Raw genomic sequence first — 288,358 nt, forward strand, 5'->3', positions numbered from 1 at the left:
AGCATGCAAAGTGGCTTCCAGTTGACAAGGAAAGTGTAGATGCATAGTACATCTCCTTGCTCTTATCAATATAATTCCCATAGAGTACCTTTAAGTGGCCTCTAAAATTGTATTAATTATTAAATGGAAGCCTCAGGGGCAAGGAGAACCTTCCAGTCATAGTTTTATTTACCCTCATCACCTGCTGTTTGCTCTGGGTTTATTTAAAGTCATAATCACGTCTCCTGTGATGGAGGATTTGGGCTGCTTTTTGGTCACATATGGAAAATATTATATATCCACATCAAATGTGCATGTGGTCTCTGTTAGTAGAAACCGATGTCTCATCTCCCTAGAATTAAACCATGTTGCCCCTGTGGGCATATAAGCTTGAAGTCTACAGGGAGTCCTCAAGAAAACAATTCCTTAAATGATCCACAAGGAGGGAAGAGTTACTTAGACCTTTAATAGCGCTTTATAATCATTGCTCATCACCAAAACACAAACAAAAGAACAAACACTTAGTAAAAGAACAAACACATGTATTGATTTGCAATATTATTTTGGCCAAAAGTTTGTTTTGCTTTATCCATGCAAGAACAACGAGGAGACTCCTCAACACCTGTTAAAAACTGAGAACCACAAAGTTCCCTCTGTGTCTACGGGAGAGGAAAAAAAGGATTCATCCCTAGACTCAAGGCAGGCTTCAGGGGCCTGGGACCAGTGTGGTCACACAGGCTCCCTGGCTCGAAAGGGCCCAGAATTGGTATTTAGTGCTTTTTAGTCACTATCTTGAATCTCTTTGTAAGTTGGGCTTTAATTTTCCACTGGAAATTTAGAGCCTCAGCTCACACATAGCACTGCCCCCTGCGTCTCCCCACCATTCCCGGATGGGTTCTCAGTAGACTGCCCAACTCTTGACACCCTGGACCCCATCCCTTTCCCCTTCTTCTTGCACCATCCATCCACTGCGGCCCTCAGATGCGGGCCACTGGGTCAAGTCCACGGAGCAGGGCTCTCATTCCACCATTATGCTCTGCCCCCCCAGCCTACTTCCCCCTAGGATGTGCCTGGGCGCTGGAAGGTCAGGGTCGGGCACACCAAATGGCCCCAACTCCTCCATCCACCCACACACACATGGCTAGCAGCACCACTGGGCATTGAGCAGGTGACCCCGAGGGCCAGCCTCCAGCCCACCAGGATCCAGCTACTGCGTGCACCCAAGGGCAGAGGCTGCAATGCACTATGCTTGGCAGTCTCCATTTCTGACATGGGGGATGTCCCCACAGAAGGGACATTCAGTCTCTTCTAAGACATCACTCTTCCCCTTCGCCAACCCCTGAATTAAAAAACCCATTGCTATCATGACCATGTGCCCATCTCCTTTGGAGTCTGATAACTGAACTCAGTCCTAACACATCTGGGACTTAGGAAGCACCGAAGGGCATAGTTACCTCCATCTATGTCGCTTGAGAAAACTGTTGGGACAGGTGCAATACTGACCCATCTCAAGGACATATTTATTAATGCTTCAATGTATCTGAACCTAGGCAAGGTCAGTCAGTCTGGGGTCAACTCCAAGCACTTTGCAGACCCTCCCCCATAAACCACAGCCAGGAGAACCACATGCTACTTATGTTTTCCCAATGGTCACTGCCAGGTTTAGGTGAAATCCAGTCACAGAGAATTCTAAATATTCATCACTTTTCAGTTAAATGCAAGAACAGGGGAGTAGCAGTGACCAAGTCAGGAAAAAATATCAGCTCTTAAACAGAAGCTAGTTCCTATTTCTCAGAGCTTAATACTCAGACACCCGCAGCACTATATCTGGGGTAGGGAGTGAGAGGGGCACAGGAAAGGATGTTTGTTAAAAATACAGATTCCTGGACTCCACCACAGACCCACTGGATCTTCAGGGCTGAGGGGAGCTCACCGAATCTGCATTTGTTCCAAGCTTTCTAGTTGGTTTTCACACCACTGTGTGGAGGTCATTCTCTTATTATGAGCTTTCTACCATTGGAACAGCAATTCTCAGAAATTCAGTGTTTATAGGAGTCAACTGGAATTCCAATTAAAAATCCAGATTCCGGGCTTCCTAGGTGGCGCAGTGGTTAAGAATCCGCCTGCCAATGCAGGGGACACAGGTTTGATCCCTGCTCCAGGAAGATCCCACATGCCACGGAGCAACTAAGCCCGTGTGCCAAAAAAAAAAAAAAAGAAAAAAAAAATCCAGATTCCCTGAGCACCAAATCCCCAGGAGATTCTGATTCAGTAGGTCTGGAATCTGCATTTTAACAAGCAGCTCCCCCACCCCCATGCCACCCCATCCCCTACATTCCTGATGCAGGTCTCAGAACACACCTTGAAAAATACTAACATTTAAAAAATTCCAAAATTCTTAGCTTTTTATTATTTTAGGACAGCCACAATTAAACTTCAAATCTTTTGACTAATGTTATTCAAACACCTTTTATATGCTAGAGCCCAAGGTGGGGAAGATGAATTGGTCCTTTTCTAAAGATTGGAGTTCAGGAAGGAAAAACAGCCAAGTCCTTTAAAATGTTCAGTAATGTTGTGTATATACCATGAATTACAACAAAGGAGAATCCAAGCTCTTACAGTAACAGCAGCTGCCATGTACTGAATCCCTGCTGTATGTCAGGCACTGAGATAGACATTTTTCAAACGGTTACTAGCCAGCAAACTCGCATGTTAGTTTTCACATCCTCTAAGTAAGAAGCAAAAGTGTATGGATTACGGACCCAGGGTCTACCCCACGCTAAAAATTGTTTTCCTTCTGGGAGAAGCTGATCCTTACATTTATACATTGTTTGAATTTATAATGTATTTCCAATTATAACGTTTTAACTGATCCTTATTGCAACAGTAAAAAAAAAAATTATTTTTTATTCCTATCTTGCTGATGAGAAAACTGGGTTCTTAGAGGAAGAGCATGCCCAAGAAATGTAAACGATCAAACCTGAATCCGAGACCCTAAAAAATGGATGGAATTCCCATGACACCATATATATAATCAGCTAATTTATGCTTGGTTGAAAATAAAGGAAAAATGATACCATAACCTTTACGGTTTATAACAACAAAGGTTTACTTCCTGCCCACATTAGTATCTACTGCGGATGCATTTCAGTTGAAGTCCATACGTTCTTCATTCCAGGGCAGCCTTTAATCTGGGAAGTGAGTGCTGCTCCTCTAGAAAAAGGAGAAAAGCCACGGTGGAACATGCAACAGCTCACAAAGCTCCCACTTGGAAGTAACACATGTCACTTCTTGCTCTTCAAATGGACTAAGCAAGTTCCATGGCCAGGCTGCTCTTCAGGTGCTACTGAGAACAATACTTCTTTCCTGAGCACTTCTGCCACTGAAACTCTGACCTCTGAAGTAGCAGCAGTCTCTGATGTCAGCAGGAACACCAACTCTAAGTTTTCATGGCATTCAGACACAGGATATCAAGCATATGGGAGGAAAGCCGTGGAGAAATATTTCTCTAGAGACTCAGCAGTGTTAATCGCAAAAAAATATGTTCAGGTTTGCAGGTTGCCCTCTGCCTGAGACAAAGGTACTCCCAGCCTCTTTGATAACTTTGCATTTGTGCATGTAGTTTGTATTTGCGTGTGCATTTGCAGGGTCTGGCCTCACAGTCATATTACAAGCCCAACCACCAATTAGAGCATAAATAGCACCTTTCAACATCTAAACTGTGGGCAGTCAGTCGCGAAGCAAATTGCAAGTCATCCATTACTAATGACAATGTGATAAACTGGCATTTTTAAATAAATGTGAATAAATTTAAGAATATTCTTTAAACACTAGTACGCTTTTTCACTTGCATTCTGTTTTGGTGAACAGGAAAGAAAGGAGTGAGGTTACAGCTACTTCCTAAAGAATTGTGTTTGACCATGATTACATCCGTGGGTGTGCATCCCATCTGTGAACTTCAATTTACATGAGCCTTGCAGCAGAAAAAAACAGGTTCAGAACCACTTATCTAAACCACAGCCACATTTATCACTTGTATATTGTTACAAATAATTCCATGTGTGTTCTCACTAGCCAAACAGTAAGCACCCCACGAATAAGAACCACATTGCCTCCTTTTCATCCCAAGCAAGTGAGGAAAGAAAGGGCTTTTATTTTCTCTAAAAAAGCAAATGAGCCCCTGAAACCCTCCTCAAAACACGTGATGTATATGTTATTATTTTTCCCTTTGAAGTCAACAGGAATTAAACCTCCAAGGTACACAGTACAAAGGAGAGAAATATCAGTATTTCAAGCTCGTGTAGAAACAACCAAGCTCCAGACAGCTTTGTCCAAGACATAAAACAGATAAATGATTCAAATAGAGTCTATTTCATCATGACACGGTCTTCTATTTTATTTTTACATGTATTTACATGCTGGCTGATTGACTGCATGAAAGATTTGAGTCAGATAAAGCCCTGCCTTTCTTTAAGTAGATAGCATCAGCTCCTAATGCTAGAGGCTCTGCCAACAGTGGCACATCTAATAAATGAAACTATATGTATAACTGAAAAATAATTTTAATTTTCAGGGGAAAAAAGCTTTTTGATTCTCTCAAGGGAATCAGTTTCACACAGATCACTTAAGGCAGCATCAATGCCTGAAATTTATTTGGAAAGGCAGAGTGTTTAATTTTCCTGGGAGGAAACTGATTTTTCCACTTAAGAAGGAAGACTTCCATTTGAGAGAACAAAAGAACCTTCATGCATTATTGGATGTAATCACAGTGAGGCGACACTTTGCTATTACTTTGAATCAGGAAATGCCTCTTCTCCTTTAGACTGTCTCCTCTCTCTGGGTTTGACTGTAGCTCAAGTTAAACCCCAATTTATACCAGTCCTTTAAAAAATATCTGTGTGACCCTTTCCATACATCCTCTAACTAGTTTGATACACACAAAACTGCTAGTTAACGCACTGCTCTCTCCCTCCAGCTGAACCCTTCACTGTGAACTTGGACCCAAGGTTATGGACATGTGGGTCAGTCACAGGCAGTGGGACAGGGAAAGTCAACACCACAGTGCAGAGGTAGGATGCTTTGGGAAGCTAGCATGCTCTGTAGGTGAAGGTCACGCGGTCATACAAGCCGTTTTCAGTGACAAGTACTTTGCATACATGGCACTGTTTAATTCTCTCCGCTGGCCTAGAGGCAAGATTATTGCCCCCATTTTAGAGTTGAGGAAACTGAGGCCTACAGAGTTTGAATAGCTTGCTTGCCTGGTGTGTGCACTTTTTGAGGCTAGATCTGAATTCAGATCCCCTATTATGAACCACTCAATTTGTCCAAGGTGCTATTAGGAGGATACCTCTGAAAGGATAAATAGGAGATTGGTAACAGCAGTTCCCTGAGGACTGGGGAGCAGCAAACTGGCAGAACTGGGGGCTCTGAGGATAGAGGAGAAGAAACAGACTTTTCATTGTCTGCCTTTGGCACATTTTGAATTGTTCTTTTTTACCTTGTACGGTCGATCCTCGTTATTTATAGATTTCATAACTGTAAATTTGCCTACTGGCTAAAATTTATCTATAACAGCAAAATCAATACTTGCATGCCTTAATGGTCATTTATAGACACACGCAGAGTGTTCAAATATTTTGTTCACTGGAATAAGCACTTCCCAGCTGAGGTGGAAAAGAACATATGCTCTGCTTCTGGTTTCAGCTCTCAGGAAACGATGAGCCACTGAGGATGGAGATGATAGTTTCGGAAAAGGACAGTGCAAGAAGCTTCAGACTCTGAGGCACTGGGATGGGTTTTGAATACCACCTCTGGCACCTGTTAGCTGGGTGGCCTCAGGCAAATCAACTTCATACCCTGAACCTCATTTTCTCTTTCGTAAAATAAAGAAAATGGAATCTACTGGTTGTGCTCAGGTTTTAAGATTACAATCTATGCGTGATTCTGGCATCTGTGTACATTCTTGCCCTAGATGCAGTGGTCCTATATTCTCTAGTTCAGTGTTCAGAGCAACTTCATAGAACATAATTATCTTAAACAAAAATCAACCGCATATGCATTTTTATACTATGTGTAAGAGGATGTGTATGTATGTTATATATTTGATTTTTTTGATTATGTGAGCAGAGTGGTTGGAAGGAACATAAAAAAGGATACATACCCTTAAGTGCTAAGGATGAAACAAAAATCAGACTTCAGGGGGTCAACCCCAAATTTCAGAAAAAGGGATCATATAGGATAGGAAAGCAAGAAGAGGTCCTAACTGACCAAGTGGACAGGGCAATGGTTAACACTCAGCTAGGATTCAGAGAGTTCTGAGACCATGAAGTGTACCCAAGGGGGACTGAAGGGCAAGCCCATAAAAATTGTAAGGCAGGGTATCTTTCAAGAGAAAAGCATATATACAGCTGCTGAACCTATGAGTCCATCCCAGAAGTAGGGCCAGCAATTGACCGAAGAGGTTCAGATCTCAGCGAGTGGAAAGCTGCAGAGGGGCTGCGACCACAGTTTTTGGGAACTGAGCCATGGATAAGCTGAGAATTTAGGAACCCGACCTGAAGGAGTCATACTAGACCAGAAGCCCTTTTGTTCATGTAAAGTTTTCTGGAGATAGAATCAGTACTTGAAATCAAATTTTGAAAGGATTCCGTGACCTAAAAAAGGTTAAGAATTTTACCTATAAAATATACAAATATTTTATCTTTTTTTTTTTTTTTTTACTTCTGTCATCAGTCTTAGTAGTCTTCTTTTTCAAAAAAAAATCTGAAAAGAAACAAAGACTACCCTCGCCAACCTCCAAATGCAGGGCGTGTAACAGACAATGACCTCAGCTGCTCTGAAATCCATTGTCATGAGCGCCATGAGGTCATGCTTCCCACTGGCTGCTCTGTGTGGGGCAGGGACACCGAGGCAGGCCTGTTACTGGGGGACAGGAGACTTCTCAGATGGCCTCTCAGAACCTTCCTTAGGCTGCATGGTGTCTAGGGCAATTCCATGTAACCTTACCTCCCAGTTCTTGTCTAAGTTAACATTCATCCTAGCCCGATGGCTTCATCCAGCTCCCTCCCATTCCCCCTCCCAAGGCGGTTCCCTAATAAAACTCCTTGCATGTTTAATCCTATGAGTCTGCTTCTCAAGCGAGCAAGACTAACCAAAGTAAGCCAATCTCTAATGTTCCGTAAAAGTTACCAAGTTATGGGTCAAAAACTGGGAAGCTGCACTCTGTGCTCCACACCGTAGACAGCTTGAGACTCACTACCCACAAGACACACTCTGCTTCCAAGACTGCAAGTCGCCAAGGTTCAGATTCAAGTCTTGAATAAATTACAGGTTACTGTACATTACAAATTATATGCCAAATTAAAAGCCTTTAAAGATCACACGTAAATGAATGTTAAATCCACAAATGCCATGAATCTATTCCACTGAGAATCTAAAATACTCTGGGTACCTTAAAACCATGAATTAGTCTAATAGGTCCAGGTGCCATCAGTCAGCCTCTGAGTCATTCCACACACCCTTCCTCCACCTGGATACACCTCCCTCCGTTTTCTACCTAGTGGATTTCCACATGTTCTTCAAAATGCAACTCAAAGTTTACCTCTTGTAGGAAACCCTCCCTGATTTCCCCTGGCCAGATTATCTACCTGGACTCTGTTTCTTTAAGGATTTGTACCTGACGTTATTGAAATACCTATCAATTAAGGTTTTTTCTTCAGGTGCTGGTAATTAATGATTGACCAAAAGTGCCTGAAACAAACAGCTAGCATGATTACCTCACAGAACTAGGGTCCCGGTCGGGGATGCAGTTGGTTCCATCGCTCCACAGTGTCATCCAGAACGTATCCCTGTTCCATCCGTCCACTTGATCATCCTCAGGGAGTTAGAAATATTGCCCCTCAAGCTCTAACCACTATCACCTCAAAAACCACACTCAAATATGGAAAGAGAAGGCAAAGCTTCCGACCTACCCGCCTCTCGTTTTTGACTAACAAGAAAACACTTTCCAGGTACACCCTTTTATCTCATTGGCTGCAACAGGGTCACATGGCCATTCCAACCAATCACAGCAAAGAGGACTATGATTACATGATTGGCTTAAACCAAGAATCATTTATCCCTCGAATGGAACCCACCTGCTCTGAGCGTGTTGCTGACTCATGCCCTAATTTCTTTTTTGAAATCAAGGCCCTGTTAGCCACGAAGATGGAAAGAGTTGTTGTTGAGCAGAGAACCGACCATGTCTGGCCCACACCCAACTCAGAGTCAGTGAGTTGACCTGCCTGTTCCTGGTTGACCTGCCTCTCTCTGCCTCCACACTGTATGGAGTCCTGCCTCCCATCCATAACTGGTGTATAGTAGCATTCAAGAAAAGTTTGCTGAATCGTGGAAACTTTTGTTTGTTGAAAATTAAATGCGGCACACAAAAAACTATAGGAATGCTAAAGAAAAAAAACAGGCTTACAAAATAAAATACTAGATAAATTTTCCAATGCCTCTCATTTTTACGAGAGGATGGATAGGAATGCTATCACAATTGCAGAGAGCAATTGAGGCCAAGCTGAAATGACAGCATGAACATTCTGACAATTTCCATAGTCAAAACTGCAGACCCCTCAGCTCTCTGACTCGCACTCCAAAGATGATTTTGGTGTCCCACTGAGGAACACAGCTATTTAAATGCGGGCCGTAGAATACATGACACACTGGAGGTGTTACACTAGATAAAGGGAACTGTAATAAAACTTTACTGGCGATCACAGACAATCACAATCCAAACACGGGTTTTGGTGTTACATAGGATACACTACTCATTGAAAACCTCCTGTAGTTCTCAGACTTCAGAGGTTATCAACTGACAAATTGAACCGCTCTGTGTTGGGTCCCTGCAGCAGTTAACACTCACCTAGCCGTTTTGTCTGCAATTGTATGTTCAGGTCACAGAAATGATAGGTCTTATGAATTTGGGGGGATGAGAGATCAGGAAGAGGATACAAAAGGACTCCCAAATTCCTAGTGTGAACAACTAAGTGGATGATGGACGGAGGAGCAAATCTGGAGCAAATCCTCTGCCTGGAACACTGTCCCTGCAGAAAAGCCATGACTCTCCCACTTACCTTGCGCAAGTCTGGGCTCCAAGTCACCTCCTCAGAGAAGCCTTCCCTGACTCTACCTAAAATGTGACCGCCATCAGCCTCCATCCTCTTACTCTGCTTCATCCCCTCCCGACATTACACTGTATTGTTTTCTGTCCCTCTCCCCAACTAGAATGTAAGTTCCATGAAGGGAGGAACCGTATCTCTCTTGTTCACTCCTGAGTCTCCTGAGACCAGTGTGTCTGGCACGTAGTAGCTGCTTAGTAAACATGAGCTGTGAGACTGGATGACAAGCTGGACTTATGGAGGTCAGTGAGAAAAGACAAGAGGGATGTGAGGCTCTGGACTTGATACAGTTGTGTTGGAGTCATCGGCTTAGTGTTAAGTACAACTGGGAGGCGGGGGAGCAGTGAGCTGTTTTCCCCCCAGTAGGAGAGGTTAAGTGAGAGAACAAAAAGCCAAGGGTGGATTCCCGGGACCTTCTGCCTTTGAGGGAGAAGAATAGGAGATGCAAGAGCATCTAGAGCAGTTGAAGGAGAACCAGGAGGCCATGATGCCATGAAAGCCAGAGAGGAAACGGTTTTAAGAAGATTTGATTAACAGGGCCTAAAACACAGAAGGGCCAAGAGGATGAGGATAGAAAAATGTTCTGTGGTTTACACGTATATGATACAATCAATCTCTCTCTCCCTCTGTGAGTGTCTGTGTTTGTGCATGTATGTGTGTAACTAGCTAATGAAAAAAATAAGAGTGCAGAACCAAGTCATTTTTCTTTTGATCTTTAACCATGATTCCACAGAATCAATCATTTCTTTACCTTGAAATCTGTATTACTTCTTATTAAAGTTTCCAGCCTATGTATTACTGTATTTTACAAATATCCATCCATCCATAAATATATATAATACACACGTGGCAGAAGCAGCCTAAAACAATTATTCCTAATTCATTTTCAAAGTCAAGAGGCATTTTAGTTCTAGGTCAGAACTCCCAGGATCCCATATGAAAAGCTCTGGAGGAAAAAAAACCTGGGAAACATTTCTTACTCCACAAGCTTCACAAGGACAGCTTTCACAGTGTCTGATTCAGAACTCCCAGGAGCAAAAAGAGATCCAGCACTTGTCCTTACAAAAGCCAAAACCCTTTCTTCACAATGTAGCAGCCTTATCACATGACCTCAGCTGGTCTGGAGGAGAGCAGGTGGGTGTGACATTAAAGTGCAATACGAAGTTCACCAAGCCCTAGGGACACTGGGGAGGGACAGGGTTTGCTTTCAGGCACGCTTATCCCTTTGGGGTGCAGATGGGGGTGGGCCTGAGAGAATGACTAATCGCCAGAGCAGCTCAGAGCTGAATAATTCCTCTCCAGCAGAGAGCTTCCCGAGTCTTTGTTTCAGGCTGAACTGGTGATGAGGACAAAGGAGAGGCCGGACAAGCCCCTGTCCTTTCTGCCTGTTACTTTCCTTTCAGTTCACAGTGGTGCTCGGGCTTGCTGTACATGAGAATCACCTGGCAGCTTTTAAAACGCTACTGTCCAAGTATGAAGCTCCAAATAGTAGTTTCAGCTTCCCAGGTGATTGCAACGTACAACCCCAGTTTAGACCTTGAATGCACTGTCTAGCCTAAGATGGCTGCTGGGAGGACACTTGCCAGACTCAGTTATTACAGATTCCCCAGAGAGGTCCATGGTCATGGCCGAAAGCGGAACACTCCCTGACCTTGTCATTAAAGCCTTCAAGCTGCAGCAATTTCACTTTCTGCATGACTCCCACGTCAGCCCAAAAGGGAATTAGCCACTTCAGCTGAGATGCTGCTTCAGGCAAAGGAGCTTTCCCGCATTTTTCTCATTTCCTCAACCAGAACACACAGGTTTCTGATCCATCCTAAAGAAAGATTTGGGGTTGCAAGTGTAGTCATTTTTCCATAAAGCCTATGATTTAAATTGTGATCCCCTAATATCAGTATTGGCATCGGGGGGAAGATTGGGAGAAATTCAGAATTTCAGGCCCCGCCCCAGACCCATCTCAAACTATAAATCTTGCTAGATGGCACAGAATGTGTTAAAATATTTTTACTGTACTGAAACGTACAAGTCTCTTTGAGAGAGACTTGGGGAAAGAGGCAAAATAAGCATCTCAAAGAGGAGAAAAGTAACATAAAACTTGTTCATCTGAAATTGACTTTTGTTGTTTTTGTTTTATGATTACTACCAGGAAGTGGCTAAATTTGGTAAAGATTTCTTTAAACTTAAGGGAATAAAACTAGGGGAGGAAACAAAATCTTAAGAGCAAATAATTTAAGAATTTCTGTAAATCATGTAATTAATTTAGCGAGTCTAAAGGATTTTCCCTGCCACCATCTTCTCAGGCTCGGAATGATACATTTATATTGAATCATAATTATTGCCTCCTCTTACTCAAAATTTTACCATTTGAAGATCCTTGAAATCAAATATCCCATCACAATAAAAGTAGTTTCAAGTCACACACAGTTCTAAGGATTATTATACCGCTAGGTGGCAATGTTGACCCAAAAATGCTAGAAACCAATGTAAACATCTTTTTAACTATATTTTGTGGCTTATTTAAATTTGTTTTTCCAAGATCAAGACATCTGAAAAGGTTAGAAATTGCACTACAATGCAGTGAAGACCAAGAACTGAAACGTGTGAATGAAGAAAATCATCTGTAAAAGACAATTGGAGGAGAAAGAAAGGGAGCTTCAGGAAGTAACAGACACTGTCTGAAACAGCAGGCCAGCCCAGAAATTCACAGGATGGACCTGCAAAAGAATTCAGTGAATCTGGACAACCGAAGGATTCCTGATTCCTGGTACTGTCCCAAAGGAGATCGCTGGCCCTGTAGGACTTGATGCTAATACATCTCCTTTGCTTGGTATCTGGAGAGAGCCTGAGGGAAAATTATGAGGTCTGATTCCAGGCAAGCAAATCATTCATCAGAATTTTTCTGCCTTGCCCTATGCCTGATTCCTAGCTATTGTCTTCAATGTCTGGCTTTGCCTATGAATTCCTGACCTTACTGTGCTCTAAGACTTAGGATTTTGGCCCTCCCCTAGGAATCCCTGCTACTGCCCCCCACCACAGCCTCACCTTGATGCTACCTCCTGGACCTTAGAAAAACATGACCCTAACTCAGACGGTACTTGCATCCTTCTCCAGACCCCACTCCTGCCAAGTCTTGTCACACCTTATAACTCCACACACAGGTGCTTTGAGCAAAGAATCATCCATTATTAGAGCCGGATGTAATTTAGAAGTGCCATTACATCAATCTCTTTTATTTTTCAAGAGAAATAAAGGAGAGAACAGTAAATAAATACTTAAAAAAAAAAAACTCAAAATGGATTAGAGACCTAAATGTAAGGCCAGACACTATAAAACTCCTAGAGGAACACATAGGAAGAACACTCTTTGATGTAAATCACAGCAAGATCTTTTTTGACCCACCTCCTAGAGTAATGGAAATAAAAACAAAAATAAACAAGTGGGGCCTAATGAAACAAAAGCATTTGCACAGCAAAGAAAACAATAAACAGGATGAAAAAACCCTCAGAATGGGAGAAAATATTTGCAAACAAATCAACAAAGGATGTCTCCAAAATATAGAAACAGTTCATGCAGTTCAACACCAAAAAAACAAAAAACAAATACCAGGAAGCGCAGAGTCCCAGGCAGGATAAACCCAAGGAGAAACACACCAAGACATATAGTAGTCAAAGTGACAAAAATGAAAGACAGAGAAAAGTTATTAAAAGCAATAAGGGAAAAACGACAAATAACATACAAGGGAACGCCCATCAGGTTAACAGCTGATTTCTCAGTGGAAACTCTGCAAGCAAGAAGGGAGTGGCATCATATATTTAAAGCGATGAAAGGGAAGAACCTACAACCAAGAATATTCTACCCAGCAAGGATCTCATTCAGAGTCCATGGAGACATCAAAAGCTTTACAGACAAGCAACAGCTAAGAGAATTCAGCACCACCAAACCAGCCCTACAACAAATGCTAAAGGAGCTTCTCTAAGAGGGAAACATAAGAGAAGAAAAGGACCTACAGAAACAAAAACAAAACAATTAAGAAAATGGTAATAGGAACATACATATTGATAATTACCTTGAATGTAAATGGACTAAATGCCCCAACCAAAAGACACAGTCTGGCTGAATAGATACAAAAACAAGACCCATATATATGCTATCTCCAAGAGACCCACTTCAGACCTAGGGACACATACAGACTGAAAGTGAGGGGATGGAAAAAGATATTCCATGCTAATGCAAATCAAAAGAAAACTGGAGTAGCAAGACTGATATCAGATAAAATAGACTTTAAAATAAAAAATGTTACAAGAGACAAGAAAGGACACTACATAAAGATCGAGGGATCAATCCAAGAAGAAGAGATAACAATTATATATGTACCCAATATAGGAGCACCTCAATACATAAGGCAAATGCTAACAACTGTGAAAGAGGAAATTGACAGGAACACAATCATAGAGGGGGACTTTAACAGCCCACTTACACCAATGGACAGATCATCCACAGAGAAAATTAATAAGGAAACACAAGCTTTAAATGACACAATAAATCAGATGGATTTAATAGATATCTATAGGACACTACATCCAAAAATAGCAGATTACACATTCTTCTCAAGTGCACATGGAACATTCTCCAGGATAGATCACATTTGGGGTCATAAATCAAGCCTTGGTAAATTCAAGAAAATTGAAATCGTATCAAGCATCTTTTATGACCACAACACTATGAGATTAGAAATCAATGACAGGAAAAAAAACTGTAAAAAACACAAACACATGGAGGCTAAACAATATGCTACTAAATAACCAACAGATCACTGAAGAAATCAAAGAGGAAATCAGAAAATACCTAGAGACAAATGACAATGAAAACACAATGATCCAAAACCTATGGGATGCAGCAAAGGCAGTTCTAAGAGGGAAATTTCTAGCAATACAATCCTACCTCAAGAAACAAGAAAAATCCCAAATAAACAATCTCACCTTACACCTAAAGAAACTAGAGAAAGAAGAGCAAACAAAACCCAAAGTTAGTAGATGGAGAGAAATCATAAAGATCACAGCAGAAATAAATGAAATAGAAACAAAGAAAACAATCACAAAAATCAATAAAACTAAAAGCTGGTTCTTTGAGAAGATAAATAAAATTGATAAACCTCTAGCAAGGCTCATCAAGAAAAAGAGGGAGAGGACTCAAATCAATAAAATTAGAAATGAAACAGGAGAGGTTACAACGGACACTGCAGAAATAAAAAGCATCATAAGAGATTACTACAAGCAACCATATGCCAATAAAATGGATAACCTGGATGAAATGGACAGATTCTTAGAAAGATATAACCTTCCAAGACTGAATCAGGAAGACATAGAAAATATGAACAGACCAGTCACAAGTAATGAAATTGAAACTGCGACTAAAAATCTCCCAACAAACAAAAGCCCAGGACCAGATGGATTCACAGGTGAATTTTATCAAACATTTGCAGAAGAGCTAACACCCATCCTTATCAAACTCTTCCAAAAATTGCAGAGGAAGGAACACTCCCAAACTCATTTTATGAAGCCACCATCACCCTGATACCAAAACCAGACAAAGATACTACAAAAAAAGAAAACTACACACCAATATCACTGATGAATTTAGATGCAAAAATCCTCAACAAAATACTAGCCAACAGAATCCAACAACACATTCAAAGGATCATACACCATGATCAAGTGGGCTTTATCCCTGGAATGCAAGGATTCTTCAATATATGCAAATCAATCAATGTGATACACCATATTAACAAATTGAAGGATAAAAACTCAATACATGCAGAAAAAGCTTTTGACAAAATTCAACACCCATTTATGATAAAAACTCTTCAGAAGGTGGGCAAAGAGGAAATCTAGTTCAACATAATAAAGGCCATATATGACAAACCCACAGCAAACATCATTCTCAATGGTGTAAAACTGAAAGCATTCCCCCTAAGATCAGGAACAAGACAAGGATGTCCACCCTCACCACTACTATTCAACATAGTTTTGGAAGTCCTTGCCACAGCAATCAGAGAAGAAACAGAAATCAAAGAATCCAAATTGGAAAAGCAGTCAAACTGTCACTGTTTGCAGATGACATGATACTATACATAGAAAATCCTAAAGAGGCCACCAGAAAATGACTTGAGCTAATCAATGAATTTGGTAAAGTTGCAGGATACAAAGTTAACACACAGAAATCTCTTGCATTTCTACACACTAACAATGAAAGATCAGAAAGAGAAATTAAGGAAACAATCCCATTCACCATTGCAACAAAAAGAATAAAATACCTGGGAATAAACCTAACTAAGGAGGTAAAAGACCTGTACTCAGAAAACTATAAGACACTAATGAAAGAAATCAAAGAAGACACAAACAGATGGAGGGACATACCATGTTCTTGGATTGGAAGAATCAACATTGTCAAAATGACTATATTACCGAAAGCAATTTACAGATTCAATGCAATCCTGATCAAATTACCAATGGCATTTTTCACAGAACTAGAACAAGAAATTTTACGATTTGTATGGAAACACAAAAGACCCCAAATAGCCAAAGTAATCATGAGAAGGAAAGACGGAGTTGGTGGAATCAGGCTTCCTGACTTCAGGCTATACTACAAGGCTACAGTGATCAAGACAGTATGGTACTGGCACAAAAACAGAAATATAGATCAATGGAACAGGATAGAAAGCCCAGAGATAAACTACGGTCAACTAATCTATGACAAAGGAGGCAAGGATATACAATGGAGAAAAGGCAGCCTCTTCAATAAGTGGTGCTGGGAAAACTGGACAGCTACATGTAAAAGAATGAAATTAGAACACTTCCTAACACCATACACAAAAAAAAACTCAAAATGGATAAAAGACCTAAATGTAAGGCCAGACACTATAAAACTCCTAGAGGAAAACGTAGGAAGAACACCCTTCGACGTAAATCACAGCAAGATCTTTTTTGATCCACCCCCTAGAATAATGGAAATAAAAACAAAAATAAATAAGTGTGACCTAATGAAACTTCAAAGCTTCTGCACAGCAAAGAAAACTATAAGCAAGACGAAAAGACAACCCTCAGAATGGGAGAAAATATTTGCAAACGAATCAACAGACAAAGGATTAATCTCCAAAATATATAAACAGTTCATCCAGCTCAATATCAAAAAAAACAAACAACCCAATCAAAAAATGGGCAGAAGACCTAAATAGGCATTTCTCCAAAGAAGACAAACAGAAGGTCAAGAGGCACATGAAAAGCTGCTCAACATCACTAATTATTAGAGAAATGCAAATCAAAACTACAATGAGGTATCACCTCACACTGGTTAGAATGGGCATCATCAGAAAATCTACAAACAGTACATGCTGGAAAGGGTGTGGAGAAAAGGGAACGCTCTTGCACTGCTGGTGGGAATGTAAATTGATACAGCCACTATGGAGAACAGTATGGAGGTTCCTTGCAAAACTAAAAATAGAACTACCATATGACCCAGCAATCCCACTACTGGTCATATACCCAGAGAACACCATAATTCAAAAAGACACATGCACTCCAGTGTTCATTGCAGCACTATTTACAATAGCCAGGACATGGAAGCAACCTAAATGTCCATCAACAGATGAATGGATAAAGAAGATGTGGTACATACATACAATGGAATATTACTCAGCTGTCAAAAGGAATGAAACTGGGACATTTGTAGAGATATGGATGGACCTAGAGAATGTCATACAGAGTGAAGTGAGTCAGAAAGAGAAAAACAAATATCGTATATTAACGCATATATGTGTACTATAGAAAAATGGTACAAATCAACCTGTTTGCAAGGCAGAAATAGAAACACAGATGTAGAGAACAAACATATGGACTCCAAGTGGGGAAAGCTGGGAGGGTTGGGGGGGAAATGAATTGGGAGATTGGGATACCAAACTGTACACCCTAAATATATGCAGTTTATTGTAAAAAAAATAATAAATTAAAAAAAAACAAAATAAGCAAATAACCCAATCAAAAAATGGGCAGAAGACCTAGATAGGCATTTCTCCAAAGAAGACATACGGATGGCCAAGAGAAACATGAAAAGCTGCTCAACATCACTAATTATTAGAGAAATGCAAATCAAAACTACCATGAGGTATCATCTCACACAGGTTAGAATGGGCATCATCAGAAAATCTACAAACAATAAATGCTGGAGAGGGTTGGAGAAAAGGGAACGCTCCTGCGCTGCTGGTGGGAATGTACATTGGTACAGCCACTATGGAGAACAGTATGGAGGTTCCTTAAAAAACTAAAAATGGAATTACCATATGACCCAGCAATCCTACTACTGGGCATATATCCAGAGAAAACCATAATTGAAAAAGACACATGTACCACAGTGTTCGTTGCAGCACTATTTACAATAGCCGGGACATGGAAGCAATCTAAACGTCCATCAACAGATGAATGGATAGAGAAGATGTGGTACATATATACAATCAAATATTACTTAGCCATAAAAAGGAATGAAACTGAGCTATTTGTAGTGAGCTGGATGGACCTACAGTCTGTAATACAGAGTGAAGTAAATCAGAAAGAGAAAAACAAATACCATATTTTAATATATATGGAATCTAGGCAAATAGTACTGATGAACTTAGTGGCAGGGCAGGAATAGAGATGCAGACATAGAGAACAGACTTGAGGACACCAGGGGGAGGGGAAGCTGGGATGTAGTGAGAGAGTAGCATTGTCATATACACACTACAAAATATAAAATAGGTGGCTAGTGAGAAGCTACTACAGAGCACAGGGAGATCAGCTTGATGCTTTGTGAAGACCTAAAGGGGTAGGATAGGAAGGTTGGGAGGGAGGCTCAAGAGGGAGGGGATATGGGGATATATGTATACATATAGCTGATTCACTTTGTTGTACAGCAGAAACTGACACAATACTGTAAAGCAATTACACTCCAATAAAGATTAAAAAAAAAAAAAAGACACATGCACCCCAATGTTCATTGCAGCACTATTAACAATAGCCAGATCATGGAATCAACCTAAATGTCCATCAACAGATGAATGGATAAAGAAGATGTGGTACATATATACAATGGAATATTACTCAGCTGTAAAAAGGAATGAAATTGGGACATTTGTAGAGACGTGGACGGACCTAGAGACTGTCATACAGAGTGAAGTAAGAAAGAAAAACAAATATTGTATATTAACCCCCATATGCAGAATATAGAAAAATGGTATAGATCAATCAGTTTGCAAGGCAGAAATAGAGACAGATGCAGAAAACAAACCTATGGACCCCAAGTGGGGAAAGGGGTAGAGGGATGAATTGGGAGATTGGGATTGCCATATATACATTACAAAAAAAAAATCAAATTGTACACTTTAAATATATGCCATTTATTGTATGTCAATATATCTGAATAAAAGTTCTTTAAAAATATATTTAATAAATTCCCTTCTGCCTGAAATTTATATCTCCTAGAACAAAATTGCTGATGCAGGCAGCTCCCAAAGGAGTTGATTCAGTGGCTCAGCAACAGTGGTAGAAGCCAGGTTCCCTCCACTTCCTCCACTCTGCTGTCCCCAGCGTGCTGCCTAAGATGTCTTTGTGGTATCAAGAAAGTTGTCTCAACTCCAAGTACCACATCCTCACACACTGAAGCCCAAAGGCCTAGGCCATTTTCCTTTGTGCATCTCTTGCTAAAAATAAAAGCTTTCACAGAATCCCACTAGCAGATTTGCCTTCACAATTAACCAGAACTGGGTCATCTGCCCAATCCTCCTTGAGTCTCAGCTAAGGGAATGGAACTACCTTAATGGCTTTGACAAATCAGAATCTGACTTACATGGAGGAGGGGCGGGTGCTAGAAAACAATCTCAGGTGCTGCCAGGATATAATAAAGGGAAAATGCATCTTGGGTCAGTCGGCCACCACTGACTGCTGCACTGGGGCAGTGAAACCAATCATGAGGATATTGATGTGCTTGAGAAATAGGAGAGATAAGAAAACAGGGACATCCAGGCAACTCAGAGTCAAAGAGCATTCTTTAATGTAGGACATTAGTCCCACCATGACCTTCACTAGTCAGCTGATAGGATGCTAATCATCCCTGCTACACTTCACATCAATTTCTCAGCACAAGCGCACATTGCTCGCTTACATGCAGCGTCATTCATTTGTCAAGCAGCTATGAGCAGAAGTTTCTCACAATGAACCTGAGGAGCGTGGAAGGTCAAAGGCAGACTCCTAACATGCCATCCCTTGATTCATGCACTGAGATTGAACAGGCATTATTACAGGCTCACTTACAAGAGTTACACTCCATCATTCAGTAACTCTAAAAGCCCTACTTTATAGCTGAACTGACAAGTGTCAAGACGGAAGGGAAGCCCTCCTAGAACTCCCTCTAAGCCAGTGGTTCTCACACATGGACATGCATCAGAAGCATCTGGAGGACTGGTTAAAAAACGGATTGCTGGGGTCCACACCTAGAGTTTCTGATGCAATGGGACTGGGTTGGGCCCAAGATTTTGCATTTCTCACAAGCTCCAGGCAATAATGCTGCTGCCAGTCCAGAGATCACACTTGAGGACCATAGCCAAAGGAAGATCTGAGAGTCTCCAAAACTGTCCTTGGGGCCTAGAATTGCTACAGCCTTGGCTGTAACCATTAATGAAGTTGAAACTTTCTAAATCCCAAAGACTGCAGTGAGACCTAGCTCACTCACCCAAAGTTTATAGCTTTGCTTTAATGTCTCAAGGACTCTACCTCCCTCTCAACACACATGATTCTTCACCATCTGTCCCAGTGAAGCTGAGAGTCCATTTTCCAGTTTGCTTTCCATCCACTTTAAGTGAATTTAGATGAAGAGAACTACTGTACTTGGAACCACAGGACTCTGAAGTCTCACCCAAGAGCTGTAAACCAGCAGGAATTCTTAGCTAATCCAGCTGTGAACTAATTGGCAGTTTTCCCCAACCCTTCTATGTCAGGGGCAGCCCCAGTGATTCGTGGAACTCATTGAGATTCTCCACTTCCACATGATTGACAAACAAAATACCCAAACGCAGAAACATAACCTTGTTAAAAACGGTGGTCACCCAGCCAGTTCTCAGATGCCCACACTACCCTGCCCCCATAAATTTGATAAATTGAAATCATTTTTCTGATGAAGCAAGATAAAGCCACACCTGCCAACCTTTCATTGCACTCATGATCTTCTCAGATATGATGCTAACCTGTGGACTTCACCCTTTCTCTAATAGTATCTTAATACCTAGTCAATTTATTCTCCAGTCCTTTTCAAAACACAGGTTCTCTGTTTACTTATAGGTCACTCAATACTAGCTGAAGGTTTAGGCACTTAACTGTGTTATTTGTGTGGTGTGCTGGATTTTAGAATCACATAGCTCTGCTCTTTATATCTACGACCTTGGGAAGTGTGTTAGGAAAAAAAAGTGGACCACTTTTAGCTCTAAGTCATACAATACACAGTGACTTAATACACAACAAACAGTGACTTAAGCAAAAGATAATAAATTATCTCACGTAAGTCAAGACCAGAGAGAGGCAGTGCTTGCCATTCTTTCAACACGCTTCACTGTGTTAGGACTAAGATTCTCCTGGCCTCTTCTTTGTGGCCCCCAAATTTTAAATCCTGCCTTAGATTCTCTTTTTTTTTTTAATTTTATTTATTTATTTATTATTTTTTGGGGGGTACACCAAGTTCAATCATCTGTTTTTATACACATATCCCCGTATTCCCTCCCTTCCTTGACTCCTCCCCCCTCAAGTCCCCCCCACCCTCCCCGCCCCAGTCCTCTAAGGCATCTTCCATCCTCGAGTTGGACTCCCTTTGTTATACAACAACTTCCCACTATCTATTTTACAGTTGGTAGTATATATATGTCTGTGCTACTCTCTCGCTTCATCTCAGCTTCCCCTTCACCACCCGCCCCCTCCCAAACCTCGAGTTCTCCAGTCCATTCTCTGTATCTGTGTCCTTGTTCTTATCACTGAGTTCATCAGTACCATTTTTAGATTCCGTATATGTGAGTTAGCATACAATATTTGTCTTTCTCTTTCTGACTTACTTCACTCTGTATGACAGACTGTAGTTCTATCTACCTTATTACATATAGCTCCATCTCATCCCTTTTTATAGCTGAGTAATATTCCATTGTATATATATGCCACATCTTCTGTATCCATTCATTTGTTGATGGGCATTGAGGTTGCTTCCATGTCCTGGCTATTGTAAATAGTGTTGCAATAAACATTATGGTACATGTTTCTTTTGGGATTATGGTTTTCTTTGGGTATATGCCCAGGAGTGGGATTACTGGATCATATGGTAGTTCTATTTGTAGTTTTTTAAGGAACCTCCAAATTGTTTTCCACAGTGGCTGTACCAACTTACATTCCCACCAACAGTGCAGGAGCATTCTCTTTTCTCCACACCCTCTCCAACATTTGTTGTTTCCAGATTTTGTGATGATGGCCATTCTGATCGGTGTGAGGTGATACCTCATTGTGGCTTTGACTTGCATTTCTCTGATGATTAGTGATGTTGAGCATCTTTTCATGTGTTTGTTAGATTCTCTTTTAATCACTCAAAAAATATTGGATGAACGCTACTATAGTTCAGGATATGCTAGGCCTTTCTGGGGAAAATATACACATAGGCCCTGCCAGGAAGGTCTTATGTGACAGCAGAGATGAGAAAACATGGACACACAAAACTTCAGGGAAGGATTGCAATGAGAACCAGAAAGAAGTTATAGGTAGCATGTTGTGGAAATATAGGAACTGAAATAATCATTTATTCAGGAGGATCAGAAAAGATTTCAAGGAAAGAGGTAATAGTTGGGCTGAGCCCAGAAGTCTGCATAGGATTGGAACATGGAGATAGAGTAAAGGCCACTCCAGAGAGAATAAATGCCGTGAGCCAATGAGCATCACCAGAAAAGCATTAGGGACTTTGGGAGGAAAAGCCCCTCAGTATCGCAGGCATGTGAGTTGCCTGAAGACAAATAGGCATCTTCAAGATGGAAAGAGAAGGGTTACAAAATCTCCCCCAGAAGTTTCCATCACCCTCCTACCTGTCTCATAGCCAAACACTGTGTCCCAGGGCCACCCCGGCCATCAGGGAGGCTTGGAAAGTGACTCTTCAGCATTTCCAGTCTTTACAAACAAAACAGAGGTGAGAGAAAGAGTTGGGAGAGTGTGTGGGATTAGCAGTCAGTGATGTCTATCACAGCAAGATACCTAATCTTTCTGGACCTCTCTTTCCTTCTCTGAAGCAGAAAATAGTGGTGCCTTCATGGGCCTATTATGAGGATTAAATAAAATGCAGAGCACCTGGATGTCCCAGCACCAGGTGTATAACAGGGACTCCATGTGTTCCTCTTCTGTCCTAGTTTATTTCTCTGCATTGCATCTAGTTTCTGCTCTGGGTGAGTGTGGAGCAATGTGACATTTACGATTATGACAGGTTAATTGACAGGCTAACTTATTTTGTTCTCACTACAGAGGGAGTCTTCTCTTTCTTATTCTAAGAGAGTAGTCAAGGCTTTTCTTTCCTTACCTCAGAGATTTTGTGTCACAGGTATGAATGCAGCATTGCCTAGTATCCCAAAATCCACATCCCACCACCACCCCACCTCACTCCTATTGGCCTTGGATATTTATTTACAGAAACCGTAAGTCATTTATTTACAGAAAACATAAGTCATCCTACTGAATTATACCAGATAGTCTGGGAGGTAGAGGGGACAGAAGAATGGGCTTGGACTTAAAGATATGGGCATGTCAGAAGGAGGCATAAAATTTTGATGGTTTTACCTCAAGATCAGGAAGGGGGTGTGGGCTTTGCTGGTCTCTACTGTATATCTTAGTAAGGCTCCTTGTCTTGTCTTGGCAAAGCCCATGACAAGGCTTGACCCCACTGTATATTCTTGGCTCCTTTGTCATAGGCTAATTGACTATATATGCGTGGATTATTTCTGGGCTCTCTGTCTGTTCCATTGATCTATGTGTCTGTTTTTTATGCCAATCCCATACTGTTTTGATTACTAGAGCTTTATATTGAATAATATAATTCAAAATCAGGCAGCATGATGCCTCCAGCTTTGTTCTTCTTTCTCAAGATTGCTTTGGCTATTTGGGATCTTCTGTGATCCCACACGAATTTTAGGATGGCTTGTTCTCTTTCAGAGAAAAAAGCCATTGGAATTTTGTTAGGGATTGTATTGAATCTGTAGATTGCTTGGGTAGTATGAACATTTTAACAGTATTAATTGTTTCAGTCTATGAGAATGGAGTATCTTTCCATTTATTTGTGTTTTCTTCAATTTCTTCCACCAATGTCTTATAGTTTTCAGTGTACAGGTCTTTAACCTCCTTGGTGAAATTTATTCCTAGATATTTTTTGATGCAATTATAAAAGGGATTGTTTTCTTAATTTGCTTCTGATAGTTCATTACTAGTGTACAGAAGTGCATCAAATTTCTGTATATTGATTTTGTATGCTGAAACACTACCAAATTTATGTATTATTCTAACAGTTTTTTATGGAGTCTTTAGGGTTTTCTAGATATAGAATTATATCATCTACAAGTAGTGACAGTTTTACTGCTTCCTTTCTAATTTGGATGCTTTGTATTTCTTTTTCTTGGCTAATTGCTCTGCCTAGGACTTCCAATACTATGTTGAATAAAAGTGGTGAGAGTGGTCGTTCTTCTTCTTAATCTTAGAGGGAAAGCTTTCAGCTCTTCACCATTGAGTATAATGTTAGCTATAGACTTGTCATGTATGGCCTTTATTATGTTGGCATAGGTTCTCTCTATACCCACTTTGTTGAGAGTTTTTATCAAAAATGGATGTTAAATCGTGTTAAATGCTTTTTCTGCCTCTGTTGAGATGATTGTGACTTTTGTCCTTTGTTTTGTTAATGTGGTGTATCACATTGATTGATTTGTGGATGTTGAAACATCCTTGCATCCCTGGAATAAATTCCACTTGCTTATGAGGTATAATCCTTTTACTGTATTGTTAAATTTGGTTTGCTAATATTTTATTGAGGATTTTTGTATCTGTGTTCATCAGGGATATTGGCCTGCAATTGTGTGTGTGTGTGGTGTCCTTATCTGGTTTTGATACCAGGATAAAGCTGGCCTCGTAAGATGAGTTTGGAAATGTTCCGTCCTCTCTTATTTTTTGGAAAAATTTGTGAAGGATTGGTATTAATTCGCCTTAGAATGTTTGGCAGAATACACCACTGAAGGCATCTGGTCCTAAACTTGTTTGTTGGGAGGTTTTTGATTACTGATTCAATCTCTTTACTAGTAATATCTTTAACTGTCCAGATTTTCTGTTTCTTCATTATTCAGTCTTGGAAAATTGCATGTTTCTAGGAATCTATCCATTTCTTATAGGTTGTTCTATTTGTCAGCATACATTTGTTCATAGTTGTGTCTTCTGATCCTTTGCATTCTTGTGTTATGAGTTGTAATGCCGCCTCTTTCATTTCTGATTTTATTTGAGTTCTCTCTCTTTTTTCTTGGTGAGTCTAGTTAAAGGATTGTCAATTTTATTTATCTTTTCAAAAACCACCTTTTGATTTTATTAATCTTCTCTATTGTCTTTTTAGTCACTATTTCATTTATTTCTGCTCTGATCTTTATTCCTTTCCTTCTAATAACTTTGGGCTTCATTTTTTCTTCTTTTCCTACTTCCTTGAGGTATTAAATTAGGTTGTTTGGGATTTTTCTGATTTCTTGAGATAGGCATTTATTGCTGTGAACTTCTCTCTTATCATTGCTTTTGCTTCATCCCATATGTTTTGGTGTGTTATATTTCCATTTTTATTTGTCTTAAGGTATTTTTTATTTCTCTTTTAATTTCTTCATTGACTCATTGGGTTGTTCAGGAGTCTGTTGTTTAATCTCCACATATTTTCCAGTAAATTTTCCAGTTTTCTTCTTGTAATTGATTTCCAGTTTCATGCCACTGTGGTTGGAAAAGATGCCTGATATGATTTCAGTCTTCAAGAAGATTAAGTCTTTATTCAGTTACTAGGGCTATCATTGTCAGTTTTATCATTATGAAATGAATATAGATTTATCGCCTGGCTAGTCTGGAACAGTAGCCACACGTAAAAAGAATTCTCTCCTTTGAAGAAATATGTGTAAGTTAGAATAAATCCTTTATGCATTAAGATGCATTAGTGTGTTTTAAGGTGATCTCTGTTAGTATATGATTCCAAGACTTTAACGTGCAATATTTGCATTTTGGAAAACTTTCATTTGGCTCCATTGAAAGACATTTTCCCCAACTCCCAATCCCATCTCCCCTGAGACTACTGTAAGTTTCTATAGTTGATGAAGGCACCTGTGGGCTAGAAAGAATAGCATAGGGAATGTGGTTTAGAAAGTCATTTCTAGAATTATGCTTGGCATGAAACACAACTGGTATGGTGGGTATTTAGGGTTGAATCTATCTTTTTTCTGCTTGCTGTGCCCCTAGACAAGTCTGAGATGGGTGATCTAAGTCCACTGACACGGCACTGTGATAACATCACTTCTCATTAAAGCAGCCGTCCTGCTCAAGTAGTCCTCAAAAAAGGGAACCATTTTTAGGTAGAAACACAAGTTTCTTGTTGTGATCTAAAACCACCTCTCTTCTCTAGGTTCAGTTACAATGCACAAGGGAAATCCATATCTGTCCCATGCCCCACCCCCCAACTCTGGCCCATCCCCCTTCATTACCTGACCTCTAGTCACACTCCCAAGTATTTTTATTCCAGACCAATCTAATGTCTTAAGAGAAGAGGGAATATTTTGGCAGTGACCTTCTGTCCAAAACAACAATGATAAAGCACACATACACAGGGCTTGATTGTACAAAGTGCTCCCACACGTAAAACCACATTTGATCTTCACAATAACCCTATAACTTTGTTACCTGTAAAATTACCTGTCATGAAATTCTTGTATGTATATGTCCTTGTAGGCATATATCTGCCATGTGACAATCCTCCCGCTTGAGAGGGAAAAGGATGCACTTGACATCACCAGAATGCATAATACCCAAAGGCTTGAGCCATTCCATTTACAAGAGATAATTTATATAAAATAAAAAAGGGAGGAGTAGAAAGTAATTACTGCAGTCTTTGTTTTGCCTTGTGTCATAAAAGTTTTTCCAAGCTCATGTCTCAGAGACCCAAATGAGAAAGGAAAGCATTTATAACAGGATACCATCACTGTATATCAACTTGAGAAGAAAGGAAGGAGGTTGTCATCTCACCCTGGGAAGAAGCAGTGAACAGACCAAGTTCCTGGAGCTGGACTGTGGATGGCTCTCTCTATGCCTGCCTCACAAGATTGGCAGGTAGAGGGAAGGTATTCAGTATTCTAATATGTGAACCAAGGTGGAGAAAACTTCAACAGAAGGCTAAGAAAATAGTATGGGCAATGTCTGTTATTAATTAATGTTTGTGACTGTAAAATAAAAGATTTATTTAAAAAAAAAGAAAAAACAACAAAAAAGCAAACCAAAAATCCTTCCACCTGATGTCTATCTCTTGGCATTCTGAACCTTTTATTCATGTCTTATATAAAGAACTTACTAGTTAATTTAAGGCTTGACAAAAAGAGAGTCATGCTTGAACTTTAGCCTAAACTAGTTACGAGCTAATATATTTATTTTGCAGATGAGAAAACTGAGGCTCAGAAAGCCTAGAATTTCCTCTTTCTTCACATCCTTCTCCACATCAGGGGACACGCAGAAATTGATCATTTTGGTACCATTCTTCCTCTCACTCATTGACAAAGCAATTTCAAATTTTTCAAAATAATGCAAATTGGCTTTTGATCCAATACAAGTTTTTTACACCAAGTATTTCCAGATAAAGATTAAGCTCTAATTTGCTAAGATGCATGCATTGTTAGAAGAGTCAGTGAGCCTGAATCCTATTAAAATGGCCCATCAGCCAAAATGGGACAGAAGTATTATGGAGATGGAGAGAGTAATTAGGGACGGGCAGGGTGGACCAGTGCTCTCAGGAGTCCTACCCAGAATGCCCATTCTAGCCCCACATCCCCCTGCCTACCCACACCTTGGGCTGACCTCTGTACATATTTGGGCATCTGGAACATGAACCACCCCTCTGTCACAGACCATGGGCCACTTGTCCATGAGGGACATGGTCCTGCCTGTCCCCAGCTGCTGAAGAAGTCCTAATGGCAGTACACAGAGTGTGACAAAGGAGCCATGAATGATGACGTAGCTGACTGTGCTCACCTCCTGGGATACCGTGCACCTGGGGCACTGTAGACTCTATTAGGTCTGCCCTTGAGGTGGCCTGGACAAGTCTGCTGACAGTCAAAGCTGCTCTTCCTCGGGGCTTCAACCACCAGGGCCCTAAGCAACCCCAAGGGTGGGAGAGATCAATAATCTGAAACACCACTTGTAACTCATTCAACACTATGGTTGGGACACTCCAAGCTCTATCTCACAGATAATAAGGGGTCGCTTTACAATCAATGTTTTCTGATTTCTAATCCCATCTCTTTCTACTGCATCATTCTGCTACAAAGCTACTGAGAGTGAAGGCTAAGATCAAAGGAGTGACGGTCTTGGAAGAACAATAACAGCCGGCAAGAAGAAGAAAAGCTGTCTCCTTAGCAAATGATGTGGCTTGTGGTACCTAGCACACTGACCTCAGAAGCAACCCTGCATCAAGAGATGCAGTCATTTAGCAGATGTCAACCAGATGGTCACAACCTGTGGCGAGGTGTCATCGTGCTCATGCCTCAGGGTTGGAGAGGATATCAAGCAGATTACATTCAGTCCCTCTGACAGCTGGGACTTTCCCTCCCACTCTACTTCTATCTTCTCTAGGTGTGTATGGTCCCACACCTTTTATTTGGTTCATCTCATCTGTTTGTAGTTCAGAGGTGGTCTTTTTCAAGTATCCTGATCTTTGAAAGGGGGTAAATGGTTGTTGGATAAACTGAGCAAAGTCTTGGAGAATAAACAGGAATGGCCCCCATTGGAAGATACAGGTGAGATTTGCAAGCAGGTGTCCAGATGCTCCCTCACAAAAACAAACCCTCCTCTGAATTCTGCTTGGATTCCACAACGCTCCCTTGTGCAAGAGCTGAGCCATCACTCAAAGCAATCCCCATCTCCAAAGGTGATGCAAGGGTTCTCCCAGGCTCAGGATACCATTGAGGCCCCTCACTTAACCCCTCATCTTTCTATTTTCATGTTTGTTGTTGCAGTTTTGCTGTTTGGTTTTGCTATTATTACTATTGCTGCTTTTATTATTATTATCATTATTATTATTGAAATATAATTTATATGCCATAAAAGTCCGCTCTCTTATTTTATAAATTTATTTATTATTTATTTATTTATTGGCTGCATTGGGTCTTCGTTGCTACATGCGGGCTTTCTCTAGTTGCGGCGAGTGGGGGCTAATCTTCATTGCAGTGCTCAGGCTTCTCAGTGCGGTGGCTTCTCTTACTGCAGAGCACAGGCTCTAGGCATGCAGGCTTCAGTAGCTGTGGCTCAGAGGCTCAGTAGTTGTGGTTCATGGGCTCTAGAGCACAGGCTCAGTAGTTGTGGCACACAGGCTTAGTTACTCTGCAGCATGTGGAATGTTCTCGGACCAGGGATCTAACCCACGTCCCCTGCATTGGCAGGCGGATTCTTAACCACTGTGCCACCTGGGAAGTCCAAAGTCCATCCTTTTAAAGTGTACAATTCAGTGACTTTTTTAGTACCTTCACAAGGTTGTGCAACTGTCTCCACTGTTTAATTCTAGAATCTTTTCACCACCCCGAAAGAAATCCCTTACCCGTTAGCAGTCACTTCTCCCATCCCCTGTCAAGCAAGAATTTACTTTCTGTCTCTATTGACTTACTTAGTCTGGACAATTCATATAAATAGAATCATAATAAGAGGCCTTTTATGTCTGGCTTCTTCCATTCAGCATAATGTTTTCAAGGTTCCCATGCTGTAATGTGTATCAGTACTTCATTTTCTTTTATGGCTAAACAGCATTCCATTATATGGACATACCACACTTGTTTATCCATTCATCCATTGGTACACATGTGGGTTGTTTCTACCTCTTCCCCAGGAAAAATAATGCTGCTATGAATGTTCACATACAAGTTTTTGTGTAACTATATGTTTTTTGGTTTGCTTTTTATTTGTTTACAAAATTGTTTTAAAATACACTCAAATAGAAAGCTTTAGCTTTTACATTATATTGCCTCTTGGATTTATTTTGGTCTTATTGTCATGTCACAGTTGAGCAATCTTCTTTTCCTATTCTTAAGCATCTCCAGAAACGTTGTTTTCCCAAGGCAATGGTGTATGTGATTGAATTGAGGAAGATTTTCTGTGTAGGCATTCACAAGAGAAAGGATATTAACATATTTCAAAATAGCATTAGATAATATATCAATGATGGTCATTTAAAATGATACTTTTGTCCATTAAGCTAACCTGCAATTCTCTAAGTGAGGAAAATTAACTAGCTAGACACCAACTCCCATTCCTTAAATGGGCTTTTTTTTTTTTTTTTTAATGGGCTTTTTAAGAAGAACCAAAGCAAGATGTATTTTTGATCTGCTCTACAACATTCATTACAAAGCCCAGCAATGTGCCAAAATAAGTTCAAAATAAGTAATTATCAAATAAAAACATTAAAAAATGAATAAATAAACGTACACTCGATAGGTAGGAAACTCATCATGGAGGAAATTAAAAACTATTTAGGTACCATTTCTTTAGAAAAATGCCAAACACTAAAGATTTTTAAAATGTAAAATTTTATATGTTAAGGCAGTATTTCTAGAAATACAGACTACTGAGGATTAAAGAATGTTGTCTTCCAGATTAGTTTTGCTGATAGTATTTTATTGTTCATAAGAATAACAATGAACTGTATAAGCTTGTTAACATAAACTGTAGATCCTTTGCCTCCTGGACCAACACAGGCTTCCTGATGGAAGAGCCATCACTCATGGTGGGCCCAACTCACTGGCAAGAGCTAAGAATCAATGAAACATCACATGGAAGACAAAGAGGGAAGGGAACAGAAGAAGATAATGAGGGAAAAAGAAGGCAGCTCACCCTGATGTCAGGAGATATTCATGTGTCAGATATGCTCAGTCTCTGCTCATTCTATTCCTTTTTTTTAAATTAATTTTTATTGGAGTGCAGTTGATTTGTAATGTTGTGTTAGTTTCAGATGTACAGCAAAGTGACTCAGTTATACATATACACATATCCACTCTTTTTTAGATTCCTTTCCCATGCAGGTCATTACAGAGTACTGAGTAGAGTTCCCTGTGCTAAACAGTAGGTCCGTATTAGTTATCTATGTTATATATAGTAGTGGGTATGTGTCAGTGCTCGTTCTATTCTTGACATGATCTGCAAGCTATCCGGTGGCACCGAACCCATCCCTTCAAGTTCTATCGCCTCAGTTTCTCGGTGTATAAATTCAGGTTACGATCACTCCCCTTTAATGAGTTCCAACAGCATGTGAGGTAGAAAGTTGGAAAGGCTCAACCTGTCCCTGTAAAGAATATTTACAGCTCCCTGGAGCAAGGCAGGTTGGAGCTAAAAGTATCATTATTCTTGTAGTTAGAAAGTCAGAATCCATCCTCCATCATGCTTTAAGCCTTTGAAAGAGCTCTTTGTTTTTCTGCCTAAGCTTTGGCCCATGGGGGAAAATATTCTGTCTTTCAAAAGGTTTCTTTCATAAACAGGTCATTCTCTTTAAGTGGATTTCACTGACTATGTTTATTAACATGTAGTAACACTTCAGGAAGGTTTCATTTGGTCCTGGGAATAAAGCCGTGTGGGCAGCCTGCCACCCCTTAGCCTAAAGAGAAATATTGTCCGGAACAAGGCCTGAAGCATTTAGGGAGGCCAGCGCTGTTGCAGGTTGCCGCCTGGGTCTTGCGTTGCGCAGAGCAAAGCAGTTGCAAACAGTGATGCAAGTCCCAGGAGCCCTCATCTTGGATAAGGCCACGGGAGGAAGCCTTTCTTAGTCACTGAAATGATTTCACCGGAGAGAAATCTCTGTCAATAAAAGGGAAGATGAAGATATTCGAGTTCATAAACAGCAGAAGATTTAGTTTAACAAGCTGTCTGTCCATGTTTTCTTTCTGTCCGGGTCATTAAATTCTTCCTCTGTTCTCTAGGTTAAACATTCCCATCTTTGATTTATGTCATGATTGAGTCTGTTAACTCTCCCTGTTATTTTTTTCTGATCTCACATCTCACTACTTGTCTTAATTCAGGCCCCTTTCCCCCCAAGATACAGAAATCTTTTCAATGAAGGCCATCTTTAGAGATTTCTGGGCTTTAATAAATCTTACAGTAGGTTTACCCATTAAACTCTTTATAAAGGTAAAATCAGGTGAGAATGTGTCTCCAGAGTGATCTGGAATGAAGGCTGTGAGTCAGGAAGGGCAGCCTGTTGCCCAAGAGGTGTGTGTGTGTTTGGCGGAGGGGGTGCAGCAGAGGAGCTGAATGGAGGTGACCAGCTGGGGACGCCCTTTGCCTCCTTTCCACTGAGTCTTTATCACAAAGTGCTCACTAGTCTCCAGCAAAGCCTTGTGTTTGAAGCAAATGTTCTGCCTTAATATATGAATATGTCCTGCCTGTCCTTTCAAGCTCCAACCCCTTCAAGTTTCTTTCCAGAGTCATGAAATTTTGCCCTGCCATATGAGCTCAGAAACTGACTGAAGATTTATTGAAAGCCAGAAAGTTAAACTCTGGCCAAAATTTTTTTTTAAGCTCTTTATTGGAATATAATTGCTTTACACTCTTGTACCAGCTTTTGAGGTACACCAAAGTGAATCAGCTGTATTTACACATATACCCCATATCCCCTCCCTCCCGCAATTCCCTCCCACTCTCCCTGTCCTGGCCTTCTAAGGCATCACCCATCATCGAGCTGATCTCCTTTTGTTATACAGCAACTTCCCACTAGCTATCTATTTTACACTTGGTAGTGTATATATGTCTATGTTACTCTCTCACTTCGTCCCAGCTTCCCTTTCTCCCCCCGCCCCCCCCCAATCCCATGTCCTCCAGTCCATTCTCTGCATCTGCATCCTTATTCTTGCCCTTTCACTGGGTTCATCAGTACCTTTTTTTTTTTTTTATGGATTCCACATATATGAGTTAGCATACAGTATTTGTTTTTCTCTTTCTGGCTTACTTCACTCTGTATGACAGACTCTAGGTCTATCCACCTCATTACATATAGCTCCATCTCATCCCTTTTTATAGCTGAGTAATATTCCATTGTATATATATGCCACATCTTCTGTATCCATTCATTTGTTGATGGGCATTTAGGTTGCTTCCATGTCCTGGCTATTGTAAATAGTACTGCAATGAACATTATGGTACATGTTTCTTTTTGGATTGTGGTTTTCTCTGGGTATAAGCCCAGTAGTGGGATTACTGGATCATATGATAGTTCTATTTTTAGTTTTTTAAGGAACCTCCATACTGTTTTCCATAGTGGCTGTACCAACTTACATTCCCACCAACAGTGCAGGAGACTTCCCTTTTCTCCACACCCTCTCCAACATTTATTGTTTTCAGATGTTTTGATGATGGCCATTCTGGCTGGACTGAGGTGATACCTCATTGTGGCTTTGACTTGCATTTCTCTAATGATTAGTAATGTTGAGCATTGTTTCATGTGTTTGTTGGCCATCTGTATGTCTTCTTTGGAGAAATGCCTATCTAGGTCTTCTGCCCATTTGTGGATTGGGTTATTTGCTTTTTTGGTATTAAGCTGCATGAGCTGCTTGTATATTTTGGAGAGTAATCCTTTGTCCATTGCTTCATTGGCAAGTATTTTCTCCTATTCTGAGGGTTGTCTTCTTGTCTTGTTTATGGTTTCTTTTGCAGTGCAAAAGCTTTTAAGATTCATGAGGTCCCATTTGTTTCTTCTTGATTTTATTTCCATGATTCTAGGAGGTGGGTCAAAAGGATCTTGCTTTGATGTATGTCATAGAGTATTCTGCCTATGCTTTCCTCTAGGAGTTTTATAGTCTCTGGCCTTACATTTGGGTCTTTAATCCATTTTGAGTTTATTTTTGTGTATGGTGTTAGGAAGTGTTCTAATTTCATTCTTTTACATGTAGCTGACCAATTTTCCCAGCACCACTTATTGAAGAGGCTGACCGAGATTTTTATCCAGCATCCTGCCAGGGCTGGGTGAAGATCTTCAGAAGTCCTGAGCCTGGAAGGTGATGCTCCCATTCCACCACCACCTACCATATGTAACAGCATATTTTTTAAAGATCTTAACCCTGAAGTGACTAAAAGGAATTTCAACAAAGTTCAGATTCTTAACAAGATAATACAATACCTTCTCTAAAATACCCATTTTTCCCTTTTTTTTTCTATTTGTTTGTGCGTCCCTTTGACCGGTAATCTAAGTACAGGCCTGGCCCATCTACTGGGGATTTTATCCCTGCCTCCATCCACCTGCACATATCCACCAAATGTCTTTCACTTGATTGGGTCTGGTTATTTGTACCACAAGTTTTTTCATTGGGACAATCATCCTTGACATGACCACCTATCAATTTCTAAAAGGAACTCCAAAGAAGTAGGAGTAGATTTTCCTGACATTTTAAACATAGATTCAATGTATTTGATGTTCTAAGGAGGACACAGGAAGTCAGCTACATTACAAGAATAATTAATGCTAGGGGCAAAGTCACGTGTGGACACAGTCTTGAAAGATGAGAAGTGAGTTAAGTGAAAAAAGCATATGACTCTCCCCAGGGCAGGGAAAAGTACCCTAAAGGAAGCATATTTGTCTGCTTGAGCTGCTATCACAAAATACCACAGTCTGGGTGACTTAAACAATAAACATTTTTTTCTTACAGTTCTGGAGAATAGTAAGTCCAACATGAAGGTACAGGCCCATCATACGGGTTCAACCCTCACGACCTCATCTAAATCTAATTACCTCCCAAAGTCCCCACTTCCTAATACCATCACATTGAGGGTGGGTAGGGCTCCAAGGTATGAATTTGGGGAAGGGCAGAAACAAACATCAGTCTATAACAGGGACAGAGGCAAAGACAACATGGAGCATTGAGGGACTGAGAAGAGATCCACAGAACTCAACAGCTGGGTATAAAAATGGAGCTCTGAAGACAATAGAGCTGGTACCATATTAGGAATTATCTTATAGGCTTTCAAAGCATTTTTTTCTGAAAACAATGGGATACAAAAGGATTTTATGCAGGGCACACCATGGTCAGTTTTGAGTTTTATAAGGATCATCTTGACCAGCTGCATGTGAAGGTGGATTGGTAGGATGTAATTGAACTAACCTAGTGGAGAGTTGGCTACTAAGAAACCTTTTTACTAATTAGAAAAAGTTACCAAGTCACTCTCTGTGGGCAGAGGAATTAGAGAAAAGGTCCTTCTTTGAGCAACACAGCCCTACAGGCACATAGGTTGAAAAAGAGCCCCTTTGTGAAAAGAAACATTGCCCTTCCTCCCACCTGAGACAGACTTGTGCCAGGGGCAGGGCTGGGTTGTGGTCTTCAGCCCCATTCACCCTGTCACCCAGGTTCCCTTGCACAGTACACACACTGCACAGGTCTGTGCACAGTGGTGGAGCTCACAGATGATGGGAGAACAGAGATGCCTGGGATGACTCCCAAGTCCACAGCTTGGATTTCCAGGTGAGGCTGATGAGTCTAAACTGAGTCACTCTGAAGGTAACTGAGACATCCAAATGGGCTCTCAGGCATGATCTTCTTCCACTAGAGTGCAAGCTCTGTGAGAACAAGGACAGTGTTTTATACAGGGCTGCCAAGTAAGGTTGTACAGTGGGCAGCCAGCATGACCCTGAGCAACAGCCCTAGAAGTGATTCTTATACACAGCACTGAGTGAATAAATAAGTAAAAGGAAGCTCAGGAGAGAACTCGGCATTAACACCTTAACTCCTCATAATAGATTACTGAACCAACCTCCAATTTCTGATCCAGTCATACACACTTTTCAACCAGGGCTTGTGAAATGTGTGCTTTTTGACCAGACCTGAGCATTGGGAGGTAGAGTGGGAAACTGGAATAAAGCGAACAAATATGGTCAATCTGTGGGAAAGATGATGTAATTATGTCAATTGGTAATTTTTAAAGCACACTTCAGTCAGCTACTTAAAAACAGGCAGGATAGGGACTTCCCTGGGACTCCAGTGGTTGACTTCACCTTCCAGTGCAAGGGGTGCGGGTTTGATCCCTGGTCGGGAAGCTTTGATCCCATACGCTTCAGGGGCCAAAAAACCAAAACATAAAAGAGAAGAAATATTGTAACAAATTCAATAAAGACTTTAAAAATGGTCCATATCAAAAAAAAAAATTTTTTTTTAAAAACAAAACAAAAAAAGAGACAGGGTAAGATGTGGGGAATGGGAAGAGACAGAGCAGGAAAACAAGACAGAGAAGCCCTTCAGAAGGCCCCCTCACTATTTCCTTGCTTCTCTTCCTGCCTTCTTACAACTTCATTCTTTTAAAAAATTGACGTTTTCACGGGGAAGAAGGATAAGGCTCAGGGAACAGAGATTAAAAATGAGAGTCAGCTTTGACGGGTGAGAAACGCTCCATGTTCAACGTTCATCCCAATGCCAGTCTATCGGTTCAACAGAAATGCTAGGTGAGCAGCTACTGCCTTTAAGGGACTACAACCTGTCTAGTCCTGTGGCAATCGCGGGGCTGAACCGAGACACGGGAGACAAGGATTCCAAATCGTGTGTTTTGATAATTCCCAGGTTTCTCTGGTCCTCTGATTTCTCTTCCACAAAAGGGAGGGGCGGCAATTCCGAAAATAAACTGAGAATCTGCATTGATTTTCCTGCTTTCATCCGCCTAGTCCATTTCCTGCTGTCATGGAGCATTCATTACTGAGGAACAGCCACACTTGATGGTGTTTAACTACCCTCAATTGGTGAAACACATGGAGGTTTTAGAAATCTGAGAAACATTAAATTACGGCGGGGAGGGGCGACATAGGGGCAAAGCGGGTCATGATTATTAGAACACCGGAAATGTTCTTGTGCTTTTGAGATAAAAGTTTGATATCGGGGCCTTTATGAACCTGTGACAGAAATCTGTGGTAAAAACAGGTGGCTCACAAACTTTAGGTTCCCGTTGGACTATACAGGTTTATTATGAACAGACAGGCAGCTCTTGCACTGAGGGGACTTTTTCAAGCCGATCATTTTTCGAGTTTCCCCACAAGAGGGCAGTGCTGCGTAAGAGCTGTAGCCTTTGAGTGGTCTGTCGGGGAGGCTGGGGGGAGGGGGGCAACTGTTCATGCCAACATGGGTAAAACTGAAGACTCCTGTTTTGTCCATGGCCATTTTGTAGAGAAAAACCTTAGCAAAAGTTACATTTTGTCGTCTCAGAAGTTGACAGGGTGATCCTGGCCCAATAAATAGCTACACATTCTCTTGCTTCAACCCTGGAAATGAAGGAAATTGAAAGAGCATCATTTGGTTAGTGACAGGATGAATTGGATTACTAAAATCCTTTTTGGTGATCTAATGCACTTTATGGGCACTTTTGGAGATTGTAAAAATTCATGAGAGACACATAAGTGCTTTGTACAGTATCCCTGAGATATGCACCTATCCTCAGGGGATAGCTAAAATACCTTTTACAGAAGCATATTTTACAGAACAATTTAAGCCTTATAACATTCTGACTATGTGAACAAAAGGAAAGTTACTAATCAAACTTCAGAATTACTGAGACTGAAGTCTAAAGAATAAGATAGTTTCCAAAGTGCTTTTAGAAATGAACGCTTTCGTGTGCCTCTCTTAATGTGCACTAGCCATGAATATCTGACAACTTACTACAGGGATGACTACATAAGCTTGACCTCCTCTAAAGAGACTAAACTCAATTTCAGAAGTATGAGTTCAAATTTTGAGCACTTACCAAAAATCACCTATGTGGCTTTAATGTTCCCTCTAAATTCTTCATGTTACAACAATCATGTTTTGTGTTAAGCCATATTGGAGAGTAAATTTCTGAGGGCTATTTCTATCAAATGTAAAGGTCATTCTTGGACAAAATAGAATGCATTCACTAGCAATGAACAATCTAAAAATTAAAAAAAAAAAAAAAACTACTCCATTTAACAAAAGAATTGCTAGGCTTGTACACTGAAAACTAGAAAATATCATTAGAAATTGAAGACCTTACTAAACAGAAAAATATCCCAAGTTCATGCACTAGAAGATATTGCTAAGATCTTCCAAATTTCTTAAAATGGTAATACTTTACAAATCAAATCGGTCTACAGATTCAACACAATTTCTATAAAAATTTTGGCTGCATTTTTTTTTGCAGGAATTGACAAGCTAACCCTAAAATCCATATAGACATGCAAAAGATCGAGAATGGCCAAAGCAATCTTGAAAAAGAAGAACAAGGTTGGAGGTCTCACTTCTTGATTTTAAAACTTACTGCAAAACTACAGTAATCAAGACTGTGTTACTGACATAATGAGAAACATAGATTAATGCAATAGAATTGAGAATCCAGAAATAAACTCATACATTTAAGGTCAACTGATTTTGAACAGGGTGCCTAGACAATTCACAGAGGGAAGACAAGTGCTTTCAAGAAATGGTGCTGAAACAACTGTTATCCACGTAGAAAAGAATGAATCTGGACCCTATTTCACACCATATACAAAAATTAACTTAAAATGGATCAAAATGTAAGACCTAAATGTAATAGCTAGAGCTATAAAATTTTTAGAAGAAAACATAGGTGTAAATCTTTATGCCCTTGAATTAGGTAATGGTTTCTAAGATATGACATCAAAGCACAAGACACATAAAGAAAAAATACATAAGTTGACTTCATCAAAATTAAACAGCTTAGCACTTCAAAAGGGCACTATCCAGAAAGTGAGAGGACAACCCAGAGAATGTGAGAAAATAATCACAAATCAAATATCTGATAAGGATCTTATGTTCATAATCTATAAAGCACCCCTAGAACTCAACAATTAAAAGGCAAACAACACAATTTTAAAATGGGCAAAGGTTTTGAACAGAGATTCCTCCAAAGATAAACAAATGACCAACAGGTATACGATAAGATACCCAACATCATTATTTGTCATGAGGGAAATTAAAAACAAAACCATAATGAGATACTACTTCACACCCACTAGAATGGCTATAATAATAGTTTTTAAGAAGACAGTAACAAGTGTCAACAAGATGTGGAGAATTGGAACCCTCATATTGCTGATGGGAGTGTAAAATGGTACACTTTTGTAAACAGTTCAGCAAGTCCTCAAAACTTGAACCCAGCAATTCCATTTCCTAGGGGTATACCCAAGATAATTGAAAACTTATGTTCACACAAGAACATATGTACACAGGTTCACAGCAGCATTATTTGTAGTAGCCAAAAGGTGAAAACAACCCAAAGGTCCATCAACTGGCAGATAGTTAAATATAGTACGATATATCCTTTCAATGGAATAGTACTCATCCTTTAAAAAGTAATGAAGCCTTTATATATGCTACAACATAGAGGAAGAATTGAGCTAAATGAAAGCATTCATTTTAAAAGGCTATATATTATACTCCATTTAAATAAAATTTCTAGATTAGGCAAATCTGTAGGAACAGAAAGTAAACAAGGGCTGGGGGTAGGGTGGAATAGACGTGACTGCTGATGGGTATGGGATTTCCTATTGGAGTGATGAATTGTTATAGAATTAACTAGTGGTGATGGTTGCATAATTTTGTAAATATGCTAAAAACCATGAAATTTTATGCTCTAAAGAGTGACTTTTATGGTTTGAGAACTGTATTTCAGTTAAGAGAGAGACAGAGAGAGAGAATGAACTTTGGCATAATATTCCCAACCATGAAGGAGACTGAAATGAAAATGAGGTCATTAAAATATTAGAATAAAGAGCAGCACTGGAAATTTACTCTCAATCCAGGTCCCAAGAACTTTGTTTGCTGAAGACAAAAGCTTGACTGTTTTCAACATACACTGATTAGAAAATGACAGCTATTGACCTAAACAAACAAACAAACCAACCCCAAAATTGTAATATGGTTTCTTTTTTTAAGCAAATATTTCTCTTACTAGTTAATATAAACAAATACTCATTAACAGGAAAATTGATTACTGTAGTGTATTAATGTGATGGAACATTATACCACAGTGAAAATGAATAGATCTGTACTACATCAACATAAACAGGACCAAAAAACAAGTAACAAAAGAATATACACAATATGAGACCATTTATATAAAAAATTTTAAATGAAAAGCAGTACTATACACATGACACATACCATTTAGGGAAATATATAAATATTATACAATATACACATATGCATATAAGATGCTATATACTTAAATGTATATAATATATATTTATACTATGTAATATATATATAGTATTAGAGCGTTAAGTAGTAAGGATTATATATAGTACATAGTATAATGTGTATATATTGAAAGGTTAAGTATTACGTTTTAAAGATATATATATATAAAGTATTAAGAAGTTCATGCAGTGGTAAGCATCTGAAGAAATGGATGCTCTTGGAGAAAAGAGCAGGGTTATGAGGAAAAGAAGTAGCACACACAGGACGATTTCAAGAACGTTGATAGTATTGGTTTCCTTAATCTGGGTCATAGGAACATGAGTTCATATTCTTTTATTCTTTATGATTTTAGCCTGTCAGAAACTTTCTAAAATAAACTAAATTTTTTTTAATTTAAGTAATTATCATAGGGTTTTATTGTTTGCCTTAAAATCACAGCCATCACACTACAGAAGAAGCACTAAGAGCGTCTCCAAAATACTTGGCAATTGTCCAGGGGCAAGTATCAAAGCTTTAGAATATTTTAAAAAATGAAAGCAAGAAACCAGGAGGTGGCCTGTCTAGGGTTTGTTTCCATTGTCATCTGCTGAAAATATTCCTTAGTGCTTGAAAACCAATAAACAGCGGGTACCCCAGAGCATCGAGGCAGTAGTCAGATCACCTGGCCTGTGCCTGGATTCGCTCGAGTTCTCTGGTGCTGTGTCCATCTCCTGCAACCCACTTCTCAGCCTCACACCCATTTGCGGCTTTTTAGAGGATTGAGCCAGAAAGTATCCAACCCTTAGATCAAGTGATGAAAAGACTGTTATTAATCTAAGCATTTACAAATATATGAAAGACGTGTACAAACTGTCTACATGAAACCAGTTCACAAAATTCAAAGAAAAAAAAAGTCAGTGATCTACCATTTTAGCTTCCGTGACAACTTACCAGACTGCTCACGTGACTTTTTTCTCCAAATTGGCCAAATTTAACAATACTTGGGAATGTTTAAAAAAGTATTAACGTATGTCTGTGTGTGTCTCTTATGAATGTTACTGGGGTTTTTGTCTGTCTGTTTGTTTGCTTTTTACTATTTTTATATGACTACTCTGTAATGTATACTTTTTAAATTCAATTCATTCAAGCTATTACTATGTAAGTAACACCTAGAAGTAGCCATGAAAAAGTTAAACAGCAAAAATCCCAGGGCAGCAGCAAGCAGATAGCCGTGGCTGTCAGAGCTCTTGTCAGGGGCGTATTTGTTAGCGACAGACAAGAACACAACTGCAGTGGAAAGGACTTCTGCGCGATGCCCAGGCCAGAGGTATCTTTCTTCTCGCCTAAAGCTAGAGCGATTTATAACATTTCCACCTGCCCAGCGTTTTGAACCAGCAGTTTCTCCTAAGACCTCAGCTGAGTGCAGTGGCACTGGGAAAGAGCCTCTCCTCCTGCAAGGCCCTTGTTGACAGCTTTGCAAAGCAACAGCGATCAGCGCAAACAGCCAGTACGGGTGAAATCCAGCTGATGATGTCTTCTTGACGAAAACCAAAAGGTATGTCTGTATTTCAACATCTCTAGCTATTACAAACCAGACCTCGAGTCCTTCCTGATGAAAGAGGTTGCCAACCTGGTTGAGAGAGAAGGATGGAAGCAGGTGAGAAGACAACGCAGGGTCAAGTAAGAGTAGACGAGAAATGAGACTAAAGCAAGATACTGATAGAATCCCTTCTCTAGGTCTCTGTCCCAACTGAATTTTTAAAGCATAGTTTTCATTAAAGTCTAACATACATACAGAAAAGTACATAAACGATATGAGTAGAGCGTGATGAATTTTCTCAAATCAAATATACGCCATGACCACACGTAATGTAGCTTCCCGGAAGCCGAAGTCTTCCATGCCGCATTCCAGTCACTTGTTCTCCTCCAAAGGCAACCGCAATCCTGGTTTCCACCGTCATCAGTCAGTTTCACCTTCCTGATACAGTGCACTCTTCTGCATCAGGTTTCCCTGCTTGACATTATGTGAGTGACATTCATCCACATCCTCCTGTGTGGCAAGTTTGGTCATTGTAGGAATAAACCACAGTGAACATCTTCATAGTCCTGTCGATGCGCACTTATCCATCTCAGAAGAACCAAAGCTGCTGCCACCCTAGATTTTCTAAAATCAGAGGATTTTTTCTGCAGTGACAGAGTCGCCTTGATTGAGCAGGTTTGAGCCTCCAGGGTTGGAATATCAAAGAAGCATTTCCTTTCATTTTTGAGTTTCAAAGGATTTCAAATGCATTGGGTCAAGTTGTTCTTAATATCCTCTCTCTCTTTCCTGCCCATGTAGTAATATCCCCTCTTCAGCCAAGATATTGGTGAATTTTGCCTTCTCTAATTTATTCAGATCAGTCTTACTAAGAGTTTATCAATTCTGCTGTTTCTTTTGAAACGACTTTTGGCTTTATTGATTTTTCTGTTATATATTAATTTTCATTGTCATTAATTAATGCTCTTATCTTTAAAATTGTTTTCTTCTTTCTTTAATTTGACGTCTTTTCTTAACTTTTGAGATGGAAACTCAAAAGTTAGGATTGATGGAGATCATTGATTTCTCAGCCTTTCTAGTTTTTAATATTACGTTTTCTCAATTAAGGGTTTTTTTTTTTTTTTTTTTTGGTCTTCAAACTGTACTCTGTGATGCTGGAACTTTTACTTAGCGAATGCCATTTCCCCTCCCCCACTGGGTTATGCTCTGCAAATAAGGGGAGCTGGAGAAAGACAGCAAGGCCGGAGGGGAAAGAAGGCATCGCTCCTTCCTGCCCCCTTCCTATCCTGTTAGCATCGCCCCAGCAACAATGGCCTCTCATCCCAAGAGCACCTGTTGTCCTCGTCACCTGCTTTTTTTTCAGTCCTCCTGGTCCAGCCTCATGATCATCCCTCAGCCATGTAGCATCTCTTCCTTGGTCTAAAGTCTCCGGTTTCTTCCCTTTGTCCCCTCAGCCCCAGGATGGAAGCCTTTCCCTGCCATTGCTAGCTCTGTATCACCTTTGCTCCTTATTAGCTTTTTCTTAAGTAATCTCTTCTATTAATTTCTTTCTGCTAAAATGATTTGTTTGGCTTCTGTTTTCTAACTGGACCCTCACTATAGTTGTCCCAAAAGCAGGTGAAGCAAAGGGTAGCATATTCAAAAGTGGACTCACAGTCTTATTTTCCTCTCCCCGCAAATTGCTTTCCCTCCTCTGTTGTGTATCTTTGTTGGGGAGCAGCCAACCAGAAATCTGAGAGTTTTTTCCTCGTTTTCCCTCTCCCTCAGTCTGTATACCCGCTGTCATCAAATTGCATTGCCTCTGCCTCCTGTATATTTCCCTGGAATCTCTTCCCTCTTTTCATTTCTGTTGCCACCACTTTAATTCAGGCTCAAGTCATTTCTCACCAGGCCTAGTTAAGTCGTCTCTTGGCCTTAGGCCTCACCATACACCAATCCCTATTTTGATACCAAAATCACATCCTATAAAGGCAAAGCTTGTCTCTTTAAAAACACTTCAGAGGCTCACCGTGACTATAGGGCACAACCCAAATGCCTCAGGAACACATTCATCTTCTAGCCTCTCATGGGCTGAACTTCTCCCCCTCCCTCAGCCTCAATCTGCCACTAATCCCCACCTTCCACAGTGTGGCCTGCCTGCCCACCACACACACCATCTCCCAGGACTCCTGTCTCACTGGGGAAGAGCATCACACACACAACCTGGGGGGCAGGGCATCAGTAAGCTTCCATGGAGTGAGAAAATGACATTTTTCCTGTGTCTGTATAGTCTTCATATTCTTAAATTTGAATAACTATGATATTTCACTAAGTTGATGGCTATAATTTGATAAACTATTTCTCAATTTTCAGATATTTAACTATACTAGTTGTGATGATTAATTTTAAGCATCAATTTGGCTAGGCCATAGTACCCAGATATTTGGTCAAGGATTATTACATGTGTTTCTGTGAAGGTATTTTTAGACAAGATTAGCATTTAAATCAGTAAACTTTGAAGAAAGCCTATTACTCTCCACATGTGGGCGGGGCTCATCCAATTAGCTGAAGGTCTTAATAGAAAAAAACTAACTTCCCCATAAAAGGAGGGAATTCTGCCAGCAGACTATCTTTGGACTCAAACTGTGGTCTTCCCTGGATCTCTTGCCTGATCGACTACCCTGCAGATTTTGGACTTGCCAAGCTTCCGTGATCACAAGAGCCAATTTTCTACAAGCAATCAATCAATCAATATCTCTCCCCCCATATATATGTATATGTACATACATGTGTATATGTATACACACACACACACACACACACAACATATCTTGTTGGTTCTGTTTCTCTGCAGAACCCTAATTAATACACTGGGTTTTATATTTTAGGTTGGTTGTTTGCTCTCAGAAATACAATTTTATATGGGTGATTTTATGTCAGATAATCATTTAGGATTACGATCTAGGAATAGTTTTCATTTTAAAAGGATGAATGTTATAATGCCTCTTAGTAAATATTCCCTAATTTCCCTCTACAAAAGATTTTACCAACATATAACGCGTCAGTGTTGTGTGAATGTATGTTGGTCCCCACAGTCTTGTCAGCATTTTAATTTACAATTCTTTAACTATTCTCTAGGTAGAATAGGACTCTGTGCGTTTACTTATTGGGTATGTTTCCTATTATATAAACTGCTTGTTTACATATCATTTGGTCATTCGTCCCTGGAGTTTAAGAGGTGTTATATGATTTCTTCACAGGAACATTAGTTATGACAGAATAATCCTTGTAAGCAATAGGCCTAAATGTGTCACGGTTCGAGTACGCGAGGAACCCGTCCTCTGCTTATGCAGGTCACCCTGTATACGACCACTGGGCCCAGGCCACGGAGGCTCAGCCATCTTTAGCTCACAGCCTCCAAATTTGCCTTGCGAAGCATCTCCATTCCAGTCAGCAAGACAAGGGACATGAAGGAGAGGAGTATTCACAGGAGAATTTGTTAGGCTAGGTCTGCATACGGAACACTCCTTTCCACCATCAGTCCACTCAGTACACTCCGTCAGATGGCTGACTCAGCACAGAGGTTCTGGGAAATGCAGTGCAGCTGCGTCCTCAGGAAAGAGAATCACATGGATCCTGTGAGCAGCTGACGACCTGTACCAAGTGTGGAACCTCTGTGCTCCGTGGTAAGAACATGGACTCTACAGTCAGACATACCCATGTGACTATCATATCAAGCAAGGTGCTTAAAATTTCTGGTCCTGAGTTTTTTATTTTTCCAATCTGGCCGTAAAAACAGGGGCCTCGTAAGGCAATTGTAAGGACTAGATTAGATAAAAACATGCAAATTCCTGCCCTATAGTACATATACCTATATACATATTATATATACACACACATATATAATACACATTAGACTCCTTTCATAATTTCTCAGGTATATTTTTGGTAACTGTGTGTTTACAGTTTGATCTTTTTGTCATTTGCATTCATGTTGTTCTGTTTGGGGATGTAAAAATGTCATGTTTTTGTGAAGTTTTAAGTCATCTTTCACTTTGTGATTTCCTGTATTGTTTCTAAGAGTTACAAGCTATCATTCCTCCACTGTGGAGTAAGATGTCTGCTCCGTTCCTTCCAGTTTGTCTCTGGTTTGAATTTTTATTTTCTTCTTTGATTCCCGTGTACTGCATGTTCTGAAACACCCTCAAAATCCCTTTAAGTGTCAAATTCCAAAGGTCAAACTATGAAATAAGATGAGTATCTCTCCTACCAGACCACATCCGGTCAGCTTTTCCCTCCCTTTTTTCCTTCCTTTGAATGTTTCTCCGTCCTCCCCCTCCCCTCCCCTCTCCCTCTAGATCTCATCCCCACTCAACACTTGCCCCATTACAGCAGCTCAGTTACAGCAAAATGACTAATAATGGATTGAAACAGTGATATCGACCTTGCTGGGGAAAAAATCACCTGGGGGCTTGTTAAAATGTAGAATCCCCAATTTCTGATTCAGAGGGTTTTGGTACCAAATCTTTATTTTAACAAGTATCCCAGGTGATTTTAAAACAGCTCCTCCCACACTTAGAAAAAGCAGCTTACCTCCTTCCAGAGACATGTGTACATAAGATCTTGAACCATGTAAGACAGAAAGTAATAACATTATTTCAGGCACCTGACAATGAATAAGAACGTTTTTCCGGAGAAAGTGTAGGTTTCCTTATGCCCTCAAAACTGCAGAGACTCTTCTTTATGCTTACCAGTACTGTAACCACCTTTTTTTCTTATAGCTAAGAATAAATACTCACTGGTCTGTGGCCTTATCCAACATCAAAACAAGTGTTTTCCAATCAATCTCTTCATGGGCTATGTGATTTAGTGTCTAAGAAAGCTAAAATAACTAGACCTCTCAGTTGCTTTGTGAGGTGCTATTCTTAGAGCCAGGTGGGAAATCAAGTAGCAATAGCAAGTTATATGTCCGAATGTGTATTTCTCTGAATGCTCCAGCCACTTCAATTTAATTGTTGCGTCCCCTAGCAATTTTTCTCATCCTAAAGGAAAGGTGTTCCTTTCATTTTCTTTTTTCTAAAAGAAAATACAGGTTTTCAAATAATATATAGTTATTTTCTTTCTCACCACATGAGAATTATATTTCCCAGACCCCCTTACTGGGTTGAGTAGATAAAACAAAATCTTTCTTAATAGCACAGTGAGTGTGACAATAGCAGAATCGCAGGACTTGACAGAGTCAAGTTACATGAGTGGCTTGGTACAGTACCCGAGGTGTTTCACCCCAAGTGACTGCCATTTCAAGCATCACCCAAAAGAAGCCTGATCTCAAAAGCGCTAAAGGAAAAGAACAATAATTTAATAGTATCCCGACGTGGAAGAAAGTGCATACATGGTGCACTAAGACCTATGCTTCTGACAGAGTAAAACAGGACTGAAGGCCAAGAGCCTGCAGGATATAAATATTCTTCTAAGGACCATCTAAGACATCTCTAACAGAATTATTAGTGGCTCCGTTTGATCATCAAATGAAAGGCTGTCATAAATCAAGAAGATAAAGGACAGTTTTTATCCAGAGGACTGAGAAGTCTTCAAACATCTGGTCTGGAAAAGTTCAGTGCAGTGAGTGTAATTCGGATATCCTATTGGAAAGCGGATTGAAGGACTGCAGTTGGCGCTTGTCTTTACTCAAAGTAGAGGGATTAATGACCAGATAGGAGAGTTAATGACCCAGTTGGAGTGGATTATTATTCAACCTGGCTGGCAGAAGTCCCTTTGAGGCTATCCTTTGTCCCACATTGTTCCATTTATTTAATTAAGAATCTTTCTTTTTTCCTTAAAAGAAAAAGTCACCTGTATTTCCTACCCACCCCCCATTTATTTTTATTTTTATTGTGGTAAAATACATATAACATAAAATTTACCATCGTAACCATTGTTAAGTGTGCAGTTCACAGGCATTGAGTACAGTCACATTACTGTGCCTCACTCTCCCCCATTTATTTTTAAATTATTAAGCAAACTAGTTCACAGATCTAGGACAAAAGAGAGGGTCCCAGGAACAGTGGGAAATGGTGTCTCTGGCTCTATCTCCACCTGTGATGTTAGGACAAACAGACGACTTTGAGTGCCTCCTCCCAGATACCCTCCCCAACACACACACACACACACACACACACACACACACACCACACACACACACACACACACACCACACACACACACACACACACACACACCACACACACACACACACCACACACACCACACACACACCACACACACAACACACACACACACCACACACACACACACACCACATACACACACACCACACACACCACACACACACACACCCCACACACACCACACACACCACACACACACACACACACCCCCCACACACACCCCACACACACACACCACACACACCACACACACATCACACACCACACACCACACACACACACACCACACACACACACACCACACACACACACACACCACACACACACACACACCACACACACACACACCACACACACACACCACACACACACACACACCACACACACACACACCACACACACCACACACACACCACACACACACACACACACCACACACACCACACACACACCACACACACACACACCACACACACCACACACACACTACATATGATTCCTGGAGTCCCAGGGGAGTCTCAGATGACATGCACACCACTTGCTCTGGGGTCTGTCACTGCCAGAACTGCTAGCACCAGGGTTCCCAAGCCACCAAAGCAAGGCCATGAGATTCCTTCTTCCGATCACACGGTTCCCCAAAACACACGCGTGTCAAGTCCCTAATGGCTTGGTGAGACTTTCTTTGAATCCCTCTCTTTCTGCTCTGCTCAAAGCCTCTTCCCATGAAATGTATTTTGTGGCCTGGGCCAGAAGAGACCTCAAATGACAGTTGTCATGTTACTCTCAGTTCTACCCTCCACTTCCAAACCAGAACCTTCTTATTAGAATAGACCTGTGTCTTCTGAATCTCTTACTACTCAGGATGAGTACATTTCTTCTCCTGCAACCACTCCCTTCAGGAGCCCCCCGCCACAACGTTGGGCATTGCTAGACATTCCAGAGCAAGGGGAGCCCGCCAAGACTCAAAGCTGATTTCCAGTATGCTCACCTACCACAGGCTGGTGGTCGCAGATCCCAGCACGTGTGCTTCCAGCAGTCCTTTCACCCAGAACTAAAAGCCCATTGTCAGCAGGGATAGATATTCATAATGACTTATTTGCTAATGGAAGAAAGAAAGGGAATCTTTGGACACTTTCCAGTTTTTAAATAAACAATGACTTGAGTCACCATGTTACATCATCTCAAAGGCCAAAGCTCACATTCACTCCTCAAGTGTTACTCCCACAACCACCAAAGGGAAAATAGTATGATGGAGTAGATACAGAAAATATACAAAAACATCATACTGCTCTGTAGCTACAGCAGTAACAGAAATGCCTTACCTTTATTTATTCAGGTCTTTGAAGCACAGTTTAATTTCGATGTTTACAGCACCCTTGTCAAGTTGAGAAGGGAAATATCATTACCTCCATTTTACAGATGCTATTGTGCAAAAGAATCTGAGATAAAATAGCTGATAAGCGGCCAACATAGGAGAACAGCAATCTCTTAATCTCTGTAAAAATACAGTAATGCCTCAATGTGAAACTTGAAGACAAGAAAATTGATCCCTAGATTATTTCACTCCTCTTTCCATCCCATTTCCTGCCCATCCTCACCAGTTCACTCACCACATTTCAGTTTGGACCAACTGTGATTTATAGAAGTGAGACCTAAGTTACATGTATGAATGTCACAGAAAAAGACTTGCAACAAAGGTTTGAGTTTGCATGTTCCTTAAGAAACCACTGGAATCTGACCAGAAGTCCTCATTGCCTAAGAACATCATTTTTTAGACTTAAACCAACTGCAATAAAAGGCCACTTATAACTGACACAAACACAAGCAAACAACATAGTCAACGGGATTTGGTTTTGACATATTTAGGCCTGAGCAACACAGCTACCACATCACCAAATTCTTCTGACAGTTTTCTCTTTCTGATAAGTTACTAGAACACCAGTTTGTGGTGAAAATAGAGGCTCTTACATCCAATAACATGTCAAAAAACAACCTGGGTGAATCTTCTACACCACAAATCAGAAGAGAATAATCCATTTCATGAAGCCACATAGACTCTCCATGCAGCTGAACTGAAGGTAAATCAGATCCCCTGACCCCACTGTTTAACTTGGGCATTTTAAACCACAGGACTTTCACCAGTTTTAATTCTGCCACTTATTCTTTGCTCAGCCAGCCATGTGGTCAGCCCACCATAAAAAATCACACATGTATTTAGAGGAAGAAATTCAAAACTTCTCAAGGTTACCAAGTTCACATTAGCCTGCTGATAGTGGAAATACAGCAACTTTCTCTTACGATTAATATTCTAACAAAGGTTGTGAAATATATCCCAATATTAGTGCTGTAAAAGTTTAGGATACGTTTGCTTTTGCTAGGAACTTTAGATTTATGGTAAATTTTCAAATTTGTATGTGTGTGTGTGTTTTGTGATCAAAACATTCAGGATGACCTACTTACTTTTTCCTACCTCAGGGTATAAAGTGCTTTTTCTCTTGACAGTGATGGCTTATACAGTCGTTATAATGGAAGAGCATCAGTTTGGCTTCCACAGGAGAATTAACAGACTATGTTAGCATGAAGCTGATTGGACCTTAGATCAAAAAAGAAAAACAAACAAAAAACTACCAAGGACACTTTGGGGACAATTTGAGAAAACTCAATATGGACTCTATGTTAGTTGATGCTATTGAATTAATGTTCCTCAAGTCTTTTTCTCCTTCTTAACTATGAACCCAAGACAACTAAGAAGTTGATTTTGGAAGAATAGTGTTCTTGTTCTTGGGATAGACATGCTGAAGTGTTTAGGGGTAAAATATCATGATTCTGCAACCTACTCTCAATGATTTTGGTAAAGAGAAATGTGTGAAAGAGCTGGAGCATTTGTGGTAAGATTTAATACATTTATGAAAGGAGAATATGAAGATTTGTGTTACTCTTCCTTCAATTTTTCTGTGGGTTAGAACACTTTTCTAAATTAAAAAATTAAATAATACCCCCCAAGAAGTCCTGTAATGGCAATGGGTAAAAAGAAAAGTCCACAAAAAAAAGCAATAGATCAAATTTTTGCTGTAAACTTTCCACAGAAGAGAACTGATCCTATAAAATAATTCAATAAAAATAGCAATAAAAATCAAAAAGGGTTTTAAGCATGCTGTATAAAAATTGTGACCAAGTTATTACACTGAATTAAAGAAGTTTGTGAAAAGTCTTCAATGTTGGTACGAGTCCATTAAAAAGTAATCATTGACCATTTCTTGAAACTTTTTCATTGTCAAACTGGGGGGCTCCAAACATGAATGTGTGAGTTTGATTAAAATGGCTGGTGGGGAAAAATTATTATAAACTGGCACTAGCTCGAGAACTGGAATTGCTGGGTGAGGACTCTAGGGCTAAGTAATGCGTAAGAAGCCAACTTGGGAGAAGGCAGAGGGGACCTGGAGGATGTGTCTCACCAGAAGGAACTGGAGAAAAAGACCTGAGTCACAGACTTTCTCACTCAGTATCCCAAGAAGAGGAAGTCGGCACGGTCAGCGCCCTCCATTCTCCCCCACACACAGTTTCAGAGGTCCTGCTTGCGAAGCACATGCCAGTATTTTTACAGCACTATTCTCATCGAACCCTGTGAGGGGATAATTATTATCCTCACTTTATAGATGAGGAAATTGAGGCTCCTAAAGCTTAAGAAACCTGTCCCAAGCCAACAAAACGAAGTAAGACTCCATCCTGTTATCCCCTGGACTGCAACATCCTTTAGAATGTAGTATTGAGAAAGCACCAAGTCCTAACCACTGGACCACCAGGGACCTAGAAATTGTCATACTGAGTGAAGTAAGTCAGACACAAATATTATACAATATTGCTTGTATGTGGAATCTGGAAAAAAAATAGTGTGCAAATGAACTTATTTACAAAACAGAAGTAGAGTCAGGGATATGGAAAACAAACTTATGGTTACCAGGGGTTATAAGGGGCGGGGGGTTGAATTGGAAGATTGGGATTGACATATACACACTACTATATGTAAAACAGATAACTAACAAGGACCTGCTGTATAGCACAGGGAACTCTACTCAGGACTCTGTAATGGCCCATATGGAAAAAGAATGTTAAAAAAAAAAAGTGGCTCTATGTATAACTGATTCACTTTGCTGTACACCTGAAATTAACACAACAGTGTAAATCAACTATACTCCAACAAAAATTTTAAAAAATATATAGTGTTGAAAGTTCCAAGATAAAAAGATCTTTAACATTATTCTAGGCTCTGCATTCTGCAATGATATTGATTAAATTAAGGGGATACATCTTTTTTAAGAAGTTGGTCTTATTTTCTAGTTGCCACCAAGAAGTAGAGAAATCAAGATTTTGTCTTGCTTTTAAATAATTGCTAATGAATAATACAGAGATCAAATAATTGTTTGTTGTTGATCATTGTGCTAAAAAAGGCTCAGAGTAATAGGTATACTGATGGCCACTTGATAAATGATTAAAATAACTTGAAAATTACGGGTGAGTCCATATGAACTTCACAACTGTGTTCTTATAACATGGGACTTAAAGGAAAAGTGCCAAACTGTATCTGTGCTAGATTACAATGTGGCAGTTGTTACATACAGAAAGAGGCCCTATTTAATAATGGCACTGAATAATGTTTGCTTAACGGTATCATTCTTATTGGTTATAAAATCATTAAGGACCGTGGTTTACTTTTCCCTGGGAAGTCAAGAAGTAAAGAGATCACATCAGCACCTCTGGTTTGAACTAGGAGCCCATTGTGGGGTGTGTGTGTGTGTGTGTGTGTGTGTGTATTTAATGAGACAGGAGGGATGGGGGGAGAGGGAGGGATGGGGGCTCCCTTGAAATGAAGCTCCTCACTTCAAAGGGGTGGCTGGCAGAGAGCAGGTGGGCAGCTCTCTAGGGAAGGCGCGAGGACAGTTGCTGTGCAGGAACACATATGCAGCCAGGCAGCAAATGAGGGGGACTGGAAGATCAAAAGGAAACCTGAAAATCACAGGTCACCCCCAATCTGTACCTCTCAACTAGGATTACAATGTCAGGCGTTTGAAAGGGAGTGCCTGATCTTTACAGGGTCAAGAGCCACAGACTCTGGTGAGTCTGTAATGGATCTCATTCAGCCAGTTTCATTACTGCCAAGAACAGAATACATTCTCATCTGAGAAATCAGGTAGTTCCCAAAGCCCTTTAAAGTTTGTGGAGGAAAAGTGCATTCCACAGGCTTCCACAGGCTCTTTTGAAGTATCTCCAGGAGCTAAACAGCCTTTCCAGAAGGCTGTGCTCGTAAAGAGTGATGAATGCTCTCCCAATTGGCCCCCTTTCGTTCCTCCAGCACTGCCATCCAGGTAGAAAAAGGACAACCTCCTGCCAGTTTGGCATAAAACAATCATGCAGTGATACCCCTTACAAATAGTTCCTGTATAATGACATCCGATGTCAGTGCTCTACTCTTTAAGCTCTGGTCTTTTTCATCGGTTAGAAAAAAAGAGACTATGGTTGCTAGGTTTATGTAGATGGAATCTCCCATATGCAATTTGAGCAGAATCAAATCTGTGAACAGCTTATCTTATGACACTCTGGGTTTACAGCAAAGGGCCTGATGGGGACTGTTTCCTTATACATTATGAAAAACAAAATAATCTATTCATTGATTCTGGTAATCAACGTTGTGAATACAAGCAATTCTTTATGGTCCTCTGTGTTCTGGTTTCTTCCTTTTGAAAGCCCTTTACCCAGTCTCAATGGAGGTATTTATGAAACATTTTGCCTTGTTCAACATAACATCTTACATGCTGTCTTAAGGATTAAAAGGTCAGTTCAATATTTTGTTCATGTATGTCTTATAGATCCCATTTCTAAAATTAAATTTTTTGATTAACTTCTACTGTTTTTCTTTAACTAAATACATTGAAAACATCTGCAAAATGTAGTCACAGTTTTGAGGTTCCTTGGAGAAAAATCCTTCTGGATGAAAAGAATCCAGTTCTTTTCTAGCTGTAATCACACTTGTATGGGTAATATAAGCCAGCATTACTCAGGCCTTTTCCTCCTCAGCTGGTGCTAAAAAGTCTGGACAGCTTAGATAAAAGCAGATTTTGCTCTGTGGCTAATATGTGAGGTTTATTACATTTCATATCTCATCTTGCATGGTTCAGTGTGTCCATCAGCACAATTTCACAAAATAACAAATCCAGTCTCATAAATGTTTAAGTCATGTTCTCTCTGCCTGGGTACCTAGAAATGTTAGCTTATTTGATTTAATTACAAAAGAGCAAATCAATAAACCCTATCACCAGAAAATTTCAAGCTATGCACACTCAATAAATGTATTCATTTAGTTGCCAGAAAACATGCCAAATACTCTGGCAGAAAATTCAAACTGCCTAATTATATTTGACTACGACTGAAGGAAAACCAATGGGGAGAAAACATCAATAGTTTGTAGCGAAACCCCAACAGGGAAACAGCTTACATGATAATTAAGTTTGCTACTGGATAATGTTTAAGATTCATTGTTTGAAAAACTATGTTTAGAGACAACAGGGACTGAAAGAAATCAATTCAATTACAAAGGTCTCTACTTCTGAAATGCAAGCATTATTTACTTTTTATGATTTTCAGCAAAGAATAATGATGAGAAATCATTACACAATGGATAGGTGAGGTGGTTCTACATGGGGAGGGGCTTGGCAGGGACGATGGGTCCAGTTGTCTGGGGACAGGTGTAGGGTGGCAAAGCTACCCGCAGTGGTATCCTAACTGAATTTTGGCTGTGATTTACCTGTCATGGTTTTTGCCCAGGTTGTTTTTCCAGCTTTCCCACAGAGTCTATCAGCCTAGATATTGTTTTAGTAAATTCAATTTTTGCTTGTTAGCCACTTTTTTTTATCATTGTTTGCAACAAAGAATCTTAAACTACAAACTATGATACAGGAAGAGGAGGTATGGCAAATAAAGGAATGTAAAACCTGGATTTATTTGAATGGAAAATATAAGGAAGAAATAAATGAGAACCCAACTAATTTTTCTAGCTGAGAAATTTGCAACTTTTCTTATGAAGTTGTTAAAGAGCTGACAAAACAGTTGAATTTTGTATCTTGGGGTGGCAAGGCTGATGTATAAAGAGAAATCGGAAAATTTCATGATGTTGGAACATATGACATATGACTATTTCTCAAAAAGAAAGAAAGGAAAGGAAGGAAGGAAGAAATCTGGGCAGATGGTAGCCTATTTGAAAGCAGAGAGCTTGAACATGTTTCAACTGCCGCATCTACCAACTTCTGGACTTCCTCTTACCTGAGTTAATATACTTCCTTAATGTTACACCAGCTTAAGTTTTCAGTTACTTTCCGTCATCTATCTTAAATGCATAATTTTAAAAAATTAAAAAAAAAAAAGTTGAGTCCTCATCTGCTCAGCAATGAGGACCAGCTGCTAGGTGTCACATTGCCTAAAGCGGGACCAAAGGGAGCCTCTCTTGTGAGTCTCTCTCTATACAGAGTTAACTGAATTTTATTTTGACTCATGTTGAGGACCAGGCATTCAAGGGCTGGACTTTTCAGCACAAGCCACCCCCTGTATGAGGGTTCATTGCTGCCTCTGGTTCTCTGGGCAGCACCTACCTCCAGGCTGCTTGGCCACCTGATTTGCCTCACACCCACAGCCCACGCCTCTTCCTTCCTCCCCAGCTTCGCCACTGCAGCTGAAGCAGGAGAAGCCAGGGACCCTCTTTAAGATCACGTGTGTACACCCTGGAAACGTGGAGTTAAAATCTTATGAAGAGTTAATACCCTGTGGGATGAATCTTTGACCAATGGCAAATGGGACTTATCAGATAAATTCTTATTTCCTAAAATGCAGCAGTTCATATGGCCTCTCAGAAAATGCCCCTGTGAGGTTAGAGCAGTCAGTTGCTCTTGATATCAAATGTGGCCAGCTCTGCAATGCACTTGCTGGCACTTGTCCTCTCTCTTCCTCTGCCTCGTTTGCTATTTCTCTCTCCTTCTTCCCTGGGATTGTACTCCCAAATGAAGTAAAGTCGTCTCACATTGCTGTGGATGCAGGAACCGGAGAGGTTGGGGGGGGGGGGGTCTGGGTGGAGAGGATGTGGAGGGCCAACTGCACTAGGCTACTTTACAGAAGGGACTTGAGCATCTGCAGAGTCGTGTATCCACTGGGGTCCTAGAACCAATCCTTGGCAAATACCGAGGGACAACTGTATTTGAAGATAAAAGCGTTTGCTGACTCCACTTTCTACCAAATTTGGGCTAAAATACCTCCAGATATTTAAAAATGGATCACATGCTTCCAAACGTCCTATAAAATTTCAGCCTTGGCACCTAACTTGTCCCCTAAATTAAAAAGGTACAATCAAGTCGGATCTGTCGGCTTTACATTGGAGGTTCCAAATAATTTAGAGGACAGTCTGGAAACTAAAGCGGTATTTGTTTGGGACCGGATCCCAAAAGAGGCCACAAGAAGGTGCCAGCATGCCCCGTTTACAGTCTTGGGTTGCTTCTCCCCATGGTCAGGCTTTGCCACAGTCTCCACACAAAGCTTTTATGTACATATCCCCAATTTTTGGTATGCACTTTATTATTCAAAACACTTCTTCTCCAGTCTTACACACACATGTATTTCAACTAATTTTTCTCAGGGTGCTTGACAGCTCCCCACCCTCCTCCCACGCCAGAGACAGACTCTGAACTTTGAAATTATGTTAGACTTTAGAATCCATATCCTGACCATTTTGTCTTTATTCATTATATATTAGTCAAAACTGGGCTGATAGTGAGAGATTTCATCACCAGAAGACACTATGGTGTCAGAGCTTCTTAATCTTTTCCAATAGTTCAGAAAACAAATCTGTACGTGTATCAACTGCACTTCCTCTCCTCAACTTCTACTTTCCCAAGAATATTGATAAGAAATAAGAAAGTGATTGTTTGTTGTTTGTTTGTTTTTTAATATAAACACCTCCTGTCATAGGAGAGGTAGGGTAAAAGCTGCTTAAGATTTCTATACCTGAGGATAGAATATTATAGAATAAATGATAGCCAGGCATCTCATTTAATGTGGGCCTGGCTATCCTCACCAAAACTTCTTTTACTGAGGCATTAACAGTACTTCTGTAGTTATTAATGCCATTACACAATTAGAATACATTTGCCTGAAGTCTAAATAACATGCTCTTTTTGCCCTATCTTACATATTTTTGAGTCTAAATATCATCATCAATAACATATCAACAGATCTGAATCTCGGGGAAGAATCATTTCACTTCCACATGATAAAGATTAACAAAGGCATTGTTTTCACCAATTGGACTAAACGGCTTCTTTCTTATCCGATATGTTGATGCTCCAAGCTTCTGCTAGAAATCATTTATCTCCAAATAGCAATTTCTGTCTATTTATAGAAATAATCAAATATCAAAAGAGCTTAATTACTCCTATATAAAAACAAAACTCTGGTAATCAGTCCAGGAATTCAAGGAGTCGCATGACAAAGTGACAAAAATAATACATGGTTGGGTCAATTTCAGAAATTTAGAGGAAGAGACTTTTATAAAATAGAAACTGCACATAAAATCTTTGATAAAATAAGGTCCTAGGATACAGTGTGGCAGAAAAATCACCATAGACAACGTTGGCTGTGCTCTCAACCATTCGTACTGTATACGTCCTGGGAAGGAGCAACCAGGCCAAACCCCTAACCTCAGAGAGCCTGTCTGCTTGGAAGCCAGCCATCAGGCTAAGAGCACACAGCAGGCAGATTTCCTGAGAATATACCTTTCCTCTAAAGTGGAGAATAATACCTACTCGTGATTAGGCTGTGAGAGGATCAAATAAAATTCAAAAGTGTAAAATAATAATGACAGAGCCCAGCACAAAGTAATTCTTCAATAAATTATAATTATTTCATTATTGTTATGATTAGGGAAAAATCACACGTGCTCACAATGTTTCTTGTATCAAATAATGTCCTTATTGCTAAATCCTCCTCCCTGTCCCCTACCCTGCAGTTTTGGTCTCATTTACCTCACGTTCTCTATGTATATGGAAATAAAACAGATTATTCTATTCTGGTTTTACAAAGAGAACAACTAAAGCTAAATGTTTTGACTCAAGTCTTCTTGGTGGGCCAAAACAGGGGATACACTAGTACTTAATAATATAAGTTAATGCAATGTTTCTCAACAGGGTCAGTTGCCCTTCATGGAAAACTTTGGAAACTTGAAGGCACATTTTTGATTGTCCCAATGCCTGAGAAACACTTGATATTTAGTGTGCGACCAGGGATGATAAACAGTCCAGCACTACAAAAAGTTTTCCCACATTCCTCCAGATATTCAAATATTTCTCAGGACAGTCATGTGGATAAGAAAAAAATACGTTATATCTGCTCACAAATATCTGAGCCTAGACTCTACTGCTGTTTTATACATAAGCACAAAGTATACCTGAACACACTGCTTTAAAAACTCTGAGACTCGGAACAGAGGTAATTTCCCAACTGGAATGGGAGTATTTCATTTTTTTACAAGTGCTATGTCTCTATTGGAATAAACCAGCTCTCAGCCCTGCAAATGTACCTGTGCTTTTTTCTGTTTCTTGTTTTTTTTTTAACTGAAGAAATGAACCTGCCAAGAGGAACTGAACATATGACAAGAAACACGCTAATAAAGTTGGCAAAAAAAAAAAAAAATGACCAACCTTTGTAAGAATATATAGAGAAGTTTGAAAACCATGAATATTGCCACTGAGTTTTTCAAAATCTTCTAATCAGAAGGATTATCAAATAGCACAAATGATCACAAATGGAATAGACACCCAATGTTGGAGAAAAGGTGATCTTACTGGGTGTATGATAGCCTTCCTAGTGTGATGAAGGAAACCAAATCTAAGTGAAATAATGTATTGTCTTCCATCAATGAACAGTACTATTTTAAGAATAACAAATAAGACGGTGAGAGATGGCAAAAATCAGCTGTGTAATTAACAGCAGTCAAATGAACAAGTCTCCTGTGTAATAATGGACTTATATACAGTTTTAAGGAGAAAAAGTAATATAACAAATGGCTTTTTAATTACTAATAATATAAAGGAGCCATTAATGTTTGAAACTTCTACAGTTAATTAACAGTGAAAGTATTACCCAATGTTGTTATTTACTGCAAAAGGTAAAGTTGCAACTCATTGTTTACCACACAGGATTACAGCAGCTTTTGAAAAGCAAGCCAAGTGATTTAGCCATCTGTTATATTATTCCTTGACAATGAATTTCTAAGAACTGTAGTGAGAAACTCGACAAATCAATAGATGCTATTAGCTCTATTCATAAAATTAAGAGTAATCCCTTAAATAAATGATAGGATATTTTGTAAAATACTCAGATATTAAGAAGAGTTTGTACGTCTTATGCTACAAAAGGAAATAAGTTGACTCTCCAAAGGAAATTATTCGTGCTTGTTGGTTTCATGTTTGATACTATTATTGAATACTATTGTTAATTTTTTATTCTATCAAATGAAAAATTAAGGAAAAGAATTAAAATACTGTGCAAGTACATGAACTCCTCTAATATATTTTAAAGCTTACATGAAATTCTTCTTAAGCTGGAAGGAAATGAGATTATTAAAGTAAAAGAAAGTTTAATAGGAGTTAACAGAGAGTTTTACACAATTTTACAGTAAGCTTACCCACAGAATTTCCATATCTTCTGTTTTTGCAGCAATTAGGAAATTACTAGCTTAAACTATTGGTTTGAAAATGCACTCCCAATTAAAAGCTCTTTAAAACATTTGATGATGAAATTTAAACATCTATACGTCCTTTATAATATCATTTTCTGTGATTTACTCATTTTTTAAAAGAAATGGAACATATTAGCTAATATTTTCAGGAAGAATTAATTAAGCGAAAAATTGAATTTGGGGAGTAAAGTGTAATTTAACTAGGGTAGCTAAAAAAGAATTGGATCCATTAAGACTTTTATACTTATTTCTTTGAAAAGAATCTAAAATTATTTATTTATAGAATTTCCATTTACATATGTGGTTGAAAAAAAGCTTCACTGAAAAAGTGAAATTGTTGCAAAATGCCAAAGCTACAGTATATTGTAACAGAAGAGATAGGAGACTCCTTTTTTTACAGATTTACAACAAAATATTATTAAATTAGCAGATACACACAAAATGCTGGGATATCATTGAATATTATTGCTAAGATTGCTTTTTAAATATGTCACATCATTGTCATACTTTTTAAAATTTTTGAAGCATATAGAGAGGGTGTGGAGAAAAGGAAACCCTCCTACACTGTTGGTGGGAATGTAAATTTGTGCAGACACTATGGAAAATAGTATGGAGGTTCCTCAAAAAACTAAAAGTAGAGTTGCCACATGATCCAGCAATCCCAATTCTGGGCAGATATCCAGACAAAACTATGATTTAACAATATACATGCACCCCTATGTTCACAGCCACACTATTCATGACAGCCAAGACATGGAAACGACCTAAACATCCATCAACAAATGAATGGATAAAGAAGATGCAGTACATATATACAATGGAATATTACTCAGCCATAAAAAGGAATGAAATAATGTCATTTGCAGCAACATAGATGGACCTAGAGATTATCATACTAAGAGAAGTAAATCAGAAAGAGAAAGACAAATACCATGTCTTACATGTGGAATCTAAAATACAACACAAATGAACTTATCTATGAAACAGAAACAGACTCACAGACTTGTGGTTGCCAGGGGGGATGGGGTGTGGGGGAGGGATAGATTGGGAGTTTGGGATTAACAGATGCAAACTAGTATATATAGAATGGATAAAATAACAAGGTCCTACTGTATAACACAGGGAACTATATTCAGTATCCTGTGATAAAACCATAACAGAAAAGAATATGAAAAAAAGTATATATATGTACAACTGAGTCACTTTGCTGTACAGCAGTAATGAACACAACATTGTACATCAACAATGCTGCAGTTAAGAATATTTTTTAAGCAGTAATGATAAGCAACCTAAGTTGTGAAAATTATATTTTGAAATTATTTATTTGTGTTGCCTATTGTTTTTCCGTGTTACTCCAGTAACACTGGAGTGGACAGAAGCTCGGACCAGACAACTTCTCTGTTTGTGCTTCCTTTTCCATTTCCAATCCATCCTCTTTTTCCCATTACTATTCTAAAGTTATGGTCCTGAAGGCCTTTTTCTTTTTTCACTTTTAAATACTTCAGGATGTTTCTCTAACTGATAAATACATTTTAAAAATACAATCAATGCTCCATTATCATATCTAAAACTATGACCATATGTTATTTGGTCAAATTTGATAATTTTGTTATCCAAATAACCCACAACACTACGGGTTTATTTTGTGCACTTGTTCCATTAGTTACTGAGAGAGGTGCACCACAATCCCCCACAATTGTGGATTTGTCTACTTGTGTCATTTATCCTGTCAAGATGGTTTTATATATTTTGAAGCTGAGGCTATGTTATTAGATGCATACAAATAAAAAATTATACAACTTTCTAGTGTATTGATTCTTTTATCATTAGGAGGTGTCCCTCCTTATCTCAAGAAATATCTTTACTAAAAGTAAAGAAGCTTCAGGAGATAAGCTTATCAGATATAAATATAGTTACATCAGCCTTTTTTTTTTAAATCTTCCTGGGGCAGGAATCAAACCCATGTCCCCTGCATTGGCAGGCAGATTCTTAACCACTGCACCACCAGGGAAGTCCCCCCCCCTTTTTTTCCCTTGGTTAACATTTGCATGCACATCTTTTCATCCATTATTTTCATTCTTTTTCTTCATACATAAGGTATATTTCTTTTTTTTTAATTTATTTTTTATTGTCTGTGTTGGGTCTTTGTTGCTGCACACATGCAGGCTTTTTCTAGTTGTGGCGAGCAGGGGCTTCTCTTGTTGTGGAGTACGGGCTCTAGGTGCACGGGCTTCAGGAGTTGTGGCACGTGCGCTCAGTAGTTGTGGCGCACGGGTTTAGTTGCTTCACAGCATGTAGGATCTTCCCGGACCAGGGATTGAACGCATGTCCCCTGCATTGGCACGTGGATTCTTAACCACTGCGCCACCAGAGCAGTCCCATAAGGTGTATTTCTTGAATGTAGTGTTTTATTTTTAAATCTAGTCCTTGACTTTTTATTGAATTCCATTTATATTTAATACAATATGTGTATTTGCTTTTGAGTCTAACATCTCACCTTTTTTATTCTATTCGGGGGCCACTTGTTTGATGTTACTTTTTCCTCCCTTTTTTGCCTTCCTTCGTATTAGTCAGCTACCTGAATCACTTCATTTCCCCCTCTGTTAGCTTGTTAGTTCTGTATTATCTTACTCTTCTCTTATTGATTATTACAGACTATAACATGCATCACTGTCTTACTACCTTTATTGTTTTCCTGACATTTCAGGAATCTTAAAACACTGTGACTCCATTATTCACTTTCCTGTCTTCTGTGCTGTAATTATCACATATTTTCATTCTTCCAATTTTAAGCCTTAAAACATTACTTCTAAACGCTGTAACTAGTTATTTAGACTTACCCATGTATTTACCCTTTCTGTTACTCTACAATCCTTTTTGCACTTCCATCTTTTCACCTGGGATTATTTTCCCTCTTTCTGAAAACTCACCTTAGATAACTCTAGTGGTACTGGCCAATCCTCTTTATTTGCGAATACATTTATTTTGCCTTCATTTTTGAAAGATCTATTCATTGAATATATTAGTCTAGGTTGGCATCTGCTTCTTTTAGGACTTAAAAGGTGTTATTATATTGTCTTCTGGTTTTTACCATTTCTGTGGAGAATCCAGCTTATTGTTTCTTCTGTGAAGGTAATGTATTTTTTCTTTTGGCTTCTCTTAATATTTTCTATTAGTCTTTGGTATTTAGTTTGACTAGGATGTGCTGAGGTGTCATGTCTTCATATTTATCCTACTTCAGGTTAATAGGGCTTTTTCAATGTGTAGCTTGAAAGCTTGATATCTTTTATCTGTTTCAGAGAATTCTGAGTCAGTATCTTTTCAAATGTTGCTTTTGTCCCATTTTGTTCTCTATTTTGGAGAGTACTATTAAGTGTAAGTATCTTAGACATTTTAGTGTGTCGTGTATCTTCTTTTTCCTCTTCATCTGTATATTTTCTCCAAATTTGTCGCTCTGTTCACTAATACTGAGATGTCTTATGTGTTAAACTCAGCTATAAAATTATTTTTCAGTACTTGAATTTCCATTTTATTTTGCATAAATTTCAATTTTTGATGAAATACTCTATCTCATCTATTCTATTGAAATAATACATTCATTTTAAAATCTGTGTTGGAAAACTCCAATAATTTAATCATCTATTGATTTCTAATGTATTTTTCCTTTCTGTTTTTAGTCACAATAAAATGAGTGAATGGAATGATGGATTCTAGAGATAATTTAAGCCTCTGGTTGATGTTATATTCCTCCAGAGAGTCTATTTATTTTTTGGAGGGGAGGGCATGGAGATAGATATCGTATTGGCAGATCACCTTAATCCAATCTGGGCTTTAACTGTTTCACAGCTGGGTTTCAGTCTTTATAAAGGCTGGTATTTTCCAAATACCCTTACTCCTGGGTATAGTCCCTTTTGACATCCTTACTGGAAGTATGAGTGTTTCCAGTGCTCCTACTCTTTGGTGGACCCTGAAATCCTCATTTATATCTCTGCATCCTTGTGAGATAGGTGAAAGCTCTACTCAGTTTGCTAGCCTCTTAGCAGCAGCTTCTTCGTTTTGTGTCACAAATGCAGTTATGTTTTGAGGGGGAAGGTACACACCTCAGGGCGCTTGCCTCCTCCCTGGAACCTTGGTGCCTCAATTTCTGATTGCCTCGGTAGTGATCTAGTGTCTTAAAACCAATGTTTGTTTCTTTTGTCTAGCATTTCTAGATGTGCTCAGTGGGAGAGTTTGTCTTCAATTAACTGCTCTGTTATTGCCAGGAGCCAAAAACCAGTCCTGCTGCTTTAGACTCTACTGTTTTGCTTCTAAAGCTTCAGGATGGAGTCCTGCTTTGTCTTACCATAGCCAACAATAACGTGCACCAGGACCCTACAGACAGACTTCATCATAAAGCAGTTCCTCAGCTCTGCCCATTTATCTCAGTGCATAAAGCATCTTTTTGACTCTTATCCTTTGGACTGGAGTTCAGTAAATCAAGCTTTAATGCTCATGGTATAAAGGTATTTCCATTCAGGGTCTAATTCAAGATCCCATCTTGCCATTTGATATGAAGATTTAACAATAAGTTATACTGTGGAATAAGGCTGAAGGCTATCAAAGAGTCTACTCTCTGAGCTTCACAGGGCAGTCACAGCTTTAACAACAGTAATGTACTTGTAATTTGAAATTGCATTCTCATCTGTTTTTACATTAAGTTCTTATAGGGTAAATGAGACACAAAGATTAAATTTTCTGATCACAAGCCCAGCTAGTGAGAATTAAGATTGCAATCTATTTATTTTAATATATAGGCTATGTTTTCTATATACAGCTATACTCTATTTTTTGAACTGACAACGTAGTATATTAGGTGGTCTCTGCTTTCATTTCGATAAATCTATGTAAGAGGTCTGTGACGTCTGTTATCTAATGGTAGTCACTGCAGGAGGCATCATCTGCAGAGTGGCCTAGTTCTTCTCAGACTTCAGCATCTCTTCCCTTTGTAACTCCTACCAGGGCTCCCAGTTAGGCTTCTGCAGCTCTGATGTTCTCGCCATTCCAGCACACAGCAGTGCAAAGTGCTGCATCCCGTGTACACAGCTTCAGTCTCCCATGCTGTCCCCAAACATTTTCTGGTTCTCTCAGGAGTGTCCCACACTTTCTTAAGTGATTTCACTGCCTTTGTCCATGATCTCAAAATGGAAGTGAAATCCCCGAGCGGCGATATGAACCAGGCTTTGTGCTCCCTACTCCTTTTGAATGCAATTCAGTGGCCCATGCGGAAGCCTTTGCCTCGCTTCCAAGATCATATAAACTTGTCTTGAAAAATAAGAATCTCTCTCTGAGTGGACATTCGTAAAGACTGAATACCTCTACCTGGGCTTCCAGTTCAGTTGTCCCAACATTCACATCTGTGTGAACAGCAACCAAGCTGCGAGTTCTCATCCCAAGGTTTAGTGTTGGGCGGCACGGAGGTGCAACATTGAAAGGAAAACTTCAAGAATCCTTTCTGCATAAGGAGGACTTTCTGTCCAATTAGGGCGTCCACTTGTGTGTGCCAGCATGAAAAGGGCCTCAAGTTCATTCTTTTTTTTTAAGGATCTTTTTAAAATTTTTTTTATTTTATATTGGAGTATAGCTGTTTAACAATATTGTGTTAGTTTCAGGTGTACAGCAAAGTGATTCAGCTATACATGTACATGTATCTATTCTTGTTCAAATTCTTTTCCCATTTGGGGTTATTACAGAATATTGAGCAGAGTTCCCTGTGCTATACAGTAGGTCCTTGTTGATTAACTATTTTAAATATAGCAGTGCATATATGTCAAGTTCATTCTAACACTGTTCTTTGGAAGAAAAGTAGGACATGCCCAGTACTGTTAATGCCAACTGATAACTTTTTCTTTTTTAATATTTTCTCTTTGGTTCCTTGGCTGTCATTATCACTATGTGATAATTGGTTAGTCAGTAACTAAAATTGCTAAAAACAAATGATCAAATACAGAGTTGAGCATTAATCCTTCAAAACATTAATCCTTCAAAACATTAATCCTTCAAAAACCAGGAACTGTTTTTATTCCCACTCCTAGGCATTGCCATTAGGTTCAGATAGAAGGGGAAAAAAAAGGATGCTGTATGCTGTGGATTAGCAGACTCTGTGAGCCCACACGGTCCCTTGGGACACATAAAAAGGAAAAGTTTTAATAAGTGATTGATGTTCCTATGCTTTTTTGAGAAAGTTGAATTTTCACTTTTGTCAAGCTGTCCAGTAACAAGGACAGAGGTGGTAACAAGCAGAAAAGTTATATGTGTGCAAAATCCCTTGGAATTAAACAAATTAATTTTCTTTTGCTTATTTATGGATATCCCAAGAGAATTTTAATATTTTCTAGGGGGAGGAATACAACTCAAAAAAAAGAAAATGGATTCATACCAACAGTGGGAAAAGACAGTTATATGTGGAGAAACGAGTGTCAAATACATATTTTTATATTTAAGTGTGCTGTGGTTTAGCATGAGATTTCTGTCAGTTTGTTCCAGATGTTTCCTTACTCTTTACTAATAGTTCATTTATCTGTGAATAAAAAGGATTTGCTCTTTCTCATTATTTCTGCAGATCAAGTTGAGCATTTCTCTTGAGAAACATTTCAGGTTTTTAGGACCAGCTCTCATGTCATGGGAAATAAAAAACAACGTTTCAAAACAAAATTCTTTCTAGCAAATTTCTTTTCTAGATTAATTTACCCCTTGCTCTAGATTAGAATCAAGAATTCCAGTCTCACATGCAACCCCCAGTGTAAAAGCAGAAAGTGGTCTGTTGAATTCCCTGAAGATAAGAAATGTAATTTTTGGAACATAAAGTTTGGCTTTGAAAAATTCTATAATTTCTGTCAGTGAACGTTTATTGGGACATTTTTAGTGTGTGTTTATAACAAAGTACAATGAGATTTACAGAATAGCTTGTAAATCGATTCTTGCCCCAAATGAAATTTAGAATAGCAGAAACAAAAAAACCTAATATTTTGTCCAACATATAAAAAATTAACTTAAAATTTATAAACTCTCAAATAACACGATCTTCATTTCTGAAGACTTTTACACATTCATGCATCTAGAAAGCACTCATAAAAATTTTGACAACCATACTATTCTCTGCACTGCTAAAAAATTATGGTAAAAATGAGCTGTTTATCAATCTATTTTTTATTAGCTTTGCAACAAAGAAGGGAAGAAAGGGTAATGACATAAATGTCAATGAAAATTTGGGGATCTGTTGATTTGGGATATGCATTTAAGACTAGAATTTTTATGCTTGATATACAATGGTGACTGTATGAAACTGTATAGAAAATGAAACCTTAGTTGTTCTTCTTTCATTAAAAATGAAGTTATTTCCTCCCTAAAATATGGGGATCTTGAAGATATTGGTAGGAAGTTTACAAGGTATCCTGTATGGATTGTGTTATCCCGTTTATGTAAATGTGTGTAAGGTTCTCTCCACATGTACACAGGCTCAGAATCAAAGCATATCTGGGGTTGTGTTCATCAAAGTATAAAAGAATATTTGTCTCTGGTGGAAAGACAAGATGAATTCAACTTAAAATTTCATATTTCTCTTGATTATTTGACTAGCTTTCAAAGGAAGACACATTATTTTTATCAGTATAGTCAAGCTATGTATTGGATGCCCCCAAATGACAGTTTTGTTTCTTGGGCCACTACTGTGGTGGCCCAAGGAACAAAACCTGAAGCAAGGCCTCCTGAGCGCCTCCTGAGACGATAGGTAGGGGCCTGCTTCTTGCACACAGCAGCTCTCTAAGAGCATCTCTGGGGCCAGAACTAGAATAACTTCCCGGGAGCTTCTTAGTTAGCAATGCCTATTTGCAGGAACATATCAGTTATTACCAGATTCTGTGCCCTCATCCCACCCTGCTGACAACACTCACCAGACAATGATATTCAGTTTTTAATTCAGTGTGTCTGGGGTGGGGCCTGGATATCCATATTTTCAACAAGATTATCAGGTGATGACAAAACACACCAAAATTCCAGAGCATCTGGACTCAGCATTTCCCAGTGAATATTCACTGCCTTGGAACAGAGACTTCTGTGCCCTACACATCAGTCTGTCTTGTCAAAGTCTTAGCAACCAGTGAATAACTCCAGCAGCCTGAGATGACTCCTCAATGAAATGGTTTAGCATTAGATCATTCTGGTCAAGAACCCAGGCTTTGGATTTGACAGGATGCTTTTAAATTCTGCCTCCATCACTGGTTCATTTGGCCTTTAGGAAGGAGCAGTTAGTTTATCTATTTAATCGGAATAATATTTATAAGATTTTTTGAATTTTCATTTATTATCAGCTTTATTGAGATATAATTTTCACACCATACAATTCATACATCTAAAGAATAGAATTCAGTGATTTTAGTATATTCACAGAGTTGTACAACCATCACCACTGTCTAATTCCAGAACATTTTCATCACCCTAAAAAGGAATTCCATACCCATTAGCAGTCCTCCTACATCTCCCTTTCTTCCCCAGTCCCTGGTCACTACTAATCTACTTTCTGTCTCTATAGATTTTCCTATTTGGGGCATTTCATATAAATGGAATCATGCATTATGTGGCTTTTTATGACTACTTTCTTTTATTTCACATGTTTTCAAGATTTATTCATGTTGTAGCACACATCAATATTTACCCCTTATTATTGCTGGATAATATTCCATTGTATGAATATGCCACATTTTGTTTATCCATTCATCAGTTGATGGACATTTGTGTTGTTTCCTACTTTGGGCTATTACAAAGAATGCTGCTATGAGCATTCACGTACAAGATTTTGTGTGGACATTCATTTTTGTTTCTCTTGAGAACATACCTAGGAGTGGAATTGCTGGGTAGTATGGTAACTCTGTGTTTAACATTTTGAGGAACTGCCAAACTGTTTTCCAAAGTGGCTGCACTATTTCACATTCTCACCAGCACTGTATGAGGGTTCTAGTATCTCCACATCTTCTTTGTCTGTATTTTTGATTAAAGCCATTTTACAAGTGAATATGAAGTGGTACCTGCTTTTGGTTTTGATTTGCATTTCCCTAATGACTAATGATGTTGAGCACCTTTTCACATGCTGTTGGCTTTTTGCATATCTTCTTCAAAGCAATTTCTGTTCACATCCTCTGCCCATTTTTTAATTGGGTAATGTCTTTTTTTTTTTTTCAGTGAGTTGTAAGAGTTCTTTTTATTCTGGATACAAGTCTCTTATCAGTTATATAATTTGCCAGTAAGTTTTCTCCTTGTGGGTTGGTTGTCTTTCCACTTTCTTGATAGTGCTCTTTGAAACAAAACACACAATTCGGATGAAGCTCAATTTATCTATTTTTTCCCTTGGTTTCTTGTGTTTTTGGTACTGTTACCTAACCCAAGGTCATGAAGATTTATTTTCTATTCTGTCCCACAGAATTTTGGTGAAGAGTAACTGAGATAATGTATGTAAATCCTAAACATGTAAATATCAGCAGAAATTAATTATCATATTTAGTAGTATTATTCAGAAAAGTCTGGGCTCTGCCTTCCACCCTTATCTTTCTCTTGGATTTTCTTCTTAGTTAGACTGGCTATCTGGCTTTGATTCAGACTCTTCCTGAAACACTGCCTCTGGAAACCACCTGACTTCTAACTGGAAGCAAGTAAGCTGACCCTTGCTTAATCTATGTTCTGGACTGTCCAGGAGGGGGCATCAGACAACCAGAAGAGAATCACCTGGAAAAATCAGCTTTAATCAAATAATACCTAGTATTCACTGAGCACCTGTTGTGTGGTATACTCTTTACAAATATTATCTCATTGGAATAACTGTAGGCATTAAGTATTATCATCCCAATGACATAAACGAGCCAACTGATTTTCAGGGAAGTTTAGTAACTTTCCCAATATTTCTCAGCTTAGTAATTGATGAGTGAGATTTGACTGAATACGAAGCCTGTGGTCTTTCTTGTATGCCACTAAGTCTTGCTTTTACAGGGTAGCAAGAAGTCTTGAAGCAGCATAAGAACTTCCTTCTTTCTTTAGTAGCTCTAAACAGTATTAACATATTAACAAGAATGACCTAAGAGAGTATGTCCTGGACTTGGAGGACATTGAAGAAACTGGAAATCAAATTCATGGACCTCAAGGACTTGCAATACCAATTAGAATACAAAACATGAACAAGCAGCATACCCTGAAGGCAGTTACAAAAGGATACTGCCTCAATAAACCCGACATTTTCTCTTCTGGACTGGTTTAAGATGTTTGTAATAGTTAAACACTGGCTTAACTTTTAAGAAACTTGAATCTGACCAATTTCTCTAAGTCACTATGCATTGAATTCAAAAAACCACCCAGGCGACAGTTAGCAGCACTTTCTCAAGTTCTTGTCTGGGACAACCTGAGGCAGAATCCGCTGGGATGCTCATCAAAGTGCAGATTCCAGAGCTGCTCCCCACATTTGCTGACATCCAGGCCTCCTGCCTGTCAGGCTGCATTTCTAAGCAGCTCTTCACTAAAAAGCAAGAAGCAGCAAGTAAGAGAGTTATTTCTTCATCGTCGGATCCCACCTTTTGCCTTTAGGAAACAGCATCTCCCCCTTAAGTTCTCTTTTGCTGTGTGTCCTAAACATTATGAAAACAGATGCTGTTTACTTAAAGCCAGTAAAATGTCTGTTGCTTGGCACATAGTGACAATAATAATAACTGAGACTCCCATAGCTATTATCATGGGCCAAGTACTATTCTAAGTCCTTTGCCTAGATATTAACACATTGAATCCTCACAAAAATCCCATGTTGTTGATACTACCTTCAAACTCATTCCACAATTCCACAGATGAGGAAACAGGCCCAAGGTCAAGTAACTTGAAATTGATAAAAGCCAAAACTGGAACCCACAGGCAATCTGACATGACAGTCTAAGCTCTTGAACATCACAATTCTTTTTCTTAAAAAAATGATTTAAAGCAAAGGATTAGAAAACAACAAACCCGTATGTCCATCAATAGAGCCCTGGGTTATATATTCTCCAAACAATGAAATGCAGAAGTGAAAAAGTGTAAAGAAACTATCACTGAGCTAAAAGGCAAGATGCAGAATGTGTATAATATGTTGCCTTTATGTGTAGAATAAATCTCTTTTTTCAAATTGATTTTTGAGAGATCTTATGTACTGGGAATTTAGCCTTTGGTTGTTACAATTTTATTCCCAGATTATCATTTGATTTGTGTTATGCTTATGGTATAATTTGCCATGAAAAGTTCATATTTTATATACTTGAATTAATCATTCCTTTTACAGCTTTTGGATTTTGAGTCATCGCTAGAAAGACCTCCATTACTTCAAGGATACAGTGAAATTCTCCCAATATTTTCTTGGGGCTTTTAAGGTTTCTTTTTAAATATGGGATTTTTAATATATTTTAAGTTTATCATGATATACAGGTGAGGTATGAACAAGCTCACTATTTTCACAACACCCATTATAAAATTGCCTTCTTTGCGCCACTGATGTAAGGTGTCCTGTTTATCATAAATTGAATTCTCTGATGTATCGGGTTAGCCAAAACCTTCGTTCAGGTTTTTCCATTAGGTATCACAGAATAACCCAAACGAACTTTTTGGCCAACCCAATATTTTGAATTATTTGGAGATTAATTTTGTTCCTTTGAGGGCCATGTTTTTGATTTACAAGGCAGCCAGAAGCCTTTGCCTTTGTACTCAAATATTTCAGTCCTGAAATAAATTTACGGCCTATTTCATGTACCATGTTATTGCCAACATCTCTCATGGTCCTGGGGAAGTTACAGAAGTAACAAACAGGGGGTTTACAGTGATGGCTTCAGAAGCAAACAGACCTAGGGAAACACTTTCCCTGTTGATAAAGATATTGTGCCACTCCATGATGAGATTTTCTAATTCATATCATCCTGTCCTCTCAATTCTATAGGTACCTTTGGAAAATAGCAGCCATGAGGATTGGGATTAAATTCACATTGCGGCCCAGAAGACAAAACATACTACCTCTATCCATTCATGTATCCTTGGCATTGTGTGAAAGTGCAGGATCAAATTCAACTTTCCAGACTCTTCATTTGGTGTGTGTGTCTGCTGTTGGCTTCCAGGATCTTCCCCCAAACCACAACAAAATGACAGCTTGACTCAAGAGTATGGTGAGAATGCCACAGGGGCTACTCTGACTAAAGTCACTTTTCATATCACAAGCTCCTGCATGGGCCACTCTGTGACCCAAAGTCCCTTTAATCCCCTAGAAAGCCTGTTTGAATGGGACAGACTTTCTGACAGTTTTTGAACTTTGCAGACTCCATATCAGACCCTCAAGTCTCAAGTTACCCACAAATAGCGGGATAAGGCAGTGGGAGCTCTGGGCCACAAGACCTGTGTGTGACGGGACCAATGCTCTTGGTTCAACCGCTGCCCTGTGTTAAGCTCCAATAACCCTGGATGAATGTGTGTGCGCTCTTTAGGCCTAAACAGCTGGGAGGAAGGGGTCAGTCACAAATTAAATTAGGAGGTGTGAAATGCTGTGGGAAGAAAAACAAACCAAGATGGCAAAAACAGGTGCCAAGGGCGTTTGTTCACAATTTCATTTCTTTGTGTATGATAAGCAGCTAAGCTGTGTTAAGGAAAATTTCATGCTTCTTTGACCTTTTGATGTCCTGAAGAGAAAAAGAAATAACACCTGTTGCTGAAAGATTTTTCAAGAGAGTAATAGGCTCTGTTCCCCAGCAATCTCAAGTGCTCAATTATTCCACACTGTGTGAATTTAAAGATGTGTCTTTTAGAAACCAAACACTTCAAGCACTAGCTGAACATCACAACTGCACCTTTATTATAATTTTCCAATAGTCTGAGGATTATCTATTCCTAAGCCTGAGCTTTTATTAGAAAGACTTTAGAAAGTTTCAAGCTTACATCACAAGAGTACTGATTGGTCTGTCATAGTCCAAAGCATCTCTCATGGGCCCCTGATGATTCATGAGTTCTAAGTAGGAGACCCAAAGTGCAACATTTCTCGAGAACAACCACACAACTCTGTTCCCAATGAGCTTTGCCAGCACAGCCTGCGAGTAAACACTGGGTTGCAATATAGGCACTAGTGACTGGCATTTTGCCTCACTCACCCTTGCTGGGGGACGTACACATGCTTCAAGTTTCCCTCAAATTGTTCCAGGAGGCATCTCATGTGTTCCTTGGCCTGGTCTTCCCGGCTACCCTTTAGCACTCAGCCGTTTCTTCCTTGCCCACTCGGCTGCTAATTAATGCCTGTGGTAGGTACCACCATGGCTGCTAAGGCCCTCATGGTCATAGCTGTGTTCAGATTGCAAACCAATGAGCTCCTCACTGAGGGGTGGTCTCTTAGTGCTGACACCCAAGTTCCTGACACTTCATGCCCTCAAGATCCTGGCTTGATTCATTTTTGAATCAAGCCATGATCTTTCATTATAGCCTTCACCTTCAGACTCAAAGTGGAAATAGGACTGAGGGCCATCTAAATGAGTAATAGACATCCTACTCTTCCCTTGAGGCCTACCATTCTAGAACCCTCTGCCCTTAGAAGAGGTTCTAAGAACACTCTTCCACCTCAAAAGGCTTCTCTGTCCTTCATACCAAGGGAGCCCTGGCCAGCCTGCTCCTAGTCCTTTAGGAAAGTCTGAGTCCCAGGACACACTTATGTAGGCCTTCTGCTATGAGATTAAAAGCAACACCGACATAAAACAACTTTGAAAATGTTGTTTCTTCTTGAAATTGGCATTCTGAATAGATAATCCTATACGATAGTTTTATTCCCTTCCAAATCATTGGAGTGGAGCAGGAATTGATAATTCAAAGGACGGGTCTGCAACCATGACTGTCACTTCACAGAAACAGGCCCAGTAATTGATATACAGCAGTAATGGTGTGTTATATTTCCTGCGTACAGCCCAGGCCTCTAGGAGTTAATCTCTTCAAGTGTCAGATATCCACTTGGCCTCGTAGATCCATGAACCAATCCACCTCATATTCTCAGACCTCATGGGCCATGGGTTTTCTTGTCCTGGCCATTTCTCCCCACTGTGATTCATGATCCAGTTCTGTTGCCTTCCAGCTTAGCTTTCCACCCAGTGGCAAGCACCTCACTCTTCAGAGGCAAGATGCCATAGTGATTAAGAACAACTTGGAATTCTTAGCTCAACCAAGTCTTAACTGTATGACCTTGCACAGAGTATATGCCTTGCCCCTGTAACTGAGTCTCTGCAGCTACAGAATGTTACAATAATAACAATAAGAATACTTACCTCATGGAGATTTTTCAAGGATTACACCAGGCAAAATATGTAAAGCACTTCAAATGTCAAGCATTCACTAAATGTTAGCTAGGATTACTATTATTCTTCAGGAAAAGGTATGCCATTAGCTATCAATAAAGAGCAGTCTTGTGAATCAACTCTGAAGTACAGAGTTAGAGGATGTAATGTAAAAATACCTAGCTATTTTTTTAATAGTTTGTGAACTGGCTCATGGTAAACTTATGACTGCGTGGTAAACCATGACTACAACTCAAAAGAAATTAATTAAATGACTCCATAAGTGAAAGGCTGTATCATTGTACCCTCGATCACACCAGCATGACCAGGTGGCTCTAAGTACCAGCTGCAGATGGACTGAAGGAGAATAGAATCACTCATTTCTTTACCACTTATTATTTGACGCTGTTCTATCCACACAAGAAAATCCCCCCAAGTAATCTGTAGGCTCAGCAATAATTCAAGAAATAGAAATGGCTCTGTAAAAGAATGTGCGGACATCGTCTACACTAGTTCCTAACAGGTGAAAAGCCTCAAAAGGAAAACAAATGACAGGCTAATAGGAAAATAACTCCTAAAGGAATGCACACAGGAGGAGCCAGGGCCCAGAGCTCTACTGGGCCTCATATCCATCAGGGCCATGCTTGCCAATGGTTCACAGGTGCCCTAGATGTGCTCTGACCTTCAGAGCCCCCAGCACAGCAAAGCTGTCCTGCTGAAGTGAGGGGAATTCATCTCAGCGCCATTTCTGAGCTATGCTCTCAGTTACATGAGTCCCAAATAACTGCCTTGTGACTCCAAGGTTTTGCAGAGATTTTGGAAAGGCCCCTATTTGAGATGCCCTTTCTGATCACTTGGGCAATGTTATTTGACCAAGCTTCTAATCCAGCCTCCTTCTTCACTTGGGACACATTCTCTTCCAGGAGATTCTTATGGACTCTCCTTAAGTCAATTACATGTGCCTGAAAGCATTTGATTCGAGAATGAACACAGCTGAGGCTCAAGCCGGCCCCAGCCCCAGAATGATTTTGTCAATGACCAGGGTTACAGAGCCAGTAGATTACGGAACTATTACTGAGAGTCTTATCCCAATGCCCTTTCTTTCTGTTTTCCGTCTCTGCACACTGCCTCACTCTGTGAAATAGCGCAAGGCAAGTATAGGTAGCAACAGCAGGCAGGAAGGAACAAGGTTTCACTACAGCTAATAAAGGAGTATCTTTCTCCTCAATTACCCTTCAGCAGAGGGGATTAATTAGTGAATTCCTTAAAAGCTGTTTTCTATGTACCAACTTCAGACAAGTGTAGCTTTGGTGGGATGTATGATACTATGGTAATAGGAACACAGACCTGGTATCTGATCTTCAGTATATTACTAACTACATGACTGTATGTGTCACTTAAAGCTGCCTCTGCCTCCTCAGAGGTAACTCTATCCTAACTCTAACCTCATATAAATTCTAGATAAAATGTAAGTAACTGTCTCCTATGAAGAAATGGACACCCAGAGGATGGATGAGCTTCTGTACAATATTTCTGGGATCTAGGACAGGAATATGAAAATTATCTCAATTTCCCTCTCCCCAAACATGATTTTGCCTTTCCTACTTTGCCTTCCCTTGTAAGCTGTGTTGGACAGGAGTTTGCTATACTTGGGATGCTGGCCATGCCTATGACATCTATCAGACATCTCCTTGCCTCTGATGCCTGCTGAGACAATCAGCTACAGGCATTCATGCTCCATACTACAAAGTACTGCCGTAGGTGACTGGACAAAGAATGGCTCCTGACCCAAGGCTGACTTGTGAGGTGACCTGTCCTGAGATCTCCACCCAACAGGAATGCCCTAAACTGGATGCTGATTGGATGAATCAAAGAAGCATTTGATTGGACTGAACACAAGGAGACCAAAGAATGGAAACAAATCCCAGAAATGTAGGGATACCATCAATAGAACTAACATATGGATAAGTGGAATCCCAGAAAAAGGAAGTGAGTAAGAAATAAGAAATAAATGAAGATAATTTCCCCAAAATAAATACATAAAATCACAAGCTCAGGCAACTGTACCAAGCATGATGAAAATAACACATGTGCATAGACACATACACACACAAATCTAGACACATCATAGTCAAACTACCGTAACGCAAAGCTAAAGAAAATAATCCTGAAGGCAGCTAGCATTTTTTAAAAAGGATGCAGTATATATAAACAAATAAAAAAAAGAATTACATCACACTTCTCACCCCAAACCACGCAAGACCGACAACAAAGTGCCATTTTAAAAAATCATTCATAGACTTTATCTTTGTTAGTAGTTTTAGATTTACAGATGAGAGACAGTATATAGAGTTCCATATATCCAGCCCCTCCCCAGCCTTACCCTCCAACTGCACAGCTTTCCCTATTATTAATATCTTACATTAGTGTTCTACATTCGTTACAACACTTATTGTAATGTAGTAATGAATGTAGTTAAAATAATTTGTAATGTACATTATTAATGTGCAATTATAACAGTGTAAATGATGGACTACATTAACTATAGTTCATGGTTTATACTAAGGTTTACTCTTAATTGTAGTTCTGTGGGTTTTGACACATGCCTACAGACATGTATCGCCATTTGATTTATAAAAAATAGTTTCCTCACCCTAAAATCCCTTCTGCTTCATCTATTCACCCCTCCTTTCCCTTGTTCTAAACTTCTGGCAACCACTGATCTTTCAACAGTCATAGAGTAGCATATTTAAAATACTGGGGGAGAAAAAGAATAGTCAACCCAGAATTCTATGCACAGTGAAAATACTGTTCAAAAATTAAGGTGAAATAAAGACTTTCATAGATAACTCAAGGACAGTAGATGTGTACCACAGCAATGTTAATTAAAAATTTTCAGGCAGGAGTATTGTTACCAAATGGAAAATTGGATTTGCACAAAGAAATGAAAAGCACCGTAAACGGTAAAAATGAACATAAATATACTTTTCCTTCTTTTTAATTACTTTAAGAGATATTTCACTAGCATAAAATAATTAACAGCTTACTGTAGGGCTTATATGTAAAAATAAAATGTACAACAATAAAGGCAGGAAGAATTGAAAATATACTGTTGTATACTTCTTACACCACACATAAAGCAGTATAATATTATTTTAAGGCAGCTACAGCTATGATAAGTTATAATTATATATTTTAAACCTTAGAGGAATCATTAATTTTTTTAAGAGATAAAGCTAAAAGCCACAAGAGAAGATAAAGTGGATTCATGAAAATAATCCAAAAGAAGAGGAAAAAGGGAATAAAGAACAAATAGGAAAAATAAAAACAACTGTCAAGATGATAAATCCAACCATTTAATAATTAAATAAAAATGGTTTAAATCCTCAAAAGCAGAGAATAAAATACAAAGCAAACCAACAATGACAAAAAAACAGTCAACTATGTCTTATCAACAAGAAAATTTCTAATACAGGGGTCAACATACTACAGCTCATGGGTTAAATCTGGCCTGAAGTATTTTCTTAAGGCCTTTATTAATATCAAAGTAGACATCAGAACAAAGAATATTATGAGGGATAAAGAGGAACATTAGGCAATGATAAATGGGTCAATTCATCATATAGATGTAAAAATCTTAAATATGTATGAACAAACCTCAAAAACACAAAGCAAAACCTTAAAGAACCAAAAGGAAACATAAAATCACAACTGCAATCAGAAACTTCAATACCAACACCACTCTTTCAGTAATTGAAAGATAAAGCAGGAAAAAACAAAAAAAAACAAAAAACATAAAGACATAGGCCTGAATACTACAACCGAACAACTTGACGTAACCAACAATCATTGAACACTCCACCCAATTACAACAGAATATACATTCTTTTCAAGTGCACATGAAAGATTTACCAAGATAGATAGTATTCTGGACTGCAAAACAAATCTCAACAAAGTTAAAAGAATGGCACGTATATAAAGTATGCCCTCTAACCAAAACAGAAATAAACTAGAAATCAATAGCAGATATATGGAAAAATCCCCAAATGTTTAGAAATTAAACACACTACTAAATAACTCATGGGTCAAAGAAGGAGTCAAATAGAAATGAAATATATTTTTAATTGCATGAAAAAGAATAAAAAGCAATTCCAAATTTATGGAATGTAACTAAATCATACTTAGAGGGAAATTTATAGTATTAAATGAACACAGGAAAAAAATTTTCAAATTAATAATCTAAGCTTAAAGAACTAGAAAAAGAACAGCAAATTCAACCTAAATCAAGCAATAGAACAGAAATAGTAAAGAGCAGAAATAAATACAACTACAAGTAGAAAAACAATGAAACCAAAAGCAGTTCTTCGCAAAGATTAATAAAATTAATTAAACTCGAGCTAATCTGATGAAAGAAAGAGACAGGTAAAGCAGGAAGAGGATAGAGAGAAGGAAAAGACACAAATTACCATATCATAAATCAAAGAGAAAACAAATCCCACAAATCTTACATACATTAAAAGATAGGAGAGGAATACTACGAGAAACTTTATGCCAATGAATTGGAAACTTGATAACATAAATCTGTGTTTCCCAACCAGGAGCAGACACTTGGTAAAAAAGTCTGAAGACACAAGTGGGGAGACTTGTTCCTGGTATCTAGTGAGCAGAGGCCTGGGATGCTGCTAAACATCCTATCATGCACAAGATGCACTCCCACAACAAAGAATCATCCTGTCCAAACATCACTTTGGTTAAGAAATCCTGACTTAAATAAAATGGACAAATTGCTTTGTCCATTAACTACCAAAAGACATCAACTACCAAAGTTTTCTCAAGAGGAAACAAATAACCTGAATAATTCTTCTATGAAAGACACTGAATTCATAGTTCAATATTTTCCATCAAAAAACAAAACAAAACAAAAAAACAACCACAAAACTCTAGGCCCTTGTGGCCTCATAGGTGAACTCTAGCAATTAGGAAGAAATAATACCAATTTTATAAACATCCTTTCAAAATACAGAAAAAGAGAGAACACTTTCCAACTCATTTTATGACATCATTACCCTGTTACCAAGACCAGACATTACAAGAAAACTAATGACTAATATCCTTCATGATCACAGGCATAAAAAATTTAACAATAGTGGTTCAAATCCAACAATTTATAAAAAGGATAATAAATCATGAGCAATTGCGATTAATCTCAGGAAGGCAAGGTATACTCAACATTGGAAAATCAGTGCAATTCACCATATCAATAGACTAAAAAATAATAAGATCACTGAAAATGATGCAGACAAAGCATTTGAAAACCTTCAACATCTATTCATGATCAAAACTGTCAGCAAAAAGGAATAAAAGGAATCCCCTGAGTCCGACTAAGGGTATTTACAAAAAGCCTACCCCTCACCTCCAAACTTAATGGTGAGAAAACAAGGCAGGGATATCCACTCTCATCATTCCTATTCAGCATTATACTGGAGTTCTTTGTCAATGAAGTAAAGCAGGAGCGAGGGGGTAAAGGAGGGAGACGTGGAAAGCGGCATATACATTAGAAATGAATATTTTAAATGGCCTTTATTAACAGATGACAAGACTGTCTGTATAGAAAATAAAGAATCTTTAAGCAAGTTTATTTAGCAAGGTCACAGAATATAAGGTCTATAAAAAACATTGTATTTCTCTATACTAGCAATGAACAATTGGAAGTTATAGTACCATTGGCAATAACAAAAAATGAAACTGTTAAATCTAAAAAAAAATGTAAAAAAAAATAGTTCAATGAAACTAGAAAACACTGAGCAGTGACACGAATTCATGGACTGAAAGATTCAATATTAAGATGTCAATTCTTAGCAAATTGAGCTAGTGATTAAATACAGTCCCAATCAAAACACTAGTGGGGATTTTTTTTTTTTTTTTTTTGGTTTGGTTTGTTTTGTAGGCAAGCTGATTCTACAATTTGTATGGAGAAGCATATGAGTCCAAACAATTAAAACTATTTTGAAAACTAAAACCAAGTTTAAGGATTCATACAACTGAATTTCAAGACTTACTATAAAGGTATATAGTATTGACAAAGGCTAGATATATAAATCCCTGGAAAAGAAATCTAGAAATAGAACCATACATGTATCGTCAACTGATATTCAACAAAGGTGCCAAGGTAATTCAATGGGGGATGGGACAGTCTCCACAACAAAGACGAAGGAATAATTGGTCATTGATATGCAAAAAAAAAGAAAAGAAACTCAATTCATACCTCATACCATATGTAAAACTTAATTTGAGATGTACTGCAGACCTAAATGTGAAACCTAAAACTATAAAACTTCTGAAAGAAAACACAAGAGAATATCTTTGTGGTATTGAATTAAGGAAACTTTTCTTAGACAAGACAGAAGAAACAAAAAGGAAAATCTGATAAATTACACTGCATCAAAAATTTAAAACCCTGTTAGTTGAAAGACACTGTTAAGGAAATTAAAAGATAAGCCATAGACTGAGAGAAACCCTTTGCAAAACACACAACTGTTAAAGAACATGTTTCCAGAATGTGAAAAGAGTTCTCAGGACTCATTAATAAGAAACCAAACAACCCTATTAAAAAGAAATGAGCAGGGCGTCCCTGGTGGCATAATGGTTAATAATCTGTCTGCTAATGCAGGGGACATGGGTTTGAGCCCTAGTCCGGGAAGATCCCATATGCCGCGGAGCAACTAGGCACCTGTGCCATAGCTACTGAAGCCCGCGCGCCTAGAGCCCGCGCTCTGCAAGAGAAGCCACCACAATAAGAAGGCTGTGCACTGCAATGAAGAGTAGCCCCCGCTCTCCGCAACTACAGAAAGCCCGCACACAGCAACGAAGACACAACGCAGCCAATTAAAAAAAAAAAAACGAGCAGAAGATTTGAACACATAATTCACCAAAGGGATAGGATGGCAAATAAGCATATGAAAATATGCACAAAATATTAGTCACAGGAAAATACCTATTAAAATTACAAAAAGAGATAACCATACACCCATTAGAATGATGACACTTAAAAAGTAAGTAAAGTCTTATAATACCAAATGCTGACAAAAATGCAGAGAAACCGAAACTCTCACAAACTGCTAGTGGAAGTGCAAAATAACACAACTACTTAGAAATGGTTTAGCAGTTTCTAATAAAATTACATATATACTTACCACATAACCTAGCAATCGCTTTCCTAGGAACTCACCCAAGAGAATGAAGGCATATGCCTACACATAGATTTGTACTGAGTGCTTACTCTGACACCAGCTGGTGTACTGCAATACGAGTTGACATCACATTCCACAGATTTACAAATACAGTCTCTGATCAGACTGCCCTTTCTTCTGATGCCAGCCACACTTGGGAGTGCCCAGACCACCAAAAATTTTGATTAATTGGCTACAAATCTGGAGGTTACCACAATTCCCTCAGGTTTAATAATTCACTAGAACTGCTCACAGAGTTCAGAAAAGCAATAAATTATGATTACACTTTTTACAATAAAGGATAAAAATCAGGACCAGTCAAGTGAGGAGACACAAAGAGTGAGATCTGGAAGGTCCCACAGTGTAGAGCTTCCATGCTCTCTCCCCCGCCCACGGAATCAGGATGGGTGGTCACACTTTTTGGCATAGCAACGTGCTCTCCAACCAGGATGCTCTAACTGAACTTTGATGTCCAGAGATCTTCTTGAGGTTTCATCACAGAGAGAGATGACTGAAATCATTGGTCATGTGACTGAACTCAACTCCAGTCCTCCTCCCATCCCCAGAGGTCAGCTGGCTCAAAGCCCCAAACCTCTAATCCCATGGTTGATCTATCTGGTGACAAGCCCCATCCTAAGTCAACTCATTTCCTTAGCATAAACTCAAATGCTTGAAGGGGCTCATGAATAGCAAAGACAATCCTAATGCTCACAAAAGCCCATGGATTTAGAGTATGCCTCCCAGGAACCAGTCCGATTCTTTACTATACAACGTTTATAGCAGCTTTATTCATAATTACCAAAAATCTTAAAATAACCCAAATGTCCTTTAACTGGTGAGTAGATAAAATAATTGTAGTATATCCATACTATGGAATAACATTAACAATAAAAAGGATGTCATTGATATACGTAAAAACATAAACTTCAAAAACAATATACTTTTTTTTCATAGGCATTGTAAATGCCATAGCTATCTACAAAGCATTGTCTTATGATCTGTAGCATCAGAGGAATATATTCTTTTTTTATAATAATTACATTTAGTTCAGGGCTTTGAAACCACAGTGCTATTGACGTTTTGGAAGAGATAATTCTTTGCTGTGGGGTGCTATATATGGGATATTTAAGCAGCATCCCTGGCTCTACTCATTAAGAGGCTAACAGCAATTTCTCCAGCCCTGGCAGTCAAAAATGTCCAGATATTCCCAAATGTTCCATGAGGGGTAATTCACCCCCAGTTTAAAACTGCTAATTCAGTCAAATACTGTTTTTACAATTTTCATAATCTTAAATATTTTGTGGAGACAAACATAACTTAAATCAGTGTAGGAAATTTATGGCAGTCAAATTATGTTTTCCATAGGAAAACATCCAAATTTTGTATAAGTTAGACACTTTAGAGTAATATTACTTTTTACACCAGGGCAAAAACATGTAATTGTTTAAATCAAAATTATTAAAACTGCCTGATTTATCCAAGTATTCCCTTTGTTTAGTAATATTAACTAATTTTTCTACATTTACATATCTAATTATTAAAACAAGGACGAGCATTTTTCTTGTTATTTCTTCTTGTTATACACATGTACCATATGTATACCTTTGTTTCTTACGTTGTATCCTAGGCAATCAGGCCATTAACTTAAAGAATGGCTAACTTTTTTCACCCACCTCCTTCAGCAAGTATTTGAGTTTTCTTAAAAAGCTAGCAAACTTACCTGCTGGATTTTACTCTCTGAAAATTATTTTGTTCTCTCATTTTTCACTTAAGTCCACTTAGTCTATTTATGCTATCAAAATAAGAACTCCATTAACTTTAAGAGACTTTATAATCTAACATTATCTATAGAGATAAGCAAAGGAATATAAGTCTATCAACAAATACATTTAGAAATACTTCATACTCATGTGATAAAAGAACTTTATCCAACTCTTGAGCAAGCTGAGGGAACTCTGGAGGAGTTAAGTGCTGGATTTCTTGCTATTTGCTAAATATACGTGTGTGTTTTTAAACAAAGCTTTTCTAAAACAAAGCTCTTGGGAGAAAAGATGGCGGTGAAGTAGAGAGACGTGGAGTGCATCCCTCTCCACAGATACATTGGGAATGCACGGAAGGACGCAGTAATTCCCACAGAAAACCAGCTGAACACCAGCAGACGGCCTCGGACACCAGAAAGGGCAGCGGGGAGCCCGACACAGCCGGTAGGGAGGCATCTACAATGGCTCAAAGAGGGTGAAGCGGCGGAGCTGTGGCAGACGGGAGGGAGTGAGAAACATATGGAGGGTCTGCAGCGCAGCTCAGCGTTCCCGGACCGAGACATCGATCCGCGGCTGAACGGAGGGTCCAGGAGCGGGAGCGTGGGAACCGGAGAGCTGGTTCAGGGTGAGAAACACTGTTGCCGGTAGGGTGACGGACTGAGAGGACAGGAGGGAGGAGGTCCGCGGAGAGGAGTGCCCGCCCCTGAGAGCTGCCCGGCCATGATGGCGGCTTGAGGCTGCAGGCTCACGGGCCGGGGGGAGGAGCCGCGCGCGTAGCCTCTCTCTCTCTTTCGGCGCCTCTGCAACAGGCAGTGGAGAGACACCTTGTGGGCCACCTAAGGCACTCAGGGATAACAAGCACCCTCAGGCACTCGGGGGGGGGCTAGATTAAAACCCCTTGCAACGCCAGCAGCAGGGAGGCTGCTGAGGGAAAAAAAAAACAAGAGCAACAACAAAAAAAACCGAGAGAGTCCCAACTCTAAGACTTTCTGTTTACACCTGAGCCACCAGCGTCCCTCTGCATCAGGCACCTCAAAGCCCGACTGAAACAACAGTGTGCCACTGCTCACTCACTCCCAGGAGAAGGAGCCACTATTGTACCCTCTCCCTCCCCACACACCAACGCTTACAGACGAACAATAAAGGAGCCTCTGCTGGTCACAGAATAATGCAAAAAAACCCAAGGCAAGAAGGACACTTACAGCTGAGATGCTAAGGAAACAGAAATAGTAGTATCAATACCTATTGAACTGGTCCATTCTGGGATCAGTTCTGGATTTTTTTTTTTTTCTTTTTCTCTCTCTCTCTTTTTTTTTTTTTTTTTTTTTATTAAATACGATCTTAGCCCTAAGGGATCTACAAGTTTTATAACATAATATTTTAATGATATTTTTTATTCTTTTTTTTTTTTTTTGCCTTTTTTATATACTTCTATATCTAGCTAAGTTTTTGGTAGTACGGATAATATATCTCTCATACTTTCCTTTCATCCCTGTCTTTCATACATTTCTATTCTTTTCTTTTTATTTGCATATTTCCAACCACATTACGCTCTTCTGTTCCCCTTTCTTCCAGCCATTTTAAGTTTATTTTATCTTAACATACTTATAAGCAACACTATCGGTCTGCTCAGACTCCTTGCTCTATTCTCCAGATGATGCACTGCCTTGGTATTTAATATTAGGCTTTTGTCTTTATCTTAGTTCTTAGTACTGTTGTCTAATTACATTCTGAGAATCTCCATTCTCTCTGGTGGTACTCCTGCTCTTTTCTATATTTGATCCTAGCTTACAAAATCTCCCTGGATTAATGTTTGTATGTGTAAGGTGTTATTTGTTTGTTTGCTTTTGCTTTTGTCTCTGATTTGTTCTGTTTCAGTTGTCAATTTCTGTTGGGTTTCTCTTTGAATATCTGATAGCACACTGGGGTTCTGTCAGGTCTTTCTAGAGCCTTCTGTCTTAACGGATTCAGTAATTGTGTGTCTTATACATGTATGTGTTTCTTAGACTTAATATTCATTTAATCCAATACTTGGACATTAGTCTGAGGCTTGGACAGTCTTCTATAAACACCTCTATCACCAGGACAAGCAACCCCAAAAGTTTGGACAACCATGAGGAAACAAAGAAACACCATGCAGGCAAAGGAGCAGGAAAAAACCCCACAAGACCAAATAAATGAGGAGGAAATAGGAAAAATGCCTGAAAAAGAATTTAGAGTAATGATAGTAAAAATGATACAAAATCTCGATAACAAAATAAAGTACAAGAAACAGTTCATAAGAACTCAGAAAAACAAACAGCAATGGATAACAAAATAACTGAAATTAAAAATACTCTAGATGCTATAACCAGCAGAATGACTGAGGCAGAAGAACGAATAAGTGAGTTGGAAGATAGAATGGGGGAAATAAACGCCACAGAGCAGGAAAAAGAAAAAAGAATAAAAAGACTAGAAGACAGTCTCAGAGACCTCAGTGATAACATTAAGTGTACCAACATTCGAATTATAGGCATCCCAGAAGAAGGAGAAAACAAGAAAGGGTCTGAGAAAATATTTGAAGAGGTTATAGTGGAAAACTTCCCCAACATGGGAAAGGAAATAATTAACCAAGTCCAAGAAGCACAGAGAGTCCCATACAGAATAAACCCAAGGAGAAATACACCAAGACACATATTAATTAAACTAACGACAATTAAACACAAAGAAAAAATTTTAAAAGCAGCAAGAGAAAAGCAACAAACAACATATAAGGGAAAACCCATCAGGATAACAGCTGACCTTTCTACAGAAACTCTGCAGGCCAGAAGGGAATGGCAGGATATACTGAAAGTCCTGAAAGAGAGAAACCTACAGCCAAGAATACTCTACCCAGCAAGAAGCTCATTCAGATTCCACAGAGAAATCAAAAGCTTTCCAGACAAGCAAAAGTTAAGAGAATTCAGCACCACCAAACCAGCCTTACAACAAGTGCTAAAGGAACTTCTCTAAGTAGGAAACACAAGAAAAGGAAAACACCTACAAATACAAACCCAAAACAATTAAGAATGGTAATTGGAACACACATGTCAATAATCACTTTAAATGTAAATGGATTAAATGCTCCAACCAAAAGACACAGACTGGCTGAATGGATACAAAAACAAGAACCTTCTATATGCTGCCTACAAGAAACCCACTTCAGACCAAGGGATACATATAGACTGAAAGGAAAGGGATGGAAAAAGATATTCCATGCAAATGGAAGTCAAAAGAAAGCTGGAGTAGCAATACTCATATCAGACAAATTAGACCTTAAAGTAAAGAGTATTACAAGAGACAAGGAAGGACACTACATAATGATCAAGGGATCCATTCAAGAAGAACGTATCACAATGGTAAATATCTATGCCCCCAATATAGGAGCACCTCAATACATAAGGCAAATGCTAACAGCTATAAAAGGGGACATCGACAGGAACACAATAATAGTGGGAGACTTGAACACCCCACTTACATCAATGGACAGATCATCCAAACAGAAAATCAATAAAGACACACAAGCTTTAAATGACACATTAGACCATCTCGACTTAATTGATATTTATAGGACATTCCATCCAAAAAAGACAGACTACACTTTCTTCTCAAGTGCACACGGAACATTTTCCAGCATAGATCACATCTTGGGTCACAAATCAAACCTCGGCAACTTCAAGAAAATTGAAATCATATCAAGCATCTTCTCAGACCACAGTGCCATGAGACTAGATATCAATTACAGGAAAAACACTGCAAAAAATACAAACACATGGAGACTAAACAATTCACTCTTAAACAACCAAGGAATCACTAAAGAAATCAAAGAGGAAATCAAAAATTACCTAGAAACAAATGACAACGAAAACACAACAACCCAAAACCTATGGGACGCAGCAAAAGCAGTTCTAAGAGGGAAGTTTATAGCAATACAGTCCTACCTCAAGAAACAAGAAAATTATCAAGTAAACAACCTAACCTTACACCTAAAACAACTAGAGAAAGAAGAACAAAGAAACCCCAAAGTGAGCAGAAGGAAAGAAATCATAAAGATCAGAGCAGAAATAAATGAAAAAGAGAGGAAGGAAAACATAGCAAAAATAAATAAAACTAAAAGCTGGTTCTTTGAGAAGATTAACAAAATTGATAAACCATTAGCCAGACTCATCAAGAAAAAAAGGGAGAAGATGCAAATCAACAGAATTAGAAATGAAAAAGGAGAAGTCACAACGGACACCTCAGAAATACAAAACATCATGAGAGACTACTACAAGCAACTATATGCCAATCAATTGGATAACCTGGAAGAAATGGATACATTCTTAGAAAAATACAATCTTCCAAGACTGAACCAGGAAGAAATAGAAACCATGAACAGACCAATCACAAGTACAGAAATTGAGGCAGTGATTAAAAATCTCCCAACACACAAAAGCCCAGGACCAGATGGGTTCACGGGCAAATTCTATCAAACATTTACAGAAGAGTTAACACCTATCCTTCTCAAACTCTTCCAAAATATTGCAGAAGGCGGAAGACTCCCAAACTCATTCTATGAGGCTACCATCACCCTGATACCAAAACCAGACAAAGATGTCACAAAAAAAGAAAATTACAGACCAATATCACTGATGAATATAGATGCAAAAATCCTCAACAAAATACTAGCTAACAGACTCCAACAGCACATTAAAAAAATCATACACCATGATCAAGTGGGGTTTATCCCTGGGATGCAAGGATTCTTCAATATACGCAAATCAATCAACGTGATACATCATATCAACAAATTGAAGGATAAAAACCATATGATCATTTCAATAGATGCAAAAAAAGCTTTTGACAAAGTTCAACATCCATTTATGATAAAAGCTCTCCAGAAAATGGGCATAGAAGGAAATTATCTCAACATAATAAAAGGCATATATGAAAAACCAAAAGCCAACATCGTTCTCAATGGGGAAAAACTGAAAGAATTCCCTCTAAGAACAGGAACAAGACAAGGGTGTCCACTCTCACCACTATTATTCAACATAGTTTTGGAAGTTTTAGCCACAGCAATCAGAGAAGAAAAAGAAATAAAAGGAATCCAAATTGGAAAAGAAGAAGTAAAATTGTCACTCTTTGCAGATGACATGATATTATATATAGAAAACCCGAAAGACTCTACCAGCAAACCATTAGCACTAATTGATGAGTTTAGTAAAAGTAGCAGGATACAAAATTAATGCACAGAAATCTCTTGCATTCCTATACACTAACAACGGAAGAGCAGAAAGAGAAATTAAGGAAACTCTCCCATTCACCATTGCAACAAAAAGAATAAAATACCTAGGAATAAACCTGCCTAAGGAGGCAAAAGATCTGTATGTACAAAACTTTAAGACACTGATGAAAGAAATCAAAGACGACACAAACAGATGGAGGGACATACCATGTTCCTGGATTGGAAGAATCAACATCGTGAAAATGTCTGTACTACCCAAAGCAATTTACAGATTCAATGCAATCCCGATCAAATTACCAATGGCATTTTTCACAGAACTAGAGCAAGAAATCTTACGATTTGTATGGAAACGCAAAAGACCCCGAATACCCAAAGCAATCTTGAGAAGGAAAAATGGAATTGGTGGAATCAGGCTTCCTGACTTCAAACTATACTACAAGGCCACAGTGATCAAGACAGTATGGTACTGGCACAAAAATAGAAAGGAAGATCAATGGAATAGAATAGAGAACTCAGAAGTAAGCCCAAACACATATGGGCACCTTATCTTTGACAAAGGAGGCACGAGTATACAATGGAAAAAAGACAGCCTCTTCAATAAGTGGTGCTGGGAAAATTGGACAGCAACATGTAAAAGAATGAAATTAGAACACTTCCTAACACCATAACAAAAATAAACTCCAAATGGATTAAAGACCTACATGGAAGGCCAGACAATATAAAACTCCTCGAGGAAAACATAGGCAGAACACTCTATGACATACATCAAAGCAACATCCTTTTTGACCCACCTCCTAGAATCATGGAAATAAAATCAAGAAGAAACAAATGGGACCTCATGAAACTTAAAAGCTTTTGCACAGTGAAAGAAACCATAAACAAGACTAAAAGGCAACCCTCAGAATGGGAAAAAATAATTGCCTATGAAACAACGGACAAAGGATTAACCTCCAAAATATACAAGCAGCTCATGCAGCTTAATACCAAAAAAGCAAATAACCCAATCCACAAATGGGCGGAAGACCTAAATAGACATTTCTCCAAAGAAGACATACACATGGCCAACACACACATGAAAAGATGCTCAACATCACTCATCATCAGAGAAATGCAAGTCAAAGCCACAATGAGGTATCACCTCACACCAGTCAGAATGGCCATCATCACAAAATCTGGAAACCACAAATGTTGGAGAGGGTATGGAGAAAAGGGAACTTTCCTGCACTGTTGGTGGGAATGTAAGTTGGTACAGGCACTATGGAAAACAGTTTGGAGGTTCCTTAAAAAACTATAAATAGAACTACCATATGATCCAGTAATCCCACTCCTGGGCATATACCCAAAGAAAACCATAATCCCAAAAGAAACTTGTACCATAATGTTTACTGCAGCACTATTTACAATAGCCAGGACATGGAAGCAACCTAAATGCCCATCAACAAATGAATGGATACAGAAGATGTGGCATATATATACAATGGAATATTACTCAGCTATAAAAAGGGATGAGATGGAGCTATATGTAATCAGGTGGATAGAACTACAATCGGTCATACAGAGTGAAGTAAGTCAGAAAGAGGACAAATATTGTATGCTAACTCACATATACGGAATCTAAAAATGGTACTGATGAACTCAGTGACAAGAACAAGGATGCAGATACAGAGAATGGACTGGAGAACTCGAGGTATGGGAGGGGGCGGGGGGTGAAGGGGAAACTGAGACGAAGCGAGAGAGTAGCACAGACATATATATACTACCAACTGTAAAATAGATAGTCAGTGGGAAGTTGTTGTATAACAAAGGGAGTCCAACTTGAGGATGGAAGATGCCTTAGAGGACTGGGGCAGGGAGGGTGGGGGGGACTCGAGGCGCGGGGAGTCAAGGGAGGGAGGGAATACGGGGATATGTGTATAAAAACAGATGATTGAACCTGGTGTACCCCCCAAAAAATTAAAAAAATAAAAAAATAAAATAAAGATTAAAAAAAAAAAAAAAAAGCTCTTTTTCGTATTTTTACCTGATTCATCATGTTTTGTTTTTAAAGAAATGAAAAAGAAAAAAGCAAGCTACTCAGCACCTTCAATTTGCATAGAAAGTCATGAAGCTTATAACAAGCCAGAAGTGATCTTTTCCATTCAATCTGCAGTTTCATTCCACCATACATACAGACCCATTTACGAAATCGTTACAAAAACCAAGAAAAATTCTTAATTTCAACCACTCTTACTCTAAAAACACCACATGAAACTAATTTCAATTTTTGTATGAATTCTCCATTGGATGGTTAATCTGTATGTCTGAATTAGAGATCCTCATTTGTGCATGTAAATGATAAATTTTTATGCTCAATCAATTCCCAGTTGAGAGAGAATGAAGTGGATGAATGCCAGCCACAGTGTTACAATTATGTACAGACCAGTTGTAAAAGGCTAATTGCTTCTCTTGTACAAAGCCAGAAAAGCTGCCCGCCCCCCCTCCATAAACACACACACACACACACACACACACACACAAAGTAGCAGGCTCACTTTTACTTCATCCATAACTCAAAAATAGAGAACAAAACTCATCAATTTGTTGCAGCAGCTTTGGAAGGAGGGAGGTCAGAAACACATAGGATTGCAGGGAGCCATCATCTTTCAAGCAGGCACAAAAACTTTTTTTCTTGAATGTCTTTTTTTAGCTTATTGTGCTGTGTATATAAGACAAACAACGTGGAGGATTCTATCTCTGTCAGAAGAAACACCATTACTGGGGTAGGCCGCAATGTGAACTTCTTAATCCCAAGGCAAGATCAGCTATTGGCCCGACTAAACCTATGCCTGAAATGCCTGTAAGGTTTCTTAACAAATCTTCGAGACAGGCAAACAAAAAAGGCAATTGGCTGCTTGAGAGAGAATCAGAAGTTCAGACTATAAAAAAAATCAGCTTCCCAACATCACTTCCACCAATTGAGAAATAAAACAGCTGTGCAGTAATCAAAATCAGAACCAGACTGACCAAGACTATGAAAAAGAACCAGAGAAAGAACCAAAGGGGGAAAAAAGCAGGAAACAGTCAGCAAGGGTGAAAGCTCTAACTGTTGAAGCAGGTTCCTCCCTGGAGGCAAACTCAGTGCAGAAGTTGAGTCACCTGGGCATCCCAGGGGAACTTTCACTTGTCAAAGGAAAACTGAGACACAAGAGCATTTTAGGAAAGGCTTTTACTTATAAGGAAGACTGTGAAAGAATTTTCAGGCTCTAGAAGGACTGGCTCACAAAATAAAAAGGACAGCAGTTATTTGAGAGAAAAAACATCCCCCAAGTATCAATGTTACTGAGTTAATAGCCTGGTCATGGCAGTAAAACAGCAATTTTCTCATATAATTATTCACCTCGCATCTTTAAACATCTTGAAAAACCCTGCTTTTCTTGTTTATCTCAGTTGCACAGTTCTTTTCTTCCCTTCCCCTTCTTCCCAACTATGGGATGCCTACTTAAATCAAGACAAATTAAAATATTTGGTTTAGCCACTCTAGCCTTCTCCTCCTCTTACAGCAGGGCTAGGCATCCTATTTACATTCTCCCTACAAGTCTCACCACAAATTTCTCAGGTGTTTGCTTGTAGAGAAAAAAAACAATACCCAGAATTGAAGTCTTCAGTTTCTACTCTATTTTGTAAGTGAGAGCACAGATCAGTAGTTCCCAATTGATGGCAATTTTGCCCCCAGACATCATTTGGCAACGTCTGGAGACATTTTTGGTTGTTACAACTGGGGGTGGGGGAAGTGCTACTGGCATTATCTAGCAGGTAGATCCCAAGGATGATACTGAACACCTTTAATGCACAGTATAGTTCCCAAAACAAAGAACTATGCAGCCCAAAATATCAATAAAGCCACTGTTGAGAAACTGTGGCACAGACTCCAGAGTAAGATCACCTGTGTTGAAATTGCAGGCTGGTCACTTACCAGGTCTAAAACTTTGATATGCTTGAGTATTCCCATATATAAATTGAAGAAGATAATAGTATCTACACCTCAAAAAGTTGTGATTAGTAAGTGCTATATAACTGTTGCTGAGGGAATCTTTCTTGGAAATACATAAATATGTTCCATATTGGACTGCAACATATATTCATAACATAACATTATCACAATCTTTTCCCCTTTCAACTGCATCTAAATTTCTCTGCCATGTTTCCACTTCTGGTGCGGAGGCTTCTACACAAGGATAAATCTTAAAAGATCTTCAGTGCAAATCATCACTTTCTACTGGCCATTTCTGTGGATCGAGGTATACAGTTAGGTAGAAAAGAGTTAACATAGCCGGTACGACTGCTGTCCTTTGAATGTTCTCAGCTGAGAACTTAGATTTCACGAGTATTCCTACCATTCCCAAAGCCAGTAAAAGTGGCTCATTATGTGTAAACTGTTTGCACAAAATATATGGTTTATGTGGAACACATGCTTTCCTTCCAGGAGTCCAGAATTTTGGTGTCAGGCAGAGGGTGCCTACATGACCTGCCCCCAGTAGAACCTGTAGGCAGTCTTGAATGAGCTTCTGTGATTGGCCATGTTTCACATATGTTGTCACAACTCATTGCTGAGGGGAATTAAGTGTATCCTGCAAGACTGCACTGGGAGAGGAACTTTGGAAGCTCATGCCTGGTTTCCCCTCAAACTTCGCCCCATGCACCCTTTCCTGTTGATCTTGTTCTATATACTTTTGCTGTAAGAAATCTTTGCTGTGAGTTTGACCAAAGGCCGAATCCTGAGAGCCCTCCTGGTGAATCACCAGGGGGTGGTCCTGGAGTTTTCCAAAAAACAATTAGACCTATTGTTTTATTCTACTCAATTATATGTAAAAGTTCATGTTTACCAACTTTAAATGTCACATTTCATACAATTCTCATACACTGTGCATTGGGAAACAGACATGAATTGATTAAGTACAATTTCCCTTCTATTAAGTTTTTTCTTGTCAAGTACTAGGTTCTTAGCTGCTGCCACTGGTCCTAGATCAAACATATAGCACCTCCCTATTATATATGGATCAATGTCTGGCAAGCATTTAAAAATCTGACCTGTATTATGTTTCTGTCTCCTCGTCACATTTCCTAGTTCTCGTGAGACATACACTATTATCCCTCACTGAGTTCATTATTCTGGTATCCAGGGCCAAATTCAACTCCAATATCTGCTATTAATTTTTCAAATTGTCCTTTTTCTTTCAAACACTGAACTTTGCATTGGAATGACAGACTAAAAAGCAAACAAACAAAAACCCAAACACCATGTCCCAAATCCATAGGTTTTTCTGTCTAGAGTTTACATTCCCTAATTAAAGATACCTCACACTTTTTTTTTCCCCTACTAAGATTTTTTTTTTAACCACATTCTTTGGGAATACTATCCTCAAGTTAGTAACAGGTATTTATGACAAAAGATTCTGTAATTAACTACGTTTGGGAAGTTAGGACAACAAAGTTAAACAGAGTTATTTATTACATAACCTTACAGGACCTTTGATATAACCATTTGAATATGAAGGAGCATTTTAGGGTTTTGGATAGTATGTAGATTTGCATAAATCACATAAAAGTATAAAATCATTCCTTCTGGAACATTTTAAAAGAATCAATATTTTACAGTATGCATGTGAAGAAATACCATATCTGCCTCTGGTAGGGCAGGAGTAATCACACTGATGTCTGAGAAGTCTGTGGATATAGATCCAACAAGGCTGCAACTATTGACCAAGTAGGCACAGATACATTGCTGAGTACTGAATCTACTGCCTTTAAAATTGAAACCTCTAAAATAGCAGGCAGACTATGAATTTAAAATGAGATCAAACAATAATTATTAATGAATTACTTACAGATCTTTCTCTCTGTGGCAAAATTTTAATTTTGTATGTAAGGAAGTATGAAGTTTCTTTAATGTTGTGGTAGTAAATTACTTGCCCCATAAAAGCGAAAATTTAATGCAGTTACTTATAAGTCAGTAATCACTCAATAAGTTCATCTATGAACCTGGAACTGATTTCTAAAATGCAAAGAAAGGAAAATACACACAGATACTAAAGATAAGACAATTGAGCAAGCATTTTTTAAAGTAATAAAAATACATCACTACTAAATAAAATTCAACAAAAAGGTTTGTTAATACTTTATTAGTATTTTCTAATGGACAAAACAATGCAAACCAAATAAAATTTTTAATCTTTTTTAGTTCAATAAAAATAACTGACATTCTGATTGTTGTTTCTTCTTGGTTAAAGTATTGATAGAATAGTTAGGCACACAGTTGACACTTACTGTACAATGAATGATATGCACAAGTTATCTTTTAACAATTATAATCCTAAAATGTGCTCTTTATATTTTTCCCTTGTAATACAGGAGCCATGCTCCTATAAGCAAAATTTACTAATAACAAAAGAATTTTACAAGGAGTGGCAAAAAGACTTTTAAAACAAGTCCTTAAATAAAAGGATGCAGCAACAACGGAATGTAAGTTGTTGGGTTAAGAAGACAGTTTAAACTAGATCTCAAAACATTAAAAATTCATTTATTTTACAATTACTCAAATACACATGCATTAAATGAAAATATTGCACAAATTAAAATTTTAGACTGTGAAATTTTATATTGTTCTTAATTTTTTAAAAATTGGTACACTTTCTGGTAGCACTTAACTGATTTTTTCCAAATACCAGCAGCACAAACTTAAAATGAAGGAACTGAAATATTCAAGAAAGTTTTAATTTTTTTTTTTTTAAAATTAAGGCTAACCAAGTGCATCCATTGGTCAATGGCACAATTGTTTTCAGCAACTATTCAGAAAACCCTAATCACAGGAAATGCCCATTTAAGCATTATATTTAAATTATACAATCAATTTTTTAGGTGAATTAACTAGAAGTTAGTAGTGATGGTTTCTAAATAGTTTATGTTACCTGAAAAAATCAGAAAACCCAAACAAAGAATGATTAATTTGGAAGGTTCTTGCCTAAAGGCACCACTGACTTAAAAACACATTCAAAAATCAAATATCAGAAGACATAAAGCCTCTTCATGTATATATTCATATATGCAATAAATGCATTAAATGTAATAACTTTATTAAACATAGTACACTGTACTTGAATTATGGGTTAAATATTTTACACACAGCTCAACCAAGTCATTCAAAAAGTTTCTGTAATTTTAGCATGACCACGGTTCTCTCTGATGTAAAACACTGATGTGCAAAGAGAAGATGCACAACCGTTTACATAGACCACCATTTGACATCTCTGCTTTTGAAATATAAACTCTTTTAAATAAAAATTATTTTAAAAACCCATTTACTCAAATAGTTTTTGGTATGATTGCAGTTCTCTTGCAGGGCTCCATGAGAATTTGCAATCCTGAACGACCTTTCTTTCCCTGGTTGATGGCCAGTGTTCCTCACATTATCTAGAAATGCTTTTTCACATGTACACACTAGGCTCTTACATAAATTCTTCTAACTCTTAGATATATTTATGTCAAAATATACTTGAAATGGGCAGGAGTATATCTGAAAATCATTGCACTTACGGCCATGTTGATGCATCCTACAGACATGTTTCACATATCTTTTCTTCTAAAGCCTGGGGTGTGAGGAAAGACCAGGGCAGGAAGACAAATTGAGAAAAAGAAATATTATATCTTCCACTGGAGTCAATAAGGATCTTTTGTCATTTGGAAGTTTAAATAAAAGGGATTTTATTTATGTAATTCTGAAGACATGCAACACAGACTGAATATATGCATACTGTAAGTATGCACAACAGCATTATTAATAAATATGATTATTATTATAAAGCTTTAAAGGAAGGCTTTATTCTATTAGGCTTCACTTTGTAAGTAGGATCTCAGTGAGAACAAGACAATAACATCTTGTTCCAATCTTAAAGCTCCCAAACAACTGGGATACCAATACTCTGTCCCTTTATCTTAAGCACCCGGATGTTCTTTTAATACCAGCATCTTGGCTCAGTGGTCTGATAAACAGCTTCACTATTTTAAGGTTTTAGTGTTAAATATTTTTAAAACAAAAGACGCTGACACATCCAAACCCTTAGTCAGTGGAAGTATTTAAAACTATGCAGAAATCCTGCATACAAAACATACGAAGACTTCTAAGATGGACAAACGGAGAATGAGAAAACTATAGGAAATGCAGAGGCTCCAAAACTGGAAAAGGTATCTTGTTGTTACTGGTATAAAATTATTTTAGGGACTTAAATGTATACACCAAGGGGTTTTGCCAACTTGCTTTATTTAGTAGAATTTTACATTATGCAAAATATAAATAAAAGCATATTTTGAAAAATATTATAGTTCTGCTTTTATTATTTATTTTCATATATGTACACTAACAGAGTTAGGAATTTGTATGCTTACATATGACTAATAATAAGCTCATTTAATCCTCTGATTTGCTATTTTTGCAATCACCTAACGTATGTCTAGATCACACAAATTAAAATCATCATATAGTAACTTTCAATGAAGTAGTTTTTATTACTTCCCATATTTTTAGAAGTATTTGGCAGTTCTTTCAACAAATTATAGTCCCTATTATATAATCAGTAATCTCCTAGATAAAGAAAACTGTAATAATTTCAAAACTTAAATAAGAGCCACCATATGCTTCTTTTTGCACACAGAATACCAAAATAAAACTTATGATTTTGAGTACCATAAGAGCAAAACAGAGCCCTTAAGACACGTATGAATCAATTAAAATCTGATTTCTACCAATGAATAACAAATCCAATCAAATTTTGGTTTTGATTGGTTTTATTTTATACTAGGTTTTTATTTTATGTCACAAAACTGTAATTTGGATATAATGTTACTTCACACTTTAAGGGAAATCTGTCACTTTCCCTACACCTGAAACAGATGTTTCAAAGATCATTCACCTGGCTATCTATACTATATCAAAATTCCAAAAAAGATCTATAAAATCATTATGCAAAACAAATCCCACCAAACAGTACATTGCACAATTTCCCACTGTTAAACAAATTAGCCAATTTATCTGTGAACCCTTGTATTGTGCTTTCCTTAGCTCTCATATATATACTCTGGCACTTTGTCATTGCTGGAGAATGCTGATTAGTTTGAAACGGAAGAGACCAACGTCATTCTTGCTTGAGATGAGAGCAGTATCCTCTCAGTGTTGCAAAAATACGCACCAAATCATTTAAGACACGGAAATCTCTCTTGGTAGTGGCTGGATTATAGACAAGGATGAGAAGAACCACAGTCTTATGGATGTATTAATAATCTACTTTGAGACATTAAAAGACTGGTGCAGACACAAGAGTATATGAGTTAAGCCCCAGAAGATCTGTCATACCATTAGTCCTGGACAAAATGAACACCAGCTTCATAGATTGGAGTGTCACCTTTTCTGTAAAGAAGGCGCTTGAGTAGTTTGAAGTTTCTGTTTATACTTCTGCATCTGCTTTGACCGTGAATGCAGTTTGTTGAAAAGTTCACGGAATTTATACTGTGGAAATAAGGTTTCCAAAAAGCCCTCCAAAAAAACATAAACCATCCTCCTATTTAACTGGTTGTGCTGAAACATTTCAAAAACACGAAGAATACCTTTCCGTGTTGTCTCAGCCCCAATAATGTGCTTCAGTTCATCTAAATGCAGGGGGGAGAGGAGAAATAAACATTTTATTATTCAAAGGAAATACGAGGCCTGAACTATGCAAAGTTAATGTATGTAAAGTACAAAGCAGAATAACTGATAAATAGCAAGTATTCACTTAATGACCTTAATATAAGTTTCATAACTGATTTAAAACTTATGTATGTTTGCAAGTGTGCATGCACTTACACAACAGATATTGGGAGACAATACAGCACAGGAGAAAGTCGGACCCAGACTCAGAAACCCCAAATTCGAGTTATAATCTTGTCCCTTATATAACTTACTCACCCTGAGTTTGCTTCCTCATCTGTAAAATGGGAATTTATAATAATCAGTATCATAACTGTAAGAATTTATAAAGCCTTGATTAGATAATGTGAAAAGGGATCTGTAAACTCTAAAACACTAAACAAGTATTCTTATGTCACCTAATGCACAGTGAGAAATACTATGAGAAAATGTGTGAAAGTCGATCCATGATTTCAAAAAAACTTGCAACACAGTAAAAGTGCCATTAAAATACTAAAAAAGCATAAAGATATTTACAAGGGTCAGAACTCCACATGAGATAATAAGGAAAGGTTTCCATGAGATAATAAGGAAAGGTTTCCTTCAAGGAAGTGACAACTAAAGCAGATTTTGCTGCCTGGGTAGGATTTTGATAGGTGCAAACAGATGAAGGATTTAAGAACATGAATGAGCAAATAAGCACTAAGTGGAAATGAAAACAAGACAGGCTCAAGAAATAGGATAGTACAGTTTCGCTGCATTTTAGGATTCCTGTAAGAGAAAGTGGTGAAAAGAATGGAAAACTGAAAATGCTGTGACATCAAGGTGAACAAGTTTGGAGTTTACTCATAGGCAACATGAAGTTACTAGAGACACGTGAATATGGGAACATCATGTATGATTATTCTTAATTGTTCATAATCAGGGACCCTATAGCAAGGATCCCGAAAGCAATATTGTATTGCTTTTGAAAAAACACGCAACCTCCAAAAGGTATGTTTCTAACTAGGGTATGATATAATTCAAAGCAAATGGTTTTTAAATTTATTAAAAAACAGGTGAAGGATTATGTATGTATACAAATATATATTTTTATATCTATCCTCACTTCCTTCAAGTCTTCCTATAAGTGTCATCATCTCAGGAAGGCCTCCACTGGCCACCCTATCTACAACTGCAGCTCACTTGACACTTCCCTTTTCCTGCACTGTCTCCTCAGCACTTACCACTATCCAATATACTGTGCTTTATATCTATTTCTTTCATCTGTTTTCTGTGTCCTCCTAGTAGAATGTAAACTCCAAGATGGCAAAGATGAGTGCAAAGAATAGTGTCTGGCTCATGAAATGCTCTCAATAAATATTTACTGTTTAAATGCATTAAGATTTCTTCCAGTCACATAACTGGGTCAGTTTATAGCACCATCTGGTTTATTCTAATAGTATATTAATAGCCTAGGTTATTGTTTCTTTTTATTTTTCTAAAATGTTATTTCTATAACTTGCTTTTTATCTCCAAATGCAACAGTATAGTCTATAGAGCAGAATAAACAGCCATGTGGCAAATTTCCAATTAAACTGACAAGAGAAAGTTGTTTAAAATTTATGATAAAAATATAGTTTAAATTAAAAATAAAATTATAGGAAAAGAAATAGATACTGAAAAGTATATTTTTCTATTCTCTACATCTATAATTAAAATGTGGAGAAGAGATATCTAGGTATTTTCAAAGATATTTATAACCAAAGAAGAGATCAAACCACCACCCATCTACACAAAACTTCTGAGAGAAGACAAAAGGAACAAAATGAATCTAAGTTAGTGAGACAGCAGTGTTCTATATTAACTCAAATTAGACCAACAGAATGCCACTATGTATACTTTCTTTAGGATCAAGTTTTAGTAAAGATTAAGAATGGACCAATCAGTTGTTTCAAAGGGATTCTTTGAAAAAATTTGTTTGTTCTCTTAAGTAGAACAAATATTCTTCCCGAAAACCTAATACTTCATATACTTTTCTTAGCCCTTTAATCTGTCACGGATTTCATTTATCATCAACTTTATGCTTAGAATGTTTCAAGGCAGCAAAGTGAAATGGTCAAAAGCATCACTTTTTTTCTGGTGGTTGAAAGCAGCAGCTTTGGAGGAACTCAGAGCTGAATCAGAATCCTAACACACTCACTAGCTATAAATCTTGGGTGACTCACTTAACCCCGTTGAGCTTCTGTTTCCTCACATATAAAGCTGTGATGTTAATAGTGCCTAGGCTTCATAATATTGTTATGAGGGTTAAAGATATATGAGAAATTCCTAGCACAGTGCCTAGTATATGATAAGTCATTAAATGATAGTTATTATAATCAAAAGGCAGCCAAACTTAGCATGCTCAATGATATAAATTCAGAAGTACAAATTAATGAGATTTATACCAAAAATGTTCACTTACCTGGCATAATTGAAAGTAATTTAGTTTTTCCTGCAACTCTTGTTCTCATTCGAATAGCTTTATCTCTGCATGGAACAGTCTCTGCTAAAATGCCATTTGGCCAAAAGGTGTCTCTATTAAAGAAGATTAAATACATTTTGTAAATGTTTTCATTTTCTAATGATACAAGTTGGTAAAATTATTCCAATTTTCTACAGAAAACACAAATGTAAACAGAAAAAGGAAACAATTCTGAAATTTTATATAGGTGTGACATTCAACAAACAGTAAGTACAGCGTTCAATTTTAGGTGTAAAAGGATATATATAAGAAAAAATAACAGAAGTATGCCCTGGAATAACTTATAACTAAGTCAATATAAAACAAATTCTTTGCCCACACCTTATAGCTGTACTGATTACAATGTTTCTTTCACATATATAAACCATTCTCCTTTACTTTCACAGTATGCTTATTAATTCCTGTTCCCTAGTTCTCAGGCCAAAGGTAGGAACTGAGCACAATAACTAAGCTTCCATGTGGGAATGTGGTCTGAGAGAGACAGACTACCCAGAGTAGTCGTTCTTAACTCTGACTGCACGTTAGAAACACCTGGGAGCTTTAAACGATCTTAACATCCAGACCATCCACCAGATTAATTAAGTCAGGCTCTTCGCAGATGGGACCCAAAGCATTAGTACTTTTTAAAGCTCTCCAAGTGATTCCAATGTGCAGGCAAGACTGAGAACCAGTGCTCCAGAAAAACAATATTTACCTCCCCCTGAAACAGAATGAACATGCCAGGGCAGGTGGTCCAGCTTTTAGAAACAGTATGGTACAGTGAGGAGAAACTTAGCTTCAGATTAGAGAGACCTGTTTCCCCACTTTCCAGCACGTGAGCCTTTGAGCAAGCTGCTTAACTTCTCAAATTCTCAATTTCCTTGTAACAAAATGGAGACAAAAATCCCTATCTTGTAAAACAGTATAAAATCAGAAAGTGTAAATAAAGTAGTTGGACAGTGCGAAGTAAATACTGTTCAATATTGATAGTTCCCTTCTTGTTTCTATTACTTCAAAGTACATGATGCCATGAGTATTTATGCCTTGCTTATCTCTCAAATTTAGAAAAGACGTTTATTTCTCTGCCATGCCACGCTTTTCTTGAAGGGACTGAATCTTAACCTCTCAGTTTCTGGTAAGAGGGCTAGACACAGAAGAAGGGCTCAGAATATTTTTACAGAATGAATTGGAGTATCACTATTTTTAATTTGAACCTTTTCATAGGTTCAAATAGTTAATAAAAATTTAGATCATGGTCAGGGACATACATATTTCTAAAATTTTTCATTTAAAATCAAGATTAGCAAATACAACTGAGAAAAACTAATCCCCAAAACTAGGTAATCTGATTATATGACCATACCATGTTTACACTAATATTTCAATTATTTTAAAGCCACATTACTATGATAAAATGTAGCCTAACATCTTAAAGATTTTTCATTTACACTTTTTTCTATTCTGGTTTTAAAAAAACGAAGATGAATAGGTCCGTGGGACAAATGTTTATAGTTCTTACAAGTCTCGTTGCTCATCAGTGATGACTAAAGCCAACTTTAAGGCCAGGAAGAAAAGGAATGCAATCGAAGTTAATTAGTGGTAACAATGCTCAACTCTGCACTACGTGGGAGAAGTGACTGTATCTTAAGATATGTACCTGAAACGTTTCACTAAGTCGGCTACTTGCTCAGGTGAGGTCATCCAATCAACATGGTCAACTATTTTTCTGAAAGTAAAGAAATTTAAACGAGTAAGGTCAAGATTTTAGAAGGTAAATAAAATAAAGAAACATTACTTTCATGGAGTAAGCAACTTAATTTGTATGTAGATTATCTCTGGTAGCAACAGACTGCTTTAATAATCTTCTTCAAAGGCCCAGAGAAGGACATTCCCCTAAAAAAAGGCTGAGCAATCTACTTTCAGAAGTAAATCTTTAAAAGTTAAGTAAGATCAGTGCTAAGTAGTATAAAAAAAAAATACCTATTGATAGTATCACCGTATGTGGCTCTAATAAGCTGCTGAAGTAGGTTTTTGATATTCCTTCGCAACCACTGATTTCTCTCTTTTAAGTCGAATACTTCATCCATGAGAAGCAGCATTACTCTAAGTGGAATATTGTCATCCACCTGACGAAAATGGGAAGAAATAAGGATACATTTATTTGAGTTTGAGTTACCGATCTACTATGAATGTCTAATTTTGCTGCTTTTACCAAATAATTGTTACCTTTTACTGGCTGGAGAACAAGCTATAGCCTTTATAACCAACATTTCATTCTAATTTAGAAAAAATATTTTTAACAGCCAGTTTGACAGAATACAGAATTTTACAACTCTACAATGATGAGTAAGTTCCAAGGCTGTAGTGAAAAACACTTCTCAAAGTGGATTCATGATGGTCTTAAGAAAAGATGATTTGGGATCTTTTAGTAGAGTCTGTATTAGTTTATAAGGCAAATGTTAGCCCCTCTGCCTATTCTCTGGGGGCATCCTTTTCAAAAGAACAAAATATTCTCAATAGTTCTCTTTATTTAATAGAACAAAATACAATCTACACAGAACAGCTTGTTTGGCTTGGTTAGTGGGCTGTATGTATATAGGTATTTTCAGGAAAAAGAAGCTGAAATAAAATCCAGTACACAGCTAACATTACAAAAGACAACTAGATTACTGGAATTTCCTTTTAATTTTTAACAAGTAAAAATTTGTACACTTTCATCATGGGAATATTCAATTAATGATATAAAAAGTAAAGAAAGACAACTAGAATGCTTTGATGTGGAAATATACATATAAAACAAAAACAGGTGCAGATTTAGAACTGCAACAAAAACTGCATAATTGTCAGTAATTTTATAATTCTTTCATCACTAAGCTACTCTTTCCAATTACTTCCTCATCAATGTTGTAATTTAAATACTGAGAAAAAGCAAGGGTCATACATTTTTCACTGTCGTACATATTTTCTTAGTGTACCTTCTCTTTCACATATTTTTCAATAGCTTAACCACTTTGGAGGCAAAAATCAATACTGCTCTACTCTCTGACCAAGCATATTCATGAGTCTGGTGCTACATGACAATTCTAATAAACAGTTAAACTGTAAAAACCCTTAACAAAAGGTATAATGTTATGGATATTATAACAGTACAATGCATAATAAATATTCTAAAATATTCTTGAAAAAACAAAAACATTATCTTTGTTTACGACAGTTTATTATAAAGAAATTCAATGTGAAACTGAAGACAGATAATTATAAATTTAAAATAAATCTGCTTAATAGAATAGAATATAAAGTCCAGACCCAAATATTTAAAATAATCAGATTTGTGACAAGGGAGAAACATACACAGGGGAAAAGAAGGCCTTCTCAGTAAATGGTGCTTAAGTCAACTGGACCCCTACCTCATTCCATACATGACAATCAACCCTAAATGAATGGTAAATCTAAGTTTTGGCATGGTAAACAAAAACAACTTTCAAAGAAAACCATAGGAGAACATCTCTGTGACTTCGCAGTAGGCACAGATTATTTACAGAGCATAAAAGCACACAGAGTAGAAGATATTCACAATACACAAATACTTATATCTGACAAAGAACTGATATCCAGATTATACAACACATTCTTAATGATCAAAGACAAAGACAGCCAAGCCAACAGAAAAATGGGGGAAAGAGCTAGACAGATAAGACAGGACACCCAAATGGCCAATAAACTTATGAAAAGAGGTTCAACATTTTAATAGTCATCAGAGAAATGGAAATCTGCATAAGATACAACAACCAGAATGGCTAAAATTAAAAAGGCGTAACATATTGAGTTTTGGCAGGCTGTGAACCACTGAAATTCTCATGCATTGCTGATGGCAGTGTAAGTAGTACAAACACTTTGGAAAACTATTTGACAATATCAATTAAAACTGAATTTATGCATAACCTCTGACCAAGCAATTTCATTCCTTGGTACAGAAAGAAACGTGTACTTATTTATTTAATCAAAAGACATGTACCAGAATGTTCATAGGAGTACTGTTCATAAAACGGCAAATAAATTGTACTATATTTACAAAATGTAGTACTGTAAGGCCACAAGAATGAAGAAACTACAATCACACAAAACAACATGGAAGATTATCACTATGTTGAGCAAAAAAAGCCAGACTTAAAGGAGTACATACCTTACAGTTTCATCTACATAAAGTATAAAAGCAGGGTAGAAGTCAGGATAGTGATTATCCTTGGTAGAGGAGAGGATAGTGACAGGAAGAAAGCATTAGGGGCTTTCTGGGGTACTGGTAACGTTCTGTTTCTTGTTTATAGTGCTGATTACATGGATATGTTCAGTTTGTAAGAATTCATCAAACAATGTTTACAATATATGTACATTAATGATAGATATATATATATTATACTTTATTAAAAAGTTAAAAAGATCTGTCAAGTATGATTTGAATTTCAATTGAATGTTACCAAAATAAAATTAACTCACAGTATCATCAAGTTGAGCTGAAACCCGACAATGTTCAGGATCTGAGTCAGTCTTCGGAATTAAAGGAGGCACCTAATATTTAAAAAAAAGAAAGAATAAAGTAAACACACTAAAGCAGAAAATGAAGGAACACAATACAATAAACCAAATTGAGTATCAAATACAATGCACAGGTTGAATTTGGTTTGGGGGACAATATATAAACAAAATTTATATAGCATTAACAAAGTATTAACAATCTAAAGTTAGAAGCCAAATATAAAAGAGTAATTATTTCATTACCAACAGATTTTTTTTCCTTTAAAAAAAGGATTCATTTTGAGTTGGAAGGAGATATCACTCAGTCAAACTCCCATACTTTTTAGAATTTAAAGCTAAGTAAAGTTAAATGATTTAAAGACCAAAAAGATAGTAGCACAGCCAGGGAATGGAACTCCAATCTTTTTCATTTTACCATAAAGAGCCTGATAGCATGTTAACAGGCTTAAAGGACTAATTGACTGATTGCTACATAATATAAGTTATGGGGGAAAAGGACAGAAAGACCAGTGCCAGTTGACAACCATTTCTCAGCATAGGGACCATCAGGATCACCTATTACAACCCCTTCATTACTGGTGAGGAAAAAGGAGCCTGGAAAAGAACAGCGACTTTTGTACGAAGTTATACAGGTAGTTATCGGCAGAAGTGGCACAAGACAACTCTCACTTTAGTGTTAGCGTACTTCCCCACTATTAGAAATTCAGATGAAACATCAGACAAGGTATGAGAAGTGATAGAAAAGTATGATTTACACACACTATATTTTAGGAGTTGTCTCTTACAATAAAGAAATTCTATCGGTGTTTATATATATTCCCCCTTCAATGAAACATGATCTAACAAACAGGAAGTTCTAATAGCTACATGATTTCTTTTTTTGATTATAACCTTAACCAACTAGGTCAAAATTACAAAAAATGTAAATTAGGAAGCAAAAAACTACTCGGTTAACTACCTATAATCTGCTAGCATAATGAAAAAGCTTCTCAAGGAACTCTTCTATGCCTCTCACAAGTAAGATATGGATGCAGAGATTGGTGATGTTGAAAGACTCTAATCTTATGAATCTTGATTGTGTGACTCAGGAGAAATTAGACTTTATGTTTACTCATGAATACCAGTACAACTAATGTACACAACAGTACGTACCTGTTTTGTTATAAATTTTAGTGACATAATAGAATAAACATGGCTTAATGGGATAAAACAGTACAAAGAATGTTAACTTTAATAATTTTAAATAAGTGCTTTAAATGGATTTTAAAATTCTACTGTAGCAGAGACTGAGGAGTGACTGGATTTTACAGTATCCATTTTTGATAAGAATTAATTCTCTTTAGTTTTTTAATTCTTTATGAGCCTAGGTGTCTAGAGGGCTTTGGACTTATAATGGGAAATAAGGTAAATCTAAGCAGGAGCTCAGTAAATCTTTTAATTGACCTAAAAATAGTTTTCTTTAGAAATTACTGAAAACATCTTCTTACCTTGAAAAATGATTGCCTTATGTCTTGACCTAATCTTTCTGACATTTTGCCCATGTTGTCTGACATTTTAGTCATTCCCTCTGCCAAGCTATCAGGAAGGGATTTAACTGCATTTGAAACATTCCTCATAGAATTTCGAAGCGGATTTACAAAAGTGTCCATCTAAAGGGGAAAAGATATTATATCATGACTTCACTGTATCAGATTTGTTATTCAACTGAGACACCTAGGAAAATACAGAGTGCAACACATGAAAGATGTAATAATTTTCCAGTCTATAATATCTCATTGCATCTTAAAAGAATAGAACTGTTGTCTTCAGTGTGTCTTTAAAATGTATTTTCAGACACAAATACATGAATAAAATTTTTGAGTGATATGGTTATTGGTAGAAAATGAATATAAACGTTGGGTTGCCTTCTGATTAAGAAAAACTCTGAAAAAATGAAGTTTTCCAAAAATAGAAATTGGTCCAAGTATAAACAGCCACAACATACTTCTGCCACAAGTCAACAATGGCACTGATATTTTGAGGCGATATTGAAAAGCAAACAAGCAGATAAAATAAACAAACGGAAAGCTCAGTAACTAATAAGTAACTAAGATTTATTTTTTAAAAAAAATAATTTTTAGGATATATTCAGTTAGAATCTATGGAAGGAATCTGGAATCTATTAGGAAGAAGAAGAGAAGCTACAAATCAGACATATAAGCCATATTTTATCAATGCAGAACAGAAAAACCATAAAGAAAATATGATGAGATATAAAAAGAAACAATCTCAGAGGGACAGGAAGCTTTAAAATTGATATTCTGACTGTACAAATATCAGATACTGTCAATTAAGAAAGGGAGAGCCATCTAAAGAAACCAAAGTAGATGCATATGGATCTCTCTGAGATTTTCAACAGATAAAAAAAAAAACCAAATGAAAGAGAGAGAAAGAGGAAGGAAGGAGGGAGGGTGGAAGGGAGGGAAAGGAGAAAAGGGGGCATAAAACCAAAGTTAAACAAAACTGTAAGAATATTTTCCAGAAAATGTAGAATCTCAGAAAAACTACCACAGAAACAAATTATGTTCCATGAAAAAAGAAAAACAAATAGCAGTAATAGCAAAATAGTGAGTTCCCCACAGCTCAAGAACACAATATTAATAGATGATATCAAGAAGATAAAATTCTTTAATATGCTTTCATGGTTTCCAATAAGAAAAACTAGAAAAGGTGAAATAGATACTGTTATTACAACAATAACAAAAAGTGAATTTCAAGATAACTGTAAAAGTTTAGTAATTCCTTGGCTTAAGCAGAGCCAACAGTCTTATAGATATGCTTGCTGGAATATACAACCTCCAGAAAGGACACTGTCACAGTACAACAAATTCAAAGTAGAACCAAAGGATAGAAATGAGGAAGAAGGGCTTGAAAACCACTACCACTGGTGAAGAGAGATACAGAGATAAAAAGGGTAAAAAGATGAAGTTAACTCTCTTGTGTGTGCACATGCACTTGTAAAATTATATACATATTTGGGTGTAAAATTATATATACGTATGTGTATAATTCTAATTCTACACACAGTAGTTTTCAGTTAACCAGAACAGTGTGTTCAAATCAATCAGGACATTATTTTCAACACTGAGGTTACTGCCAAGTGTTTTTTTTAACTGTAATAACTCTAAGTCATGAGAACACAAGTAAAGTTCTTAAGAGAGATAAACACGAGGATACCACACTTAAAATGTACAACTTGAGGGAAAACTGCCACCACTCTACTAAGTTTTAATGTTCACAAATGAGGTAGAATTTCAGAAGCATAAAAGGCATGAATTTCACTTTAATTCATAACCTACAGTGAAAATTGTTTGAATACCATCAAAAATATTTTAGAATTTTATATATCTTACACTTCACAGTAGAAACATGGGTTCAGCTAATATAACCTTAAGTTGGTTAAATTAACATAACCTCAAATGCTATCGAGGCATAAGGCTAACTACCACTGATACTCTTTCAAAATAAGAGAACTTAAATCTGTATCATGACTTAGATAATTAAAAGGTTGCCTGTGCACCAGTCCCAGACCTACAGAATCCATTTCTTTTTCTTTCCTTTTCTTTCTTTTCTGTTTTTCTCCCCCTCCAACTTTTGAGGGTAAAGCGTAAGCATCTGTGTTGGGGGCGGGGATAGGGGAGCTAAGAGGCGTGGAAGAACCTCCACATGTGATTATGAAGCTCAACCCTGAAAGAAGTTGAATTTTAGAAGCATAAAAGCAGTCCATCTCAATACAGTAACATTTCCAGAAGCAGGATTTGTCTTAAAACAGATGTTCAAAGCAAAAACAGAAAGAAAATTGCAAATTACCAGGCAAAAGAGTAAGTTATGGATTGCCAGCAAAAGTGTACACTTAGCCTGACTTACATAGATGCTGTCTCTTCATTCAATTATCACCTCAGTTGAGTTATTTGCATTGGTAAAAACACAAAGGAATCTTAAATTTAGGTCCCCATCTATAGCTTTAAAAATGCCATCACACCATGATACAAAACTGGATAGAAAGATACTGTGTGCACAGCGGAAGACTGCTTGTCAACTACTCCTGGGAATTGGCCCATAAATTTTGCAAAGCTAAACAAATTGTATGGCAAAGTTAATGTGTTATAAAGTATTATTTCTCAACCTCTGAAGAGTGACTGATAAAATGTTTGCAAATGATTTTCTCTAATAGCTATTTAATTTCCAGTGAAATATAATTAAGGAAAATGTTAAACTACAATTTAGCCAAAAAAGGGAATGTAGCTAAAAACTCCTAATTCTTGATATGCATGAAAATTATTGACCTCCTGAAAAGGGTCAAGATGAACTTGGTAATTACCAATATGATTTATGAAAAATGTATGTTACTGCCTATTTCCAGAAACGATTCAGAAGGATTTTTACACTCTAACAGTAATTTTTTAAGAAAGCAATACGTAACTGTTTGGAGATCATATGTGTGTGTGTGTGTATATATATATATATATATGTACTACTGTCGGTTGGTAAAAAAGAAACTGTCTACATTTAATATAATGCTTCTTTTATCTCAAAAAGTTCTTATCAATTTATTAGTTTCTCTTAAAATTAATGCAACCTTAAGAGAGAAAATAAGGTAAATATAAGAGATGGAATACCAAATGCATCTCTATTGACAATAAAGCCAATCATAGTTAGAATTTAAACTCAATCACTTCAATCATGAAATACAGAGATAAGGCCACCATATTTTTTTTCCCACCATTATAAGATATGTTAACCTAGAATTTCTTACTAAAACAAAACATTCCACTTAGAAATGTTAACATTCACTTGGATGTTAAACCGCAGTATCCTTGAGAAATCACGTGAAGTTCTTATGCTTATAGGTCTTAATTCTTACTTATTTTGTACCAATTCCTTAATCTTTTTTAAACAAGTTAGCCTTTTTAGAGAGGATGAGTGGTGGGAAAGTCTTTTAATTTTCATTTTGAAATAATTTCAAACTTTTAAAAAGTTGTAAAACTAATACTTAGAATGCCTACTTCCAGCCTCCCCAACTGCTGCTACAGCTCCTGCTACTACTGTTAGTACTTCTAAGAGCCAACATTTATTCAGACAGGCACTGTAATATATAGATTATCTCATTTGATTCACACATGCTCTAAATTGAGGATGAACACCTTCAATCTTTAGAAAACTAAAGGCCCAGAAGGTTAAGTAACATTTTGCAGGGCACAGCTAATAAATGGCAGAACAGGAATTTGAACCAAAGCCTGCCTGATTCTAATGTTTGTGTTCTCAACCAGTGAGCTGCTTGCCCAATTTGAGCAGTAAAGCATTTAATGTCCTAACCTAGCCTCTTATTCCAAGTATAGGTCTTGTGTCCCCAAGATTTTAAATAATAAATATTTCACTCAAAAGGCATACATACTTTCAGGAACATACCCTATTTAACATTTTTCTTATCCTTACTCCAAGTAAAAGACATTTCCTCCCAATAAGAAGTAGCTCCTTCTCAAACTAATGAAAATCTGTGACTTGTCTTAGGCTAACTTTCCTTACTGCATCATTTCAAAAGCTTCTTTTTCTTTCAAACTTCTGCTAGATTTTAATCTACATGTAAAGACAGGGGTTTATATTTATTAGATATGCCTATCAATAGTAGGTTTAATAAAGCACAGAAGATAAAAACACCAAGGGGCACTTATTAAAATTTTCTAGTTTTAAAACATACAAATATAAACTTATCTTCTTTTATTAAAAACAAAGTATGAAAACAGACATAAAGAAAACCAATGCAATGGTCTGCTTACCTTGCGAGCAAAATCCCCTTTCCCTTTACTGTAGGCTTTGTTCTCAAGGAAATCATACACATAGTGAGCCAAGGCTGGGGATGCTTTCATCATTTCAGGAGCTAACAGTAACTAACAGGAACAAAAAAAGAGGTATCTTACATTGATAGGGTACTGGAAATTAACTACTATTCATAATTTCATCTGCTAGAAAGTTAAGAATGTATAGTAAAAAATGTTATTTTTTTAAAAATTTTTAGCACATTTATCTACCTACCTACCTATCTATTTTGGCTATGCTATGCGGCATGTGGGATCTTAATTCCCCAACTAGGAATCGAGCCAGTGCCCCCTGCAGTGGAAGCGTGGAATCCTAACCACTAGATGACCAGGGCATTCCCAAAAAATGTTATTTACTATTCCATTTTCAGGTTTTATAGCTTATACTAAGAAGATCCACATTAGTAAACTGTCATGTTATGCACACTGTAATTTTAAAGTTAACATTAACAGAAAGCACATAAAATAATTCAAACAAAAACTTTTAGGTATTATAAAGAAGGCCCAAAACAAAATATTGCTTTTACATTGTTAATGATACAGTCTAACATTCTAGCTTAATTCCTTCAATGAAACATGTTTTGACATATTGAGATCATTAGCTAAGAAGCAGACAGTATAGCCACAATTAAAATATACATTTATGGCACCAGATTTGGAAAAAGGTGCTTACTTTCTAAATTTTATAAATAATTGTTACAGATTTTAATGCAACTGAAGTTAATACATTTTAAAAAAATCAAAATGTTTGACAAGAGTCATATGAATGATATCAGACATTTAGCTTTAAGCCAGAAGACAAAGGTAAATAATAGCAGATTAATACACTCTTCCTACCCTTTCAATAAATTATAATGCCATGGAATTACAATTATGGTTATAAACAAACCCAATCATACTTATAAATGTTTAAGAGAGATAGAAAAACATTCTAAACAAAATATCAAGTATAGTATTAGCTTAAGGTTTCACTGAATATAATATTAAGACACGGTTGGCAAATTTTTCCTATAAAAGCTCATAAAATAATTATTTTAGATTTTGTGATCCATAGTCTGCTACAACTACTCATCCCTGCTGGAGTACTGTAAAAGCAGTCATAGGCAGCAGTAAACTAACTGGGTGGCTGTGTTCTAATAATATAATAAACTCTTAATAAAACAGGTGGCAGGCTGGATATGGTCTGCAGGCTGGAATTTGCTGACCACTGTTCTCAAGAGTGAAGTGGAGAGCTAATAAATGAGAAAACTTTATAAATCATTCATTAGTATAAAAAAACCATAAAGTGATAATATTAAAATCTGGCATTTGGGTACCCAGGTCTAAAACAAAGTTATTTCTGACATTCCTAACAGCTTATGCACTAACTAACTTATGAGACACTTTTTTTTATTCCAGAAGAGACATCTACATGCTTAGCATGCTACAAAGTCCCTCGGATCTATTCCTCTCTTGAATTACCCTATAATTTTCGAAGCCTCAGACTCATTCTGGACCATGGCAGGCAGCTATTCACTTTATCTGAGAATTAAAATCTATACAGGGAACTATATTTAATATCACATAATAAGCCATAATAGAAAAGAAAAAAAATCCATTACCTGTGGATACATCATGAAGAGCAACTATCTACTGAATTGGAAACATTTAACTGTCTACTGTAAAATACCTAGACTTTCTAGACTTTACAATAATGTAGAATGGATGTGTGCCTGCCAGTCGGTGTGTGTGTATATTCATCCAAACCTAAAGAAGCAAAATTTCTAGCACTAAGTGTCCAGAAAACTTCTCAGTTAATAATAAAGAGAAATAATATTTATAAATTGCTGAACAGATTGCATGTCACATTTCAGCACCTCAAAAGTGGCTGCTATCCCACTATTATAGTAAAACCACTCCCTAATAAAGACATCAACTATATTTGTATGCTATATTAAAATGAAAATCTACGGGTAATAATAAACATGAACTTACCTGCAAATATGCATTTAGATCCCTTTTTCTCTTCTCTAAAAAATCTCTATCCATATTATTAAAAGTCTTTTTACCAGGAAGCTTTAATATGCTTGACAGGGTTTCAAACTAGAAAACAAAATACACTCAAATAATCTTGGTTTTTTTACAAAAAGAGAAAAGTATTTTCCAAGTGACAATTTCTCCACATATTAAAAGCATGTTGAACAGATTCTGCAATATATTTTATTGTATTAAGCCAAAATCAGAAAATATACTGTCCAAATGTCCAACCACAGTTTTAATGTAATTTACTATGAAGTTATTTTCTATGAATGACAAACATGGATAACCGATGAAGATGGGTGATATCCAGGTGAAGTTTCATTTTAATACTCTCTCTGATTTTAAGATCATTCAAAATTTTCAAAACAAAAGGTTTAAAAAATATTTTGCTTAACAACTCTTTAACTTGTGAATAAAGTATTAGGAAATAAATTTTTTAACAATCAAAGTTATGAGTTCCTTGTTTGTTAAAATAATTGAAATAAATATTTTATATTAATGACTTCAAATCAGGTAAACACTATAATAGCTAATTATTAAAAGTCGCAAAGACAAATTTCAAAATATAGATTACGGCTATAACTCTCTATATACAATTACAGTACAACACTGATACTTCTTCCCTACCTGAAACTACACGAAAAATAACTCATAGATAACTAAGAAAAAAAAATTGAGCTATCAAGTATACATCTTATCTTTGTAAAGCCCCAAACAGAAAGTAAGTGTACATACTTGAAATCTAGCATTTACAGACTTCACCTTCAAAAGTCCAAATATGTAGCAATCTACTGTGCCTTGCTGAAGCACAGATTTAAACCATACTAGTTGCTAACAAAGTATAAGAGCAAAGTCACTGAGTAAAGGATTGTGCTTGGCCAACAATACCTAGTATCTAAAACTTCAATGAGCAGCCTCATTGCTTTTCTTTGTGATAGACATCCAGAAGTGCAACAAACTTTCTAAAACCATTCTTTGTTTGAAAGTAACAACAATGCTTCTGTAAAGAAAACTCATTCCTGGTGCAGAGATTAAAGAAAAGAGGAAATGAAAAGGTGTAGGATAATTTTCATCTTCAAACTGGAAGATTCCAATAAATTATTAAATGGAATGGCAAATCAGATGGTCAGTTGGAGCTATAATGTAAACAAGTTCATTACATGTTAATGCATGAAAGTTAAAAGCAGTTCTTTTGCCCTAGCCAAGGCAAAAAAAAAAAAAATGGGGGGGAGGGGAATTTACAGGGAAAATGTTATGCTGTAGTGATAGTCACAAGTTTGGTGGTTCACAAAAGTATTAGAATGGGTCCTCATTGAATATGAATGTACAATATAGGGTACCTGGTCTTATGAATTAATTTTTTTTAAATCACACCTTATAGAAGTAAATTTACATTTTTCAGTGTGTCCTAAAAGATATTTAGTTTCCTAGAATAGGACTTATTCATGGTATCTTAAACTACTGACTCAATTTTATAGAATGCATAGTTTATTCAGGAATTACCAATATGTTTTAATCCCTCAAAATTCATATGTTGAAACCTTAACCCCAGTACTTCAGAACATGGCTGTATCTGGAGACAGGGCTTTTAGAGAGGTAATTAAATCAAAACAAAGCCCTTATAAGAGGGAATTTTGACATACAAAGAGACACCAGGGATGCGAGCACACACACAAAAAAATCATGTGAGGCCACATCGAGAAGTGGGGCATCTGAAAGCCAAGGAGAGATGCTTCGAGAGAAACCAAACTTGCCAACACCTTGATCTTGGACTTCTAGCTTCCAGAACTATGAGAAAATAAATTTCTGTTGTTTAAGCTACCCAGCCAGTCTATGGTATTTTGTTATGGCAGCCCTACCAAACTAATACACCAAGGGAATATAACAGTGCTCAGCAAAACAATTTATTTCCAAAACTTTAAGATATTAAAACTTATTAATAAAAATGTAAACATAATAGTTATTTTCTTAAAGTCTAAATTATTAAACTCCTTTTAAAGTTATCTGTCTGGAATAGAAGCACCATGACTAACAGTTTTCCTCAAATATTGTTATTTTAAAAGGGAAAAAATGGGAAAATTTTATACTCTGTATTAACTCACTATAAGCTTGGTATTTAAAAGATTATTTACAAGTACAGATATAAGTACAACTACAGAGTAGCCCATTCCCTGAAAAGTAATATAACTCCCTCTGCCAAAAAGTCATAAAAATATTTTTAAAGGAATATAAAAAAATTAGAAATTTACCTAAAGAACTCACATAAATTAAAATATATTTCAATGTTCACGAAGAACTCAAATACTATACATAATCATAAACATTCCAAAATCAAAGATTTTATCTTTCCACATTGAATATCTCAGAGGTTTAGAATCTTGAAACACTACTAGAAACTTTGAAAAGCACACTTGAAATTTTTTATTAGAAGGATTCAAAATTCATTTCTATCCAGGCATATAAACACTTTTTACTCTGTTATCTTAATGCATACTTAATATTTTTTAAATCACTAGTAATGTATTTATAAACTGTATATTTATAAATAGTTTGCCCAATAAAACAGAAATGCACAATTATCCATTGAAATGTAAGCTCCTAGAGGCAAGCACTTGGTCTTGTTCATGGTCCTATATCCAGGACTGAAAATAGTGCCAGGCACACAGGAAAAGCTCAATAAATATTTATTGAATAATGAATGGGTACAGTTCAGACCATTTCTAAAATAATACAATATTTAACATTTTAATTATTTTCTTTTAGTTCTATAAATCTTTATCCATAAAATATCTGATCATAAAAATCTTAAAGACAATAAATGATAGTTCATAAATTTAGAATAGGAAAAAGTTTATGTCACAAAGTTAAAGAAACAAAATGAAATCTGTTTTAAAATAATTTTAATACTTAAAGAGCCCTCTATAGAGTTAAAATTTACTTGTGTCCACAGGTGGTACTATTGCCAACTGGAGAACTGTAGCTCATTGCATTTTTTTCTATTTTATGTGGGATTTGAGTTTTAAAAATATAAATAAGGAAGAACTAAAAGGCAAATAGTCTGAGTCTTATTTACAGATGCTTATTAATACTTTCTTTAAACCTAAATTTTCACTTAACAAGCTTAGTTTTTAATTTCTTAAGCTCTAAAAGCAATCTATATATTTAAGTAATTACATACTACTGTGACTTTAACAAATCCACTTCATCTGCAATGAGCACTTTCAAAAGTGAATTGTGCTTTATCAATTTCATTTCATTTTGCTGTTATACTGAAAAGGAAGCTTTCTTTGTGAACTGTTCTACTAATAAAGTTTTTAAAAAGTATGTTCTTCACCTATATTTGTCAATCTGTAAACATAATATTTACAGTCCTAGCCTAGAATCTTTAAATTACACAATGATTATTCCTCTCAACACTAGAAGAAAAAAATTACAAGTATTCACACAAAGAAAATTGCATATTATACCAAATTCCCATAAATTTGCAAGTAAATAAAACTACTCTCAACAATTCAAATTATCTTAAAATTTGTCATGTTTGGTTAAAGTGTGAGGATGAAAAGAAAGTTATATGAGCTATGTGATTTTAAAACAATATCAAACAGGTAATAATTGAAAAAGTAAATAAAGCAATTATTTCTTCAATGTGGGGCAGAAAATTCTTTCATCTCTGCAAACAAATCAAGTTAAACATGAAGAAAAGATCAATCCAACAAGAATTACAGAATAGATATGTCCAAAGTTATTAATTTCCTTATGAATATAATTAAAAACAGTCCTTTTTAATATGGGCTTCTGGAGTCAATACTAACCTGGTTTCTAAACACTTTTAAGTTATGAATAATTTATCTCACTCTATTCAGGAAATATTTTAATGAGATTATCATTGTGCCAACCATATATTTTCCACTATCCTAACTGAAAAATATATTTTCTCGTTACTTAAGTAGTAAAACGTCATTTCAACACTTCAGTCCAATCAAATGTCACCATTAATTATTATTATTTTCTGGGCTTAATAATAATTGCATATTTTAAAACCTTTGAATGAAAGATTCCCATGACTTAAAATAAATTTCAGAGATCACCTATTCCAATTTATCCAGTGATAATTTATTTTGTTCTAAGTTAGAAAGAAGAAAAAATATTTAATAAAAAGTAAAACAAAAGAAATAATTTGTTTACATTTGTTATGTTTAAGAGTCCTCATACTTCTATGAAATAAGAGTGTTATATTTGGTAAGAATTAAATTATTTGGTTAATGTTTAATTTAGATTTTGGTTCTTCATACAATTTAATGGATCAAGGATTTAACTGTTAACACTTGGAAAAGGATGCCATTTAAATAACCATAGCTTTAAGTTATACTGCCAAAAACAAAACCACAAAATGTTTTACACTGATCCCCATATCCCCACTTTAAACCAAACCCAAATACCTCTGCAAAGCACAACACATACACACACTCTTAAAATAAGAACTATATATTTATCCTAATTTTCCAAGGTATACCATTGATATTTTGTCACTAGTCTACAACAGTTAGGACTGGTTAAAATTTGATTTATTGGTTAAATGTACAAAATCATTCTAACATTCACGTTGATTATAAAAAAATTCTTACTTTACTTTTTAGCTTTGGTCAATACTTAGCATCACTCAGAACTATTTAGAATCAAACATGGAATCAAGAAACAATGTAAAGTACACAAACTTTAAAAACCTTATTACCTGTTCGGTGATCCTCATGTGGAAGTCGTGGAAGTCACTATAACGACGGTAGGTTTTCCACATTTCCTCACTGTTTAGATTGCGTCGGTATACAGTGATGGCATATAATGCGTATGTCTTGCCATGATCGTTACAAACGCCTGCCACAGCATATGGGTCATAGTCAGCATATACTACTCATTTAAAACAAAATGAAGAACAAAAGACACAGAGAGGAGGAAGATGAAGAACGAAAACAAACAAAAAGGACAACATGAAATGAAGAATTTGAAATGACAGACTAAGACAAAAGGATGTCACCAAAGGATAGATTCCCATCCTCTGTACTCACATCCATAAGGTGTTATATATGATGGTTACATTACAAAATAACCTACAAGTTTATGATGATACTACCAACCACACAGTGATGTCTACTTTGAACTCTCTTCCCAAAGAGCTTTTATTTATTATTAGTTATGATAACACAGTACCACCTCAAAGTCTCTTAAATTTAATAGAAGAAAAATAACAGAAACAAAATAATAACCTTCTGTACTAGCTTTCACTATTCAACTGTAACTCAATTAATAGCTCGTTAACTGAACAGCAAGCAAAAGCTACAGGATAAGATCTATCTGTTCTTTCGGCAAGTCTCTTTCTTGTTTAAAATATTCAACAATTTAAAAGTGTAATTTATTTTGAAGACTTTTCTAAAAAGTCATTTTCCTACTGAATTGACACAAACCATCCAAGTCAGGTAGTCTCGAAAACCAAAACCTATTCCTATTTTGTACTAATCTTAAGTAAAGAGATGTACTTTGAATCATTTTGTCTTTCTCATGTTCCATTTTCTCCCCCTGAGTTGTGCTCTAACGTAGAACATCTCTTCAGGTTTCCAAAAGTTTCCTGAGTCTGCACTCATCTGTACCTGGTCGGTTTCTTAATTCATCCACTCACCTTAATTTCAATAACTATATTTTTTACTTCTATAATTTTAAATGATTTTTTATAGTGTGGTATTCTTGCTTTGTATAAGCTTTACGAATATTTTCAACATACTCTTGGGCTAGGAAACCCTGTGGTACACAACCACTTGAGGATGGCTGAATCTAGACACCCATGTCGTGATACAAGACAGGCTTTCAATTTCATAAGGATGATAGATACCATTCCCAACCATGACTCTGACATTCTTTGTTCTTTCCTCTGACAGTAGGCTAAGTTATTCTAGTACCTCTTTCATATCAAGTCACCCTCTGTGACTCTGGGCTTTATGCAAAGGACTGTGGCCTAGCTTTTCCTTGCCTTAGCCCATCTCGCCTCTTCTAAATTTGAGGGCATGAAAATGCTGTCAAAATCAAGACAGCAGACCTTATGCTCCTATCAGCTCCTTGGCTTCAACTCCTCTTCATATCCCTAAATTTCCTTTTCCTCATGGTCTATTGTACCTGTAGATTTCACCTTTTAGCTATTTTTATTCTATTGTTTTCAGCCTTTCTATATGTGGGAAGCAAGATTTCCCACAGCAGTTTAGACTACCAAGTTGACCAGAAGTATAAATTTCTCTTAATAATAGATTATATTGACCCAAAATTGTAATTAAAGCAAGAATGGCCAAATTTTGGAGCTGACTAAATATTTTGTATTTTGTATATAATTAAGCAAAGAGGGTCCATGCAGCTACTTAGTAAATTATTTTAATCACATAACAGCTACAAATCTATACTGGCAAATGTAGTTAGACAGAAACCTCTGCTAGGCTTTCATTAAAATTTTTCTAAGATTTGCAGTTTCTTTTCAAAATTGTCCTTCATTCCCTTACAATCCAATTTGATCCTGCTTTGACAAAATATAAGACTAGGGACAGACTTGGGTCATACTGCTGTCAGAGACTTCAGCTCTATTATTCACTGTTCACCTCTTTCAATTATCCTTCACTCAGAGACCTATGTAGAACAAAGTGTACAATTTTTCATCACACAGAGAACCACCATCACTCAACAGAGTTAGCAAGGCAACAAGGGAATGGCTTTACCTGCTGTGTTTAAGATAGGTCTGGGAAAGGATAATAGGAAGCAGGGGCCAATTAGGCAGCAAACCATAACCAATTAAGAGCTAATAAGAACAAAGAGAACAGCAAGAAATAGAAAAGGAAAGAAGAAAAGAATGTAAGAAAGCATTCTAAAAAAGAATAGTTCAGATTTGTCACAAATTGATAAGCAGGGGAGATCATGACCAGGGTGCATGCACAACAGGAAGAATAATGGGACTATTATAAATGAAGCACTAAGACAGAAAGGTAATTTGATTTTAAAAGATAATGAGGTTACATATATTTTGAGATGATGATGAGATATTCGAATGGGAATAACAGATTTTGTCTTCACTAGGACAATGTTACTACTCATAACAGGTGATATGCAACCTCTTTGTTACTAATCCATAACCAGATAAGGAACCAGGATCAGAATATAAATAAATCTCATCACTAAGCACATTGCCTAACTTAGCCAATATACTTTAAAACAAGATTCTCAGTGAAGGAGCCAGTATACTATAGTCCATGGATCACTCCTTAAGCAGCACTACACTAGACTCTAAGTTCTACTTCCTATCATAAAGATGCTAAGGACATGGGATCCAGACTCAAAGAGACTTTGCAGCCCAACTGGTAAAATAAATCTTTATTGAACAAACACTAATACATAATGCCCACCATGTAATTACTAATACAATTGGTTAATCAGTTCCATAACAACCCTATGAGGCAAATATTATTATTATTATTATTATTATTATTACTATTACTATTACCCCATCTTACAGATGAGGAAACTGAGATAGAGAAGTTAAGAAACTCATCCAAGTTCATCCAACTTGGAAGAGGTGGGGTTTGAACCCAAGCAATTTGGACAAAAAGTTGTGCTCTTAATGACTATACTACGCTGCCTCTTTAGTGTTTATATATAAGTCTGTCTGACAGAAATAACAATTTATTAAAAATGCTTAGTATTATGCTTCTATATCTTTTAAGAAGCTAATAAATACTTGTGGAATGAACGGACAAAGCAGCTATAAACTAGAACCCTCAGAGAAGAGAAAGATCCATGTAAGAAACATGGACATGAGTATCTTCTACACACAAAATTTTAAGGACTTGAAGAAAGAAATAAAAGGACAAACACTAAATGTTTGCACTTTAACAAAGACTTTCATATTTGAAAGATGACTCAACAAAGAAAATAGTTTTGTAAAAGAATTTTAAAATTTTAAGGAAGGAAAAAGTGAGACAAATGTATCAAAAGCTAGAAAGAAACTCAACAAGATCCTCTAGTTTTATAGACAAGACTGTTATGACCTTTAAGGGCAATGTATGCACCAACTATTTGTAAAAGATAAAGGAAAAACTGAAAAAGCAATTATAAATAACTTTTTAAAGAAATCTGGCCGAAAGCACAACATAAAATGAGACTCAGCTCCAGTGAAAAGTGAGAAAACAAAGATCTTAAAAAATTAGATGCAAATGATCTTTTTAAAACTACACTTACACTATTAAATCTCTTTTCAAATTATCTAAATTATAAGTATGAAATTGAACTGAGGTATTTATCTGTATGTTTATACTTCAGTATGTAATATAACAAACACACCCCTATACAGTAGGAATAGTGAGAAGCCAGATAAGAAAACCATCATAGGCATTATCTAATAACCCAATATCAAAGATAGAAATAAAGATTGGTTTCAAAGTTCATTAGCAATGACAAAATGCTTAGAATTTAACCTTTTTCAAATGATAACAGTGACAACCTTAAAGAAAGGAAACACACATATAATAACAAACATCATAGAATTTAATGAAGAACATGTTACAGAAAAAAAAGTAACATGAAAATATGACTACAGAAAAGAAAAATGATTTGTAAAAATAAATGTTGAAAATAATGTAGGGGTAATAACAGTCAATAGCTTTTAAGTAATAATTAAACCACAAAGTCTCTTACCAGTGTCTGAAATGTAGGCATGAAGTTGTACTGAGTCATCAGAAGGTACATTTGAAAGGTCATCTAAAGACTGGGGGGGGGGGGTGGGAATCAGCAAAAAAAATTGTTAAATTTTACATGAAAACATGTGTTAAAGAATTCTACATCATATATAATATTATTCATTTCTGCCCTACGTAAGCTTTATATTATTTGTATCTTCCCCTCCAAACAATAATCCTCTTTATTTACAACAGGAGAGATAGAAGCCAAAATTAAGAAACCATAAAACAAAATAACTTATTAATCAACTTAATATATCAGATATTTCTTCCTTCATTACCTGTCCACATACTATAATTTGCTTCTTCTCAATTATATATATCCAACACACGGCAAAAAAAAATGTGGATAAAAGTAAGTAGACATATTCTTTAATCAACATTACAATTTTTTTAATGTTGAAATATACTTAAGCCAACTGTATTCTTTTAAGTGTTAACAACGTAAAACTTTTAACTTAGAAATAATTTTAGTTAACTTAGATTCCTTATCTATAAAACGAGAATAATAGTATCTACATCAAAGGGTTATGTGAGGACTAAATGAAAAGACATGTGCAACATTTAGAAGTCTGCCTAAGACAGAAAATGTTGGCAATTATTATGATTGCTTACTAAATGAAGTGAATCCACAGCTTAAGATATTTTAAATAATTTTCAAAAATAATTCCATAAACAAAAATTATTACTGACTGATTCAGAATAAATCTTTTATAATTATGGACTTTGGCTCTTAAACTTAAAACTTTTTTGCTACGTATCCATACACCCACACATACACAGAAGGGAACATAAGCATATAATGAAGGCAGATTGTATGGAAAAAGAGTTCACACAACAGACCTGAAGTTGCTCTCCTTAGAAAGAACTGCTTGCAAGGTTGGCCCTTGGACAATATCCAGGAAGTCAGATTTAGAAAAGGTTCCCACCATTCCCTAACTGCTAAGAGTGGCTCACTCTACCTAAATTATCTGTACAAACAATGCGGTTTATGCTGAATACCTGCTTTCCTTCTGGGAGTCATTTTAGTTTATGCTAGGCAGAGGGTGCCCATCTGATCTGCCTCCAATAAAAACCCTGGGCACTTAGTCTCAGATGAGCTTTCCTGTTGGCAACATTTCATATATGTTGTCATATTCACTGCTGATGGAATTAAATCATGTGACTTCCATGGGAAAGGAGTCTTAGAAACTTGTGCCCGGTTTTCTCTGGACTTTGCCCCATGTACCTTTTCCTTTTGCTGATTTTGCTTTATATCCTTCTGTTGTAATAAATTCTAGCCATGAGTATGACTATGCTGGGACCTGTGACTCCTCTTAATAAATCAATGAACATAGGAGTGGTCTTGGGGATCTATAACACACAGACATTATATAATTCAGACATATTTTGCACTTTAAAACCCATAAGATCTGAATGAACTTTGGAGTCCTAATGTGATATTACCAGTTATTACTAAGAATCATCCAAATGACTTAAATGCAGCCATGTATATGGCATAAAGCCATTTAAATCAAGCAATTACATTCTAAGAAGAAAGTCAAAATTATATCTACTAAAGACTGATCATCAGAAGAACCAAGATTTGATAATTCCATACAGATGACCCACAAGTCAAGTGGGAGAACCATTCAATTAAATTAGGTCTACTCCAGGCTTTACCACTGATACCTTAAGACTTTAGCCATATCAACTAGTCTTTCTTGTATCTCGGTTTTTCCAATGGTATAATGGTGTAATACCTGTTCTACAAGCTCTATCAGGATATAATGTGAATGAATATACTTTGCAAAGAAATAGAATGCACTTATTTTTTTAAATGCCCATCTGACCTATAATAAAACATTTTGATAGAAACAGCACAACCTTTGTTTTAGTAGTATTTTTACACGAAAGATAGAAGCCCCAGAGGAAATGGAACAGTCTACAAAACTTATAACTGTTATCTTCTGTAATCTTCTAACTACAGGCTAGCACAGGGAATATATAACAATCACCTTCTTCAAAAAAGCATTATTATTACTGGTTACCTTTCCCTGTAGGTGACATTTAAAAAGCTAAATGCTACTTATTACTTTAAACATGTTAGCATCTTATACTATGCAACCCAGAAGTTGTTGAAAAACTTTGTATATAAATGCCTTTTTAGCACAATTAAGATACGCAATTAATAAATATTTTCATTAAATATGATGAAAAACATCCAGTGAAATGTCTCAACTATTTGTCACAGTTATAATACATGTGAAAATACCAAGTAGACTATATAAAGGTACAACTGGTGAAATAATAACTACAGAATTACAATATGATTTAGAACTGTAAGTATTGATTAGTCTAAGAAAATTGTGATTTGAAAACAAGATTCTTGAACTACTTGTAAAAAGAAATGTTTTTTTAACATTATGCTAAGATAAAAACCAAAAATTCAAATTTACTATGATAATCAATTCAGCAAACACAACTTACAATGGCACTTCTAAAACTTTATAATTTATGTGCCAATCTCAATCACAAAATGAGTAAACCACCACATTAAATATTTTTTTGCTTAAATATTTTTTTGCTTAGAATATTGGAATAAACTATTGTGATCTAGTTTATATTTTTAATACAATTAATAAATATTATCTTCATTAATTTATGAAAAAATCTGATGGTTTTTAAAACAACTTTTTATAGTCAAACTATTTTTTAAAATGCAGCTGTTCATTAAAATTTGTTTATGTATTAAAAAAATTATGTTAAAAACAAAATACTGGAAGTCACTGACCTCAAGTGTGACCTTTTTCAATCCACAGACTGTTCTGGTTTATATCAGTATGTGATAAAAGGGATCTCTTTTATTTGAAAAAGCATTTATTCCAGATAGGGAATGAAGAAAAAAATATTTTTTACTAGTGTCCAAACACTTGCACAAGCATTACAAACCTGAATACTAAAAAATTTCAAATCAAGGAAAGGTTTCATCCCATTTGGAAACTATTTTTATATAGTGGGCACTATATGCTAACACTCTTCATTCTCTACGACCTATTCCTTTTTGTTATAACTCAATGGAATATTAGAAGTAAATGGTAATGATACCAAATAATTTAGGAAAACATTTAAAATGTTACAACAAAATTTCTGACATAACACTATGGCTGATGTGCTTTAGTGTTTTGTTAAGGGTTATACTTTACACAATAACAGAACACTTAAACAATGTTAATTTTAGAAATAAATGTAGTACTAAGGAACGTAAGACAATGGACCTCTAAACTATTTAGATATTACAAAAAGTTTGAAAGAAAAAGTAATGTAGGTAGTAGAAGGAAACACAAAGCAAACATTCTCTGCCCATCCCCCACGAATTCTGGGCTGAAACTTTCATAGAACACTAATATTTCTTTCCAGCAGCATTTTATGAAATAAGGTATTCAATGGCAAGGATGTATATATAAAAGAACTGAAATGTTCATTATTTCACACTTCACCTTGAATATATGAAATGCCAATGACAGTTTATATTCTAAACACGTCATTCTTAAGCCTGTAATCGCAGAACAGTCGCTTAATTCTTGTAAAACCCTCTAAGCTTTAAAAAAGGTTTGTCTTTTTTTTTTACAATAACCTGAATTTGTTACAATGTAGACTTTAAGAAATATCTTTAACTTTTCAGATATCCCAACTAGTTTTATATTTCTTTTCTAAATACAAGAAGAAAAGAATAATTACAATGTAAACATTTATATGTCACAAATTTACTGCCCATCACAGCACTGATCAGAATCATTTTCAAATATTAAATATTGGGGTTGAAAATAATGAAATCATTTTTTACCACCTGCAACTAAATCATGCAGGTGTGGCCTAAGCCAATTTCTTAAAATGAAAATAGATTTCATTTCATTTTTAAGTTCTAATTCACAGATTCCTTATATGTGAATTTAATATTTCTTTAAAAGCATAACAACTTCTTACAAAGGATGACTTGGGGGCTTCTAATCTATCACTTATTTACATATGTCAAGGCTCAGTCTTTCATGTTATTTTCAGGCCACTTTAATAATTAAAGTACTCATTAACAGTACTTACCAAATTTATGCTTCCTGTAGGAGACCCATTAAAAGATTCTGTGAGAAGGGAGATTCAATTTAGTATATAGTCAAAAACTTCTGAAACAGTGCTTTATCTATCTAAGGCTCAAACACCAAGAGTGAAAATCACACAAGCCAAGATACCAACAGAACAGTAAAGAAAACTGTGGTACACTACTCCCAAACACCAGTTCCCATGGTTTTCCAAGCCAGATGTTTCAGTGAAAATAGTTATGTACCTAAGTTGCTCCTCCTTCCCAAAAGGTATTTACGTACAGGAAAGCAATCTATATATTTTACTCTCACAGTATATTAGGTTGTCTAATACAATGTAAACATAAGGTAAACACTGCAGAGTGAAGTCCACTAGGAAATGTCAGAGGTATTTTGTTATTTCTGTCTCACTGGATTAATATTACAAATACAATTATTCTTTAATATTAAGGAGAAATAGATAAGATTTTTAATATGTCTATAAAGTCTACTTATTCTTGGTTGATATGGATCAAAAACACTGGAAGTCTAGATTCTTAAATCAATATACAATAGAATAAAAGATACATAAAACTCCATGTGTAATGCCATTTAATTAAAAAGCAACTAGAAATTATTTTTAAAAGTTAATGTTAGAGAGTAAGCCAATTATTAAAATTAACACCTTTTCCCTCAGAATTTTAGTCTATACCTGAGCAAACCATTTAAGATGTCCTTCTGTTAAAAACACGAATGAATATACGGTAAAGCAATATTCATAAACAGTTTAAAGTTAATGTATGGCTTGTAGCACTTAGATTATTTACAATTTGGATCTCTAGATGGGTCTTTAAAGGAAATTTCTATTACTCTTGAAAGAGGCACTTGGTGTTGCTTTCCAACTTCAGCAACTCCAAATGCCCAAGAGCATTTCTCAGTTCCTCAAACCTTTGGTCACAAAAATAGGAAATTCTACCTAGGACTACCCCTTGGTTAATAGCAACTTGATAATTAAAATGAGTAAACAAACAGTTCTCTCTATCCTCCTTATTCAATTATATGCCTCCTACCTCATTCTGTGGTCTGCCCACCTCTTAAGTCTTCCCACCAAAGACATGTCAAATTAAAAGAAACTAGGAGCAAAACAAGGCATAGTTTACTTTCTTGATCAACAATAAGATCCAGAAATAGAGTCTAAAGCCAATCTAGGGCCACATTTAATCAAGACTTTAATAACTGCTTATAAATATCAGAAAACAAAAGAAACTTATTTGACGTGAGAAAATGCGATTGAAATTAAAATTTAAAACAGAAAGCATAATTTAAATACTTTTAAAAGGCTACAAGAGTACGTTTTAATAAAGGAAAAAAATCTACTCTTACATTAATTTAAAGCTGAGCTAACTAAAGAAGGCAATCACGAACAAAGAAAAAGAAAAGGAAGAAAGGGGAGGAGAGGAGGGGAGAGAACATGGGTAAGCAAGCCACCCAGCTACCTACCTACCTACAGAAGTTTAGTTAAATAGGAATGAAATTTCTTCCACAGCAAAGAAAAACCACCAGATGATACTATTACACATGGGAAGACTTGGCCCACTAAATGTGTGCTCAATTGTAGGCTGCATTTGTCAAAACTCAGCTACTCATTAAACACTAGATTGGATAATTATTTCAAAATGTCAAAAAAGTGGCCAAAATTTCAGGACTTTAAAAAATACACAAAGTGTCAGGAAGTCAGAAAATGAATTTATAACCAGCAAATGTAAGAAAAGCTTATTTTTAATTAAACAATCTTATAAAGACAAGAAAATCATAACATTACTATTTGAAAAAGTTGTAGCAAGTGCTTAAAATCTAAACACTGACAACAACAATATACCTAACAGCCATTTTTAACAACAATGTTTCATATGATACCCATTATTCCACATACTTTTTCAAATGGTTTCAAAAAAGGGTTAGGCAATCTCTCAGTTATAAAATATATGAAATCTCATCAATTAGGACACAGAATGTTAAAAATCAATGTCCTAGAAAGACAAAAGATGTATATGTATATACTAATTCCAAACTATAATCAATGATTCCGATGTGAGGGACTACTCAATGACTGATATATAAGAGATGTACATTTACTTCAGATCAAAACCAGCTGCATAAAAAAACCTTTTAATCTACTTTGTGTTTTAAATAATTATGAGGTTTTGGGAAGTTTGAGATGACAGAAATAACTTGCTTCCATTAGCTGCATACAAGGCAAATATAAATTGAAGCTAAAAGTCAATTTAGAAGATTTTGGAAGAGTTCTTACACTATAGGATCAAAAACTACTCCCAGAGAATATACTGCTACTATCATCATTATATAATACTTAGATGCTCATAAATTAGCTGATTATGATTCAATTTATCTTTTTTCATTCTAGGTCAGACAGCAAATCCATTTCACAATACTAAGAAAATTTCTTAAGCAAATAAAATAATCAATAAAAACACTTTTAATAGTCTGTTCTGGAAGTAGAGTTTCTAACGCAAATTTCATAGCAGCTCTCTAAAAGATATTTCAACAGACACAGTAAACAGATGTACTACATAATAAACTCGAGGTACACTGAATTTTACTATTCAGCTCCCACAGAAGTGCTCTTAAAAAACGAACAAAACATTCCTCGATTATGCAATCAAATCCAGTTAACAAAATATTATTCCAATTTTACAAATAACCAAGATATTAGATCAACAATCAATATAAAAGTTATTATAACATGCAAACTTCTGTAACTGGATTTCTTAAGATTATTTAAAAAGTAAAATCTCACTAATATAGACTAGGGAGTGGGGAGGATGGGCAGAGAAGAGGGGAGGCCAGAATGCTTCCATAATAGAGGTATTTTTTAAAGCAGTGATCACTATCTAACACATCTATTATATCTCCAACTTCAAGTGGTCCTGTTCATAAAATCTATTTATAAGTAAATGAGTATAATAAAAGCACTCTCTTAAAATAATAACTTAGTTAAATCTTTCCCATTTATTTTGTATCTATATTGCTTATTTGCTAGAAAGTTTATCAAATCCTAGATATTTAATTAGAATTTAATAAGTACTTCTGAACTGAATCACAAGTAAAATGGTTATCAGGTCTAAAATCTGCAAACTGTATGCTAAGGGCTGCCTCTCCCACTATTTTTAAATACCCAATTATTCGCTACTAATAAAAACTGTTATTTGTGTTTTAGTTTATATATCATTTACATATAGAATTCCATTAAAATATAACAACTCTTAGGTAAGATATTATTACCAGAAGAATATTATTCCAGATTTACAACTGAGAAAAATGAGGCTTAAAGAAATTAAGTGTTTGGCCAACATCACACAGGCAATAAGAAAAGGATTAAAGTCTAAATATTATGACTCTTACAGTCTGCTTTCTTCACTACACCCTGTGGACAGAAAAAAACCGAAAGATTGGAATACGTAACTCTTGCAGCTTCTTCCAGTTAGGGAAAGGGTATAATTAAAGAGAGAAAAAACTGTATTTTTCTAATGTTTTATAATTTGTGGTACATTCTCAGAATCATCACTTGTTATCTCATTTAATCTTCTCAATAATCCTACTGTTAGTCATGAATATTATTACTTATAAACAAAGGGAAACTACCATAAAAATACTGGGGTGACACAACTCAAGAAAACATGCTTCATCAAGAATTCTAGCCTTCAATAGTTATTACATTCTAATCTTTATTAAATTTTAACATTTTAATTTAGTATAAGTAAATTTTGTCATTTATTTATAGATTTTTTAACATATTACAATTTATATTTAGGTTTCAAGAACATTTTTTATCTTACTTGAAAGGACTTTTTCTGGTAAGCAGAACATACACGGGAGTATACATATTACACATAAATGTACAATGTGTGCCACCTTACCTCCATCACCATCATCTGATCCTCTGAAACTAGGATCTTTTAACATATCCAGCTCAGCTAACATGCGCACATAAAGTGCATTCTGTCTGAAGGAAGGATAAAACCTTTCATCTCGTAGCATCAATTCGTATACCTTATTGAAATAAATCAAGATATTCAATCATTAATACAGATAATGTACTAATTTCCACTAATAAGATTTAAACAAAAGCTAGACAGAGAGGTCTTATTGTAATGAATTACAGTCTCCATATTTACAAGATGTCAGTAATAAGACTAGGTCACAATTAATGATTTTTTTCTGGTCCCTCCAGTACCTAAATTGTACTGAAACAGGTCCTACTGCAATGCAAGTCACATGACAGCAGGTTATATATAATGTTCTAAAAAGGAGTGCTCTCTAAGAAACAAGTACACATAAAGGCTCAAGGCACATACTAAAATAAATAAATCATGTTTTTTACACATCATCAATTCATAAAATTCTAGAATCCATATCTGGCCCGTCAGATTCAAATTAAAAAACCTAGCTTAAGGATTTTCCTCATTTGTCAAATAAATAAAGAAAAACTAGCCTACCTTTTTTGTAATTGTGAAGGACTGATATTATTACCATAAGTCACCTTTTTAGTTACTGCTATACTTTCATAATGTTTCAATAACCTTTTATAAACAAATTACATGCATATAGAAATATACATTGTTTTCAAGAAAGATACAATGATAAATGCTGTACATAATACCTTCCTTTGAATGTCATCAAAGATTTCAGGGGTTGGATCTTCATGATTCAAAGTATCTGCTAATTTTGCTACCAAATAATCATCAACAGTAACTCTTGGAGATGCCTGACAAACAGAGAAAAATAATAATAGTATTGATCTTTGGAATTTCTAAATACAAGTTAAGTCTTGATAGTAGAAGAATTAAATAATGGAATCATATTATTGAAAGTAACTGCCAGAAAGTCCTTGGTTTGTAAATGTTTAAAGCCTTTAAACATCACACCCTGATGCTTAAAGGCTGAAATAAAAACTAGAACCTTCTTGTCATCAGGTACTACGCAGTAGACTGTTAGACAAACATGCATTTAAATCTTGACTTTTGCTGAGCAAGTTAGGCTCCACTTAATTGCAAAATGGAGATTCACGTAAAGCACATGTGTCTAGCACATAGGAAACACTGTCAATGGGAGTTAATGTTGAGCACTCAGTAGTCCTAGATGTGTATTTAATAAAATACCAAAAGAATAAGCCATTTGTTACTTATCACTTAATACTACAAACAATCCTCTTGAATAGCATATAAAAGAGACTATCCTTATCCAAATTTGGTTTTATAACACTGCAGCAAAGTTCCAGTGTGATACGGGACGAAAAAAATCTGAAAAGTTAATTTGTTCCAACAATTTCCATCTCAAGGTGCAGATACTAATGTAACAGATATTACACAGAAATATAAAATATGATGTTCACAGAAATATAAAATATGATGTTCAATGTGAAAAATTACTCTACTGAAAGAAAAAAATGCTGAGAAGCTAGAAATATGGTTATCTTTGGCATGTCAACTTTTATATTTTAGTTCTGAAGGCTCTGGAGAGTAAATGAGCAATAAGGATGGTAACTTTTTAAGAAAGTACCAAAAGAATGCGTTAAGTAATTTCTCTATGCTAAAATAGACTATTTCAGGTACAAAAAAGAAGATAAGAAGAAAAAGTAAAAGTAAGAATCCTGGGCATATAGCCAGACAAAGCTATAATTTAAAAGAACACATTCAAAGCAGCACTATTCACAATAGCCAACACATGAAACAACCTCAATGTCCAACAACAGGCAAATGGATAAAGATGTGCTACACATAAACAATGGAATATTACTCAGCCATAAAAAAATGAAATAATGCCATTTGCAACAACATAGATAGACCTAGAGATTATCACAGTAAGTGAAGTAAGTCAGAAAGAGAAAGACAAATACCATATGATATCACTTCTATGTGGAATCTAAAATATAACACAAATGAACTCATCAACAAAACAGAAACAGACTCACAGACACAGAGAACAGACTTGTGATTGCCAAAGGAGAGGGAGGTTGGGGAAGGAATGGATTGGAAGTTTGGGATTAATAGATGCAAACTATTACATAACATAGAATGATAAACACAAGGTCCTACTGTATTGCACAGGGAACCATATTTGATATCCTGTGATAAACCATAATGGAAAAAAATATGAAAAAGAATGTGTATATATGTATAACTAAATCACTTTGCTGTACAGCAGAAATTAACATAACACTGTATATCAACCATACTTGCACATATTTTTGTAAAAATTTTTCTTTAAAGTAAGTAAACAGGAGGGTATAAACATGTAGCAAAAGGGCTGCAGAACTTCTAATGCTCCCTTGTTAATTCAACATTCTTGTTAGTAAACCCAAGTAAGCACATAGTGGTTGTTTTTTGTGGGGTTTTTTTGGAGGAGGAAGAGAAAGATACTTAGCTATTATTTGTTTGTGTATGGGTATGGTGTTTCTTTTGTTTCCCCCAAACTAAGAACAGGAGAACTAAACAACTTCAACTATGTGACAAAGAGCAGAGAAGAACACGATTTAAATTAGCTTTGTCCTTCCATTTGCCCTCTAAGCTCACTTAACTCAGTTTCTAGGAAATAAGGGACAAATTTAAAAATAATAACATTTTCTATTTATCTAGTTTAATTTGTTCTATAATCTTGGGTATAGAGAACTGAATTAAGCCTCATCCTTGGAAGAGGGTGACCGACACTTTTGGAGAGCTATCATCAGACATAACTAACCAAGCCCACCTATCAAGAAAAGTAACATAGAAGAAATATTAATACATATCTGTTACTACTTTAACATAAAAATACAAAAATGGGTGTTATTCCATCTATTTATCCTTATTCTTTACTTTTCTATTACACAAACGTAGTTATTTAAACAAAACAAAAAGACTACTTAACAGTGGCAATTAGAAATTAATTGGACTAATCAAAAAATATGTTAGAGAAAATTAAACAATATACTTAATGTTTCTGTACTCAGGTACAGCAACTTATTTTACTTTTAAATTTAAATATTGTAGGTGCTATTATTGTATATTCTTAAAATATATAAATGAAAGACTTTAAAAGATTATACATATGATAGGACTAGCTCAAAAGCTATAGCTATATTTAATTACAAAACAATTACCTTGATCTTGTATGGTATTTTTATGTTGCCTTTTTAAATTTTTATTTATTTATTACTTATTTTTGGCTGCATTGGGTCTTCATTGCTGTGTGTGGGCCTTCTCTAGTTGTGGCAAGCAGGGGCTACTCTTCATTGTGATGTGCAGGCTTCTCAGTGCGGTGGCTTCTCTTATTGCAGAGCACGGGCTCTAGGTGCACAGACTTAAGTAATCGTGGCCCAAGGGCTCAGTAGTTGTGGTTCGTGGGCTCTAGAGCACAGGCTCAGTAGTTGTGGTGCACAGGCTTAGTTGCTCCACAGCATGTGGGATCCTCCTAGACCAGGGCTTGAACCCATGTCCCCTGCATTGGCAGGCAGATTTTTAACTACTGCACTACCAGGGAAGTCCCTATGTTGCCTTTTTTTAAATAATATTTCTCTGATCTACTTGCAGCCTTTAGGACATTCCTTTACTTTATGCGGTGGTATAACTGAATACAATCAACTGTAAAATAAAAATCACTATGACTTTCAGCTCTGCTCTTAAGCCTGTATCACACTTATTTCTCATACCAGTGCAATGTTATGACATTGTTACATATCCTTTCAATAAAATCATTTAGGAAAAGAATAATGGAATTTTACTCACTAAAAACAGGTTTTTAGACCTGTAGGAATTTGTTTCCAGCTCTCCAAAAAAAAAAAAATGTCCATCAACTTTCTATCTCAAGGTTTGTTTGGTAGACCAGTTGTTTGTTAATCTCGTCCTTTGTATTTATGAATTTGTTATACAGGCTACCTATATCTAAACTGCCCATCTTTAAGTACTTCAAAGCATAATGGATGTCGTAAGTAAAACTTCTTCTTTTCAAGGAAAATGGTTTTAAAATGCACAAATCATTTAAAGATGTGAGAGTAAAGGTGCATTCCCAATAAATTATAGTTTTAGTAAAGAAAGTGAGAAAATTCTCTTTAAGCTGGCTGTTCCTTTCTGGTGATATCTGAGTTCTCAATAGCCTTACTTTCAAAAATTGAGTCATTTTTTTCATTGTATGAGTTTTTGTTACAGCCTACACATAAGGAACTCAGTTTAGTTCATCCGTTTCAAGGTTCATTTTAGTCCCTTCAAAGATTATTCAACAGTTTTGAGAGATGGTTCAACATGGCAGAGTAGAAGGACGTGCGCTCACCCCCTCTTGTAAGAGACCGGAATCACAACTAACTGCTGAACAATCATCAAGAGGAAGACACTGGAACTCACCAAAAAAGACACCCCACATCCAGAGACAAAGGAGAAGCCACAATGAGATGGCAGGAGGGACACAATCACGATAAAATAAAATCCCATAATCGCTGGGTAGGAGACTCACAAACTGGAGAACAGTTATATCACAGAAGTCCACCCACTGGAGTAAGGGTTCTGAGCCCCACATCAGGCTTCCCAACCTGGGGGTCCAGTAATGGGAGGAGGAATCCCCAGAGAATCAGACTTTGAAGGCCAGTAGGATTTGACTGCAGGACTTTCACAGGACTGGGGGAAACAGAAACTCCACTCTTGGAGGGTACACAAAAAGTAGTGTGCGCTACAGGCCTGTATGCTCCAGTGCTGGGTTGCCTCAGGCCAAACAACCAACAGGATGGAAACACAGCTCCATCCATTGGCAGACAAGCAGATTAAAGTTTTACTGAGCTCTGCCCACCAAAGTAACACCCAGCCCTACCCATCCACCAGTTCCTCTCATAGGAAACGTGCATAAGCCTCCTGGATAGCCTCCACCACCAAAGTGCAGACAGCAGTATCAAGCAGTATCAGCAGGATTTTGTTCTGTGGAACTGAAAACCACAGCCAGAGAAAGATAGAGAAAATGAAAAGGCAGAGAGAGGACTTTGTACCAGATGAAGGAACATGGCAAAACCTCAGAAAACAACAAAATGATGTGGAGATAGGCAACCTTCCAGAAAAAGAATTCAGAATAATGATAGTGAAGATGATCTAGGACACTGAAAAAAGATTGGATGCAAAGATTGAAAAGATGCAAGAAAAGTTTAACAAAGACCTAGAAGAATTAAAGAACAAACAGAGATAAGCAATACAATAACTGAAATGAAAAATACACTAGAAGGAACCAATAGCAGATTAACTGAGGCAGAAGGGTGAATAACTGACCTGGAAGACAGAATGGTGATAATCACTGATGTGGAAAAGAATAAAGAAAAAAGAATGAAAAGAACTGAAGACAGCCTAAGAGACCTCTGGGACAACGTTAAATGCACAAACATTTGCATTATAGAGGTCCCAGAGGAGAAGAGAAAGAGAAAGGACCTGAGAAAATATTGTTAGAGATTATAGCCGAAAACTTCCCTAACATGGGAAAGGAAATAGCCACCCAAGTTCAGGAAGCACAGAGAGTCCACGGCAGAATAAACCCAAGAAGAAACACACCAAGACATACAGTAGTCAAACTGACAAAAATAAAGACAAAGAAAAATTATTAAAAGCAACAGGGGAAAAATGACAAATAACATAAAAGGGAACTCCCATAAGGTTAACAGCTGATTTCTCAGCAGAAACTCTGCAAGACAGAAGGGAGTAGCACAATATATTTAAAGTAAAGAAAAGGAAGAACCTACAACCAAGAATACTCCACCCAGAAAGGATCTTATTCAGATTCGACGGAGAAATCAAAAGCTTTACAAACAAGCGAAAGCTAAGAGAATTCAGCACCACCAAACCAGTCCTACAACAAATGCTAAAGGAATTTCTCTAAGTGGGAAACACAAAAGAAGAGAAGGACCTACAAAAACAAAGACAAAACAATTAGGAAAATGGTAATAGGAACATACATATTGATAATTACCTTGAATGTAAATGGACTAAATGCTCCAACCAAAAGACACAGACTTGCTGTATGGATACAAGAAGAAGACCCATATATATGTTGTCTACAAGAGACCCACTTCAGACCTAGGGACACATATACATGAAAGTGAGAGGATGGAAAAAGATATTCGATGCAAAGGGAAATCAAGAGAAAGCTCATATCAGATAAAATAGATTTTAAAATAAAAAATGTTGCAAGAGACAAGAAAGGACACTACATAATGATCAAGGGATCAATCCAAGAAGAGGAGATAACAATTATAAATATATATGCACCCAATATAGGAGCACCTCAATACATAAGGCAAATGCTAACAACTATAAAAGAGGAAACCAACAGTAACACAATAATAGTGGGGGACTTTAACACCCCACTTACACCAATGGACTGATCATCCAGACAGAAAATTAACAAGGAAACACAAGCTTTAAATGACACAATAGACCAGATAGATTTAAATGATATTTATAGGACATTCCATTCCAAAACAGCAGATTACACTATCTTCTCTAGCGCACGCAGAACATTCTCCAGGATAGATCACATTTTGGGTCACAAATCAAGCCTTGGTACATTCAAGAAAACTGAAATCGTATCAAGCATCTTTTCCGACCACAATGCTATGAGATTAGAATCAATTACAGGAAAAACAACTGTAAAAAAACACAAACACATGGAGGCTAAACAATACATTACTAAATAACCAAGAGAACACTGAAGAAATCAAAGAGGAAATCAAAAAATACCTAGAGACAAATGACAACAAAAACACAAAGATCCAAAACCTATGGGTTGCAGCAAAAGCAGTTCTAAGAGGGAAGTTTACAGCAATATAATCCTACCTCAAGAAACAAGAAAATACCCAAATAAACAATCTAACCTTACACCTAAAAAAACTAGAGAAAGAAGAGCAAATAAAACCCAAAGTTAGTAGACGGAGAAAAATCATAAAACTAAAAAACTAAAAGCTGGTTCTTTGAGAAGATAAACAAAATTGATAAACCTTTAGCAAGAATCATCAAGATAAAGAGGGAGAGGACTCAAATCAATAAAATGAGAAATGAAACAAGAGAAGTTACTACAGACAATGCAGAAACAAAAAGCATCATAAAAGACTACTACAAGCAACTATATGCCAATAAAATGGACAATCTGGAAGAAATGAACAAAGTTTTAGAAAGGTATAACCTTCCAAGACTGAACCAGGAAGAAATAGAAAATATGAACAGACCAATCACAAGTAATGAAATTGAAACTGTGATTAAAAATCTCCCAACAAACAAAAAAGTCCAGGACCAGATGCACCACACAAATCAATGTGATACACCATATTAACAAATTGAAAGATAAAAACCATATGATCATTTCAATAGATGCAGAAAAAATTTTTGACAAAATTCAACACCCATTTATGATAAAAACTCTCCAGAAGGTAGGCATAGAGGGAACCTACCTCAACATAATAAAGGCTATATATGACAAACCCACAGCAAACATCATTCTCAATGGTGAAAAACTGAAAGCATGCCCTCTAAGATCAGGAACAAGAAAAAATATACACTCTTAGCACTACTTTTCAACATAGTTTTGGAAGTCTTTGCCACAGCAATCAGAGAAGAAAAAGAAATCAAAGGAATCCAAATTGGAAAAGAAGTAAAATTGTCACTTTTTGCAGATGACATGATACTATACACAGAAAATCCTAAAGATGCCACCAGAAAACTACTTGAGCTAATCAATGAATCTGGTAAAGCTGCACTATATAAAATTAACACACAGAAATCTCTTACATTTCTATACACTAACAACGAAAGTTCAGAAAGAGAAATTAAGGAAACAATCCCATTTACCATTGCAACAAAAAGAATAAAATACCTTAGAATAAATCTAAGTAAATAAAAGACATGTACTCAAAAAACTGTAAGACACTAATGAAAGAAATCAAAGGCAATACAAACAGATGGAGGGACATACCACGTTCTTGGATTGGAAGAATCAACATTGTGAAAATGACTATCCTACCCAAAGCAATCTACAGATTCAGTGCAATAGCTATCAAATTACCAATGGCATTTTTTACAGAACTAGAACAAAAAATCCCAAAATTTATATGGAGACACATAGCCAAAGCAATCTTGAGGGAAAAAAACAGAGCTGGAGGAATCAGACTCCCTGACTTCAGACTATACTAGAAAGCTACAGTAATCAAGACAATATGGTTCTGGCACAAAAACAGAAATAGAGATCAATGGAACAGGACAGAAAGCCCAGAGATAAACTATGGTCAACTAATCTATGACAAAGGAGGCAAGGATATACAATGGAGAAAAGATAGCCTCTTCAATAAGTGGTGCTGGGAAAACTGGACAGCTACATGGAAAAGAATGAAATTAGAACACCCCTAACACCGTACACAAAAATAAACTCCAAACGGATTAAAGACCTAAATGCAAGGCCAGACACTATAAAACTCTTAGAGGAAAACATAGGAAGAACACTCTTTGACAGAATTCACAGCAAGATCTTTTTTGACCCACCTCCTAGAGTAATGGAAACAAAAACAAAAAAATAAATAAGTGGAACCTAATTAAACTTAAAGGCTTTTGCACAGCAAAGGAAACTATAAGGAAGATGAAAAGAGAACCCTCAGAATGGGACAAAATATTTACAAATGAACCAACAGACAAAGGATTAATCTCCAAAATTTATAAACGGTTCGTGCAGCTCAGTATTAAAAAAAAACCAACCCAATCAAAAAATGGGCAGAAGACCTAAATAGGCATTTCTCCAAAGAAGACATACAGATGGCCAAGAGGCACATGAAAAGCTTCTCAACATCACTAAGTATTAGAGAAATGCAAATCAAAACTACAATCAGGTATCACCTCACACTGGTTAGAATGGACATCATCAGAAAATCTACAAACAATAAATGCTGGAGAGGGTGTGGAGAAAAGGGAACCCTCTTGCTCTGTTGGTGGGAATGTAAATTGATACTGTCACTATGGAGAACAGTATGGAGGGTCCTTGAAAAACTAATAGAATTGCCATATGAGCCAGCAATCTTACTACTGGGCATATAACCAGAGAACACCATAATTCAAAAAGACACATGCACCCCAATGTTCATTGCAGCACTATTTACAATAGCCAGGTCGTGGAAGCAACCTAAATCTCCATCAACAGAGGAATGGATAAAGAAGATGTGGTACACATACACAATGGAATATCACTTAGCCATAAAAAGGAACAAAATTGGGACATTTGTAGAGACATGGATGAACTCAGAGACTGTCATACAGAGTGAAGTAAGTCAGAAAGATAAAAACAAATATCGTATAGTAACACATATGCAGAATCTAGAAAATGGTACAGATCAACCAGTTTGCAAGGCAGAAACAGAGACACAGATGTAGAGAACAAACATATGGATATCAAGAGGGGAAGGCGGGGGTTGGGGTGGGATGAACTCGGAGACTGGGTTTGCCATATATACATTACTAATAAGAAAACAATATTAAATTGTATGCTTTAAATATATGCAGCTTACTGTATGTCAATTATATCCCAATAAAAGTTCTTAAAAAAAAGACTGTTCAGTAGTTTTAGAGAAAAAGCATATAACTTTCTGTTTACTGTAATTCTTTTCACCATACTCATTCTTGATGTATTTTCAAATTAGAGAAGGACATTATTCTTGTCCCATTCTTTGAAATTATGATTTACTGCAGGCCAACATTGGCATCTTTTCTATGACTGGCAACAATGATAGCGATCTGGAAGGCAAATATCTAAAGTTATCTCCTGACATAAGTAAAGTCAAAATCTCACAAAGCTGAAGTAATAAAATTTAGAACAAATGGGTATAGTAAAACTGTATCGGAAAGCAAGTGAATAATTACAGAAAACTGGCTTCATCAGGAAGCAAGGAAGTAATAAGGACAGGTAAAGAATATATAGGGATCTTTAAAAGCATAATGAATGTTCTATTTCTCAAGCTGGATGGGTGTATAAAGGTGTTTATTATACTATTACTCTTAAAACTGTGTACTCTTTTACGTATGGTATATTTCAGAAGGCAAAAATGTAAGCAAATGCACAAATGAGTGGTTTCCAAATAACATTCATACTTAAAATTCAAATACAATTTTTTGTGCTAATAAGTATAAATTACAAGGTATTATAGTATAGCCATTAAAAGTACTGGAGTATGAATAACCTTGAATCTTGAGGATTTTTGTGTCCATATTCATGAGAGATATCAGTTTATAGTTTTCTAAATGATGTCTTTGTCTGACTTTGATAGGAGAATGACACTAAACTCATAAAATGAGCTGGGAAGTGTTTTTTTTTTTTGTTTTTTTTTTTTCTCTCTATTTTCTGGAAGAGTTTGTGAAGTATTGGTATTATTTCTTCTTGAAATGTATGACAGAATTCATCAGTGAAACCATCTAGGCCTGGACTTTTCCTTATAAGGTAATTTTTAATTGCTAATTAAATTTATTTACTATATTATCTGTTTCTTCTTGAGTCAGTTTGGCAATTAGTATCTCACCAGGAATTTGTCCATTTCATCTAAGTTGTCTAATTTATTGTCATAAAGTTGTTTGTAATATTTCCTTACAGTCCCTTTAATTTCTATAGAGTTGGTAGTGATGCCTCCTCTTTCATTCGTGATTTTGGTGATCTATCTTTTTTCTCTTGGCCAATCTAGCTAAAGGCTTGTCAATTTTGTTGTTCTCCCAACTTTTGATTGTAGTGATTTTTCACTATTGTTTTTCTGTTTTCTATTTCACTGATTTCCATTTGATCTTTACTGTATTTCCTTCCTTCTGTTTGCTGCCTTGCTTTTCTTTTTCTAGATTTTTAAGGTGAAAAATGTAGACTGCTGATTTGAGATCTTTCTTCTTTCTGATTTGGCTTTTAAAGCTACACATTTCCCTCTAAGCAGTTCTTTAATTGCATCCCATAAATTTTGATGTACCGTGTTTTCATTTTCATTCAACTGAAAATACTTTCTAATTTCCTTCTAATGTTTTTGATGCAGACAAGATTTAGATATGTGTTGTTTAATTTTCAAATATTTAAAATTTCCCCAAAACCCTTCTGTTCTTGATTTCAAATTAATTGTGCAATGAGAAAGGGATATACTTACATATGATTTTTTTAAATAAATAAATTCATTTATCTGGCTGTGTTGGATTTTCATTGCTGCACATGGGCTTTCTCTAGTTGAGGTGAGCAGGGGCTGCTCATCGTTGCAGGGCACAGGCTTCTCACTGCGGTGGCTTCTCTTGTTGAGGAGCACAGGCTCTTGAGTGAGTGGGCTTCAGTAACTGTGGCACGTGGGCTCAGTAGTTGAAGCTTGTGGGCTCTAGAGTACAGGCTCAGTAGTTGTGGTGCATGGGCTTAGTTGCTCCACAGCACATGGAAATCTTCCCAGACCAGGGATTGAACTCATGTCCCTTGCACTGGCAGGCAGATTCTTAACCACTGCACCACCAGGGAAGTCCCATCATTTTAATACTTTTAAAATGAGAGTTGTTTTATGGCCTAACATATGATCTATCCTAGAGAATATTCCACTTGTGTGCTTGAAAATAATACTGTTGTCAGAAGAAGCATTCTACAGATGTATTAGGTCTAACTGGTTTATAGTGTTGTTCAATTCTTGTCATTTTCTATCTGTTTTATCAGTTTTTGAGAGTGGGTACTGAAGTCTCCAACGACTCATGTTGAATTGTCTATTTCTCCCTCAGTTCTGTCAGTCTGTGCTTCATGTATGTGGGGGCTTTGCTGTTTTATCATCCTGATCAATTGACCCTTTTATAATTATAAAATGTTCCTCGCTTCTCCAGTAACAATTTTTTGTCTTAAAATCTATTATCTAATATTAGTATAGCCACTCCAGCTCTGTTTTAGTTTCTGTTTGCATGGTTTACTTTTTTCCATCCTTTTACTTCCTACCTGTTACCTAAAGTGTGTGTGACCTTGAATCTTAACTCTAACATTTAGTATCTGCATGACCCTGGACAAGTTAATTCAATTTTCTAACTGCGTCTGTTTCTTCACCTATAAAATGAGGATAATACACAATAATACTATTATCAGGATTAAATAAGGCAATGCAAGGCAGTTGTGCATAGCAGGATGAATAATGGATATTCCCCAAAACTACAAAAATCATTATTAATCATATTGCCAAAGAAGATAAGAAAACAGTAATCAAAATATATCCTCACCTTTTCTGATAAATACTGTTCATAAATTCCAACAGCAGCTGCTCTTAAAAGACCTTTGGTTTGGTTGGTTTGATGTTTTCCATCTTTCTGACGACTTGATAAAACTTCTAGCTGCTGTTGGGCTGTAACTCGGTATCCTTCCACTGTCATCCAGAAGAAGAGATGTGCCTGACCTCCAGTTTGCTGCATGTAATCTACCAAACAAAATGCATAACAACACAGACATTAAAGTCACACATTTTTGGGTGAATACAGCTGTATGACAAGTTAAGAAGGATTAAAGTTTCAAATACTTAAAACTCTACATTTTGAACATGTTTAGCAAATGCTTGAGGTTTTAAAAAAAAGTTTTATCATAAACTAGTTAAGCTGAAAAGACCGGTTATGCATAAAAAACAAATTGAAGTGTATATTAAAAAAAAATCTGATTTTTCATGAAAATATCTCTAGGGGATAAAACTGCCAGAAAAGCCTTCATCAGAAATAAACTACTTCACCAACATTCAGCTTCCATTCTCAACAAAGATTATTAATCACAATATTACTATTATCATAAATATTAAAAATAAGGATTGGGCTCTTCAATAAGCCATGCATTTGTTTTTGATCATGAAAATGAAGAATCAGGGAGTTTTGCTGGAAACGTCCCCTAGATAAAAGCAATTCTGATGAAACATTAATAAAATTAATAAATGTTTATATATTAAAATGACATAAAAACAAAGCCCCTTCCCCATTTATGTACAAAAATGATATAAACAAGTTATATACAGCATGTATTCCTTATAAAGCACTCTCAAATAATTTCAATTTAAATTCATAGTAGAATCTCCTGGGGTTTATTTAAAAGCAGATTAGCAAATGCACATTGGAGTTACAATAAGCATTTATTTCCTTGAAAACAAATCTCTACCCCCATGGCTTCCAAAGAAAGGGAATATTTCAGAGAATGAGGGGTGGAAGCGAGAGATATATGGTATGCCTAATATGAAGTATTTAAAATTTAACAATATTTACAATTATTCAAAATTTCAAGGGTTTATATTATTTTTATAAAATGCGTTTACCTACCCATAAAAAATTGTAGTGCAACATTGTCTACAAGAATGCTGTCCAGGGGGACTGTGCAAAGCTTCCCAAAGTTTGCTGCCAGTTTCACAGTATTTATTTCCTAAAAATAAAAGTTAATGTAGATTAATTCTCGTCTATTCACTCACTAGGTTAAAGATTTACATAGATGTAAAAATTTAAGTTAAAATGAAATAAAAATAAACTTTTCCCTTCTTATACATGTGGGTTCCCAATAAAAAGTATCAGCTCACTGAATTTCCTAGAGTTATTTTAAGAGCTGCTTAGTAAATATACATTAGGAGTATGATAAGCACTCATTTCTTCTAATAAAAAATAAATCTAAATGTATTTTCATGTATTCTCTATCTCTACATATTCCAAATAAAAATGAACATTTTAGGGGCTAAAGGGGATGTATGGAATGCTTAATATGTTCAAGAATAAACAAACCCCAATATTTTCAAGTACAGATTGAAGTTTATCTACTGGGAAAACAGAAAATACTTCCAATGAGCAAATTTGCTCCTAATAAATCTCTATAATCTTCAAAAGAAATGTATTTCTTTTCAGTCTACCTAAATAGTAAATTACATATACTTCAAAGCAAGACAGCAAGGTAACTACCTACACAGGGGAAAAAATTTTAACAGGTTCAAAATTTAGAGAATCTACATGTCCAGCACTGTGCTAGGTACATTATACACATTACTTCATTAATCTCCACAGCAATCCTATTGGATAAATATCACCAATCTCCTCAACAGATAAGAAAGTTGAGGATCAGAAATGTTGCCTGTGATCACAAAGCTGGTTGGAATGAGTCAGCGTCCTCAAAGCCTGCTGCCCTTTCCACAAAAAACCACAATGTTTCTGGGAATGATTTTCATCATCTTCTCTGCATTACCAAATCCATACCTCACAATCCTCCATTTAAAAAAAAAAAGATACAGTACACAGGTTTTCTGAAAGTTAGATAAGCTGCCTTATTCAGGAGCAGACATTAAATTAGGCATAGGTGGAACATAAAGGAAAAGAAAGATGATTTGAAAAAAGGCAAAAAAACCTTCGTCTCCCTTCCATATAAGTACTTAATAATGACAGATTACCAACTTAAAATGTCTGGGGTAAAGCAATCTAGTACCAGCACATGATTTCTCCTATCTAAGTCTTCTTCCTCAGATTTTATCACCTTTTTGTCCTGTCCTGCAGCACCTCTACAGATATGAGATGGAAAAGAGTATTCAGTATCACTTTATTTGTAACAGAAAGAATAAAGCATCTCCTAAGACTTTAAGATGAGTAGCGTAGTTTAAAAAACTACATCTTTGTGAAGATTCTGAGTTTTCTTCCAAAGGAAAACACTGTATGACTTGAGCTATTAAAAAAGGTAAAGCTTAATATTCAAAATAGAATTGCCAAGCTTCCAAACAAGGTTGCTACATTTTAAAAGGATTCAATATCAAAAAGTATTTAGGCAAAGAGACTTTAAATATTGATGCTTAAGGATCACTAACTCTAAGATCTAGGAAAGGTAACTGGATAAAGATACAGTAAGCACAAGTGAAACTGTACTTTTCTATTCTGAATTTACATACATATATAAACTCACTTTAAAATACAGTTAACTGAAACAAAGACAGACAGACATATACTGCACACACATATATATGACAAATGTGGGCCTCAAGTAATGTAAGTTATAATTAAACTAGCAAACTAAACTCAAGATTTTTAAAAATAAGTCTTCCATTCCTTAAGGAATTTAAGTACACTGCAAAATTACAAGACCAGAGAGTCACAAATAAATTTCCAATAGAAAACCAGCATGGAAAAGGTGACTACACTAAAACCTAAAGAAAAGTCCCTAATCTCTGCTTTCCTTTACTCTTCCATACAGCTACCTATAATCACTGTTTCTAATTCAACTCTTCCCATTTTCTCCTGGACTGACTCCAATCAGAGTTTCTCTCCACTATTTCACCAAAATGCTATCATCAGATCACCAATAACCTCCCTGCTGGCAAACCCAAGAGTCAATTCTAAATCTTCATCTTACTCAATTTATTAGTAGCCTTTGATACACCTCATCTCTCACCTCTTTAAACATTTTCCACACTTGGCTTCTAGGATATCACACTCCCAGGTTTTCCTTCAATCTCACCAGACACTTACTCTGTTTCTTTGGCTAGATCTTCCATTTTGTCTTAAACACTAGTAACTGAAGCACCTCAGGACTAAGTCCTTGATATCTTTTTACTTAAATTTATTATTTTAGGTAACCTCATCCAGTCTCTTCCTTTAAATAAACATCTGATGATCCTAAGGATTCTCAAAGTTTCTTCCATCACTAAACTTTCCCTTGACCTCACATTTACCAATTAGCATGTATACTTGAATGTCAAACAGGAATCTCAAACTAAAACATTCAAAACATGATTCTCTCTTCCAAACTTCCTCCTCCCTCACCCTCAGTTTTATCCATTTCAGTAAACAACACTATTCATGCAGTTGCTCAGGCCAAAAACTTTGGAATCACCCTTGGGTCCTTTTATCTCGCTCACCCCATATTTAAACCATTAGCAAATCCTGTTAGCACTATACCTAGTCTCTACTTACTTCTCACATGAACCTCCACAGACATCTCTTACTGAACTAAAGCAACAGTCTTGTAAATGATCTGTTAGTTTCCCTTCTTGTCCCCACCACTCCACCACAATCTATTCATCACAAAGAGCCAAAGTAATCATTCTGACTCATAAGTCAGATCATGTCACTTGCCAGGGCAAATCTCCAATGGATTCCTATCACAATTAGAATTTTTAAAAATCTTACTATGGCAGGTGAAACCATATATGATCTAACCCTCAAGGTTCCTCGCTAATTTCATTCCTACTACAATCCCTCTCATGCATTCCACACCAGCCACAATGACCTTCTCTAACTCACCAGCCACTTCCCTATTCCAGAGCCTTTGCACTTGCTCTCACTTTTGCCTGAAAGATTCCTTTAAAAAAAAAAAAAAAAATTTCACTGGACTCTCTCACAGTATTCAGATCTCTTTACATCAGCTCAGGTGTCACCAAATCTCTCAGCATCTATCTAAAACACTCGCAGACATTCTCTATCATCCTACTTTGCTTTACTTACTTTCTTCACATATTTTTTATTTTTTTACAGTTTTTTACATAATAGATTAATATATACATATATATTTTTTCTGATTCTGTAACTACTGGGTTGGGCAAAAAGTTCATTTGGGTTTTTCTGTAAGATGTTGTGGAAATGTAAGCTCCATGAGAGAGATTTCTGTCTGTTAGATCCATCCAAAATGCTGTCCAATGAACAAAATTTAATAAATGTTGAATTTTGAATACATAAATAATACACGAGTAGGATAATATATGTCAAGGAATACAATCTTTACTTCAGTATTTTTCATGCAGTGTTTTACTCTCTTTAGCTTGTTTTAACAAATACTCACACTACATTGTGTAAGATAAATTTTTTTCTAAACTTTTAGTTCTTTTGTAGAGTCCCACACTGGTTAGTATTCTACCTTTTGTCACTTGCTAGACATTGTAATGAATATAAAGTATTTATAACTAAATATTAATTCAAAAGTACTTTACTTACTTTGCCTGACTGCAACCGTTGTATTCTTGAATCACATACTTTCTTTACAAATAATAAGCTATTTATTTGATTTTTGATGGTGTTGATATCTAAAAACAAACAAAGTGATTATAAGGTAGAAAGTGGCAGTGTTACTTGTGAAATACTTTAAACATACACTTACTGTAATTTAACATAATAACCAATGAATAGAGCAATTATTTTATTAATAAAAGAAATAATCAAAAATTTTATAGTGAAATTATTTAATTAAAATTAAACCATGCCAATTATCTTTACTTTAGAGATAACTGCAATAACAAGAGTCTCACATTCATAAAATTATTGTGCTTTACTCTCACCATATATTAGCATAATAAAAGTCAGATTTAGTTAAGGTGAAAACTAATAACATAAAATGACATTTAGGTAAATTAAAGTTTCATTTGAAGATATAGTAATCCTTCAAGAAGTAAAACATTCTTGTGCTTAAATAATCAGTACTTACCATCACCAGCTGTATCTAGAGATCGAAGATACTGTAATTCTTCTGCTGCTTTATCTCTGACTGCTTCCAGCTCTCCAATATTGTCACTCAATTTAATAATGTTCATAAAGGCCTCATAGTTGCAATTAGAATCACGGATCTGAAAATAAAGTTTAAAGTACAGACGGGAGGGAGACTCACCTAAGTGAAAACAGAATCTTTAGTGCCTACCATGGGCCAGGCACAACTTTCCTCTATATCCCCAGTGTTTATAACAAAACAAAATGAAAATCTCTATACTTGTGGTATTTACATTCTCGTGGGTCACAGACTATTAACAAAGTAAGAAAGATATATATGACACTACAAAGCAAAGAGCATGCTCAGAATGTCTGATGATAGCAAGGAAGCCCTGATGGCGAGAGCTAAAACAAAGAAATGTAGAAGAGTAATGGAGATGAGCGGTAACAGAGGGCAAACATGGTAGGGTTTAGTAAACGTTTTGGCTTTCACTCTGAGTGGAATAAAAAATTAATGGAGAGTTTTTAAACAGAAGAGTGGCATTTTCTGACATAAATTTGACAGAGTCACTGTAATGATATGAATAATTGTTATTTCATCTTTTTTCTCCAGCCACTTGCTATGTAAGAATAGGAATGGAGTAGAAGGTTAAGTTGGATTTAACCAGAGTGTGGTTTCACCAAGCAAATACTGTGAGAGAGACAGAGAGAAAGGTAGTTGAGCCTGTTGTGAAGGAACTAATGACTCTGAATGCCAACAAAATTTAAGCTAAGTAAAACAGTAAGGGAAGCTATGAAAAGGTAGCCAACTTGGGATACTGCCCATTCTAAACAAGGAGTCAAAGCACTGGGGATTGCGTAAGTCCAAAGCTACGAAAAAAAAATGGCCAATAAGCACATGAAAAAATGCTCAAAATCATTAGTCATCAAGGATGTACCAGTTAACCATAACAAAATGACAATGCCAAATGTCTATTAGAATGTGGAGAGACCAAACTCTCAAACAGTGCGAGTGGAAGTACAAAATCATAACACAACTTTGAGGACTACCTGGCAGTTTCTCTCACTTAGCATAAATTTCACTTCAATAGTAAAAGAATAAGTAGGTTATTAAAGACCTGATTTTTCTAAGAATACATTAAGAAACGAGTAAATAGCTGTTCACTTATCTGCTCTAGTGGGGGTAACAATATAAACCAATTAGGTAATCTATTTCACAGTGAGAGACAGGACTTAACATTAACTAGTTTGTCTTGAATAAAATATATATTTGGAGATGAATAATGCAAATCTGTCCATACTATTTTTAGAAATGACTTAAAAACTTAAAACTATTGTTGGATAACATGAACACTTTATATAGAAAGGATATATGTTACTACCACACTGCTCTAAACTTTGCCTTTCAAACAAACTATACAATTAGATATCATTACTATGAAATTTAACTGAGAGAAAGAATAAGAACTGAACCAATTTAAATCTTTATAATACCTACACGTAAAGGGTTTTCCACACAAATAATGTCAAGAGTGTAAACCACACAACAAAGTAGGCTAAAGATCCTTTATTATTTTTCTCTTTAAATATACTTTCTGATATTTTATAGCAAAGTACAATAGTGATCAACTATTGTTCATTAAATAACAAAAAGACCCAACCATCATACACAATAAGAGTACCAGCTCAACTATGGTGAGAACAAGTAAAAATCTGGTGGTTCGAATTCTTTCTTGAGTATGTGTTAAGTTCCCCAAAAATGTTTTAACTGTTTACCTAATTATATACTTAATCTAAGTTCAGCAAAAGAAAAATTGAGAACCAAAGAAAAATATAAATAGGAATAAAAATAATTCCTAATCCCATAAGTGAGCGATACCTATAACAGTCTAGTAAATGTGCATCTTTTTCTGTACTATAGGTAAGATTATACAGTATTATACCCTGATTATTTAAGGTTAGTATACATATCCACTTCTGTGTTACAAAAAAAAATTTTTAATGCCACTTTTACTTTACTACTTAAATGTTTTTAAATTTTACCTGTTTTCCTACTACTTAAAAAATCACTTTTTGTTACATAACCAATATTCACCTTGTAAGTAAAGTGAAATATATAAACAAAAGAGAAAAATTAAACCTTTTAGGATCCTACTCTCTATTAACATTTCAGTCAGTACATATCTTACCAGAATCATAGTCATTCATAAATATGTAATATTTATGTATTTATTTTTTAAAGGATTGGATATCTACACACATATTTTTAGCTATCCTTTTCACATAAAAACTATACAAATCTTTTCATATTCATAAAGATACACTACCATCATAATGGTGGCATAGTATTTTATTGTATCAATATGCCTAAACTATCCCTCCATGTGGGACACTTATATTGCTCTCAATTTTTTAGTACTATTAGCAACATGGCCATTAATGACCTTAAATCAGATTGTTGCAAACTTGTTTACTATTACTAGCACTTTAGAATAAATTTCAGGAGTAGAATTCCTAACCAAAGGATATGTATTTTTTAAAATTTTAATTAAGCGGATATGCATATTTCTAAAGCTCTTGATAGGGCCTAGCAAGACTCTAAAGAAGCTGACAAAGGAAATGAAAAGTCAAGTTCTGTGACCTCCACGAAAGGCTCTAGGAACACAAAGCTAGTAAGACAGTTTCTGCGTGCAGGTAACCCACAATCTGATGGGAGAGACAAACACTGCAACAGGAACAATAAAAAATGGCAAGTCTGATAATGGATATGATTAAACAAAGAACAATCAAGTATTTCCTTTCAAGGAAAGCTAGAATGAGTTAACAGAAGACACTGTGGGGAAGAAATTTCAGATTCAAAAAAATGAATCAAAGACCTGAAGTCTCTATCAAAGTGTTATTCCCAGCAACAGACCATTTACACACTCTTTCTCAACCATGAATTTACTGAGGAAAAGCATACATAATCAGAAAAAAAAATCAGAGCTAGTAAACTTAATAACCACTAAACCTTTGATAAATTTGACAAATAAGAAAACTATGAGTTATCTAACATACAGACATACTAAGCAACTTACAGAAACATATCTAGAACACAGATCTTCTCATTCTCAATCTAGTGTTTTCTCTGTATTTTCCTCCAGTATTTAGTATAAAATGTAAAGTACATACTATTTAACTAGTTCAGATCACAAGTTGTGTTCAAAATCAAATAGCAGTTTTTAAAAATACTCATCATCTATACACACAGACAATAAAACATCCTTTTTTTAATTTAAATAAGTAGAAACAGCACCAAAATTGTCAGGAAGATTATCTTATCAACAAATCTTCTTAAAGAGAATTTGGTTAGTACATTCAACTCATAAGCAAACAGAAACACTGAAAATATAAACATTATCTTTATATTTTTACTTAATTTCTTGAATAAATTATTGCTTAATCATCCTGACCTCCAAATCATATTTGTACATTTTAAAAAACTGTTTTAAAAACAGGAGTTATGATTTTAGAAAGATGAAGCGAGAGAGTAGCACAGACATATATATACTACCAACTGTAAAACAGATAGCCAGTGGGAAGTTGTTGTATAACAAAGGGAGTTCAACTCGAGAATGGAAGATGCCTTAGAGGACTGGGATGGGGAGGGTGGGGAGGACTCGAGGGAGGGTGGGGGGGGGAGTCAAGGGAGGGAGGGAATACGGGGATATGTGTATAAAAACAGATGATTGAACTCGGTGTACCCCCCAAAAAATAAAAAAAAATTATATTTAAAAAAAAAACAAAAAACAGGAGTTATGATTTTAGAAAGTACATACATACCATCCATATGATATATTGATTAATATAATCAGGATCACTGAGTTGATTTATTAATGGAAGAAGAACGCCTCGTGCAAGGATTTCCTAGACAAAAATTTTAAAACACAAAAACAAACTTAATCTAATATACTTTTCAAATCAATAGCACAATGTAAATTTCCTAACACAATGCTATAACTTAAGAAAGGTAAGGTACACATAAAAGTAAAACTTGATAAATGACATTTTACAAAAAGATGAGTTAGTATACCTCAGTTAAATGAGATGAAGCCACCTATAACAACTTGGATACATGGCCACAATAAGAAGTAGAGTTGCATGAAAAAAAGCAAAAGGATACCTCTAATATGTTAGCATTTATACCCATTTCTAAAAGGCAAAACATGGCACTGTATGTGTTTATGGATTCCTACACCTATATTAAAAGTATAAAAACAAAAAAAGAAAAGGAAAAGATACCAATCTTAGAATAGTGACTGCCTTCAAGGGAGGGACAGAGCAACTACAGCAAAATATTAACACTGATTAAATCTGGGTTGTTGGTACATAAATATCTATTGTTTTATTCTCTATACCTGTCTATGTTTGAAATTTACCTAACAGAAGATAATTAAAATAACTTTTATGTTAATACAATCACTCAACATTCTTTAGAAGATGCTTTCCCATTCTTTGCAGCTGTTTATGCTTCTACCTATTAAGATTCTGCCTCTCCTTCAAGCACTGACTACAGTATTAACTATCCAATTAAATAAACCCTGATCATTCCAGCTGAACACTTTTTCACTTACATGTTTAAAATACACTAATGCCCTGTATTTATGCCATTTATCACATACCATTCTCTATGTAATTTTGTGTCTTCTACTTCTCTAATACACTATAGCTCTCAAGGAACTTTTTGTATACATGTGAGATTAGTTAATCTATCGATTTATCTATCTTCAAAAATATTTAGCCTCTTCTCAAGGTTATTGTCTTAAACATGGCAGGAATTTGATAAATATTAAATAATGGAAATGAAGAAACTAAGAATTTAGTGCTGATTCTACTAAGACAATACTTTTACCTGTTATTACTCTTCAGTCCTTTATGCCTGTGATATCTAAATTTATGAAATACCATTTCTTATGAATATTGGGGAGGCTAAATAGCCACAAGTTTAACAGGATGTTTCACTTTTCTAAGTAAAGGACCAATTTATTTATTCCTTTCCAGATCTCTAATTTATGTGCCATTTTCTAGTGTAAGTTCATAGAAGGTAGGCTTCACTTTATTTTCCTTTAGAGAAATATTTTATATAAATTCTACTTTTGTAAGTTGTACAAGTCTTTCACAATTTTTGTCCCATGATGAATTAATACTTCCAAAAGGCACTAATGGAGACTCCAGTAACCTTCTGAAATGTCTTTCGAGACACCTTAAGTCTCAAAACAGAAGAAATTTCTTATTCATTCAAGGTTAGCTTTAATCTCTAACTTATTGAAAATTATATTTATTTACATAATTCTTTCCTTCAAATTATGTATCTGACCACAGATGCTCAAATTTTAAAATGCACTTTATAAGGAGAAAATTCACAAATAAAAAAGTGTTTTTTGCAAGTTTCTTTTCAAAGTGAGAAAAAAAATATGTGGACAAAATTTTTGAATAAATTTAATGCTTCTTATTAGTTAATGCAAACAGTTGACATGTCTCAGAAAACTACTTTGATCTCCTAATTTGCTTCATGAAAGGGTCTGGTTAGTCAAGATGTAATCATGTGACTCAACATTTCCTACACAGGTGAGAGCTCTAAATATTCCAAAATATGTAGCAACTTCCATATAATTTTCACATACTTTAAGACAAGCACCAGCTGCCAAATATGAAGACTTAAAATATACAGTCATTGAGGCCATGAATCTTTAAATCAATAAAGCATGGTAACGGAAGAAAGCAGAGGCACTTAAACAGCAATTATCTCAATCATATACTGTGATTTGTACAAGCCATACAAAGGATCCATATGAACGAAAGAACTAAGAACTCTCTAATATGTTATTTAATAAGAACAAAATGTCTTTTGGAAAAACCTGGATTTAATTATCAACAAAAGAAAACTGATAAAGTACTATCAAGTTAACAGAAAAACAAACTGATTGCAGTGCTCTACAATTATACTCACTCAGACTCAAGCAAAAAGAAATGAAATATTGGTCTAAAAGAGCAATCTATGGCAAAACATATTTGCTCTTTAAACAATCCTACTTATTTTAAACTATAACCACATATAACAAGACTGATCTTCATTCCTGTCTCCTAAAAGTCAGTTTAATCCTTAAGGAGCTGCAGTAGCATGTGCACCACAGCCATCAAGAAGGACAAACAGGTTTCCTTTTGCATTAAAACTGAGTCCCAGATTGGGTATATGCAATGTGGCAGGTACTGTGATAACCACTAAGTACATAATGATGATAAATACAAAATATGGCCCCCGTCCTTACAGGACTTAGGATTCTATTGGGGAAAAGAGGCATCAAGCAAGTAAATGCAACAACCAAATTATCATTCTAAAATATGGTAAATGTTACGAAGGAAAACCGCACTTACCTACACTAATAGGGAATTATGAGGGGGCTTTCAGAGGGGAGGCATTTCTGAGGAAGTGAGATATGAGGGACAAATACAATTCAGCCAAAGAGAATAAGGAGAATCATTCTATGCAGATGGAAAAAAAAAAAAAAAAAAAAAGAGTAAGGGATAGCCCTATGCTGGGGAGAAATGGCACTTTTGGAGAAACCAGTGTGGTTGGAATACAGTGACAGCATGGCATGAAGGCCAGAGATGTAAACAAAGCCACATCATGCACAGTCTTATTGTAAGCCTTTTAAAAGGGCTTGAGATTTAAAACACTTGCTGGATGGTCATTACTGGCATAAAGAAAAGACATAAAAAGTAAGCAGGATCTGGAGGCAAGAATAAGATTTCCATCTTGGGCATTTAAAGTTTAAAAGATCTGTGAATCAGTCAAATAGTGACTTTAGTGAGCAGCTGGTCAAAGTGACCTGGAGCTCAGCAGAGAAGTCTGGACTAAAGACATCAATTTGGAAGTTATTAGCATTTGGCTGGTGTTTAAAGCCATAGGAATGGATGAGTAAGAAGAGGGTTCAGAACTGAACAACTTGGATATTTAAAAGTTAACCAGAAGAGGAATAAAAGCATATAAAGGTGACTAAAAGGGACCAAAGGAGAAGAAAAACAGAAGACAGTAACCACCTGGAACCCAAGAAAAGACAGAGTTTCAAGAAGGAAAACATGGCCAGGCATGTGAAATGCTGCTGAGACACTGCCTAACAGTGGCTACCTGGAGTACCAGGCAGACAAAGACTCTGCTGCCAAATAATCAGCATGAATGAGGATGATGACTGATTAGCAGTATCTTCCTTCAGTGGTAGATGTGAATCTAGTGATAGGTATGCCAGATATTTACCTCCCTTGATAATGACTAGCCCAAATAATTGGTCTTCACTATATATTACCTATCGACTCTTCTCATCAAAATCAAGCATTTTCCACTCACTTCACAGTACCATTACCCTACTTGAGAAGTGCACTGAACTCAAGTTAGAGAGCTATCAGGAAATTGATACTGTTTAAATAATAACAAACAAGCATTAAATAGTAACAAACACCTTAGAAACTGGTATATCTGTTTTGCAGAATGATAGACTAAAAAGTTCACAGGCTTTCATTTTTAGAAAAATTAGAAACTTTAATTTTACCCATTAAGCCAGGGTAAGAGCTAATGTAGCTAGCATTTCTCAGTCATAACCAGTAGCCAAAATCAAATTGTTATTCCTTTACATTTGTACACAGAATTTACTCCAAATGTTTACACCCAGGGAATAAATGAGTCCTAGACTACTATTCTCATCTGACTTATTTTCCAATGACAAGAAGTTAGGAGCTCAGCTACCCAGGTTTTTTAAAAAAGTTTCTATCCGGAAGTATTATTTTAATTAGCCTAATTTAGGTAAATTTATACGTAAAGCTATATTAAAGAAAGTTTAAAACATATCTTTGTTATAAACAAAAATCCAAGTACCTAACTCTCAGTTGTCAAGGTGTTGTCCAGGAACCTCTGGGGTGTAGGAGGAAACAAGCATACAGTAATATTTTCAAAAAGGAACATGATGGTATAATGATACCATTAATGAAATGTGGGCTTGTATATTTCTGTGTTCCAAAATTTCTTAGTTTTAATTTACAATATGATAAATATCGACAGATAAAGCCCACATAAACAGAAGCTCTTTGGGGTCTTCAATAATTTTTAAGAGTGTAACAGGTTCCTGGGACCAAAAATTTTAATAATTACTACTCTAAGTTTCTTTACAGCCATGTATTTGGTATGAGTTTAAGCTTACCCTGACGAAGTATCGCATGATCTTGTTCTGGAAATCTCCAGGAGGTAGCAATAAATATAATAAGACCTCACACAAATCCTTTAGGAATCCTAGAAACAAAAAAGTAGCTATAATAACATTAGAAAATATGAAGTCTCTACCTACTCTTGATATAAAACACAAATAAAGGTAGAAATAAGCAGTTTCCTGATTATACCAGCTTATTATCTTAGTAATTAATCAGTATTCATTAAATATTCCTTTATCACTCTCCAAGTAGCAACTATTCATTAATCAAACTAATACATATTTTTTTCTGCCCAGTTCTATCCCACAGTTTGAATTGTTGAGAAACTTCAACTACAAAAGTGTTTTCCCTCAAAAGTTTTAGTTGTACCATGTATTCTACACTTCTGCCACACATCTTTGTATACTTAAAAGTTATCCACACATTTAAAAATATACTTGTAATTCTTTTTTCAAGAAAGAACTTTCACTATCTTGGTAGGTAATGAGTATGTGCGTCTTTATTGGGTTGGCCAAAAAGTTCGTTCGGGTTTTTCAGTACCATTACAGAAAAACCCACATGAACATTTGGCCAGCCCAATATTTTACTGATTGAGGAGGGTTTGATTTACATAAAAGGACTGCACATGATTATATCTATTTTTACATTTAGTTATTTCATATTAATGCTAATGAAGCAGCAATTAAAAACTACATTGCACAATAAATATAAAAAGGAAAGAAGAAAAAAGAGAAAAAGCAGAAAGGCAAAGAAATAAAAAAGCTGAGGACATTTTAAAAATCTAAGAGAACAATTTCCACAACTAGAAATGCTTTTCTGAGTTGTTTGTATGCTGATACTTCCTGGGAATATAATTACATAGCTAACCCTGATAATCAAAAAAATGTGCCAAGTAGCACAGACTATTAATCGTTGTAAAACTAGGAAAAGACATCTTATCTGGTCTAACCTCTCAAAAAGAAAAGTCCATTCAACTCAATAAATTTCGTTTGAAATATTATAATCATTCCCTTAGAAAATATTTAGGGTAACAGGTGTACTCTTGAACTAGAAATAATAAATTCAAGGAGAAGATAAATTACTATACATCAAAAAAAGTAAAATAAATTTATAATTATAAAATGTTTGTGTTTGCTATATTTTAAAAGATGACAAAAGAGGTACTCTTTAATTGCCATCTTTAAATTTTAAAGATGACCTTTAAAAAAGAAAAAAGAATCTGGAAACTACTTTTAAGAGCTATAAAATAAAATGAATAGTAACAGTGTCTTTACTATGCTGCCTGTCCTGTAAGAATAATTTCACTCATAGATTTTACCCTTATATTTGTTAACTGGTTCTGCTAACTTGTCTCTAACCAACGTGAACAGTTACTGTTCTCAAAAAAGTTAAATTAAAAAGAAAACCTTCTTCATCTTTGGGAGATGTGCACACTAGGTCACGGCAAACGTCCTTCTCCATTTCAACTTCAACTTCAAAGAAGGTATCTATAAGGTCTTCTGCTGTACCTGGACAAAGAAGGAACAATTCAAGACCACAGGATAATAAAGAAAAACAGATTTTAAAATCCTAATTTTCAAATGGGGTAAAGATATTACCTTTCACTTGATCATCTTTCTCTGTTATCTTCTGCTGAGCCTTTCTGAATACTCGTAGGTGTGTGCCAAAATCATCTACAATGCGTGTAGTAAAGTAAGGTTGCCAGTCTATTTCTTTTGACCTTATAAAAAACACATTATATAAATGCTTTTTAAATCAAAAAAATAAATTTATTTAATGACTACTGAAAGACAACATGATTACCGCAGAGACTGAACTTATTTATATTGAGATTTTATGATTTTATTCATTTAACTACTATTACATCTTAGCATTCCCATTCAAAAGACCCAAAGTTTATCAAATCTACTTAAATTCTCAAACAATATTCTTTGAAGTATTTTATGTGCCAAAGCTTAAAAGTACTAAGTGCTTAAAATAAATAAGAGAAAAGACAACAGGTATATTATGCAATTTCTCACCCCAGACACAACAATACATTAGGAATTCAGAATGTTTTTGCTTGCTTTTAAAAACTCAGTTCAGATATTTCTTGGTTCCTTTTGAACCCTTTCTGAATTCTCCACATTCTTCCTTTTAGTTATACATTCCAAGTTTTGAACCAAATACCTTTGGTATGAGCCTGACTGGTTTCTGTTTGCACATACAAGCACTTAAAAACTTGACTATCTGAAATAACTAAAGTCACATGGAAATGGTTTAAAGAGTAATGTAAAATACCACACTTACCCATGAAAAAGGTGATTACTAATTTTATTAAGTTACCTAGTACTCTTATCTCAAAAGCAAAAGACCTCAACAAATATTGCTAATTTAGTATACCAGTGAAACAGATAACAAATACAACAGATAAATCAAAAACAGATTATACATCTCCTTGGATTCAGTGGTATTTTTAAACAAACTTTTTTTCAGTGCTGTTTTCCTTAAGTTAGCTCTAAAATTAATTCTCCCCTTTAGCAACATACCAAATAAATAGAAGACAGAGTCTAGTCACATGAAGATGCTTGGCAATGAGGGAGCAAACAAAAGTACACCATAATTCATTATGCTAATTCACCATACAAGTATAATGAAGAAGCTACTGAATAAGCTGACTCGATTACTGTCTTTTGAGAAAACTTTTAAATGTGGTAGTGGCATTAAGGAATATAACAGATGGCTGTTTTCAAATAAAAACATAAATTATTAACATTCATATAATTTTAATGCACAATTATGATTTTGTTATATACACAGAAAGAGTAAATTATAAGTACATGAATACAAATCAATTTAACAAAAATAGAGGTAACCTGAGCTATGAGATCTGAGGAGGGGTTTTCATTACTTAGAATGTAAGAGCCGCGTATATGAACACACACTAAACTTTGCAACAATACTCAGTCCCAACATAAAACCTAAAATAAAACTTAAACCCAGAGGTCTCTGGAGTCTCTTTTTGTTTCTTATTTTAAAAAGAAAAGCATAATCTGTGTAAGCATCTTTCAAAAATCTTTACATGAATATTTGTACAAAATCATCCAAACTTGAAAATTTCATAAGAACAAAATTTACTTGGTACAGGCCATTAGCTCATTTAATCCATAAAAGGTTCATCTAAATTTAGAAGAAAGCATAGTATATAATCTTTCAAATTACATGTGTTCCATTTCATTGTACAGTGCTATTTATAGAATTTACTGAAATTTTCAAGCAAAACAAAATTTATTAAGTTTAGAAGGCATTTTAAACCTGTCTCAATTCATTATAAAGGATATAATGACATTTAAAATGACTGAAAGTTAACAAGTAATGCAAATATAAAAATATTTTAAGTATTAAATATAGATTTCTACTTTCAATATACAAATATGTTGAGGGTGGGGAAAACAGGGAACACAGTATTTCATATTCTCTATCCAAGATCATTATTCTTCCTCTGCTTGACTCATTTCCACTGAATACATACAAATCTAACATAAATCTCAACTCGAACTGTTCTAGGTTAGGAATATAAGAACAACAGTAGTACATGGCTTCCCATTTAAATAATTTAGAAAATATCTACTAATAATTCCTAGTAGTATTTGTCTTAAAATTTGAAAATATTTTGGTGACAGTAAAGTGCTTTCTAAAATTATAGTATATGACTAATATGTAATAAATGGAATGTAAATACAAATTTAAAAATCATTCACTTTATGTAACAGCCACACTTTCTTCTACTGATCCACAGGCAGTTTTCTATTAGAGCTTGTAACAGTATTTATTCTTAAATTATCCCTACAGTCAAGGCTCTTTTTCGCTTTAAAATATTCCCTGACGCCTGTGTCTTTATTCCTGCCCTGCCACTAGGTTCATCAGTACCATTTTTCTAGATTCCATATATATGCATTAGCATACGGTATTTGTTCTTCTCTTTCTGACTTACTTCACTCTGTATGACAGACTCTAGGTCCATCCACCTCACTACAAATAACTCAATTTCATTCCTTTTTATGGCTGAGTAATATTCCATTGTATATATGTGCCACATCTTCTTTATCCATTCATCTGTCAATGGGCATTTAGGATGCTTCCATGTCCTGGCTATTGTAAACAGTGCTGCAATGAACACTGGGGTACATATATCTTTCTGAATTATGGTTTTCTAACAGACTTGACGACACAGGGTGGGAAAGGGAGGCTGGGACATAGCAAGAGAGTAGCAATGACATATATATACTACCAAATGTAAAACAGATAGCTAGTGGGAAGCTGCTGCATAGTACAGGGAGATCAGCTCAGTGTTTTGTGATGACCTAGAGGGGTGAGAAAGGGAGGCTCAAGAGGGAGGGGACATGGTGATATATGTATACATATAGCTGAATCACTCTGTTTTACAGCAGAAACTAACACAACATTGTAAAGCAATTACACTCCAATAAAGATGTATAAAAAAAACTAAAAAAATAAAAAACAAATTCCCCCACATGACTCCTAGTAAAAACACCTGGATTATTATACAATGAATCCTGTTATCTATACTTTCATTTTATTATTACTCAGAAGATGCCATTTCTTGAATTTGAAAATGAAAGTATACTTCTTATATAACCAAGAGAATAAGGGATATATTAAACCCTACTCTGAAAATATAAAATTTATATTAGGCCCCTGAAGCTTATATATCTTTTTATAGGATGGTTGTAAGAATTACGACAGTTAAGTAGGAATGCAAATGAGCAATTCAAGAATAAAAGCAAAAGTCAAACTATAAAGTGTATGTCTCTGAATATATGTTTGCCATGCCTTAACTTCATCTCTAACACCAACATCTTATTCCTGGCCTTTTAATTGATCTCCTACATCCACTCTAGTCTCCCCTCCACTCTGTTTTCCATAGACGAGCCAGAGTGAACTTTTTAAAAATACAAATATGCTAATACACAACAAGAGCTTTAAAAACCCTTTAATGACTCCCCAATCATGCATAGCGGGGACCTTGCTTACTTCATCATCTGTTCCACTCTCTTCCTTTCTTTTCTGTTTTTATCTCAAAGCCTCTGGACAGGCTATTCCCTCTGCCAAGTTTGCTCACCCTGTCCATGCTCCACAAATTCACCACCTCTCCCCCACATTCCTTTGACAATTATCATTTATACTTTAGAGTTCATCTAAAATATGAATTCCACATGGTACCCTTCATTGACCCGCACCCTCTGCCCTATTCTTCAGACTAGTTCTGGATCTCTGGTTACATATTCTCATAGCAGCAAATTTTTCACTTTTTATAGCACTTACAACCTACAGTTAAATAATTCAATTGCTGAGATAAAAAATCTCAGGAAGTCAGGAATTTTGTGTTTTATTCCAATGTTTGTTTTATTCACAGTGGTGTCCCCAGTGGCTAAATAATATGTTAAACACTGGAGGCACAATACATGCTGATTTATTGAGATCTCTTTCAGGGTCAGAGCACTGTTAATAGATGCTTGGAGAATGGCCACATGAACCACATAACAACAGCTGCTTCTTTACTCCTTAAAGTTCTGAAACAGTACCTATATTGAGAAGCTCTTTTTGCCTCTCTAAACCCCAAAGCTACTTAATGTTAATGCCTAAAAAAGGCAATGAATGTCCCAAATACATGGGCTGAGATTGAGATTACATAAATTGCTTCACTGGTGCCATCTATTCTAAGCAGTATACAGCTCATCATCAGCAACACACACAAAAAAAAAAACCACATCAAAATCAACTGTAAAGAGAACTGGACTGGCATACATGTCCTTGATTCAAGTAAAAGATACACCATTTCACTAGTTGTAAAATTCAGCAAGTCACGTCACCTCCCACGGTTATTCTCTAGAGACACTTACAGCTTTAAGAATCTATAATTAACTAAATACCCATTCCCAACACACACACACACACACACACACACACACACACACACACACAAGAATACCGTACATGAAAAAGTGGTAATTGGTAAGTAAATCAAAATATTTGATCAAAAGAAGGAATCATGAATGTATTTCAATTTAAATCATATAAATCTTTCAGCATAAGACTAAGAGTAGACCTTCTGATTAAGGTTTTGCTAAGTGTTATTAATGCAGACTTTATCTTGAACAAATCATTCCCACACTGAGGAAGTTATTGGTTTCCAGTTTCTTTTAAATGGCCTAACAACTAAAGACATCTGTGAATAAATCCGAATGCAGAGTAAAAGTCTTTCAAGGCTTTTCACCAATACTTTACAGTTGTCTTTTGCACACCTAATTCAATTACAATCTATTTAGCAACTAGCTCTGAGTAAATTCCAAATCAAGTGACCTCATTTTTCATAGGAACTACCCGTCATACTCTTATTCTTCAATCTATGTAGGAGTGAATTAAATTATATGATTATAATAAAAAGTATAACCTGGGTATACAGGTTCAGAAACAAATACAACTTCCTTTTTTAACATATTCAATTGTTTTCCTCCTCTAAAGCATCCACGTTCAGCTCACACCACAAAACATATGACTTTCTGTGCCCAGAATTTACAACTGACTTTTGATAAGCTTAAAACTCAAAAGGCAGAAGTACTAGAAAGTAGTCTATCAGCCTAACTTTAATGCTAAGGGCATGAGTCATATGTCTTCCAAAGGGAATGGAGAATAACTGGCTAACTAAAGAGAATTTCTACTACACAGTACAGAATTGCTACCACTCAAAAAATAGCTTACAAATTTTTGACAATATTCACACATAGAAAGCAGAAGTTAAGTGCTATGTCATAAGTCAAAAAGGATTAAAGACACCACACTATAAAAAAAAATCTTGATAAATGACTAGTATTTAAACGGGGAAAGGAAGGATACAGGAATAAGCAAAAGAGGGAGATGAGCATGGTCTGTGCAAGAGCTGTCATGAAGACTTCCCTAACTAAAGAAGTGCGTTGACTGCTTGGCAGCAGAGGCAATCTTCATACACTCGGCAGAATACTGTCCTGGAAAAGGTCCTTTATGCCAAAATGATAAAAGTAAAAATTGATTTTTCCACAGAAACAATCCTATAATAAATGCTATGTCCTTACGCTATATTATTTTTTTCATAGAAATGACTACTAAGATCTTATTTTAAAACATTAAGAATGACACAGCAGGGACTTCCCTGGTGGTCCAGTGGTAAAGACTCTGTGCTTCCAATGCAGGAGGCATGGGTTCAGTCCGTGGTTGGAGAACTAAAGATTCCACATGCTGCATGATGTGGCAAATAAATAAATAAATAAATAAATAAGAAAGACACAGTATATTGTATACTGCATAGCATGTGTGTGTGTCTATCCACACATATACATATATAAAGGTTTTTTAAATGTATATTAATCAATAAGGGCAATATAATAACCAACTGCATAAAATTATAATATATATTAATCTCCTATATGAGGTCTTTTACCTTCTAAGTAGAAAACTCATACATTTTAAAAAAATCATTAGTATAGCAAAATTCCTAGTTTTTCTGTGTAGATTTTGACGCGCATCTTTGAAGACATTTTAAGAAGTTTTATTCCACTAGAGGTTTTTTGATCAACTGACTCAGACATATTTGCTAAAAGCAGGTGGCCTATCTCTGAAAGAAAAAATTCCTTCCCTAAGTCACTGAATCAGACAGTAACTTTCCCCTCAGAATTCACTATTATAAAGGATATACTCTTTAAATTTTACATGTTTCCATCTTTTAAGAGTCCTTGAGGGAGTACTTTGTTAGCATCAAAAGCATCAGCCTAAAATTGAATCTGAGCAATATTTTAAAAGCAGAGAATTATAAACTTGCTCCTAAATTCATTAACGATTTCCCCTTCTTCTACTCTCAAATTTGCTCATATTATAAATACTTCAAGTTGTCATAACCACCTCCCTAGAGCACCTCTGCTTCCCTTTTAAAATCTACTTTAAGGATTTAGTTATAAGGATTGAGTATAAAATAATGAAACTGATTTTTTTCACATTCCTGAACTTGCATTAAATTTACTATTTAATCCTCAAAAATATATGGAGAATTACTCTTTCATGGGAGCTAAATTAGCAGCCACAAGATGAAACAAGTTTCATTACTTCATGATTACTGATCTGCCTGCCCCCTTCCCTTGGCTGCACCTCCTCCCTGTTGTGTACTGAAGTGGGAGAACCAAATGTACACATCTCTCTCCTAACCCCACATTCAGTGACTTCACACTGATAGCTTAAAATCAACCAGGGTGGGAGCATTTACACTTCACAAAACTTAAAGTAGTAGACTTATAAAACTACAAATTTATTGTTTTTAGTATTCTATAGAGAATTGTAGTAGTCTGGATAATTAAATTAAAACTTTTAAAGTTTCATTGATACAAGACTTTTAACTATAAAGATTGGACTAGTATATACCTTCCATGTTTGAAGTTTTGTACCCTTTCTGACCATGCAGAAAAATAATAAAAGGTTTAAACAAATTTTATCATCATCCTACTCTAAGATCGACTATTAGAAAAACAACAGACCAGAGGAGCACTTTAATCCCAAAATAAATTAAATCTAATTAGCAACTCAAAACACTATAAAAAATAACTCCCCAAATGGTATTCAAAATGTGGCATGTGACAGATAATGTGAGCGAGTGTTTTGAAAAGCAGGTATGAGTGAAAACAAACAAATCAAGATTAGTTCCAACCATACCAAGGAATCTCAGTATTTTAGAACTGAAAGAGATCTGATTTCAGCAAACCCTTATAATTACAGCGTCAAAACTTAAATTACTTATTCTAGATTATACAGTTATTGAGATCAAGGCTTTGTTAAAAAACAAAAACAGGGTTCCTAACTTTCAATTCAGTGTTTTCTCTGCTATCCCTTAACAACAGAAAACCTTCTGACTCATAAAAGTTATAAACAAATTGGTGGAAAAATGAGAAAAACTGAGGCATGAAGTTTTATAGAACTATAGTAAAGGAAATGGCATTTAGTGAACTACAATTCCACATAAGAAATCCACCTTCTATAATCCAAGTTCTATATCCTGTGCCCCAATGCTTCAAAGAGGTCAATGATACAGAAGTTCTAAAGAACTTGGATCTCGAATATAAAGAAAAACTTAAAGGAACAGACATGAAACACACTCACCTATTTTAGGGTTTAAGTGTAAAGAACACAGAGCTGGAAGCCTTAATCAAGCTATAGGAAAAGAAAAAAAATAACCTGGGGCTAAGTGTGCATCTTCTTAAGTACAATGTTAACTATTAAAAATTAAATTCATGCTATTAAGTATTTTAATAAACAAGGTTTTCAGTAAAATTTACCTGGTAAATGAAACATTCCTAGACCCAACAGTGAGACCTATTAAATTTTGTGGGAAAAAATTACCAAGGAAGTCATAAATGGAAACTCGATTAACAATAATTTACTGAGTATTCACTACCCCATCATGTACAAAACACTATATTTAAGCATTAGCTTCAAGAAAACTTTCCAAGAAATAAAGATACAGTGCTACTTATACAAAACATGTCATCTACAGCTGAAAAACGGATTCTCTTATTTATGTGTTCCTAAAAATATGAAAAACAGAGAAACAGGAAAATGAATTTAGTTGAAAAAAGTCATCCTAGATATTCTATCTATCTTGGGCTTTAAGTATAATATGTGCCTGTTTTGTAAAATGTAATTTGCTTCTTTAGATTTTCTGTATCAGCTACAAATTAGTCATAAATCCACAATCCAAAGACCACTGTTGGACCTCCCTGGTGGTGCAGTGGTTAAGAATCCTCCTGCCAGGACCTCCCTGGTGGCACACTGGTTAAGACTCCCCCGCCAAGGCAGGGGACACGGGTTTGAGCTCTGATCCAGGGAGATCCCACATGCCGTGGAGCAACTAAGCCCATGCAACACAACTACTGAGCCTGTGCTCTAGAGCCCACAAGCCACAACTACTGGGCCCACGTGCCACAACTACTGAAGTCCTCGCACCTACAGCCCGTGCTCCACAAAAAGAGAAGCCACAGCAATGAGAAGCCCTTGCACCACAACAAAGAGTAGCCCCCGCTTGCTACAACTAGAGAAAGCCCGTGCAGCAACAAAGACCCAACACAGCCAATAAATAAATAAATAAATAAATCCATAAATAAATTGATTGATTGATTTTAAAAAAACAAAGATCACTGTTAATACTTTAGTGTTTTTTTCTTTCAGTCTCTTGGCTATGCTCACATATTCACAATTTTTTACACAACTAAAATCATACAGTATATACTAATTTGTATGATTTTTATTCTAATATATTTCCTATTTCCTTAATACTTCTTAATATTTAATGGATGCAAAGCTATTTATTCTAGGGGTCAGCAAATTTCCTCTAAAGAGCCAAACAGCAACTATTTTAGGCTTTGCAGGCCACATCATCTCAGTCAACTCTGCCACTGTAGCACAAAAGCAGCCATGGACAAAATGCAAACAAATGAGCATGATTGTCCAATAAAACTGTATTTACAAAACCAGGCAGCAGTACAGTACACTCAATAATAAAAAGATAAATAACCTAATTTTAAAATAGGGAAAAGATCTGACAGACATTCTCTATAGAAGATATACAAATGACTAATTAGCACATGTAAAGATGCTCCATATCATTAGCTATCAGAGAAATGCAAATCAAAACCATAATGAAATACCACTTCACACCCACCAGGATGGCTACAATCAAAAGACAAACAATAACAAGTACAGGCAAGGATGTGGAGAAATTGGAACCCTCATACATTGTTGGCAAGAATGTGTAGCCACTTCTTAAAACTTTGCAGTTCCTCAAAAGGTTAAACAGAGTTACCATATGACCCAGAAATTCCACTCCAAGGTATACATGGAAGAGAAATGAAAATATTAAGTCCACACAAAAATATGTACATGAGTACTCACAGTAGCATTCTTTATAAAATCCAAAACATAGATGCAACCCCAATGTCTACCAACTGATGAATGGATAAACAAAATGTGGTATATCCATACAATGGGAAATTATTCAGCAATAAGAAGGAATAAGTAATAATATATGCTACAACAAGTATGAACCTTGAAAACATTATGCTAAGTGAAAGATGCCAGTCACAAAAGACCATATATTGTATTATTTCATTCACACAAAATGTTCAAATGCATAGAGAGAAAAAGTATATAATTGATTGCCTAGAGCTAGAAGCTTTATGGGGGATATGGGGAGAGACTGATAGTGATACCAGGTTTCCTTGTAGGGTCATTAAAATGTTCTTAAACAGACTGTGATGACGGCTGCACAACTCTGTGAATATACTGAAAACCAATGACTTTGAGAAAACTGTACAGTATATGAATTATAAAAATATACAATTAATCACTCCTGGTCTGTTCCATAGGCATAAAAACTTTTAACTTTTTCTCCCCTTTTAAATATTTAGATGGCTCCTAATTCTTTCTGCATCTTTCTGATTAATGTCTCTTTTGAGTTAAGTTTTCAAATGGCAAAGAATATAAAATGACGAGTAGAAAACTTCACTGTTGCAAATGTCCATTGTTGTCCATTATTGTACGTGCCTTTTGGACAAGTCTAGGAACATACAATTTATACTTCTATTGAGAAAAAATGGAAACCTTTCAGAACAAACTAAAATCAAGCAGGACCCTATCAGACATTCCCTGGACAGATCCCACCACCACCATCATGTCTTCCACCTGCCTCTTGTCTGTAGAAAAACTTTAGCCAAAGAATAAATTTAATCAAAGAAATGAGAAAATACAGAAACTAAAGGAAAACAGTCAGACAGGACAAATAGTAATTTGTCTAATAATAGTTCAGTCATTAAAGTCAAGGACCTTTAGTTCCTCCTCAAGGGCTATAGATAATAGAGCCATAGCCTTTCAGCTGTTTTACAGATATTAAAACCCCCACCAGGTGGAAAAAATTTACTACATGATTACGAGATTGTAACCATGACATAAGCTGCTCCATCTTACACCATTCTGAGAACTGACATCCAGGAAACAGGAACAAACTGACCCTGGAACTGAAGATGAACGATACTTAAAGCAATCAAGATGATGCTAATCAGACCACCTCATGACCAATTTCAAGGTGACTATCAGAGCTTACTATGCTGATCTGCACAAAGACCCCTCCCTCTATCTATACCCCCCTGAAACTCCCCTTTAAAAACTCTTGCCCCCTGATCACCAATGGGGAGTTGGCTTTTGGACATGAGTCCATCTTCTCCCCAAGTTGCTGGCCTCCTGAATAAAGCAAGCTTTCCTTTTCAACCAAAACTTGTCTCTCGAGTGCTGGCTTTCAAGTGGTGAGCAGCCAGACCTGAATTCAGTAGCAAAATCCCCCCTCATTCCAGAAACAGTGATCCTATCAGTATCAGGACCACTGAATCTTAGAACCTACAATCCATATGTCCTTCCACCATGGGAAAACCCTTCAGGAAGAAACACAGTGGCATTAGAATATATCTCCTCTCCACTAATCTTAGGGTTCAGGGGAACAGAGGTGTAGAGTTAGCAGCCACATTTCACTTTTGAGAACAAGGTTCCTTGTTCACTTCTACCTCTTTACACACTAACCTTATCCCCCTTCTGAGAATTGTGCTCATACTACTCCTCTTTCCTAACATGTCCTTTATATCCCTCTCTATCTCAATATATCCATTCTTGAAGTTCAGTTTTGGCCTCAATCCACATGAGGCCTTGATCAGTTACTCTGGTCCATTCTATCTCTAGATTAAATCCTCTAAATGCCACACAAATAACCACTTTATTTCTCTCCATTTCATGTGCCTTAATTTTGTCTCCCGTTCCCTTCCCCCTCAAAAAAAAAAAAAAAAGGTAAGTAAATAAATAAAGCTAAGAAGACAAGGTCAAAGAATCTGTTTATATATCCTAGGAATGTAATAAATAATAAAAACAACAATAATGAAAAAAAGTTAACATTCACTGAACATATACCATGTGCCAGATCCTTATGATGTTTTACATGTACATTTCCCCCATATAATCATTACAACAACCCTATGAGAAAATTGCCCCATTTTACTGATGCAGATTGAGGCACAGGAAGTCAAATAATTTGCTCAAAAAGTCTTTTATTAGTTGACAGATACTTTATGAACTATTTCATGTGCATCATCTCCTTTGCCCCTCACAACTCAAGAGTTTGCTACAAAGTTTAGCATCACTGTTGTACAGGGATGCTAAGAAATTTTTTTTAAGTACACTGTATCTTAATGGTACAGGTAGAATTATAATACAGACCTCCCAGGGCTTTCTCTCCTATGTCATACTATCTTATTTGAAGGGAAAATAAAAAATACATGGGTTATCACAGATTCATCCCCGAAAGCTCCAGCCTAATTTATGCCCAGGTTCCACAGAGAACTCAAGAGTGCTATGGGAAGGTTGCCTTCCCCAAACTGTTACTAGAGTAACAGGTACTAATGTTAGTATGAGGTGTTGTTATTACAATGTACTCTCCCACATGTGATGTCATTTAATCCTAACAACAACCTGATAAGCAGACATAGGTTATCACTAGACTCAAGGAATTTATGGTTTTTACCCATTCAAGACCATAGAGCTTAATAAATAATGCAGCTAAATAAACAGAGCTAAAGCTCAAAACCAGAACTTCAGACTCTAAGTATATTCTTTTCTTCCTGTTATATCTCAAAATGAGCATTCTATTTTATGCCGATATTCTGTAATTGTTTTCCCAAGGTGATAAATACATATGAACGCTAGAATTTGGTGGTTCTAAATCTTTTCTGGGTTCATAGGCCCTTTTTGAAAATAGAATCTATGGAAACACTCAATAGGAAAAAAAAACACAGACAATTTTGCATACATCTTCAGGGCTTCATGGGCCCCTGGCTAAAAACCCTATATAAGACTGTAATTTGAAGGAGAGAAATGACAACTTATGCCTCACAGTGCACAGCAGACAAGAATAAGAATTTTTAAAGTATTCGAGTGATTATAACCAGACTTAATTTTCTTGATATTCACATTGGAAATAGTCAAGGAGCCTCTGTGAAGACATATACTTTAGTAATAACAGAAAAAGCCAATGAAGGACAAAAATAAAGCCATTCACAGAGAAGGCACAAACAATAACTGAGCTTTAATGTATGCTATAGGCTTTACATCATATTGTTTTTAGCCTGAAAGCAGCCTCAAAAGTAACTTATTATCAGTTTTTATACACATAAGGAAACTAAAGCTCAAGAAAGGCTGATTAATTTGCCCCAAAACTTAAGGCCAATGACCAAAGATATAAATTCAGATCAATCTAGGATGGAAGAAATCTGGCTCTTCCTGTAATCACCCAAATATTTAGCTTGTAGCATAGAATGTAAGAGAAGGGGGGAAAAATTATGACAGGAAGTTTAAAGAAAAGATGGTTAGAATTTCAAAAACAGGAAAAGCACTGCAATGATACAAAAAAGAAAGGTGAGGGAAACTAAGATGAATAATCTAGATCATAACCTATCTGGTAGGGAGTGGAGGAAAGAATACTTACTGTTAAGAACAATTTGATTCTAATTCTCGCTCTGCCCCCAACTCAACAGATAATTTTGGACTAATCCCTTCATCTTTCTGGAATTTAGCTTCCTTGCCTGTGAAATTATGGATGTTGGACAGCATAAAAACAAATTTCTAAGTTCCTTCACATTTTTTAAAACATTTTCACAAGGATTATTTTCATTACATTCCTCTGAGCAGGGATTTTGCTTTATTCACTGCTGAAACTGCAGCACCTGACACAAAATATTAGTTGACACAAAATATTAGTTGAATGAATAGATGAATTTGATCCTGACAATAACCCTGTGAGGAATGCAGAATAGGGCATGTATTTATTAGGCTTATTTCACATATGAGAAAAACCAAGATCCAAAAAATTTAAAATACTTGTTCATAATCCGACAACTAAATGGCAGAGCAGGATACAAACTCAAGTCTTCCAATGACTAGTTCAAAGTTCTTTCTAGGTCTAAATTTTTGTATATTTTAACGTACTCTTAAGCAGTCAGACACAAGGATAATGAACTCTTCTTATTCCCACTCTTTCAAACGGGGGAAAAATCATTAGGATAGTGTTACTAGAAAAAAGCAGTGAATGACTGATTCAGAAGAATGATCCTAAAAAAATACCTAACACACAATAATGTTACATATATGAAATAAAAGAGATAAAATCCAATTTCTGAGTTCTCTGATTATACTTTATTATATTTTCTGTGTTCCACAGAAAATACTCATAATTATGGCAGCCTACTTCACAAACATTTGCTGCTAATCGTAAGGGAGAAGGAGGTCACATTTATCTAAGTAAGGTTAAAATTCAAACTATGAAACTTACTGCAGGCCTCCTCAGTGACCTGAGGCTGAAGAACTCGCCTCCCATTCTAAAGCTTAAGATCAACTGAATTATAGAAGAAAAGTCTCAACAGGGCAGCATGAGCTAGAAATATCTACGTGGACAGAGATGAAAACAAAGCAAGAGCCCTAGGGCAAAGCTCTACTCTCCAAGACTCTAAGAAGTACAAAAGTATGTTTCAAGAACCTAAGTGGGGAAGAAGAGGGGTTGGCTGGAGAATAACACCTTCAGATTTGAGAGTGTACTCATGGCATAGCAATGCAGCCTCCTGTCTTGAGGCAATAGGCTCCCAGGAAAATCACTGTGTGTACTGGGAATAGCAAAATCTTTTATTTAGAAAAAAAGAAAGAAAGAAAGAAAAAAAGATTGCAAACTCACCCAAAGATAAAATCCTTTCTTTCAAAAATAATTTCTGCATATGAAATGCCCCTCCTGCAAAAATCAAGTACTTTAAATACAAGTATACAGACCAAAATGTTTTGTCATATGGGAGGCCGTATATAAGGGGTGTTTGTAAAATGAGAATTTTAGTATATCTCAGAAAAATTTCTTAAAGGAAATTCATTAAAATACACTTCTCTTCTGCAAGTAAATAAATAAACTGAATACGTATTCTCCACTAATTTACGCTCCTTTAGTTTTTTTCTTCCTCTAAGAGGATTCCATTAGGTATGTGCCAAAAGTGAGCAGTTATGCTGAACTATTTTCATAGCACTGGAATAAAAGAGTATCTGGGGTGACTTTGGAATCTCAGTGAGCCCCAGTCTACACTGCACCCAGAACCACCGCCATGACCACCTACAAGGTGGTGCTGATTCCACACAGAAAGAGCACATGGAAGCTGGAGAACAGCTTCAGGGGCTGGAGTAAAGCTAACATGAGCCCAGGAGGCATGAGGAGGTGAAGCACCATATGCAGGTGCTACAAGATGCTGGCTATGAGTTTGACATCTGCTTCACCATGGTGCAGAAGAAAGCAATCTGGACCTTCTGGACAGCACTGGATGCCACTGAGCAAGTGGCTGCCAGTAGCAAGGACTTAGCCTCAATAAAGCAGAAACTGATGCCAAGTACGACAAAGCCTAGGTAAAAATTTGAAGATGCTATCATGTCCCACCACCTCCAGTGAAGCTCAGCCATCCGTTCTACAGCAACATCAATAAGGATTGCAGGTTTGCAGACCTCACTGAAGATCAGCTACCCTCCTGTGAGAGTCTGAAGGAAACTACTGGCCAGAGCTCTGCCCTTTTGGAATGAAAAAACAGTTCCCCAGATGAAAGAGGGGAAGGGGGGTAACTGAATACAGCCCATGGCAACAGCCTTCAGGGCATGGTCAACCCTCTGAAGAGGCTACCACTGAGTTGCACCTGGCCATTGGTAGTCCCACTGTCTATGAATTGGACAAGAACTTGAAGCACATCAAGCCCATGGAGTTCCTGGGAAATGAAGGGCTCATGTGTGAAGTTATGGAGCCTGTGGTTTCCCAGGGTAAGGCCAAGAAGTGAAGGCAAGCAGGCAGACTACATTCCCAAGGAACCCTCCCTCCCATCCCATTCCTCTGCACCTCTTCCCTGCACATGTATGTGGGCATCTTAAGTTGTAGATTCAGATGGTAATTAGTGGCTCCTAATTTTGTTTTAGCCATTTTGTCTCTTGCTCCCACTCCCTTCATACAATCTAGTCAGAATAGTACCTATGGGGCATGGGTCCTCAGTGCAAGCCAAGGGAAGACTTATTCAAGAGGGTGGAGAGGCAGTAATTCTGGGATTTTTTGCTAGTGCTTTGTTTATTACTAAGGCCCTGCTTGAGTAGGAGATAAGCGAGAACCATGCTAAGGTGTGACCAATGAGGAGGAACAAGAGAGCTTATTTGTGTTCCCAAAAGCTAGTCCTGTACTATTCTGTAGTCAGGCTGACTGTCTGGGAGGCTCTAGTTATTCCAGTAGAAGATGAATGTAACCTGCATGGGGATTCCAACAAACATTTCCTCCCTTACTCCAGAGGAAATGGCGCCAGAAGATTAGGATCAATCCTGAATGTTAACCTGTTGCATTTACTTTTACAAAAAACAAATACATATATATATATATAGTGTATTACATTATATATAAAATACATATATAGTGTAATACATTATAAAATACATATATAGCGTCTATATTTGTACATATTACATATATTTCATATATTATTCATATATAAATATTAATATTAAAAACACCACCAACAACAAAAAACCTTCTGGGGTTTTTAGTGGTGGTTGACATCAGAAAACAAATCATTCCTTCCATCAATTAGAGATAAGCTCCTTGACTTCTAAGATATAGGACTTCATCATGCTATATGTTTCAGAATCCCTCCCCTGCCTTATTGTTTTATGGCCGTAAAATGCCTTTTGATCATGTCCAAGTGTGTCTTTCACTGTATCAGATTTCTGAATCATGTTTCAGTTGTTTGGCCCTGCCTCTTGGCCCAGTACTCATTTTGAGCATAACTGTACTAAATCTTATTTCCAGAACAGTATAATAAAGGAGTGATATACAACTAAAAACAAAAAAGAACAAGAGTATCTGGGTAAGGGGAAAAAATTATCATCAATAAGTGGGATGAAAGACTCTGAACAGCCATATGACTGGACAACTGGACCGTGAGGAAGAAACTGACATACAGACTAAGAGAACAGGGATTATACAAGATAAACGGTCTGTAAATGTAAAGGAGTAAAGGTTTTTAAGGCTCTAGTTCTACAATATGAGTTATCCCACAATAATAATCTACTGTTCTACTTACCTTGTAATAATCAATTTTCTCCTTCCATTTAAAAGTTATTTTCCCTATTGATAAACAATCTTTAAATTTCTCTGCATAAATACAATGCAGTGACCTTACCTAGTAGCAAACTGAATGAGTGCGTTTTGAAGAGTCTGCCTAATTTCAAGAAGAAAAGATTCATCGTCACTTAGTGTATAATACCAATACTGGACATAATCCCTCAAGGAAAACTGGATAACCTAAAACAAAAATATGGAAAAAATACAATTTTTTTGGATTTAAAAAGTAACGGTGACAAACTAAAATCTAAAAGGATTATTTGCAATTTGTATTTATTCTCTACCTACTAAATTGTGGTGGTAAATAACTGCCTTCATTACAAAAGCATCAGTATGCTAAAAAACATTTCAAAAAATTTTAAATTATTTTGGTAGCCCAATTCATCCACTTCTCAAATTTTTAAAAAACCAAAGAATTATCTATGGTGAAGCCCCACCCCAATTCAGGTAAAGATAGAGCTTGCAGAAGAAATAAATTTCCAATGCTATAACATAATGAAGAGTTTTAATCAGTTTGATGGAATGAAATGCAAAATAAGGTCAAGAGACACTAATAATCTTGGAAAAATGTTTTCTTTTGAGAATATCATCAGATTCATTGCAGTCAAATTACAAAAATGACATAATTCACTTAATTCTAATACCAGTGATTACTGCCAACAGCGATGTTAGCCAATAAATAGCAAATAATACAATTTAATGTATACTGTTTTTACAAATCATATAAACTAAATATGGGTTCAACTATAAAATATTAGAATTTTACAGTACACATTATTTGTAATAATCACAATCAAGCATCAATGAAAAATAATTTGGAAGAGACTAATTTTAATTCAATTTTTAAAATATTTTGGAATGAAATCAGAAATATGCATTTTAAAAAGCAATAAAACTAGTAGGAAAAATGTCTGATTTATCAAGCCACTCACTAAGCTTGTTCATCAGCTTAAGAGTAACATTTTATCTATAAAATAATTAGAAACATTACCAGATGTCAGTAAAAAATTTTTTTTCTAAATGTAAATTCAACCAAAAGGCTTTAATATTGTATTAAGCAAACACCTTATCATAAATAAGTTCATAAATAAGGCAGCATCTTTATGTATGTACAGAATCCAAGGATAGCATTATAATGAATTTCCAGCATATTTCATAAATAGCAAAAATTATTTCTTAGTATTTTCAAATGAAATGCACCTAGCAATAATATATGGAATTCAAATACCACATACTGAAACTCACTTGCTGGAGAGGTTCATCAATTATATTGGCACCTGTCAACCTTCTATCAATCTTTATAGTCCTGGCTTCCCGTTTCATTTCTTCTAAGCACTGTAAGGAAACCATAACATTTTATTGCATAGTTTCTTGATATAAAACCTCTGTAGTTTACCTCTAACTAAATATTCATTGTAACTTCTCTGTCATTATTTTCAAGTTAATAAATAACCTTATTTCTTGAGACTCGGGTATAAAGCAAACACTATTTCTCAAATTAACAAAACTAGACAATCAGAAAAAACTCTTTTGTTAGCATCAAAAACAATCATCAGCAAACATTACTTAGAAAGTGGGAAATTGAAAATATCAGATATACTGTTGTCATATTTCAGTGAAACTTTAAAATCATAAGTTAGTGTTTCAGGTGAGTCAAATTAATACTTGTCTTTATTAAACACACCCTGTTTCCTCCTTCTCCCTTCCAGCCCAAAACAGTATACCAGCTGCCAAATGAATACATTTTTAATTCATTTTACTTAGGGCTGATTTCTGGCAACTAAAGAAAATGAATTTTTCTCTATAGTCTTCAGAAAGATCAGTGACCTGGAAATAGGGTGAAAAGTAGTAGGACATTCTTCAATTAAAAATACAAACCAAACACAAATACATATAAAAAACATATGTCTCAAACTATCACATGCAACCTCTACGATTTTTTTCATAAAACATACTCATAAATCATTTTAGAAATAGCAATGAAAACCACTATTTTTATACCATATACTAAAAAATACATTATAAAAACTTACCCAGTAGACTATGATTTATTACTGTTTAGGATCTTAATTCTTAAAATATTTTGCATCCTCTCTAGGTACCATTCAAATAAATGGAAAATATGGATGGCTAAGAAATGATTCAAAAAAAACGAAAAGGCAAAAAATCAAACAATCCCATCGAAAAATGGGCAGAAGACCTTAATAGACATTTCTCCAAAAAAGACACACAGATGGCCAGAAGGCACATGAAGATACTCAACATCACTAATTATTAGAGAAATGCAAATCAAAATTACGACGTACCACCTAATTTACACCAATCAGAATGGCCAGCATTAAAAAGTCTACAAATAACAAACGCTGGATAGGGTGTGGAGAAAAGGGAACCCTCCTACACTGCTGGTAGGAATGTAAGTTGGCACAACCACTAAGGAAAACAGAATGGAGGTTTCTCAGAAAACTAAAAACAGAGGGAGATCTAGCAATCCCACTCCTGGGCATATACCCCAACAAAACTATAATTCAAAAAGATGCATGCACCCCTATGTTCACAGCAGCACTATTCACAATAGCCAAGACATGAAAACAAGCTAAATGTCCATGGACAGAAGAATGGATAAAGATGTGGTACATATATACAATGGAATACTACTCAGCCATCAAAAAGAATAAAATAATGCCACTTGGATGCAACTAGAGATTATCATACTATATAAATGAAGTAAGTCATAAAGAGAAAGACAAATACCATACAGTATCACTTATAGGTGGAATCTAAAATATGGCACACACGAACCTATCTATGACAACAGAAACAGAATCAGAAACATAGAGAATAGATTTGTGGTTGCCAAGAGGAGGGGGATGAACTGGGAGTTTTGGGTTAGGAGATGCAAACTATTACATTTAGAATGGACAAACAACAAGGTCCTACTGTACAGCACAGGGAACTATATCCAATCTCCTGAGATAAACCATTATGGAAAAGAATATTTTAAAAAAGAATGTATATATGTATATAATTGAGTCACTTTGCTGCACAGCAGAAATTAACACATTTTAAGTCAACTACACTTCAATAAAAAAAAAGGTTCATTTCCTCGGAAAGATCTGTGAGCAAACTCAAAGAATACATATCAAAGGGATTTTTAAAAGGGGACAGAAGTAAGTTTCAGAGATTACTTTAAAAGTTACAGTAGGTATTAGAAAAAATGTATTTATTTATCAATATGAAAGTCTTATTAGCACATAATGGACAAGTTAGTAATTGTAAAATTCAGTTACTGGCATCAACTCCAGACCATCTGCCTCTCTTTATACAGAAAAACCATCCCAATGCCACAATAATAATTGAAGGCAATGAGAATCTGAAGTCTACCTCTAGTACGCAATTCCAGTTTTTATTTACAGAGTATAACACTGAAAAAAAATAAGAATAGAAAGATAGGAACATGAAAGATGATACAAAATTGGGCTTGAAATATTAAAATTATAGAAACTTTATACCCTAATTGCAAGCTCTATTTTTCAAGTGAGCTAAAGAAGAAGTGCCCATTTTCCCCACTCTGGTTCCTATGCATTTATTTCATTCAAAACAGTATATTCATGATGAGGCATGATGCACTGAAATTCTATGTTAAGGAAAAGACCCCAAATTTATATCTTTTCTTCAAATTTGCAATCTCACTTTTAACATATAACATGCATTTTCTAAGCCTGATCAGATAATCTCTTATAAATTTATAGTGAGCATTAGTGAATTACAGGAGAATCTGCCATTATTATCACTGCATACAGCAGGACTTTAAGGTTTCACATTCCTTTACCCTTCTTACCTTAGGAATCCCAGTTGATGTTGGAGGAAGAAATGAGTGTTCACACTGCTCTAGGTACTTCTCTGAGTTTGTTTTTCCAAACAGGAGAGTAACCACAAAACCCCTGAAAGAAATTTAATTACAGATACAAAAACAAAGTTTCACTACAATTTAACACATCTATTACCAAATATATTTCTCAGGTTTAATAGATGGCTTATCATTCACTAAAAAGTTAGTTTGTGACTTTGACAAGGCAAGGAATTGACAGATTTTGTTAAATTCTGAAGTTTAAAACAACTATAAACATTTTGTGAATTTATACAACAAGGCCTTTCCAAGTTTTCATCCAATATATTTCATAAAGAATCTCAGGCAACATTTTCAAACCTTAGGAAAATAAGCCTTCATTAAATAAGTAGGCAAGCTAATAAGCAAGGATAAAGACAGACAAGATGTACATCTATAGCTATATCACACATTCCTATAGTTCTGCTAATTAAAGAGAGATGTAATTTGACTCTATGTAGAATAAACAAAGGCTATACAGGAACAAAATAATCCAATTTATGATTTCTTTAAAGTAAGTCTAGAATTAGAAAAAGAAATATAAATATATCCCCAAAAGTTAATTTTTTTTAAAACAATTATGGAGTCAAGGTAAGATCAATACTGGTTCAGAATACTTTAAGTACTGACTAAATGCTATCAGTATTTACTACATTTAAAATTTACCAAATAAATCTAAGCACTACTAAGTAGGCAGGAAATCCATAAAAGAAAATTAAATTTTAATTTTATAATGATTTATAGTAACCTTACAATGACTGAAAGAGTGTAGTGACAAGAAGGGAACAGTAAAAAATTAAACATAGCCTCAACTACTGAAAGGAAGATTCTCAAGGTCCTCTGCTTTTTGCTGTTACCTGCAATTTCACCACTCTTCAATACAAGCACCACAAAAGTAAAGAGGAGGGTGGAGAAACAGATAAAGTCAAATCAACTCATGTCATCAGTTCTGTTTCTGTTTCTTTTTTAAAAGGCTGGCCTCAGAATTATTAGTAAATTTCACATATCTGTGTTGTATTTGACATTACTACTAAGAATCAAGTTTGTCTTGTATCTTAGTTTTACCTAGTTATAAGCATAGACACAATAAAATGCTTATACTGAGTTAAGAATGTATTTGTAAAAACATCATAAAACAGACTGATAAAACATCCACCTTTGCCCACAGTGTGACAGGAGGAAAGTAAACTAAGGAACAGTCTGATCTTAGAAAGAACATAATTAATCACTTCATCCTTGAGGTTTAAGTAAAAACAGGTGCTACAAATAACTGCATAACCAAACGTAACAGAATGCCATTAAATCATTAAATAACTCATATCGGTAATGAAGGTATTCCAAAATAACAACAAAAAACAAACAACAACAAAAAACCCAAAATCAAAAAAAAACAAACAAAAACAAAAAATTTCTGAGTGGTTTTCTTTCCAAAAGTTTTCTTTATATTAGAAAATATGGAATATGGGATTAGCTCTGACTATAAGCAAAATATATACATTATCAATACTGTATACAGGTAAACTGCAGAACTCAAAAGCTTAAGTTTTACAAGCAAAAAAAAAAAAAAAGGTAGTTTCCATACGAAAATGTATTAATTCCTCTCTGACCTGCATTTTAAGTAGGAAAAAGAACAAAAACTTATCTTTAAAACTTACACAACAAAAACAGAAAAACCACTAAAACTAAGAAATGTTTAGTTACATGAAATGTAATTATTTTATTTAAGATTGATATATAAACGCCTATTTTTGCTCTTAAAATTCATAAGGCACTAAACTATATTATGTTACATTAAAGAAAGGACAATCATTCTTCATAATTAGAGCCAAAATTATAAAGATTTTTGACTCAGGAATTATGATACTCACTGACTATAACTGAGTAACCTGGGAATGCTTAGTTAACTCATCGCTGAGATGATTTGGGGATGCTTGTTAGTATATAAATTGAAGTCCCCTTACTGTGGCAGTAAGTTTCACTGAGATCAACAGTCTGGAACAGAATATCAGATCAATTTATGACATAACATGAACTTGGAATTTCTGATCCTTCCATGTGACTTAATATTATCTAAAGACTTTTTAGTGGCCCTCCCACACCTGCCGATATCCCATCTTTTCTAAAAAAATTTCACAGAACTTGATGAGTATCTAAAAAAGTTCACAGAACTTTACAAATATCCAAAAGAGTTTTTTGAAATTATTCCTTAATAAATTACCAGACTCAAAAAGGGAACAACAAAGGTTCCTGGGACTTTGAAATGAATGGACTCATCACTCTTCTCCCTTTCTCAAATTTTGTATGCAGCAGTTGAGTCTAAAAGAATGATTCTCCACCCCTCTACCTTCCCAGGGTTCCTAGACCTCCTACCTTCATCCATAATGTTGCAATTTCTTCCCTTTCTGAAGTATTATAAAATATTCTGAAATCCTTCCTCACTTTCTGCCTTTTGCCTTTTGCCTTTTTGCCTTTTGCCTTTTGGCCAAAGGCTTATTCAAGCAGTGAAATAAAAGAAATCTTTCCTTTTTCAGAGAAACATCTCCTCAAGACAATTCCCTTTCCAATCAGTAAAAGCAGCCATGACCTCGTAGGGGAGTGGTGCAACCATGCGTCTCTGGCCTCAATTTGTGACTAGGGAGTGTAATTTAGGAAGCCCAAATGCTGCAGGTCTATAAGTCTTCAATTATTCTTATAATCAATAAAGATATTCAGAACTCCATTTATCTGATTCCTATGGCTTATTTCTTAATTGTCTCAGAACATAATACCACATCCAAGAAATTATAATGAAAATACTAAATCTAATGTAAAATAAAGTTTTATGAATAGTCCTTGAGGTAGCTTCCTGGTTTAATTAACTCTCACTTGTTCAACAATCAGTGAGTGGTCTCCCTATAACATGGCTACACATATGACTTTCAAATCTATAACCTGAAAGAGGTGATAGGTGGTAGATATATTCAGAAGCCATCCCTTCAGTGTCTTACACAGTCTCTCTCAGGCTAAAGTTTATAATATGCTATTCAATTCGGCTAAGTCCTCTAAACCTACTGCCTTAAACAATTCCTCCAAATATTTGGGGTTTCAAAAGATTCTTTATTAAAATTCTTTATTAAAATTATTTCCCTGTCCTCCCCTGTGTATGCAACATCATCCAAGTTAGCACCATCCACAAATAAAAATGTGTTGCTTATAAAAAAAAAAAAAAAAAAAAGATTTTTTTGAAAGAAATCATAGTTATTCACTGCACAAATAATTACATAAATGTATTATACATATACATACACACACATATACATAAACATACACACATAAACATTAACAACAAAATACTCATTTCAGCTAAACTACTTCACTGAGAATATCTAAGTAGCAAGCATCTCTCTTGTTTACACATCTTCTTAAATACAATTTATATCTGATACCAAATGTTCTACATAGGAAGCTATACTAAATCATGACTGAAACCTCTCCTGTAAAGTTTTATCAACTCAAGGTAAAGCATAAACACTGTAAACCAAATAACCATGAAGAGAAAACTGCAAAATCAGGAATTTATCGGAATTTTCTAGAACAAAACGACAGCATTCATTAAGGGAAATAATTAACATTAGCATCTGAAGTCTAGTCAATGAAACAGTATCTTCTACTCCGTAAAACCTGCTGCATCATCTCAATTTAACTTTATTATTATAAGAGATAAGGAAATTTCAACCTTAAAGGGGAAATAAAACAAAAAGGAATTAAAAATCTTAATCTTTTCAAAATACACAAAAAAGTTTATATCATCAGAAACTGAAATTTATTTTTGAAGAAGACTACCCGTATTGCTTGCATGAATCATAACCATCATCGCCTTTATTTCTGCAGGTATCTTAATTTTACTGTTTTTAACTTTGGTAAAAACAGTCTGCATAAACACCATTCACAAATAAGTCACACTGCCATTTCTCATGGTCACTTTTTTTTTCTTATTGAGGTCTCATGGTCATTTGTTTCCATTTTGAACAACTGAACATGACATGAATTGTAAAATTATCATTGAGAATACTTACCCACCCACAAAGCAGAGGATATAAAATGCCAAATAAAATATTACAAAGGGTCCAAACGTTATTAGAGAAAGGACAATGCCAAGGCTTCCCCATCCCCATATGGATAGACTGGTCTGAAATAAAGCAGGAAAAAAATCTTTTAAATATATAATTTTCCATAGGAACTAGAAAAGAACCAACGAAACTTTTACATAGTTTATATTTCTCCTTTTAAGCATTCATAGTATTGTTTCAGTAATTTTAAGAATATTTGCTTTTGAAAGTGTTAAGTACATTCTTGGAAATTTATCTCCAAGAAACAATATACCAAATCTATATGCAGAAACAAACTTATAGCATATCAGAAACGATTAAAAAACAAAATCTACTGGCAATATAAATGAACAACAAGAAAAAGTTACATAAATTGCTGAATGATATGCTGGCATGAGAAGTGATAACAGAGTATAATAAAAAAATTTAAATATTTATATATATAAAAGCATGTATAAAAGTTAAGTAGGCTACAGATTGTACTTGTCTATAACACTTCATTTTAAAACTATAGCATGAGACTTTTTAAAAATTAAAATTTCAAGGTAAGAAATCCATGTCTCACTGAAAATTATATTTTTATTTAGTCAAACTGTGGGCTGAAATTTGTAACATTATAACTGCACAATTTCCAACTTCCAGCTACCAAAATTTACCACAAGTTCAACAAAATCTCTCTAAAAATTCTCCATCCTTAAACAAAAAATCCTATTTCACTTAGAATTATACTGTATTATCTATTAAAAATACTCCTTTTGTTTTAGACAAACTGGATTTTAGCAATTTAAGTCATTATGAATAAATAAATGTATTCTGTTCAACAAGTTCCTACATCCATTTGCCTTGTACTGTGAGGTATACAAAGGATGCATTTGTCCCACTCCTGCCATCAAGGAGCACAGAGAAGAACGTCTTATACGAATGAAACAATTAGACACTGAACCAAAAGAAAATAATAGAAAGCATTATAAGATGCTAAACTGAACAAAATTAATGACAAAAAACTACGGAATAGACAATAAGCGCTATGGATTATGAGAGAAAGGGCAGTTTTACTTATTTATTCATTCATTCTTTCACCAGTCATTGACTGCTTCCTATGTGCTGTAAGTTCAAAGTGCTGGGGATAGCACAAGGAATAAAACATACCCTCATAAGTCTGCATTCTAATAAGGGAAGAACAAGCACAGCCTCATGAATTTACATACCTTCATAAGTTTACACTCCACAAGACGAAAAAAAGACAAATAAATAATTAAATATATAGTTACATCCAATGGGGATAAATGCTATGGAGAAGAATAAAGCAAATTGTATGTGGTTGGCCTAAGAAGCTTTCAATGATTAAGTGACACATTAACAGAAATCTTAAATAAGATTTAAGGAGAATTTATAATAGTCTTCCTACCACCAAATAATATTCTTCCATTTATTCATATCTTCTTTTACGTCCCTCAGTGAAGGGTTTTTTTAATTTCTTCTATATAAGGCCTAGACAGCTCTTGTTCATTCGTATTTTTACTATCTTTTTTCCTCATTCGGGCCACTCATCTTTTTAATCAGAGGACAGAATGCGTACTGATGTTTCTACGTTGCCTTCATGATCTCCTTGAATCAGCTGCGAATACTATTGTACCTATAGAAGTGATCTCCCTGACTTCTTTCCAAGATTTGAAAGTAGGCCATGGTGGTTTAGAATAAAGTACAGACCATTTCAGTCCCTCTGACAGTAGTTCTGCTAAACATTCAGTACCTGATCCACACTACAGTACCGCCAGATGGCCAACTGTAAGAACAGATGCTATTTCCCAAGATTCACTCAAAACCTTTTGCACTGACTTTCCTGAAAAGAGTTCCTATAAACTCTCAGGAAAGCTAAAACCAGACTATGACCCAGATACTTTATCTAACCTACCTTCTTCAATAAGATCTGACCTAATATTAGCAATGTTACTCTTTCTTTAAAAAGTTATGTTTATGCTTGCTAGCCAGTTTTCAAGGCTAAACAACTAACTGTTTAAGGATCTATTTCGAGGTTTGAAAAATGAAATCAAGCAAAGTGGCTACCTCTGGAGATAAAAGAAAGAAAAGAGCATGCAACTGGAGGACAATACACAGGGGGCTCCTCAAATATTCAATACTCAAATGTTCTATATTTTTTAACCAGGCATTTGCTTTAAACTGTATAAATGTGTTATTTCTGCATCTGTTTGAATATCAATTAATTTAAAAATTAATTTTCAAAAAAGAATCACAATTACATAATGTGGGAAAGATTATTAAGTCAATTATTTAACATGGAGAGATGCTCAACTGTCTAAAAACTCAAATTTTCAGAATCTTACAAGTCTCTTCTTACTCACTTGAAAATGGTAGCAAACATCATCAAAAAACAAACTCTTATTGTGACTTCCCTGGTGGTCCAGTGGGTAAGACTCCATGCTCCCAATATAGGGGTCCCGGGTTCAATCCCTGGTCAGCGAACTAGATCCCACATGCATGCCGCAACTAAGAGTCCGCATGCCACAACTAAGAAGTCCATGTGCCACAACTAAGACCCAGTGCAGCCAAAATAAATAAATAAATAAATATTTTTTAAAAACCTTTTATTCATTCATTCAACAAATATTTGTGACTGTGCCAGATGCTAGTGATCTAACAGTGAACAAAACAGACATTACTGTCACAGTAAAAAAAAAAATCTACAGGAGAAGAAACCTTCCTTAGCTAAGTCTGAGAGAAGTTTCTATATTCCAGGGACTGATAAAATTAAACATTTCCAATCAAGCAAGTCAGCTGCTCATTTGTTTTGTGGTTAATCTCATAATATTTAACTTTAAATGTTAAACTATTCAATGAAACATCTGAACAGAGGACTGTCCAAAATTAAGAAAGTTTTATGTTATATTTAGTGTTTCCATTTATATACTTGGCTAATATTATAATCTTATTATCTGGTGAGATTAAGAAAAACATGATGCAAAACTAATTAAAATTTTTGAGTTCTAATTATTTCCTAAGATGATACAGGAGGATAAAACTTAGGATAATTTTGTGCTACATCAGAAACTTTTTACAAATTGAAAATGGAAGCCAAAAACTAGAAATAAATTCACATTACAGTGATTTACATTAAAATAATACTTGATATATTACTATTTTCTTCTCCAAACACAATAACCAACACTGAAATATCCATGTGTCTGGTTCCCTAAAATCAACAACACACCACCTGTGAGATGGAAGAAAGCTTCAAGATCATCTTCTGCAGTACTTCTAAAACTTTAAGGATCTTAAATGCAGGTTCTTAAAATTCAGATTCTGACCCGCTATGATACTTTCATTTCTAGTAAGCTACCAGAACTGTTCAGAACTAAGGACAATTATGTATTTATACTTCTCCCTAAATCAATCTCTAGGTACACAAAACCTTACTCAATCCCAGAACCCAAAAACCTCTGAAAATCAAAATTTTACCAAGCATTCCATATACATATCTCATTTACTCCTCAGAACAACTTATGAAGTAATCAAGAAGGTAACATGAAAAAGAAGATGTGGCACATATATACAATGGAATATTACTCAGCCATAAAAAGGAATGAAATTGAACTATATGTCATGAGGTGGATAGACATAGAGCCTGTCATACAGAGTGAAGTAAGCCAGAAAGAGAAAAGCAAATACTGTATGCTAACACATATATATGGAATCTGAGGAAATGGTACTGATGAAACCAGTGACAGGCAAGAGTGGAGATAGAGAAGCAGAGAATGGACTTGAGGACACGGGGTGGGGTGAGGGGCAAAGGGGAATTTGGGATGAGCTGTGAGAGTAGCATAAACATATTTACTACTACCAGCTGTAAAATAGGTACCTAGTGGGAAGTTGCTGTATAACAAAAGGAGATCAACTTCATGGGAGATGCCTTGGAGGGCCAGAACGGGGGTGGGGGGGGGGTCGCGGGAGGGAGGGGATATGGGGATATGTGTGTAGATGCAGCTGATTCACTTTGGTGTACCTCAGAGATGGGTACAAGAGTGTAAATCAAATATATTCCAATAAAGAGTTAAAAAAAAAAAAAAAGAAGGTAACATGGCATAGTGCTCAAAAAATATGAACTCTGGAGTTAAACTATCTGAGTGCAAATCTCCTTTACTATTTATTAGCTAGATACCATCAGTTACAAAATAACTACACACGGTTTCAGATAATAGCAGGTACATTCATATGCATTTGTTTATTCAGGATACAAACTAAGTTAGGCTATACAACTCTTCCCCACCCCCACAGCCCATACATTGAGAATCACTGGAATTAGAGTCTAAAAGAAACCACAGTATTGAAAAAACAAAAGACTGTATTTACTGAATGCTTTCCCTTATACAGAAAGAATAATAAAAGTATTTAAAATGTGGATGCAGCAGTATAGCAATTAACAGTCCTGACAGGCTTCTAAGCAGACTCAAAGCCTCCAATTGCAAAACCATGTTAACAAGGTTTCCTAAGCTTCTGATAAAAGGTCCAGTAGATAAACAAAGCTGAAATAAATTAATCAAAGGTGCTTTTTAGAAGCTACATTTTTCTAGCTATACATAACGTTTTTCCACCTTAATAATAACTACAAAATACTATAGTAGTAAAGATTTTTTAAAATAACCTTTTAATCTTCATCAAAAAGAAATAAAATAGATTATGTTCCTTATAAATATTTCCATTTGACAGATAAATGTCTATTTTTCATATATATATATGTCAGTCTCACTTCTAAACAAATACATGTGTATATATAATACATACACTTTTATACATATACATATACATATATGTATAATACATGTTTTTAAGGGAATATTTTTCCTTTTTGTATGTCATCTACATATATATATACATGTATAATATAAAATAATTGATTAAAGCAAAATTTTTAAAGCTACCAAAGAATACGACAGCCAAATTTCTAATTATGTAAGCTAATAGAATCCATCAAGACATTAGGGGAAAAAAATACCAATTCTGTGCATTTTGAACAAATTTTTTTTTATCAGCATACTTACCCTGATTATTTTTTTAATTCAATTACATACCACTAAAGGAAAGTTATGTATAGCTATCATTCATCTAAGAAAGGGAGGGTGAGAAATGTAAATTTATAAACATTTACTTCTTTTTTTAAACGTAAGGATATACAGAAATTTTGGGGTAAAAGGACCAGGGATAAGAGCTAGACACTCTGAAAATACCTTGCTCTATAGATCTGATTTTGTATCAGTATATTTTGCATATAAAAACAATTTCAAAAGCAATCTCTAAAATTCAAAACCAAAGTGAAATTTAAAAATCTAACTGTATATACTAATAATGTGGAATGACGACATAAAGTATTTCAAATGACTTTACAATATAGTATAGTACAGTATTTGAAATGACTATACAATTTTATTATGAATCATTGCTTCAGTAAAACATAATGTAGCTAGTTCAACTAAAACAAACTAGGGCTATTGGAGGAATGGCTGAATCCAAGTCTAGAGCAGGAAATGAAAGATGGGCCTGGAACACTTTGCCATACCAGAAAGCTACCAAAGATTACTGCAAATGTGTCAAAACTCAGCAGACAACCTGAACAGGCTTCACCTGGCTACAGATGGAATCAGGAAGAAAGATGGCGGCAAAGCAGAAGGACGTGCAATGCATCCCTCTCCACACATGCATCAGGAATACATCAAAAGACGAAATAATTCCCACAGAGCACCAGCTGAACACCAGCAGACGACCTCGGACACCAGAAAGGACTGCAAAGAATCCGACATAACTGTGCAGGACAAAGGGGGGAAAAAAAGGAGAAAGAGGAGGAGAAGAAAGGAAAGGGACGGGTCCCACACCCTGCGGTGGGGGGATTTGAAACAGAGACAAGATTGCTGAATTCAGGGAAACATCCCTTATCCAAAAGGGAAACCCCTTCTCCAATGGGGAATTTCCCTGGGTCAGAAGGGAGGCATTTGGGACTGTTGAAAGAGGCTGAAGCGGCTGAGCTGTGGCAGACAGGAAAGAGTAAAAATCACACGGAGGGTCCGAACCACGGCTCATTGTCTCCAGACAGAGATGTCAGATCACAGCTGAACGGCGGTCTGGGAGCTGGAACGTGGGAACCAGAGAACTGGTTCAGGTACTTGTTTTACTCAACACTCTGCCATTAGTCTGGGGCTTGGACAGTCTTCTTTAAACCCCTTTACTGACAGGACAAGCAACCTCTGAAGTGTGGACTACTCCACCAGAAGCCAAGTAGGAGGCTCTGGGGAGGGAGCACTGAATCCAGGATGCTAGACTACTAGGTAGTCCTCAGACACAGGGAAGATTAACTGCAGAGAACTCTCACAGAGCCCTGTATCAGAGTCTAAGACCCGGCTTCGTCCAACTATCTGCAACTGGCAATGCTGGACACCTCACACGAAACTACAAACAAAACAGGAACACAAACCCAACCATCAGCACACAGACTACCTAAAGCCATATTAACCTCACAGATACTCTAAAACACATCATCTGACACAGCCCTGCTCATCAGAGAGAAAAGACACAGAGCCACACACCGGATAGCAGACTCCAAAATCCCCCACCAGGAAGCCTACTCAAGACACTGGAAAAACCCCACAACAGGTGGCAGAGGACAGAAACAGGAGGAATTACTACTAGGCAGCACAAGGAAAGGAGATAGCAAATCCTATAAATTAGACAAAATGAGAAAACAAACAAACACGATGCAGGCAAAGGAACAGGAAAAATACCCACAAGACCAAATACATGAAGAGGAAATAGGAAAATTGCCTGAAAAAGAATTCAGAGTAATGACAGTAAAGATGATCCAAAATCTCGACAACAAAATAGAAAAAATACAAGAAAGAGTAAATAAGGACTCAGAAGAACTAAAGGGCAAACAAACAGTAATGGACAACATAATAACTGAAATTAAAAATACTCAAGGTGGTATAAACAGCAGCATAACTGAGGCAGAAGAATGAATAAGTGAGTTAGAAGATAGAATGGGAAAATAACTGCCATAGAGCAGGAAAGAGAAAAAAGAATAAAGAGAATGGAAGACAGTCTCAGAGACCTTGGTGAAAACATTAAGCGCACCAACATTCGAATCGTAGGCATCCAAAAAGAAGAAGAAAAAAAGAAAAGGTCTGAGAAAATATTTGAAGAAGTTATAGTGGGAAACTTCCTCAACTTGAAAATAATTAATCAAGTCCAAGAAGTGAAGAGAGTCCCATACAGAATAAACCCAAGGATAAATACACCGAGACACATGTTAATCAAACTAATGAAAATAAAACACAAAGAAAACTATTAAAAGCAGCAGTAGAAAAGCAACAAATAATATTTAAGGTAAAACGCATAAGGAAAACAGCTGATCTTTCTGCAGAAACTCTGCAGACCAGAAGGGAATGGCAGGATATACTGAAAGTCCTGAAAGAGAAAAACTTACAGCCAAGAATACTCTACCCAGCAAGAATCTCATTCAGATTCGACAAAGAAATCAAAAGCTTTACAGACAAGTAACAGCTAAAAGAACTCAGCACCACCAAACCAGCCCTACAACAAATGCTAAAGGAACTTCTCTAAGCATAAAACAGAAGAAAAGGACCTAAAAAAAAAAAAAAAATTAAGAAAATGGTAATAGGAACATACATATCAATAATTACCTTGAATGTAAATAGAATAAATGCTCCAACCAAAAGACACAGACTGGCTGAAGGGATACAAAAAAAAGACCCATATATATGCTGCCTACAAGAGACCCACTTCAGACCTAGGGACACATAAAGACTGAAAGTGAGGGGATGGAAAAAGATATTCCATGCAAATGGAAATCAAAAGAGAGCGGGGGGGGGGGGGGGGGTGCTTCCTATGTGGCACAGTGGTTAAAAGTCTGCCTGCCAATGCAAGGGACATGGGTTCGATCCCTGCTCCAGGAAGATCCCACATGCCATGGAGTGACTAAGCCCGTGCACCACAACTACTGAGTCTGTGCTCTAGAGCCCATGAGTCACAACTATTGAGCCCATGTGCCGCAACTACTGAAGCCCAAATGCCGAGGGCCTGTGCTCCACAACAAGGGAAGCCACAACAATGAGGAGCCTGTGCACCACAAAGAAGAGTAGCCCCCACTCACAGCAACTAGAGAAAGCCCGTGTGCAGCAAAGAAGACCCAATGCAGCCAATAAATAAATAAATTTATAAAAAAAAAAAAGCTAGAGTAGCAATACTCATATCAGATAAAACAGACTTTAAAATAAAAAATGTTACAATAGACAAGAAAGGACATTACATAAAGATCAAGGGGTCAATCCAAGAAGAAGACATAGCAATTATAAATTTATATGCATCCAATATAGGAGCACCTCAATACATAAGGCAAATGCTAACCACTATGAAAGAGGAAATCGACAGGAACACAATCATACTGGGAGACTTTAACACCCCACTTACATCAATGGACAGATCATCCGCACAGAAAATTAATAAGGAAACACAAACTTTAAATGACACAATGAATCAGATGGATTTAATAGATATCTATGGGACATTACATCCAAAAACAGCAGATTACACATTCTTCTCAAGTGCACATGGAACATTCTCCAGGACAGATCACACTTTGGGTCATAAATCAAGCCTTGGTAAATTCAAGAAAATTGAAAACACATCAAGCATCTTTTCTGACCACAACACTATGAGATTAGAAATCAATAACAGGAAAAAAACTGTAAAAAACACAAACACATGGAGGCTAAACAATATGCTACTAAATAACCAACAGATCACTGAAGAAATCAAAGAGGAAATCAGAAAAGAGCTAGAGACAAATGACAATGAAAAACAAAACGATCCAAAACCTATGGGATGCTGCAAAGGCAGTTCTAAGAGGGAAATTTCTAGCAATACAATCCTACCTCAAGAAACAAGAAAAATCCCAAATACACAATCTAACCTTACACCTAAAGAAACCAGAGAAAGAAGAGCAAACAAAACCCAAAGTTAGTAGACGGAGAGAAATCATAAAGATCAGAGCAGAAATAAATGAAATAGAGACAAAGAAAACAATAGCAAAAATCAATAAAACTAAAAGCTGGTTCTTTGATAAATAAAATCAATAAACCTCTAGCAAGGCTCATCAAGAAAAAGAGGGAGAGGACTCAAATCAATAAAATAAGAAATGAAACAGAAGAAGCTACAACAGATACCGCAGAAATAAAAAGCACCATAAGAGATTACTACAAGCAACTATATATGTCAATGAAATGAACAACCTGGATGAAATGGACAGATTCTTAGAAAGATATAACATTCCAAGACTGAATCAGGAAGACACAGAAAATATGAACAAACCAATCACAAGCTAAAACATTGAAACTGTGATTAAAAATCTCCAAACAAACAAAAGTCCAGGACCAGAGGGATTCACAGGTGAATTCCATCAAACATTTATAGAAGAGCTAACATCCATCCCTCTCAAACTCTTCCAAAACACTGCAGGGGAAGGAACACTCCCAAACTCATTTTATGAGGCCACCATCACCCTGATACCAAAACCAGACAAAGATACTACAAAAAAAGAAAACTACACACCAATATCACTGATGAATTTAGATGCAAAAATCCTCAACAAAATACTAGCCAACAGAATCCAACAACACATTCAAAGGATCATACCCCATGATCAAGTGGGCTTTATCCCTGGAATGCAAGGATTCTTCAATATATGCAAATCAATCAATGTGATACACCATATTAACAAATTGAAGGATAAAAACTCAATACATGCAGAAAAAGCTTTTGACAAAATTCAACACCCATTTATGATAAAAACTCTTCAGAAGGTGGGCAAAGAGGAAATCTAGCTCAACACAATAAAGGCCATATACGACAAACCCACAGCAAACATCATTCTCAATGGTGTAAAACTGAAAGCATTCCCCCTAAGATCAGGAACAAGACAAGGATGTCCACCCTCTACTATTCAACATAGTTTTGGAAGTCCTTGCCAGAGCAATCAGAGAAGAAACAGAAATCAAAGGAATCCAAATCGGAAAAGTAGTCAAACTGTCACTGTTTGCAGATGACATGATACTATACATAGAGAATCCTCAAGAGGCCACCAGAAAACGACTTGAGCTAATCAATGAATTTGGTAAAGTTGCAGGATACAAAATTAACACACAGAAATCTCTTGCATTTCTACACACTAACAATGAAAGATCAGAAAGCAAAATTAAGGAAACAATTCCATTCACCATTGCAACAAAAGCATCAAATACCTAGGAATAAACCTAACCAAGGAGATAAAAGACCTGTACTTAGAAAACTATAAGACACTAATGAAAGAAATGAAAGACAACACAAACAAATGGAGGCACATACCATGTTCTTGGATTGGAAGAATCAACATTGTGAAAATGATGATACTACTGAAAGCAATTCACATATTCAATGCAATCCTGATCAAATTACCAATGGCATTTTTCACAGAACTAGAACAAGAAATTTTACGATTTGTATGGAAACACAAAAGACCCCAAATAGCCAAAGCAATCTTGAGAAGGAAAGACAGAGCTGATGGAATCAGGCTTCCTGACTTCAGGCTATACTACAAGGCTACAGTGATCAAGACAGTATGGTACTAGCAAAAAAACAGAAATATAGATTAATGGAACAGGATAGAAAGCCCAGAGATAAACTATGGTCAACTAATCTATGACAAAGGAGGCAAGGATATACAATGGAGAAAAGGCAGCCGCTTCAATAAGTGGTGCTGGGAAAACTGGACAGCTACATGTAAAAGAATGAAATTAGAACACTGCTTACCACCATACACAAAAATAAACTCATATGGATTAAAGACCTAAATATAAGGCCAGACAGTATAAAACTCCTAGAAGAAAACACAGAAAGAACACTCTTCAGTGTAGATAACAGCAAGATCTTTTCTGACCCACCCCCTAGAGTAATGGAAATAAAAACAAAAATAAATAAGTGGGACCTAATGAAACTTCAAAGCTTCTACACAGCAAAGGAAACTATAAGCAAGACGAAAAGACAACCCTCAGAATGGGAGAAAATATTTGCAAATGAATCAACAGACAAAGGATTCATCTCCAAAATATATAAAGTTTATCCAGCTTAGTATTAAAGAAAACAAACAACCCAATCAAAAAATGGGCAGAAGACCTAAATAGGCATTTCTCCAAAGAAGACATACGGATGGTCAGGAGGCACATGAAAAGATGCTCAAGATCACTAATTATTAGAGAATGTAAATCAAAACTACAATGAGGTATCACCTCACAACGGTTAGAATGGGCATCATCAGAAAATCTATAAACAGTAAATGCTGGAGAGGGTGTGGAGAAAAGGAAATGCTCTTGCACTGCTGGTGGGAATGTACATTGATACAGACACTATGGAGAACACTATGGAGGTTCCTTGCAAAACTAAAAATAGAACTACCATATGACCCAGCAATCCCACTACTGGTCATATACCCAGAGAACACCATAATTCAAAAAGACACATGCATGCCAATGTTCACTGCAGCACTATTTACAATAACCAGGACATGGGAGCAACCTAAACGTCCATCAACAGATGAATGGATAAAGAAGATGTGGTACCTATACACAATGGAATATAACTCAGCTGTAAAAAGCAATGAAACTGGGACATCTGTAGAGACATGGATGGACCTAGAGACTGTCATACAGAGTGAAGTAAGTCAGAAAGAGAAAAACAAATATCGTATATTAACACATATATGTGGACTATAGAAAAATGGTACAGATCAACCAGTTTGAAAGGCAGAAATAGAGACACAGATGTAGAGAACAAACATATGGACACCAAGTGGGGAAAGCGGGGAAGGTTGGGGTGGGGAATGAATTGGGAGATTGGGATACCAAATTGTATACTCTAAATATATGCAGTTTATTGTAAAAAAAAAAAAAAAAGATGCATTTCATAAATGTGTATAAAAGGATGTAAAATCATTGAATGATGGAAAAAAACAAAAGCGGCAGGAGAAAAGCAACAAATAACATATAAGGGAAAATGCATAAGGATAGCAGCTGATCCTTCTGCAGAAACTCTACAGACCAGAAGGGAATGGCAGGATATACTGAAAGTCCTGAGAGAGAAACACCTACAGCCAAGAATACTCTACCCAGCAAGAATCTCATTCAGATTCCACAGAGAAATCAAAAGCTTTACAGACAAGCAAAAGTTAAGAGAACTCAGCACCACCAAACCAGCCTTACAACAACTGCTTAAGGAACTTTTCTAAGTAGGAAACACAAGAGAAGGAAAACACCTACAAAAACAAACACAAAACAATTAAGCAAATAGTAATAGGAACACACATGACAATAATCACCTTAAATGTAAATGGATTAAGTGCTTCAAACAAAAGACAACAGACTGGCTGAATGGCTACAAAAACAAGACCCTTATATATGCTGCCTACAAGAAACCCACTTCAGACCAAGGGACACATATAGACTGAAAATAAAGGGATGGAAAAAGATATTCCATGCAAACGGAAGGCAAAAGAAAGCTGGAGTAGCAGTACTCATAACAGACATATTGGACTTTAAAGCAAAGATTATTACGAGACAAGGAAGGACAAAACATAATCATCAAGGGATCTATCCAAGAACAGATAACAATTGTAAATAACTATGCACCCAACATAGGACCACCTCAATACATAAGGCAAATGCTAACAGCCATAAAAGGGGAAATCAACAGTAACACAATAATAGCAGGAGACTTGAACACCCCACTTACATCAATGGACAGATCATCCAAACAGAAAATAAATAAAGACACACAAGCTTTAAATGACACATTAGGCCATCTCAACTTAATTGATATTTATAGGACATTCCATCCAAAAACTAGAGAATACACTTTCTTCTGAAGTACACACAGAACATTTTCCAGGATAGATCACATCTTGGGTCACATATTAAGCCTCGGTCAATTCAAGAAAATTGAAATCATATCAAGCATCTTCTCTGACCACAACGCCATGAGACTAGATATCAATTACAAGAAAAAAACTGCAAAAAATACAAACACATGGAGGCTAAACAATATGCTATTAAACAACCAAGAAATCACTACAGAAATCAAAGAGGAAATCAAAAAATATCTAGAAACAAATGATAATGAAAACACAACAACCCAAAACCTGTGGGATGCAGCAAAAGCAGTTCTAAGAGGGAATTTTATAGCAATACAGTCCTACCTCAAGAAACAAGAAAAATATCAAATAAACAACCTAACCTTACACCTAAAACAATCAGAGAAAGAACAAAGAAACCCCAAAGTGAGCAGAAGGAAAGAAATCATAAAGATCAGAGCAGAAATAAATGAAAAAGAAAGGAAGGAAACAATAGCAGAGATCAACAAAACTAAAAGCTGGTTCTTTGAGAAGATTAACAAAATTGATAAACCATTAGCCAGACTCATCAGGAAAAAAAGGGAGAAGACGCAAATCAACAGAGTTAGAAATGAAAATGGAGAAGTAACAATGGACACCTCAGAAATACAAAAGACCATGAGAGACTACTACAAGCAACTATATGCCAATAAATTGGATATCCTGGAAGAAATGGATAAATTCTTAGAAAAATACAATCTTCCAAGACTGAGCCAGGAAGAAATAGAAAATATGAACAGACCAATCACAAGCACTGAAATTGAGACTGTGATTAAAAATCTCCCAACACACAAAAGCCCAGGACCAGATGGCTTCACAGGCGCATTCTATCAAACATTTAGAGAAGAGATAACACTAATCCTTCTCAAGCTCTTCCAAAATACAGCAGAAGGAGGAACACTCCCAAACTCATTCTACAAGGACACCGTCACCCTGATTCCAAAACCAGACAAAGATGTCACAAAAAAAAGAAAATTACAGGCCAATATCAGTGATGAATATAGATGCAAAAATCCTCAACAAAATATTAGGTAACAGATTCCAACAACACGTGAAAAAGATCATACACCATGATCAAGTGGGGTTTATCCCTGAAATGCAAGGATAATTCAATATACGCAAATCAATGAATGTGATACATCATATCAACAAACTGAGGGATAAAAACCACATGATCATCTCAATAGATGCAGAAAAAGCTTGTGACAAAATTCAACATCCATTTATGATAAAAACTCTCCAGAAAATGGGCATAGAAGGAAATTACCTCAACATAATAAAAGCCATATATGAGAAACCAACAGCCAACGTCATTCTAAATGGTGAAAAACTGAAAGCACTCCCTCTAAGAATAGGAACAAGGCAAGGGCGTCCGCTCTCACCATTATTATTCAACATAGCTCTGGAATTTTTAGCCACAGCAATCAGAGAAGAAAAAGAAATAAAAGGAATCCAAATTGGAAAAGAAGGAGTAAAATTGTCACTCTTTGCAGATGACATGATATTATACATAGAAAACCCTAAACATTCTACCAGAAAACTTTTAGCACTAATTGATGAATTTAGTAAAGTAGAAGGATACAAAATTAACACACAGAAATCTCTTGCATTCCTATACACTAACAATGGAAAAGCAGAAAGAAAATTAAGGAAACTCTCCCATTTAACATTGCAACAAAAAGAATAAAATACCTAGCAATAAACCTGCCTAAGGAGGCAAAAGACCTGTATGCAGAAAATTATAAGACACTGATGAAAGAAATCAAAGACGATACAAACAGATGGAGAGACATACCATGTTCTTGGATTGGAAGAGTCAACATTGTCAAAATGACTATACTACCAAAAACAATTTACAGATTCAACACAATCCTTATCAAATTACCAACGGCATTTTTCACAGAACTAGAACAAGAAATCTTACAATTTGTGTGGAAACGCAAAAGACCCCGAACAGCCAAAGCAATCTTGAGAAGGAAAGATGGAGTTGGTGGAATTAGGCTTCCTGATTTCAAACTATACTACCAGGCCACAGTGATCAAGACAGTATGGTACTGGCACAAAAATAGAAAGGAAGATCAATGGAACAGAATAAAGAATCCAGAGGTAAACCCAAGCACATATGGGCACCTTATCTTTGACAAAGGAGGCAAGAATATACAATGGAAAAAAGACAGCCTCTTCAATAAGTGGTGCTGGGAACATTGGACAGCTACATGTAAAAGAATGAAATTAGAACACTTCTTAACACCATACACAAAAATAAACTCCAAATGGATTAAAGACCTACATGTAAGGCCAGACACTATAAAACTCCTAGAGGAAAGCATAGGCAGAATACTCTATGACATACATCAAAGCAAGATCCTTTTTGACCCACCTCCTAGAATCATGGAAATAAAATCAAGAAGAAACAAATGGGACCTCATGAATCTTAAAAGCTTTTGCATAGCAAAAGAAACCATAAACAAGACTAAAAGGCAACCCTCAGAATGGGAGAAAATACTTGCCAATGAAGCAACGGACAAAGGATTAATCTCCAAAATATACAAGCAGCTCATGCAGCTTAATACCAAAAAAGCAAATAACCCAATCCACAAATGGGCAGAAGACCTAAACAGACATTTCTCCAAAGAAGACATACAGATGGGCAACAAACATTTGAAAAGATGCTCAGCATCACTAATCATTGGAGAAATGCAAGTCAAAGCCACGATGAGGTATCACCTCACACCAGTCAGAATGGCCATCATCAAAAAATCTGGAAACAACAAATGTTGGAGAGGGTGTGGAGAAAAGGGAACTCTCCTGCACTGTTGGTGGGAATGTAAGTTGGTACAGCCACTATGGAAAACAGTTTGGAGGTTCCTTAAAAATCTAAAGATAGAACTACCATATGATCCAGTAATCCCACTACTGGGCATATACCCAGAGAAAACCATAATCCAAAAAGAAACATGTGCCATAACGTTCACTGCAGCACTATTTACAATAGCCAGGACATGGAAGCAACCTAAATGCCCATCAACAGATGAATGGATAAAGATGTGGCACATACATACAATGGAATATTACTCAGCCATAAAAAGGAATGAAATGGAGCTATATGTAATGAGGTGGATAGACCTAGAGTCTATCATACAGGGTGAAGTAAGCCAGAAAGAGAAAAACAAATATTGTATGCTAACTCATATATGTGGAATCTAAAAAAAAAAAAAAAAAATGGTACTGATGAGCCCAGTGACAGAGCAAGAATAAGGATGCAGATGCAGAGAATGGACTGGAGGACACGGGGTTGGGGGGGCGGGGAGCGAGGAGGAAGCTGGGATGAAGTGAGAGAGTAGTATAGGCATATATACACTACCAAGTGTAAAATAGATAGCTAGTGGGAAGTTGCTGTATAACAAAGGGAGATCAACTCAATGATAGGCGATGCCTTTGAGGGCGAGGACAGGGAGGGTGGGAGGGAGTCGTGGGAGCGAGGGGATATGGGGATATATGTATAAATACAGCTGATTCACTTTGGTGTACCTCAGAAGCTGGTACAAGAGTGTAAAGCAATTATATTCCAATAAAGAGCTTAAAAAAAAAAAAAGATGGAATCAGTAACAAGAACAACCGCAACAGATTGGAGCACCTCAAATGCTTGAGTTCATGAAATCGTAGAGAAATTTTTAAATTTCACTGATAACCTTTGAAGTGTTCTAAAGAACCAACTCTTTTTGAAAAGTGGTAGAGAATTAGGCATTTATCAGGGTGATCAGAGAGTTGATGAAAAATCTGTTTCTCTTTGAGGAAAAAAATCCATGTAAAATGAATAAATAATAGAATATTGCTACATTGCAATCCCTAACATATTAGGGATCTAGCAGTCTAGGGCGTGCGAGCGAGGTAGGGAGAGGAAGAGAGAGAGAGAAAGAAATATGAACCAGACAATATATGCCTCTTGAAATAAAAATACACATCGCCTTCTATCAAAGAGTTTTGTGGAGTGAGGGGAATCAAACTTGAATCTGATTCAGGAAATGCAGAAGACTGAGAAAATGTTACAATACATCATGGAGATGAACTAAGCAAAATTCAGACTATGAGAAACACTAAAGGGCAAAAGATCCAATTCCTTCAACAAATAAAGGGCAAAGGGGAAAAAATAAAGAGAAGGAGGGAGAAGGAGGGCAGAGGAAGGTTTAGGAGAACCTGTGGGTTAAAACTGCAATATGGGGGACTTCCCTGGTGGCACAGTGGTTGAGAATCCACCTGGACAGGGGTTCAACCCCAGTCCAGGAAGATCACTCATGCCAAGGAGCAACTCAGCCCATGCGTCACAACTACTGAGCTTGCGCTCTAAAGTTTGTGTGCTGCAACTACTGAAGCCCACATGCTGCAGCTGCTGAAGCCCACATGCTGCAACTACTGAGGCCCACAAGCCTAGAGTCCATGCTCAGCAACAAAAGAAGCCACCGCAATGAGAAGCCAACAGCAATGAGAAGCCAACACAGATGATCACACACCACAACAAAGAGCAGCCCCTGCTTGCCACAACTAGAGAAAGCCCATTAACGCAGTCAAAAATAATCAATAAAGTTACAAAAAAAAACACCTGCAATATGTAGAGTTTATTCAACTTGATTTTAACAAAACTACAATGGAAAAGAGAGAAGAAGAATGAAGAGGGAAAGAAGAAAGAGAAAGGTAATTTAAACATTTTCTGAATATCTAATGACATTAACAAGTTACTGTTTATTTGTTGGCTGGTAATGAATGGTACCAGCTATTATGTTATAACAAGAAGAACCCTTATGTTTTAGAGATGCATGATGAAATATTTAAAGGTGAAATCATATATCTGGAATATGCTTCAAAATAATTCTGGAAGTAGACAGTAGAGGAAAAGTGAAAAAGGGTATAGATAAAATATAATTAGCCATGAGTTGATAAATGTCTAAGCTGGACATGACAGAGGAAGTTCATTATACTAATCTTTCTACTTTTAATGTTTAAAATTTTTCACTAAAAATGTTTTTTAAAATACACACAATAATCACAAAATTCACTTACATAGTAAATGCACTTATATTTCTTAAGGAACAAATGCAGGAAATAAACAGCCCACAAACTTGCTACATGTTCACAGCCCAGAGAATTAAACTGGGATTAAAAATTTCCTATGATTAGTTGATAGTAGAGCAATATACACTTCGCTATTTAATTAAGAAAAAGATTCCTTTAAATATGGAACTACTGTAACTAATGAGTTGTAATATCCTATTTTGTGTGGGTTATGTATTTATTTTATATAAAAATTATGGTCTTTCAAAATAATTATTTGGAGGAGTTACACTGATCCTATAATAATCAGGTAGCCAAGTATTGGGCCTTAATTATACAAACATGAATCAGGCAGTTTCTGCCCTCAAAATGGTCACAAACTAAACAGGTAAAATGCACAAGTAATGACAACACAGATGTGGGAAGTGCCATAATAAAGAGTTACAAAGCGTATGGCAATACAGAAAAGATCAATCCTCCAGAGCTTAAACAGTATTGACACTCCCTAAAAACTGTCTTCCAAAGGCAGTTTTGCAGCTGAATGAGAAAAATCAATCTCTTTTCTTTACAGTTACCCACTTCTTTCCATCAAAATGGTATTACCCTAAATTGATTACTAACTTTATTTACTAAAGTTTTGGTAACTTCCAAAAATAAAAATTCCAAGTGAACAAAGATTGACAAAAGCTAATGCTACACAAGACTGTGCCACAGGGAAAGTACTCATTGACTCAAAAGTAGGACAGAGAATATCATTTGTTTACTGAACTTAAGCCCAATGCTCAAGGCTATTTATACTTTTACATGTAAATATATTTTAAAGATTCCATTTATAAATGGCAACAAAGTAAGTTGTGAGGGATAAATGCACTATTCAAGAATTTCCAAAAACTACACATAACCAAAGATAGTCTTTTCAATGAATGATGCTGTCAAAATCAAGACATCCACAAGCAAAAAAAATTAACCTAAGACACAGATCTTATACCTTTCACAAAAGTTAACTCAAAATGGATCTCAGACCTAAACGTAAAACATAAAACTATATAAAACTCCAGAAGACAACTTAGGAGAAAACCTAGATGACTTTAGGTATGGTGATGCATTTTTTAGATATAACACCAGACATAACCCATGAAAAAAAATTGATAAGCTGGGCTTCATTAAAATTAAAAACTTCTCTTCTGCAAAAGCAGTATTATGATAATTAAAAGACAAGCCACAGGCTAGTGAAAAATATTTGCATGAGGCATATCTAACAAAGGACTTTTATCCAAAACTACAAATAACTCTTAAAACTCAACAGTAAGAAAATAAACAACCCTGATTTAAAAAATGGGCCAAAGATTTTAAAAGACACCTCACCAAAGAAGATATACAGATGGCAAAAGAGCACATGAAAAGATGCTCCACATCATCAGGGAGATACAAATTAAAACCACAGTAAGATGCCACTACACACCTATTAGAATGGCTAAAATCCAGAACAATAACAACACTAAATGCTAGCGAGGACGTGGAGCAACAAGAACTCACTGGCAGCAAGGCAAAATCATACAGCCACTTTGGAAGACAGTTTGGCAATTCCTTAGAAAACTAAACTTACTCTTACCATATAATCCAGCAACCATACTCCTTGATATTTACCCAAAGGAGCTGAAAACTCATGTCCACACAAATGTTTGTATCAACTTATTCATAACTGTCAAACCTTGGAAGCAACCAAGATGTCCTAAAGTAAGTGAATGGATACAAAAACTGTGGTACACCCAGACAATGGAATATTATTCAGCACTATAAAGAAATGAGCTATCAAACCATGAAAAGACAAAAACCATGAACTTTAAATGCATATTACAGAGTGAAAGAAGCTAATGTGAAAAGGCTACATAAGGTATATTCCAACCATACAACATTCTGAAAAAGACGAAACTATGGAAACAATAAAAAATATCAGTGGTTGATGGGGGGGTGAGATAGGGAGATGAACAGGCAGAGCACTGAGAATTTTTAGGAGAGTGAAAATACTCTGCAAGATATTATTATGGTGGATATACATTATTATCGATATATTTTTGTCCAAACCCACAGAATGTACAACACCAAGAGTGAACCCCAAGGTAAACTATGGACTTTGGGTGATTATCATGTATCTATATAGGTTCATCGTTGTTAAAAAAAAAAAAAAAATGTGCCATTCTGGTGAGTGAGAGAAACTATGCATATATGTGAGCAGGGAGTATATGCAAAAACTCTGTACTTTTCTTTAATTTTGTTAAAAGGAAAAAAACTACATACAAATAATCACAAGTACAAGATGATTTTACAAAGCGAGAGAATGAAAACAAGACAGCACCAGTCTTGAATTTTAATAAACTGATACACAGTCACAGTCAGCCTTATCAAAGCCCAAAAGTATAGAACTCAACGATCAAACTGCGCAAAATTCATTCAACTTTTAATAAAATGTAAAGAAACCTATTTTTACATGATGTTAAAATTAACTACTTAGATTCATTTCACAGATTTTATATCTCCCATCTTCGTACAGGAAACAAGAGATCAACATCTCTGATACAGAAAACCTTAAGAGAAACTCTAAACATACAAAATATGTATCACATAATTAAGGAAAATTGTTAGATGATGAGAATTTTAGTTGACATAATACATTAGCACATACTTCAACTAGCTCCACCTAGACTCCCCTCCTCCCAAAGAAAATCACACTGTCTTTCCTCAGCATAGCTAGCTAGTGTATAAATTCCTCTCATAATCTAATCTGGTGTGGTCAAAAGCCTGTTAGATCAAGACTCAATAATTAAATTCTAACATTTTGTGGCACAGATTTTTAAATATAATTTTTAACTGTGACATCTAATTTTTATACAAATGTAATTTATTTACAAGGGAAAGCTGCTGCTAAAAGGGAACATGCACACTCAAAATTGACAGTTTCACTTGCCCGAATCATTACTTTTCCCTCCCACTGAAAACAAATAGGAAAGCCAAAAGTCAGTTCCAATATATCTCCATGATTTTCTTATGTAATGAGGAGGAGATTTTCTATAAAAATTCTTTACTTTGACTCAACAAAAATAAATAAAGATAATACAATAAACCCTAACAAACTATACATTCAGTAAATCGGGTGTTCAGAACTTGAAGCCCACCAAGTGACAGAAACATTATTATTCATGTGGGTTACATTCTGGTGGCAAAACACCAAAGCTGTGTGTGGGTGTCTGGGTGGGTGGGTGGGGGTGTGTGTGTGTGTGTTTAATTTTGTACTTAAATATGCATGATAAAAAACAGAAAAATATCCTCCCTAACTAAACACTCCAGTTTCAAGTCACTGATCATGGTGTCCAGGATCAAAACCTCAGTAAATAAGGAACTGAAGGTGGGAAAGATTCATTACCAGAATACTTGCTGCAGATGGGACAGGTCTCAGCCCATCTGATTTCACGACCCATTATTTCTCAATCGTCCAAATCAAGGGATTGAGCCTGTCTCCTTTTCCACTACATTCTTCTGAGGCTTCCAAGTCAAGTTTCCTCTCTTATCTTAGTATGCAACAGAACCAAACAAATCTCAAACATCTCAGCAGGTGATGCTAACTGGTCTTTGTTACAAAGAATTTAAGGTTTGAGAAATTAGGGATCAAAAACTGCCAGCATAGTATTTTTTCAAATTCTGAATTAACATTTTTTAAAATCACATAAAAATCAGGATTTCTGACCTCTTGAAAAACAGAAAAATCTGGAATTAGTGGAATTATCTCCCTGCAAGGCAATAATGGAATGAAGCTGAGTGGCAACAATCCCCATGAAAGTGAGCCACAAGCTCTTCAGTATTGCCACAGTCCCAACACTTGCTGTAAGGGGTACCTGATGTGAATCCAAGATGTGATTTACCACCATAACTTAACAGTTGTTCTAATGAAAGAAGCAAAATATTTATCTGTATCTATGTCACTGTCAAAAGAGGAAAAACAAAAAGTAAGCCAAGAGAATAATATGTATAATATAAAAATGGCAGACACACTATTTCCTAGGAGAAGTAAAGTTAGAAATAACATATCCCCATTTCATGAAGGGATGTGAATTCACATTATCTGATTTAAGCATTTCCTTTTCCCTAATTTAGTCTGACAACAGACACTTCAAAGAGGAATACACTAATAGCCTCAAGAAGAATCCAGTGGAGTAAAGAATGGAAGCAACAAATAGGAGCTGCAAAGGGGAAATTTCTGAAATCTGTTAAAGTGGGAAAGAATAAAAGGAAATGAAAGAGATCAAAGAAAATTTTTACTGCTTTGCAAGTATACCAGATTATCTTTAAGCAGAAGAAAGCCTGCGATTTCCAGCACTCTGTTTTTACTCTTCTACACTCTTACTATATATGCAAGCCATAAGTAATCTTGTTTTCTAATCCACCACCTGTAACTACCTCATATGTACCATGACTTCCAAAACTGTGCGTCCAGCCCAGATACACCTCCTGAGTTCCTAACACTTATATTCAACAGCATACTGAACACTTCTGCCTGAATTCTCATGGGTACCTCAAACCCATCATGTCTAAAATTAAATTCATTCCATACCCCAAATATCCTATCTCCCCTTATCTAAACTAACAGGAGGCATCAGTGCCTATCCAATCTTAAGAGTTATCTTGAATTGCCCTCTTAGAATTCTCACATCCAACTACTTAGTTACATTTTACACCTTCAATACTTCTCGCAGCCCTCCTCACCACCAAAGCCTTAGACAAGACCTTCATTATAGCTTGCAAGACTACAATTCCTGCCTCTCTTCTATTCTGTTCCTCCTCACTGCCAAAATGACCTTTTAAAAAAGATTCTGAAACACCTGGCTTTTTCATATGTAGAACCTGTTCTCTTGCTTTTGTTCTCTAGGATGGATTACCTTTCCCCTCTAGTAAAATCTCTACCAAGTTCCCTTCAAGAACCAGCTCAAACTTATACCTTCCATGAAGCAAGTCTTCCCTTATAAGCACCTCTCCCTCTTCCCAGATTGTTCATTCCTTGCATTCTCTGCCTCCACTGCACTATTTAAAGTTCTATAGTAATTACTTACGAAAATCTTCCTTTTCTAGACTAGAAACTTCTTTCATTCGCTGATCAAACATTTATTAAAGTCTAGCATGTGCCCTCTTATAGCCAGGCTTTGCAAGTAAAGGATTGTTCTGGGCCTCAAGATGCTCACAATCTTGTGGAGGAAGAGAATTACATATAAAATTATAAAACAATACAGTAAGAAAAATGATAGACATGCATCAGCTATTACAAGGCACTAATGAGAATCCAACCCAGCCTGAGGGGGAAGAGGGGTGGCAAATCAGAAGACGCATCCTGAAAAAAGTGACACCTAAAATTAATCTGAGAGGATAACAGGACACAGCCAGGTGAAGAAGCGGGCACCTGGAGAAGACAACAGGAATAGGCACTGAAATAAGAAACAGTATCCCATGGAGAAGCCCCTGAAGGTTGCTTTTAAAAGGTAGATTATGAAAAGCAAATAGGATGTTCAAGTTTAAAGTAGTCTATTAATTATGTGCAAGATTTGAAATAGGCAGGAAAATCTATGAAGAGCAATTACAGTCATATTATCTAAAAGACAGAAATAGGGCAGAAGTAGCGGGGTTGAACAGAAGTCTGCATACTGGAGCAATATGACTGCAGCAAGTCAAGGATGAAATACTGGTAAGATTAACATTTTAAGAAGCAGAAAAAGAGAAATGAAGCTCATGAAGATGACTGAGAAGGTAAGCTTAAAAAGGTATAAAAAGAACCAGTAATGGTGTCCTAGAAGCTAAGGATGATGAACAGGTTCAAAAGCAGAACTGGTCAGTAAGATAAAACCCAGTAAATGTCCAGAGGATTTGACAAATAGAAGGTAACTGTTGATCTTACTGCGAGTGACATCTGTAGAGTCGTGAGCACATACTAGACTGCAATAGCTTAGGGGTCAGTAGGATTTATATATATGTCAGGCTCTAGGGAAGGATCCAATAAAGAGTACAAGTGAGATAAGGTGTGACTCACAGAGCAGTAGGTGAAGGAATCAAAGGTACAAACAGAGTTTGACCTCTAATGATTTCATCAGAAACAGCTCAGCTTCCAAAGCACAGAATTCTTTTAAGGGCAGGGAAAAAACCATATTCAACTTTATCTGCCCATAGCTAGCAAAACTCCTAGAACATAATACAGACTCAAAGATTCTGTGATATGCATGAATGCATGCATGAATTCAGGAGGAGTCTCCCTTACGAATACACCAAACACTTATTCATAAAACCATGGACCATAAAATACTAAAACAAATATTAAAATAAATAATCTGATGGGGGGCAACACTAAAAAGAAATATTCCCTAGAAGCATGTATCTCCACCCTCGAGAGTTAACTACTTTAGAGATTTATTTACATTTAATGAGCTTAAAAATGCAAAAATGTATGGGATATAGAGTGATATACCATGATAATGTCTGTTCAGTCTTTGCCATTCAAACTGAAGATCTATTTAGTAGTTTACTAAATAACTAAAAATGAAATTGGTAATTGCTACATACTGTAAAAGACATGTGGCTATCCCATCCTCTCATCCATAGCCCTAAGAATCATATTATTCTATCTACTCTTCCCTGTCCCATCCCCAACCTTGTCTACACCAGAAATATATACCTGACACAAAGACAGCCAATGTATACTTTGGCTGTATACTAAGGCAGACAGTGTATACTTTGTGAGACCAGGCTTCATCAGTCACCTGAGCTACACTCTCTCAGTAATTTGAAAAGTTAAGAACTGTTGTCAGCCAATATTGGGCATTGAACCTGAAAAAGGATATATATCTTCTAGGGCTGTAGTAGCCATTTTAAGGGGACACACACACCAATCAGTAAGCAAGGAAGTCAACTGAGAAAAATTCAAATGAGGCTGATACACTCTGAAAAGCCCAAGATGAGAGCTTTGTGGTTCCCGGAAAGAGAGAGAACTGAGACTACAGTCAGCTTTTTAGTTACTACAGAACCAGCTGCATTCCATTTTACTTCCCTGGATTCGCCTTTTTATGTGAAGTAACTGGGGTATATTTCTATTCCTTACAATCAAGAATCACAACTGGAAAAATTCCTAAACAAGATTAGATAAATGCCAACAATACAGAAGCAGTTTTTGTTTAATTCTAAATAGATACTACACACTGTAACATGGAAGTAGTTAGGAATTCTGGTTTCTAATCCTAGCTCTGCTCAAAGATAATGTGAACCTGGGCAATCAAAATGTCTCTCAACCTTTGTTTACCCACTTCTAAAAGGAAATGGATTATAGACTTCTTATATTTAAGTGGCTTAAAAATTAACTTGAGATGATAGTGTGAGGGATGTATGTATGTGTATACACAACGAATTCAAAGATATACTCAAAGCAACTCTGAAAGTCTTCTGTGAATTTCTATAACTGCAAGAAGGATGTAAACTTAGAGTATAAAGGGCTCTTTCCTAAAACCCTTAACTGGGTTATACGTAATAAATTATTTTGCTATTGAGATAATCACTAAGGCTACCAGAAATCCAAAAAGCAGTACCTGAAGCAAATGCAGTATCTATGTGAAAATATGAAACTGCCGTTCAGGACAAAGTACTCATCTGATACACTGCCTCCCTTCTTGGACTTCTTAAAAATGCCTACCTACTATAGTTTAAACCATCTTCTGAGGAATTCTTTAAGTATAGATCACCATGCTCTGAATTATAAGAATGACCCCACCACACTGGGCCACAGTTACAAGGATGGATATCAATAACTGGTTTAATGGTCTGTGAGACAGCTGGACAGAACAGCTCTATCAAATAATATAGGTGATCTAGAGTAAATGGTGACTCTGATCTAGCCAACAGTCTCCTCTTAGGACTGTCAGTTGACAGTGATAGGACTAAAAGCAGCAGTGAGACAGTAACAGAGTCAGTAATGATGGCACAGCACCAGCACAGGCACTGATAAAAGCCTAATGCTAGGAGTGTCACAGGGTAATCACGTAGCTAGGTCTGTATTACACATATTTTACATGACCTTCTGGTGACCAGACACGTGCTGTATCCATAACTCCAGTCTACATCTCAGTCTTTCTGAAACCAGGCAGGGCAGCCATTTCTGTTGTATTGTGCAGTCTGGCTATCTTACAAGACTCTTCTTTCATTGATATCACCAGTACCTTATAATAAAATTCTTGTCACCTAAGGGATTATTCCAGAAATCTCTCTGTGCCTTACATCCTTAAAGAAGAAAGTCTAACATACCTGATACTTTTCATAAAGCTGAATGCATTCTACATATCTTTTGGTAGGTCTCTATCTTCTAAAACTAAAGAAATAAAATAATGACCTTCAGATTCTTTCCTCAGTACTACAGATATAAGTTTACACTTTGTTTTCTCTGTTAACAGAAAAACTCAATCTTCCAGAGCTGACATTAGCTTCTTCTTTTTCTTTCTTAGCAAACATAATTTAGGGTCATTTTATGATAAAAACCAAAGTACAAAAAGGAAATATTGAAAGAAATAGGCAGAGCTCAATGTCAGAAAGTCATTATTTAGTCCAAACTAAATTAAAATCAGCCTTACCTCAAAAACCTAAGATATCTGATGACTAACCTATCTTAAACCATTTATTTTAAATTTTCTACAGTATCCATTTATCAAGTAAATACAAGGCACTATTTTCATAAGGATGTTATGCTGATAGGACAGCCCCAAATGTAAAGAGACTCACAACTGCCAAGCCCTTTGCAAAAGTAGAAGACAAAGAAATCTGACTTGCACTAAAGTCAATTAAAACTTACAAATAATTGCCTGAAGGTACCCAAGACTATGTTACTATTTTTCCCTATTTTTTCTTTTTCATTATTTTCATTTTATTTTGCACAGTAAAGAGATTTACATTTACTCAGACCTCTAAAACCATTCTCATGGGTTCTAAGAACAAATATAGTGAGAAAAAAGAAATTAAGGAGCACAACTTCAATTTGAATGAAAGGAACAAAGCAAAATCATATTCAATAAACCAATAAACTACTGGATAAACCTGTTTGAAAAATCCACTGTATAAGATGTACCAAATAAGAGCTGATACCTTAAAAAAAAATACAACTGATCTTTGGCTCATTTTCCTTTTCAAGTCACCATGATCTTACATAAGAGAATAGAAGGGAAGCAAATAAACAAAGAAAATGGGGATATGTAAAATGGCGCAGCCACTGTATAAAATGATTTGACAGTTACTCAAAAATTTAAACATACAATCACCATATGATCAAGAAATTTCACTCCTAGGTATATATCCAAAAGGACTGAAAACTCAAATACATATACATACATGTTCACAGCAACACTATTCACAATAACCAAAAGATGGAAATAGCCCAAATGTCCCCTAATGAATGAATGGACAAATTGTGGTCTCTGCTTACAACAGAGTATTATTATTCAACCATAAAAAGGAATGAGGCAGATTGGGATTGCCATATATACATTACTAATAAGAAAAAAAAATTAAATTGTACACTTTAAATATATGCAGTTTATTGTATGTCAACTGTATCGCAATAAAGGTTTTAAAAAAAAAAAAGGAATGAGGCAATACTGATACATGCTACAATGCAGACAGCACATTATGCTAAGTGAAAGAAGCCAGGCACAAATGGTCAAATATTGTATGATTCCATTTATATGAAATACCCAAAAAAAGGATAAATCCATAGAGACATAATGCAGAATGGTGGCTGCCAACTGCTGGAAGGAGAAGAAAATGGGGAGCAACTATAATGAATACATTCTTCCCTTCGGGGTGATGAAAATGTTTTGGAACCAGATAGAGGTGGTGGCTGCACAACTTTGTGACTGCACTAAATGCCACTTTAAAACGGTAACTTTATGCTGTGTCAACTTCAATTTCACTTCAATATTCTGAAAACTTCAAAAATAAAAAAAAAAACTGGGTCAGTCGTTAGAAGACACAATTTCTAGATCCAGGTTCTAGGCCAGCCACTTATAGCTGACCTCTCTAAGCCTCAATTTATCTGTAAACAGGTTGGGAACAGATAATATCCAAGCCTCCTCTCATTAACTGGCGCTCTATATCTACAGCTCTGAATTTTTAAAGAATGGTATCATATAGGATTTTATCTGAAAAACAAAGCACGAAGCACTGGTTAATGTTCCCAGCAAGTATTACAGGAAAGTCATCAGAAAGTTTAACAAGATTGCTTCTCATAATGACTTTAAATAAAATGGACATAAACATTAAAATGCAAGTCAATGAGGGCAATTCTGCAAGAAGTAAAACTAACGTGTTCTAAGACAGCAATTTTCTAGTAGTCAAGCTATATCCAAGGATAGAAATTAGAGAATCTAACCACAATTGTAAATAAACAAATAAATAGTTGAAGTTTGAGAATCTAGAAGAAAGATTGGATTAAATAACTCTCAGGCATTTTTCCCTAATATCAATTCTCACAGGCTTTGAGATGTGCTGAGAATCATATAATCTGTGGTCAGTAACTGTGGGTAGTCTATATTTCTGATTTAGAGTTAATCTATATACATCTAAAAATAAGGTAAACCATAAAAACGAAAAAGCCTAACTAGTGTTCTCACAACCCTACTTTTACACGGTGGCAGACTGAAGCCACATAAGCAAGCCAAAATTTTCCTTAGGAAGCAGCTTTGGATATATTCTAACATAAATGTTGACCTGAGTTATCAGAATTTTCCACCATACAGTATAGCAGAAATAATTTTGGCCTAGAAAATTTAAGCCAAATGATGTCACTTGCCACAGCCAAAGAAAAATCTTAATAACATTCCTATGAACAGTCTGAATCTGTACTGGCAAAACTAAACTGAATGTGCCCACAAATCACTATGTGAGACAACTGACTAGCTGTGCAGAGCTAATAAATATCAACTGAGTTTCAGAAAAATGGGTTCCATTCATACCCACCTGAACATAGGTAAGTCAATGAATGCAATCCAAAAAGAGAAAACAAGCACCATTTAATATAACTGTTCTTCAATTTTCATCTTGCTAATAATAAGCACATCTGAAAACTATGAATACACATATAAAAAGTGCATGTCACAACCAATGTTAAAAGCATCCTTTTGATGTAACCTAAATCCCTATGACCCATCATATGCATGGTGTCACAACCTCAAAACTCATAATTCAAACACATGTGAAATAAGGTCACTGTATACAAAATCATCTAATTTTAAAAATATAAGAGCTTTAATCATGGACATATATTTTGCTTTAGTAAGGGCTTAAGGGTTTTAATTACTAGTTGACATAACATACTGTAATTATGCAAAAGTATGTTTTTCACTTAGCATACAATTTTCTTATTTCTACATCAAGCTGTTACCAAATTTACTACTTTATTACTTAGCCTATTCTGACCAAAATACATTAAAAATCTTCGATAATGTTTTTGAATGAACTCTTCATTGAAAAGTGATTCCATAGCTTATTTGCATAACTAGGGTAGCTCTTGAAGTTTACAAGTATTATACTTTAAAAAGCTTTCTTTTAGTTTAAAAGAAAAATAAATTTTCTGCACTCTGTTGGCACTGATCTGATGTTCTTGTCTTCCAAGTTTAACAATGAAAAATAATCAAGGTACGTGTCAAATTAATCAAATGAGTTGCAGTAAACCAATTTATTCTGACAACAAATTTGAATCAGTGTAACAATTACAAATTTCTAGTCTCATATATAGTTTACACTTTAGTTAACGTAGGATGAATGGTTTCTTTGTAAAACTCACTTTAATTCTCTATGCAGGACTTCTCTATGCAGTGGTGCAGTGGTTGAGAATCCACCTGCCAATGCAGGGGACATGTGTTTGATCCCTGGTCCAGGAAGATTCCACATGCCGTGGGGCAACTAAGCCTGTGCACCACAACTACTGAGCCTGTGTGCCACAACTACTGAAGCCCACCACCTAGAGCTCATGCTCCGCAACAAGAGAAGCCATTACAATAAGGAGCATGCAGACCACAATGAAGAGTAGCCCCTACTCGCCACAACTAGAGAAAGTGTGCAGCATCAAAGACCCAATGCAGCCAATTAATTAATTAATTAATTTAAAAAATTCTCTATGCATAAAATTCTAATCTATAAATAAGGGAAATCTGTCTAGATGACTGATATACAAGGTCCCTTTTCACTGTTTCTAAGTCTATACCATTTCTTCAACGTTGAAAAAAGTCTGAAATTGGGCAATTAAAATTGTTTCTGAAAAGCATCCAGTGTAAAAGTAAAGAAAGAGCAAAGGCTTTGCCATTGTTAGGTACAGCAGAGTGTCAAACTCACACAAGCAAGCATGCTGGAGTGAGCAGGGCTATGCTGTGAAGAACTAACCAAACCTTAACACTCCTTCTGCCAGTGTCAGAACAAAAAAGCCCAGACCCCTAACTCCCCTAGGATCCTGTGAACAGCAGCATGACACTCTGGACCTCTCCATGGATTTTACGCAACCAATCCAAACCCCTTCACAAAGAGAAGAACACAAAACTAGAACTTCTTATTAAGTTCAACCCATCTAAGATCTTAAACTGACTCCTGGGAGCCGTTCACCCAATTCCCAACTGTCATCCACCATGGGACTGTGGAATATATTTCCCAGACTAATTCTGAACCCACTACACTTTGTTATCTTTAGTCACTACCAAAAGATAAATTACAGTTATCAGTCCTCTTCTGTACTCTAACCACTGTACTGTTCTTGTTTTTCCCTCCTTTATCCAACCTCCCATTGTTTCCCTTCCTTCCAAAACCTCCCTCTAGGTTTACTCTGCTCCGTGGTAATAATAAACTCATCTATATCGTTAACAATTTCACTGTTTAAGTAAAAGCTGCCTCTCCAATAAGGTTGCCTATTCTTTCATTTATCATGTACTCCAACTTCATAATGCAGGGTCATGTTCCTGACCATAACTCCCAGCCAGTTTCCTGTAAAAACAAACAAACAAAAAAACCTGTCACTGGGCAACTGCTGCACATTAGAATTACCCAGTGGCATTTTGAAGTCTCACTGCCCAGGTTACGCCCTATACAAATTAAATGAGAATAGCTGAGGATGGGAGCTAGCCATTAGAATTTCCAACGTGCAGCAAACTTAGGGTAAGTGCATTAGTAGTTTGTAAACTTCCCCAGGTGATTCCAATATGCAGTCACAGGTGCGAACCACTGATCCCCAAGGCACTCCTAATCATTCAGTCAAAACTCTTGACATGCTTTTCTGTCCTAAGTACTACATAACCTTGAATTATTTCAACACACATCTATCCAACATTCTTTTTCTTTTTTTTTTTTCTAACCGCGCTGCACAGCTTGTGGGACCTCCGTTCCCCAACCAGGGATTTAGCCCACACCACAGCAATGAAAGCGCCATATCCTAACCACTAGACCACCAGGGAACTCCCAACACACTACTTTTGATACCATAAGCATTTCACCTCCACCGACTTTCACTGCAAGTGCACTTTAGCCACTATAAGACCACACTCTACACTTCATCCCCCGTCTTCTCTGCATGGGAAATGTGAAAATTAACTATCTTACTCTCTGATAACAATCTTTCAGTTCTAAATTAGTTAAACCTACTACATATATTTTCATTATCATTCAGAATTGCAGACACTTAATTCTTCTACTTATTCCTTACTTAGCCCACTTCTGCATTCACTTTCCCATCTAGATCAGACTCCACAGTTCACCATTTCAACCACTCTCTTGCCAGTATCTTCATTTATCACATTGTGCTGGAATTGGCTATTTATTTTCCTGTTATACCACATACCTAAGTCTCATGAGGTCATAAACTGTATGTTTTGTTCACTGATATATTCTCAGTGCCAAGTATAATATTTGGCACATCTAGTATACTCTGAATCAGTATATATCGAATACACAGATCTTCTCATTAATCATCTAAATCAATGTTATATACACATCAATATTTTTTTCCTAGTGATAATCTTCACCAGATTACCTTCCTTTCTTATCATTAATTGGCATCTTAATACTTAGACTTCACTTGCCCTTGGTTTCTGTGTCAAATCAAATTCAGTGAGCAACTACTATCTACAGGGCAGAGGCAAGGGGAGAAGATAAGAGTATAAAGTGTAACAGTAAACAAACACTACTGGAAAAATTAGATAAATACTTGAGAATCATAAAAGTGGGAAAACATAATTTACATCGCCACCTTTAAGACTAGTCTTTTTAATTTAATGAAAATTTTCTTTCATGTGATTTAATATAGAGAAATGTGTGGAAGTATGTATCCAGACTGTTTTTAAAACAGAAAAAGCAAATAATACTTTCACTGTTTACTAAATACACCTCTGCACTGGTTTACTTTTCAAGCAGCATGAACTTTTTTTAAAATATATATTGCACATAACACTATTATTTTTAGATTATACATAACATTTTTCCTACAAAAGACACATCATATCCTTAACTCATTTTATTTACATTCAATTAACAGTCATTTAAAATATTTAAGTGAATACACTATTATGGACGTTTATTTCTATCAAGCAATGATCATAAAGGCTGTCATAAAATTTGTACTCCACCAAGTGAAAAACATGAAAGTAACATCCTGTTTAAGAAAGCAAGATGAAACGGTCAAATTACAGTAAAAACAAGGGAATAGCTTAACACACATAACCTTTAAAACAAATTTGCATATGGAAAATCTTTAAAAATAGATATGTATTTGTATATTGTCAAGGCTTAATTAGGTAACAAAATTTTTAAAACAATAAGTATAACACTAAGAAAATGGAGATGATGAGGGCAGACACATTGCTGCAAGTGACTGTGAAGAGGCAGCTGAACCACATTCAGAGATGATCCTCAGGAATATCATGACTCAGCTGTGATTCCTGGACATGGAGTGTTGCTGAAAGAATAAGGCAGCCTAGTTAGGGATCTGCAAAGTCAAGATTCAGAGACTCAGAATGTGCTGGAAGAAAAAATAATGCATAAGCACACCAACAATCATGAAATAACAGAGCAAGGAATTCAAGAGAAGATAAGCAGATTTTTACAGACAGAGAGAGCAGGACTGGAAATAAATACTCTGCTTTTGGAGGATTCCTCCTCCCCTAGGGGGTGTGGTTAACCATGAAAACATTCACAGCATGGCAACTGAAGACTGGAACACTGCAGAATTTTAGGTTACTGTAGCTAGCTACACCACAACAGAGCATAGTGGTTTTCTAGTGGTGCTGCAAGGTAAACCCAGTGCCTCATCATCCTCAAATTCTCCGTAAAGTCTTCCATCAACACACACACACACACCCCTAAATATGACAATAAAATTCAGGAAAAAATTATTTTTTAAAAATTAAAACTATAATGGTTTAATTTCAGCTCTATTTTTATCTATTTAGTTTGTCTTGTTTATGTGATACTTGATACCATTTCCTAAGCTAATTAAAGAAAACATATTGCAAAATCTAAATATCTTTTGACACCAAAAGCACAATCAACAAAAGAAAAATAGATAAACTGGACTATGTCAAAATTTTTAAATGTTGTGCTGCAAATGATACCATCAAGAAAATGAAAAGCCAACCCACAGAATGAGAGAAAATATTTGTAAATCATATACATAATAATGAACTTCTACCTGGAATATACAAAGAACTGTTAAAACTGACTAGGAAATAAACAAATAATCTAATTTTAAAAAGAGCACAAGATTTGTGCACACATTTCTCCAAAGAAGATAATATAAGTGGTCATGGAAAGCATATGAAAAAATATTCAACATTATTAGACATTAGGGAAATGCAAATCAAATACACTATGAGATTCTCACCCACCACATAGCTACAAACAAAAAGACAAATATTATAATAACAAATATTCTTAAGGATGTAGAGAAATTAGACCCTCCTATATTGCTGGTGGGAATAAGAATGGTGCAGTACTTCTGAAAACAATTTGCAGTTCCTCGAAAGGTTAAACAGAGAGTTACCGTATGATTCAGCAATCCCATTCCCAGTATATACCCTAGAGAAATAAAAACATGTCCATATAAAAACGTGTACACAAGTGTTCATAGCAGCATTATTGATAACAGCCCAAACATGAAAATAACCCAATATCCATCAATAGATGAAAGAATATACACAAAATGTGGTGCTTCTACACAATGGAATATTATTAGGCAATAAAAAGAAATTTGAAATACTGATACATGCTACAACATGCATGAAACGTGAAAACATACTATGTGAAAGAAGCCAGTCACAAAGACCACACACTGTATGGTTCCATTTATATAAAGTGTCTATAACAGGCAAATCCATACAGACAGATTTGTGATAGCCTGGGGCTCAAGGTAGGGAAGGTTTGGGAGTGACAGCTAAAGGGTAAGGATTTTTCTGTTTGAGGGTAATGTTCTACAACTTACGGTGGCAACGATGCACAACTCTGTGAATGTACTAAGACCCACTGCACTGTACTCATATATGGTATAAATTACATATCAATAAAGCTGTTTTATAAATTACTACTACTAGCTAAACAACAAAGAGAAGTAAAATAAATAGGCAAAAGAGGCTAAAGGCCAGACAGCTCAATGGAACAAAACATTCAAGATAAAAACAATTCTAGAAATAAGTATCTAAGAAAATACAGTGCAGAAAAGGCACTACCTTTACTGCAGTGGTTCTCAGCCAGGGGCAATTATGGCCCTCAGTAAACAGTTAGCAATGTATGGAGACATTTTTGCTTATCAAAATGGGGGGGGGGGGGGTTGGTATCACAGAGGCCAGGAATTTTGCTGTGTGCACTTGACACAGCAAACTAATGCACAAGATAAGCATCCACAACAGTGAATAGGAGAAAGAGGAGGAGGAAGAGTAGGACAAAAAGATGGGGAGATTATCAATTCTGGACTAAAAAGACACAACAATGATATTGCTGGATTAGATCCTAGCTCAAACTGAGGAAATCTGAATATACTACTAGATGATAATAGGGTATTACTGGTGATTTTATTAGGTGTAACAATACTGCTATAGTTATATCAAAAACATCCTTATTCTTAGGATATTCATGAGGGTATTTTGAGAAGTGACATAATATAAGTGCAGTTTACTTTAAAATGGTTCAGCTACAGTATCAACAAAAATAGCACATAGAAAGTCAGAGACAAAACAAATACAACAAAATTTCAACAAATCTTGGTAACTGGTACATGGGTGCTAATAGCAATATTTTTCAAAGTTTCTGTAAGTTTGAAAATTTGCATTATAAAAAATTAATAAAAATTATGACTACTTTTCCCCATAAAATACCTCACAAAGGTACTATAAATATGCAGAAAAAAACTAAAAATATGCAGAACTTCTGACTAAAAAATGATAAATCATTGTATAATCTAGGGACAGGAGAGGTCTTTTTTAAAATAGCAAAATCTGTAGGAATGGGCTGACATATTTGACAACATAAAAATAATTTCTATTAATAGCAAAAAAAATCCATAAAGTTAAATCCATATACACTTGTAAAAATATATACATCATATACAACAAAACGTTAAAATCCATCAGTAAAGGGATGTTATAAATCATTAAGAAATAGACCAATACTCCAAGAAGAAAAAGTAGAACAGGCAATTCAAAACTGAAAATACAGATGGCCAATAAACATATGAAAAATTATCAACCCCACCAGCAATCAAAGAAATTCAAACTTTTAAAGCAAGAATTTTTCATCTATTGATGGGCAAGGACGAAAAATTAAGTCAAATTTGTTAATGATTAAAAAAAGGCTAAACATAAGGTTAAAAAGTATAAAGTATGATGCTGACATTTGTTTTAAATACAATTTTTAATATAGTATTCATCTATTTCTATTTTATTAAATACATTTAACCAGAAATAAAGCTGAATTTTATCAAATGCCTTCTGGGCATTTCCTATAATACTTAGGATTTTTTTCCTCCATTAATTATTAGTTATAATAATATATTTCTAAATAACGAGCCACCTTTGCATATCTGCAATGACTCTCAATTGTAGCACAGTCTTCCTCTAATGTATAATCTGTCATTAATCTATTTTACTTATTTTTACATGAATATAACAGATAAAATTGTTCTGTAAATTTATAGTAAGTAAAGATAGAAGTTGCAAATTTATTACGATCCCACTTTTTTTAAAATTGTACAAACCATTATTCCCCAAAAACTGAAGATAGAAATATTAATCATGGTTACTCTGGATGAAATTAAGAGCGATTAATTTTTTTTTTTAACTTAACTTTGTTTTAAATTTTTATAAGCATGAATTATTTTAAAAACTACCTGCCAGAAAACCTATCTTCATTTGAAAAAGAAAAATAGTTGTAAATGCCTGCACAAAGAAAGGAGATCCCTATATAATCTACTTGAGGTTCAAACAACAGAAACAAGTCTTTGAATTAAAACTACATCATCTCTCACAGGTCATGCTACTCCTGTACCTAGGTCAATGTACATAAATAAAGAAAAAAAAGCTAGACTTCCACCAACAGTTTGTGAGAATTTTAAAAAGGTTGAAACTTATGTTGCTAGTAATTTTAATTATATTCTTAGAAATAAACACATTAAAAATTGTATTTCTTGTAAGACATTTAACAAAAATGATTTTTTGAATTACATTTAAATCATACCTTTAAAAAGTTCTTTTTCTAAATAATAGTTTTAATTCATTACACTTCTTGAAACTACTACGGGAATATTTTAGTGAAGAAGGGGGCTTTATTCCGCTATATTTTTCAAGGCCAGAAAGAAAACATCAAAAAGAAATTAAAATCTTGAATGTCCAGGTTTCTCAATAATTTTCCTCCTGTTCCATAAATACCTTGTTCTCTTTAGATTCTGTCACTCTGGCACTACTAAAATAAAATGAATTATTTTGATATAATACAATATTGTACTTGGCATTTCTAACCCAATAATTTGTCTACAGCCTACCCACTCTATTTGAGCCACATTACAGTAAATACATAAACATCTTGGAACATCAAGACTATTTTCTATCATTACCTTATACTGAAAAACAAACTCAGTCACACAGCAATTCACCTTAAGCTCCTTTTACAAAAGTGAAAGAATGAATTTAGTTTAAACATTAGAAGACTGCATTCACCAAACCTGTTCTCTACTAAAGTATACAAAATTTTTACCACGGCAGTTAACTAGTGCAACGCAAAACAGGCCATATTCATAAGTGGCCCCCCTTTGCCTCATTCGTGTAAGACTGTAACAATACAAGAATAAAAGTCCAACACTGACAATTCAACTTCTGCTTTTCCCCATAATATATAATCCAAGGGGAAATTACAGTAAAGAGAGTTAGATGTTCACAGCCTAACGCTGCACTGTCACCAATCTCCCACCTCTTCTTTCTTTCTTATGAAAAGGAGCATCCTCTGAAACAATAGGAGCCATGATGCATTAAGTGCTTAGTATTAACTGCTTAGTGCTTTGCTAACCACTTTACATAAATTTCCAGCTCTCACAACTCTAAGACATAAGTTATATTACTAACTCTATAGATGAGGAAACAGCTAAGTCATAGAAGTCGACCATGAACCGAGCTTGGTTTAAAATTCAAGCATGTCCTGAACCATTATTTTACACTGACTCTCAAACAGATTTAAAAACAAACAAACAAACAAACAAAAATGATGCAGAGGGGATGGGCAAAATTCTGCCCGCATATCTAAGGAATCAAATAAAAGTGATTTATTAACATATAAAAATTCAATTTATCAGAAAAACCTGAGGTAACTAAACTGACACTAATATCTTAAAGTCCTTGGTTCTCCTTAAGTATCTGATGTAGATTTTGTAGGTATTAGTATCAGATAACTTTCAAGGCATATTCTAAAGTTTGTACAGGTTTAGACAAATTTCCTTCATGTTCCTGAAGGCTGTGCAACTCAACATCAAAACAATGACCGACCTGAAAGTACTACAAGATGCTCTTAATGCAAAATAGAAAATAAATCTCAATACTGTTCATTAAATGAGAGATTATGAGGCTTTTAAATCAAGATAAATTCAGACAAGAGGTATACAATCACAGAACGAAATAATACAGAATTGTGTTATTTAAAAACATATATAAACTGTTGTATACACTCGCCTTTTAAATTAGCAACGGAAAATATTTTTAAACCCATTGAGTGGTTTATAACTTAAAAGTTAAGTTCTCTATTATGGCCTGTTAAATTTCCTTGAGAGGAGGAGGAAAGAGTGAAGATTAGGGGGAAAAGCTGAGAAAGCAAGCAGGCCTACAGACAAAGAGGAGAATAATAAAAGAGGTGCGGGGAAAAAAAATCAACATATCCACAAAGCAACAGCAACAAGGAGGAAAAAATAAGTATAGTAAGGAAAACAGAGACAGAGAGATTCACCCACAAAGGACCTTGATGGCATAATCTTCAGCTAAGTAAAACGATATTATCACGTGAACACTGCACTCTTATAACAATTTATTGTACTATTACATGAATGCAGATAAGCAGTTGCTGAATAAAGGAATTGAAATTATTTACATTCTTAATACCCATATTTAGATGTATAAGTACAAATTCTATTTGTAATAACTCAGCCCTGTCTTTTTCTTAACCTATTACACAGTATTACTAATACCAATCAAGCTAACTACATAATTTTTTTTAAACAAAGGATTTTAGCATTCCTCATCTTTCTATCCCCTATAAAAGGAACAATTCAAGAGAAAAGCATATATAAATTCTGAGCTACTTTACATAAAACTTTATCAAATCAACACAAACCATAGTACTTCCCATAGCAGAAAACTACACAACACTGGCATTTTTTAAAGCATAATACAAGATTATACTACAATTTCTCCCTTTCACTTCATCTATAGTAAAAGCTTTAATGGCCAGAAGAAATTATGGGTCAGTCAAAAGTTCTAGTTATGACCACAGCATACAAGTGTCACCTCTCTTGATTTCCTTCTGATATTTACTCTAAATCTAGCTCTTAGTGCAATACATAAATTAGAAAGTTAATAAAAACTGAGAAAGTAAGGGAAGAATTAGATCATCTGTGTCAAAGGGGATTATCCTGTTTAATGTGACATTTTAAAACTTCCTCAATGAAACAAAGAACACCAAAAACAACTTCAAAACAAATGCTAAGTTATAAAAAATAAACCACTTGTTTATTTACTTCTGAGGAAATAATAATAAAATCTAGTTATTTCTTGAGTTTTACCATGGGAAATACTGTGTGCAGTATTTAACATGCTATTTTCACTTAATACTTAGAACAACCCTATGGGTAAGTATCAATTTAAAAGTTACACAGATGAGAAAACTGAGGCTCAAAAAGGTTAATAACTTTCTAAGGTCAAGATACTCTGAAGTGACAAAACAGATTCAAATCCAAATAATCTGACACCAACTGTCACTCTTAACCAAAAGCATACACTCTTCTTCAGAAACTAAGAATGTTCAATTTGTGAGTAGAAGATACATACTGAGGGATAGGGGAGACAGACAGAATAGAGATATTAGATGATTAACACTCTGAGTCCCAGTACAAAGACAATCTCACTAACTTCTGTAGTCCTATAAATTTTGCATTAGAGACTATTATTTGATTCAATATTCTGAGCTGTCAGACATTAACTTGTAGAGCTTTTTGGTTCAAAAAATGTATTATTATAAATTATAAAATATTCTTAAGCCTAACTGATTTTTCTAAAATTGTTAAATAATCAACACACCCACTATTTGTAAAGTCCATTATTTCAGTTTCTTTTTCTGTACCTTTGTTGTGTTCCACCTTTCAAGTTGCCTCCAACCTCCCTCTAGTGCACTTCCTCTTTTTCTGCTAACTCTCACCAGGATTAGACTATTGCAACGGTTTAAGTATCGAGCATTTAGGTAGCACTCAAGAAAAAGCATCAGATGTTAGTAATTAACACTGAATGTTAAAGTAGCTGGTTATATGAATAGCTGCAATCTGATTAAACACCCTGAGGAAAATTGTGAGGAAAAAAATGCCACCTCAAATAATCTCAGGAAGAGAAATCAACAACAAATTCTTAAGTATAATATTATGACTTGGAGAAACATTGGATAACATATATCATAGTATCTTAAAATCAGACCATTATTTCCCAAAATCTATGTAATAACTAAACTGAGGTGAAATTTTATTTTAGACTTAACTCTTCCCTTAAAACTGTACAACTTCGATCAGTTTTATAACTCCCATGCCTCAAATGATAGTGAATCCAAGAGCCATTCTTCACATATGTCCTGTTGTCACACAACTCTGGCATGAAAATAAAAGAAGTCACAATACAAAGAATCACATACTCTCTTAGGTGCCAAACCGCAGTCAGGCTAAAAATAGCTCCAGGGTTCCAGAAGCAAAACCAATTCAAGTTTAAATGGAGTAACATTCAAGGACTCCCCAATAATGCAGGGCTAAGGTCAAAAGCAAAGCAGGATTCACCTTAGGAGTTTCATAGCTGCATCAGAATTAAAAGGTCCCTCAGGAAATTGGAGGAAGCATTTCAATAATCTAACAATAGTGAATTATTCAATTTGATTGTATATGAGCCTCTGGTACTAAGTGAAAGATCATTAAACCAGTTTAAATTTTACTACTGAACACAAAAGAATTACTTTACTGAACTTTTCTGGTACATATTATTTTTGAATATACAATGGAATTATAGATGGGTTAAATGATCTAACAAAGCTCTAACAGTGACATGGAGAGGTATTTTAGGTAAGAGATCATGGTAGCAGCTGCCCTTCTAGAAAATGTACTCCCCAAATTTCCAACTTTTTGAAATTCATGACTAAATTTTTACTCTTATTTGCAAGCTTCAAGACAGCATTAAAGGTCATACAAACACTAACAAAGTACCACAAAAATCTGCATTACTGTACTGTCATAAATAAAGCTTTAAATTTATCTAATTCAGGAATACAAATGAAATCATAAAAATTAATTAGTATGAGATACAAAATAAAATCCAAGTTGTTCTTGCATTTATAATTTGTTACATGAAAATAACATCAATATAATCAGATTTTTCTCTGGGAAAAATTAAAACAGAATTACATTCTAACTAAATGCCTGATGTTCACCCTTTTTTTGTCTAACTTTTGCGTGTGTTTTGTGATCTCAAACATAATATTCAAACACAGTGTACTATTTTAAAAAGCCGAACGGACACAGAGAGTAACCAATCCTTGAAGAGCAATTAATGTGATAGTTTAAATTTATCAAAGACAATTTTTGTCTTAGTAATTTTTCACCATTACTTTCATTTTACTGGAGGGAACAATCAACATGCTTTTATTTGACAGATATTTAGTGAAGACTAAGTGTTAAGCCCTATTCCAGGCACTGAGAAAACAATGGTAAACCACATATTCAGGAGTTTACATGAATATGTAACATACAGGGGAGTGGGGGTAGGAACCACCTATTTCTTTTACCAAAGTAATGGAATTCAGCCAGGTCTTTCAGTAAAACCTGGTAGACCTCTTAAGGAGATATAAAGAAACTTTTCAGAAAAACGAAACAAAGACAAATTCACTTTTTTTTTTTTTTTTGCTTCTCTGTCTCTCTTTTTTTTTTTTTCCTTTCACTTCTCACTGTGAATTAGCCTGGAGCAAATAGCGACAGTAAAAATGGGTTGACTCTTCAGTTGTCAGAAGCAGCTCATTTTAGAGCTGCCATCTCATTCAAACTGGTAGTTTTACCTGGAGTTATAAAGCAAATGCAAGTAATTACCTTTTAATTACATTCTGCAACCTTTTATTCCTCTAAATTTTTCACCTTTTAATTATGTTATTTGCTTTATTCTGACAAAAGACCTCAAGGCTTCAGCTGAATGACGCCCAAACTGATAGAGAATTTTCGGAGGGCAGGTTTCAGGTCAGACACAACTTCAGCACCAGAACTTAGCAGGTGCCTACCACACAGTAGCGGTATTTATGTTTGGTGAACAAAGTGATCCACAAAAATTAATCCCCAGTAGTACAAGTTACAACCAAAGCCTTAAAAAATTGTACTAAAAAACAGCTTTCTCTTTTAAGAACTTACCAGGATTTGTTGATTAAAAATAAAGGATTTCTTCTCCCACAAATATTTCATAATATGTACACACAAATGACTACTAACCCTCAAATAAGTAACCTTTTTCAAAATATTTTTTGGAACTGCCCTTTCAGAAATTCTTTGAAATCAATTTACCAACCACACAAGAAACTATCCTCACTACTAGTTGGCAAGACATGCTCTCAGTCTATGTTTTTTTTCCTTTGCCTTCTTTTAGTCTAGTCCCTACCTCCCCTGTAACTGCACCAGTGGCCAGAGGACACCCCCTTTGTCCTGAGATCCACCCACCCACTGAGAAGCTAGTGAGCCATAAAGCTAGATGGAGCCTAGGACTTGAATTCATATTAGTGCAAGGCATATAGAGGAAGAAAAAAAAAAAAAACTGATGTATTAACCACTAATATTTGTATAATGATTGACAGTTTACAAAGTTTTACTCTCTATCATTTTATTTGATCTTCACAACAATGTGAGAGTAGATAGGAATGTGCTATTATTATCCAAATTTTACAAAGAAGGAAACAAAGACTCAGAACGTTCAAACAACTTCCCCAATGTCACATCATAAATAAATGGCGAAGTTAAGACTCACCCTTATAATGCTTAACATATAGGTCACATTTGTGTAGCCTCACTATTGTGGTAGTTGATAGACAAAGTGTGCATGACCATGACTTCAACCTAATACTCAAACTTTAACCATTTTTTAACATGATAAATCAGAGCTGACCACTTATTTTAATTCAAAGTTCCCTTTCCTCACAAATATATAAGGTAATGTAATATCAAAATGAAACGACTCAGAAACAGAAAGTCAATGTTAGAGTACCATCAACTGAGGGGGCACTTGATGGTCTATGAAACCACAGAATTTCAAAACACAATTTAAAAAGCCATACCCTGAGAACCTCACTCAGGAATGCCATAAAATCACTTAGCTTTGCCGCCAAATGGCTAGTTGTGAGTAGCCAGCATTGGAAACTCTTAACCATAACAGGACCTGTTTTCTTCCTCTTCCAGAAGCTCATGTCCCCTACTTTTCCATTATTACTCAGCTAACAGCTTAATTGATCCCACCTAAAACAATCTGTTTCAAACATCCTCTCATACCCTTTTTTTCTCTTTAAGAGAATACTTTTTATTCCATAGTTAAACTAGAAATGACACTAAACATAAGCATGAGCACATCTATCAATGTGATTAAATTAAGAGATAAAGCACTCTTTATAATCTACAAAAGTCTACACATTTGCTGGTAGTTACTACACACAGAAATGAAAAGCCATACACTTCGCAGTGGCCTTATGATTCACAAACCAATGCCTGGTATCTTTAAAACTACAAATATCTATACTTAGTTCTCCCAAATTTAATTCCATACTTCCTCAAATAAAATAAAAGTAATTTTATAAACTTGTAGCAATTAACCAAAAACTTTTAAACACAGTGGACTAGTTAAGAAACTATCTTTCACCAATTTCTATGAAACACTGGTCAACAAACTGTGGAACAATCCATCTGAACACTAGTATCTCCCTACCTAGGGATCCCAAGGATGGTTATGGAAATCTAAAACCTCTATTTTAATATTCTGAAATACCAAATGGAAGACCTACATTTATCTAATATAAAGTTGTAGAGTTTAACTAAAAAATCACACATATTTGCTTTTGTTTGCAATTCTATCAACCAGCCAGCTAGCTGCTAATCAGAAGTGATGAAAAACGAGTATACATATGTGCTAGAATAATAAAACATGATGAAAACAAATACTAAATAAATATAATTTATTTATAAGCTCTCTGGAAATCTGGAATCAATGGGGGGAAAAAAGGCCCTTTAGAATTCTTGAGAAATGGTTGGCAATATTCAACTTGGCTTGTCAAAAGATGCTAAACAATGTTGTTCATAGAGTGGCAAGCCATGCTCATTCTAGACAGTAATGTCTTTATACTTCCCTTATAAAATTTCTTTCCCACGTTTTAACATCCTTTGAATGTCAATGGACCTCTAGTTCTGGTTCTGGTTAGCAGCCTTTATAATGTCATTAATTAATAACTAAAGAAATAGCTCATGTCGTTTAAGGAGTAACCCACCCCCAAGAGTATTTCTCTTAACAAATATATTACTCAACAAAATCAAGTCATAATTTTTTCCTAAGCACTTACTACGGGCAAGAGTACGTGTGTCTTTAAAAAGAGCTCTGGAAGTCCAAAGACTCTTCCTTAATGTACAACTCATCACATCTCAGGATTTCCCAAAGGGAAATACAAGAAACTCTGTAAGTCTCTGTATTCCTCAGGGTTCTCCAGAGAAACAGAACCAATCGGAATTTTTTTTTTTTTAAGGAGATTTATTATGAGGGACTGGCTCACAAGATTATGGAAGCTGAGAAGTCCCACCATCTGCTGCCTGTAAGCTGGTGAGCCAGGAAAGCCAGTGGTATAATTCAGTCCAAAGGCCTGAGAATCAGGGGGAGCTGATGTTATAAATCCCAGTCCAAGGGCAGAAGAATATGAAATGTCTCAGCTCAAACAGTGATGCAGAAAAATGGGGCAAATTCCTTCTTCCTACTGTTCTACTCAGGCTCTCAACAGATTGGATGGTGCCCACCCACACTGGGGAGAGCAATCTACTGTAGGGAGTCCACCAATTCTAATGCTTATCTTATCCTCACTGCCATACCCAGAAATAATGTTTAATGTGGCACCTTGAGGTCAGTCAAGTTGACACATAAAATTGACCATCACAGTCTCTATGCAATTTGACACAAATTCTAACACCTTCTTTGAGAGCAAATCACCTATCAAAAGCTATAAGCAGTTCTTTTTAACTTCCTTTAGGCAAATCATCCAAATTTATTTGAACTACAAAATTTTACTCCCTTAACAATTATTAACCTCAGACTTTTAAAAGCGCAGCAGTTTATGCCTTACGCATCTGTGTCATATTTGTTAACCACAAAATCAAGAATTAGTGTTAATATATAAAAAAATCAATAAATCTGGACGGACATAACTTAGCACAACTATAAACAATTTTTATGTAACATTTACTAATGCCCCACATTTACACAGAACCCAAACAACTACTAAGTTTAAATAACTACGATTGTTATTCACTATTTTTAAAAGCACAAGTGTCAACAGGCTGGTAACTGGTTTTTATGCAAATACAACCTTCAGAGTATGCCACAGCATTGGTTCAAATTCAACATATTTTCCTACATTTTTTATACCTTTAGTTCTCTGTAATAATACATGCTCAGAAATAATAATCCCAGCAGCTTTTAACAGTGTTTAATGAAAATTCACTAATAAATATTTCATTATATTTGAATGTTGTGAAAATTCAGATTAACTGAAACAAATTCTCAGGTAAACATCCCATACCCTAAGTCTGATATATATGGAAGTTTACTCCTATTTTGAAAAGAGTGGGTGGAAGGTGAGTGGGTGAGTATTAAACAAATAATTTTCAAGTACACTATTGACAGATTTTTGGACAAATGTTGTAGGAGGAACATTAAGAGTAAGAAGTTCTGAAAAAAATGTAAATAGACATTAAGGGGGGATAAAAACCCTCTCATCCCTGTATGGAAATGCAAAAGACACATAGATATAGCTAGCAAGTCTTCTAAATATTTCAATGAAAATATTTAGAATGAAAAGAATACAAACTGAACCCAAACAATTTAAATTAAGAACTATGTTAACTCCTCTTTAAATAAAAAAAAAAAGGCAAGATGATCTACTGGAACTGTACTTCCAATTCACACTAATCTATCATATCTCACAGGTTTCCTGGTTCAAATTAATTTGTTCAATTGAGTAATTTTCCCCTTTAGCTTAACTTAATATAGCCCTTAATTGATCACTTGCATGCCTCCTCACTTCTGAAAAGGTTTCAAAGAACTATTTTGACAAAATGCAAAACTGAAAAGTTTTACATGAATGTTTATCATTATCATTTCATATGAATGTTATTATTATGTATCTATATTTTTATATCCCCAACTCAGTTTAAAAAATTAAAAATAGTTTACTGATGATTATCAGCTACAAAAAAAAAAAATGCATTCCATACCAAGCCACAGAAACAGAACACAATTTGGAGTAAGAGTGTCCTAGGTGAGACTACTGACTGTACCAGCTGTTGTATGATTTTAAGCAAGCTATTTTAGCTCTCAATCTCAGTTTTCTTATCTGCCTAATGGGGATAATATTACCTATCTCAATGTTGAGATGTAAAAGAACCAAGCAGTTTGTATGATTCACCACTTTCTGAACACATTATATGCCTGTTGAACGTGAAAATTTTTCAGAACAGAGCTCACCATTATACATTTTGAGATCTAACATAAAACAAATCACAGCCCCAAAACCTGCTGATCTAAGATAGCACTAAGAGAAGCAGTAAAAAAAGGAACCCCACACTACAAAGTTTTTAGTAATCAATATTGAATAGAATTTTATATCTAAAATATTTCAAGGACTTCCCTGGTGGTGCAGTGGTAAAGAATCCATCTGCCAATGCAGGGGACACAGGTTCAAGCCCTAGTCTGGGAAGATCCAACATGCCACGGAGCAACTAAGCCCACGCACCACAACTACTGAGCCTGTGCTCTAGAGCCTGCATGCCACAACTACTAAAGCCCATATGCCGCAACAAGAGAAACCACAGCAATGAGAAGCCCATGCACCGCAAGAGTAGCTCCCCTCATCGCAACTAGAGAAAGCCCGTGTGCAGCAACTAAAACCAAACAGAGCCAATAAATAATTAAAATAAATTTATTTTTTAAAATAAATATTTCAAAATATAAAAAAAAACTAAGGTAAAGCAAAAAGTCTTTCTCAAGTAATGATAATTTTCAGTGTATCCACTATAATATTCAGACAAAGAAGTAGTATGTTTTAAAATCTCTCAAGAGAGCTGAAAACTACTCACAGAGAGCAAAATGGTCAGAGTTCTGTACTGAGAGTCAGGAGATGTGATTCTAGTTTCACCTTTGCCACTAATAATTGTTTGGCCTTGGACAAGTCTCTGGGCTTCAGTTTTCTAATCTATAAAATGACTTCTCACAACCATTGGTAAGATCCAAGTACCATTTAATCTGGGCCTTACTTTGGAGAGGCAATCCAGTGTAGCGGTTAACCATAAACTGCACAGAGACTGCCAAGGTTGGAACCCTGGCTCTGCCACTTAAAAGCTATGTACAGCACACGCACAGCACTAAAGCACATCTAACTACTATCACTGACTTACTGTTTAAAATATTTCACTGAAACATGAAATTATTTTAAAATACAGAAGCTTCGGGGAGTTCCCTCGTGGCCTAGCGGTTAGGATTCCGGGCTTTCACTGCAGTGGCAGGGTTCAATCACTGGTCAGGGAACTGAGATACCACAAGCCAAGTGGCACGGCCAAAAAATAAAACAAAATAAAAAATAAAATACAGAAGATTAGAAAATTCAGCCTTTCCAAATCAAGGCTCCCATTTTACTAGCAGGCACTGAGTTCATGAGAAAGTGTTACAGTTCTTCAAAGGCTGCTTAACCTAAGCCAAATCTAATCAAAAGATCATCTCATAAAATATCGTACATTAGCAACACCACTGAAAACATTATATGGCTAATTATTCCCATCAAAATATCACACTAAAGGTAAAAATAGAACTCCTGCTACTTGTCTTTTTTTTTTTTTTTAACCTAATACTGCTAATGACAACAGAAGCTTATGATATACCATAATCTCTGGGAATAAAATTAACCGTGGGAATAAAAGTAACTACAGGAATGAAAAAATCTATGGAATTTAGAAATACAAAGTGAACTACAAACTACTAGAAATAAGCCGTTCACGAGTTAAAATCAACCAATAAGTATTCACCAGGCACATCATACACCAGGCTCTGTGCAGATTATCAAGTACAAATATCAAAGAATGAAGTTCCTCAGAGTTAATAAAGTTGGAAAGGCAAGTCCTTTATTACCACTTTTTCACACAACAAAAGCCACTCATCTACAAATATTTTTATTTCCTTGTTAACCCAAGGAGGAATACTTCCCATTACCCATTAAAACTGTTTCCTGTCCTTAGTTCAGCCCACAAAGATGCCCGATCTAGTCCCTGACAGCTAACACTGGAATCTTCACAGGACTTAAAGTGAGTAGCTTCTAAGATATTTCCTCAAATCCATAAACTTCAGAATTTATCTTCAATGACACCCACACTAGCATATACCACAACAGTAACTGTCAAGTACCTACTTACATCAATTTCGTTCTTCCCCTTGAAGTACTGCTAGTAAAGGCAAACTCTACTTCTTCAAAAAGTCTGCTTTTTGCAATGGACATCAGACACTAGAAAGGGAAACTGACTGGCTAGTCACAGTTGCCCTACTTCCATTTCAGGACCAAGGGGAAAAGCTGTTCCACTGAAGAGTATCAAGGGAGCCTTAAGCAAATCAAGAGGATAGATGCTAAGCTCAACTTTCTGATTCCCACGATTTAAGTGAAAGGTGACAACCAGGTGTGGGAGCGGGGGGTGATTTAACTGGGCTATCCAAGTGTCCCCTGAGAAAAAGAGGTCCTCTTCGCGAAGTAGTCAAGGTAGGGGGTGGGAAACGAATCGGTCTGGCCGAGGGACAAACCCACGATGCCGACCGAGCTCGGAGGTGGAGGGCCCTGGAGGCCAGGGACCCGAGAAGAGACACCTCGGGCAAACCAGAGGGGAACAGGAACCAGCAGCAACGCAGAGAGACCGACGCCGCCACAGAGCAGCGTGTAAGGGGACGCCACCGAGGGAGCGGCGAGTTAGGAGGCAGCGACAGCAGGAGGGAGACCAGTGCCAGGGGCGACGGGCAAGTGGCAACTGCGAAAGAAGAGGCACAGGCAGCCGGAGGTGGTGGGACTGTTGAGTCAGCACAGCTCCTACTCAGGAGGCACTTGTAGGATCCCCGCTGCTGCTCGGGCCCCGGGGCCCGCTACCAAGGGTCGGGCCCGCCGGCGGCGGAAATAATATTGTCTGACCGGCCGGCGCCGGCCCCTTCCCCATTTCACAGGTAAACACTGGCCGCCGTCGCCGCTTACCTCTGTTAACATTATTACACCCCGGGGAAGTGAGCTCCTCCCTAGCCTCGCCGCATGGCAACAGCCGTAGCAGCAGCGAAAACTGCCTGAGCCGCCGCCAACGGCGGCAACAGCTCCTTCAGTCCTCTCCCGGGCGGCGGCTTTACTCGGCTTCGCTGGCTTCCCCCCGGCCCGGCTGCTCGCGACGGACGCGCCGCCATCTTGGAAGAGCGACGTCCGCGTCTCCCCGCGACGTGCGCTCCCATTGGCGGACGCAGGGGCCGCTGGCGTCTCGTGACTGTCGCCATAGCGCCGGCGCGCGGCGAAGAGGAGGTGGGTCGCCGGAGACCCAGTCGGCGCCCGCGGCGAGGGCCCCGGTTCTGGGCGCAGAGGCCGACTTGGGACCGCGGGGAGAGCAAAGAGGCCCGAGCGCGGGGCCGGCCCGAGACCCGGCTCGCACTTCCGCAGGGGCCGCTCATGCTCCGCCGCACGCCGGGGTCGGTCGGTCCTGGGGTGGAGCGAGACCGGCAGAGGCCGAGGCTTCGATCGAAGGCGCTGCGGACCTCGCGCGTCTCGGGGACACGGCGGCAGATGTCCAGTAGAAAAGCTTCCCTCTCGCATTTCCCTGGCCCCGCGGCGACCCAAGAGCAAGCTGGGGATGTTCGGCTCTCTCCACTGTCTGGGGCTTAAATATGACCTGAAACTGCTCCCCGCTCAGTCCCTCTCTCCTTCTCAACTTTGACAGAAACTTTCCTGTGTGCTTACCAGTCCTCAGCGAGTTCTCTAACTGGGGTGCGCGACAGGTAGTAGAAGTGATACAGGCATATCGGCTTTACCCTGATCGTAGCAGTTAAGACTATCGCTGATTCGGTGACTGGCCAGCACCTGTATAACAATAAGGGCTTGGTTTTGCTCCTCCTAAGAGACCTCTAAAAAATTTAGCCAGTTTTGCTTTTTAACTGCGGTCTGTACAACTTTACTTGCTTCCAGATAGCGTGTGTGTGTGTGTGTGTGATGGTGAGCAAATTTCAGCAGGTGTCACTGTAAGCAGTCCTAACTTAAATGGGACTTAACTCTGGAACGCAGGGTGCATAGAAGCCCCTGAGACTGACGCAGTTCTGAACTTGCCACTAGATGACTTACGGTGTGTGAAACTGAAGGCAATCGCTTCTACCGAAATTGTAATGGAAGTAATTTACCTGAACCTACTGTCAAAGTGAGTAACCCTGCTTGTATGTTAGATACCAGTTTCCAAGGAAATTGACAAGTAAATTTTCAAATTTGACACGCAGAATCCTTCCATCTCTTTTAAGGGAATCAAATGCATTTCGGAAAACTAAGACAAGTAGAAGTTCCTTCCCCTTTACCGGAGTCCCCCCTTCCCTTTCCTTAGCAACAGTACTATTGTGTAAAATGAAATTTACTTAATACATTACTCTTAAATTCTCAGAACATTAAGTAAAGGCATTGCAAACCTTGTGTTATCTCTGTTGTGTCTTCATCAAGGAAAGAGAATGATTCATTTAGGTAGTCAGGCAGAAATACGAGATAAATCCGGATTTTACTCAATTCAACTAATTGAGGCAAAGTAATTTTGCTGTTGTTTTAATATACACCTGAAACATAATTTCCATAATACTGGGACAGCAAATTCTGACCTCTGCAACAGAATAAAATGTGCTACAGGTATTGACAGAATAAGCCATGAATAGATAGTAAGATTGGAAAACACTATCTGGCCTAAGATATTAAGGGAAACTAAGAGATACTAGAGACAACAAAGAAGCTGGAAAAAGATAACTGTTCCAACCTATAAATAAGAAAACAGAGGAGGCTCATTAATATTTGATACCAACTAGTAAATTAAAACGGTAATTTAGGTGTCTGGCATGAGTACTTAATTTTCTTTCACATATTTTTCCCATTCCAGAAGCGAGGCATTTTCACTTATTTTAAAGGTGGTTAAGTGTAGACACAACTTGAGGTTTGTACCAACCCGTAATATGACATGGCTATGCTTTTAACATTTAGAAGTTTATCAGTAGACCTAGGAACAAGCCAAAATCATTTGCTCCAAGTTTTCTCAAAGTTCTTTCTGTGACCTAAAAACCTTATGCTATCTAGCCTCCCAGTCCCACCCCACATCCACCTCTCTGACCTCATTTCTACTAAGCACTGCTCCTGTGACAGCAAGGCATCCGCTAGCTCTGGGGCCTTTGCACTGACTATCTGGAAGGATCTTTCCACCAGATACCTGCATGGCTAGATCTCTCACTTCTGTTCCATCTTTGCTCAAATGTCACCTTTTTCAAAATGGTGCCCCTCCCCCAGCATCCTCCTAAAGACCCCAAAGAAAAAGGCCTAATTAAAACTGAAAACAAAATCCTTGGTGTTGAAAGAATGTTTGTTTGTTTTTCAGTTGACCATTGTGTGTTCTTATCTTGCAGTTAATGGGGGAATTACTTTTACTGTCACTAGAATGCCAGAGAGAAGTTTATGACAGAACTGTAAGCTGAGCCTTTCCCTTCACCTTATATTACTGCTAAAATTTTCAATGGTGATAATGGGATGGAGGAATAATAAAATATGTTTTAAAAAAACTTACTTATGTGTATATACTTTGGGCATGAGTCAAATTTAATTTGCTAGCAAAGAAAGCAAAAAAGTAAATAAGGTATGCCATTTCAGAGGGTTATGGAAGTTGGGAAAGAGAATGCTTACAGAAGCAGCTAGCTTTAAAAAAATAAAAATAAAAGTAAGCACCTAATTTGGCACAGATTGCAGTTTCATTCCATGTGGTCTTAAAAACATCCTATCAGTTGTTACAGAGGAAACCTGGGACACACTGACCTGAGATGCTGGGTTCTTTGGCTATCAATAAGAAATTTAAAACAAAACAAAACAATCCATCTTAAGAAACACATGATAAGCATACATCTGTGGTTGTTATTTTTGATTCCTCAACAGCAGTTTCTAGTCTGTGCAGTTAACACAGAAACAGATGACAAAAAGAGGTCAGACACAAAAATCAAGTGTGTGATGCTTTTAAACAGGCCGCTGCCATTGATATCTAAACCTCCGAGCAACAATTCAGAATATCCAGTTTGCCTATTTTTTAGTTTTAAAGCAAAGAAAAAGAATTCTTCTATATATTCAGGTTGTCACATATTAGCTATAATCCTTTTCAAGAAACTGGAAAAGTATAGCATCAACCTGCCAAGCAAACTGCTTCTATCGAACAGTTGTCACATTTAATTTTTTGGCTTCTTAAGTTGTTTTATTAACTTGTTTCTTCGTAATACAATGTCATCAGTGTCACCTACCACCTCTACTGAACATTAAATAGTACCATACGTTCATTAACAAGGTCCAGTATTAAAACCAGTGAATCAATAGTGAAATAATACACTGCCAACAGAGGAGACACATTCTGAGAACAGACAACAGCAGGATATCCTGATTTTTTCTTATACTTTAGTATGACAGCAGTAAAGCAGAAATTTCAAGGCATTAAGAGTGATCTGGGGGGCTTCCCTGGTGGCTCAGTGGTTAAGAATCCGCCTGGCAATGCAGGGGACATGGGTTCGATCCCTGGTCAGGGAAGATCCCACACACCTCGGAGCTACTAAGCCTCTGCGCCACAACTATTAAAGTCCACGTGCCTAGAGCTGGTGCTCCGCAGCAAGAGAAACCACTGTGATAAGAAGCCTGTGCACCGCAATGAAGAGTAGCTCCTCCTCTCCTAAACTAGAGAAAGCCCACGCAGCAACGAAGACCTAATGCAGCCAATTAATTAATTAATTTTAAAAAAGAGTGATCTGAAGTCTAGCTTCAAATAGCTCAGCGTGTGCTTTTTTCTTACATAGTATTTCTTGAGGAAATATTGAGGTAACTCAAGACTAAGAGAGAGGCAAGAATAATACGAAATTTTGCTAACAGCAGATGTGGCCATAAAATAATATTCACCAATCTCTTCAATAATAGCTCCACAATGGTACCAAGATCTCAGTAGAAAGGACCATATTAATGTAGAGGTCTGTAGTGTATTTCAGAGGTTTTACTAGATCACTGACAATCCCAGTCAATAGTTTTTAAAACAAATATTTTTACACCACAAAAATTAGACCTTGAGCACTTTTCAAAGAGTTGCTTCTCAGTTATGAATACTATTTTTCAGTATATGGGCCAGGTGCTGTGGGAGGCATTTCACATATATTTGACAATTGAAAAAGACCATCACAGTAGATCTTATTACCCTCCAGGCCATGAGAGGTTTAGTAAATTTCCCCAGAGCACCTATCAAGGATACATACTATCAACATGATCTTGATGTTGACCTCGATCACCTCCTCCTCTTTGAGTATAGATCTACATAAATTATTTCAAATTATATTGCATAGGATACTTGTCTCTTCTCCATTTATTTATTTTATTTGCTATTTTATTTTATTTTATTTATTTTTGGCTGTGTTGCATCTTCTTTACCACGCGCGGGCTTTCTCTGGTTGTGGTGAACGGGGGCTACTCTTCATTGTGGTGCAGTGGCTTCTCGCTGCAGAGCATGGTCTCTAGGTGGTCAGGCTTCAGTAGTTGTGGCACATGGGCTCAATAGTTGTGGCTCACGGGCTCTAGAGCATAGGCTCAGCAGTTGTGGAGCTTGGGCTTAGTTGCTCCGAGACATGTTGGATCTTCCCGGCCCAGGGATCGAACCCATGTCCCCTGCATTGGCTGGCAGATTCTTAACCACTGTGGCACCAGGGAAGTCCCCTCTATTTATTATTGATTCAATCATTTGTTTATATGAGTATGTAGATGCAGATATTTATTTTATACTTTGGGTTAAATCTGATATTTTGTTTGCTCAAATTCTCAGCTTTGGCCACTGGGAGCTCTTCAGTTGTCCTATATCCTTTTAATATAATCCCATCAATGTGGAATGGTTTTCTGTTTGTTCATTTTTGAGTGCTTCCTTAATTTCTCATATTACAACAAACTCCAGGCTCATTATCCTCAGTCCTAGAATCAGTCATTTCTCTAAGGAACTTTGGTTCCTTTATTGGAGAATGGTATTAGAAATCAAGATCTGTTCTTGGTTTCTAGAAACTAGTTTCTAGATGTGTTCTTTACTACTTGTGGTGTCTTTTCAGCCCTTGTAGTTGAGAAAGCAAGGAAATATATGCATTTAAACTAATCCACACATATACACCTATCTATATATATTTCCGTATGGGACCATCTGTACCTATATTAAGCTAAACATGAATTCATAGTGATGTCTCCACCTCTAACCCATTACCAGAGGGATAGTTCTAGACTTCTTCTTTTGCCTATCTGTAAATTTTCACTTCAACAGTGAAAAACCTGATTCCTACTAACAGCCATCCATTTATTTACTTGTTCAATTTCAGTATACATGTGTAGCAGTATCAGAATTGTTAGCCCATAACCACTTGTGAAATCAACTAGAGTACAGTGTCTAGGTGCAGTTTCTTTTATCTCTGGTATTACAAACTTTGGTTATTTCCAAAGTTGCTTAATTCAGCACATTTTCCCCCACCTCCTTCAGTGAGATCATTTCTTACATTTGTAATACAATCAGATTCTCTTGCTGGTTTCTACTTTCTTTCTTGAGATTCCCCCAACCTCCTAAGTAATTTGAATTTTTAAATTTGCATACCTTAAGTTTCACTCTTTGTTCTGACTTTTGACAAACATGTAATTTCATATCATACAGAATAGTTTCCGAGCCCTAAAACATAAAGAAAAAGGGAAATGCATAGTGAAATTACTTTTACATTTTTATCTACAGGCGCAAACAACTAATGATTTTATAGAAGAAATTTCACTTGGATATAGAGATATCAATAAATATATATGTATACATCTATATTATATATATATAACATTAGATATATTATATACATAGTCCTCTATAATACCTGATATTAAATTCTTGCCATGTGCCAGGCTTTATTCTAAGTGCTTCACAACAACCCTAGAAGATAGGAACTGTTATAATTCCCATTTTACAAATGAGAAAATTGGGGCCCAGAGAGTTAAATTTTTTGTCCAAGTTGCACAGCTAGTAGTAGAGACAATATTTAATGAAAAAATTAAATATACACATACGTGTGTGTATATGCATATATACACTATATAGTTACATAATTCAGAATTATATGTGTGTATATACTGTGTCTTCAAGTATATAAAATCAGTTAACTAAAAACTAAAATTTTTCAACAATCTTGTCCCCAATTTCTAATGTGAATTGTAAAAATAATGATTGGCCTTTGACCTTCTGTTTCTGCCTTCAGCCAAAGGAGGAAATGAGAAGAGGAATCGGTACTCAGAGACAGAGCCTAATATGTCCACTTATTTAAGGCTTACCTCAGCTAGTTCCATTTTTACAGAGTAAGGGTGAAATCAAAGACTGCTATTATATTGCTTCCTACTCTACTCGCCTAACAACTAAGGTAAAAAAAAATAAGATTGTTCTAAGAATCACTAGTGATTTTAAATGGTTACATATTATGTTAATTGGCACAAATTAATGAGACCTACCTTCTCCCTTGCATATATGGTGTTCTTTCTGTTTTCAATAAAAATTTTAAATTTAAAAATAACTGTAATAGATGTACCTACAATTGAATGGAAGAGATATTAGACACATGCCCCATAATATTGGCCGTGGAATGAGAAGAAAAGAAGCCTGAGAAAATTTGCATTGTGGTCCTGTCTTTGCTGTTAAATAGGATTAAACTTTGGAAGTGAAAATTCATCATTTTTTGAGCTTTGGTGTCTTTTTCTGTAAAGTTAAGAGGTTGGAACATATAATTAGATTAACACTAATATACTCTGTACATGAAAAGAGTCAGTTGTTATTTGAAGCATTGGGCAGTGCACTTCGGCTCAAGATCAAATGCTCTCTAAGGTAAAAACTGTGGTACTTGTGATAGCAAGTAAGTTGCAGTTCATTTTCCTATCACTTTCCTTCAACAAGCATGTTCATCATCACCTTTCTCAAAAACCTTGCTACCTAGCAGAGGCTGCTGTGAACGGTTTGCCACATAGTAATGAACTCCTTGAATTACTACCTTTCCACTTAAAATGAGACACCTCCTACCTTATAATGGCCATGTCTGTAGATATCCATGAACGAAGAAATCAGCAGAAATGTCAAGAAGAGTTCTGGTGTATAAAAAATAAAGCAAATAATCAAACAAAAAACACGTAAAATCACACTATTCTTGAAATCTACAGGACATTCACCTAATTCGGATGGATAAGATTTATCTTGTTCACTAAATCAGCAAAATGCTGAGGGCTTCACATTTTATTTTTAAAAATAGATGTACTTTTTGGGTTTTCCTGTTGCTGGGGAAGTGTTCTTTCTGTTGCTAACAGAGCTAAATGTTCGGCTTTGAATGGGACATGTTTGTTTTTATCAGTAGGAGTGGCAGAAGGATGAATGAAGGAATCCCTTTTTTTTAAACAGTGTTTCTATAAGTGAGATATCTGCCTTCTGGGTAAAAGCATATGATTGGCTATTTACCAGAGTATCCTTTAATAGAATCATGGAATTTGCTCAGTTGCTTACACATTATTTTATTCACTAAACCTTAAATGGCTTAACCAATTTTTAAAGATCACAGGGTTATAGAACTCTTATTGAAACATCGATTATAATTCAATCTCTGATGGTTAGAAAGTACAAAGATTATTTATCATCTTTGCATTTTTGTCTGATGTAATTTAGACTCAAAAGGGGGAGAGGAATTAGAAATAGATGAGATCTGGCTTTCCCTTCAAATTTTATGATCATATGTATAAGGCATCTTGCTCTTCAGCTTTATATATTACTGTTTGCACTGTTTAGGGCAGGAAACTGAAGTGGGAAATATCACAGGCAAACAAATTTGAACAAAATATTTGAACAAAATATTAATTTGGTATATACAATACTATGTTTAAAACTGCATGGAAAAAAAAAAAAAGCCATTCTGGCTATCCTAAGCTTAAAGTAAGAATTATAGAATTATTTTTCAAATTAAATTTTTTTAATTTGAAATTAAATTCTATATTATCACCATCTTAATTGTATTGTAGTACTCTGTGAAAAACTGTTGATTTCTTAAACAAGAACTTTTGTTTGAAGCTGTGTCTCTGGGCACTTCATCAAGGTTACACTTCACGGTTATGCCAGAAATTTTGATTATACTGAAACTCTATGCTGTGAAAATGTAATTGTTTCCATCTTCCAAATCTCATTTTTGTCTTTAGAAGTAAATTGTTAATCTATGAGCCACTGGCTTTTGGGAAGGAGGGAATATTTCATTATATCTCTCTAAATCATTCTGTGGCATGATGATATTGTGTTGGCCTAGTCATTTCATTTTCCTCCTGGGCATTGAGGGAGATTACAAATCATGCCTATCTAGGTGGGGTCAAGTAACTAGCTCAAAGGAATGTAACAATCCTCCTCTCTTTCCATCTTCCAAGGTGACCTTGAATGCTACTTGAGATAATAGAGACTTGAGATAGAAGGAACCACACAGGAAAATCTGTCCACTAGATGGAAAAAAATAAAATAAAATAAATTAAAAATCTTTGGACTTTGCACGAGTGACAGATTCTTTTATTATCATGGGTTGTTGTTACAGTGTTAGAACCCTCTCTTTACTTACTGACAGTAGAAAGTGTCTAACCTGAGAAATCCTCCCCCTCCTGGCACCCACCCCCCCACCCCCACAAATGAGGGGACTGTTTTAAGTGATATTACTTAAGTAGATCCTCAATAGTTACACATTTTTTTAAGGAGAACCACTTTAATAAGGCACAGCCTGGGTGTTCCAGATCAGACAGACAAACACACGCATAGGCACACACTCAAGCACACACAGAGGCGCACACACACAGGCACACAGAGATAGCTCCTAGAGCTTTCTGGGAGAGGGGGACAGACTGAAGACCCTGTTCCATCCAGTCTTCTCAGAAAAGAAAACCAGGGAAGATAATGGAATAGACAAAAGAGTAAGAGACAGACATGAACCAGAATCAAGGACCAGTTGCTCTGAAAACCCTGAGAGCCTTCCCAGAGAGTGCTAATAGCCATGACCCAAGTATGTGGCCAAATTAGGAACTAAGTAGGGTTCAGACCAGACCAGTGTTTGCCTCAAGAATTTCATCACAGAATGACTTCCTGGTCACTTGGAAGGTTTTGCCCTGGGGATGTCTTACAGGTACTCCTCACCTCTGACAGAGTCTCCCACTGAACAGTTCACTTGGGAACAAGGGAACTAATGTTTTTAAATGCCTCCTCTGTGCCAGGTGCTTTCTGTACCTTATCTTTAAACCTCATGGTAAGCTGTGTTAGCCCCATTTCTCAAATGAGGAAATTAAGGCTCAGAGTTTATTTCATTTGTCTAAGAGTCCTCTGCTAATAAACAGAAAATCGATTTCAAATTTCTGACTTGAAACCTAACTCTTTTTCTCCTATGATACTTCCCTCAAGCTCAGCCTCTGATCTAGGAGATAATATACCCTTTGAATGGCCAATAAAAACCTATCTCTTTTCCCCAAGCATTTCCTGCTTTTTACAGTCCAGATCTCTTGAAGATCCCTTGGAATAAACTATCAGTTATCTAATGATGACTTGCTTTTCCAGTTTACTCACTTTTTCCCCCTCTCAAATAAGAAAAGACAAGGGTATGAGCCCAACAGCATTTTATCTGATTTCTTCTGTTAATATGTTAAATCTAACCATAGTTCTTCTCTAATGTAAACACTCTTTACCTCTCCTGATTATAAAATGCTAATCTCACATATTTATTGAATTTTTCTTATTGATTGGCATGCATTATACATTCATTATTATGTCACAGAACCCACTCGAGGCCTCTTTATAATTGATAGCGATGTGATTTTCATGTCTGCCTCAGGCCTGTTGGCCTTTGCCTGCTGCCGTACCTGTACTGTAACCAAAGGATATCTGGTCTCTTTCTTTCGTTCTGCCACCCTTCCCAAGTGAGGTGCCAGACTTTGTGTCAGTTCTCTTCTCCTTCACTCTTTTTCCCTCAGAGGCTTATGGTTTTGGGTTTTACCAGACGTATTACATCTCCCTCTCCTCATCTTCTTCTGACATTGACAAATCCATTATTAATCAACTCTTTCTCTTTCTCCTTAGGCCAATTCCTAGTCCCTAAAATATCCTTCATGACCATGGTCATAAGCTGCCTCTGAGCTCCGTTAGATCAGAAAGAGATGACCCTGTGATCTGTAACCACAAGAGAGAACAAACCACAAAGTATAGGTTGTAACTTCATCAGCAGGCCTATTTTGCTGCTGGTGCTGACATTTATGAGAAGTTTAAGTCCAGTTGGTTTGCAAAGTCTCCCATTTTTGACATCACAGACTACTAATAAAAATTTATTTTCAGTTATTTCTGGTGATTTTTCTCCTAAGCTCCAGATTATCTTTCCCTATGTATAAGTCTCATTCATTATCCCTTTTCTTTTTAACCAATTCCTCAGAAACACATTTGGTATAGTGTATTTCACATAGTTTTATGGGTTTTTTTGTTTTTTTTTTTTTTTTTGCTTTGCTTTGATCATTTTTAGAAATAAAGACACTAAAATGTAAAACATACACCGAGAAAACCAATAAGGTTTTACAACTGTGCAGTGTTTAAAAGCAACAAGTCTATACTCAACATTAGACAAAATAATTACTAAATAACACAATTACTACCCAGTTTTCAACTTAATTTATTCAGCAATTACTCTCATTTATTTACTTCTTTTACTGATTAAAGCACATGAGGGTTCGAGTTGCCAGAAAGCCAACAAGCAGCCGCCTCTATATTCAATGCTAAATACATAAAAGTAAAGTAAAATATCGAAAATGTTTCTCACTGTTATTTTCCTTTATTCCTATTTCTTGGCCAAAGCATACTCACTAGAAGACAGCAGTATATCTGAGATGAACAGCATATTCGTAGTGTTCATTGTCCCACGTTGTCTAGTAGAGTTTTTTAGAAAATTATTAGAGTGTGAAAGAGATTCTGATAGAGTTTATAATGTGAAGAAATAGAAGTCAGATTTTAATCACACACATCAGTGAATGAGTAGAAAAGGCTTTCAAAGTATCTGCTTTTGCTTCCTTTTCTAACTAAAATATAAAGCTTATGGAAATGATATATTTTTTAAAATGTGGTAAAATAACCTCTCAATCATTTGCGCTAATAAAAAGAGAAAATGGATTTGAAAAATCCAAAATAGTGAATAATCTACAACTTGTCAAACTATAAAGTCATTGAAATTTGAATGTATCTAATACTGGATACCCACCTAGCTATATTTATTTAGTATATTGCTTTAGATAAATAATAGAGATGCCATGGCAGAACCTTGATTTCACATGTCAGCTCTCTATTTTACGATAACTTCAAGTTATTATTTCTTAACTACCATTTCTTCATAGGAATCATCCGAACCATCACTAGTGGTATGCTGGAGCTGGTCTGGACTGACTCATGAACTAGGGGAATTGTTAAAATTCTTGGAATTTTACTAGTCAATCTTTAGATATAGTAATTATTAAAAATTAAAATATATAAACTTATAATTAAATACATTATATATAAAACAAAGGTAATAAATACTCAAAAATCTTCACTTCTTAATTACTTTACTACTTTTTATTATTACCCATTTTTTAAATTTATTTATTTATTTATTTATTTATTTTATTGGCTGTGTTGGGTCTTCCTTGCTGCACACGGGCTTTCTCTAGCTGCGGCGAGCAGGGGCTACTCTTTGTTGTGGTTTGCGGGCTTCTCAGTGCGGTGGTCTCTCTTGTTGGCAGAGCATCGGCTCCAGAGCACAGGGTCAATAGTTGTGGCACATGGGTTTAGTTGCTCTGCGGCATGTGGTATCTTCCCTGGGCAGGGATTGAACCAGTGTCCCCTGCATTGGCAGGCAGATTCTTACCCACTGCATCACCTAGGAAGTCCCTACCCATGTTTTTGAGGTAATTTATGCTTACAGTTTGGTGAAAATACTGTCGAATAGTGTGTTAGTTCTCATCTCTTCCCAGCTCTTTATTTATTGATGTCCTATTAGTCGCTTAAAATGGGCTGTGGTAGGAGTATTTACACCATGGAAATTGGCAATTATTACAAATCAAGACTTGAATTATTGTTTTGTTGATTTTCTAGAGTTAAGGAAGTGATCAAGAACATGTTAATACGGGGAGGGTGGGGGGGTCTCAAGGGGGGGAGTCAAGGAAGGGAGGGAATACGGGGATATGTGTATAAAAACAGATGATTGAACCTGGTGTACCCCCAAAAAAATTTAAAAAAAAAGAACATGTTAATAATGCATATTAAACTTGAAAAGTGTCATGACTAGCTCTTACATTGTGAAGAACACACAAAAAAATTGAGGCGCTACCCTTCCACTATTCAAAAATTATTATCCAATTCAGCAAAGAAGTTGTTCACACCACTGACGAATGAAGTTCTGGCATTTTACTCACTAATGATAAAGAAAATATCAACCAATACTCATGTTCATCAAACACTTGTCAATTGCAGCCACCATTTAGCCAGAAAACAAGAATAGCAAAAATCAACACAAGCATTAAAAGAGAATCAATTGGCTATATTCAAATAATAAAAATCTTGAACATCCTATCATTTTTAATAAATTGCTTGCCACTCATTCTTTATATCAATAAAATGTATAATAAATTTATATGCATCTTTAAATATATGCATGCATTTTTTCCAGAGAGCAGGTTTACCAGCTCACTACTAGCACTGACACTCTGACCCCCTTCACACAGCCCCAGTTTATTAATCGGTTATCAGCTTACTCCCCTCTCCTCTAGTCTCACATTTGGTTGATTATGACTTGAATGATAAAGTCTTTCTCTGGTTTTGATACCTGGATGCTCAGGAGTGCTGTTTTTCCTGGGGTTGCTAAGCTGGATCTGCTGGCAGGTATGTTCTCAGCCACATGAAGAAGGCATCTCTGCAACAGGAGAAAATGAGATTAATATGCCAAAAGAAGTAGAGACAAACAGAAATGAGTACAGATGGAGTATGTCCTCGTGATGTTGAGTTCCCAGATCCAGTTCTTCCTATGCCTTGCTTCCTATAGCCATTTGTTTGAGTTATTTCAACATCTTCCCAGCTTCATGGACCAATACTTTATCTTTGCCTTAATATAATATGAGCTGGTTTTCTATCACTTGCAGTATTAGAGCCCTGACTAATACAAATCTCTATGCAATTAATAGAGTTCAGTGAGTCTATAAACTGCCTGACATTGTATGCAAGATTTTGTGTGTTTGTGTGTAAGTTCATTTTCACCCCTGAGAATAGCGTTCATAGTTTCCCGCAGATTCACAAAGAGACCTATAAACCCACAAAAGCTTAATTAAGTTAAATGAATCAAAATACACTAAACCGACAGCTTTCTGTGTCAAAATTTACTCAGCATATATACTAAACCAACCTAGAGGTAGTTACATTCACCTGAGTATGAATTTAAGTTTGTCTTTGGCTGATGTTTTTAACCTAGATTTTAAGGCCTCCTAAGAGTCTTAAATCCCAAAGGCACTTAATTTTCATTTAATTCTTTCCTTGTTGTTACATTCTTCACATACTAGCCTATTTCTATATGTGTGATATTGTTAGCATATTTCTCAAGAGAGACTAAAATGGGAGGCACTTGTTATTCATTTGACTTATGAAACTTCAAGGAAGATGAACATTTAATAAGAAGTCAGAAAAAAAATAGTCATATATTTCTATCAAAACTATATTCTATCAAAACTTAAAAATGACTTTTATCCATCTTTATAAATAACTTTCAAGGAAACAATACCAGGCATTAAATCCAAATTTGTTAAATATATATCAGTTGTTTTAAGATTATTTTCAAAAAGACTTCTAGGCTAAGAGGCTAAGGAAATTGTTATAGGGCAGGAAGCATCTTTATTGGGGCAAATTAAAATGGGGTTCAGTATGAATGAGAAAACAATAAAATGTAAGAAACCCATCTTGTTGTCTTGTGATGTTAGCTCTCAAGTGGAAAATAACTCTATTTGATAAAAAGCAAAATAAAATGTTCCCAATACTAGACATTCAATACCTTCACTTCAGCAAAAGCTAAAGCAATTTCAGAGGATGATATTTGTCTAAAAAAAGTAATTTATTGCTTGGATAAGCATGACATAGAAGGCCATGCAGGTCCCACTCACCTACCTGAAGCAATATTTTGTTAGCCTTTGTAAGAGTTTTGGTTGATTGTACCTATTGCACTAAAAAGAAATTATTTAAATCGCATTTAAAATATAACAGACACAATAAAGTAATATAGTCAAAATGTCTTCGAAAATAAATTTGCTTTGAAAATTAAAATGATACATTTACATTTATAAAAAATGAAAACACTTTGTCATCAAAGCCAATAGACAACATTATAAATATCCTGTCAAGGCAGAAGTGAATAAACAATGTTTAAGGTTTATACAAATACAACTAGACTAAGATATCAGGTTAATTGGTAAGTCTAGAAATGAGATCTTAAGAGCTAAAGCTATCAGGTTAACTGGAACATTTTAAGAAAAAAATAACTACATGTAAACTTTACTTCTAGTTGAAATTTAGCGTTGCTTCTCAAAATCACATAAACTATTAAGTTGAAAATGATTAATCAATGCACAGAAAAATATTTTATCCTTAGTTTTAAGGTTAGAGTAGTTATATCTACTTAATGGGTAGTTGGGCTAGTCCGACCTTTAAGTCTGGAGTCTATAGTTGTCTTGGAGTCTGTAATTGTCTTCATAAGTACTTCTTATGCTATTGGCTACAATGTTAATCTCACCGTGTACAAATAGGTTGATAGATAAGCATGACAAAGAATGTTATGAAGGCCCTGATCACCAAACAGAAACAATATTTTACCATCCTTTTATGAGGTTTGGTACAATAAGAGTAAGAAATTGACCCCTGGATGTTTCTGACTACAGAACTCAGATTTTCATGATAGTTCATTATAATAGAAGTGCAAGTTAGCACGGCTCTAGGTTTTCAGCTCTAAGAAGAAAAAGTTATATGCAAAAAATTGGTTTCGGACAAGAAATATGTGCTTCCTTATTCTTTATTAACTACTTATTGATATTATTCATTTCTTCCATACGATGCCTTACACTGACATCAAAAGTGGTACTTACCCAAAACTAAAAATATACTGTAAAACTGATACCTATTTAAGTCATTATTCTATGCAACATGCAAATAGAGTCCAAAAAGGCAAAATAAATAATTAACAGATCCATGTGGCAATTCCTCACAACAAAGACTATAGATATGGAGGACTATAAAAAAACAACACACACTCGCCTGCACACAACACTGACTAAGAGTTAGGACATTTTCACTCTTACACTATCAGGGTGGAAATTACAAGCAGATGATATGAACAGTTCATTGATATGCTTAATATATTTAACCCATGAAGTGTAGAGAAACTATCAAAAAAGAAATTATGAACGGTGTTTCAAACATTTAAGAAGTTAACGTTATAGTTCAGAAGAGTAATGATTAAATACCATTTTCTATTTCATACAAGTTATTTAGATATCTGCATAAGTTTTCTTCCTATATATAAAAAGCTGATAATACTAAATGGCAAAAACTAATCAGTGATGCCACTAATATTGACATTTCTAGAAGGGCAAATAATGTGATATCTTTCATAGCTGGCAGGATTCCTGCTAGAGGCCTGGTGGATTGTCCTCTGTGGGTTTCTTCTTCTACCTATTTCTCATTTGTAAGCTTGTTCCTGTAAGATAACAGCCAAATTAATAACCTTTGCTTCCAGAAAAAGCCTCTGCTCTAGGCCCCTCACTTTAATAAACAGGGGTCAGAAAGCTAGAAGAAAATCTTTAAATATTCTTTACTAGTCTTTCCTGAAATATAGCATTTAGAATTAGTCCTAAGTAGCCATCTTGGTGCCTACTCTTTTATACCATACCCTGACATCTTTACCTTTTCTTATTCACAAGTAACTCTCAAAGTGAATCACCTCTGACGCAAGAGACAGATAGCGAAGCTGCAAGGGAGGAGAGAGACTTACACATGTTGCAACAGTTCAAGCCAAAGTACATCGGAGGCCAAAAGTTCACTTCATCATGTGTAATTTAAAAAATTCTACAGCCCATTTTAAGTTTAAAATTTTCATCTCCTTCTCCCAATATTTCCACTCCTATCCCCCACCCCAAACATTAGGACCATCTTTTCTACTCTCCCCAAATTTGAAAGTGGTTGAGAAATTTTAAAAGAATGAAGTCAAAGGGCACTGAGAGGAAAAAATATGGGTCTCAGAGCTGATTTGGGGTCAGTACACAATATTTAAAATGTTAATGTAAATCTTTTAACAAAAATAAGAGAATTCCTTTGCTTTCAAAAACAATTATTTACATAATTTTGTTTAATAGACAACTGAGTGGTCTTTGGTGATAAAATAATTATGAAAACACCAGGAACTGACAAATGAGTTACACTGTTTATCATCAATTCATCTACAATTTGAAAATAACATGAGGGGGGAGGGGAAAATAAGATAGGATATTAAGAATTTCTGTAGGACATCATCATAAAATTTTCAGTCAATGACTGCTGATGAAGGCCAATTTTTTTTTTTGGCTGCATTGGGTCTTCTTTGCTGTGCATGGGCTTTCTCTAGCTGTGGTGAGTGGGGGCTACTCTTTGTTGTGGTGCACAGGCTTCTCATTGCTGTGTCTTCTCTTGTTGTGGAGCACGGGATCTAGGCGCACAGGCTTCAGTAGTTGCAGCACACGGGCTCAGTAGGTGTGGCACATGGGATTAGTTGCTCAGCGGCATGTGGGATCTTCCCAGACCAGGGATCGAACCTGTGTCCCCTGCATTGGCAGGAGAATTCTTAACCACTGCCCGACCAGGGAAGTTCCTAAAGGCCAATTTTGAATAATTTTTTTTTCCTTTTAAAAAGAGTTTTATTGAGATAAAATTGACGTACAATAAACTGCATATATTTAAAGTGTACAATTTGATATTTTGTCTTATTAGTCGTCTATTTTATACATATTAATGTATATATGGCAATCCATGAATAATTTTTAAAAGCAGAGATTAACAGATAGTATTATAAGACACAATTTTGTAAAACTTAAGAGTTAATATCTAGGTAAAGCCAAATTTCTGCAAAGATACAAGTAATGAAACACTTTTTAAAAAATTAATTAATTTATTTATTGGCTGCATTGGGTCTTTGTTGCTGCACACGGGCTTTCTCTAGTTGCGGCAGTCAGGGGCTACTCTTCCTTGCGGTGCACGGGTTTCTCGTTGCGGTGGCTTCTCTTAGTGCAGAGCACAGGCTCTATGCGTGCAGGCTTCAGTGGTTGTGGCACACAGGCTCAATAGTTGTGGTTCTCGGGCTCTAGAGCACACGCTCCATAGTTGTGGTGCACAGGCTTAGTTGCTCCAAGGCATGTGGGATCTTCCTAGACCAGGGATTGAACCCATGTCACCTGCATTGGCAGACGGATTCTTAACCACTGTGCCACCTAGGAAGTCCTTGAAACACTTTCTACAAAGTAATAATTATATTACATACAATCATTAGTTTGTAGGTCTTTCTCTGCTACTAAATTGAGCTCCTTGAAGGAAAGATAGGCTTTATGTTTGTTTTCATTGGTTCTACACGAAGTGTGATTCAAATGTTTGATTAATTTGCTCACTGAAATCATATATCATTATGGAACACATACTCAAGTTAACTCAAGTTAGATTTTGTACTATATTAAAATCACCCTGAAAGCTTTTTATAAAACATGCTCAGGCCCCAATCCATACACAGTCCTAGATATGTTTATTTTTTTTAAATAAAGATGTATGAAGTTTATTTTCTATTTTTATTTTTGACCACGCAGCGCTGCTTGTAGGGTCCTAGTTCCCCAACTCATGCCCTCAGCAGTGAGAGTGCCGAGTTCTAACCCCTGGACTGCCACGGAATTTCCCCTAGATATGTTTAAAAACCTCTGCTAATTGATACATCTTTCCATAACATGCTGAATATACAGAAAACCACTAGAGGCATCCCCACCAAAGTCAGAAACAAAGCAAGGATGCCTATTAGCTCCACTACTGTTAAACTTGGATTGGAGGTGTCAATTCAGTCATACAAGAGAGAATAAGCAGAAACATAAGAATCAAAAAAGAGCAAAACTATATCTAATGACATATATATTTGTATACCTAGGACACAGAAGAGAATCAATACTACCACTAACACAAATGAGGAAAAAACACTTTTAATAAGGTAGCAGATGTTAGATTAACAAATAAAATCAATAGCTTTCACAGATAGAAAAATAACTACTTAAAATATACAAGCGTGAGTCAAACATTATCTGCATGCTGGCTGTAGAATTTATAGAAGTTTTAATATAACCAGAGTGTGGATAATGTTTGACTCACGCTCATATAATTAAAGAAAAATATTTATAATAATATCCAAAATACAAATACTTAGATATAATCTTAACAAAAAAATGTGTTTAATCTAAGAAAAACTTAAAAAGACTCAAACTCAGAAATCAGACCTAAAGAAATGGAAAAGCATCCCTTGTTTTTTAACAGGAAAACTCAGCATTATAAAGATGTAAATTCTACCCAAGTTAACATATGAGTTTAATGTTGCCCCAATGAAAATGTCCTGAAATGTGTTTGATGAAGATGGGTGATTCTAAAGTTCATATGGAAAAATAAACATGCAAGAATAGCTTGGTAAACTCTAAATAAAGACAATCTGAGGGAGGACTAGCCCTATGTGATACGAAACATACTATAAAGTCTCTATCATTAAAAATGTGGGAGTAGTTGCATGAATGGAGAGACCAATGGAACAGAGTACCATGTCCAGAAATAGCTCCAACTACATATGGAATTTATTATAAAGGTAGCAGTTTAAATCCCTAGGAGAAATGATGGGCTTTAAAAAATTGTATGAGAATATTAGATAGAAATTTTGGAAAGACAAAATTAGATGTATACCTCACCCATACAAAAAAGAAAACTCATCAGATATCTAAATGTGAAATATTAAATCATATAAATACTAGAGAAAAACAAGGGAAAATTTATTTAAAACATAGTTATACGGAAAACCTTTCTAACTATGACTCATAATCCAGAAGCATTAACAGGAAATATTTGACCCCCTAGCCTTTATTGCTGACTTCCGGAATCTCTAGTCAATGGGAGGTTGAGCCTATCCTCACCAGAACAGGGAAAATCAGTCAGAGGGGTCAGAGGTGAATCCTGCAACCAGTATCCTAGAGTATCAATGCACCCCAGGCAGATATGTCTCCAGGTGCAGCCTGCCTCTACCCCTCACTTCAGATACCTGAGATTCTGCCTTTGCTTTCCGACCTGGCATTCCACTGAGACTGGCGCCTCTAGCTGCTTCTCTAATACCCAGAGACCCTGCGGAGAATTTACTACCTTCTTCCCACAAAGAGGTCATGTCCTATTCCCCAAATTCCCATATCATTTTTTCCCCATACCATTAGCCACTGACTGAGGACCTGTTGTGAAATAATAAGCAGCAAATTGACTTCTTCCAGTATTTACATTTCCCTGCAAATACTGCTTATTACCTTGATGTGGCATGGACGCCTTATACTGCCTGTGATCACCATTGCTGCTGCACAGATGGTTCTTTTCATATGATGACTCAGGTGAGAACCAAGCCCAGGGTTTCTTTCAACTCTGAAATGTGAACCACTGGCCTGGCTTCCTCAGCATTACCCAGTAGAGAAGTCATTCTTCTCAGTGACCCTTTCCTCATGCCATCCTGTCTTCTTTCTCCATGTGCAGTCCTTGTTGATTGAGTTAGCTGGCTAATCTCAGGTCACTTGACGCTTAATTTAATCACCAAATTGCTTTTCATTATGCTATGGTAGACATTACAATGCTCGCGTATATCAGTTCTTTCCAGAAACATTGTGCATTACACTATTCTGCCCACCTTTTAGTTAGGTGGCACCGTCATAGCTGGAGCTCCCTAGAGGCAGCCTCTAAGACAAGAATGTGTGAGCAAGTGATGGATTAAGAAACTGTTCTCAAGAGAGACTGATAAGGAAGCGAGGGAAGCAAAGCAAGGAATGAAATAAAGTCAAGCAAGAGTATAAGCTAAGGCAAAAGTCCCACAGAGGGCAGGCTTTAGCATGATCTCACAAGAGAATGCTGGAGGGTAAGTGATACCTTTGAGTTGTTCTAAGCTGAGGAGAGAGAGTTGCGCTCATATTCCTGCACAAGACAGTCATTAATCAACAGCCAACAGCCACTGGGGGCTTTTCACAGCCTTGTGAATGCCAAGCACTTCTGGCTCTCTGTGCAAAGGAGTTCCAGTAGCTCCTAGGCAGGCTGCTGAAGAAGAGCCACGGATGGTGGCCACCGAATGCATGCAGACTAGGGATTTCAGGCGATACCCCAAAGAAAGACATTGTCTGTGTACCTTAGGCGCTACGTGAGTAATTCTGGCCGATGATGTTTCGGTGGAAATTACTATCACAGGGGAATTTAATTTCCAGTGTGCACTCCTTCAGCACTTTATTCTCTTGTCTCGGCAACCTGGAAGTCTACCTGCTTCAGACAATCTAGCAACACAAGGTGGTGGAGTCTTGTCAGCCTGTGTCTTTGAGTTATTGGGGCAGAGCCTCCTTCTGATTGGCACTGGACGTTTCCGCTAAGTGAGAAAAAAACATAGGCTGGGTTTGTTATTATGGCATATCCTCTCCTATCCTAATACATATATAATTTATGCATTCTTCATTCAAACGTATTTGTTGTGCAAATACCATCTGCCAGGTATCGTGCTCGAGAATATAAAGAGAATAATTTTTTTCCCCTCAGAAAGCCCATTGTTACAGTATAGTTAGTATCATAACCAAGAGACACTATGGGATCCGGAGTGCGATATGAACAATGAATAGGAGACTCTAAATCAGACAGCAAGTTAGGGAAGGCTTCTTAGAAGAGGTTACATACAAATTAAGTTATCAAAGATGTTTTTATAAAAACATCTTTTATAAAAAAGTTTTTTATAGAAACATGAGTTTTTATTACCTAGAAAAATAAGGAGACTAGAGAAAGAAGGTCACCTGAGGTAGGGAGAATGTGAAATGCGAAGCTCAGATTCATGAGGCACGGGACAGGATGCACTGATGACTCACAAAATATAACAATATACAAATTAGTACTTGGATATTTTGTTTGTTATAGCTTGGCCTACCAGATTGAACCACAGACCTGTCAGAATGAACTGACAGGAAGTCAATTCAAATGATGAGCAAGTTTATGACCTAAGGCAAATCACTGTTTAACTTCACTGTATCCTGTTTACCTACTCTGAAAGATAAAGGTACTTACTGACCAGCTTCATAAGGATGTTGTTTAATTAATATATGAAGTTGCTTTGAAAATACCAAGCCCTTCTTAAACGTGAAGAACTAGTACAACTTCCTTGGGAGCTGTGTTGGTAAAAGGCAACACGATTTTTAAATCTTTAGACTGGAATAAACGTAAAGAAGAAAATAATTGTTGGTTCCCTTTCACTCATACTAAAGGACTTTCTACTGTCATGTCTTTCTACTGCCATGATCTCAGGCTAAAGAAAATAGAAAATGTATAATCATTCCATGACAAGGTTGAAACACTTTACAGCAGGTGGAAAAAATTTTAAGATGGGAACATTTACAAAGTGACTATCATTGGAAAGGGCTTCCAGGGAATAAGTACTCAGATGGTCCATTTTAAATTTAAATGCAAATGATGGTGACGTTTATGATGGGATGATGAGAGGAGGATGAGAATGCAGATGAGGATACGGATAATGATAACTTGTATCTAATGAGCAAATACTGTGTTCTGGAACTGTTCAAAGTGCTTTTCCGTGTGCCCTCTTTTAAAATTCTCTAGACGACCTTATGACGTATGTTTATTACTCTCCCTGTCTTACAGATAAGGAAATGCAGGCACAGAGATCTTACTAATGTGACCAGGGCCACTCAGTAACCTTTGTGGCTCATGGGTCTGGCAGCATTCCTGAGTACTCATGTGGCTCTGAATTCTGTTTCTTTATATCTTTTCATGCCACCCACTGTTTCCCTGTAGGTCTTGTGGGCAGAACAATGCCTTTAGGGCAGCGGTCTCCAACCTTTTTGGCACCAGGGACCAGTTTTGTGGAAGACAATTCTTCCACGGACAGGGGGCAGGGGGATGGTTTCGGAATGATTCAAGTGCATTACATTTATTGTGCACTTTATTTCTATTTTTATTCCATCAGCTCCACCTCAGATCATCAGTCATTAGATCCCAGGGGTTGGGCACCCCTGCTTTAAGGTATTACTATACTTGGGGCAAAACTTTTGTATGTGTGACTGGATTAATAAAAATAGTTATTTTAGAAGGCAACCTATATGAAAAAGTTAATTTGAATTCATCTTTTCACTGATCACTTTTGTTGACCATATGTACTTAGTTGCCGAATCTATTTTCCAATTCAACTTCCATTAAGAGCATAAGGGATTTCTGATTTTTCCCTCAGGAAAAATTGTGAGTATGCACTTTTTTGGGCACAACTGCTCCTGAATTTTCTGCTCCTATTGGATGCCACTTCCTGCAATTCAGACAGAACCAGAAACTCTGCCATAGGCCCATTTGACTGACCAGTCTAATCCCTAGGTTTCTTCTTTGCGCAGTCTAGGATATGACATTAGGCAATAATACACAAGAAAATAATCCCCTAGAAAAATATTTTTTGGTTTCTAAGCACCTAGAACATGCACCTTTTCTGTTGTTGTTGTTGGCCACACCATGCAGCATGTGGGATCTTAGTTCCCTGACCAGGGATCGAATCCACACCCTCTGCATTGGAAGCACAGAGCCTTAACCACTGGAACCCCAGGGAAGTCCCCATGCACTTTTCTATAGTGTATTTTCATTGTTCTCAAATATATTAATGTACACAAACAATCTAAGCTACATATTTAGTAAACAATACTGATATTGGGTAAAGTTCCCTATTATAGGATATACTCTGAGAGCCCTATTTACTGTATAGCATTTTTTACAAATCTAATATAGGTCAAAACTCAAATAAATTACAGTTGGTGGTGTGTGAGTTGTATAATCTATTACATCAATCTGAAAAGATAACAGCTATGAGAGCAGAGTCGTTTCTATTTCTCAAGTGACCATGTCCTATTTTTATTTGCATAGAACATTAGTCAGGTTTCGAATAGTCAAGTGATAGATTCATAGGATGGTAATGAAAACAATAACTGATATTTATTGGGCACTTACTGTGTACCTGGCATTTTGTTACTGGTGAAGCCCACTGGGGTCCCCTGGAAAAATAGGATGGGATCTAGGTGATAAGGTCTACCCTCTTCTTTTAGGTACCATCTGGTTTCACTTGCCTGTAGGGGGCTGTATGCAGGGGCCTTGCACCCACCTTGTGGGATTAGAGGTCCTAGCACAGAACCACATGGTCCCACACCTCAGCTGCACAGGTGGCCTGCAGAAGCCCCGCCCACCACACCTCGATTCAAGATGGCGGCTGCAGGTGGTGTGCACAGACGCTGCTGCACCCAGCAATGTGATCTGGAGCCAGCGCAGCTGCAACAGACCCAGGAGAAGCCCCCTTCCTCCCCACTTCAGAGACCCTATAAAGTATTAGCTTCACCCATGGCCTGTCAGGGAGAGCCTGTGGGGAAAACATGTTCTCTAGAGCTCAAGCTCATGCCTCCATTTGCTAATCAAAGAATAAAACTTCCCTTTGCTTCTTAATTGAACTCTATCTCATTCCACTGTCGCGGGCGACACCATGCAGGAGGACCCTTGTTGGGCCTCAGTGTGAGAGAGTTGGTAACAATTTGACTTGAATTATCTCACCTAACATGGCCTCAAAAATCTATGACTCATACTCATGTACTGTGTATACTAATTGATACATGGTAAAATGTATGCATAGATTTGCCTAACTTTCCCGTTACATAGACTAAACAGGTGTCTCAATGATGTATCTTTATGAGAGCTGTGAAAAGTCTTCCAATCAGCCTGCATTGACATACAGTTTTCCCATTTATCAGTTATTTCCTATAGAAAATATTCTTTGCTCTCTAGGGGTTTATTTATTACTTCTAGCAAGTTTTACTAAAAATAAAAAATTTAGCAGATGTTGACAAGAGTCAAAAATTATAAGAGTAAACAATTAGGGAAGATTAGAGGGGAAAAGGACAGGGTCTGGGGCTCCAGCCCTTTATCAGTTCAGATAGTAGCCAGCAAAAAGGTAGTACTAGATTGGAAGAGAGATGATTGGGAGTAGAAAGGGGAAGAAAAAAGAGAGATAATTAACTTTGTATTAGAATCATAACATAGGCTAAAGACAGGTACCTATTTTCATTTCACACAAGAGGAACTAGAGAGGTCAAACAACCACACAAAGTCACACACACGGTAGATCCTAGAATCAAATCCCAGTCTGTCTGACCCCAAATCCTCCTTATCATTTTTCTATTTACAGTAGTGCTGCCTGAACCCTTGGTATTTTTTTATTGCAATAGTCTGAAGTGAGCTGACTTTCCCAGCCTCTTCTCAAAGCAACCTAAACATAGGTTGTCTGATGTCTTTTGAGATTCATTGTGGATTTCCCTCGTGGCGCAGTGGTTAGGAATCCGCCTGCCAATGCAGGGGACATAGGTTCGATCCCTGGTCCCGGAAGATCCCACGTCTCAGAGCAATTAAGCCCATGAGCCACAACTACTGAGCCTGTCTGCTGCAACTACTGAAGCCCGTGCATACCTAGAGCCCGTGCTCTGGGACAAGAGAAGCCACTGCAATGAGAAGCCCACACACCACAACAAAGAGTAGCCCCTGCTCTCCACAACTAGAGAAAGCCCACACGCAGCAATGGAGACCCAATGCAGCCAAAAATAAATAAATAAATAAATAAATAAAAGAAAAATCTTTAAAAAAAAGAGAGAGAGGTTCAACACTAGTGTGCAGTAGAATTAATTAGGAAGAAAAGTTAAAAGAAGCAGAAGCAGTGGCGCTTAGTGACTAGTCTATGGACTCTGGAGCCTAACCTTGTGATGTTCAAATTCCAGCTTTACTACTTACTACCTGTGTTCCCTTGGGCCAATTACTTAAATGTTTCATGCACAAATTTCCTTATCTGCAAATTGGGGATAATAATAATACCTAGTTCATGGAGTTTTTTTTTTTTTTTTTTAAACATGAAGTAATAAATATTGCAAAGCACAGAAAATAATGCCTTTCACACAGGGAGGGTTCAATTCGTGTTGTAAGATATTTCAACATAAACAGCAAGACACTAAAGTCATGGTTGAACATGGGGGTAGAATCCAAGAGGTTAATGAAGACTGTGGATTGAAACCCTCTAAAACAGACAAAAGTGGCTCAGTGGAAGGGGGAGAAGAAAGAAAAGAGAAAGTGCAAAGGGATTTCTAGGGAAGTTGAACCGAAAGACTAAGGTGCAACTATCAAATGCTGAGAAGTAAAATACAATTTAACAATACAGAAATTGCTAGGGAGTGAGAAGGAAGCCTCCTTTCTGGCTGACTGTAGAAGCAGCAAAGGTAAGAGCTTCCTAGGGGAAGATGTAAGAGATGCAAAGACACCTACAGAGAACACAGAGGAGGTAGAGGAAAGTTATGAAAAATAGACAGGATTAAGCACAAATACTCCCCCAGGGGGTTGGGCCATGGAGGTCACAAAGAAAATAATGGAAATGAGGGGGAAAGCATTGTTGAAGGAGAGTTTTACGGAAAAGAATGAGGATAATATATTTGAGCTGGGAAAGTGGGTGGGGAAAATAAGAATGAGGAAGTACTGGAGTAGGAGAAAGTAAGATGTTATATGAGGCAGAAAAGAGTCACAGTCTATTTTCCATGCACCAAGAGACTTAAAGATAAATCAGGTACATGGCCAGGGTTGAAAAGTGAGGGTAGTCAGGTGATAAATATACAATCATCCAATAGTGCAGGCGCAGAGTTACATGGCTTACTTCTAAACCCTCATCTCATCGTTGTTCTCTGCTTGGCCCAGAAAATCCATACTCACAGTATGACACACACAGAATTACAGCTTGAACCATGCTGCATATGAGTAGTTAAGACATAGGAATCATTTTCACACTTGTGGGTAGGTGCGAATTTAAAATGAGAATGAGCTGTTCACCATTTATTAGGCTGGCTGGGTTCTATTGTGGCTACTGTATTAATTTCAGGGTTTCTGACAAGGGTATGATTTTTGAACAACCTAGTTAAGGAAGTGAAAATTCAGCTTTCCAGACCTCAGAACAAATAACCGTCATATTCAAATCTGAATAGTTCACCCAGATTTTGATAGTGATCCTGGTGTACAATAGAAGCTTTTGGCCCTGTGTGGCTGTACCTGTAGCAGGAAATCAAACACGTTATGAATGCAAGAGTTGGGCTGAATATATTTTAGTTCTAGGAACTTAAAACATAAGGCACCCTAAATAATTTGACTTTTTTTTTGGAGCACATACATATGTTAATATATTAAGTATATTTTCCCAAAGACTCACTTTTTATAAGTAAAGCGAATAAATATCAACATATTTTACTTCTAGTAGTCTTATATTTTCCTTATGAAAATATTACTTTTGGGGGGAAGAATTTCCAAATATTGTATATAGAGGCATAAAGTTTCAAAAGCAAAGGGCTTCTGTGTACATGTAAATATTGAGGCATTAAACAATCTCAGATTGTTAGAGTCACTTTTATATTATATTTTGAACTGAATTAAAATTTCAACTCTAGGTGGCAGTTTACTCCATCACTTACTTATGTTCATTTAACAAGCAGTAGATTCATTCACAGTTTTTCCATGAATGCATAATTTTGTGTAAAAATTAGTCCCTGGCTCTCAGTAGCTGTTAAAAATAGATTTGATTTTAGGAATAAAATCATGGCTTGAGATGCAGGTTTTCTGTGTATCTTGTCATTCTTGGTTTCATCAAGTTGATGGGATGAAACAAAAAACATTTTAACTAATTTTTTTGAGGAATATAATCCTCAAATCATGGCAACCATTCTGTGTCAAAGTTATCTTTCTATCATGCAGAATAGAATTTAGGATGAATAATTTTTTCATGAATACACTAATTTTCAGAAATATCAAGGATGTCCATGACATTGAATTTTCTGAGATTTTTAAAAATGATATTACTTTAGTTGAAGGAAAAATATACTATAAAAAAGGAAAATGACTCGTATCTGTGTTTCTCTTTGCATCTCATTAATGGAAACAGCTAAAGCTAGAGTTTATTTGGGTCATCAAGGACCCAAATAAATACTTGGACTGCCCAATTAAAAACTATGCTTCCCCTAAGCCACCCTGCATGAGATATTTTGTTTTGTTTTACATTCATAAGGAACCTAACAATGAGTTTTACAGAATAACTCCAGGCATTTACCACCCAAATAACTTGCTACATCATAGTTCTTTCATGTTTTAGTCTTAGCAAGAGAAAAATGGATAAAGATTTAAATTGTCCTAAAATTAGATTTCCTTTAAAGTGGGGCTAGTAACAGTACCTAGCTGACTGTGTTGTTGCCAGCATGAAATAAGATTATGTTTGTACATGGTGACTGGCACCAGACATTCTGTGCATATTACTTAATCTTACTAATGCTTTTTTTAAAATTAATAAAGTGTATCAACTAGAATCCCAAAGAGACTGGGCAATATGATAAACTCACAAAGAGTTTTTATTTATGGAGTTGCATGCCTTTGGCTCCCCTGGGCCTAGTGCTGTTTCCATACTCTCCTACATGTAAAAGGAACATAGGAAAAAGCCATATGGCATGGGCGTAGGGGGTGAGAATATTAGTCACTGAAGTGAGAAAATGAACAATTTCCAAAACGTGTCTAATTGTTTATAAAAATGAATATGAAATTATATTTGGTAAAACTGGGTTTCTGCGTTTCTCCTTGATATATGTATATGTCTATATATATAGGTGTATATACATATATATACACATATATTTATAAAATGTGTATATGGAGAGATATATATGCATTGTAATATCATCATCATCTGCACTCTCATTTTATTTGAATGATACTCTCCAGGGTTTATCTAGAAATCAAAGATACTGACCCTAATAATAAAATGGAATCTTTTATTTCACTCAAGTTCCACTTCTAAGATTATTCACGTAAATATGTCTAAATAAAAAATCCCTCTGGCAGAGCTTCCTAGCTGCAATACCACAAAGGGAACAGATAATAGGTGTGCTGTCATATTGATCCTTGAAGGAGTCAGGACTCCCAGCTGGGGCCTGGAGCAGCTCTGCATGGGGCCAGTTGCCCTCAGCATATACAGCATCATTTAATCCAGGGTGCCATACAAATATTACTCCTACATATACTCTTATGTGAAAAAGTTTGGCAAGAACTATCCTAGCATCATCAGGTATTCTCATTATCAAGGTCTGAATATGGTCCATAATTATATGACCTCTCAATAATCTTCCCAAATAAGAGGACTGATCATATACAAAAGCTTTTGATGACTCCCCATTGCTTGTTGACCAAAGCCCAAACTTCTTAGGGTGATATTCAAGCCCACTCGCTGTCTGGCTCTCGGCTACATTTCCATGTCTATTTCCCACCAATATCCTTCCATACCTGACATTGGAATGTCAGTCTCATTTCCACATATCCAAACCCTATGTGATTCAAATGCAGCTTCTCTATATAGCCTTCTTAATTCCTCCAACTAGAACTAATCCCTCAGTTTTCTAAGTAACCTCAGCATTTTATTATTTTACTCTCTATATGGCTGTTCTCCTGTTCTACATGCATCTTGTACCCCAGTGTTAACTAGGATTGAGCTCAGCTCCATGTAGCTAAAAATTACCAAAATTACCCAATATAATAAACTTAAATAATTTTGTTGTTGCATTCAACTCCAGAAGGAGGCAGCTAAGAGCTGGTGCAATGCTCCATAGTGTCACCAATCTAGGTTCTTCTATGTTGTTACTCTCTCTTACTTGGCACATGGCTCCAACCAACCTCATGGTCCAAGATGGTTGGTCAGGCTGGGGCCGTTACATCAGCAATCTAACCAGCTGAAGGAAGAAGAGCATTACCTTTGCACTTTAAGGACTCTTTCTGAAAGTTGTATACCCCACTTCTACCTATATTCCATTAGCCAGGATTGAATCACATGTTCACATCTAGCAACCAGGCTAGCAAAAGGCTGTTCACATCACATGTTCACATCCAGCAAAAGGCTGAAAAGGCAGCCTTTATTACACATGGTCACACGCCTAATTTTAAAAAAAAACAGAGGTTATATTACTAGAGAAGAAAGAGAGGATGATATAGGGGACAACTATTAACCTTTGCTTCATTCATCTATGAGAAGTATAAACTTTTTGAAAGACAGATCCGTATTTGATTTAACCTTGTAATCCTGGAATCAGAAAGAGTACCTTATATACATTAATTTTGAATGAATTCATGCATGCATAAGAGTCAGACATGGGGATACTAGTTATCTATTCTTTTATTGACTCCATTACTTCAAGTGACATTGAATACAGAGTTTCAGTGTATGGAGTTGATTTTATTTTAATATGCACACCTGACTAAGGGACATTGAGAACCACAGTGATATTTAAATATAGGGAAGTGAAATGAAAAGAGAGCACTCTGAACATTTGGACAATGGGAATCTGGAAATCACGTGCATTAGACTTGTGTTAACACCACATTTGACTGTCATTATTGGTAAGCTTAATGTCATTGCTCTACTCCAACTACCTGCATGGGCACAGGTAAATTTGCAAATCAGGACTCTTTCCTAGTTATTGGAAACATTGGGATTGTCAATTATAAATTAAAAGAAGAAGAAATGGGAATCGGCCTCATTGTTCCTTTCTCTCTGAGGCCAGTGACAAATTGTGTCATTCCGTCATAACAGCTACTCAGATATGAGAAGTTTTCTTAAATTTACCCCTCCTACTCCCCACCCTCACCAACAGAAGATGTTGGCTTTGGAGAAGTGGAGATACATCCCTACAAGTGTCCTCCCCACACACATTATAATTTATCATTTGATGTCTCTAGCTTCATTCTTAGATTGTGACTTTGGTAGAAGACTGTTGCATTTCCCTTTCTAGTTCTTTTTCTATGGGTCATTATTTAGGCCTTTAGAAATTTCTGTCATGTTTTACATGAAGGTTTAAAACATTTCCTTAACAACACACAGACACATTATTGTGAGAAAAGGACCTTTCGTATGGGCAAGAACAGGAAGAAGAGGGAAGTAGAAACTAAAAAACTACGGGAATTTAAAAATAAGTTGTACCTCTGTCTCTTACACTCACTCAAAAATGGCTACAATCTCCTAATTTCCTTTGACTTTCTTTTATGTGCCTATCATCATAGAGTAGACTTTATTGTTAAAAATTAGAATTTATTAGGTTTTGATTAAGATCAGAAACTTAATCTTCTGTATACTGACAGGAAGATTTAAAATCAAATCCATCCATCCATTCAACAAATATTTGAGTGGCCATGTTATGTAAGGTGCAAATATCAACATCTAAAATGAATACAGAGATGAATCTCATATCAGGTTGGCTCTCAGGAAGATGACAAGCTAACTGCACAAAATAAGCATCATATAAGAGGTTTTGGTCAGCATTAGGTTTAGATGTAACAGGGAAACTCAAAACAGCAGTGGTTTAAAGAAGATATTTCTTATCCATTTTAAGAAGTCTGGAGGTGGTCAGTTCTAACACTGAACCATGGCAGCAAGTTTACTCTGTTATGCCCTCCTTCCATTGCCAAGGCTCCTTCATGGTACCATGTTGCTTTTGGGATTGCAGCCTTCATTACCAGTCAGCAGGAAAGGGGAAGGGAAAAAAAAGGAATACCCTCTGTATTAGTTTCCTAAGGCTGCTGAAATAAATTGCTGCAAAAGTGGTGGATTAGAACAAAAATATTCTCTTACAGACCAGAAATTTGAAATCAAGGGGTGGACAGGGCTGTGCTCCCTCCAAAGCTCCTACTGGAGAATCCTTCCTTTCCTCTTCTAGCTTCTGATGGCTCCAACGTTCCTTGGCTTGGGGCTGCATAGCTCCAAGCTCTGCTCTGTCTTCACATTGCCATCTCCGCCGTGTGTCTCTGGATCTCAAAGTCCCTCTGCCTTTCTCTTATAAGGACACTGTCACTGGATTCAGAGCCCACCCTAAAACCAGGATGTTCTTGTCTCAGAATCCTTCACTTAATTATGTCTACAAAGACACTTTTACCAAATAAACTAACATTCCCAATTTTCAGGTGGTTATACCTTTCAGGGAGCTACAATTTAACCCACCATCCCCTCTCACTTTAACATGGCTTCCTGAAAGTTGTTCTCATCACTTCTATCCCATTTAATAGAACTTATTTAGTACCCATACCTAGCTACCTGGGTAGCTGAGAAATGCAGTCTTTGTTCTGGGTGACCATGTACTCAGTTAAAAACCAGGAATTCCATTAATAATCACAAGGAAAAGTGATATTGTTTTAATAAAAATTATTTAGAAATGTTATGGATTAATGTAACATACTTGTCCATTTGGGCCAATGTTATCCTAACAAGTTAGACTTGTATGCATTATAAAAATTTTAAATAGTAATTACTTCTTACAAAGAAGGAACTGTAAAAGTCCTGCTAGGCCAATTCCATAATGGCCACATTTTCTTACGGAGTTTGTGAGGTTTAGTGAAGCTATTTTATAAAAGCCTCTTCAGCTCCTCTTGCAATTGCTTCTCCGTGCCTTAACTCTAGTTGCTAATAAAATCTTAGAACCACAGACTTATTTTTTAATCAAGAAAGAAATCAGTTTATGTTTGAGAAGAAAAATCTGTTAAACTCACAGACCTATAATTTGGGGGCAATAAAGTGTTTCTTTTCAAAAAGAGGTAATCGACTACTTAGTCAAATCAGAACCATTTGCTATCAAGCTGAAAAAGATAAAGTCTTAGAGTTTAAAACGAAACTACAATGCTCTTGTAATCAGAATTTTCTCCTATTGTTAAAATTTTCAGTCAAATTTGGGTTTTCTCACAAAGATTATGTGAGCTTTTGTTTTGTGCTTTTTTTGTGTGTGAGTCAATAATGCATTTAGAGTTGAACATCAATTCAAAATTATTTCTTCGTACGGCCCCCTTTGCTTGGCTAGAGATTCTTTTTACCACTCTCCTGAGGTTCTCTTGTACCTGAAAGTAGAATGCCTTACCTCAAAGAAGAATCTTGCATTTGCTACATGCTGCACATATAAAACTGGTTTGAAATGATATACAATCTCATATGAAGATGTGATTAGGAGAAACAGAAACCTTTCTAAGGTACATGGAACATAATTTATTTAATTAATTATTGGCTGTCAAAAAGTTACCAATCAGATTTAGACTCCTAGGCTCAAGCTATTGTTCTTAACTCTGTAACATTGTGCATCAGAGCAGACTCTGGTATATGAAAGGGAAAAGAACACTTCCCTTCTTATCCAAAGTATTCAGCTCCAGGATGTTAGCCATGAAAATGGCAAAAACTCCAAGTTGTAAAGCTACCATCCCCCTGAGCATATTATATGCTTAGTTTTGTCCACATATATTCCACGTGTTACCAGTTAGAAAGTCCAGGTGCTGTTTATAGCTAAGTTTTCTGAGGAATTTTCCATTTAGCTGTTACTGTTCTACATGGGCAATTCTTAATTATTAAAAGCCTATTTAACTTTCAGTATCACTCAACTTTAATACTTTGGTATTAGGCAGATTTATGGGAAGTGCTAGAAAGGAAGTCTAGCTTTCTTTCCCTTGTTTCCTTGGAAACAGGCAAAATTTTTGAAATAAAAAAGCTTTTTGATTCCCTTCTAGTATCTTTCCCCCTCCCCATCTCCTCCTAGTCTGCTCAGATTCACAGTGGCTTCCTTCTGCCCTAAGTGCCTTTTGTAAGACCTATCTGAGGCCATCCTATTCCCCAGGGCATTCACTGTTCCCAGTTATCTTACCTTCCCTCCCAGAGTCCAAACTCCTCCCCTCCCAGAGTCCAAACTCCTCCCCCACAGCCTTCCTGTTGGTACTATGAGGAAAGCAATCTGATTGAATTAGTTCGAATTCTGTGTCAGTGAGTAATTGTTTCTTTAGTCTCGAGTTATTCACTTTATTAAAGGAGGAGGCTTGTTACCTAACAAGAACAGCTAATTGGAAGAATTTCTTTCAGGACAACAAAGTAAAATAAAATATATAGTTCCCATGATAAGATGGAGTTAAACTGGATGACTTTTAATCCTCCCTTACGTTAACTTTATGACAAAATAGGAGTCATATAAAGGACAGAGATTTTTGGCCACAGGCCACTTTCCCTCCCCAGGAGCTGCTCCCTGGAACTTCCCCAGGCTCAACTCATTGCAGTTCTTAGGCCCAGTTGGGACTTTGGGCTGGAAACAAGTGAGAACCTCTGTCTAATAGAAATATAATGTCACATATAAAATTTTCAGTGTTCTAGTAGCCATATTTTTAAAAGTAAAAATAAAAAAGGAAATTTAATTTAATTTAACCCAATATATCTGAAATATTAGCATTTCAACATATAATCAATACTAAATTATTAATGAATATTTTACATTATTATTTTCATAGTAACTCTTCGAAATCCAGTGTGTATTTTATACTTACAGCACATCTCGATTCAAACTAGTACCATTTCATATGCTTTAACAGCCACGTGTGATAGGGGTTACCATACTGGACAGTATAGTTCTAGACCATGGATCTCCACCTTCGCTGTACATTAGAATCATCCAGGGACCTTTTAAAAGCACTGATGTCCACGCCAAACACCAGACTCATTAAATTAGAATCTATTTGGTGTAGGACCTGACCTCAGAAAATTTTCTCAGTAAAGATACCCAGGTGATTAGCATGGGAAGCTAAGGTTGAGAGTGTGCTAGACTAGTGATTCTCAACTTTGGCTTGGAACATTTGTATAGTTTTTGTTTTGAACAGCTATGCCCAATCTCCATGCCCCAGAGGTTCTGATTTGAATTCATTTAGATTGGGTACTAGGCAAAGACATTTGTTTAAATTTCCCCCAAGAGACTATAATGTACAAACCAGGTGGGGAAACATTGGCAGACAGTTTTTTCATTTTCATTTCCTTTTTTAAAAATTGAGGTATATTTGATTAGCAGACACTTTTGAATTCAGTTTTCTATCAGCAGCTTCTCTATCATCTTCCTGATCAGCTGATGAGGCTTCCATCTTGATTGCAAGACCCACTTCCCAGACTGTAACCGGAGCCTTATAGTTGGATCCTTGTTTTTGTTTCCCTACATTGGCCCCTACTGATCCCACAGAGTATTCCATTTCCCATAGATCTGTAATCTGTTGCCTTGCTAGTTTCCCCTTCAGCAACAAGAATGCTCTCCCAAGGCCCCGTCCAGTAAATATGTCGCGTGCTGACAGACATCCCCTGTAAAAGTTGTCTGCCTGTTGGGATTCCCAAGTAGTCCCTTCCCTGAATTTTATATCATTGCTGTTGGACACTTTGCTCAGATCACAATAGATTGTCCCATTACCAGGCATTTGCCTCTGCTACCACCTACTGCCTGTCTTTATCCATTCCAGGTGCCACAGACTTCCTCAACCTTCAACTGTGTTTATCACCTGAGCACAGCCCCTACCCTGGTATTAAATCCAGGTTATATATTCTTCCCCTTCTACCTCACTCTTTTCTCGGGGTTAGGGGGTGGTGGTTAATTAATATGTTTAGCACAATTCTCTTTATAAAATATACTTTTTAAAAACCCCAAGCAAAAGCCCTTTCATTCATGTCGAAAGACGAATCACGTCAGTGCTCTTCTTTGAAGCGCCTGCAGTTTCTTCCTTTGGTCTCAGAGAAGGGCACGGGACGAGTGCTTTACGTCATCAGGATAAAAATCCAGGAGGGAGAAATCCTGTTGCAGCAGGTAGCTGTTTTCATCTAACACAAAGAGGCTCTGCACCTTCAGGACACGAGGTGATCCGCTGCCCGACAGCAAGGATGGAGCAGGTCCGTGACGACCAGGCGTAGGTGACGTCTGAGGGAGGGAGGGACCACAACTCTGTTGAGCCAGGGGGAGAAATGTTGAAAAGAATCTCCTCTATCAGCTTTGCAAACCTTCGATATGCCATCTACTATGGTTATGAAAGGTGGCGATTTTAGAGGCTGTCCCTTCCAAGGTGTCGACAATGAGCAGGAATTGGTCTAATTGGTCTCAGGACTTAATGACGCTCAGGTTCTTGAAGCTTCACCGCAGAAAAAAATCAGTGAGAGACAAAGTGATAGGTAAGAAGTGAATTTATTTAGAGAGATACACATTCCATAGACAGAGTGAGGTCCGTTTCAAAAGGCGAGAACGGCCGTGGCAGAAACACACTCCACAGGCAGAGGGTGGGACATCTCAGAAGGTGAGAGCTGCACTCTGCCTCATTCTGATGCAGCCAGAAAATCTCATCCAACCCGCAAGAAGGAATGTCTTTATGATTGACACACATTTTCTTGTCAGTCCTCCTTCCCTGGAAGCTCACACTAAATTCCCTTATACTGTTGATTATAGTTTCTTCCCCTAGATCTATTTTTATGTCAAAGTGCGCTTATGTTCCCATGCTTCTCAAGTTGGCTCTTTCTCCTACCGGCTGTGTCTCAGGTACTGCTAATCATTTACACACCATCTACACATTCACCTAAGCTAGGAGAATTGGGAATGCTCTTGGCTCCCTTAATCCTTACCTCCAGTGTCATCATCACGTTCTTTTTGATGCTGCCATTTTTTTTTTCACATTGCAATATTTCCTCACTGCACTTGTCTTCCTAAAATACATTGAAGTGTCACACACTTGTTTAAAAGTTCCTGGCTTCCACCTGCCTACAAAAGTACAAATTCCCAACCATGGCACATAACAATAAAATTAATCATGTATACAATTGCCAGAACTGGGTTAAGAGCCTCTCGTTTTTCAGTCTGTCCCCAATCTTTGCGTTCAGCCTCATCTCATTACATTCGTGCCTTGTACCTTGCGTCTAGTCACTCTGCACATGCACTGTGCTTTCGGGTACTTTTCCCGTGTTTGCTATTCCTTGTGCCTGGAGTACCCTTCCTTCCATGCTTTGCCTGGGAAACATTTATGCATCTTCAGAATTTAAATGGAGTAGCCATTCTAAAATTCTGAAATTTGGCAATCTTTCTCTATGGATCTTTAGCTTTTTGCACTGAATTACATTACTAGCATTTAACAAATTATTAATTATTTATGTCTGTCTATCCAGTTAGGATGTGAGCAGAAATTTATTATCTATCTCTGTGTTCCCATCCCTGGTACATGTTAGATATTCAGTACATGTTGGATATAGTTATTGCATAAAAGGATCATGGTTTCATTTATAAGGAACTGTGTGAATCCTTTTATTTCCACCTACCTGGGGAGTTAACTTGGTATGCATTCTGCAACTATTTGATAGGAAAATATATGAAGATTTCCATCCCAGTTTTCTTTTTTTTCCTTTTCTTCTTGTCACAAGTATCTTTACCCAATCATCCAGTGCTACTCATTGCTTTGCAGGAAGATGTGATAGAATCTGGAATAAAGCACTAATACCTATTTCTGAAATTTTCTGGCAAAGATGAATAATAGGGTAAATCACTTTGCTTTGCCAGAGTCAAACAATTAGAAGGAGATAAATATTTTATGCTCCCAAAAGTCAGAGTTTGGAGAACTGAGCATAGTTTATACCAGAGTTATTCAAACTTTTTTTTTTTTAATTTATTGGCTGCATTCGGTCTTCATTGCTGCACACGGGCTTTCTCTAGTTGTGGTGGATGGGCTTCTTATTGCAGTGGCTTCTCTTGTTGCAGAGCACGGGCTCTAGGCGCACAGGCTTCAGTAGTTGTGGCTCTCCGGCTCTAGAGCGCAGGCTCAATAGTTGTCGCACATGGGCTTAGCTGCTCCGTGGCATGTGCGATCTTCCTGGAGCAGGGCTCCAACCCATGTCCCCTGCGTTGGTAGGCAGATTCTTAACTACTTAAGAACTCCCTCAAACTTTTTTTGATAATAACTCACAGAAATAAATATGTATTACATCTTTATCCAATATACAACACACACAAACACGAGTAAAAACAGAAGTTTTACAAAACAGTAGTTAGTTACTCTTATTATGTGATAGAGTAGTATTTTCTATTCGACTTGATTCTATTTAATTTTTAAGAAAAATACATTTATTTTATAACCTATTAATGAGTCACAATTTATGATTTGAAAATCTGATTTATACTACAAATCCTAAAATGGAAAGAATTTACTATTTAACATTAGGGCATCTTTCTCACCACTATGAAAAGTGATAAAATTTCAGCTAGCTGTCGAGAAGATGAGAGGAGCATGACAAAGATTTAGATCCAACCTTACCTAGAAAACTCAAATAGTTTTCAAAAGAATTCAAGGAAAAGAGTGAAGAAGAACACAGTCCCCTTAGAGAAGCTTTGCAGGAACCTCGGTGCTATAGGACTTTGATGTCCGTCCACGGCTGAAGGAGGGATCTAACTAGCAGAGACTTAAGGTCTCACAGAGGGGATTACAGAGTCCAGCGTGGGAGAGGGAAACAGCTGGGTGTCCTGGAACTCTCAAGAGGTATATAGAAGAGCTGAGAAATCTGGAGGACCAGAAAAGGCCTGAAATTAGGACGAGAAAGCTCCACATGCATGAGATCTTGTGACCAGGCACCATATCAGCACCATGTCTCGGATGTCGGCAGCAGATGCCAGCTCACAATACCCAAAGACCAAGTAAGGGCATCCAGACCGCAGCAGACGTCAGGGCATGGTGCCTGAAGTCCAGGTGGGACAAGAGACAGCGAACTAGACTACGGCTTGGGACCAGCTATTCCCTATCCTCACCCTCAACATATAGATACACCAGGCTGATACATAAGTCTTCAGGGAACTTAGTTCACTTAGGGGAGAGAAGGGAAGGCTGAATAGGAGGAGGAAGAGGAGAAGGGAAACTGTTTTTTGTTTTTCAGTTTTTGTTTTGTTTATTTACTGCCTGCCTCAAAGACATTGAATTTTAAAGACATTGAGTTTAAGACATTGAAATGGCAAAAATATGAGATTTTCACCATGATTTCGGTGCATGTAAGTAATGACTGTACATTTTAAACCTACTAAACACAACTTCCAAAGTGGTACATTATCTAATGGCAAGTGTCTCTCATCGTCCATCTGTCATCAGCAGTGGTTTTTCTGATTGATGTTTGTAAGGATAAAAGTTTTAGCATTCTTCCTTCTACCTCAACCAAGGCCAGTTAGAGGGAGGAGACATTACACTAGCCACTGATGGTGATCTCTTGAGGCAGCTAGGAGAACTTCAGCAGCCAGACTGAGCAGGGGGAGCAGAAAGGCTCATGGGTGGGGATGCTATGAGTCAAGAACAATCCTGGGCTAGAGGGGGATCTGATAGGAAGGGTTTGACTAGCATCTGGGGGCAGAGCAATGGCTTGGGCAGGATCCCAAGAGAGGACACTTGAGGAACCCCTTACTGCACAGGGACCCAACAATGCGGGGAGAGAATGGAGTTCAACACTGGGTGTGAGGAAGTACCCTGAGCCATCTGAGAAAGCCAGTCAAATTCCAGTGTAGCAGGAGACAGGCAGTGCACATAAGCTGGTCTGGTCAAGTGCAGCTGGAATGTTGACCTCGTGATGTGGGTTTTGCTGACCGCATTTTGGATTCTCATACAGTCCTACCTGCCTTCAAAGGCACACTGCCTATGGACAGGGAGCTCTCATGAGTCACTACTCTCCATGCTCACCAACCACCTTGTTTCCTCAATATTTAGGTGGCTCATTCTAGCTTCCTCTGTACCTCCCTTTAACTTCAAGAATATCTGCATTCTCTTAACGCCTTCGCTTTTGTCTGCCATGACACTTTCTTCTCTCTCCCTTTTTAAAAATATTTATTTATTTATTTATTTAGGCTGCACCAGATCTTAGTTGTGGCATGTGGGATTTTTTTAGTTGCGGCACGTGGGCTCCTTAGTTGTGGCATGCATGCGAGATCTAGTTCCCTGACCAGGGATCGAACCCAGGCCACCCGCATTGGGAGCATGGAGTTTTACCCATTGGACCACCAGGGAAGTCTTGACTCTTGCTTCTCTATAGACAGTATACCTCACAGTGCATGATAAATCTCTCATCAGCACCCTTGAAGCTTCCTTGGCCAACCCTACCTGACAATTTTCAACTCTGTATCAATTGCATGATTCGTCTTTTTTTTTTTCTTTTCTGTTATATCCAGGCTGCAAAGCACTGTTATAAAATACACACAAAGCCTAAGTGTATAGAATGGGGCCATTTCAAATGTAGGCCACCCAATCTCAGTTGGTCTTTTAACACTGTATGAAAATCCTTTAAAAAAATGTACTGCATTGGGACTTCCCCGGTGGTGTACTGGTTAAGAATCTGCCTGCTAATGTAGGCAACGTGAGTTCAATCCCTGGTTCAGGAAGATCCCACATGCTGCTTCCCATAACTAGAGATAGCCTGTGCACAGCAATGAAGATCCAATGCAGCCAAAAATAAACAAATAAATTAATTAAAAAAAAAAAACCTTAAAAAAAATGTACTTCATTGATATACATTCTCCCCAAAGCTCTGGTAATCTATCAGCCCATTTACTTGTAATAAAATAAATAATAGCCAATATTTATTGAACACTAATTTTGATTGGTATTCTACAAGCATTATCTCATTTAATTTTCACAACCACCTCGTGGCAGGTACTGTTATTGACCTCATTTTACAGGTAAAGAAATTTGGAATTAGAGACATTTGCTCCTGGTCACAGTTAGTGTATGAAAGAGCCAAAGTGCAAATCAATTCCTCTCTGATTCCAGAACAATGCATTTTAACCACTAGGCGGCTCTGCGCACTTCTCAACAGGCTATTCTTTTTTGAAAAACTATTTTTAATTATTTTTTTAAATTATTTAAAAAATTTTATTGATGTATATTTGAATTGCAATGTTGTGTTAGTTTCAGGTGTACAGCAAAGTGATTCATATATATTTATATTTAATTAATTCCAACCTATTTCTGTTCATAATCTTGATATTGGTGGGCCCAGATTACCTTGGTGGAGACGTGTGTAATTTCTATTCACTTGGGAGTGCTCTAAGGGATGACATCACATCCTTTCATGTCCCCAAAATGTAACTGTCCTCCTGGCATCCTGATGTTGTTTCCATGTTCCTTAGGACCCAGTAAAATATAAAATATAGAACCCTGAACTATCAAGCTACATATTTGTGTTTGAAGTATTAAAAGTGTAAAATATTAGGTTGAACTCAGATAATCAAAACTCAAGTTATACACACCATTGTCTCTGCAATGGGAATGCCACAAACTCAGTACCAAAATTTGCAAAAATCAAAATCTGAGTGCTTCAATATGAGAATTTTCTGCAGTTTTTTTGCCCTTTCCCACAATACCCACTGATGGCTTTCTTCTTACTCCTCGCTCATCCCACCCCCATCTAGCCGACCCTCCTGTCACTCACTTTTTGGCATGAGGAACTCGGCCTCTGCTTGTGCCTAGGTTCAGTATGTGGCAGCTGTTTTCATTACCATCTCATTATTTCACTGAGGGGGAGATGTTTCCATGGTGATGCTGAATTGCATAAGTAGAGATTTTACTACACTGAGCTTTTATCTACTCAGTGTTCCAGTTACAGGGGAATTGAGCTAGAACCTTTCCAGTAGGAAAAGGGACGGTAACTCCCTTCTGTTTACTGTTGTGTCTGTGCTTTTTATCAGTGAAAGTATGTTGTAACTATGATTTTTAAACAACAGATGGAAGTTGATGAAGAAAACCAGTAGTTGTTTCTTTTTATTCTAATTAACTTGCCCTTTTAACATATCCGTAGTAGTTTCCAGAGTAGAATTTCATGGGATAATTGATTAGCACTCACTATTTTTTTAATAGCCCCACAAGGAAAAGAGAACTTGGAATCCCAGGAAAAATTCTATATGGCAATTAGACCCAATTACTAATGTGATTATTGACTAACATTTGATTGCTTCCAAAGTTGTCATTGCCCAGGGAAACAAAGGTCATGACAGCATTGAAATGATTATTTAATATTTTCTTCACATGTGAATGAGTGACACAGCTTTTCATTAATTGCTTTGTGGTTAATCCTACATTTGCAGGAAGATTTTTACTAATACATTTTCCCTTGCAAGAAGCCTTCAATAATTTGATCTTCACTAAAAGTAAATCTGTCCATAGCCACAGATTCTTTTTTTCACCATTTGCCTTTGGACTTTTAGCCAAATCAAGCCAAGTTGTTTAACATTTAAGTTCTTAAGCTTTGTATTCTAATTTTCTGTGCTAACTGAACTCCAAAAGCAATTAAAAAGTTTAGAATAAATAGCATTGACAATGACAGAATTATTAAGCACATCCACTAAGCAAGTGCACCAATCAGGTAAGTACATTGGAGCATGTTAAGGTTAATACAGAGCATGATCAAACCAATTGCGGCCTGGAATTCAGTTTAAAACAGGTAGATTTCTGACCATCCAATGGGCTTTTGCTGAGAAGAATATTCTTTTCACACAGTTACTGATATTTTAGCGTTAATGATACAGAGATTCTCCCATGGCTAATTTTTAATAAATGTAACCTAATATGTGGTACAGTAGGATACAGTGCAACAGAACACTTCTTGAGGAACTATTATGTATTAGAAACAATGGTAGATCTTTTCCTATATCACCTCATTTATTCCTTGCACCAACGTGAGGTGGATATTACCATTTCCTCTTAAATGACGATGGAACAAGTGTTTGAATGTTTAGCTAACTTGTCAAACGTCAAACATCCAGTCAGTATTAGCATTGGGGTTCAGATTCTGGTGTTCAAGTCTATTGTTCCTAACACCTCATCAGAAGTAACTGTAGAATTATGTTAGTCACTGTCAACCTCTAAATAAACTAAAAGTTTTGGCGGGATACTATGTGAACAATTTTAGGGTGAGAGCATGATGGGGAACCATAGAAGAGAGCAAATTCTAGCACAAAAATCCGTTTTTATGAAGAAATTTGTGTTAATAAATAATACCAATACCTTAAGCCAATAAATGACATATTAAAATGAAAAATAGATTTTTTTGTGGGTGATGATTAGTTTGGTGGGCAGTTCAAGCTTAGTATAGTTTCTCCTCTCTATGAGCCCTCATTTCAAATCAAAGGGCATTAGAATTGTTCATCACTGTTTATTTTAAGCTGCTTCTATTTCAATCAAAGTCCCACTTCTAGGGGAGTAATATCTCCTATCTCTACATGAAATTCAAGTGCTCTGTGCCTTACGTGCTTAGATATAACCCGCAGAATGTCATAACCTCTACATTTGAAATATGTGTAGGTTCAAGACATGATGGTCTTGCCTTAATATCCCGTTTGGCATTCAAAGTTCTATTTCATTAACCCACTGAGCTAGATTGAAATTCCATCTTTCCTTATTAGAATATTTTATTTTTATTAGAACATTGCTTATTATAATTATTTACATTCCCTATAAAACTTTGTTTTCTATATTTTTAGTTAAGGGGAAATTGTGGAGTTGAGGAAAGAGATGTGTATTGACACAGGGTTATCAGGGTAGCTTCTAGTCAGGATATTTCCAAAATATTCAAGATGAAACTAACACAACCAAAGTGTTCAGTCAAGTGTTTGTAGAATTGAGTCCTTTGAAAATTGTAGTGATAGACAAAGTAGAGCTCCAAGTATCACCTGGTACTATTTTTGTACAGTCTATTATTATCAAGAAATGTCTTTACAGAGAGTGAAAGTATAATGACCTTTCAGTCCTCTAAATGTGGATAAGAGCTCAATGTCAAAATGCATTGCTATGCCTCACCATATAGCTAGAAAGAAAATTAATCAAAATTTTATGTGTGCAGATGGAAATGCTTAAGCCAGTTTTACAAACCAATTACTGTTCAGTTCCAAAATCCTGTAACTTGTTCAAGATTTAATACACACTGAACAGCCTCAGAACTCCTTGAAGAATAATAATTCACACAATGTAGAATGTAAGTTGACTACTATTTCTGTGCTCTTTAGTTTCTATATTTTTCAGTTAAGGTAAATTATAATTCCGGACCATGCAGGAGGTGCCTTTATAGAATATGTTTTCTGCTGATTGGCCTTTTTATAAAGACTTATGCAGCATATTTTTAGTGATGTAGTACCATTGCTATTAAGGGGCCTGATTCTGTACTCCTTGTTCAGAATAAATGTCCTGATAATCCTGGAGAAAGACATTTGAATTTAGGATTAAGAAGCAAGGTTTTATTTTAGGGTATGTCAGGGCTAAACCTTCAGAATTACTACTAAAAGGTCTACTTCTGGAGGGATTTTTGTTGTTGTCTTTACTGTTTTTGCTTAGAAAAGCTGCTGATGTCCAGATCAAAGAATACACCTTAGTGTTTTATTTTAAATAAATTTTGTTACAATGTAAATAATATGTGCTCATGTATAAATTAGAGAGAGATAAACAAAAATGAAAAAAAAATCACTCATAATTCCACCACTCAGAGATAACCATTGTTAATATTTTAGTATTTAATATTAATATATAATCTGATGAACACTTTTTAAATAATTGCCATAGTATGCTAAAGTTGACAATAGAGTTAAATTTTTAATATTTTCTTCTAGATTTTAAAAATTGCAATGTATCACATCATGACTGTCACTTAGTAAGCAATATATTTTGAATGTTTTTCCATGTCTTCAATAAGCCCATTTGCAATGGTATGAAAATATTAAAGACTAAATATAAAGTGCCCCATATATGAATCTTCGTTTTTGTTTTATTATTCTCTGAAACTATTTTGAAAAATTTAGATACCCAATTGCTCACTTTAAGTCAATATTTACATTTTAAATCATGGGTTTATTATATTAGTTACCAAATGTGCCATGTCCATAATATTAAAATTAATATTTTAAATTAAAACTGTTACAGAGCTCTTAAGTATAGCTAATGGAATCTAATGTCATAGTGATTTGGTGCCCACAATCGTACATTTGAAAAATACACGAACAAGATGTTTTGGTCAGAAAGTATATATTGTTCCTTTTCCTTCTTATACTCATATTTCCATTACATTTACCCCACTGATTTTTTTATCCTAATGTATCCTATTTTTATTTTTGAAGTATTTATGTTTTGAAAAGCTTTGTTGATTACACCTTTATACCTCTCTGAAGCAAAATATACACATAAAATAACATTTGAAAAGTCACTTATTGTCTATTACCATTTGTTAAAAACTCTTTTGGATTGAGTTGTAATTATATTTAATATTAAATGATTGATCAAAGATAGCTAAATGCACTCACTTTTTATAATTTATTATTAAACATTAAAGTAAGATTTTATCATAAATACATTTCTTAATTAAATGGATGCAGTTTTTTCTGCAATAAAGGTCATACCGTAGGTAACTATGCCCTATTTCTAAAATGAGACAAGTTTTAGTGGAAATTAACTAAACATTCCCTTACAAGTGTATGGCTTACATAAAGTTTTCTCATTATTGTTTCTAAGTGCATTATTTGTGAAAGAATCCACAGTACATCCACTCTAACTTAGTCTAAATTGAGTAAGTATGTGGCAGGAATGAAAAAATAAGTAGAGAAGTGGTTGACATGTGATGGTGAACAGGAGACCTACCCAAAGAAAAGACAAATATAAATTTACAATATCAATAATATATTAGCAAATGTTAATGAAAATATATATCCAATGAGTCTGAATATATGCTAAAAAAACCCTCTGAAACCATTAACTTAACTTCACCATTGCTTTTTTCACCCAAACTTGAGACTGTCATAGGAAGTAAAAAAGTACACACACACACACACATATATATTTTACTACCTCCTTCTTGAAATCATTTTTTAAAAAATGTAACAGAGACCCACAGTGTCTTGATTAAAGGGGGCTTCCCAGACACCAAAATTTTGAACTGTACTTTGTCTGGCACCCCATAATCTTTATACAATCTGGGGAAATGCAGCCTTCATAAATTTAGAATGGCCAAGAGGTGTGCCTTTTTTTTTTTTTTGGCAAAGTGGACAAAAGCATTAGGTAAAGTGAAGCTAAAGAAGGAAAATAGACATGATATTTTGACCACAGACACATTCTTACATTTAAGAAAAAAATTATTTTAAAAAAAATCTAGAAATTGATTTTCTTAACATGTACTCTCAACACTCTTGTTCCGTACAGATTTTCTTCAAATATCCCCAAAGATACTGAACCTTGAGTTGAACATTGTTGGTGTACTTGGTTTTTGTTTTGTTTTGTTTTGCTTTTTATAAATTTATTTATTTACTTATTGGCTGCATTGGGTCTTTGTTGCTGTGCATGGACTTTCTCTAGTTGTGGCAAGTAGGGGCTACTCTTCATTTTGGTGCATGGGCTCCTCATTGTGGTGGCTTCTCTTGTTGCAGAGCATGGGCTCTAGGCACATGGGCTTTAGTAGTTGCAGCACATGGGCTCAATAGTTGTGGCTCACGGGCTTAGTTGCTCTGTGGCATGTGGGATCTTCTTGGAGCAGGGATCAAACCCGTGTCCCCTGCATTGGCAGGCGGATTCTTACCCACTGTGCCACCTAGGAAGTCCCTTTACTAGGTTTTAACACTAAAACAGTTGCCTAAATATACTGACAAGTGATTAATATTAAAACATTGTTGTTTTTAACATGGTTACTCAGAAAGAGGAAATTCCAATAATCCAAACAAGGGTTTGTGGAGCTGCACTAATGCCACATTTCAGATACTCTCTTGGTCTTTCCTTTTTTGCACATCTTTTCAAACTTGTCTCTCCCAACAGTCTCTTGCTCACCCATCAGTCTCTCTTTGACTACTTCACAGATTTTGCTAACTAATGTTGTCTGCTTCTTTACTACTTTAGTTTTCTCTTGGCCCCTTCTCTCCCTTGAGACCTTTCTTTGTACATCCTTTCAGCTTCAATCTCACTGCCTGATTCCTTCAAAATTCACAGTTACAGTTTCCTTAGAGCAAGATTCTGATTGACCCTGTTTATTTCTGCTTGGTCAGAGATTTCGATGCCAAGCCACCCTGAGTTTCTGGTCAGCTCACAGACTGTCTGCCTAGTCAGATTTGATAAGGGTGGGGTGTGTTACCAAAGGCTTGAGACAGTCCCTTCAGTAAGATGATCCCCCTTGCACATAAAACATCAGTTAGTATTCTAAAGAACACTGCTGTACCCTCAATAATACTACTTTGCATCTTGATTTTTTTTGACAAAGCAATATATTGTAAACATTCTTTCATGATAATAAATTTTTTAAATATCATTTTAATGCAATGGTTTCCAAACAACATTGCACATTGCAGCTGGGGAGCTTAAAAAATAATGATGCCTCTGTCTCATTCCCAGAAATTATGATTTTTAAAAAGTGACCCAGGCTTTGGAGTCTTTGAAATATCTTCAGCTCATTCCTAATTGCAGACAAGTTTGGGAACTATGGCTTTAATGGTTGCAGAGAGTTCTTGAATGGATGCCCTATAATTATTTAATAAATATTTTCTCAATAGATATATTTTAAGATTATTGTTAAATTTTCACTACTTTAAGCAACACTAACAAGAACATCCTCTTAGCAAAATTTTTTAGCATAGCTGTGATTACTTTCTTAGGACAAATCCCTGCTACTGGAATTATTGAATCAAAAAGCATAAACGTTTTCAAACTGCCCTCAAAAAATTTACAGATTTATACTCTTGCAAACAATGTATGTATTAATATCTTTGTCTATTCCCAGCTCATACTGAGTATTTAATTATTAATTTTTTATATTTGAAAGTTAACAAAACTGTATGTTTTATTTTAATTTCATTTCTTACATTATTAGGAAGCTTGAATTCCGCCCCATTCTCAATTTATCTTGCTGTTTTTTTCCTTCTGTGAATTATTCATACCCAGTTTTGTTCCTTTGTCTCTGAGGTGATCATCTTCTCTCTGATTTGTTTATTTCTCTTCACATACTACAGCTATAGATCCTTTGTCATATGTTTTGCACGTATTCAAGATTGTTGTTTGCCTTTCATTGTTGCTTTACCATATAGATTTTTTATAAAGTTGAATAATTCAATCTTTTAAAAAATTTTTCTATTTTTAGTGACAATTTCTTTTTTAATGTATTTTTTAATCAAGATATAATTGACATATGACATGATATTAATTTCAGGTGCACAACACAATGATGCAATATTTGCATATTTTGTGAAATGATCACCACAATAAGTCTAGTTACAATTCACCACCATACATAGTTCCAATTGTTTTTCCTTTTTTCTTTTTTCTTGTGATGACGGTTTTTTAGATTCTCTCTCCCAACAACTTCCAAATAAGGGATATGATATTATAAGTATAGTCACCATGCTGTACATTACATCCTCATGACATTTATTTTATAACTTGAAGTTTGTACCTCTGATTCCCTTCACCCATTTTGCCCACCCCTGGCAGCCACCAATCTCTCTCTGTATCTATTAGCTTGGGTTTTCTGTTTATTTGTTTGCTTGTTTTGTTTTTTAGATTTCACATATAAGTGATATCATACAGTATTTGTCTTTCTGTCTGACTTATTTCACTAAGCATAATGTCTCAAGGTCTACTCATATTTTTGGAAAGGGTAAAATTTCACTCTTTTTTAAGGCTGAATAGTATTCCAGTGTGTATACCATTTTCTTTATGCACTGATGGACACTTAGGTTGTTTCCATATCTTTGCTGTTGTAAATAATGCTGCAATGAACATGTGGTACACATATCTTTTTGGATTAGTGTTTCCATTTTCTTCGGATAAATACTCAGAGTGGAATTGCTGGATCATATGGTAGTTCCATTTCTAATTTTTTGAAGAAATTTCATACTGTTTTCCTTAGTGGATGCACCAATTTACATTCCCACCAACAGTGCACAGGGTTCTCTTTTCTCTACATCCTTGCCAACACTTCTAAGTTCTTGTCTTTTTGTTAATAGCCACTCTAACAGGTGTGAGGTGACATCTCATTATGGTTTTGATTTGCCTTTCCCTGATGATTAGTGATGCTGAGCATTTTTTCCTGTGCCTGTTGCATATCTGTATGTCTTCTCTGGAAAAATGTCTATTCAGATCCTCTGCCCATTTTTTAATAATTTTTTTATATTAAGGTATATGAGTTCTTTATATATATTGGATATTAACCCCTTATCAGATATATGATTTGCAAATGTTTTCTTCCATTCATTAGGTTGCCTTTTCATTTCACTGATGATTTCCTTTGCTGTGCAGAAGTGTTTTAGTTTGATGTAGTCCCACATATTTATTTTTGCTTTTGTTGCCTTTGCTTTAGGAGTCAGGTTCAAACAAATCATTGCCAAGACCAATGTCAAGGAGCTTACTGCCTACTAAGAGTTTTATGATTTCAGGTCTTACTTTTAAGTCTTTAACCAATTTTGGGTTAATTTGTGTGTATGATGAAAGAAGTAGTCTAGTTTAATTCTTTTGCATGTGGCTGTCCAGTTTTTCTGACACTGTTTATTGATAAGACTGTCATTTCCCCATTGTATATTCTTGCCTCCTTTGTCATAGATTGAGAATATAAGTGTGGGTTTACTTCTGGGTTCTCTGGTCTCTTCCATTGATCTATGTGTGCCAGTTTCTTGACTTAAAAATATATTATCTTTCATTATCAATTTTTCTAAACCTCAAAAAGTGACGTTTATCAAGACTAAAATTGGTTGTTATTTTTATGGTAAATAATTGAGATTTGAACAATGTAAAGGATTTGTATTATTTAACCATTATTTTCATCCATTTCTTATGAGTAGCATAAGCTAATAAACACAAAAGACATGCAAAAGTTTAACTCCAAAAGTTTTTCCTTTTTGCAACACCTGTGCAATCAAAACACTGAAATTTTCTTGGGTATACTGAAGCAACAGGGAATCAATGGTGATGGTATAATAAAGCCAGATGATGTTCCACTGAAGACTCTCTTGCTCATTTTATTTCATAATCAAAATCCCAAAAAGAGTTTAAAAGGAATTTGGTTCCCCATAGTGCTACCCTGACATTTGTGTTTGTCTGTAATGCAATCTGTAGATATAGATCTCAAGTCCTGTGGAAAGTTAGCGTTAAATTACTGGTTAATGTAACTCTGGAAGAATCGTGTTCAGTACAGCATGTCTTTGAACCAACTCAAATATCCTTATAGTTGTCCTTCAGTTTATGATGCTGAACGTATGGTGCTCTAGCCCTATAAGAAAATAGTAAAGATGAGATTGCCTTGTAGTCTCATTTAGACAGTTAATTTTATCTTTGTTTTCTTAAGTCACATTTCATTGTTCTTCTCGATGGTGCAAAACTAATTGGCTTTTATCACAGTTGCATTGCCTTCAAAGGCAGATAAAATTAATGCAAAGTAAAAGATCACTACAATCAGAGATATCTGGTTAAAAGGGAGACAGGCTTGCATAAAGTGGCTGCACAATCCACAGAAGGCTCTGGCAGAATAATAAATCATTACTTTCTCCAGGTTATCATCTTGTACTCTAGTTCATTATTTTGTATCATTTGTTTTAACCTTGGATTGTCCCTACTACATCTGCTCTGCTGTGATTAATTCTGCTGATGGAAATAAACTGTCGAAGGGCAATGCTGTACTGCATGACTAATTAGCCTACCGAATTATGTCCATAAATTAACATTTTGTTTTTATTCATTTAAATAAATCAAAGTTGTCCAAACTTATTTGGTACAGATAACTCTAATACCAATTTATTTTTGTAGCCTTTTAGCTAGATCAGATTACTTACTTTTTGGTCAACTAATTCTTAAACGGTCCTTACCTTTACTTTTCTACAACTACTATAGCTAGGTTATTGTCCCTGTTGGCCCAAGTGGAAGAAAATATTTTCTTCAGTTAAGCTGGGCCCTCCATCAGACTTTCTGCTTTAGTTTATCCTTCCTCCGCTTCCTCCTGCCCCTAATCCTGGCCAGAGGAAAATGACTGTGCTATACAGTGAATGTTTGGATCCCCCCCAAACTCATATGTTGAAGTCCTAATGCCCAGTGTGACATCCTAATCTCCAGTCCTAATCCCCAGTGGTATTAGAAGGTGGGGCTTCTGGGAGGTAATTAGGCTTAGATTAGGACATGAGGGCGGAACCCTCATGATGAGATTAATGTCCTTATAAAAAGAGGAGGAGACAAAATCTCTCTCCACATTGTGACGTTGCAGCAGGAAGGCTGCAAACCAGGAAGTGTGCTCTCATCAGACATCAAGTCAGATCCCAGCACCTTGATCTTGGACTTTCCAGACTCCAGAACTGTGAAAAATAAATGTTTGTTGTGTAAGCCACCCAGTCTATAGTATGTTGTTACAACAGCTCGAACTGACTAAGACAGGTTACTATTGAGGAAAAAAATTATTCTCATAAGAATCTTCTAGGACTTCTACCAAAAGAAACGACATTTTATGATACTGAGTCAGGGACAAAGCCATTGATCTTTTTAGGCCTTCACTTAAAACAATAGTTAGGACCAAGCAGACTCACAATAAACTTTAAAAGTCTGCTCAAGATTGCTATATGAAAGAATATTAGTTATAAAACAGATTATTTTAGAAAAAGAAAAGTTGATAGGAAGTGTTTCTATATGTTCTGCAACACTGGGTTGCTTGCCTCTAAAGAGTATTTGAACATTAGGACTTAGTCTTTTCAGAACACTATTTCACTGGTCTTATTTTAATAAAATCAATTAGGCCCTTTTCAATAAGGGATTCACTCCCTGCCACCTCAGGAGACTGAATAATAGGAGAAAATTTACAAGCCCTCAAGTTAATTTCAGAAAGTTCTCATGGTGACTGTCCTAAACTTACATGCAAGGCTGTGCTAGAGGCAGCTCCTTCCTGCCCACTGGATCTCACTGTGCACATTCTTCCCAGCTTCGTGCACATTGGTAGCCTGAATTTGGCAGCAGGAGTATTTATTCCATGTACCAGTCAAGTTTTCCAGAGAGCTGGTTGTTCAACTTTTACCAGCACCCCACTGTTTATAAGCCAGGTCAATGTTGCTAGGCATGGCTCTCCTACTGTGCCTTTTCTGATTAAACTCTTAACTGGTTCATAGAAGAAGAATCTTTATATTTATATTCATTCTTCTCCATCCCGTCTCTTTTCTCTCTTTTTCTTTGTCTCTCTTTCTTCCTGGGAGCATAATTCATCCTCCTCCACCTTTCCTCAGTTCTTTGCCCTATTTGAAATAAATATCCTAGAAATTCTCTCCGAGTGAAAGAATCAGGAAACAGTTATTCCCAGGCCTTTCAACTCAGCTGGGTCAGGTACCATCCCAGTTACCATTCCAGACAGGTTTCCACAATTACAAAATCTGTTTCTTCTTTACACAGGCAGAGTCACCTTATGTTTTCTCTGATACTTAGATGGCTCTGACAGAGGAAAGCATCACATGATTGAATCACTATATCACACATAACCGAATCACTACTTAGCTTAGTGACCAATGTGTTTTCAATGGAAATGAAAGGTTTGCCTAAGGGCACTTTTTAAACCAAATGAAATGGTTTTATCAGTCTATTTCATGCCTCCTATTACTGTCCTAAGCACTGGAAGGGATACAATGGTCATTTCTTACAGAATCCTTCCAAACTTCTTAGGAAAATCAGGACTAATGAAGTATATGAAGCAAACAGGAAAGAATTAAGTACTAAATTGTTTTTAAAAAAAACTGGGTCAATGTAAATAGTTGGAGGGATCAGGAAAGACTTTGTGTTGGGATTTCTTCTTGAGCTTTTCTTTGAACAATGACTAGGACTGAGACATGCTGAAACAAAAAAATGAAGGGCAGTCTACGTGGGGCCAACAGCATAAGCGAAGGACTTGGCCGGTGAACAGGTAATATCTGACTCTTGGGAATTATTGAGACATTTGAATAGATCCTGGGAGGTTCTAAAAGCCAAAAGAAGAATTTGTTGAATGCAACAGGCAATAGAAAGTTGTTACAGAGCTTCTGAACATCAGAATGAAGACATTAAAAGGATGTCTTTGAAGATTAATCTGTCAGAATTATGAAGGTAAAATATAGGTAAAGATTAGCGGCAGGGGAACAAGTGGATGCAACTTAGGTAGGCCTTGTTTAAAAGCACACGAGGCATCACTGAGGAGCAGGTCAAGGCCAAGACTTGGTAGCAAGCTGCTTATTCATTGTGGCAGATGTAAGGGTACGGGAAGTGGGGGAGTAGCCTCTGTGAGGTTAGATGGGGGCTCCAAAAGCACAGAATCCAAAAGACATGCTTGGGTATGATACTAGCAACTGCCAGAATCAGAAGAGTTGATTTGATGGGCAGAACACACTGGTAGGAAATCTAGGTGATGGTGCAAGAGAGCTGACCAGATCTGATAATGCAGGAGGTGTGGGAGAAACCATTACAGACTGCTCCTCAGTAAAGGATGCAGACACTAGAGCCAGCATGCTTCTAGGGCCTTGACATCACCTGGGGCACAGTATAGGGCCCTAGTCTAAATAGGAACCAGGGCACAGATAGAATACGGAGACAAGAGATAACGAAAGGGAAATCCTGGTCTAATGGCTAACACAAGAGGAGTGTCAGAGTGTGCCAACCCAAGGAATGCCAGGACCTAAGGCTTGGTCATCATATAGCAGACCTTGGCTGACCTATGTTGATGATAAAGAAGAAATAAAGATGTGGTACATATATACAATGGAATCACTCAGCTGTAAAAAGCAATGAAACTGGGACATTTGTAGAGACATGGATGGACCTAGAGACTGTCATACAGAGTGCAGTGAGTCAGAAAGAGAAAAACAAATATCGTATATTAACACATATAGGCAGACTATAGAAAAATGGTACAAATCAACCCGTTTGCAAGGCAGAAATAGAGACACAGATGTAGAGAACAAACATATAGACACCAAGTGGGGAAAGCAGGGAGGGTTGGGGGGAAATGAATTTGGAGATTGGGATACCAAATAGTACACTCTAAATATATGCAGTTTATTGTATGTTAACTGTATCTCAATAAAAGTTCTTAAAAAAAAAAAGACCCAATGCAGCCAATAAATAAATATTGAAAAAAATTCTCAATAAACAAAACAAAACAAAACAAAATTCTCAAATCATCAAAAAAAAAAAAGAAGAAGAAGAAGAAGAAATAAAGGACATGTGGAAGCCCAACCACTGTGGGTGACTGTTGCATCACTGTGATCAATTCTAGGTCTACCAGGTTACAGATTCAAAGCTGTTGATCCTGATTTTTTTAGGATTAGTTCAGAAACTAGCAAATCCCTGTGAGAGTAACTGAGAAGAATAGGTGGGAGACAAAATAAGGGTTGACTCTTGGAACTGATGCGATAATACAGGTAGTAAGAGTCAATAATTTAACCTTTTGATATTTTAACCTAATGATCTATGTTTTAAAGAACTATACATGTTTGAGGGGCAAAGGAAGCAGAGAAGTTGGAGAAACTTGAAAGGTATCTACATTCAACTTCAGTAAAATGTTGAATAACCATCATGTTCAGAGATTGTATTCTTCTGATTCATTTAGATTTCTGATTATTTAAGCTATGAAGGAAATTTTTCAGGACGTAAACTCTTCTATTTATTTTCCTTAGATTAGTTCAACTTTCCTGACATCATGGTTGTATAATGCACACAACTTAATATTACTTCAATAATTGTAGATTGCATAGAACTCACAGTCAGTACTCTTTCCTGAAGAAGAAAGCAGTATAATTTAGTTTTGGACAACTTTTTTTTTTTTTTTTTTGGCTGCATTGGGTCTTTGTTGCTGTACTCTGGCTTTCTCTAGTTGCAGTGAGTGGGGGCTACTCTTCGTTGCGGTGCGTAGGCTTCTCAGTGCAGTGGCTTCTCTTGTTGTGGAGCAGGGGCTCTAGGCTCGTGGCCTTCAGTAGTTGTAATACGTGGGCTCAGTAGTTGTGGCTCTCAGGCTCTAGTGCCCAGGTTCAGTAGTTGCGGCACACGGGCTTAGTTGCTCCACCGCATGTGGGATCTTCCTGGAGCAGGGATTGAACCCGTGCCCCCTACATTGGCAGGCAGATTCTTAACCACTGCACCACCAGGAAAGTCCCTTGGACAGTTCTTTATTATAAACTCCAAGACATACATTTTTGTAAATGAGGCCCCAATTTGAGCCTATTTTTTCATCATTTGCCTGTGAATTCAGTATGTTGTACTAAATATGTTGAGGGTCCCATTTAATTCTGAGGGACTGTGATTCCATGGTTTCTTTACAAGTCTAGGTATATCACCTATACACACAAAAAAAGGTTAATTGAGGATTTTGCTTGTTTGAATACATATAAGTTATCAAACTTTGAATAAATAACATTTTAGAGTATTTCTTAAAATTTCCACATTATACTATCCAAATTCTGTTACCAAATAGAGGAACACAGGAAACAGTCTCCTAAGCAAGTCTATTAATAGAGGGAGATTTCTGTTTCAAGCAAAGGAAAGGAGGAAATCTAGGCTTTATTTCATGTACACACCATGTGACCAAAACTGTTCTAGCTGTTTCACACATGTTCTTCTTGAATCACAGTAATTGTGTGAGATATTTTGTCTCCATTATGGAGATGAGGAATCAGAGATTCAAAGACATATACTAACTGGGTGGTAACATAGCCGGCAAGCAGCACACCCAGAAATGGAAATTCAGGTCTATCTAATTCTAAAGCTAATTTTTATTTTCACTGACCCATGCTCCAGAAATATGTCTGTATACATAAACTTTTATAAAAGAAATTTCAAAATCTATTTTTTTCAGATCCTGAAGCTATGATGTCTATATCAATATATTGATGTATTTCTGAGTCAATAAAACAAAATTATCCGTACAGGTCAATCCCCAAACATAAATACATTTTTCTATGTAATAATTCAATATTGCTCAAAATAAATATCACCTGAGAAGTCTCCCTGGTCTAGAAATAACCCTACAAAAAGGATGTCATGTAAGTTTCATATTCTATGTCGGGTCTGATCAATTGGTAGTGGCTGCCTGGATCCCTGCATGGAGAAGAAATTTGAAGTTATGTCTAGAGTCAGCAGGAAGGACATCCATTGGGATCTTGGGATCCATTAGAGATGAAGGCCATGGTCATGGGAGAGGAAAATGGCAACTGATATACCATGTATTGGCTGGAACTGCCACAAATATTAATAAAGTATTATGAAATTTGGGATGCTACTGCTCAAAATTGCCTTCCATACTCAAAATTTTCTCTATTAATCTCACTTTTGGGGCTTAGTGTTTCCTAAGCTTGCCTGATCATAAGAATTATCCAGATTAATTGTTTGAAAATATTGTTTTACCTAAGCTTCCTCTCTGGAGATTCTTGAGGTTGAGATCGGGAAGTCAGGAATTTGTGATCTGGCAAGTTTGGGGATATTTGAGTTGCTTTTGCAATTCAGAAAGCTCCTGCGAAAGACAAACATTAACTTATTAAGCAGTAATAATTTAAGACATAATCTTCCTAGGAAAGATTTGAGCACTTACAGGCCAGGGGCAAATAATAGATCAGTTTGATGGTGACTGGTGATCAGAGAAATTCAGAGCATGTGATAGCTTACCTACTTTATCTGGCTCTGCCCAACTTACTGACTTAACCTCATTCTGCTTTTCCTCTTGCTTATTCTACTCCAGCCAGACTGGTCTTCTTTCTGTTGCTCTAATATGTGCATGTTCCCACCTGAAAGTCTTTGCCCTTGCTATTTGTCTGCAGGGTATGTCATTCCTGGACATACCCTGCATATTCCTGGCATTCCCTGGAGACCTTCACAGGGCTAGTATCCTTTTAATCCTCTGGTTAGTGGTAGGGCAGTTAAGTGAAAAAGCCAAATGGTAAGCAGAAAGGATAAAGAATAGCACAATTTTAAATTTGTGAAGCAAATTCATTGTCTATCTGACAACGAAACTCTTTAATTTTGTAAAAGGGAAGCTCCTAGCTCTTTCCTTTTTCTAAGCAATGAGTTACGCCGGTCATTTCATAGCATCTGCAATGAAATCAGCGTAAAAAAAGTAATGGTTTTCCTAGGAAAGAAGGAAACAATGACAAGTATAAAAACAGAGATGAGAGTCACTAGTTGCATAATAATTAAATCTGGGTAAAATGTATTATTTAAAACCATTCAATCACTGCCTTATCTTTTCTGATTCTTGCAGGGTGCTCATAAGTCTAATCATCTGACTGTATCTTTGAAATAGCATTAGGATTTGGGAAGCATCTTAATAAACTCTAACTGAAGCCACTCTGAAGAAAACATCATTAATCATGTCATCTGATAAGAGATACTGTCAGTGTTATGTTTAGAAATTTATACTCAGACTGAATTCCAGTAAACAATTCATGTGTGCATTAGGGATTAGGAAAATGAGGGCTTTTTTGTTTACTATAAATCTAAAAAAAATATTATGCTGGCCTCACTTCTCAAAATGGAACCCACCTGGATGCATTTGGTCTCCCAGTCACACAGGCTTTCTAGTCCAGTTCACTTTGCACAATGCTGCAACATTCTCTTCAGAAAGTACTATTTTTCACTGCAACAATCATTTACTGAAAACATACTGAAAAAGCTACAGTAGATCCCTATTTCTTTTTAAATAAATAAAAATCTTTAGGTTGGTATTTAAGACACTTACTTAGATATTCTTAGGTTTACTCATCATTAGGTAAAGTTTATATCAATTTTAAAAAATTAATCAAAGCATAATACCTGACTGCCTAGTATTAAACATTATATGAACATCTGGAAGATACAAAGAACGTACAAAATATTCCCAGTCCTTAATGACTACCCAAATTAACCTCACAGGAGAAGGCAACATTGTAGAGAATGTCGCAGACGATAGAAGTTTATGGGAAAGAGAAAGATCAGATAATGAGATGTTTGTAAAAGAAATGCACCTTGAAGAAAGGTAAGATTTAGTCAAGTGGAGGATAACAGAGAGGCTACTGGAGGTTAGGTGAATGGTATAGAGGAATTATGTCAGAGATCTGCAGATATTTTCTGGGGGTAATGAATAGACCAATAAGAATGGAGTGGAAAGTTTATATTGGGAGTAGTGGAGCAGATTTTGATGGCTATAAGTCAAAACAAAGGGTTGGTTTTTCTGTAAATATGGAAAAAATGGAAATTTTTAATTATGGGATTAAAGCAATATTTTAGGAATAAGTCTGGCAGAAGTTCACAGGGATATGGAAGACAATAGCAGGGGAAGCAAGTGCTTACCTTAGACATTAGTGTATGACGAGGCCTCAACCCTTTCGATTTGCCCACAGCAACTGAAATAAGCTGTAACAGCGGGATGATAGGAAAGAAGCCTGAGAAGAACCAAAAATTGGGAGGAAAGGCCCTGTACTATATAGTGTTACAAAAGGTCAAGGGAAGAAGGCACCTCAATAAGCAAATAGTTATAAATCTTGTAAGAGTTTTTAGAAAGGTCAAGGAAAATGAGGAAGGTCAATAAAAACAAATAAATGTTTACTTAGTCTGAAGGGAAACCATCAAAGACCAGAAAAGTAAACAATTCCCAGTTGATAGAAAGTATATAGAAACCAATTGCCAACAAATCCCAATAGAACTGAAGAACTGGAAGTTCACAGAGATAAAATAATCCCCCCCAAAGGAAGTTGGATAGCAAATTTCTAGAAAAATTCTTGAAAGGTTATCG

General features: G+C 36.3%; 1 protein-coding gene and 1 pseudogene across 7 annotated transcripts; one reads left to right on the top strand and one right to left on the bottom strand.

Annotated features, from left to right (window-relative positions):
* Positions 1-93,784: 93,784 nt before the first annotated feature.
* SNX13 (sorting nexin 13) lies at positions 93,785-230,540 on the bottom strand. 7 transcript variants are annotated; one of them, XM_057731323.1, is made up of 27 exons: positions 230,349-230,498; positions 180,950-181,062; positions 176,847-176,949; positions 174,254-174,343; positions 173,067-173,188; positions 156,321-156,442; positions 156,129-156,230; positions 154,716-154,804; positions 150,307-150,390; positions 146,486-146,624; positions 145,999-146,087; positions 142,366-142,465; positions 141,295-141,488; positions 129,717-129,821; positions 128,974-129,106; positions 125,061-125,098; positions 120,940-121,009; positions 116,954-117,126; positions 112,177-112,284; positions 110,164-110,274; positions 105,835-105,996; positions 104,309-104,380; positions 101,795-101,940; positions 101,472-101,540; positions 99,776-99,888; positions 97,018-97,310; positions 93,785-96,891 (listed from the first exon to the last, which is right to left on the bottom strand). In XM_057731323.1, the coding sequence occupies exons 1-26, from the start codon at positions 230,358-230,360 to the stop codon at positions 97,063-97,065; spliced, it is 2,907 nt and encodes a 968-aa protein (XP_057587306.1). In that variant the 5' UTR covers positions 230,361-230,498; the 3' UTR covers positions 93,785-96,891; positions 97,018-97,062. The 7 variants fall into 7 exon arrangements, 4 of the variants coding, with proteins under 4 accessions (XP_057587306.1, XP_057587309.1, XP_057587307.1 ...); XM_057731326.1 differs by having other exon boundaries at positions 93,785-97,310; positions 230,349-230,540; XM_057731324.1 differs by having other exon boundaries at positions 93,785-97,310; positions 116,954-117,093.
* Positions 170,970-171,683, top strand: LOC130851269 (phosphoglycerate mutase 1-like; annotated as a pseudogene).
* Positions 230,541-288,358: the final 57,818 nt, after the last annotated feature.

Source organism: Hippopotamus amphibius, chromosome 4 (assembly GCF_030028045.1).
Source record: "Hippopotamus amphibius kiboko isolate mHipAmp2 chromosome 4, mHipAmp2.hap2, whole genome shotgun sequence".
NCBI classification, from domain to species: domain Eukaryota; kingdom Metazoa; phylum Chordata; class Mammalia; order Artiodactyla; family Hippopotamidae; genus Hippopotamus; species Hippopotamus amphibius.

Coding starts and splice junctions, on each gene's coding strand:
- SNX13 (XM_057731326.1), bottom strand. Junction 176,950..180,949: donor ATCCTCTGCTTTGTGGGTGG/GTAAGTATTCTC, acceptor AATTTCTTTCAG/GGGTTTTGTGGTTACTCTCC. Junction 125,099..128,973: donor ATCAGATGATGGTGATGGAG/GTAAGGTGGCAC, acceptor CCCTTCTCACAG/AATCTTTTAATGGGTCTCCT.